Source organism: Rhopalosiphum maidis, chromosome 3 (genome assembly GCF_003676215.2).
Source record: "Rhopalosiphum maidis isolate BTI-1 chromosome 3, ASM367621v3, whole genome shotgun sequence".
Classification (NCBI taxonomy): domain Eukaryota; kingdom Metazoa; phylum Arthropoda; class Insecta; order Hemiptera; family Aphididae; genus Rhopalosiphum; species Rhopalosiphum maidis.
The window spans coordinates 9,250,082-9,493,874 of record NC_040879.1 but is presented as its reverse complement, the minus strand read 5'-3'; the positions used below and the strand labels follow the sequence as shown (position 1 = coordinate 9,493,874).

The window sequence follows — 243,793 nt, the reverse complement described above, 5'->3', positions numbered from 1 at the left end:
CTATAAGAATATTAATAGCAACCATTACACCTACACTGCAGCTTATTGATAAGTCGAAGTTTTGTCAATAGCTGCTAAAAGTTTAAATTGAACAGCTTAAACCTTATCATTTTATGGTAAGTATCAATAAAACATACCCTTGAAACCTTTTAATTATTAACTCTTAGAAATTAAATTAACATCTCATCTTTCTTTATTGGTACATCTTCAATTAACATATTAACAATTAATATATTCTATTGTAATATTTGTAATCCATTATATAGCATTTATTCGGTACTTGTTGTTTGATTGTCAATGTTACATTTATTTTGCTGCTTTTTATTTTTATTTTTTATTTATTGTAATGAATGATCATAAAAAAAAACCTTTTAGTATAACTAAAATAAATGTATAGTGTGTATACAATATAATCTAACAATTTTGCTTTTGATGAAAAAAATATCATGTACATAAAAGTCTAAATAAAATAATTATCTGTGAAAAATAATAATCGTTATTAAAATATAATAGCATTGATTAAATATATTAACGTAGCATAATATTAATTTAGTAATTTATTCTTTGGTGTTAGAGTTTATGTTTTAGATGTTTTATTAGTATATTTCACGTATTTTAATTATTTATAGTGTAACCTCTTTTTAAAAAACTATTTAAACATTTTTAGAAAAGTAACATTTTTATTTAGTAATTTGGTATCATGGTTATAAAATAAATTATAACCAGGGCTCGGGACTTAAAACATTTGCTTATTTTTATGGATTGACTAAAAATGTAGTAGAGTGCTATGGAAGTATATGTCATGTTAAAACATGATCAATTATGAAATTTAAGTGTTTTTTTTTTTGCTTTTTTCAACAATTTTTTTTTAAAATATGATTATTTCCAGTTTTTTTACTTTTTATGGTTTTTTCAGAAAATTTCTCAAAAAATCTTTGAAAAATGTCTCGAAAGTGAAATTTGATTTTTTTATATTTTAAAGATTTATTTTTATTATTTTTTAGTTAGAAACTTTTCCTAAACATTTTGTTTCAATATTTTTTATAGTCTTTAATTATATTATTTTTAGCACAGTTACAAATTATGTTTATAATACTTACTTTATCATGTAAAAAGAAAGTTTTTTTTTTATTAAATATTTTTGCTCAAATTTAAGTTTTTTAAATGCTTATTGGACTGCTTATAATGATATTTTAAATGCTTTTTTAAGCGCTAATTGAAAAAATGTAAAGTGTTATAAATCCTGAGCCCTGATTATGACTAATTTAAAGTTTACTCTTTAATGTAACACCAATGATAAGTCCAGTATAATACCACTAAACATACCACTAAACATACAAATGTACATGTAAACTAATATACTGTTATCTATTACTATAAAATATTATTATTAATAAATATATTATAGATAATATGTTGTTATTTAGATTAATATCATGTATTAAATGTAAGTTTTTTAAGTGAAAAATCATTACTGCTTTATAAATGTCTATTAAACATTATTTTTTTAAGGACCATCAAGTTTATCAATTAAAAGTTTTACTATACATTCAATAATTTATAACAACAGATAATTTCATCAAAATGGCAAATATGGATGCATTGTATGCAAAGTGAGTATAAACTATATTTTTTCCAATAATATAATTTTAATTACATTATTAATTTATTCTTAGTCAAAGAACAAAATTAAGAATTAATTTGATTTTAAATTTTCGAATCAAGAAAGATTAAAACTATTTAATCTTATATTCATATTTTATTTAAAGAATTTGTTTGTGTTATTTATAACTTATAAAACAGAACAATAAATTTGTAATGATTTATTTATTAAAAGGACATCATACCCGCATGTGTTGTCTCTGTCTTACTAACGTACATCATAACACATTTTTATTCAGCAGAATAAATTTTGTGATGTGAACTTAATATATAATATTAGAGTAAATTTACCTATTATCAAATTTAAAGGTAAGAATATTATCTAGACAATGACATATGTTTTTAATGATATTATTTATTTTAGTGAGTCACAACTATGTAAAATATAACAACTTTAAAATATTCATAACTCACTTTAAACTGATAATATAAATAAAATCATTTGTCACTGTCTAGATAATATTCTTACTTTTAAATTTCATATTAAGTAAATTTATTCTAATATTAATGCTAACATCACAAAATGTATTCTGCTGAACGAAAAATTTGTTATTTTACGTTAGTAAGACAGAGACAACACATGCGGATATGGCGTCCTCTTTAGATATAACATAAAGCTCGTGTTTTAATATATTTAATTTAATAAAAGGTAATATTTTCCATCTCTAATACCATTTTAGGTTTTATTGAAAATTTTAAAATTGATATTTATAATTTTTTTTTAAATCAGACCTTTAAAAATAACTTGACTATTCTTCATTGTTTTAATTGACTTGTAGAAATTATAAATTTTTACTGTGATTAGTTGTCCTTTTCATTTTTTGTAAAAATAGATTTTTCATGATTATTTGCTTTATACTTTCTATAGTTGATCTCCTTCTATGATTATTTCCGTACACTCGTTTTTATAAATAAACTTATAAATCCATTATGTTGAAGCTATTAATTTCTTCTCTTTTTGATGCATTACAATTTCTATACTTAATTCAGTAGTTTTTTTTATTTATTATATTTTTCTAACTTATGATTCTTTATCTTAGACATGCGTAGGCTGCATCTGCTCTTTCTGTGACATCAAATTTTTTTCACAGTAAACTTAACTCTAAAATTAAAATTATAACCATGATAAAAGTTTACGATGGTATAAATAGTTAATACAATATATTTATACTTCATATAAATTTGCTGAAAATGTTCCTTAAAGTAAAAGTTATCAACAGACAATAATCAACAAAATAGAAATATGTGTTGCACCTAATCAGGAACTCTGTGTACGCCTATGTTTTTCATTACATTTCAAAGACCTTCAGTTTTCTGTTTTTAAATTGAGTTTTGTACTACACATTCATGCATGATTTTAAAATTGTAGTTTAAGACATAGAATATATAAAATAATAAAAATGTTATTTTATTATTCATAATATTAAAAAATAATTAATATACTAATTATATTTATTATGTTTAGATATGGGTTAAAAGAACTAAGAGTTGTACTTACCAGATTTGATGAAAAAACACTTCCAGTAATTACATATGATTATAATTCAAATTTCAATCATAATTTTTCGTAAGTTAAATAATTTTTCGACTTATAGTCAGTGTTTCCTAACTAACTAATCTAAAGGTTCTGTCAGCCGGTGCCAAGGGTTTTGTGAGAAATTTGGAAAAATATAAATAAATTAATAATATTTTTGATTTGAATTATGATTCTAACATAGAATAGCGCCAACAATTATATGAGGGTTCCATAAAACATTCAAGCTCTTGCAATGGTTCCGCGAGTAAAAGAAGTTATGAAACACTGTTTTAATTTAGTGTAAATTACTTATATTATTCTATTAATATTAATTTTATGTGGAATTTTAATTTTTGAAATATAATTATTATTAAATTTTAACAATTTTATGTATCTTAAATAATTTATAGCAAACTAACTATTAATTTAAACAAATTGTAATTTATTTTTTTTAAATCATAATTGAAACCATATACAGAATTTAAAATTGTGTATTTAACCCAAATAAAATGTATAAATTATAGTGTCTTGGGAGTATTTTCCATAAGATATAATGAGACTTTAACTAAAATTATCTTAAAAATTAAGTTTCTCATGGAGTTCTATTACTAAAAAAATTATACTTAAATAGATTTTTTGACACGCTTATGTCTGATTTATCTACATTTTTTAATAATAAATATTAATTTACACCAGTAATGCCTAACCTTTTTCTTTGGTGAGCCACATTAGAAAAATATTGACTTTGTTTAGGCCACCAATAATGTAAATTTAATATTTTATTACTATATTATACCTACTTGCATGCACATAATATGATATATATTTTACCTAAACATTTTTACATGGCAACAATTTTTAGCTCAATATATGTTAACTGATATTTATAATCCAACAAAATAAAATAATAGATCATGAATAGTGATGATCATTTGAACTCACCTTTAAGAATTGGTATCATGAAATTCCAAACCTGCATCGCATCATTGACCAACAACATTCACAAATTTCACATTAAATTGTCAAATCAATATTTCTATAGATTTAAAAGTAATTTTTCATAAATAATAAAATTAAAATGTTTGAAAACAATAAATTATTTTTAACACAAAAACAGACCACAGATACAGGGATGGGTATCACTGATTTACACAATCAAATGTTTTTAACATTTTCATCCAAATATCACCTCCGCCTTAATGTTGTTGTTGTTTTCAAAATAAAGTTATTAGTCCTAAAAAGTACATTGTATACAACTCAATTTTAATTTAAAATTGATAATTAGAGAAAAATTAATTTTTCTTAAAAAATCTTGCATTCTAGTCTTAATAAATTGTTCAAATGTTTTTGATACAGAAATCCATTAATGGTTTTCACATGTTAATTTATTTCCTATTGTACTTAATTGTAATATATTTTTTTTTTAAGAAGAATTTTAACATATTGACAGGAATTTATTGGGAAAAAAATGTTAGTGACAAATAAATATAATTGAAAACTTCTTTAATCAATTAATTTTCTTTAAAATAAGTATAATATTTAGAATGACTTAAATTATGAATTACTAAAATTGTCAAGAATTATCCATTCTGCAAATAATACTCAAAAAGTTGTTGCTAATATTTGAATTTCTTATAATATATATAGTAATATCACAAAAATAATATTTAGATTGTTAATTTTTTAGAGATAAACACAATGCCATGGTGTTAATAAAGATTTTTTAAATTTTTATATATTTGAGCATTCTTCTAATAAAAACAGTAATACCATTACTTACACCTAAAGAGTTAAATGGTTAAAATGTAAGTCATTTCAAAGATATATTTCACATAATACCATATAAATTCATTTTTTATTATTCCTAATAAATTAATGAGATCACTGAAATAAGAATAATTGATAACCTTTGATACTACATATTTATTTGAAAAAAAAATGATCACTACATTGCAGGAGTTTGTATGTAGAATTATTTTGAAAATCAAAATAATTTTTAATATTTTCTAATTACTTACTAAAAATATTGAGTAGTGTGCTCATTAAATATTTGATATCACAGACTTAAGAAGTTCTTTATTTTTTGTTAATTAATTAATTTTTTAAGGTCTTTCCTTGGCATTGTATTGGTATTGTCGTTTTTTTGAAATTTTGTTGTATATAGCCAACATAATGAAAATGAGCTAGATTATCACACACAGATAATTCAAATATATTTTCTTCATTCATTAATTTTTCTAGATATTTTACAGATGTATTTAGGCGTTGCAAACAGAAAAGGAATAGAATGAGAAATTGAGATAACACCATTAATAACTTTAGAAATTATGTACTCTGGTTACAAATAAATAAGAGGTGATTCATAAACCAATACATAAGTTTTCCTTCAACTAACTGTTAATGTTGGGATCAGAACTGTGATAGTTAAGAGATATTTTGTGATAAATATATCTACATATGTTTAAAGATTTATAATTACAAATTGTTTTATTATTAGTTACAATTAACATATGATAATAAGTTTAATAACTGAATTATTTTTAATTTTGAAAAATTTTAAATTGGCAAATCATTGCTACATGAATGTCACTTATATAATATTATCTTAAGTATAATATTTTATTAATTAATATGTTTTTAAGTTAATTGATTCTACTAAAAACAGTTATAACATTTAAATAAAATAATTTCTTTATTCACTGAAAGTAAAAAATAATTATGAATTAATCAAAATTAAGTTTGTATTTAATAGTTATTACTTTTAACTTTTAGTTAAAATAAAATTTTTATTAACATTATTATGCAATTATTAAACTTATAGTTATATACTAATATCCATTTAATAAATTGAATATAAAGTATAGTGATTATTTTGTTGATAGCAGTATCAATGAACTAATTTATGATTTTTTTATAATAAACATTTATATTTGTTTAACCACAATTTAAATTAATTTTTTTTTTAAAGGTCGCTCGATGTCGATGAAAATGGAAAATTTTGTGACATTTGTAAGATGAATTATATTGAAAAGAAAAGATTATTTGATCATGTCAAAAATAGCTTGGTGGATAGCTTTTTTAGATGTGAAATATGTAACATAGCATTACCTCGAAATCCTTACATTTTAGTTGATTTAGATAGGGATTGGAGTAAACGTAAAAAATGTGAGGTCTGTAGTGTTATATTTTGAACCATTATGAACTGAGGTACTGGGTTATCACAATGTAATTCCCATGCTCCTAACATCTTACACTACTTTTCCAAAGAAGTATTTGTACCAATTGCTCTAATTGAACACATTATAACACACATTTTGGAGAAAATTTGAATTTGAATTATTTTATTTTTAATGTTATCCATTGAATTGTTTTTAATCCATTAAGATGTTGTTTAACTTTAAATTTATTAATTGATACTAAGTTCCTGGCTAAATATTCTCAAAATGCGTAGTATAATATTGTTTGTAATACAAGGTGATTATTTTATCATTGTACACTCATTATTTCAAAAAGTATTCATGTTTTTGAAAACATTTTTATTACGTAGTTTCAAGATAAAAAACGATATTTTTATTAAAAACTTAAAAATATAAGGATAAAAAATATTTAAAAATATAATTATTTAATAAAAACATAGTTTTTTTAGCTTGAAACTATGTAAAAAAATGTTTACCTTTAAATTTGATATTATATAAATTCTCTTTATAATTAAAAGTTATTACATTGAATTGGAACTGCTGAAAATAAATTTGCTATATTGTCTGTAAGACAGAGACAATACATAACATGGGGTTCTCCAAAAAATACAAAACCTATTTTAATACTAAACTATAGATGATAGATAGTATTTAATTTTAAGTAAACCTGATTATTTGTATTCCTTTATTTAATAAATGTGATACTCATGTAGAGATTAATAATCTACTCCTAGGTTATTGAGAAATCTAGACTGACACTATACTGAAATATTAAAACTACTGTATGTTTAAAAATCATTATTGAAAATGTTATAAAATATAGTATACAAATTAAATTACATATCTACAAATAAGATTTTTTGAAAACATAATTTAAAAATAATTATAAAATGATATGATAATAATTTTTATTTTTATAAATTTATGGTTTTTTTAATGTCATTTTTTAAACTTTATAATTGTATTAAAATTAATTACTGTGATTTGAATAATAAAATTGTTATTTTTTAAATCAATATTTAAAATTTTTTCCTTGAATATGATATTAAAAAAGACATTATATAACAAGAATGCTTTGGCAGAAGACAAAAGGTTAAACAAAATGTTTTTCAATCTTACTTTTATAGATACTTTCAGCTAACTTGTCTGAACTGCCATTTCTAATATGAATTTATTCTCTTATAGACACAAATAGTAGTGATGTCACATTGTCTATTGATAAGACCGACGGTTCAAAAAAAATGTTATCACGGTTCATTCCATAAGAAATATATGGGTCGAAAAGATATTTGAAAAAATTAATTTTAAGTGCATTTGTATTTTTTTCTTTAAGTGTCAACTATTAAAAACATGTTCTTACAAGTTTATACATATAATATACCGACCGAAAATATGAAGCTAAACGCTTTTTTAACAAATTTTAATATTTTGTACTTCTATGGTACACGCATTATACACAGATCAGTTAAGTATTATTAATATTTTTTACTATTGCAATTTTCACATAGAAGTATGTATAATTTTCCTTCCATTTTATACCATTTTACATAATAAATATGTGTTATGACTATACTAATATATATTTATTTGTTGTGTTTTTCTCTTGGAGCCATTTACTTGCCCATTTCTGTGTGTCAATGAAGTATCGCAGATTTTCTTTTTGAAGAGTTTTTTCGAGGTGAGTTAAACACGTTTTACATAATATATTAATATTTTTTCTAAATTAAAATATGTTAAATAATTGTTGTCTTAGTGTTTGGTTCAATTTTGTGTTCAGTTTTGTTCTCACATTTCCAATCAAGAGGAATGTAAATTTTTCAGATTTCCAGCAAATGATGCCGAGTGTAAGACATGGGCTAAGTCTGGTAGGTATTTGATTTTCTTTAAAAATATTCAACTTTTTTAAATGAAAAAAACTATTTTGTGTATAGGAGGGCAGATGCAGTACCTACATAAAACAACAAAATATGTTGTTGCCATTTTAAAAATGGTCTAAGTATTTTTGAGTGGAATAAAATTACACATTTTACATTTAAATCCCTCCCCAAAAATATACAAAGTAGCTATATACAGGGTTGGGCAAGATACTAAAAAAAGTATCATGATACATGATATGTTTATTTATTGTAAATTAATCACTATACGTATTATCATTGATTATAAATACTATAGATAGCTCACTGCAGTACAAAATACGCTACGCGCTAAATGGCGAGTACCGCTATGTAGCGCTCCGCGCGGTGTTTACTTATGGCGTGTACCGCAATAATCGCTAGTGTAGTTCATAGGAGTAGGGATCAGTCTTAAGATTTTAACAGCAAAAACAGACGTGTGGAATCTTGATTTAATGATTTCAAATATTTTCAATGCTTAGAGCAGTGAGAGCATCTATAAAGACGTTACTTGTATTCTATACTCTAGTACTCTACTCATATCGTTGTACTGGCGCACTGCCAACGATTAAAACATTATAAACATTAAATACCTATCCAAAATATAACCCTAGATAGGTGAAATAGTTATTTTCAAATTAGTACCTAATTATTAAATTATATTAATACTACCTAGGTATCTCATTGCCATATTTATGTTAAGGTATATTATGTACATTTTGTATTTTATTCATAACACATTAGTACATAATACATGTACTGTCATTATCATATAATATATATTTTGTAAATTGGATTATTATTGAGTAAATAAAAATTGTACTATTGTGTCTATAATAAGCTGTTGCACTGAGTTCAATGCACTCAACACGAAGTATCGTCGTCTCTCTTAAATTATACTGAAGACATAGGTACCAAGTTAAAAAATATTTTTAATATTAACCCTATGACATTAATTATAAATTGTACACTTACATCATATAGTCGATTAAATGAAAACTTGACTGTCTTTACTTGAATAAAACTTTTATATTTTAATAGATAGTTGACAAGATTATTATTGAATTTATCAACTCTGCGATCCCTGAGTGTTAATTTGGTATATTTATAATTTATTTATACCATGACTCGTTTTTAAATAATGAAAGGATTGATTATAAATAGTATCATTGATTATAAATGTATTTATAACCAATGTTGTACGCGCGTTCAAAATAGATTATATTGATTCAAATTATTCATGCGGACAAACTTACGCACTACGGACGTAAAATTTGAACGATCACTCGACAATTTATTATATGGGTATCGTAAAAATTACTGAATTGTATCGTTATTTTTACCATATTGGTCTACTTATTATTTATACTTTTAATTTTCTGCTGTGTTGTTTCTAAAATAATTAAAATGTCAAGTGACAAATGTGCATATTTTAATTGTACGAATACACGTAGAAATACATTTAATATAATATTTCATCCTTTTCCATCCAATGAAGAAACGTCCAAAAGATGGATTATTAATTCTGGTAAGTAATAAAAATTTTAAATCTATCCATAATTTAAATAAAAGCTGCAATAATAAAGAAAAAAATATTAATTTAGGGAATATTAAACTAGAATCCTTAAGTCCTAAAAAATTAAGAAAGAAGTTCATATGCTCTTCTCATTTCGAAAGGAATGCCTATTCCAATCCCACAGCACCAAAATCACGACTAAATCGTAATGCAGTACCAAACAAATATTTAAGTAAGTAAAAATTATACCTTTTTGTATTTTGTTTTTGTCACAAATATCATTTTGAAAATTTCAGATGAGTTAATAGATAATATTCCAGAAGAAAAGTTAACTACTGAAAAATCACCTATAAATAGGACTTGGCATGTTTCAAATCAAAATACTGCCCAAAGTATGCATACATATTTTTACAATTTAAAATTAATAATTAATATATTTGACATGTCTTTTATGTTATATTATAATATGGTACCTATTTGAAAAAAATATATTTATTTCAATACATCGCTTTCATTTATTTTTTAGATGCCTACATACATGTTAACGAAACAATCATAACAACACCAAAAAAATCACACAATCATCGTGAAAAAATAACAGATAACATGTTTCAAGGTCAGTATAATTTAAATTTATTGTAAATTTTTAGTTATAGTATACTGTGACTGTATAGTAAACAGCCATTGGGAAATACAAAATGTTAACTATAAGGAGGTGCTATAATCATAAAAAAATTACAATGTTTATACAAAAATAATTATACATATACACACATTAAACAGTGGCGTGTTTACAGGATAGGCCAACTAGGCTTAACAATAAACATTTATGAAAAAATGTATTATTATATTTTGTACTGTTATGATATATAATTTTTATTTATAATATGATTTATATTAATTTTAATTTATTATTTATTATATATTAATATGTACAAAAATTGGGGATAAAAATTTTAAATATTAAAAAATCTAAGTAAAAGTACTAGTTAAAGTTAACTGACAGTCCTAAGTTTTTAAAAATGGGAAGGAAAACATGTATACGAATTTCATAAATATCTCGGCCCAAATGATATGTATCAATTCGTCCGAACGACGAATGTTGTTGTATGTTACTTTGGTTATGTCGCCCAAATGAAAGCCGCCCGTTCCGAGACCTTGTTTTAATATAGTATTAATTGTCTCTTCTAAGTTAGAAAATGTCTCAAAATAATCCTTACAAAATTATGTAGCATAAAATTATTTTTTATTTACGATTTATTTTTATTAATATTATAATTTTGTAACTGACATATTATAAAATATAATTTAATAATATATTTTTATAGATTCTAAATCGTTGTTTTCAATGTCACCTGAAGTGTTAAAAGTGAAAACTCCCGAAATTAAGTACCCATCTGTAATGTCGAATAGTTTTAACTTAAATGATGCAGGAACGTCGATGTTTAGTCCATCTCTTTCTATTACACCAAATACACGAAAATATATTTCTGATTTAACTGAATTACCATCAAGTTCCGAAAAAAATAATGTAAAATTTTTAAATACTACTTCTACGCCAAATCTACAATTAAAAAATGAACAGTTAAAAAACCGATGCATACGATTACAAAAGCTACTGAACAAAAAAAGGGCAACAATAAGTTTTTTGAAACAAAATTTTAAACCATATAAAAAAAAACAAAAAATTAATATAAAAGAATTTTTACATTTAGTAGAATTTCCATCAATAAGTTCAAAAAGTTTAGTGACAATGCAAATTAACCACAAATCGCGTAAGCAATGGACTAGTGAAGAAAAAAAGTTATCTTTATCTCTTTATTATAAATCGCCATCAACATATAAATATATGCGTAAAAATAAAATTATTTTACCTGGCGAAAGTACAGTGCGTCGTTGGCTAAACTCAATTAGTTATTCAACTGGATTTTCACCTCGGTATATGGAACAAATTAAACTTAAAGTTTCTTGTATGAGTTTTCAAGAAAAAAAAGTTATTATTTTATTAGATGAGATTTCAATTAAAAAAGCGATAGAATACAACAAAGCTTTAGACATAATAGAAGGATATGAAGATCTTGGAACTTTAGGGCGAACTAACAAAATTGGCTCCTATGCACTAGTCATAATGATCCGTTGTTTGTACGTAAATTGGAAATTTCCATTATGTTATTTTTTCACTGGTAATGGAATAAAAGGGGATAATTTAACTAACATACTTAAAGAATGCGTAATAAAATTATTAGAACTTGGTTTAGTACCTTCTGCTGTAGTCTGCGATCAAGGATCACAAAATAGAAGAATGTTTTCATTACTTGGTGCAACACACAATAACCCATCAGTAGACATAAATGGTCAAAAATTATTTTTAATTTACGATATGCCTCATATGATAAAAAGCTTACGAAATAATTTATTAGATGGTAATATAAAAATTGAAAATAAATTAATTTCATTTAAAGATATTAAAAAATCTTATGAAATTGACTTAAAAAGTAATACTGCACGGGCAATGTGTAAAATTACACCCGCTCATATTGCCCCAAACGCTTTCCAAAAAATGTCGTGCAAGTTGGCAATACAAATTTTTAGTAGATCTGTTGCAGCTTCTATTAAAACGTGTGTTTCTACTGGTGAATTAAAAACTAAAACCGCACTAGACACAGCAAATTTTATTGAAAATGTTAATGATATGTTCGATTCTGCAAACAGTAAAAATTTGTATGACGCAAATCCAAATAGACGACCTCTAAGCAAACGTAATTCTCAAGTCCTTCAAAATTTAAAAAACTTTTGTATTCTTTTTGATAAAGCTGTAAAAATAAATTTAAAAAATAATAAAGTAACTACACCTCCGTGTTTCATTGGACTTAAATGGACATTAACAGCTATTATTGGTCTTTATGAATCAGAAAAAATAATAATGAATCAACATATTTCAAATAAAGAATACTTTTTAATGACTAACAAATTAACACAAGATCCATTAGAAAATATGTTTTCCATAATGCGACAGAAAAACGGCTATAATAAGAACCCAACTGCCCGAACATTTCGTTGCTGTTTTAGTGCGATTTGTTCTTATAGTTTAATGAAATGTTCTGAAAGTTCTAATTGTGAAGAAGATGGTGAAGAATTTTTTAATGTGGATACTCTAAATGATGTGCAAATAACCAGACCTACATACTCTGAAGAAATTCAAGAAGACGGTTTAAATGATAATATATATAATTTAAGTGATGATTGTGAGACTGACTCGAATACTAGTTCTGGTACTATAGTTATTAACACCACAAATGCTAAAAAATCATTAGAAAATTGTGCTGTCATTTATTTTGCAGGATACTTGGCGTATAAGTGTTTAAATAATTTTAGTTGTGATGAATGTAAAAAAAATCTTATAACATCTTTAGATTTAAATGATGAATCGCAATTATTATTAACATTTAAGATGTTTAATGTAAATGAACCATCAACACAAGGATTAAAAGCACCATCAAATATCATTGTGGACATAACTAATACATGTCTCAACATTTTTAATGAAGAATTTGAAAAAATAAAACACGAAAAACATATAGTTTTTAAACTTTTAGATATTTCAAAAAAAAAAATTGATAAATATATTTTTAAATTAAATGTTTCGACGTGTAAACTTCATTATTTATATATAATAGAATTATTATTTAGAACAAGAATATTTAAAGAATGTAAATGGACAAACACAGAGTTACACAATAAGGCTGTCCAGCAAATTGCAAAACTAAAAGTGTTTAAACACAATTAATAAATAATATTTCATTATTGTTGTATGTGAATAATATAATTTTCATTGAATAAGTTATTATTTTATTTTTTTTTTTAATAAATTATGAAATTAAAATATTTATATTATATTATTATTATTTGACGTTTTTTAATTGCTATTTTTTTAATCTTGCCGATGTTACTTTATTAAATATGTATTTTATAATGTTTAAAAATGGGATATTTTATTTTAAGTTTAAACATTTTGAAAACCACCAGTTTTTATTTATTTATTTTGCATTTTTTTAAATATCATGTGGTATTACAAAATTGCGCGTTAAAGGTTGTTTTGAATAAATTGCAATTTATAAAACTAAATAATTGTTATTTGTTTTCAATTTCTGACCATCATACTATAACAATTTACTTATATACCTACTTTATATCAAATCAATAAACAAAATTATTAATTTACAATAAATATTGTAGTATATTAATCAGCCGCTATACAATTGCGCTTGGTGCGTTGTGAAATAACGAAAATAGTCACAACAATGTAAACAATGTAATTTTGTATTACGATCGTCGTGATTGTAGTCGGACCGGTAGCAACCAAAAATAAAACATAATTATCGCTAGTACAATATTATTATATCGTTACCAGTACGCTACCTATTGGCAATTAATTGAACTCAATTGTCGCGCAACATATTTTCTATGACAGTGAGCAATCTATAATAATATATAATCAATGGTATTATGTATATAAATACACCAACATTAATAAATTACATAAAAATTACAACTTATTATACTTAATTATATATATTGTGTTTAATTGGTTATGGCCTTGTGGTTATAAATGAATTTATAAATTGAATTGGATAGATATAGATTTTACTATATTTTAAATTAAATGTTATTTTTATGAATAAAATTTTCGGTTTCCTTTAAGAAAAATTAATTTTTCAAACATTTTATTTGCTAGATTAGATCTACTGAGTGAGTGCACAAAACTAGCAAATGAAAATAAACGATCAATAGGAGCAGGTGAACACAGACTTGTATTATATTTTATAAATAGTTTTTTTATAGTTGGATAATCATTTAAACAATGTAATGATTTGTTATTGTCGTTAAAATAAGTAATTAATTCAAGTTTATTCTTTGATTACTGTCTATTTTCAACTTGAGAAGAAAATATAAAAAACTGTCTTCAGAATCTTTACTGGATTCATGGTGACTATATTCATCAATAATTTTTTCTGTAGCATTTATACACAAATTCTGTATTATTTTTTTTTAATGGTCATTTATGTAATCTGGAATCCACCTTAGTTTAAAATTTGGATGGAAACATGTTGCTAGAATAGCTTCATTGATTTCAAGAGATAGTTCAAAAAATAAATTAAACGTTTTTGTAAGAGAACTAATTAAAGGTGTAATTAAAAAAACGCAATATTTTAAATTTTTTTCTTTTAAATTTCCTAATCGGGATTTTAAAGAAAACAATGAAATATTAAAATTCCGTAGAAATAATTATTGTGAGCTTGCAAACAATCTAGGGCACTAGCTATTGGTTTTAGTAAAATTATTAATTCATCTAAATATATTAGTTCTATATCTTTAAAGCTGGTATTTATATTTAATTTGTACTTAAACTTTAATAATTGGCTCAGCGCGTCATGCAAAGAATTCCATCTCGTTGGATATGGATAAAAAAGCGAACAATTTAATAAATTGTGTATGATCTCTGAAGATGTTGGTCACCCAGACATATTCCACAATGTAATACATTTACCAATAGCTCCATTATGTAGTCTATTAATTGATTGATTTTTTATTGCTTTTGAAAAGTCTGTAGTTGCTATTAGACTAAGTGTATGGCTAGCACATCGTAAATGATGAGGAAGAAATATTGCTTGTTCATTACTTCCATCATCTTCATATACTTCAGTAAATTGAAAACGTGGAGTTTCTTCTGCTTCTGAATAAAAATAAAAATAATAATTATTATAAATATTGATAAAATGAAAACCTTCATCATCAAAATCCATATTATCCGACATATGGTCTTGAATGTCATATCCAAAATCTTTTAATGCTTTTATAAAATTTGATCCGTTAACTGTTACGGTTGAAACAATTTGTTTGCAAAGAAGTGAAAACTCATTAAATATGTTTTGCAATAATTCAGCTATAAGATCGTAATGAATGTTTACCATTCATTCGTTTGCAGGAAAGTACACAGTTTCCGCGTTCCAATGTATTTGCATTTATCTAAAAAAAAAAATAATTAAGCACATTTATTACGTAATTTAAAAATAAATTATTATTATGATGAATATTATTAAATTAGTACCCAGTGTGCTGTGACGCCTATAATACTTCGATGTTTAGTTAACCAAATATCCGCTGCTGTAGTTCTAAGTGCTCGTGGTTCAGTTGTAAACACATTTTTAATTTTTTCAACAACTTTTATTAAGTCATCGTTAATACGATGACTTAATGTTCTTCTCGAATACACTTGTAAGTCATTGTCCATGCCTAAGTATATTAAACTAGTACCATTAACGGAAATCGTTTATATTTCTATATTTCTAATAAAATAATAATTTACCTTTTATAATTTTAACCTTTAAAGTTTTCATCCTCAACAGTAGACAAAGGCCTCATACCCAAAACAATATAACGCATTTTTATCTAGTTCCTTCTGTTTATCGTTTTTATTATAAAAACTTAGTTTTGATTGTTTAAGTGGACATAAATGTATGGTCGATAATTGGTCTATAAAAGTCTTTTACAGTTAGTTGAATTCTGTTTAATGTGTTCGTCGTATAATGTTAATTTTTCAAAATGAACTCTCTAAAAACGATTTTATAATTAAAAGAAAATATGTATATATGTTAGCGGCAAGTTAATGATTTTTTTAAACTCAGTTAAGTTAATATGCATCAATAAGAAAAAGTTAAAAGTTAATACAATTTTTGGTTAATTCAGTTAAGTTAAAAGTTAATACACAATTTTTTTAAACTTTTTATGAAGTTCAAATAAAGTTATTTTTTTTTATTCGTTAGCGTACTTTATTTCTTATCAACACACAACTAAATTATAGAGTATAGCAGGCACGAAGTCAGAAAATATTCACAAGTGGGCTAATGTTAGATGGGCCCTCTACTTAAATATATTACCTTGTACCTTGTAGGGGTGGGCTTTCTACCTTTTTATTAAAAAGAGGTAGTTATTAGAATATCATTACTATAAATATATAAGTATATAACCTAATAATACCATAGTTTATCATTATGCCAATAACTAATAAGTGTATTAAAAAAAAAAATTTATAAAATACATAAATAAAAATCAAATACAAATAATGTTTTTAATAATCATAATAATTAATAATAATAAAATTCAAATATTCAATATATAGACATAATCTATAAATTTAATACAATCAATATAATTTATGTTCTAATAGAACAGTATTTTTCTATTTTTATGTTTAATAGAGAATCTATTAACAAATTCATCTAGGTCCAAACTTTTAGCAATTTTTTTTCTATACAAATACTTGACAAATTGACGAGTCGGTCATTTGACATACAATTTGACATATAATTTTTTAATCTTCTTAGACATAAAAAAGTCCTTTCACATGCTGCGTCGGATACTGGAATAGTGATTGATAGAATGGTTAATTTATAAGTTTCATTAAATACTATTTTATATTTTTCAAGGAGCTTTTAATTTTCATATTATTTTGGATTTCATATTTAATATATCATTTAATATATATTTATTTTCCATTTAATGATAGCGGGATATTAATATTTCGTTTAGTAAAAAAATACATTAAAAAAAAATTAAAATATGTAAAAATGTGAACTGACAGTTTACACAGTGAAAGTCACACAAAAGACATAACAAATAAAATAATACAATAAAAACAGTACACTGCTGTAATTGCTTATTTGTACTTTTGATTTGATTTTCTATTTTATGGGGAAATACCAATACAGTTACACTTATATCTATTTAATGAATTCATATTTTATAAGATCGAAAATGTAAGTTTGGTGATTATCTGTATGATTGTCATCTTTAAATAGGGATATGGGCAACTCATTTTTTCTTAAAAGTTAATATAACATTATGTTGTAAATTGTTATCGTTAGTTTCGGTCAGGGGCGTCATTGGTATGTAGGGTATACATTTATGTACCTAAAATTCTAAATTGTAAATTTTGGCCCTCTTGGCCAAATCATAATAATGTCAAATGTGTCGAAAAAAAATAAATAGTGCCCTGCTCAATATTTATACGTACCAAAAAAAAAAAAAAAAAATTGATATGACACCCCTGGTTTCGGTTCCATCTGGAGAATTATTATTTGTAAAAGAGTGAAAATACAATCCACGACAAAATTATTTACAATATAACACACACAAAATAAAAATTATCATTATTATTTCATTTATCTAAGTATTGAAGGTTCTACAAATCGAATTCAAATTTCTTGGTACTATTTAGTAAAAATATATACAATAATAGTATCTTGTATCTTTTGACAAAAAAAGATACAAGATACTTTTAAAAAATGTATCGTGATACATAATACTTGATATAAACGATACAAGATACAAATGTATTTTTGATGCTGCCAAACCTTGAATATACCTCCCTTCTTAGTTTCACCACAATTCACTCTAAGTGAAGTTTTGAAAACTAAAAGCATAGCTAGGGCCAGGATTCATGTAGAAAGATTAATAGTAAGGCTGAAAAAATTTAAAGTCTTAACACATATTCCTAAAACATTTTACACAAAGTCATTACTCTTGTTTCAATTATGTGTTGCATTAGTGAATTTCCAAAATCCTGTAATAAAAGAGGTAGAAAATCTGTTTAAAAATAATGATTTAATGAATTAATATTAATGATAACTAATAATAAGTACAATTACTACTTATTCAAAAACATTTATTTGAGTTCAAAAATTGTACATTAAAAATAATTTAAAACTTATTTTTATGTTTAAATATAAGGAATGCATTTTTCATAATAAAAATATAATAATATATCTAAATTTTCTATCCAGTCTTCATCTTTTTAATATTAAAAACAACTAACGATTTTAATGTCCATATAATAAGTAGGGCTCGGAAGTTGTAGGAATTGCATATTGCTCTGTATGCTCTCAATTTATAACAAATCTAGTTAGAAATCTGAAGTATACAAAGGCGAGTTAAAAAATTGAAAATTAAAAATGCATATTTTGCCAATTTTAGCTAAAAAAGTGCATATTTCATTGACTTTGTACGCATAGGTATTATTCTTATTTCTTATTTTTCTTTCTTAATCTGTATATTTAAATTTGTATTCAATATAAAACTCGAAATTATCACCAAAGGTGTTTATTGTGATCCTCATAGTCAATTACAAAGTTAATAACAGAGATATGAAACGCATTAAGTCTATCACGCTAGCATGCTGAAATACTTATTTGTAGTACTATCTTATCGTTGATAAATTATCGTAAATATATATTTATTGTTTCTTCGTTTATCGTTACTCTCGATGATTGTACATGATCAGTGGCAGACTGGGAGGTAAACGGCCCAGTATTCTACACAAATAAACAGCCGGCCTAACCCGTTTATACCATCCTCTATGAATACCTTGCTACCTATTTTTCGGGTAGTTTATCAAATATATTATATATTAACATACCTAATTCTTCGTCTTGTAGCCTGAAAATATACTAAATACTTACTTTATTGCGATTATAATTTATAACAGTAATTGCACTAAATACATCTAAAATATAGTTATATATTGATTTCAATTAGAGCAAAATAAAAAAGCTATTCAAGCCCGGCGTTACCCCATCTTGGTTATGTAAATTAGGTTAGGTCTATTTAATCAAGAACGACCAATATTTTCTTCAATAAAACTATTGTCACCAATTTATCAATGTAATATACAGAAAAAATATAACCAGATTTGTACGCAAAAATTAAATTTGTATTAAAAAATTATCATGAATCATTATTTAAGTGAGCATTTTTTTCATTAAATCTGAAGTATCTTTTACATATTTAAGAAAATCTATAGTTTCATAGATATTTGAAAATTATTCAGAAATTGTTCAGAAATTAATTTCTGGCGGTCGATACCAACCAAATTAAATATTCCAAATAAAGCTGATTTTTAAAAATTTTTGGAATTTGGTATTGGATATCTGCTATAATGTGCGTTTTAGTTGAAAAACAATTCGTGAAGCTGCTAATTAGTTAATAAATAACACATTTAAACATTTCTATACGGAATCTATCTACAACATTTGCATTTGTTAATTTTCATCAAAGTTTTTCTTCATTTTGCGTATTCGTGGTTGAAGCGGCAATCCACTTTGTACAATGACAGTTTTTGAAATATCATCTTATACAAATTACAATATATCATGGAATGATTTATACATAGATAATAGACGAATTCGTGATAAATGAATTATAATAATACAATGTATATTATATTATTATTAACTATATAATTCGACTACGAAGTATTAATTTATAACAGTATCGTGCTATTCGTACCTACCGACCGGCTACCAATAGCAGTAGTTTTTTACTGTTTAGTATTTAAAATTTAAAAATACGTTTATTAGTAATATACTATATAATATCATCATCATGAGCCCCCGGCCCGGCGGCGCATATATTGAGCCGGCTCGGTGTGCTACGGCACATTAGCACACCTGGCCAGTCCGCCCCTGTACATGATTGAAGTTTGACAGTTTTGTTTTAAACGTCGTATCGTTAGAAGGTATAGTGCGTATATTTTTTCAATTTAATATTTAGTATTTCTCTTTCGATTTTATTTTTATAATATTTCATTAAAATGCCAAAAACCTTAATTTACAAAGATATTTAAGAGAATATGGAGACATATTTTTATATGACAGCGATATACTATTTTGTAAAGTGTGTTCAGTTAAACTTTAACTGTTAAAGTGAATGCAGAAAAAAAATTTACGGTCACTCAGCATTTGAACACAAATAAACATGAAATTTTAGCAGCTCGTCGAAAGGTTGAAAGTAAGTCCTCAGAATGTACTCAGTAATTGTTTACTACATCTAACAAAAAGTCGTCATTTTCTAAAGATTTGTGCAAGGCATTAATGACAGCAAATATTCCTATAAATAACATTTCTAACACCGAATTCCGAAAGTTTCTTGAGAAGTACACACTACACGTTGTTCCCAATGAAAGTACTTTAAGAAAGACATACATAAATGACTGCTTTGACAAATGTATGTCGGAAATAAGGCAATATATTACAGTAAACAAAATATGGGTGTCAATCAACGAACATCTGATGTGAAAGGGAGGTACATCGCTAACGTAGTTGTGGGGACATTATTGTCAGATGGTCCTGATAAAATTTTTCTTTTGACGACGGAAGTACTCGAAAAAGCCAATTACTCTACAATTACAAAACTATTTATAATTATACATATAATAATAATACATATAATTATGTACAAAAAATGTTTTAAATAGTATAAATTCAGTTTAGTTCCTTCCACTATTTTCATTTCTTATTTTAACTTACTAATTAAATCAAATAGACTAGGGGTAACTAAACTGCATTTATTCTAATTGTTAAATTCTTTTAAATAGAATTGGAAGATGAGTTTTTGAAAAAGTCACTTATAGATGTACAACCAGAGGTAGTAAAAGAAAAAATGCATTTAATGATAGTTCTTCTACAACCCCTCTCTTATCTTCCTCATGTAATATTAGTTCACATGATGACTAATTTATCAATCATTTCTTCAGAAGTGCCTAAATTATCAAGACTTAGATCCAGGAAATTAAAATCTGCAATTAATAGCAATGTCCTACAAAGCTCATCTGGCTCTGAATTTGATGACAGTGATATTGTTCCTTCATATGAACCAATTCCACATAGTGAGACAATTGATAATATATCAGCAGAAAATAGTGACAATGAGAATAATATGTTAAATATATCTGAACCATTAAACATAGAAAATATGGACCTCTTAGTTGATTTTATTGAAAATTCAGATGATGATTTTAATTATATAGAAGATAATAATGAAAATAACATATTATTTAGTTTTTTAAAAGACCAACCTCTTACATCATTATCTTATGACTGATTTAATTTTAATGAATTGTATGGACCTAATGTGTTAGTAGACATTAAATCACCTTAATAAACCCTTTATGGGTTAGTGGCATAAATAAAAACCACTTTGATTTGTATGGTAGATGTGCACAGTTATTTTTATGATGAAGATATAATCTAGAATGTGGCATGTGTGGAGGCAACTTTTAATATTACCATAGACGGGCAGAACTATTTTTTTTTTTTGATAACGTCAAATTAGCTAACTATAACCATTCTACAACTTGTTTGTAACATTTTTGTCCGAGGGAACAATAATGTATCATCAATTTCTTGCCCTGTGGGTGATGGCTGAAATATGTACCACCAAACTATAATGGAATATGAACTTTACTGGACTTAGAATTATTAGGATCTTTTAACTTTTTTCATACCTGCAGCATACATTTAGAAAAATTAAATTACTATAAAATATAATTCAATCACAATTTTTGCATGAAAAATAATCAACTAAAAAAAATAATAATAAAATAATTCCAAATTATATTTAAAAAAAAAATCACTTGATTTGAAAACAACATTTAAAAAATTCAAATAAAACAATATAACCTAATATATATATATTTACCATATATATATATGGTAGCCCGAGATACTTGCTATGAGCTGTGTAAGTTTCAAAGTGATCGGTCAAAGGGTTGATTTTATACGATTTTTGGAATTTTTTAAAACACGATTATACGTAATTTAGCATAAAAGGTACCGTACGCGGATTGCTGTATCAACAATGCACAATGAGAACCCCGCCTCCGTGATATTTGTAGTAGGCACATCAAACTCGCAGGTATGGTAGCTCGGGGTACTTTCTACAAGCTGTGTAAGTTTCAAAACGATCGGACAAAGGGTTGATTTTATACGATTTTTTATAGGGCGTTTAGCCGTTGCCAGGTGAATATAGCGGCAGACCAACAGTGCAAAACGAAACTAAGTTTGAAACATTCCGAGCCCGGCTATCTTGTAGTTCGGGGGTATTGATTTATCAAATAAGTGTCTATTTAACTGCTAAATATTGCATCATTTTACGGCAAGGAAGTGGTCGGGGTACGGTGTGTACTAGGAGGCGGCGTCGGCGTTCAAATACTTCTAATCGAATAATTTACAATTTTTTTAATTTTTTGAAAGACAGAATCTAATAGTTAATAATAATTTTAATAATTTTTTTAGGCATAAAAAATACAGTCGTCGAGTATGATTATACAATTGAAAAAAATACTTTTAAACAAATGATGATATGTTGCTCATTTTGTCATGAAAAATTTATTTTTGAAGATACTTTTATGAACCATATAAGAAATATACATTTTCCAATGCCAAAAAAACAAATTCAGTCAACCACAGCAGTAAATGATGTAAAACCTAATTTAAATAAATTATTATTACTTTTATAATAAGTTTTTAATTTGTATTTGTTTTTAATAGAACTTATTAATAATGATAGCAGTATCGATCAAAAAGCTAGGATTTGTAAAAATATTTTCTTCCACTTTGAGATATTTTCTTAATAGCTATGGGTGCCACATAAAAAATGACGATATATTCAATGACATTCTTATTATCAATTCCAGTCACACACAATGCCTAATAAATAAAATACAGAATATGAATTCAAAAGATATAATGAAATAAATAAAATAATAATATATTTGGAAAATCAAGGAAACATTCAATTTATTACAAATGAAACTCGGAGGAAAATTAATGACATATCCGGATCTTCTGTAAATTCAACGTATAACAAAAAAAAAAAAAAGGAAACAATCACATTTATTAACGGCAAACAAATATTGAATTACTCACAATACATATGTTCTCTAAAATCTAAAAATCCAGAACCTAAATTTACACCTGTATTGGATGAACAATTTATTTTTTTTCACCGGAACCCATAATTATACAAAACCATACATTCAATTTACAGGAAAATATAAATTATATAAGAGACATCCAAAATTTAGAATATTTAGTATCATCTATAATAACATTCGGAATGTATGATTCTATTCAGGCCCCCCACATCATATTTTTGGCCCGGGTACACAAATAAATCCGGGCCCCTCTTGAATAACAATTTATTTTTCGACATGAATATACCTTAAATATTAGTTTTAAATATAAATTATAGGAGTAGGTAGGTATAATTAAAAAATAAAATATCAACAAATTTGTAGGTATCTTTTATAAATTGAAGACATGTATAATGTAATATAATGTACAAACTAAAAATGTATTTAATTTTTTAAATAACATGAAAAAACATGAAAAAAAGAAGTTATAAAAAAATTGAAAATAAAATAGTATAATTAATATAACTTATAACAATTTTAAAATTTCTATACTAACTAAATTTTTCTTTTCTTGCTTTTTTTTGAGCAAAGTTGTGTATAATGTCATCAAAATTAATACTTGATGCCAACTTGTGTTCAATAGATAAAATACCAAGAGCATTGAGACGTTCTTGACCGATTGAAGCTCTCTGCCATGTTTTAAGCTGATTTCCCAACTTACTAAATGCTCTCTCTGCTTCAGAGACTGTTACTGGTAGCGTACAAAAAATTCTTAAAGCAATACAAGTGTTTATAAAAATTTTCTCTAATTTTTTAGTATATATTTCGTTTAATAACTTCAATGGAGGTATTTCAATTTCTGTTAGAAAAACAGATTTATGAATTTTCCTTAAATGTAGTAATTCATTCAAAATATTTGGCGATAAATCATCAGAATATATTTTTATGATTTCTTTCAAGTTTATTTCAAGTTCTGTAGAAGATAACTTCATGTAGCATAAAATAGGAGAAAATAGATCACACATTTTTTTATGAGCTTCAAAACGATGCGTTAAATCAGTAATAATAAAATCTATACTAGCAAAAATGACATCTCTTCTAAAATAATCATGTGCTATACTTTCTGTACTAGGTTGAATATCCGTTTCTGAAGAAACTTCGTCATGAAAAACTTTTCTTTTCTTAGTTCTTTTTTCTTTATCTTGGAAATTTGGTAAAATATTCAAATTACTTGCCACTAATTTCGCTTCATTTAAAATTATAGACCACTCGTTTCTTATATTTTGTAATTCTTTAATTAAATCTTTCATTAGATCAATTTCAGTTTCAAGAGATATACCTCTTGACTGAATTATAACATTTCTTTCATTTATAGAAGAAAGTACTTTAAACCAAAAACTAGCCATAGCTATACATTCAAAGGAAGAAAAATAATTTTTCAAAGATATTATTTCACAATACATTTTTTCTGGCAAGTTAATTTCATTTAATATTCGATCTAATGATTTTAAAATACCAGGAAGATGATGAACAATAGGACGTATGGCTGAAACACGTGAGCTCCATCGTGTCTCATATTGAGATTCTAGTGATATATTGACCTCTTCGTTTAAAATACTCCATTTTGCTGGACTGCTACTAAAAGTTACATATAAAGTTTGTACACATCCAAAAAACGTTTTCACTCTAGAATTAATTTTTACTGCATTTACACCAACGAGATTAAGGGAATGAGCGCTGCATGGCGAATAAAGAGCAAGATGATTTTTTTCCAAAATACGTGCTTGTACACCCTTAATTTTTTCACTCATATTAGCCCCATTGTCATATGCTTAGGCTCGACAATCTGCCAATGGGATTTTGTGACGTTCTAACGCTTTTAGTAATTCTGAAGCAATACTTTCACCTGTTTTTTCATTAAAGTTCAAAAATTCAATAAATTTCTCTTTAATTTCAAATGTTTTATTTTCACTGATATATAAAACATATCTTAAAATTAAAACATTCTGTTCTTGGTGAGAAACGTCAGGAGTAGCATCAACAATAACACCATAATATATTGACTTAATTCGTTCGTTTAGAATATGGTTTAAAACTTTTTCACCACAAAGAGAAATAAATTCATTTTGACTCATCCAAGACAAATAGTGGGTCTTTCCTTTCATACTCTCGCCTTTATTTTGATATTTTTCAACAGTTGCTAAATGGTCTCTAGTTACCTCATCATACCGCCCAAGAAGTTCTAATATTCCAAGAAAGTTACCATTGTTTACTTCACCGATTTTGGTACTGCTACCCTGAAAAGGCAATCCTCTAGAAGCGAGAAACAAAGTTACATCAAGGAGTCTTTTTAGAATAGCCTTCCATTTTTCTGCTTCACTAAGAATTGTTTTTTGTAATTGACTATCTACTCCAAAACCAAACAAAGACTGTTGTACATTTTTCCATTTACAATAACAAGTACGATGTGTTTCACTATTTTCATGAAGTGGAAGTCTACCATATAATTTTTTCCAGGGTATTGTTTTTGGAGAAAATCCACTTCTCTTAACTAGAACACTACGACTTTTTATTGACTCAGTAAGATTTTCACTAAATAACAAACAAGGAAAACAGTGTAATGTTTTTTTTGAAGAACTATAAATGAGCCAATCTCGTGGATATTTTTCTCTATTATTTGATGATTTAGTATATAACAAAAATTCAGAAAATATTTTACCATTACAATCTTTAGATATGGCTTTTCTCATTTTAAATATGTTATCGAAATTAGAAGGATTCGTAGCAATAATTTGTTGACGAATATCGTCGTTGATATGTTCCGGCCATAAACCGGGGTCGAATAAATCGTGCATATCGATATTGTGTGTAAGGAGAGCATTTGTATTTTCATGCTCACAGATTTCTTTTTTGGAAATATTTTTAATCAAAATACGTTTTTTAGCAGGGTATTCTATGTCTATATTTTCATTTTCAACTGGTATAGTTTCAATAGAGTGTGTATTTTTTTCAGGTTCTTTTGGTTTAAAAAATTTACTTATTACCTGAGTGTTTGAAAATGTTTTTTCTTCTTTTTCTTCTTTCAATTTTCTTTTCTGATATCCAGATTTGTGTTTATAAAAAGACATTTTGAGTAAAATAATCGAAATAAAACAAATTATAATATTTACGATTTTACGTACGTATGACGTGCCTATACGATACGTGGTTATAGTAGAAACTAAAATGAAACGAATTATCAGTTATTGTATAAATATAAATATTGCTTACAATTCGGATTATATATTTTGTTCGTATCATAGTTATTTATAAATTAGTTATTATGAATTCCGTAGACATAACCACTACTTTTGTGTGTCAATGAAGAATCATAGACATATTAATAAATATTAATAAATGTTTTAATATTTAATATGTCTATGTGTAGAAAAATAGAACAGAACTGCATGTTTACACAAAATAAATATACGACAATAATATAACATAACGATATAATATATAAATATAAACTAACATTTATATCTAGACAACTAATCTATATCTATATATCTATATATCTAGAAAACTAAATTATTACGAACAAAAATACAACGTATATACACTTATAAATAAACCAACTTTGGTTATTACTAGTAACGGAAAGAGAAGGAAAAATTTCATAGGCGATCAATTGTTTTCAAGTTATTAATAGTGATGTGATATCATAATATTTAGAATTTAAGCTTTATATTTCGCATATGATTTTTGAGTTGATTAAAAAAATCCTAAAATAATTAATACTTGAATCTTGAAAAAAAAATTAAGTATTTAAAACATTTTTCTAATATATTTTGAAGTAATTATTATTAGCCCGGCACGGACGCCGGGCCCCAGTACCATGGGTCCTCCTGACCCCCCCCCCCCCTTTGTGGAGGCCCTGATTCTATTGACACGTGAGTAAAAATATTTAATAATTAATTTAAAATTATAAATATACATAGGTCTTATTCAAACTTGTTTAAATTCCATTGATATATTTTTTATAAAGTTTATTGATGCTCTTGAGGAATGGTGGAGATATACGAACATTAATTTGTTTGATAAATTGAATAAAGTGTAAGTAATAGAAAAAACATTAAACTACATCAATGAAATAATTATAATTCACAATGTAAAATATAAAATTAAAAAAATAGATGGAGTTATAAGCAACCTGATTGCTATATTGAACTGAATTCAAATTGTGTAGTCGAGTTCAACATACCCTGCAACATCACAGAGTCCTTGACTTTTGATCAAACAATAATTTTGGCAAACTTATATATATATTACAATGCATCCGAGGACATAACACATTACGGGCATACTGTAAGTTTTACATTAATTAAATGTATGAATGATATAAATTTTTTTTTTTTATTTTAGCTAAACAATATTTTCGGCCACATTATAATAATAATGAACATCATAAAATTCAACTTCACAATCAAAAAATTCACTAAAATAGCATTAAAAGAATTGAGTATGATAAATTTCATAATCATCATAAAACGTAAAAAAAAACATTATGTTTACCTAATATGTATGAAATAAACAATGAAATTAACAAATATAAACATTTTAAAATAATTCAAAACATTTTAAATATTTCACTTGGAGAATATATGAGAACTGCCATGCTTTATAATGTAAGTTTTGATTTTTTTTGTTTAGATACCATCATATTTATTCACAAATTCTGATCATTATATTTCATTTTATACTATGTTTCAGCTGCCCACAAAAATATACATAAAAAACAAAGCAAAAAAACAAGATCAATCAGTAGAATACATGTTTCAAAAATTACAATCCAAAATCATATTTATTACACAATGCTTAAATTCAATTACTTTTTCTAAAAAAACATCCATAAATACAATTCACTCCACAATACAAAACGAAATACAATCTTATACAACCACATTACAAAATTTTCTAAAAACACTGCCAAAATCCCAATTCCCATCAAAAACTTATAAAGAACTGCTTGAAGAAACCAATAAAAACCATCTAGAACAAATTATCGCACATCAACAAGAGAAATATTACAAAAGAATAAATGAAGATAACCCTTTCCAAAATGTAAACACCGTAACAACACAAACATTTTATCCTACTACAACACCATTTAAAGGGTACATCAATGGACATTATCCAAAATAAAAAGATAAAAAATAATTTAAAAAAATAAATATGAACGGGCTTGTTTGAATGTATTATGAATTATTGTTGTTTATTATCATATTACCTTTATTGCAGATCTTACATATGTATTTTTATACCTAATTTAGCATAAAAGGAAGGTATATAAATATATATATATATATATATTCTGTAAATTATTGTGAATTTGAAATCCTCAATAATTTTTAGTGTGACCTCCTCCACAGAGAACACAGACAGGAGGTTGATCGTTGGTCTTGGAACAAGCTATGGTTGGATGATTGGAATTACAGCGAATACATATTGATGGATTTGCAGTAGATATACACAATAGGTTTAAGATTGTCCTTACTCTTGGCAATTTATTTATTGCATAATATCACGTCTTTTATACGGTTCTTCTGTTTTTATCTTTATATTAAATATTAAATTTAGATGAAAGATTTCTTTGTTGATTTCAGCTGATTCTAAGTCAACGAAGAACATTGGAAGCTTACTTTTTGTGGTTTTCTGTAAAACATTTGTAATACTGCGAACTGTGTATTCAATTTTCTTAAATTGCAATACCTATATCAACTGTTGGGGTAAATGAGTTCAAATTCCTACTATATGAAACTATATGAAAGGATTTGTCTTCGTAGGCTTGTAATGTGTGATATTCAGCTTTAGATTCCTTTTAGTATTTTATAATTGATCTGTATGTGTCGAAGTTGATGGATTGTATCTTTAGGTTTTTGGAAGTTGATTTGACGAAAAAGTTGTTGGTTCCAATTAAATAGATTAAAATGGTACGAAGTACGGCAAAGCAGCCACCCACTGGTTTTTGGATACCAACCAGCCTTTTGACACGCTCAAAACCTCCACCATGTCCTCCCAATAGTGTTGTTTAGATGATACAGCACATATTGCGTGCGCGAAATTCCGTACGGCCGTAGAGTAAGGTCCTTAGTTCTCACTTATTCCATGGCGTAGCGTCGGTACTCATGCACAACTTGGTCGTAAACTACATCGACGTGGTCCCAGTTCAATCCTTGGGAGTTGAGTGATGACTGTAAGTAACTTGCTACCGCACTATACCATTTTTCATCCCTGTTATCAGCAGCTGTTATCGAGACTCTGTCTATCAGGAGGATGCGGGGAATCTTGGTGACGACTTGTTCGTTTTGACAAAACTGTGTTCTCTCCGACAATCTGATCCACCACGTGGATGTCACGCTTGGGGCTAGCACGTTTAGAGCTGCATGACCTTCGCAGGTTGTGCACATCAGATGCTCAGAACTCCCTATTACTGGGATAGGCTTAATAGATGTGAGTGTCGGCAACATGGGCTATACTGACGTAGGAGAAGGCTCCTCCCCTACCCACGACACACCCTTCCTCTTCCCAGTGATTGTAGTAGCGGGCAAATTTGCCTCCTTCACGTGTTTCTATCCTGACCTTTCCATTTGTCACCATGTACGTTGCTTTTCCTTCCGCGAGTTTGCACCGGTGTCTGAGGTGAAGGCGTGGTTTATAATGAAACTAGGTCCGATGATGGTCCCGGTCACATAGTCATTGTCCATGTAATAGCCCGAATGGCATAGTATTGCCGCCGGATATTCGGCATTGACTGCCCAACTCTTGACAAGAAAATAATGTTTTCATCAATGTATGACAGTTGCTATAGCTAGAGAATTTCATACATTTTTTCAATAATACAGTTCATGTAATTTAACAATGCTAATTCATTTTTGTCCTGATCATTATAATTCCTGATTTTGGCGCACTCTCAGTACGCATAGTCGAACTTATCCGGATCCAACATCGATTCCGCGACGTGGGGGGGTAGTAGGACGAGGCATCCTGACGTGGCTGCGCACAAGCACGTGTGTGGTCTCATCGTGAACATCGCCGACATCCTCCGCGCAGACGAGGGTTTCTGTAGCCCGTTTTCAAGTTGTCAAGAGTTGGGCAGTCAATGCCGAATATCTGGCGGCAATTCTATGCCATTCGGGCTATTACATTGTGCATTGGTGGTCTACTGAAAAAAATTAATTAAAGACCAAATAATAGGTCTACCGACTTGAAACCTGTACCATTACATTACATAAAATCCCAGCTACCATCCCTGGTAGTTTCGTGTAAAAATACTAAAAACCCTGTGTACACTGAGTATATTTTCCATATAGCATGATAGCAAGGATAATAAAAAATAACTAAAAACATTTAAACAGAGTATTTTAATTCTTTTATTTCTTGCTCACCATTCATTCTAAAATTCAAATAATTATACATAAATTACAAATAATTTTTTTTTCAAGTATTACATTTACCTTTTGTAAAATTCATTAGTCTTTAACCTTTTTTTGTTTCTCCTTATTTCAGATTCTGGTGTCAACATAATCATTGAGCAGCAGCTGGGGTTGGGGATTTTATTAAATTTGTGAAACTTCACATAATCAGTCAATGAACACAGGCTTTTTCGATAATTAGCTAATACGGTATTAAAATTTAGATGGAACTTAGTTATATATATATACCCATAATTCTCCTTCAGATTTAACAAACTCCTCGTCATTCCCTCACTTAAATCAAAAAACTCCTCGATTCAAATCCCAAAATAAAACTGAGAATTCACATGAATCTATAGCAATCCAATTATCTTCATTCATTTCTGAATTTAAACCGATAAGTAATCGTGACAAAATAATAGTCAATAATCAACTAACCTCTAACTTACTAAAGTTATTATTTTGGAATGCAAATGGTATAAAACAAAATGAATCAGAATTTTTAAATGTATTATTAGAAAAACAAATTGATTTAGCACTGATCTTGGCAACCCATTGTAAACTATGCACTTAATTAATTTTCCCGGGTCTTAAGGTTTTTAGAACTGATCATCCCGACAAAACTGCTCACATAGAATCTGCTATAATAATTTCATCTAAAATCCAGTACCATTTAACCCCGGCTAATCAAACGCCTACTATACATACAATACAGGCAACTAATATCCAAATAACGTTTAATCATACACCAATTAAAATATTTTCCGTTTACCTTCCTCCCTATCTTATATCGGCAAACGTCGTACTCGCTCTAGATAGCAAAAATATCGATTTATTAACAGTCCTCTTCCAATGTCACTCTCTGTAAAATATACCTTACCAAACGAAGTTCAATTTTTCTATACGAATCACATATAATTTTTGTCAAAGGAAAGTTTGAATAGTGTCAGCTATTTTACTCAGCTATTTATTATTCACGGCTTAAAGAACAATTTGTTGTGGCTTAAAAGAACCTTTGTTTTTTGTTTATTGAAGAATAAAAACTCTGAAACTTATACACAAGCTTTTAAATATATTAAAAATAAATGTTAAGAAAAAAATTTGATTTTTGACCTAAAATATGTACAGTTTATTTTGAAATTAGTATTCATAATGCTATATTATCTATTTGGCCTTCAAATAATATTGGCTGCAGTTTTCATTTAACATAAGCGTGGTATCGTAACATCCAAGAGTTAGGACTTAGTACAGAATATAAAGAAAACGGGTGGCTAAGGACTACATTTGGATTAACATTTTTAGTTTTTTTGATCATGTCTCCTTGATTCGATTGTCACTGTACTCTTTAATAAATTTATGATGTTCAGTTGTAACTTTAGAATAAGTATATACATTTATATAATTTGTTTAAGCATACTTAATTATAAATATAAAATGTCTATTTATTTCTTTTACTAAAATAATATAATAAAATAAATAAATAATTTCATAGTAGACAATAGTTATAATATTATTTACAGGTTTAACATTTCCAATTTTTGTTTGACTGACGTTTGATACCTAAACATGTATAATGGTACCAATGGTCTAATTTTAAAAGCGTAAAATTTGTTCGCAAGTGGATGGATATCCAATGTAAAATGACTTGATATTAATAATACACCTAAGTTTCAGAGGTGAGTTTATGCTTAAAAGCTGCTATTAAAAATGTTTATTTTGCTTCGGCTTTAAACAATTTATTGGTGTGACATTCTTAATGGTTGAATGAAACCAAACTAATACCATGGCTTACTTAAAAAAAATCGGAAGATGTGTTAGCTGCTCATTATAATTGTATAGCTGGTCGAGGAGAAAGTTGTTCGCATGTTGGCGCTGTTCTATTTTTTCTTCAGTACATTTGCTTGAAAAAACTGAATCAGAGAATTCAGATACTAATATTTCAGCATATTGGGTTACCCCTTCTAAGGAAAATACTGAACCAATAAAAATATCTTTTATTGATTTTAGCCATCCAAAAAACTATTGACCCACATTGTTCAATTACATATAAATCAAAAATTGATTTGATTATAATTCTACCCAAAACACTTAAAGGTTATGATACTTTTCATATTTTTCTTTCTAAGTTGGAAAAAAATAAATAGTAATGTTAGTGTTAAATTATTATCTTTTGCTGTAACTGGATATGTATTTAATAATATAAATTTACTATTGTTTAATTATCTATTTCGCCATATATATTTTTTCAGTCAATTTGATGATCATTCAGTTTCTGTTTCAAATACCCAAAGTTCTCAAACTGCATTTAAATCTGATAGTACAGCTTATAGTTCATTAAAAAGGTTAAACTAAATAATTTCAGTAATTTACTCTCATTAGTATGATTAATGGAGTAAAACAATGATATTATAATTACCTATCTTAATAATTTGTTTCAGAACACCTGCTTTAAAACATGATTAGAAAATTAAAGTTAACTACTGAAACGTAGCCTCTCCTATCTTCTCCTCCAAGTTTAACAAAAAAAGTAAATTCTTTAATGCTTACTATATTGGTAATTTAAATGTTGATCATTTTTTCATACCCAAAAGAACAAAAAGACATTTAACAAAGGTCATCAAAAATTTCCGGAAAAACAAATCAAATCAAATCAATTGAATAAATAGGTAAACAGTCTTCAAAATAAACTATACTTGTATGAAGATTTAATTAAATCATTAAAGGATAATCAATTGTTATCTGAAAATGCAGCTTATCAACTTCAGGTCAGCGAACTGCTGAGTGTATAGTCTCCTTTAGTTCCCTAAATTTTGTTTCAAGCTTATTTAATATTATTAATATTAAAATAGGGTCTTTAATATACTTAAATAATAGTTGTGGATTATGGTTATTTTCAAATCGAATTACTACATTACTATTAGTATTTATATGATTTTTTTATGTTTTAATGACCATTAAACATTTAATGAACTAATTGTGAAGTCATGGTACCGGAATAGATATGGTAGTTGTTTTATTTGCTTACCTCTAATAAAAATTTCTTAAGAATTTGTTGCTTTCCTTTTTTTAATAGATTTCTAGTTCAGATGTGTTATGAGATATTACTAAAGAAAAATTGTTGTTAAAAAAAACTCAAATGAGCTTCAGAAATTTGCTATACTTTCAATTTTACGAGTACTCCCCCCAAGGGTTATACATTTGTTCAGAAATTGTACAGTAACCTCACAATAGGCATCCCTGCTGTTCCACTGAAATTTGAGTTTTTCGTAAATTATACTACTGAAGTTCTATAATGTTAGAAAAATCACTATCCCATTCTCCTGTTTTGACTGCGTTTATACTTTGCCGAGAATCGTGTCTCTACTTATTTCAATTTTTATTTTAGACCAGTCTAATGTGAAGGGTGATTTTTTGTGATTAAAATTGAGACTTATACATCTTATACATCTACATTTTTCATTATGATTTTCGATTTTGAACATTTCATTCGTGATAAAAAATCGGCTGTATTGTCGTCGGACTTCACATGTCGAAATCGAATGATAAAACATAGGCCCACCGTTGTAACCGATTAGCTGCGTAAGTTGGAATACGTTTCTTATCGCCAAAAATATGTAATGTATAAGGTTGCCATTCGTCCCGATAAATCGGGACTGTCACCGATATTGAGCTCTCTGTCCCGACGTCCCGACAAAAGACCAAAATATCCCGATTCATGAATCCCAAACAAAAAAAGTTTTTTTTCAACTTGTTACTTGCCGACGAAACCGGCGTGCTCCGAAGTGCTCCGACGGGTGACGATCGTGCTGGTACAGTGGTAGAGATGCGCGAAAAAATACGTATTTTGGTCACCGCCGTATGCGTTCTCTCGTAGCGCGGACTATAGAATCCAATTAAATCGTTATCGCAATCGTTAATGTTATCGATTCATGAAATTTATTAATAATGTAGGATTCAGTCAGTCAGCCAGTCGTTTTATTTACTCGACGACGTGCGGTACGATTTTTTTTCTTTTATGAAAGTGCGTAATTTTAAATTAATCTACAAAAATGTCTGCAAAAAGAAAGTTCCATTTTTCGGATGAGTACACGAAGGAGTGGAGTTTTATAAAAGAAGGGCGTACAGATGAAGAAGCTCTTTGTGCTATTTGTAAATGTTATTTATCCGTTACTCACGGAGGTAAAGCTGATGTAAAGTACCAAATTTCTACGGCTAATCACAAAAAAAAATTCGCTATGGTATCGACATCATCGCCTATATCCAAATTTATGATTAAACAAGATACCCAAGAAGCATTGCTTATAAGGACAGCGGAACTAACAACAGCTTATAATGTTGTAGAACATCATCAGTCTTTTAGTTCACTTGATTCTATAGTAAAACTGAATGCCACGATGTATCTTGACTCCAAAATCGTAGCAAAACAATCCACAGCCAGAACGAAGGCAACAGCAATTGTTAACAATATTTCTCGCCCCACATTCTGTCAGAAATAAAAAAAAATTGCAAGGAGTTTCATACTATGGAATAGGCACTGATGTATCCAATCATAAAGCTGAAAAAATGTTTCCTTTACTAATTCAATATTTCACTGAACACGACGGTATTCAACAAAAGCTATTGAAGTTTGATTCCTTAAAAAATGAAACGTCCGAAACTATCTCCAAATATTGTAAGTCCCATTTTCATGGGACGGATGCGTGTGTACGGTATATCCCAGACTTGGTCCGGTATGAATTGAATATTTCAATGTGTTTCCAACATGTTTGTTGTAGAGCGGTGAAAAAAGTCCGTAAGAATTTGCAGGTCGAAGGTCTCTAGATAAAGCTGCCTGCGGGACCACCTGCTGCTGCAGATGCACCTCACTCACACTTAGTCATCAAAAGAATTCGGCCGCGGTGAGGAATTACATGGGTAATGTAGGGCGAATTATATTCTACGTGAACAAGTATCTTATATCCCGGAAGACTACACCAAAATATTGGTCCGACCTTTTGGGCCGCGGAGTGGAACCTTTTGTAGATTATTTGGGAATGTGAGTGATACTCAGTGGATTGTCGAATCTAATTTTTTTAATTAATATTTTTTTTTTGTTCTACAGACACGAAAAACTTGGCCAAACCATCTCCACATCCATCAATAATTGTCTAAAGAATCTGGGAAACCTCGTCGATATGGCGATTTCAACTTATTGTTACGACGATCCAGGTTTTCCCAGATCTTTTGATAACGAACCGAGGCTCGTACCCTGAATTCAATAAAAGTGCTCAAAAAGAAACTCGACTTATAAAAGCAAGTTACAAAAACAACCCGCAGAACTATTTTTAAGGAAAACGGAAGAAGCCACAACGTTGCCATAGTACGTCGCGGTGAAGAAGACACTCGACCGGGTTGAGTCGGAAGTCCTGGAGTTCTTGATTCACCTCGGGCCGGACGACGTGGTCCGAGTGTCTTCGGAACCCGGTTGTACTGGCATGGAGAAGATGGTAAGCTATACACAACTACGCCGTGTCTCATTGTAGTCTAACGGCCCTTAGTTTTTTGTTAATTTATAAAAAGGTGTATAAAAATTCAAAACCGCGGTCTAAGAGTTAAGACAGAATAGAGATTAGATAATATTATGAACTGAGATTTATATTTTATCTTAGTCTGTAAACACATCATTATAAATAGTTCATAATGGTTAAGTTAAAAAAACAAATGTTTTGTGAAAAGTGGTACTTAAACCGGTTAAAATCGGTAAGTGGTTATTTAAATATATCATAAACCGTTAAAAATTGTTATCCGGTAACCATTATATTAATCTGGTGTAAGGTAATTCATAACTGGTTAATAACACTTCTTAGGACGAGAAAACAGGTAACCGGTTAGTAAACAATTTTCGGCTCCTGCCGGAACAGATTACCTCTTATTTTAGAAAGGTTTTAAGCCCTGATAAGTACATAAAATTATTTTTAAAAAGATTGGGTTACTTAGTACTTACCTTTAGTCAAATAACTAATGGGTACAACATTTGGTTTTAAACTAGATTTCGGAGTAGCTGGGTTTGAATAATCATTCTTTTCAAAATGAGCTGAGCATATTACCTTTCTTCTTAACTTTTTTGGACTATAAGCCTCTAATTCAATAAATATATTTTATTATATAAAATACTGTAGTTGTTTATAAGTTGTAAAAAATATGCAAATATGTCTTGCTAGTATTATTTAAATACATACCAGAGTTTATAAAATCCATTTCCTTGATTCAACTTCATTATTAGGAAATTGGTAAAATATTTTTAATGAATTATTTCGCGTATTCTGGCATCCTCTGTACATACATTTGTTACCAACCATGTTTTAATTTATGAAGATTTAATGACAAATGTTAATGAAAATAATAACACAAAAGACAGGAGTAGTGTGTAGTGCTTTTCACGACTTCAGAAAGCAAACAATGTGTTTACTTTTATAGATATTTTAATTTTAAACACGAGTTGCAGTTAAAAATAAACCGAATAATAATAATATACACAACGCGTTTAATGTGCCAGTTTTATTATATATGGAGGGAATAGTTTCGATATGCCTATACAATTATTCGGAGATTTGTTGCACAACGCAACAGTGTTTGTTCTCAGGTATATAGGTACCATTTAAATTTTTATAGTTTTTAACAGCTTTTTTATTTTCTTGTCTATCTTAATTACAATGGTTAGTTTACAATTATTTTTATTGCGTTTTTTGAGGGTTTATATAAAATTTGGTGACGATTTAAAGTATCTACGATTATTAGTTTATTGTTTGAATTACAATAAAATAAGAAAATCGTTCCACGATAAATTGTATGTTTACACTGTTTACATGTAAAGATTAACTAATCTAACCTAATTTACGGGTAAATATTTAATTTCATAAAAAATTGAACTCCAAACGCTTATAGAAAAATGTATTTGACTTTCCGCCTTCCGGCAAACTTTTTGTTTGTTAAACAAATTAGACAAATTGATCAGGTATTTTGTATTCAATTTTAAAATCTAATAAGATACAAAATCAATTTTTTTTATGAATTTCTAATCCGAAATAATTTGCAAATTCTCGTAATTTAAACTTATTTTGTTAAAATTTTAACTTCAGACGCTTACCTATAAAAATTATCATAATTTTTATTTTTTTTTAAAGTATACTACTTATGAAGAAACCTTGAAATACATTAACAAGTTTTTGATTAAGCAAATTTGTTACACTCAGAATCTAAAACACGCACAGAACGTTGAAAAACTACGTATTTTTCCAAAAAATAGGTGGGTAACTTTGCGAATAATTTGAGTGTATAATTTTATACATTTGTATCAGCTATTTATTAAAGTCTAGGTTTATGTTTTTTTTTTTTAATCGTAGCTGTACTAAATTGTTTTATTTATTTAGATTATTAATTGTCATAATTAGTGTTCATTGCATTAATTAATTAATTATATTTGTTAAAAGATATAAGCAGTAGATATTTTGATTCTAGACACAGTCAATTTGATTATCCCGTATCTCTGGTATCAGTAAATCCGCGAAAACAGCAGATACCGGATTAAGTTGAGCGTCTATCGTACGCTCCACGTTCGTATATTACCATAATGCTAGAGATAGTTTAAAATTAATATGAAGTATAAACAGGTAGCCAATTATGAAATAATCTGTCTCCTGAGATAGCTGTGCCACCACCGACTAGAAGTGACTACTAGCGATTACAACGTTACCCGACCACACTAACCACGCGACTACAGCGCCCTATAGCGTTACGCGACTCTTACCGTGCCGTCGAAAAGTCGTCCAGTGAGCAATCTATAGTATTTATAATCAATAATAGTATAAATAAAAAATACCTACATTTTTACAACACAAAATCGAGTTTTCTTTTTTTTTCTTTAGAAAATCTATTTATTATATTTTCTATGTTATTTTCATTGTCAATATTAATATCTTTATGGATATACATAAGTGCTAATCCAGTTAATCGTTCTTCTGTCATTCTAGCCCTTAACCAAGTTTTAAGTAACCGTAAAGAGGAGAAGCTTCTTTCTGCCGTTGCAACAGAAATAGGCAGTGTAACTAATATTTTAATAAATGATGTAAATATAGGATAGTAATGTGAATCAATATTGTTTAACGTTTCATGAGCAGAATTCATATTTTTAAACTCGGGATTTAACAATAAAGAACTTTCTATGAGTTTTAGTTCTCCCTCAAACTTTGTTGATATTATATAAAAGGAACTAAAAAGTTCAGATTAAAACCTTGCATATTTTCACCAGAGAACCAACTGGAGTTTTCATTTTTTAGCAGGTTTGAATTGTGTCTGATTACAATTATGCACTATGTACACACTATTTATCCACACTAATGCAAAATGCAATGCCGAATGCACAAAAATAACACTGTTTACAAATCAAATGACGTGCGACGGCCGACGGTCGGTTTTCAATAATTATTATTTATATTTTTATACATTTATTATGTTTTTTTTTCCCAGAAACGACAGCGATGGTCGACGACGGCAAGTCATACCGATAATTATATTAATTTATAATGGTACAATAATAATATTTGGTTTCGGGTATTGTTCTCGACGATGACAATCTACTCAGTAACTGATAAAGCTAAAGCTTTATATAGATATATATATTAAAAGTATACGTCTATGCCCGTTGTTATTGATTTATTAAACATATTTTATTTTCATGATATTATTATAAGAAATAATCATTATTTAGGTACTTAATGAAATTGTTTATCATCGACGGCGATCAATCGAACGCAATTTAGCTATAAGACTAGGTTCACATGGACGCGCGTTAGCCCGCCACAAAACGCGCGTATGACTGTTCAGATGGCTGCATATGCTACGCGCGTCGAAGAAATAAATAAATAATAGGTATCAATGTAAAACATATTTTAGTACTGTTCAGACGTACATCGAGAATGGACATAGTAGATGCTGTGTGTTTGTGGGTTGTCCACCGAAGAATAAGAAGACGAAGGCAAAAAAGGGAAAGAAAATATTGGGTTCATCCAATTTTAAAAACAAGACTTTCAACAAGTCTATATATCACATTATATCCAAAACTTAGAGATCACGAAGATAAATTTTTCAATTATTTTAGAATGTCTATTAAATCGTTCGATGACCTATTGGAGACAATTAAAGACTCCTTAGAAGCTGATGAAAATGCAACAAGATATTGCATTTCACCACAAGAAAAACTTATCGTTACATTAAGGTAAGTCTGTCTAAATTTTATTAAATTTTTTATTTACTGAAAAATATTACAAAATTTTAACAAAATAAAAAATCAACCTTTCGACTTAACAAATATTTGCTGAACTACTTTATAAATTATAAAACAAAATTACTTATAATATTGAAACAAAATAAAAAATCAACCTTTAGACTTAACAAATATTAAAAAACAATACAAAAGAATCACCTTATATATTACTTAAATTATTTTTTATCCAAATAAATCAAGGTCAGACGACTCTTGAGAAATCTCACTATTAGTAGACAAAGGTGAAGGAGCTTGTAGAGGTTCCATATTTTGGTTGAATTGAGTGTAAATGTGATTATAACGAAGCGTATCGTATGGAGGAATAGTTGTATAATTTGGACGATCATATTGTGTGTATGCATATCGTTGCGTATTTTGTTGGCTGTACGGTGTGGATACATGGTTGGATTTAGAGGTATCTGTACTTGAAGGTTGAGGATGAGTTTGTATTGCTTGATTTTTTAAAAGTAGGTTATAAATTTCGATTTTAGTTTTTAAACGCATTGCATCTGGTACTTTTTTAATTTCTTTATATAAAGATAAACAAAATAATTTATCTTCGTCATCTTCTTTTTTATCTACAGTATTCCTCTGATTTAAACTTTTTTCTATGATGTTGGCAAAGTGCTCATCAGCAGGATGAAGTTTTATTTTTTTTCGTTGCTGAAGAGGACTTTTGAAAGTACGTTCTTCGTTTGGAACTCTGGAACTATCTTCCTCAATTGAAGTTTCAGTCGATGATTCTAAATTTCCATCACCGCCAACGTCTGCAATTTCAAAACTACTCTCGGTAGATTTTTTTTTATGGTTGGTTGTAGAAATTGCAACCTTCTATAATATAAATATGACGACTTTTCTGCTCCCGATCCAGACTTAACTTGTTTCATTTTTTTTACTTCTTTTACATATGCATCTCGAATACCTTCCATTTCTTTTGTAATTCTAATCCTAAAACAAATAATCGGATTGTAAGCTGCGCCCGTGCATTTTTATGCATTAAAAAGTATCCAGAATATCTCATATACTATTAAGTCAAAACTATGAAAATACACGGAAAAAAAGTCTTATATATAAAAAATAATCATAAATTATTTTCTTATTTTATATTTCAGATACTTGTCAACAGGTTGCTCGATAACAGATATACACTATAATTACAAAATTGGAGTATCTACTTTGAGTGGCATAATACGCCAGGTATGCCAAATCATATGGATTAAATTAAAAAATACTGTAATCAGTGAACCTAACAAACAGAAATGGTTAGACATTTCAACAGGATTTGAAATACGTGCATATTTCCCAAACTGAATTGGAGCTTTAGGTAAGGCTAATTTGATTATTATTGATAAAAAAACGTCAATTTAAAAAAAGCGGGTAAGTGGGTATCGCTCTGATGTATATTAGGGGGTGGGGTGTACCTCAGACTATGGTAGGTTAAATTTGAATGTAATGATAGGTATCATTGTATACGAAATACGATTCTGAACGGAGATGATTTGTCAGTCTAGACTCTAGGACAGTGGTTCTTAACCTTTTTTAGTTCAGCGCCCCCTTTATCGTAATAACTAATTGCTAACGCCCCCTCGTGCAAAATCAAATTTTCTTCTTATAAATATACATATATTTGTATATTTATTTATTCATTAGTATATTATAACATTATTAATTAAACTATTAAAGTAAAAACTCTTATTTTTAGATAGTTATGATTATATTTTACACCCCTTAACAAAACAATTTAATAATTTACTATACAAAAAGATTTACTGAACCATAAAAAAAAAATTATAAAATATACAAATTATACCTATCAATGACTGCCTTGAGCCTGATGAGTACAGGGCCGTCCCAAGGTTTTTCGGGGCCAGGGGCAAATTAATTTGGGGGCCCTTTGACCATAATAATAAAATATGATAAACAAAATACTCACTGAGAATAACAAAATGTTTATAAACGTTATTTTTCCAAACCTTAACCAATCAAGCTCATTTAATTCGTGTACCTATAGCATTACATACTTACATAATAGAATTTAATATTATTCATATTATTTATATCAATATTATTCAATACATTATTAGCAATGTATTACCATGTATACAAAAAACTAAAATTTATTCCTAGATATAAATATTCAAAGAAAATATTAACTTGGATGTTTATAGGATTAAATAAATAGATAAGGTAGATTAAGAAAATTAAAAAAAATGTTCATATATTATTTTATTATTTTAAATAAAATATTAAAATGTATATCAGAACAACAGATAAGGTAGATTAAGAAAATTAAAAAAAATGTACGTATATTATTTTATTATTTTAAATAAAATATTAAAATGTATATCAGAACACCTTTTTCCTAGCTTTTTTTTCAGCAAAGCTGTCAATAATATCATCATAATCTAGGGTCTTTGCCAACTTGTGTTCGATGGAGAGAAGTATTAAATGATTTAAGCGGTTTTCTGCTGTAGTTGAACGTAAATAACTTTTTATTAATTTCAGTTTACTGAAAGATCTTTCTCCCGTTGACACAGACGTGGGAATGGTAGAAAGTATTCGAAGACAAATACATATTTGAGGTAGTATATTTTGAAGTCCTTTCTTATATATTTGATTAAGAATAGAAATCGATGCAATTTCGCTATCGTTAAAAATAATTGTTGATACTTTGTGTATTTTGAAATAAATTCGTAGTTCCTCTTTTAATACATTAGCACACACGTCATTAGGATATACACTTGAAATTATATTAGCTTGAGCTTTGAAATATTCAGCACTTGGTTCTTCTGTATCTGGTGGATTGATTATTGAAGAAAATGTGTTTGTTATTTTCTCCATAGTTGCTTGAATACCATAAATATCTGATAAAAGCCTATCTAATGCGGTTACAAACACTTCAACTTTAAATTTGTTTTCAATATCATGGAAAGGCTGTTCATCTGAAATATCATCGTGAAAATGTTTTTTTCTTCGAACTCTTGAAGTTATCTTAAATTCTGTCGTTAAATTCAAAGTGGAAGCTACTGATTTCGACTCCAGTAATAAATCATTCCAAGAGTCTTTTATCTGTTGAATTTCTGTAGCTAATTGTTGAAAATGCATTGAACTTTCATATATGGAAGTTTTTTTGCTCTGAAGAATTTTATTTCGATCATCAATACACTGAAGAACCTTGTACCAGATAGTTGTTAACAATATAAATTCAAAGGAATGTAACCATGAAATCAGACCAACTGCTTCAGCATAATTATCTGCAGGTAGATTAATTTCATTTTTAACACGAACAAGTGAATTTAGAATACCGGAATAATTTTTAGATAATGGACGAACAGCATCAATTCTGGCACTCCATCTAGTAGCTTATATTGAATGTAGTGAAAGACCAGCAGTTTCTTGAAGTATCTTCCATCTTGATGGACTACAAGAAAAAAAGTTGTATAGCTTTTGAATGTTTCCAAAAAATGTTTTTACTTCTAGGCTGGTTTCCATTGCATGTACTCCACATGGATTTAAAGAGTGAGCACTACATGGTGAAAACAAAGCTTGAGGATACTTCTCTATTATTTTACTTTTCACGCCGTTGTATTTGCCAGACATATTTGCTGCATTATCATAACCTTGGCCCCTGCATAGTGCTAAATCTAAATTGCATTCAACTAAAATTTCTTCTATTTTGTTTGCAATATCAGCTCCTGTTTTTTTTTCATAGTCAACCATTGTTAGAAATCGTTCTTGTATATCCCAAGTTCCAGCATTTTCAAAAACATATCTTATAACGAATACCAATTGTTCCTTGTGTGACACATCTGGAGTACCGTCTACAATAATTGAATAATATTGACATATTTTTATTTCTTCAATAATTTTTTGTTGAACTTTTTTGGCACAAATTTCCAAAAACTCATTTTGACTTCGTGGAGATAGATAGTGAGCAGACATTTTTTTACCACTGTCTTTATATTCCTTAATAGTGTCCAAATGATTTTTCATTGTTTCGCTGTAATGACTAACTAATTTTGCAGTTGAAATAAAAAGTCCACAGTCATCATGATCGATCGTTGAGTGTATGCCTCTAAATGGCAAATTATTTTCTGCTAAAAACAATGTGATATCTACTACTATCCGAAGGAGTTTTCTCCATTTTTCTTTCTCTGTGTTAATAGAAACTTGCAAATCTTTGTCGATCCCTTTCCTACCATTTATTGCTTCTACCAAGTCCTTCCATAATAAATATCTTTCTATGTGCTTCGTATTCCCTTCGTGGTTATCGATCTTGTCATACAGTTTTCTCCAATTATTTTCAATACCATTTCTACATAAACCCGATGGCTCAAATTCATCATCTCTTAAAAAAAGACAACACGGAAAGCAAAATAAAGCATTTTTTAGTGTACTCCATACAAGCCAGTCGCGTTTTACTGTTTCTTTATTAGGTAAGGTTTTTTGTAAAAGTGAAATCGGAAAAGAGCGATTCTCATGTTTATCATGGGGAAACTTTGATGGCATAGTAGGTGGACCAACTGCAGCTAAATAGTCGCGATCTGACAAACTAAGTTTTTTCCAAGTTGCTGGATCGTTACTTAATTTAAACATTTCGTCAGATTGTTTGTTATAATTGGCTTCAATAATGCCTTTGGAACAAAATATATTACTGTCAATAACATTTTTATCTAATTCCTTTACACTTTCATTCTCGTTCATTGGTATACATTTAACTACCTCATTATTTTGTGTGTTAATAACGTTTTCATTAATTTCTTTTGGATATGGAACAACTGTATCATCAATTTTACTTTTTTTGGACTCTCCTACATGAATATTTACGGTTTTTTCATTTTCTAATACTTTGGGATCATCAATATCACATTGTTGCTCGTTTATATCATTTTAAGCCAAGTTCCTACTTGACGTACACCAACCGAAATCATGTAAATTACGTTTTCCTTTATCTTCTTTAAGTTTTTTTTTCATTTTTTGCCTTCTTCTTCGCAGCACCCGATAAATACACACGCTTCATTATTTTTTTTATTATTAACAACTCTAAAGTCACACAACATAAGTAGTGTAAGTAAATTATATTAATTTAATTAATTGTTTTAAATAAATTATTAGAAATTAAATTAAGTAATCGAATGCGGTAAACGGAAAAAAAGTCTCCCGTTTAAATAATATAATAGGATATATTTTATTCAATTATAAACCACATATATAAATGAATACATTTTTATATTTTTTAAATAATATTATTATAATATTTTATAATATGTTTTTTTCTCCCAGTCCTCCACTGGAAAATGCTATGAAATATTTAGATAACAAGTAAAAAAAAATTTAAAAACATTTATCTTCAATACATTTAACATGTAATTATGAATGTAAATAGGTATAACCGTATTAGGGTATAATTTAGTATTATTCTATAAGTACAGGTAGATATAATGATACAGACTATAGCTTAATGTCCCAATACGAAGATAGACTACTTTAAAGACTAATAGAAATATTAAAAATTAATCATTTTAATAAAAATAAAGAATAATATGTACATATTTCAATCAATTATTACTTACTAATATTGGTGTTTCTGCTAATCGCTATTTACTGTGCTAGTAATAAATTTATAAAAATACAGGGACACTGTGGTAGTGTGGTACACATCGACTGTCGAGTAATTAGCAACCGAATGGTGCGGCCGTGTAGGTTGTGGTTTACTATACAGAATAGTCAATTCTACAATGTATCGGTTATAGGTTTTTGTCTAAAAATATCGAGTGCTGCGTGCACCATCGCCTATCTTAGCAAATCAAGTATCGTTATCGCGATCTATCCACATTATACTACACACATATACTATACACATTATACTAATATATTAAAATATTATTAAGTAGAAACGACGGCATAGACGAGCGGTGCGGTGGAGGAGATTGTTTTGACTACGTGACTGGACGTCATGCTCTTACTCGCGCATTGTATGACTGTATAAGACAGTAATAAATTATATTTTAATTTTATTTTAAGTATTAATATTATGTGGATGACGCAAAGCAGATTATTTTTGTCTCAATAACGGTGGTTGGTGATAGTTCTTTGTTTTTAATTATTATACATCAAGACTTTTTGGGGGCCCCCTAAAAATATTACAACAATGGGGCCTGGGGCAAAATGGTCCCATTGCCCCCCCTCTGAACGGCCCTGGATGAGTAGCTGCTAATTTAACGATGTCTGGTTTGATATTGGTCAAAGCTAAACGTAGATCACCTTTGTTGCAAATGTCCAACCGATTTCTTTGTTTCGTCAAAAGCTGGACAACAACGCTGAATCCTTTTTCAACTAGATACGTTGACGGGAAAGAGAGAAGCAACGATTTAACTTGTTGCCATAGTTGTGGATAAGTGTCTTTAAGCTTGATCCAGGCAAGCTCGTAACCGACCTGCTTAAAAACAAGTCGTGCCTCACAGTCGTGTTTAAGATCGATAAATTCCATTTGTAAATGAGGTTCGAGATCTTCCACAGATTCAAACGAAAATGGATCTAAAATCCAATTACAGATTTGTAACTCAAGTAGATCTTGAAATCTTGAATTCATGTCTTTTTTGAGCTGCAAAATATGATCAGTGAAAATTAGAATTTTGTCTTCTGGAATTAAACCATTTGCGTCTGAACATGACTTGAGATTCGGAAACTGAATCAGTTCTTGACGATTTATGTTTGTTCTGTAAAGATCTAATTTAAAAATGAATGAGGAAATTATTCCTTTGTCTTTAATAAAGTTCATCTTATTCCCTTGAAGCTTCAAATTGACTTCATTCATTTTTTCAAAAATATCTGTGAGGTACCCAATCTCAATTTTTCGTTGCTTCAAATTTTCTTTTAAGACAGGATCAATTTTATCGAGAAATTCAATGATAGAGTCAAATAATGCAAAAAAACGACACAAACATTTTCCTTTGGAAAGCCACCTTACTGCAGTATGCAAAAGTAATCTTTCAAAATCTTCATCATTATCATGACAAAGTTCTCGAAACATGCGGTCATTGAGTGAACTTGCTTTAATCTTGTTTACAGCTTTTATGACGAATTGAAGGGTTTCGTGCAGCACACTGCTTAAGTTTTTAGCAGCTAAATGTTGGCGATGTATAACACAATGAACACAAATAACACCTGGGGCAGCTTTTTTAAGGTGGGCTATAAACCCAACATGACGACCGGTCATCGAAGGAGCGCCATCCGTTGCGCATGCAATAATATTTGTCAAGGGGACATTTTTTCTGGTAAAATATTCCTCCACCGCTTGAAAAATCGACGACCCTTTGGTATCAGTGATCAAACTTGTAGCCAACAATAATTCCTCGACGATTTCTTTACGTTCATTAATGAACCTCACGTAAGCTAGTAATATAGCTTTATTATCTGTCACAGTTGATTCGTCAATCTGTAGTGCAAAATTATTTTCTCTTAAATAATTTATAAGTTTGTTTTCGATGTCATCTGCCATTTCATCAATTCTTTTGGAGACAGTGTCATTGCTCAAAGGAATTGACTTAATCATCTTATTGCTAGTACCCTCTCCTTGCATAGTATCGATTATTTCCTTGAGAGCCGGTAAAATAAGAGTTTCACCGATTGAATGAGGTTTACTGTTTTTTGCTATCAATAAAGACACCTTGTACGAAGCGACAAGTCCTTTATCAAGATCAGATGTTTGTTTTTTAAATAAACTATTCACAGTAGACCGTTTTTCAATTTTTGCTTTAAGAGCCTGAAAAAACGAAAGTGGTTTCTCCAGTTTATCGGAATGAATTTTTGATAAATGATCTTTCATTCTTGATGGCTTCATTGTCTCATTCGAAAATGTTTTTTGACATGTAAGGCACAACGGTAACTGTACATTAAGTGGTGATGCGATAAAACCAAACTTTAGGTACTCTACTAAATACTGACGGCACTTCTTTTTTGCACTATGATCACTCATTATAAAAATATTTATTAGTGTTGTCAGAAAAACGCACTAGTTTATTCAAAAACGCGACGTTCACTGTAACGATATCAATCACGTACTGCAAGAGTGCAAGGTACAGTATACAATAGTCCAGAGCTATGGTTGAAAATGTAAAAATAAATCTATTATAAACAGGACGTTCCCGATACGTAAAATGCGATTAGATAACATGCCGTATACCGTTACATAGCGTACGCAATTGTCGCAATTACAACTATTCTGATTTCACGTTCAATTATTGTATTATTTTTCATACTTTTTCAACTAGCGCCCCCCAGAGAGACCGAAATTCCCCCAAGGGGGCGGTACCGCCCCCGTTAAGAACCACTGCTCTAGGATATATTATTTATTTATTTCATATCTAAAACCGTTTGATAGAAAATCGTTATTTTACGTGTGAATTTTTAAATTTTTATTATTGTAAAAATTTAAGTTTAGACGCTAGAAAAAATGTATAAATTGACTTACAATCGATTTTTTTTATAATTATTATGAGAAAAACTTATGGACCACTTTATATTCAATTTTAAATTCTTAGGTATGAATACAAAAAAAAATTATGAATTTTCAACAATAACTTCAAAATTTCGAGATTTTATCATATTTCGTAAAAATACTAACCTAACCTAACCTAACGTGCCGACGCACGCCGACAACGTACACAAAATAATATAATAAAAATAGATCGGTTTATAAAAATGGTCGCCGTGCGTCGTGCAGACCACGGCGATAACACAAAATAATAAAAAACATAATAATAATAATATTTAAAATCACTACAATATTAAAATTTACAAATTTACCGACTACTTTACAAATGAAGGGAAATTAGAGTGGCAAGATAAAATGATTTGAATCATTATTATAATCATTATTCTTTTGTAAACTTTAAAATAAATATAAATATAATAAAGGATTAATTACCTAAATTTTTCTTTTTCTCTTCTGAATCCTCATGACCACCAAAGACAAGCACCAACTCTTCCCAACTTCTTCTCTTTATGGTTCGGTTTGAGTACTCATGTGTTGTCATGTCCCATATGGCAGGCCTTTTTTCTATTTCGTCAATTAACGTATCTATTTCGATTTCCATATTTGAAAAAACACTAGTTATCAAACACTATGATCAAAATTCGATCGTTCGCATCGAAACGCGCGTGTCAACTGAACGGTCCGACAATGAAACATGGAATTTCAATCCGCGATGTCACGCGCGTGATCGCGCGGAAATAGATTCTTGCGTCGTTATCGCGATCGACGCGCGTATACGGGCTCATACGCGCGCCAAGTGAATAATGTATGAGAAACTCGTATATCTAAACACGCGCGGCTAGCTAACGCGCGTGTACGCGCGTCCATGTGAACCTAGCCTAACATAGTAACACGCTTAAACACTAGTCACTACACAATATAAAATGATATTATTTTATTTTTCGTAATTTTATAATACTGTAGTTAGTAGTTATAATGAACCACGAAAATAATTGAAAACCCAATACATTATAACATGACACAAACCTGTTTTAGTGATTTGGGGGGGGGGGGGCGTGCGCCACCTTGGATCCGCGCCTGATCTCAAATGTTGTAGTCACTAGTTTGTAACATAGACCTTATACTATATGACCGTCACGCTCCCGGTGGCCATTTTTCATTAGGGCTACGAAGAATGGTTTCCCGCGTATAATAATTTTAAACACTTGTTATACGTGCGCGTATCGTTTATTTATACGCGTGGCTATGAAACGGGTCTTTACTATAAAGGCATAACAATTTATACTTCTGTATTACACATTTTTTATTAATTTATTATCACATTTTTAAACATAAAATAATAATAATAACATTTAAAATATTTACAATTGTTTTCGAAATTTAATAATAAACATAAAAATCTATTCATCGTCATCGTCATCATCGTTGCTCGAACTGCTGTCGTCTGGATAAATTGTTAAAATTATTGGCTCTAATATTTCGTCCCTCAGTCCTGCTTTGTGGAAATCCTCCTCTTGAATTTTCACGCTATGTTCTCCACATTTGGCCCAATCATCAGCAGTTACCGCATCAATTTCTGTATGAACGAGTGCCTCAACATCAGCAATTTTAAATGTTGAGTTTTTTTCAGCCACTCTCCTTTTAAATTGTGCCCAAATCAATTCTATGGGATTATACTGACAGTGGTAAGGTGGAAGTCTCACCACTTCATGCCCCATTTGGAGTGTCAATTCATCCAACTTATAAATTTTTCCACGCGGCATCGCAAGTTTGACTTTCGCCCGTAATTCGTCAAGAGTTTCGAGGGGAGAAAAGTCTATATTTTTTCCGCACAACCATTGCTGAACATCCGTCTTCCTACTATTTGACTTCGGGTAGTCTTCGAGTAATGCAGAATGGTATGACGCGTTGTCCATAACAATGACACTGGGCTCTTCCAAGTTCATTAACATTTGCAAATACCACTTTTCAAAAATTGTAGCATTCATCTGTGAATGATAATCTTTGGTATCTTTTTTATTTCTTATACCTTATACTAATAGACTGGCCTTGCCTATAGAATAGCTGTGGTAGTAACCAGTCAGACATACCTCAGTGATTGACAATATTGATGTTATTATTCTGTACATCACTGCGGTATGTCTGACCGGTTACTACCACAGCTATTCTATAGGCAAGGCCAGTCTATTAGTATATGTATGTAAAGTATAATGTACAATTGTACAATAATATGATACTATTATCATTTCTTTTTTTTCTTGTGGCATAATACTATGATGACATAATATATTTTATGGTATACGATACTTTTACAGTCACCGAAAAGCGCCCTCTATCTATGACCGTTCTTCGTGTACAAAAGGCCAGTCGTTTAGTATAAGGTCTATGGTTTGTAATCATAGAACATGATTATTATCACGGCTTTAAATTATTATTATATATATATATTTAATATTATATTATGGTTGCTATTATACTCAATATTATAGTTGTTGACGCCGCAATAAGAATATAAACACTCGCATACAACAGCCGCTATTTTTGTATTTTTTTAAATTAATTTATTATTATTGGCATTGCATTTGTTTTAATTTATATTGAGCCAAAGGGGCTATATTTCTATACATTAATATTTTATTGTAGCAATTGGTGACCTCGACGTGATCTCGTATTATCTAAGAGTCATGCGTAACAATAATTTTCATTGTTATTAATATGTTATAATTATAATTTCCATTTTATACCTTTCGTATGCGAATCAAGAATATTCGGGTGAAATAATCTAATTATTTTATTATATGAAAGTCACAATAAATAACTAGGTCAACTAAATACCGTTTTAGAATTTATTAATTACTGTTATATATTTCTTGAATTCGTTGCATTAATTGAGATCTGTGATATATTACTGTATACGTGCGTATACTTGTGTGTTATTATTTCGTCGTAATTGCATTGGATTAAGTCAGCATTGTATATTATTTTCATGATGGCTCTCGATGAGGATAATGAAAAACAAATGATCGCATTAAGAAAAAAACGTGGAGTGGTTAAGGCCTCGTTAACACGACTTCGTAAATTTATAAAAGAGTTTGATCATAATGAACAGTCAATTTCTCTCCTTGAATTTTGACAAGAAGAATTGCCTAATATAAATAAAAAGTTTGACGCAGTTCAATGCGAAATTGAGTTAATTACAGAAGAACCGGAAAGGGAAGAAGAAGAACGAACGTCATTTGAAGAGAACTACTTCGAGACAAGATCGCAAATGCAAGAAATTATCAGCACCCGAAGCTCATCAAGTACTGTAGGCTCTAATGCATCGTTTGGATCGTCAAGTAATACAAACCGTGTCAGGTTAGTACCTATTTCATTACCCACATTTAATGGTGATATTGAAAACTGGGAAGCATTTTATGATGTTTTTTTGTGTGTTAGTTCATAATGATGAGGGACTTACTCCGGCGCAAAAATTATATTATCTAAGATCCTGTTTGAGTGGCCCAGCTTTAGATATCGTTAGTTCAATCCCGATGGTCGATGGAAATTATGAGGTGTTTACTGAACGACTCAAGCAGAGATATGACAACAGAAGCCTCGTGATACAGACACACATACGAGCGCTTCTTGATGCCTCTCGTGTAGAGACCGCTTCCATAGAAGCGTTACAAATGCTGCACTCACATATTGGATGTCATATAGCTGCGCTTAAGGCCTTAGGTCAGTCAATAGAGCAGTGGGACGCATGGCTAGATACCATTGTTTTAAGGTGTTTAGACCAGAATACAGCACATGAGTGGCAGCTTCGACAAGAAGACACACAGTTACCCAAGTATATAAACATAGAAAAGTTTTTAGCCAGAAGATGTATTGCATTTGAAAATTCAAACTCAGAGATACAGTCACGATCTCATAATCAATCAATGTCAACAGGCCAACACCAATCAACCAGTAGACAAAGAAGGTCCGAGAAAATTATTTAGATGGCACTGTTAGCCTCTGAAAAGGGTCAGCTTCAAAATGCTCTTGCTGCATTGGGCTACATAGGATACATGCGTGTGACAAGTTTAAGGAACTGAGTATAAACGATCGTCTAAATATTATACGAGATACTCGTTTATGTTTTAATTGCTTGTCAGCATATTATACAACGAAAACATGCAAGTCTAATGGCTCATGTGGAGAGTGCAGGTTGAAGCATAATACTCTACTACACTTCTCACAAAGGGTATCCGACGATCAGAAAATTAATAGTACAAGTGAAGGAGAATCATCTTTAGCTGGGGCATTATCAGCTACGTCATGGGCCTCAGGGAACCGTTATGCATTTTTAGCCACAGCACAAGTGATAGTTAAGGACAAGAATGGAATGGAGTTCAAATGTCGTGCCGTGCTAGACAGCGGCGCTCAGGTGAATTTTATATCCAAAAGGTTACAAAACGTACTCAAGGTCTCAGGAGAAAGGGTAGCATTGCCGGTGAGCGGAATCGGTTCAAGTAGAACACAATCGACTACAAGGGTAGATATTAAGGTTTATTCTCGAGTATCACCATTCCAGGTTAACATATCATGCTACGTATTACCATCAATTGTCAACACACTATCTTCAAGTATAAGACCCACGGACGGCTGGGGAATCACCAAAAATATTCTTTCACAGTTAGCTGATCCTAATTTTGACCAGGCAGGCACCATCGATATGTTAATGGGCGCAGGGATATTTTTTGAATTATTAGAGTCAGAGAGGATTCAACTTCAAACTGGTAATCTCACATTACAATCCACAAAATTAAGTTGGGTTATGACTGGAGAATTTAACGTTAATTGCTTAGTGAGTACTGGAGCGTCATTAAAAGACGAATGGCGAACAATGAAAACTGATCAAGGACTATTCGGCAGGTTATCCAAGGCCAATAAGCGTCACGCAGAAGAACAGGAAGCAGTACAACATTTTGAAGGAACTGCTACCAGAAGAGCCGATGGTCGATTTGTGCTCCGTCTACCTGTAAAGCCAGAAGTTAGCCAGCTAGGAGATAGCATATCTAAGGCCACGTCACGCTTTATAAGCGTCGAAAGAAGATTATCACGAGATGAACATCTACGTACTGAGTTTGTAAAATTCATGACACAATATTAAGAAACGGGACATATGGATGAAGTAATTGAAAACAAAATTCCAACATCAAGGCAATTTTACCTACCACACCATGCAGTGGTCAAAACATCCAGTCTAACTTCAAAGGTACAAGTAGTGTTCGACGCATCAGCTAAGAGCTCATCTAGAATATCTCTAAACGATGTCTTAATGTGTGGTCCAAGTATTCAAGAAGAGTTGTTCTCAATCTTATGTCGTTTTAGAAGCCATCAATTCGTTATCACCGCTGACGTAGAGAAAATGTTTCGACAGGTGGAGATTGCAGAAGAAGACCGAAACTTGCAACTTATAGTCTGGAGGGCGACTCCTAGTGAAGTTTTACGGACTTATAGACTGACAAGAGTTGCATACGGTACAACTTCGGCCTCATTCATGACCACAAAGTGTTTGTCGGTTCTGTCAGAAGAATTCAACAGTCAGTTTCCAATGGCAGCTAAGGCTGTACAAACAGATTTTTATATGGACGATCTAATGTCTGGTGCACAAACCGAAGAAGAGTGTCTACGTCTCCAGAAGAATATCTTAAGGATATTAGATTCAGCAAAAATTCCATTACGAAAATGGTGTTCTAACTCAAAATCCTTACTCGAACATATCGACAACAAAAATGATGATGAGTATTTGTGTTAGAATTGGGTGAGGATGACAAGTCATTAGGTCTAGGTTGGAAGCCAGCAGTAGATATCTTTCAATTTAATGTAGCGATTTCTGACAAAAAATAGTGAAGTAACCAAACGTAGTCTCCTGTCCGCTCTAAACAGTATATTTGATCCATTGGGTTTCCTTGCTCCAGTGTTAGTAAAAGGAAAAATTTTTCTGCAGCAAATATGGCTCGTGAAGACAGATTGGAATAGTCTATTGTCTGTCAAAATAGTACAAAAATGGCACCAATACTGGTCAGACCTCAATGCACTTAAAACACTGGAAATTCCAAGAAAGGCAGTTGCATGTGCAGGAGTAAAAACAGAATTTCACGGCTTCTGTGATGCATCAGAAAATGCCTATGGTGCATGTATTTATGTACGGTGTAAATTGCCAAGCGGAATATGGCAATCAAGATTATTATGTGCATCTACTCGAGTAGCCCCTCTCAAAGGAGCTACGATTCCTAGGTTAGAATTGGGGGGAGCACTAGTATTAGCTCAATTAGCAATGAAGGTAGCCAATTCATGGAAGATCGACTTACATAGATTTTACTTGTCGACAGATTCAACTATAGTATTAAGATGGTTGAATAGCCAATCTGTTCGTTTGAAAACCTATGTATCAAACCGCATCTCACAAATTTTAGATATCACCAATACTGAGCAATGGCACTACGTCAGGAAATACAACAATCCAGCAGATGTGTTATCGAGAGGTGTGAAGGCACACGACATGAAAGGCATTGAGTTGTGGTGGAGTGGACCAAAATGGTTATCCTATGAGCAGAAAAGTTGGAGATCCGAACAAGTATCACTGCCAATCGGGGAAGAGTTACCAGAGCAGAAAACCGTACGCTTCGTTCTTTTAACAGTGCAGTCACCAAATAGACTTGTTGATTCTTGCTCAAGCTGGCAACGCCTACGTCGAACAACTGCGTGGATGCTGCGGTTCATTGAATTCATAAAATCCAAACGTGCTCCACAACTAATACGCTACCTGACAGTTAAAGAATTAATAGTTGCTGAACAAAGACTAATAATTTATGCTTAAAGGGAGATCTTCATGGAGGAATATGAGGCATTATTAAAAAATAAGGGTATCCATGGTCGAAGCAAATTAAAGTCATTGAACATCAAGTTAAGATATGGCATGATTGTAGTAGGGGGTCGTCTTGATAATGCCGATCTGTTCAATACGAGTTGTTGGTTGCAGTTCACCAGTATACGCTTGTAGTCTTCACAAAAACCAAAAACATGCTTTAACAGGATACAGCCGTCTTTAACAAAATTAGCATTTTTACCTTCGGTTTCCCATGCGGCGTTTTGTAGAATATTCGCATCCGCCGGCGTGTTACGAACAGTATCGCTTCATCGCACTAGTTATCCCCGGTTTTTTGACCGGCTGTACTTCGGTGGAGTTTATTTCGTATTTCATCTCGTTGAAAAAATTTATTAAACCATTATGCGCGATACTTATACCCGTTTTCATTTCGTCGAGCTTTATTATTTTACCTTCGATATAGATGAAACTTTCACTAGGCAGAGTGTGCGCGTCTCGATTTTGTATTGCGATCCGTATTTCATCGCTGTTGTTCAATGCCGACGACGAAAACGGTAAAAAAGAATGCATAAACATTTTGCGTATCGTTGACTTTTATACACAGTGCTTTAACACACAAAATTGTAGTGATCTAGATTATGTGGTCACTACCCACATGTAAAATGGTGTGAAACGTCAGAGTTCGGGTCGGCGGTTTAAAAGTTCGGTCGAACGTCGTGAGTAAAGAGATCGAGCTTTTCTTCGTCGTAGCGTTTCGCGGGACGATTTGGTGCTTAATTAAATAGCTGTTGATCTAGACAATGCGATTATTAAGCTCTTTAAAAATATTTGGTTTTTGATATATATTGGTTTTTATTGCACAAACAATTTTTGATTTTATATTTGGCTGAAATTCATAGTAAATATATAAAATTCTTTCTATTTCTAGACAAATTTCGACTATATATAGTGACTAGATATATCTTGGCTTGACCTAACTATAGCATTATTTCGCTTATTTTATCTATTAATTTAAATACATGTCCAGAATTATTAACTAGATAGGTATGACATATATCGCATTTAGTTTTTTTAAATAATATCTGTAAATATATGTATATTTCAATTTAAAATAATATTTACAAGTAGAAAATATTTATTATACTGTATTAAAAATTGTGATTAGACTATTATTTCAATATTTTTAAGGAACTCGAAGATGAAGTTAAAAAAAAAAGAAAATAAAGAATAAAGAATTATAAATTTTTTTTGTTACAATTTGTTTTAATATAGTGTGTTCACGCTAAAAGGTACCACGAAATATTTCAGTTGGATGACCTTGTTTAGAAATGGGGTTTTCGGGGAGAGAAAAGGACTACTAAAATACACAATTTCAGATTAATTTTTAATTTTTAACCCTGTCGGTACGCGCTGGCGCAATACAACTTACTTTTTTTAAAATGACAATACCATTTTTTTTCTACAGATTCGATTAGAGTATTTTTTTTAAACAGTTTTTGTATAAAAAGTTTTTTTATAACTACAAAATTGGCAAAGTTATAGTATGTTGAATTTTAAATTTACGAATAGGTAATCTGTTTCTGACAAAATTTGAACTAAATTCAACTTTATGTTACTTTAAAATCGAAATAATATTTCCAAAATTGTTAAATGCCTGTTTATAGACAGACAAAATAAAATGAACAATTTTTTTTATCGTAATTTACTCTCATTTTATCCCTTCATACGCCTGAAATAAGTTAGATAATTGAAGGTAATGAAAATTATAAAAGTTTACACACTTTACATTTGAAATTAAAATGTATTTATTTGCAATAACAGTTCTATCTAATAAATTGTTCGAAGTTTCCACCTTGATGTTCCAAACATGATTCCAAACGTTTTAAAAATTCCCTTGATATGCTAGTGTTTATTTCTTCTTCTCCTAAATTATTACAAGTCAGTCTAATTTTGTTTTTTAAATCTTGTACATTAATAGGTGGGTCCTTATTGCTGGTGCACCATTTTGTTGAAAATACATATTACTCCGCATAGCAAATGGAACATTTTCTAACAGTAATGTTAACTGATTAGCAAGAAAATCTAGATATCTTCTACCTGTAAGTGTTCTGTCATAAAAATAAGGATGTTGTGAAATGTTTAAAAACACGACGTTATGTGAATAGCAATAGACTAGTTTTAAATTATTAATACAATTATTACTAGTCAGTGTCTCAGTGAAAATAATTTATCAACAATTATTTATAAAATAAATGTATAACGAACTGGATTTACTATCTTAATTACCAGCGAATGTCGCCAAATTCTTTTTATTATCTTATCTGTCTATAAACAGGCATTTAACAATATCGGAAATATTATTTCGATTTTAAAATAACATAAAGTTGAATTTAGTTCAAATTTTATCAAAAACAGATTATTCGTAAATTTAAAATTAAATACATTCTATAACTTAGATAATTTTGTATCAATAAAAAAACTGTTTAAAAAATAATAATACTCTAATCTAATCGGTAGGAAAAAAATGATATTGTCATATAAATAAAGTAAGTTGTATTGCGTATGTGCGTACAGACAAGGATAAAAATTTAAAATTTATCTGAAATTGTGTATTTTGGTAGTCCTTTTCTTTCCCCGAAAACCCCATTTCAATACAAGATCATCCAATTGAAATATTTCGTGGTACCTCTTAACGTGAACACACTGTATTCTTTAATGATTCGAGTTCCTGTATATCATATTCTTTCATTTTTACTTCATTTTTTAATTAATCCTACATAAAGAAATTAATTCATTATATTATTTATATGATTAATGATTAAAATAAAATAAAATAATTACTATTTCTTTTTGCATAGCTTTTTTTTCGAACTCTGTCCTTGCATTTTTAGTTTTTGCTTCTGACACCCCTCCTTATTCTTATTTTTTATTGCTTCATCGAAACCTTTAATCATTTTTCCGACACCTTCAGATTTTTTTTGTGAATATTAGATTGAAAAATACATACTTAATTTACATAAGAAATAAAGTACATATTTCGTTAAATAGAGGTATTTGGAAATTGGAATACTAAATTATTTAACATACTAAAGCGATTTCCAAATTGATCCCTAATATTCGAATTTCTCTTGTTAATTCTTTATTCTTTATTTCTTTTCAACGTTGTTCGCTTGCATGATGATGTATTTGTTTTTTAAATCCTTCAATCTCTTTCTAAAATATTGTACTTATGTAATTATTGTATTTTTTTTTAAATATTAAACTTCTTTGATATTTTTTATATAAGTTTTTGTTTTATTATCGTTAGCTACATTTTCTTTTTTAACCTCAATAGCTTTTTTTTCTCTACACGTTAATTTCTCGATAACTTTTTCTAGATATTTTATAACTTAAAAAAATGATTAGGTTAAAATAAATATTAATTAACACTTTTACATAAAGACATTATAATTAAATTAAACACCGAAATCTATTGCATTTACTGTTATGTAAATATATAATTACTGTAAAGATCATGGTGACTATTTCTACATTAAATACTAAAGGTCGGTTTGATAGAGGAAAAATATGTTGGTTTAAGTGATTGCAGTTAATTACAAAAAAATCATATTGTGATATTATTATATTACAGTAATTTTTTTAATTTTTACTTTTTTCAATGACATATTCAGTTTCATATTTTGAAGCAAAATTATTTTTCAGGAATTTGTATACTTCCAATCGAACGATGAGCTAGTTGTTTATTAATTATAAACTAGTATAGATGAAGAAACAACATATTTTTAAATAATTATAACTAATCAAAAAAATATTGTTTAAAATCAATAGTATAGGAATTAATAAATTAAAAACTCTAATAATTGTTGGATAATAACTAATGACAATCAAGGGTACTAATCTCGGCTCTACATACATTTTCTTTAGCCATGCTGTCTTTAATTCTTCCCAATAATATTGTCGTATCATGTCCTGTATATATAAACGTTGTTTTTTGTTTCTTCAATAATTCCTAAGTGGGCCCTTCTTAATAAGGTCTAAGTATTCAAGTATGTTTCCCAAACATAACGTATATTTGTAAAGCCCTGTATCCCTTTGCGTCATCGTCATTGTCGATATGCGCAGAGCTATGGCGGGTTACGTTCAGTGGCGGCGCTCGGATTTTTTGCTAGGTAGGGCCAATGGGAGACCAACAATTATAAGGTAGGGCCACCAAAAAATGAGATTTTAACAAAAAAAATAAATAAATAATAAAAAAAAACAATTAATGAGTTTAATACTATATTTAAAAACGTTTAATGATTATTAACAATAAAATAAATATAATAAATATTAACAATAAGTGTTATCACTATAACAAAACTATAACGCGTAAAGAGTTACTTGAGAAATAGTTTGTTAGACACTTAAGACACTAATCTTACAAGTTTAAGCATCATATTATCTAATGAAAAATGTGAAGCTAAGTCACTAGATATAACATATTATGATAACACTATAACAAAACTACTTTAAAATAATTCTATGGTTGCCATGTGCATCTGCAACTTATTTATTATTTCATCAATATCTAGTGACTTAGCTTCACGTTTTTCAATAGATATGATGCTCAAATTCGTAAGAGTAGTGTCTAACAAACTATTTCTCAAGTAACTCTTTACGCGTTTCATACATGAAAATGTACGTTCACACGCAGCTGATGACACGGGTATTGTTATAGCAATGGAGCATAATTTAAATGTTTCTGAAAATGCTATTTCATATTCCTTAAGAAAGTTATGAAATTGGAAAACATCTTTAATTTTTAAATTATTTTTTATTTCATAATGGTTCATGGACTTTTAGGCATTCTATGTCACCTAAGTAAGCTTTTGCAAAAGGAAGTATAGTGTCGTATGTTAAAATTAATGAGCATAATCTAGCACAGAATAACTGTCCCACTGAATCTATTTATAGATGCACGGAGGTTTACCCATATAATCAAAAGTGTTTAATGTGTATATATATTATCAGTAGTTTACAGGTCTATGTTTATTCTAAGAATATTATCAATAACTATCATATAGTATTAAACATAATTTAGAAGTATTTATATTGTTAAATTACAGACAGTGAATAAAATACAAATACCATTATTTAATATTTTCAGATTTTCTGCTTATGAAAAATGACTATATTATTATGTCTAAGACCAGGTTAGTGGTAGGGCCACTGGTAAGGCCAGGCATTTCCAGGTAGGGCCATGGCCCTACCTGGCCCGTCCTTGGCGCCGCCACTGGTTACGTTCCGCAGAAATGACGAGTCGCGCGTACGTTAGTTCAAGTGAGCAGACGGCATTGTTCCAGTGACTCGTTAGAGTTCCGTGGTTGTTTAATACTGAAGTGATATTTTAATTTATTGTAATGGAATTATTAAATTTGTATTGGTTTGAAATTCCAAGTATTTTCAACTATCACTATTGAAACTCGATTATCGCGAAAAAAAGTTGACAATTAATTTATTATAAATATATTTTATCATTTTCATAATTAAACAAAATTGAAAAGCAGTACGAGTGTTACAGCTGACCGATACACACGTGTGTTACAGTCTGTCGCTTATCGCATTTTTAGCAGTAACCAAAACTTCACCGCAATCAAAGAGGTATGTTTGTTGATTACGGCCCCCTATAACCAAAGTAGGAACATACCCACAAGTCCGTCTATCATGTCGGAGGACATTTCCCCTCTCTCCACACCTAACAACCCACAACCAAACACAAAAAACATTCGCAAAAACTACTGCAAATGTATCATTCCCAAAAAAAGACCAAGCAATAATCTTTAACACGATCCAAGATGTTCCGCAAATTGAATATATCAAGGCATTCTGCTTACTTACGCCACCTAAGAATATAAAATTTGCATCACGCGTTTCGAACAACAGGTTCTGCATCTATTTCTCAAGTAAAAACATCGTCGAACAAATCATCACCAAACAACCTTACATAACAATAAACAATACAGAAATATCGTATCGCCGTCTTATCAACCCGGTCAAACGCATAATAATATCCAATGTCCAGCCGGTTATCCCACACGACATAATCGCAAATGCCATTAACAATCTTTCCATTAAAATATTATCTCCAATCACGTTCATGAAGGCCGGATTCTCTAATGACGAGTCCGAGCATATAAGAAGCTTCAGGCGTCAAGTGCATATACACCCTGAGCACAGTGACAAAATTCCGAGTCAATACGTGTCTAACAGCCGACCGTGTAGCACGTGTTTACTTTTCGCGAGTGCGCATTTATAAGCTCCCGATAGCACATCACCGTTGGATACACGTATACGGGTAATATAATCATATTATGTAACTTCCCTCCTTATCGCGTAATGAGCAACGTTAATAAGACGGGCAGACCGTCATTATCGTCGGTCATTAGCAAACCGGTATCGAATAAACCTAGTATTAAAACCAATGTAACACAAATGATGATCAAACCTTCAAATGCATACACTTCACAAACCACGCTCCTTAGTCGTCCAAAGGTACCCAAAACCCCTTCTTCCACCACCTCACCTCGTACTCCTATCCCGAATGAACCAGCATTTCTGCCATCAACGTCTACCTCGACACAACACATAACACAAACCGTAATTATGCGTCCGCGGCATCTAACGAAAATTCCCCTAGCAGAGAACAAGCACTTGTGTTTAATTCTATAGACGGCATACCTCAAAGAGATTACATTGTCGCCATAGGTAAAATAATCTCACCAAAGAACATTGTTTTCGTTCCCCGCATATCGAAAAACCGTTTTTGCATTTTTCTCTCAAGCAAGCAAATACTTGACTCTCTCTTAGAAGCCACTTAAACTATTATAATTAACGAACAGATAATACAAATACGTAGACTCATAAACCCTGCCAAGAGGATTGTCATCTCTAATGTCTGCCCATCTATCCCCAACCACGTCATACTCAATGCGCTTAAAAATATCAATGTTATCCCTCTCCAAACCTCCCCGGATCTCTACCATTATACCATAATCAAACTGAATATAGAGTATTCTTTACAGACGACAGAATCACTTGTTTTTTATGCAAATCTACTGGCCACACCTCTAACAATTGCAAGAAAATTAATGTCAATCTCCAAACCACTACTCCATCCATACAACCCGAACCTGTGCAAGAACCTCCCTTGGAAGAACCTAGCGTATACCCTCATACTAGCATAAGCACTCCAGAAATGAATATACCCTCCTCACCCCCAAAAGAAAATCCTAATACTCCACACATGCCTCCCCCCCCCAAATAATGGAAGGAATCTCAGAAGACCATCAAACCAACGAAACCCCTCAGTCCTCCTCTCACAACCAGGACGAAAATACTGAGATAAATTTCAATACACTTTGTGAACCACATAAAAGACCCTTGTCCGAAAATTCATCTATAACAATACCTACCTCTCCCTCTAAGGTTAACCTAAACATCGACAGAAACAGGAATAGCTCAAAAAAAACTGAAGTAGATAGATCCCGCTCCAACTCCTCTAAGATAGCCGACAAAATATCAGATGGGCTCAAACCAACAGAGGACATCTTCTCCAACGACTCACCCATTTCGTTACTCCAATTCAAATACGTACTGGAGATTTATACCAACAAAAATCTTAATATCCACAATATCTGTAAAGACATAAACTCAGATATTACATCGCTTATGCTCTTGATCGATTCAATACGACCTAAAGTCACGGAGCGTACCACCAAAGCTCAACTCACCAGACTGGCCAACTTTTTATTCCAAGCGCTACCACCACCTCAAGACAATTAACCCCCTTTACAACCCCATTCAACTCATTCTTAGTACTCATCACCACTCCTCGCCTAGTATACTGGCCACAACCTATCAATACAAGAGCAAAATCTTATCTTTAAAAACAATTTACATGTCAGCTAACATTATACAGTGGAACATAAATGGGTTCTACAGAAAATTAGAAGAACTCCAACTAATAATCAAAGACCACAACCCCACAATTATATGTCTACAAGAAACCAATTTTAATACTAAAAGCAATCCCGCACTTCTCCACTTCAACATTTTCAAAAAAAACAGAAATGTATGCAATAGATCGAGCGGCGGAGTCGCTATTCTAGTCAACCACAATCTTCCCACCGAAGAAATTACACTCCACACTTACTTAGAAGCCATAGCACTCTCAATCACACTTCCTCACATAACCTTAACTTTGTGTAACATTTATATACCCAACCGAAAAGATTTTACACTCCACGATATAGAGCATATCATCCAACAACTACCCAACATGTTTATAATCGTGGGCGACTTCAATAGCCACAGCGAAACCTGGGGTTCGTACAAAACTGACTACCGAGGTAGAATAATCGAAGAGTTACTCTCAAACGACAGTCTTATTATACTTAATAATGGCCAACCCACAAGAATAAATCCTTTTAACGGACATCCGTCAGCTATAGATCTATCCATCACCAACGCGTCCCTATCTCACAAACTAGAATGGAACACTCTCCCTGATATATATAGTAGCGATCATATCCCTATAGAAATATCGATCACCCTTCCGCTGGACAGTTCCCGCCTTAATTACCCCCCTATGTGGAAAATAAAAAATGCCAACTGGAATCTATTCTCATCTATCTTGGAGGTAAATACCCCCTTTTTACCTCCTCCTTCCAGAACAAGCATCACCACTGATGTAGCACACTTTACCGCCCTTATTCAAGATACTGCTAAAATTTCCATAGGCGAATCTCTAAATAAAATCACACATAAACCCAGAGTACCTTGGTGGAACGACGACATTAAAAATCCATCCAGATCAAAAACAGAGCACTAAAAATATTTCAAACCTCCAAGACCCAAGAAGATTTTATCGCCCTCAAAAGATACAAAGCACGTACCAGATTTCTCGTAAAAAACAGCAAGGCCTCAAGTTGGAAAAACTTCGTATCCAGCATACATAACTAAACGGACCCTTCCATTGTTTGGAAAAAAATTAAATCCATAAAAGGGACTAATAGTTCAACGTCGTAAATCTACTTACTGACTCAAAACTCTCCACATCACCCTATGACGTAGCCAATTCTCTGGGACGTATATTCCATGAAAATTCTTGCAACGCTAACTATGACCAAGATTTCTTAAACTAATCACAAAGCTATCTTGACCCAGTCAACACAGTAGATCCTCTCGACCCCCAGCAATCCCTACTCAACTCTCCACTGAAGATCGAGGAACTTGAAGATGCCCTCCACAACTGTAAAAGTAAATCCCTCGGTCCCGACGGGATTCCCTACTCCTTCATAAAAAACTTCCCAAAAAAACACCTTAAACCACCTCTTAGCCATCTACAACTTAATTTGGGATAGTAACGTCTTCCTTCAATCTTGGAAACATGGTTATGTCATCCCCATACTCAAGCCTAACAAAGATAAATTCTTAGCAGAAAGTTACCGCCCCATTTGTCTACTAAACACCTTATGTAAGTTACTCGAAAAAATAGTCAATCGTCAACTTATATGGTTTATTGAAAACCTCAACTTTCTCACACCCGAATAAAATGGATTCCGATGTAATAGAAGAACAATGAACAACCTTCTAACTATTAAAAATGAACTTCACTCTTCCTTAAACAACAAACAAAACCTGGGAATGATCAGCTTTGATATAGTCAAAGCATATGACACGGCTTGGAGACCCAGGATATTAAATAAACTCAACAAAATTATTGCCAAAGGATACATGCTAGATTTCATCTCGAATTTCCTCAACCACCACACCTTTCAAGTAAAATCCTCCAACATGCTATCAGACACCTTTCTCCTAGAAAGTGGGGTTCCACAAGGGTCCACTATCTCTGTAACTCTTTTCCTGATCGCTATCAACGACATATCTGAAGGAATATCACGCCCAAAAATACCTTTACTATTCGCAGACGACTTCACTATTCTTTGCCGCAGTACAAACGTTAATTCTATTCAATCGATACTTCAAGATTCCACGGACAAACTCACGTCCTGGTCAAAAACTTCCGGCTTCCGATTTTCCCCGGAAAAAATCAACCTTATAGTCTTCAGCCATAAGAAAAATAAGAAGAAAATACACATTAACTTCGGCAATCAAGCCGTAGAAAACCAACCCAATGTTAAAATACTGAGCATCACTTTTGATCATAAAGCTTCATGGATCCCTCATATTCTCAATGTAAAGAACACTGTTACACTATGACTGAACATCATAAAAACTCTAGCTCATACCTCATGGGGAGCCAAATCTCAAACCCTCCTTAAGATACATAAAGCATTCATAATTCCGAAACTTGATTACGGCGCTCCAATCTTCTCATCAGCGAAATACACCAAACTGAAAATACTGGAGACTATTCACAACTCGGGAATCCGACTCTTCATTGGCGCCTTCCGTTCAAGCTCCATCAAAAGCATCCTAACTATTGCTGGAATTCCCTCCCTAGAAGTACGATGGAGAGAACAAACCCACAAATTAGCAGCAATAATATCAAGGTCGCCCCAAAATCAAATTCACCACCTTAAACATACATTTAATTACTCATACATAAAATACGACCTCGAAAATATAATCCCATTTGAAAAATCCCTATGCCCCCCATGGCAGTTCAGCATCAATATTAACATTGACCTACACCAATTCCCTAAAAACTCAACCTGTCCTACACATTTTCAAAAACGCATTCAGAGACCTCTGCTCACGCGACAGCCCACAAACTCATATATATACAGATGCCTCCATTATCGAAGGGCGAGTCGGGATGGCTATCATATGCGATGAAATTACAAGACAATGGAAACTCTCAGATAAATGTTCGATATATACAGCAGAAACCCTGGCGATCCTTAAAGCTATCAAGTTTACCATCTCTGAAATAAACGACAGCAATATTACAATATTAAGTGACTCCTTCTCCGCTCTTACCAGCCTCCAAAATCTGTATTCCCCGTCTGATATCGACAGAAAAATTCAAAACACCCACTTCATAGCAAAACAACAGGACAAAAACATCACATACTCTTGGATCCCTGTCCACTGCAACATAGATGGCAACGAACTAGTACATACAGCCGCCAAACTCGCTCACTCATTCCCAAATTTTCTCTCCTTACCCATTTTTTCCCTCAACGACATAAAGAGGGTCATCGAAAATGATACATTACTTCAGTCTCAAAAGGAATGGAATGAAATGTCAACCAAACTTAACGAAATCAAGAGATCCGCTCTACCGTATCCTTCCCCAGATAACTTCTCAAGAAAACACGAGACCTCTATAAACCGTCTCAGAATTGGCCACACCCACCTTACACACTCCCACTTAATGAAGAAGGAAATTCCCCCAATTTGCACATGTTGTGGAACACTCCTTACTGTGAAACACATTTTAACCGAATGCAGAATATACGACAAAGAAAGAAGGCTATATCAAATATCCAACCTCCTCGCTGAAGCACTCAACTCGGACCCCAACAATATACACAAGATCATACAATTCCTCAAACAAACTGTAAATTGTAAATAATACTAATCTCTCTACTTATCTCATAATTATTACTACTTTGTCTTGTTTTTTAAATACTAAATTACTTTGTATATTTTTCTTAAATATTAATGTGATATGTAAATATACTTATAAATAATGTATTGTTACATCCAATGGCCATAGACGCCGCGGATAGTTGTTTAATAATAAAAAAAAAAAAAATTCCGATCTCTATTTTATTACACTTCGACCAAACTGAATATCGTATATTCTTATCCGATGACACGGTGACATGTTTTTCAGGTAAACAAACGGGCCATACATCGAGGTACTGCAAAAATGGATTAGTTAACACAGCCGTAGCAATTCTATTTAATAACTGATAACACCCACACCGTATCAGATATAGGTAATAAAGAAAAACCCAATGAAACAACTGTCATCTCACCCGTCTCACAGGAACCAGTTGCTCAGGAAAAAAGACACGCACCCTCAACAACTAGTTCTAGCTGCCAGGACAACACCTCTACCGCAAAAACGCCAAATAATTTAACACTAGCACAATCCGAAACCGCAAATACAAAGACAAGTAAAGGTACACTCGCAACCAAATTAATAGGCTCCGCCAAATCAGCTCAACCCCCACCCAAAAAACTCAAACGCTCAAACTTGATCGAACAAATAATCTGGTTTTTTCCCATTGATTATCATCAAAATATACCTTAAGAAAACCAAATTAATTACCTACTCAATAAAATTAAATAAATTAAGTATTATAATAATGTTGAATATTATATAACAATAAGTCACTTTTTTATTGAAGCCGCAAAAACAAATATTATTACTGGCCTATAGATTTTTAAATAGAAAAAGTATATAATATTAAGTTTTATATTGTATTAAATGTATAATTTAAATAAGATGGTACAATTTTGATAATTTTAAGTAATTGTAGCTACACCAGAGATTATTCTATTCCACAATCTATATTGATACATGAGAGCAAATTTAGATCTACTTGTTTATTAACATAGAGCCTAAACTATAATAGCTAGAGACCTTGGTGATAACCGCCAATAGAAAACGTTCAGCTGGTTGACCATTAATAAGTAATGCCGCGGTCACACGGTGATAGTAAAATGCGATAGTTACTATCGACATTATCACGTTAGCTACTATCACTATCACTATGGTGTTCACACCAAATTACGTGATACTGTGATAGTTTCATTATCATAATATGGTATTGTATATATAATAATTGTAAATGTTTTTTGATTGCAAAAAATTACATTCGTTGAAGCTTTTTTATTTATTTTTATGATTTTAAAATGTCATCTGAACAAATTTAGATTGCTTCTATACAAATAATCGAAGAATTACTTGTTATTAAAAGAAAATACGAGGCACACGAAAAAAGGATTTGGGTTAAAAAATGGATTAAACGTAGAAATTAATTTGGTACATCTAATACACTTCTAAAAGAGTTAGCGGACGAAAGTCTCAAAAGCTACTTCAATTATTTAAAAATAATTGAAGAAATGTTTAACACACTACTTGAAAAGGTAAACATTACCAACTGTATCAATTATTTTATATTTTCTTGGGATATATTGTTTATAATTATATTATAAATTTATCTTTACTCCATATATTATTATGTAAATAATTATTGTATTATTTGACCTAAATAGGTTAGACCCAGAATTCAAAAGCAAGATACGATAATGAGGTGTGCATTACCTGTTAAGTTGAAGCTAGAAGTAACGTTACGTTACTTAGCAACTGGGGATTCTTTCAAAACACTTCAGTGTATATAGAGTAGGAAAATCTACCATATATGCATTTTTATCTGAAGTTTTACATGCAATATTTGAAGAATTACAGGAATATATTAAAGTAAAGGTACAACAATTTTAGTATCTATAAAGTAATTTAATTAAATATTTTAACAATAAACAAATAAACAAATAAGTAAATAAACTTTCATATTTTAAAATAAAATAAACATAACTTTGAACTTCATAACTAGGTACCTAGTAAATATGTATAAAAAAAAAACAAAAAAAAATAATCCTTTTTCATATAATATATACATCAAATCTTTAGTTTTATTAAAAATAATCTATTTAGTTGTTTTCCCAATTATTATAAAATAAAGAAATATCTGAACTAGGCGCTGATAGAGGTGGACTAATTACATCATCGACATAATCATTTTCATTCTCATTTACTATGTGATACTCAACTAAATCATCTGATGAGATACTTATACATATTGGTCTTGAAATTGTTTCAAGACGAGCATTAGTTATTAAACCTTGCATTTTTTCTTGAAGTAAGAGAGCATGTTGTATTGACAACTTTTCAAGTTGAGCTGCAATGTGTTGACCAAAAATTGAAAATTCGTTGTTTGTTGCCTTTTGAGCATAAACAGATTTTAATGTCTTAACTGCATTGTTTAATGAATCGTAAATTTTGTAAATTTTATTACTAGATCTTCCACTCTTTTTTTGAGTACGTTTAGTTAACTGAGGTGTAACTTGAGGTGTACTTGTAGATATGACAGTACTATCTGTGGATGCATGGTTTGGTTCTTCAGTGTCATTTGTTGTACCATTTTCTTTGGATGGAGTAGCAATAGTAGTTTCTGAATATGTAGTATCCTAAAATAAAATATGAATAAATAAATATACGCACTATTTTTTTAGGTTCCCCGTGAATGATTTATTTATAAATTTTTAATTATATAATATATCCATATAAGTTTCTAAAAAAACAAATTATAATTTAAATAGTTAAGTTATTTTAAATAAAAGGTGTTACAAATTATAAAATATAAATAAAAAAAGCTAGAAAAATTAACAGCCATTTTAAAATTTTGAAATTCAAAAGATCTTCGATTTAGTCGTAATATTGCCTTATACCGACTAAATGATATTTCGGCTTCCACTGATGTTATTGGATAGTATTGCATTTTGACTATATGTCTGAAGGAGTAAGTTATGTCTACCGTAGATTAAGTTCAATAATTGGTATTATTTTGTTACTATTTTGTACTTTTGGAAATATGAGAAATTGTCTGTATTAAAAAATACAATCGTATATAATTAATAATTATTAAAAAATCGTAAATAAACAAATTGTCATAATATGTAGGAAAAAATGGAATAATTTAGAAATATGTAAAAACATATATTTATGACAAAATATGTAAAATAAAATATAGTTAATTTCATTAGAAAACCCTTGAAACGAATTTATCACTCACCTAAATTCATTTATCAAGTCACAGTAAAAATATGTATTTACATGTATATTCGAGCCCTACTTATTATATAATATACAAGTATATTATTATGTATTTAGTTTATGCGGGGGGCTTTTTTTCCGGCTACTATTTTTAATATTTGTATACTTATATTGTATTAACATATAAGGAGCTTCGTATTAAGTGTTTTAAGTGTCCATGTTTTTGACACAACGAATATTTTAATAACATTTAAAAAAAAAAAAATTGAAAATTGAAAATATCCGTTAACAACTCAAAACGAGTAATAATATGCTGAAAATCTTATCATGTACAGAAATGATGAAATAAATTTGTGAAAATTTCAAATATCTACAGTTAATATTTTTTGAATCACAATGAAGTAAGTAAATAGTTTTATGATAATTTCTTAAGTTACGACAGGTTATCCTTACGCAATCTTTAAATGCTCATAAAAAAATAATTTGACTTTTTTGGTAGGTTATTTGGTTTGCTAAATGTAGGAAAACTTATGGGAAATCTTATATCAAATTTTCAAATCTTAGATATAAATAATAATACATCATTATACAAATACACTGATTATTGGTAAATGTGCCATAAAAAAATAGGTAATTTCTTAACTTTTACATTCATTAATAATTACAACTCATACCTGGGGTGCAGATTTTTATGAGATGAAAAATTCATAATATGTAAATATTCATGTTCTTATTTTTGGCAAAGTATGTAATAAAAAACATTCTTGTTTTAAATCGAAATTAAGAAATTTGTATTCAATATAATTTTCAAATTATATTTGTATAAAATTTCGTAACCTATAAGTTATACCTATACAGTTTACAATATAAATTATATTATATTATATCTTAGAAAAATGCATACTGTCTATAATCTATTGGCATTTACTAAATGTCTGCCTCATAACTTACAAAGTTATAAAACCCGTAATAAGCCACCACTGATTTCTCCGAAACTAATATTATAACTTTTAAATAGGTTTTAAAAATTATTTTATTTTGTGTTATATTTTGTTAAATGATATTATATTCGGTGTTTGTAAATTGCGCTGATTTTTCTAGACTACTTGAAATCTATATACATCTTTTGCGCGGGTTAATTTATCAGTTAATCACAAACTAAAAAGGCAGCGGTGCAACACTATTGCGTAACCTAACCTAGAACTACAATTTTGTGCTAAAAAGTGAGAAATTTATTTTTTATTATATTTTTTTTTTTTTTTTGACGCGTCGTAATAATAAATTAGTGTTGTGTATTATTATTTTTGTTTTTTACTATACATGTTACGTTAATATTAATGTTGTATTTTCTCAAATATAAAAAGATAAAAAGTGCGCTATCGTGTTACGCCCAAAAGGTAAATACACATTTTTTGCGCCACTAAATTTATCACAAATTAATTTAGTATACATCGATTGCACCAAGAAAATATAATATTATATTGGTACTATAATATTATTAGATATTTTATTTTAATTAAAAAGTACATAATAAATTAAATAAAAATTATTAAGTTTTAAATACAAACAAACATATAAAATAAAGTGTAATTTTAAAAATCATAAAATATTAAAATACTTATTATAGAATAAATTGTCAAAAACTGTAATTGTCGCAGTTTTAAATATTTAAATATTATTTTGTTAATTGTTATGTTTAGTTTCGTGATATAATAATATATACAAAATTATTTATTATTTACCGTTTTCAGTTTTAATTGCGTTTACAAATTTCATACTCATGTATTATAACATTAATAAAGATAAAATAATCACGCAGGCACAAATTAGCACATATAAAAATTTCTATACAATTTTAACTTACCTTTTTTGGTGCCATTCTTAGTATATTATTATTAATCAATACCACTGCAAAAATAATGTGTAATTGCAATTGGTCCGCTCAGTATCCATTGAAGTACAAAACACAAATAATGGATATTGTATAATATGATAAAATGACATTTCGAAAAAGATTAAAATTAAAAACAAAAATAAATCGTAAGATCAAACAATTATATTGTATGTTTACATAAATACGAACATTTGGCTAAAAATATACCTAATATAAATAACTTTACAGTAAACAGATAAGAGTGTTGAAAATAAATTTACGTAATACGTATAGAATCAAAACAATTTTAAACATTTAATATATTTATATTAAATAGGAAACATATATTTAAACAATAATTTAAATAATACATGTGATGTACAAAAATGTGAATATGGCATGATAAAAATAATTACAATGGCAGGTATCTACACCACAAAAACAATAATTATTAGGTACTTACCTACCTAGCTTTCATTGTTGGTAAAATATTTCATTAAATGAAATAGTTACAAATTGAATGTTATTGAGTTTTAGTTTTAGTTTGTTATTTTAGACGATTTGATTGAGTTGGGTGGTATTATGAGTAATTGAGTCACTAATATCTTGAATTCGGATTCCAATACTATTGAAATTATCCGGTTATTATAAAGTTGTTGCTTGATTATTTTAAAAATTTAAATAATTCTTATTTAATATAGTATAACCATATGTCCGTATTAGACCTGTATAACGTACTATGACTGCTGCAGTGTACCTGTGGGCTGTGCAGTGTATAGCAGCTGTGGGGTAGATGTTGAACTGTAATTGTATTATGATATCTCTAAATAATATCTATTAAACGTTTTAGCGATAAAATATTGAAATGTTACAGATTTTGACGATTGAAATGTATTTGCCGCGTAAAAATATTACTCACATACGTATTCAAAATAAGTATACATAGTGATGTTATAATGTTAATTATATATTACCTTAACTCACTTTGTGCACCTAATTAGTTATCGCGCTGTAACTTTCTTACGACATTGCAAAATAATATCTTTTAAACATCTTAATTAATGATTTCAAGTATTGTAATGTATTTGCTAAGTTAAAACGTTTTTTCGCGTGCATGTTCAGTATGTGAATACTTAGCGATGTTATAATATTAAATACGCAAGTATAATATCTATTAAACTTCTATACCACTACGTATTGTGACGTTTATTTTGTAACCTTAACAAAACATCTCAGTAGTTAACGTCACCACATTGCACACCGGGATGTTATCGTTCATCGTATTTTTTTATTATATCAGTTATAAGACTTTCTTTTTTTTAAAATAGCTTTTAATTTTTATTTCTAACTACATATAATAACTAATATCAATAAATCATTTTTTTGATTGAAATAATAGAATGTGTTGTGTTTATTTAATATGAATAATTAAGTAGGTACATCAATAACTTAAGTGGGTGGTTTACTTAATCTATTTTTTATTTAATCAAAAAAATTACTTAACAATTTGTAATTAAAATAATTAGGTATAGTAACAATATGGAAATATGTCAAAATAACAACTTTCCATCTTACATCATACACTTAAAGTTATAGATGTGTTCTTGTATAAATAAACATAATCAAGTAATTTAGATAAAACTATAGCTATTTAAATTTTATATTTTCATCGTTTATATTAAAATAAAAATTAATTTTTAAAATTATATCTTATATGTATAATTATATACCTAATTGAAATTCAAATGTTATTTCAGACATATTAAATATTAACATTTTTCTTATTTAATTTATAGTGAAAATGCAATGAAATTAAATGTTTAAATTTTACTAAAAAAAAGTAGGTTTATGAAAAACATAAAATTCAATGAATATTTAAATATAGGTAATAAATGCAATATAGGTAACATTAATATAAAAAACTGAACTATCTTTTAAAAATCTGTTAACTTATAATGAACAGTAAGAATTTTATTTTATAATATACTTTATTTAATGTAACATTGTTTTGTAAAATTTAAAATCCAGACGAGGGAAATATATATTATGCACTCTCAATTTATTATAATTCATATTATATTTTTATTTTTAACAAATTTGAGAATAATGTACTACAAGACTCACATAGATAGAAAAATATCATATCTTACAAATTTAAAAAAATTATTAAATTTAATATTTTAAAGACTACTTAAATTTTGATAAAAATATTATCACGACAGTTTTATTATTTTACATGCATTTATTTAGTGTTAGACACTCAATTTAGAAATACACTTAGATTTCTAAAAATACTTTTTTCACGTGATTTGTAATTTAACAAACTCTTATTCGGAAGTTTTTACACTGTCGGTGTTGATGAATATCTACCCGACAACCATTTTTTCATTATACATGACAATTTATTGGTTTTAATAAACATTATACATTATTAAATGTATGTAGATGCGACTTAACCACTATGGTAAATTAAATAAAAAATAAAATGTAATTACAACTCAATAATGATTGTCATGCCTTAAGATAATAATAAAAAAAAGTAAAAAAACCATTATAATTAATTAATTTTTTAGTTTTTAATATTATGTTTTTGTTTTTTTCAGTATTAGCATTTTCTATTAAAATATGCATTAAGATATAGTATAAGTATAGTGCAATAATATACACATTTTATTTTAATAAAACTAATATACATTTATTAATTTTTAAACACAAACTTTTTAATAGAGGTGAGTACTTTTTGGTATATAATTATTTGAATTTTTCACTTGCCAATATTTAGCATATAATTAGTTTGTGTTTGTATCATTGTGATATTATGCTTATTAAGTTGCTTGGTTAGGTTTTGTAATTCCAAGTATATAGTGTTGTGGTGAGACTGAGAAATTGATGAATTAGGATTATGGACTTGCGAATCAATGGATAACAATAGGATTTTGAGACCTGTCGTGCTAATATATAGGTTTGGTAATACTAATTAGATGTAAACTAATTACACGCTAAATATTTGTCAAAAAAATGTGTTTAAAATTAAATGTGAGAAGGCCAGAAGGAGATATATACATTTTATGCACTACTTGGTTTAGAATTACCTATACGTATTATGATTCCCGCCAAGACGGTTTTCTAAATAACACCCTACCATCACGGATTTTAAATCAGTATTCTTAGAACACTATGAAGTTAATGATATGACTATCACGGTATAATTTGAAATTAAAATTTTCCCGTGACGATTATACCACGGGATGTATTCATTGCATGAACACAGACACACAGTATGCTTATCGAACAAAAATAATAATTTAAAATTGTATTTTTGGTCTATAGTTTTTAAATCTATCTTAATGAACTCCAGATGATGAAATGATCTGTACCTACTATCATACCAGGATGTTTTGAGTTGATTTGCAAACGAATCCAATGCCACGATGGTATGAGCTTTTTGGTCCAGAATTACAGTCTAGTAATGATGGATAGGTTTTGGTATTTTGGTTCAGGAGATTATTATTGGATTTGATTTCGACCAAGCGTTGGTAAACTGATGGTTGTTGATAATTATTCTTATATATTGTCGTAAATTAACAATTTGATAAGCTGACAATCAAAAAAAATAATGGCTAAATTTTTTTATTTAAAAATGTTATAATATTAATATATTATATTGTTTCCTTCAGCATTTTACACAAATTAAATTAATAAGTAACATTTCATTTCGAATAAAGTAAAAATTTAATCAAACGATCTTAATTGCATAAGTCATAGTTAGGTAATAAAATATAAATAAATCACATGTGTCGTGTGTCACGCGTGCTTCACAATAATTACAAAATAAATAAATTTTAATTCATAGATAAAAGATAAAAATCTGTGGTAACTTATAAGATTCAATGTTTGCACAGAAAATACGATAAAATATTTTGTTAAATACTGTGGACTATGACATTTGGTCAAATTTATTATTTCGGTATAACTAAGAACTTAGTGGTCATAAACTTATATAATACCTATATTATCTATGATTTTTAATGATTTCCTTTCATAAAATAAATTATCATAACCTTTTTTTTTAAAAAAAAAAAATAGACATTAGTTCTTAAATCTAAAAATTTGAAATACGAAAATAATTAATAATTTTTGAGAGTACTTATCCCTCCCCATTTCCGCCTATGATCTTAAGATAATGAATATTTTGCCAAATCAAAACATTGGTACAACGAGCTTCAATTATATTGAATTAGTGTTATTCAATATTATTATATTCTATAATATAATATATTGTATAGCATTTTGTAGTTATACCTTTATTGCCCTTATTATAATGTGACAAATTTTAGAGAGTTATGTGTTAGAATAACGTGTTTTAGAATGCCAACTTTTATAAAAATTGATTTTGTTAACTATAATATACACATGTATAATGTATACTTTTATATACTATTATAATTAATTTATAAATTCACAAATAAAATAAAAATTTTAATGATAAAAAAACAGATCTATTATTGTCCATTATAATTTGCAATACTTTTGTATTACTTTATTTACTTTATTGTTAGCAATAGCTCTAATAAATTTGTCTAAATCATAATAAAAATTATCAATTCTTATTTTACAGATGTGACAAATTATTTTTTTTTAGTACTCTATTTAAAATTAACGATTTGATTGAGGTAGGTAAATCCCTCTGAAAATAATAAAATTCTAATGTAAAAAAAACTTATAAACAAAATAAAAATAAGTACATTTACCTGTATCTACAAAACTATAAAATTGATATTTTTTTCGCTCGATTCAAAAGAAAAAAATACCGAAATTGGTTTAAGAAAATTATAAATCAAATATAAAATTAAATATTATTCATTGATAAATAATTATGTTAAAATAAATATTGCTGTTCCAATAATGATTAGTATAAATTAGAATATTAAATATATTATTATAGGTACGTCTTAATTATTCATTTAATCCCATATACATGAATGTAATGCAATGCAAAAGAATGAAAATTAATAGGTTTAGCAACCTATGTTTAATATTCATTCAAATATATTCATTATAGAAAACTAACAGATAGTTGAGTGAAAATTAAAAAAATTAAACTAACACTTATGCGTGTGTTAAAAATAGCCGACTGTTTGGTGGGAAATAATAATTTATTTACTTGGAGCTTTTAACGAGGGCAAAGAACTTTTAACGAGTATGAATAGAGGTGGTCACGCTGTGGTTGGATTGATCGTCCGAGTCTAAGCGGACCGTTGTTGGGCTACCAAAAAACGTAAACACTAGATTTTAACTGCTAAAAACATTATAAAGCCATTTACTTGTCAATGAATGTCAACATAGGACGTACTTTGAAGAGCTGCTGTATTTGTAAATAGTCATAATATTTTCGGTAAGTACCTACATGATGTAACTTTGGTGTAAAATAAACAAATCACATCTATAGGTACCTATTTATAATAGGCTAATATACATTATTTCGATAAGCTTTATTGTAAGATACGCTCATATTTATTTTGTTTACTTATTGGATTTAAAATATTTTTAACTAATTTGAATCGCTAAAATTGTTAGTAATATTAGATTTTTTTAAACATTAAATTATTTAATATAATATAATATATTATATTTATTAAACATTGTAGTTATAAATATTGTATTGTATACATAGATATAAAATATATTTAATGATATAATATTTATATTTAATTTATTTTTATATAGGTTATTTAAAATCGTTCGAATTCTAAAATATGTTCATTAAGTTTTTATCGTAATCTATTATGTGTTAAAAAATTTACAAAAATAAATAATTATTATTAACAGGCAAGACTTTGTTGAGGTTTGAGATTACTGTAATGGACGAGTTAAATAAATTTGAATTCAATAATGAATCTTTTCATATAAATAACAATTCTTAGCAGATGTGGTATTAGTCATTTAATTTCTATTAGTAATAGATACAATATATTTCTCAAAATAAATCGCATAGTATTACATATTTACATAGTAATTATTGTCAGTGCTCGCGGAATGGAAAAGTTTCTGAACCGGAACGCATTATTATTAAATACCACGTAAAAAATGTATCTTTGGTACAGTTGCAGATTTTAAGGGAGGCAAGAGGCCCGTTCCCTTGACAGTTAAATTATATTTTTAAGTCGTAACATAAAATTGTGCTAATAAAATTATATATTTCTTGTATAATAATATAAAAAATTTGAGTCCCCTCTCTCTTAAAAAATAAAATAATAATATTGTTAGTTTCTAATAACTTTCTAGTCAATGCCGATATATGCACTATAGAGCAGTGTGAAAAACTTCATCGTATAAATAGCTTAAAATTAATTTAACTGTATCGAAAATATCATAGTGTTTAATAAATAATAATATACGCAATGGTAAAAAGTTTAAAGTCCATACGTATAATATTTTAAAATTGAAATCAAATTTGATATTTTTGGTTTAAATATCTATAATTTTGTGAAAAAACAATTATGAATATGTATTGGTATGAATGTATTTTTTAAAGTTTTGAATTTCTGTAAAAATAAATTATGAGTCTGTATTCAATTTTAAAGTTTAAGTTATTAAAATCAAAAATTGAATTGAAAAATCTTACCCAAGACCCTCCTAGTTGCGCCTATGGGTATAAATTAGTTATAAAAAGTTTAATATTTAATAAGTAATAAGTTACATTATATTATTATAATATGCCATTATTATATAGCAATCATTTTAAATTCAAACTAACTTTATTTAATATATTTATAAATTGTATAAATATTTATTATTTATATATAATTTTTGACTATCTATAAGCAATTATAATTGATGTATATTATTATTATTTAAGTATAGATAGATTTTTTCGTATATAGGTAATATATATAAAGATGAGAATTTCAATGTTAGTTTTTTAAAATAAAATATGTTACTGATGATAAGTAAAAATGGTATAATCGAACAGAGCATAAAAAATGCATTAGTCACTGTCAACTGTTTTGAATTTTTGTAGTGACATTAATGTTGGCTGTAATTTTTTAACAATACTTCATAGAGAAAGGATATAGATTATTGTTTTCTAAGGTCTACATTCAAATTTAGTTTGTTCCAGCAAGAAATATTTGCTTCAAGGGTACCTACTCACCATTCCAAGACTATTTCATTGTTAAATGGGGTACCAAATAAGATTTCAAAACTATAGTTACCTTGTAGTTTGTACCTGCACGGCTGCACTTAACGATAAATACAACGAGTTAAATAAATTATAAGTGTGACTGCTTACTAAAATAATAGTCAAATGTGTAATGTTAGTATTACCAAGATAAATATGTGATACCTAATCATTTGTACATAAATTTTAATTAATAAAAAAAAATTCCGGAATTTTATGTTTGTAGAATAATAATTTATAATTATAACCATTAATAAAATAATATGCCCAAATAATATGGATTGAATGAACCGGTTTTACAAGGATAAGGATATGTGTGTGTATGTGTGTAATTTTATTTTATGCTACATAACTATAAACACAAATAGATCGATTTTTTTACTGGAAGCCCCCTATAATGTTAACTAAACAAATTGAATTAACAAATTATTACCTACTTACTAACATTTAATATACTTTTCTATTTTTTATCTATAAATCTATAATAGGCAAACCAACACAACAACTGATAAACGTACATACATATATATATATTATATTGGTATTTGTGGTAAAATATTATATAATAAAGTAGGTACATATTATTCTCTTACCACATTTTATTCGGAAAAACCACAGTTCTTATTGTCCGTGTTTTAAGAATTACTCATTCACAAAAACAAAATCTTAAATTTAATTAATAATATTTACCAAGATTTCCATGATAAAATACTGCACACGAAAAACTATTCTAAGCGATTTTGGTCTGCCAACCTATTCAACCTATGATTTATTAAGTAATATACCTATTTATATTTTTATTGATAAATTCTAGTAATTTATTTTGCTATCAATAATAAAGTTAGGTTTTTGCTAAAAACATAATATTTTTTATATTATTAAAATTTGATAAATCTTATTATTTTAACCATATATTATTAACTTTAGAAACAATATCGAATTGCTGTAAAACAGTGTTAATACGTTTGATTACAAGTTCGTAGTATAAATAGGGAATAGCATAGAATTAATCTAATTGTTTTGAAAAATTCACTGTGCATAATATATAAAAATAAAATACTTAAAAGTTTAAAATTACTACTGAAAATATTTTTAAATTACAACAAAATAATTAATTTTACTATTGTTTGTTTAACATCCAAATGCATACAAAATAAAAACAAAATTAGAATGTTCATATAAATATATGAATTGCATACCATCTCTTAAAGAAGCGGTCTATTTGAATTGCATACCGTGTATAATACAAAAAAACGAGAAATAAATCAGTAAAAATTGTTTAAAAATATTTTATTCATTTTATTTCGCTAACTTTTAAATGACTACTTACTTAATTTACTAAATTAATAAACTTGGTTTAATTCTTAGACCTTGGTTAAGCTTGGATTTAATAATGTATTATTCACAGTCAACATAGTCAATGGTCTAGGCTAAGTTTTGAAAAACTGTGGATTATCTTTGGTTTATTATAAACAGTCATAGAGCCACCCAAATTTCCATATTATTACTAATTGTTGACAATCTAAAAAAAAAAAAATAAGATAAAAATACATTCTATGTTCTATATTATTTTAATGCGAACGTTACATTTTTTCCATGTGTTTTTTTTTTTCATGTCATTGTTATTGTTATATTTTATGAATTGTGGTAAAATATTTTTAGATTACCTATATGAATTTGTTTTTAGTTTCGTGTTCTATTTTTGAGTTTATTAGTGGTATTTATTTATTTAAAATTATAATTTAAATTGCGTGGTTCTATTTTAAAATTGATAAACAAAAAAGGGTTAATTGGGAAAGTGGAGAGAAAGAGCTACTAACTGAAATCTACCTTTTTAGTAGCTGACTCTTCATTGGTCAATGAAAACTTTATTTATTATTTTTTAATGATCCTAGTGCTCTTCAAACTTGACTCACACATCGACTAACTGTCGGTTGTCCAACACCATGTAAGTCTCCATTGTCGTCCTGAACCTTAAATTATAATAATATAGGTACTTTAATTTGTTTTAAATTCATAAATGAACTATTACTATAAACATTAAAACATAATCAATAATTATTTGTCCTCTAGCTAAATAACGAAGTACATTCAACAGATGTAAGCTCGGCGAAATTGGTTTTCCGCAACTGCTCGAGGTAAAAAGTCACGAATTTCGTTTACGATTTGTAAGCAGAATGCTTTTGAAAATCGATACTTTTTACGAAATTCATTATTAGTAAGTTCGTTGCAAGGATTTTTACGAATCTTCTATATTTTCCGCTGTCTAATAAAATGCATATTTCTTAAATTTCTTACGCGTCTAACATTTTGTACATTACCGATATTTATTTTTCGTTAATATAAAACGCATAAGTTTTTAAAACACGAATGAATTAAATTAAATGATAATACATGTTAAGATAACCGTGATTTTTATAATAAACCAGCTTTAAACCTATTATTTATCTAGTTTATAAATCAGAGGTTTATCGTTAAACTTAGTCTATGGTCTAAGTAAGATTTATCGTCTATAAATAATAAAAAGAAAACTATTATTAACTATTATTAAACCATTGTTAAACCAGATCCAATTTGACTATAAATAGCCCCGTATTAGTCTATTAGGACTGGCAGTAAAAACGTAATTGGTGTACTGGTGTGGTTAAAAATATTACATTTTTAAATTTCACATTAAATTTCTAAAAGTTTTTATTTTAAAATAATTAGCCTTTTTTTTATTATTTTTCTATTTTGGTTAAGGTATAATATCGTTTATATTGTCGTTCCCAACGTCATAATATCTATTAATTGGTTGTACCTTTTGTTTTATTTCGTTATCGGCAACATTAATTTTTTTTTTTATTTATATAAATAAAATACCATCTACACCCATGGACATAATAAGAATATGTGCTTCAAGCAGTTATTTACATGAAAAAACAAGAAGGAAAGAGCTGACCAATTTCAACACTACCTTTTGTTTATATCTAAATTTATTTTTTCTTTCATAATTTTTATCCTAATTATTTAACGAAATAAAATCTAAATCTTTCGAAAAAAATCCTATACTCTATCAACAATGCTCCCTTAAATTTCTAATTTGTCTCTTTACTCCGACATAAATATGGTAATTTTTTTTCATACATTATTCTATTAATATTTTGAAATCGCGTCTTCAATGTTACCTAATGGCTAGTAGGCTAGGTTAGGCAAAAAGTAGTGAAAAAACGAAAACATTAATCTGCTTGTATTATTTGGTTTTTTTTACTAACAATTCAAAAATATATATTGATAGAGACTGGAAATGTTTACCTACCATCAAATATTTAAATTTGCATTTTTTTAACATGAAACAGTTTTAAAATTATTTTGGTTCTTTTTGTACTTGTTAAAATATATTTCATTTTCAAATTGTATTAGTTCTTTTTCTATTAATGTTTAAAAATGTTTATGCTTGGTCATAAATCTTGATAATTTAATGAAAAATTCTCTACAACTTATTCTAAAAGTAATTTGAAAACACATTTATTTTTTACAATTTCAATACATTATATAAATATTTGAAGTTAAAATTTTAACAAAATTCGTCAAAATCACAAAGATTTGAAAATACTTGTATAGTTAAAAACCTATAATATTATTAATATATTTACAAGTTTAATAACTTAAGCTTAAAAATTTCTTACAGTAACCTAGAAATAGGAAATATTATAGCATCTCAAAAATTGAAATTTTCCGGTTATTTGTACACATATATATTATAGAAATAATATCTAAGCATTTTTGGGATCGTAGAAACAGCATAAAAAACATGATTAGAATTAAAAAATTGAGTATATTAAATGTCTATAAATAACTTTTAAAAGCCAAAATATGTTGATAATTATAAAATGTATAGACAATTTGTATATAAAATTAATATTCGATGAACATTTAAAAAAACAACTATATACTTACAGGTATTTTTTTATAAATCAAAGTAAGTAAACAAAATTGATTTTGTCGGTGGACAACTAGTATTTCGTAAATACTCCGGTTATTCTATGGTGTTTTATTTTTTTTTATTAATTTTTCACTTTTTCATTTATTTAAAATAATACTGCGGTATTTACTTTTGGCTCATCAAAACAATAAATAGTTTCAATAATTTTCCAAAAATAAACTTTAAAATTGAAGACTAACGTTTTTTCACTACTTAAATAGGTGATGGTAGAAACACAAAATATACACACACGCATATTTAGGGTGATTGTTTAATCGAACAACATATATAAAAAAAAACAACAATTTTAATATTTTTTATCGTTATGTTTTATATTTTTATTTTTTTGAATGACAAAATACATTTTTAATTTCATATTTTGAAGTAGAATATTCTTAAGAATATTTCGATTTATAATAATCGGAATCCGGACAAGTTTCTTATGACTTAAGAGTTATAAATATTTAAAGTTTTGGTGAGCGTAGTAGAGTGGTGACTGGTAGAGGAACAACCTGTAAAATATTAGTCTACTACTCCGCTCACCAACGTTTTAATACTAATAAGTGAGTAATAACTCTTAAACATTTAGTCCGAAATTTGATTTTTATGTATTAAAATACTCCAAAAAATATTCTGCTTAATAATATGATATTTAATATGTGTGTTAAAAGTTATAACCTTAAAAAATTATAACTATAAAAAATATTAATAAACATATATATGTTTAATGTTTTTTCTTTTCGGCTAGAAATTATGTAACATAATATTTTAATAGATTTTGAAATATTGAATGTTGTTCGATAAAAGAATCACTCAATGTCTCATTGCATAATTTTATGTTTGTAAGACTAATACATTACGTTGTAAAACAATTAAACAATATAACATGAACTAAGTGTAATATACGTAAATATACGTCTAATATACCGATAATGCAAATTAAATATAATATTTTGAGACTTCGATTTTTTTTCAATAGGATATGATTAAATATGATTTTTATACAGTATATCATGCAATGTATATAACATTTTAAATTTCTATTATTAAGAGATATACCAATATATAATCGTTGAACAAACTATTATATCGCTACAAACAAAACAAAATAAATATATAATTTATAGTAATATGGTTTAATATTCATAAGAAATAATTTATGTGTAGGTCGGTACTATAGGTAGTATAGGTAGGTTTATGTATCAAAATAATTACAATAGATAAGATGCTAGTAAATAGAAACGTTTGCAATTACATAAATATTAAATAATCTAAAACGTAAGATTATAATATAAAATATGATAAATGTTGTATAGATAATGTATTTATTTGTATAATCTATAAACAGCGTACTTTTGGAGGAAGCTGGACTATTAGCTATTGGCTATTAGCATGAGTGCCAACGGAGAAAAAGAAAAAAACACCGAAAACACCCAATTGGAGATCGAAGAGGAACCAGAGGAAAATAATAATAAAGTAGTGGTTTCCAGTGACGATGCAAATTGTGTAAGTACAATAAATAAACCCTTAAAATTTAAATATTTTTTAGTTCGCTGTGTGCTTATTCTTGTACCAATTGATAGTAATTTATAAATACGCTATTCTATGTCAATTGTTTATTTATGTATTTTAGTATTTACTATAAACTATATTTATATTACTTATTACGTCCAAAATTATAGATTTTACTACTTATTCATATACCTAACTTGTATAAATATACATATGTGACTAAATTAATATTATTTTAAGTATGTGGGTAACTTATTTATATTTTTTAAATTAGGAAGATAATAATACATACTGGAAATGTTTATTTATCGTTATTTTTATTATTATTAATAATAATTTGTTTTCCTCGTTACATGCAAACGTAAATAAAAACAAATTATCGCCTATAATAGACTATTATTGTTTTTATCGGACACGTGAAATAGTATTTTTTTATTTTATAAACACCATCACAATGGGGATCTAGACCATTTCACTTATAAACTATAAGTATATATTTTCAATTAAATCGAACATGATAATGTGTCATAACCACTATACTTCTTCGTATATAGTTGAAACTTGTAAATTGTAAATTGTTACTTGGAGCTTAGTAGACCCACCTATAATAGTAATTAATGTATTATAGAGTACCTATATAAGTGCCAAAGCGTGCTCTATCATTAATAACGATCCTTAAGTGTCTCCAATGGGTGGCTTCTTATCTACTGTCCGTCAAACCATGTCACCTCCATCATATACGCTTATTGTAAAATAACAATTACAGATTGTGTATTAAATAATAATTGTTAAAAAATAAAATAATGATCACCCCTATGAATCCACCTATGCATCTCCTAGGTACAGATTGTACAGTACTACAGTAACAGTTACTATGCTATCCAAAATTTACTCTTACTAGTGATGAATAACAGTATCGGTAAACAAATTCATGGATATACTTTTATAAATATATAATTATACCTAATTATTATTATGCCATATTTTTAAACCGATTTCTCGAAATATTGTTTTATCGCTACAATATGGAACACTAGTAATATTATTTATATTATTAATTTTATAATTATTTGTATTATTGTCTTAATTTTAACTACCTATGTCGCTAGTTGTGTTAAATCAGATTGGATACAATATGCCAATTGCCAGTGGTGACCGTGACCAAGTACGACCAAATCTGGCCCGCGATCATTTATTAACCGGCCCGTCAAAGTAATTAAAATTAAAAAATATATATATTCTAAAAATGTAACGTTTGTAAAATATTTCCTGTGTCTTATCGTATAATTGTCAATTACATATATTTATATTTAATTTTATAACACGCAATATATAATAAATAATTAAATTTATTAATATACCTTAATATACCTATATTAAGATGTGCTTAAAATAAAATATAACATCTAAAGAAATGAAAAAGTTTTAAAAAGGTTGGTCACTAATGCAATATGCATATAATCACAGTTATTTTAGTTACCATCAGTTTTTTCTAGTTATACACCTGTAAAAAAAATTATTAAAAACATAGTTTATAATATAATAACATACATTATACATTATACAAATTACAAAAACACACTACATCTGTACTCTGTAGTTATACATCGAATCACATAAATATTTTGTACGCCTATAGTAAACATCTGAATTCAAGTAAATCAGTATAAATATGTCTGTCGTATATGCCACCGCCCCACTGCTATCGATAATAAATTATACACATCTCTACATATATTTTTATTTGATTGAAGATAGTCAAATTTCACTCAGATTAAAATCATTAATCGCCAATCGGGACATATATTATATAAGCCAATTAGTTTAATTACATTTTGGTCTGTAACGCGCGCGGCAATATTATTTTCAATTAAATGATTCTTAGTTGATAAAGTTCGATGTTATAACATTTTAATTAACGCAATTTCCTGAATGCTAATTGTTATTTTACTATAATATGTTACGTTTAATAATTTGATAAGTTAAAGTTTAATTGCTTTGATAGTCTGACTACATTATACTGCCAAAACCTACATTTTTAACCATATACCAATGATATTTCGCCGTATAAACTATTTTGAATCTCAATAAGCCTTTTCAATGTACTGGTGGAAAGAAGATGTTTGGTAACAGAATATAATTAAAAATTAAGAATAGTTATTCGTTTGCAGAACTTTTAGTAAGCTATTAGGATTTTCTTCTGTGTGTATAAAATATTATAATACATGTAAAAGTTTCATGACCCTCATGAAAAATTTTTTTGAACTATAACAAAATAATAAATATAACTATTGTTATTTATAGTTCAAGTATATAATTTCGTCCAAATTTAAACTTAAACTGTATAAAAAAAATTATATGTATAACATATATATTTTTTAGATCTTTTGGTTTCAGTATGAACTACTTATGATCAATTTTCTATTAATTGTTCAAACCTTAAATATAAAAATTGCACAATTTTATACATTTTACATTTTCAACTGAAAAATGTTCGTGATTTTGAGGAATTTTGTCATCATTTAAAGTGTTTAAAAAAATAAATTGTATGAATTTTGAATGTTTTTACATATCTGTAAGAATAACTTATGTGGTTCTAATATGAAATTTTTAAACATTTTTAATCAGTAAATTAATTTTTATCGCCATTTATAAAAAAAAAAAATGGAAAATTTCAAACGTCTTAAAGTAGGTAACTTAAAAAGAGTCAAAATATTTTGAATATTATATAATTTATAGAAATCGTTCATCTAAATTTCTAATGTTTCCTATAGTTACAATTACATAAAAAAGATAATAGATTTTATTGAAAATTGTATATACGTAAAAATTCTCGTTTTTTCTTAATTTTTGCCTTTTCAAAGTACAAACTAAATCCAATTTACTATCTGAAACAATCCTTAAAATTAAAAATCGAAGCATTTTTTCGACTACTTGTCGTATTTATAGACATAAAAAAAAACACAAACCATTGTAAAATCAATAAATTCATCTCTTCCGCTCAAAATCTAAAAAGGGTTATATTTCATAAAGGTTATCCATATAGGCTATGTTTGGTTATTTGCAGAGCAAGACCGCTATCTTATCGAAACATGGTATCGATTGTTAATATTAAAATATAATAATTTCACTCAAAATTCGGACAAAATCTAAAAATCGGATAAATTTCAATTTTTTGGTTCGTGGTAGTCAGCTCGCGATTATCCTTGTCGGCAGTGGTGACAGCGGTGTGCAATGGAGTGAAGGGGAGAGCGTGTGCGGTGACGGTGGAGGCGGCGAATGCCAAGTGTTCGCCTTAACGGACAACGCGCCAGTCGTCCATCCGACATGACCGCATACGCGTTTTATTGTGCTCGTCAAAACTTCGTCGTCGTCGCCGTTCCGCTCACGTTCAGCCGCCGCTGCCAATAACTCGCCACCGGCACGTTTCGTGTTTTTGTTTTGTGCACACAATAATCTCCAAAAATCGTGGAGACTTTTTGCATGCTGTAACGTCATACTCCGTTTTTTCCACACGAGGTATATACACCATTCGCACACACACATACATGCATCATGTATTATGCATAATTTATATATCGTAATATACAAATACATTTGCGTTAAAGTTAACTTTATTATTTAGTTAGTAGGCTCAATGGTTTTATATAAGTAATAACTTAGCTTTTCGCAGTAATAATACGTCAAATTTAATTGCTTACAACAATATAATATAATGTAAAGATATCTGTATAAACATCATGGTTAAAATTTACCACTAACTTATAACTTGATGTTCTCGATGATTCTTATTTATTTTTTATGGGATGGTTCGTTCGTGGTTGGGGAAGCTGGAATGATGGATAATTAATGAGAATGATGTATATGGATTTAAAAAAAAAATTTAAGTAAATATGCAGTCGATCTTTTATGATTACAGCGATTATACACATTAAGTATAATATATACTACCGAAATCGACGTCGACAATTATTATACAAAATTAGCTTACTAACACATAATAATATAACAATGTTTAGGTTTAGCAAACCCATTTTTTTTATCGATACCTTAAATAATAGAGAAGTTGACATATTATCAAACTTAAAGGTAAGCACATTAACTGTGTTCTATCGTTGGCTTTTTACAGTATTTTAACTTTTAAGCAAAAAATGACCATGAAAAATATGTAAACTATTAAAATTTTAAGATGCATATAACTTACTTAAAAATTAAAAAATATATAAAGCAACAAGATTAACACAGATAATGTTTTTACCAATAACATTAATAATAGTTCAATTGAATTTAATATTTAAGAAAACGACACAAAACTAGAATTCTTGAATCTAAATATTGATATTTTAAACGTAAATATATAAGACACGTGGAAATGACCTTCAAAGCCAACTGTGCTCACACTTTTCTTACCAAAGTTTTCACTTTAATTTAATATATTATATATTTATATAGGTATATGTCTTGAAAATCTGTATCTACGGTTTACATGCAATAAAAAAGTTCTGATTGTGCGATGATTCTTAGTATTTACTATTTATTTTATTTACTCGTCTCTAAATCTAAATTTTAATTTGACTTAAAGCATTCATCACATTATATTTAAATAAACTACCAAAATCTTTCAATAATAATATAATATTAAAATGCAAAACAAAAAACAATTAGTTCTGCAATTATTTTTATATTTTTATACCTACTCATGATATTTATTCATGTATATATATGTGTGTGTGTATACATATATATTTATTCATACAAATGTTGTACCTACCTAGAGTAGGTTTTTGAATGTTGTACACTTTTTAGATATTGTATATTATATTAAATACTTATTAGCTTAGAGATATATAGTTACCTGAGTGGATAGCTACTTCATTTTTTTATGAAAACTATGTAAGGTATAATGTAAATTATGCTAGCAAAGAAAAATTATTTTTTTAAGAGTTTGAAAAATCTAATACAGAGCTAGTTGAATAAATTAAGAAATTTGACTAAACTAGGCTTTAACTAGCTCTTTTTAAAATCATTTATTATCATTATTTTCAAATAGAATAACAGCAAAATGTGTATTAACCCATTGAACCTGCACTTCTGTCAGATCTTTTTTTTTAATAAAAAATAAGACTTATTTAATTTAACTTATGACTAATGACTATGAAATAAACATTTTAATTTTAAATAAAACTTTTATAGTGGACATAAGTATTAAATGTTAATGTCTTTTCATTGTACAATCTACTTCGTATAATGTAATAACTTTTATCTAATAACATTAAATATTGTTTAACCTTCATGGTTATCACAACTTGTCAAAAAATTTTTTAATGTTTTAATAATATTATGTCCTACATAAATACATAATTATTATGAAGTACGATTTAATAACTCTAATGAATCCTTAAAATAGGTAAGTATAATATGGTTTATTTACTACCGATTTGGAATCGTAATAACAATTTTTATTTGGGGCATTTAACTTGTTTGTTATCGAACAAGTGTTTTATTTTAAAAGTTAAAGACATATTATAACACGTGTGCACGGATCGATGAATAGATTGTGTTAGATTATAGGTAGGTACCTACCAATTAATTTTAAATTATTACATTGAACATTAAAATTTGTCCATCTGTATCATAACATTTGTAACGAGTACTTACAATTTATTTTAACGATCACTTTTACTTTTCATTACCATCTGATAACATAACATTGTAGATAGGCCAGGTAGGATAAAACTATAGGAGCACTTTATTACAATGCATGGATGAACGAGACACACCTGCTGTGTTTAAATGTCATATATTGTTATAAAGTTTATAACATTCGCTGTTATTAATACATGTATAATACTTTTCATTTACTGCTAGATAATCGTAGGTAGATATAAAAAATATTTTTATGATTATGTCTTACTTTTATTATTTTGTCATGTTTGTTTTTACTTGAAAGTTAAATTACAAATTTAATTTTAATACATATAATTTATATGTATGTCGTAGGCCATATGGAAAATTAGTTATTTTGCAAAAAGACTAGGCTGTTTGCAATGGGGTAGCCCGTTTGCGAACTACTTATTATTTTTCCAAACAGCTTGCTGTTTTTTTTAGGCTCATTGCATACAGACTAACAGCAGTTAGGCCTTTTAAGAACTACAATCATTTTATGGTAAAAACCATTTTAATTATTTTATTTTAAGGGTTATTGATAATAACACAGTACAATACAATATGTAACATGTAACATTATTATTTATTATTTATTAATTTTATTTTGTGAAGTTATTGACTATTGAATTACTAGTTTTATTATATATTACTAAAAAAATATATATATATAAATAAAATTTAATTTAATTTAATATTTTACATATTTTTTTTTGTTGATAGTATTAAATAATAAAACTAGTAATATCAATAGTTATCAACTGTACAAAATGAATAAGTAATAAGTAATAAATAATAATGCTACATATATTGTACTGTGTTATTATCAATAACCCTTAAAATAAAATAAATAAAATGGTTTTTACCATAAAATGATTATAGTTCTGAAAAGGCCTAATTGCTGTTAGTCTGTATGCAATGAGCCTGGAAATCAGCAGGCTGTTTGGAAAAATAATAAGTATTTCGCAAACGGGCTACCCCATTGCAAAGAGCCTAGTCTTTATGCAAAACAAAACTAATTTTCCATATGGCCTACGACATGTATATATCATATAAAAACTTAAAACTTAATCAATTAAATAACTAAAATATTAGTTTATTTACTTAGCTTTGTATAAAATTGAATGTATTATATTATAATATGCCCATATACGTAATACATAACATAAAGTTATATGATGTATATACGTGTAATATAATCACGAAGAATAGAATAATAAAATAATTTTCTAGTACATCATAGATTGTACCAATATATTCAGTTTTTCATTTAAGAATTGTACACAATATAACATAATACCTATAATTCATTAACATTATACTAATATTTCAGAAATTAATATTAAAACTTGTTCGTGTTCTAGAATAATTAATACACATTACATATATTACATATATTTTAATAATAAGTCTATCAACGTTGAAAATACTATGTTCTGTAAAGATAATGAGTTTCAACAATGGTACAGACGTCTAATGTATTTTTATTAACGTTTATTATTTCTACACACTTGACAAATTAATAATAAATAATTAATAATTAACGGTAATAAACAATTACTAAACATTTAATAAATCAATCGTGAACTAATGGTACTTAAAATATGTTAAACATGATTTAGTGGCCGATTAACATTTAGCGACTAAGTAAATTAATTAATTTTTTAGCAGCTTGGAATAACTCAGCTCGTAAAGCAAGAGTCATTAATATAATTATTTTTCGGGGTGGATGGGGAAAAGTGATACGTTATGAGTGTTATGACAATCGTTTTGAGAAGGCACATCTTTAAAAAATGTTGGTTCTTCGTTAGTCACTCATAGAATATAGTAAAAATCTCCGTATTTTACTCATTATGATTACATTATTAAAATTAGTTATTACATAACAATTATAAAAAAAAAATATTATATGTAAATTGTCTATTTGTCTGAAGTTTTTTTTATGAAAGTTATTTATTATTATTTTTATTAATTTAAAAAATTATTGATATAACTCTTACAATTTAAAATATTAAACATTTGGACAGAAAACAAAATTCTTATCCGTTTTTAATTTATTAACAATAATTAAAATATTTTAAATACGTATGAATTATAAATTTATATTACATGTTGTGGATTTAAGTCTGTATAATATAGGAAAAATTAAAATTTAACCAATGAATAAATAATATTTAAAAGGTGTAAATGTTTGATCTGGATTGAGAAATATTTAATTACCTGTATTATATTAAAAGTGAAATAATAAAAGTCGTAGGTAGTATAAAATATGACGTGTTGCAGTCAGTATGTAGTTCGTATATCAGTTATTATTATATTATTATGATATAATAATAAATTATAATATATTCATGGAATTTTATTATTATTCGTCATTGTATTGGATATAAGTATATGACTATATGAGTATCTAATAGGGCAGTATCTGTGTTAGTATATGATAATTTAAAGCTTGCCGAACGTTTGGATAATATTATATGGTTTACCTTGTCCTTTGAACCATGAAATATTTCCACTGTGTTATATATTAGTCATTAAAATATAAATCAAAATAGACCGCAGAAGCCAAAGACCTTCATCCTGCGTGAAGTTTATACATTTTAGAATAGTGAGTTATAATAGATTAGTTTGCTATATATATATATTATATATAGTATATATGCACATTGCACATAAGACATAACGACATGACACATAAACCACTCAAATGAATATCATGTCTAAATCGATAAAAAAAAAACATGCAGGGATAAAATAGTAATTGTATTCCGTCGTATAGTTCAGCGTTATGGGTAATTAAATACTTATATTGTAGTTATACGAGATCGTATATATATATATATATATATATATATTGAAAATTAATTTTCCGTGCTGTTCGTCAAGGCTGGGAAAGTCAATCGATTGTTCTAACACATTAAGTTGAGATAAAATAAAAACATTAAAAATTAAAAAAAACAATAAATCAATTGAAACTTAACTGGATGAAAAATGAAATTAGGTAGGTTTTCAATGTCAATGTTAAGTGTAAACAAGTATAAAATAAATATTATCACATATTACGATTTACAAAAAATGATGAAGAAATGTTTACCGATATTTATTAATTGTTATCATAAATTTATATTTACTTTGTTATTTTATTAATATTTGAAATGAAACGAAACGTATTGATATTAATACCTGGTTTTATTATTATTTACTTGCTTTTATATTAAATTATAGCTAAATAAACTCTTTTGTATGTAAATGCTAAAATGTATTTTTGTATAATATTTAATAATTATTATAAAACAATTTTATATGCTTCAAAAATAAAACCGTTATAAATGTATTACTTAATTTTACTTAGATAATTACCTAAGTAAATTGTATTTGAGGGTACAGCCTCAAAATGATACATTTATTAATATCCTGTATTTAAAATAGCAATAGGGTAAAAACATTCAGAACTCCTTTTTTTCATAAGTTGATTTAGGTTAGTAGATAATTAGTTCAGCTAATTACTCCACTGCTAAGAAACTGGTAATTCGCTTATGGTGAAAATGTTTATTATATTATTATAGTTATAGATATAAACTCGCAGTTATCATTATATTGTTTCCATATTTTTAAATAAAATGAGTCTATATTAAAAATAAATAAGTATAACTGTGCAAGTGCACATAATTAATAGGAAACAATCAAATGATTCAATAATATGAAATAATATGAAATACTATATAAGCAATATTCAAATTATATTTTTATTATTGTTGTGATTATTTATTAATTATCAATTGTTACGTCTACTTGTATGTACAATAAATTATCTGATATCGAGGAAATAATAACTTTTATAATAATACATTAACTATATTTCTATTAACTATTTTTCCGAAGGTATTATTTTGTAAATTGTAGACCTACTGGATGACATATAATGATACATTTTTAGATTCTGAGTGGGGCGATGAATATATTGATTTTATAATGATATATGTGACGTGTTTTTTTTTTTTTTTTGTAAAAACGAATACTGGTAGATACTTGACCTTTTCACAAATACTTATATTATCATTTTTTATTTAATAACAAATTTTCAAAATATTTCAACTATTTTTATACTTAAATATAAAATTTAGTAGTTAGAAATTTTTTTTCACCTTATATTTGAAGTTCTAATACAATGTTCTTTATAAGTTTATTAACACTAATTATAAAAAAATTCCAATGGAAGCCAAATTTATGAGCATTTCAAATTGTTACTACATTGAACATTCATCAGTAAAATAATAGTTTCTCAAACCATTATATTGCATTTTAAAAAAGAAAACATTAGATATTTGAAATTTGCACAAGATGTTTTTATTATAATTTTTACTATGTGATACAATTTTCAAAATTGTTTAACTTTTTTGAATTATTTATTAGGCATGAGCAAGTTAAAAAAAAAAAATTAACGAAATTACTCATTTAAATGATACCTAAGCAACGAAGTCAATTATTTTGTTAGAGTTTAAAAATAATATTTGTGGCAATTTAAAACTTTTACGTAGGTATATTAGTATTAATTTTATATTATTCAATGACATCTTTGATTTATTTTAAAATACTTTACATTATGAATCTATTTTTATTGTATATAAGATGATACAATACTACAGTACATATTATAATAGAAATAATAATTATTAAAAAAATGAAATATTATTATACAAGTAAATGCAATATTTTCGAAAAAAATTACATCAACCTACCACAATACTAAAAGTAAAATAAATGATTTTAATGGCTATGTATATCAAAAAACATATGATAAAATATAGCTTATAATATAGGCGGACAGACCGTCTACGATCAAAATCTATTTGGGGAATCGTAAGTTCCTACACGAGAGTAACAAGTAAAAAATTACATACGTTATAATTCCTACTTATGTGATGTGTAAGTTCTTACACGGTAAAAAAAGGTACGTAGGTACGTTAATTCCTACACAGCGGAAGATAGGTGCGTATGTAAATAGAATAAACTTTTTTTTTTATATAATATAAGTTATCAAACTGATGATGACAAAAATATCGTAATATACACTTCATTTTTAAATATTTTAATCTTTAATATTTCAACAGTAGTTATTGAAATACTCAAATTATTTCAAGTAAAGATACATAAAAATTAAAACTGCAGATATCTAGTCACAAAAACCAGTCGAAAATATGCCAAAAAAAAAAATTGTATAAATGAAAAAATTGTTAAGTACTCAACAAACAAAATTAACCAATACGATTATGTTAAACATTTATACGTTTCCGAAATAAAATAGATAAAATATAATTTTATTTTTTATTTTTTCTTATTATATTAAAATATATGACAATATCATCAGACTTATAACTTATAAATTATAGTATTATTCAAAATATAGTATTATTATAATTATTGAATAATTATATATAAAAAAGTATGTAGTGTAGGAACTTATAAACGTACCTTTTTTTACTGTGAAGGAACTTACATATATATCATCTTTGAGCGTGTTTTAACATGTGTATTTTTTACCTGCTAGGTCTCATGTAGGAACTTACATTCGCCCATCGATTTTTGTGTACAATATTATATCATTGAATTCAAATTTAAAACACCCACTTTCCAACCTGTTAGGGAAGATTTTATTGTAGTTCTATACATATTTATTTTTTATACTTCTACTATAATAGATATCATTTAAAACATATTAATATTGTAAAAGATAAAAGTATTTTAATTTTTCAATAAAATATATTGAGAAAAGTTGTCATTGTCATATTTCAACAAGACGGTTAACTTCATTAACAATATTTTTATTATATCTATATGTCGGATGTCCTATATGATAATATAAAGTATAAACAATCTACTAACCGACATCAATCAACGAAGGTGCATGTATTTAATGTAATGGCCCGATGAAGTTAGCAGTGTATTAGTGGATAATTTCAAAAAAATTATAATTTTTTTTTGTTTTATTAATATATTAACATCACATTTATGAATATTAATTTATTATTATTTATTCACCATATAACCTAAACAATTTACAAACAATATTGTATACTATTCAATAACTAAAAGTTGATGTTAACATTTTAACAACAAAATATTAAAGGAATAAAAAATGTAAATATTATTATTTATAATGTCGGTTAAACTGTAATATTATAGTATATAGAATTCGTGCCAACTATTTAGTATTTTAACTTAGGCCTCGAGAACGAATTATTATTTATTAGTTACTTTTGAATTTTAAATAAATTGTCAACGATTACGAATACGAAATACGAATGTATTCTCTGTGTAGACGATGTAATTTACACAAATTCCTACGCGTAAAAAAGTAAAGGACAAATAATAATAATTAGCGTCTGCATTGTTTCTAATATACTATTTGATATTTTGTATATCTATATACGTAATACGTATGTGTCTTGTTATTGTTATAATCCAAACCTCATATTAAATTCGGTGATATTATACTAGCATTGTCCATTAATTGTCTGTACAATATTATTGTTTTCGAAATATTTTTGATACTTAAATGGAAAGTATAAATTATACTTAAAAAAATGTGTTAAATATGTACCTATGTAGTATGTATCTATCTATTAGCTATGTCACATATTCACATGTATTTAATATTATAATAATTTATACGTCATTGTTTTGTACGACCTCATCCGGCTAAAACATTAACTGTCCGTACAACACCGAAATACGTACAGATGAATCATTTCGTTTATCCATTTTCAATAATAATTATGACTGTGATCCATGACGTATATGTTATAGTTGATATATTTTTTATTTTTCCAAGAAATCCTTTGAAATTTTACCACGTACGTGGTAATACATTTATAGGCATATCATTAGTTAATATTACTTAATACTTAGTATTGAAAATGTCGAATTACATTATGTTACTAATTATTATACACTGTGGCAATAATATAATTTAGAACTTTTCTTTAACCCCTACACATGATATCCAACCACTTTGTCCTTCTCCCACCTTCTATCAAAGGCAGGTGTAACGTTTATAGGGGGCATAGGGGCCATGTCTCTCCCTAGAGTCTAGATATCATAAGTTACCATCATAAGTAGATTAAGAGTTGAAAGTAGAGTTTTTGGACCAAAAGGACCCCCCTCCCTAAAAGACAAACCAAATCTGCTATTGACTAAAGCTTTATTATAGTAGAGCATACGTTTAAAGTGTTTAGACATAATTATTTTTAGTTTAAAGTGCTTGTGTAAAAGTAATTTAACATGTTGTTTACATAAAACAGTTTTATACATTGAGTACCTAAGAATTCTATGAAACACTGAACTAGCTAGTAACTCCGATGCAAAATGACAATTATTTTTCATATATCATAATATTTATACAATTATTTTTTTTTATTTTCGACTCCATAATATTATTATTGTTTTTTTTTTTTTTTTAAGTATTTGAACTTCTTAGTGCATATTTAAGCATTTTTATTTTTAGTACATATTAATAGGTAAATGAATAATAATAATTTTTTGAAATTTTATTTCAAAAATATTAATTAGAAAAAAAGTTTTATTGAACGAAAAATATTTAGCGTTTTCTATGTTGCAAAATAAAAGGCTCATTTTTCGAATTCAAAGACAGCGGCGCCGGCTGAGCCGCTGTGGCCGATAACTTAGATTTCTGAATAATATTTAGGTATAATAGTTATAACTTAAGAGTTATATTATTAAGTGTTAGTAAAATAAAATTGTTGGTAGGTATCTATTTACCTGTGTAACTTATGAGCCGGATTTTGAATCCAGCCTATTTTTAATTCAATCAATGTTTATTTGGTGGTGTCAATCTATCAGCAACAATACGATTCGAAATATTATGTTCGGAAAAGGTTGTGTGACTTCCCTCTTGATTTTCTCTATTTTCCGAATAATATATGTACATATTATATACGCTTCTTGTTGTTCATAAAACCGTGCGAGTAGGTAACACGTGCCATGTGCACAATTGGTGCATGGATGTCTGCTGTCATTCATCACTCGTTGTTGCTGCAGCAGAGAATTGTGATTTCGAAACACCAAAGTCATCATTTCTTTATAATATGGAGACTTAGTAGTTAAGACGTTTACCATACAGTTGTCTAATCTTTCGTTTTTATCACGTTTTATTGGCGGCGGTCGCGCGCGGCTATACATAATATACAGCATATGGGAGGGGGAGAAATGAACGTTTAACATTGTCGTTCGGTCATCCGAAGGTCTCTAAGATGACGTTTATAAGATATATTTAATATATGTATAATATGTACGAGTATACTTACATATAACCTGCCTATTATTTTTTTCGTTTTTATTAGTCGGCGTTGTCCACAGGCGGTTAAGTTTTTTCGATATTTGCAGCTGATTGGCACGGCCGATGCTACCTTGAGGAATATTTTATATCTGTACTTACCTATGCATATACAAATAAATGGGTAGGTATGTACTTTTACATTTTTCTTACAATTAGACCTAGTGGGTTATTTTTGCGACATGTTTAAGATTCGAGTATGATAATATCAATCATGATTTTATTATTATTAACACGATAAATAATATTATGGGTCGTCATTATGTTGTATATAATATTATATCAGTGCTAATGAATCCATCTATTCAAGTAAAAGTAATTTAGTTGGGCCTATAATTAGATCTAAATTATGAAATACATGTGTTGCTTCTAGCTGTCTTTTAAGCAAAAGTTTTGCACAAATTTTACTTATGATTTGAGCCTTAAACAAATGCGTAAACGATACTTTTGTTTGAGACTAGGAAAAGTATTATATTCCAATATACATGCTTCATAACTTAATTGTAATAACTATATTTATTTATATTTATTGAACAACAATGAGATTAACAGAATAATATACAGGTAGATTACAGGTTATAGGTCGACAATACTTTATAAGTGTCTTTATAATAATTATTAATTATTATTTTTTTTAATGTCAATCAATCAATCAATAATTATAAATTATAATACATAGACACACAGTACCTATATATGTATATATTTTTTTTTTATAAACACTACTTATCGTAATATAATACTTACTGATCTAATAATATTAGTATATCACATATTCTTTTCTGAAAATTAAATCAATTCAAAACTAATCAATAATATTTTAACGAAATTATAATATAATAATATATACTTGGGTATAATGTAAGTTTGAATTTTAAGTTTGTGCTGTACCTACTTCATTTATCTTTATGTAGAACAAAGTCATATACTCTTAACTAAGAAATATTTGAGTACTGAAAACGCTCTCAGCGGGTGATGTTTCGTATTTGGAATAGACTGTATAATGGATTAAAACTATCCACTGCCATTTACCCTGCAATTGCATAGTTAACGGGAGCCTTGGACCAGCTTCTGCGGCAGATATAGATCATACATACATACTTACTCACATTATATATATATATTATTAAGTATATAGTTGATGACCAGTGAAATCTATTGGTGGGAGGGAGATACGACGAGAGGGTCTCGAGGAGTATTCGCGGGGGCACAGGAGATCGACTTTCTCGCGCCGAATGTGATATAATATTGTAACACGGCACGCCGCGAAATGGAATTGCGGTCAAGGTCGCCACCGTCCACCGTTGGATTTGGCCAGTGCGTGAGTTTCCCATACGTAATGTATAATATAATGTATATGCGACACACGCCGAAGGAGCGTAATAATATAAATAATATTTAATACAGTAATAATTAGTACATACATACCATTACTAACTACCCATAAAAATAAATATGACTACAATATTTATGGCCAGTCGTTCAGTGTCCATTGACCATGAAATAAAAAATTTAGGCATCAAAGTACACATATTTTATATTGCGTATAAACTCAACTTATGATAAAATACTATAAGAACATTAGAATATACTAAGCACAATATTGTTGGAAATTTTTAGATATTAAAAGTTTCAAAGTCCATCTGTTATTAGAATTTGAATCTATAATTTGAAATAATAGTCAGGTTAGGTTAATAAAAAAAATTGAATACATTTCAAGTTTATGTTGAACTGTTGAAATCCTATAAACTTAAAAACATTAATTTTTACCATGACTCTGTATAATATATCTAAGCACTATAGGTATTGGAAGCAATCTTATAAAAATGTATAATTATAATTAAATTACATTTTTATAATTATTCTAAACTTTGTAGTTTTACTATGCGGGGTGTTAATAAATAAATCCCAGCGTGCATTCATTTCTATACGACTACACACAATACTACATAAAAATTGTGTTAAAATATTCGTATCACGATTCAGTGATAAGCTCAAGAGCTAAGTGAGAAAAAAGTTCGGTCCTGATGGGGTGTCCCCCCATTTAAATTTCAACATTATAATATGTTTTCATACCATTAATGTGAAATCTAATTAAAAAATGATGTATATTAAACAATTCAATAACGAAAATTTTACAATTTTAAAATACTCATAATTCACTTTAAATTAAAATATAAAAATGAATATTGTAGTATACTATTATGTGTAAAAACGGCAATAATACATGTTGGTTTAACGTATAATTAAACTGTTTTATTATATTATTTAACATAAATTAAAAATAAAAATTGTAAAACCTATCTAGATAGTCATTAGGTAGGTATATATATTATATACGATATAGATATGTACGTATTATCATTTATACTTACTAGATATATTAAATGCTTTTCACTTATACTTACCTAAAATATTATATAATAACAAATAAGTAATTTGTTACTTTGTTAGTTATGATATAGGACTCGGAAGTTATAGGAGTTAAAATAGGTAAATAATGTATGAAAAAATAATAAATATGCAAAAAAATTATTTAAAGTTCCGAAAAACACATGTTATTACGAGTAATAATATGCAAAATAAATGGAAAAATAAATTTTTAGTTAATATTTAATAAATATGATGGACAACTGGTTGGAATTTTAACATATTATTAAATTGAAAAATATTTTAAAATGTCAATTGTATACATTTAAATGATGGTATAGATTAAATGCACATCGCACCGTTGTCGTCAAATTATTCGGCTGCGATTTAATGACAATAAATATTTACGTGAAATAATATTTAGTTTTGTATTCAATATTATTTAAAATTTTAAAATACATGTTAAGAAAAAAATTTAAATCATTCATTTAATTCCTAACTATTTTTGTGTGTATAACTGTAGAAGTTCTAATCTAAGTATTTAGGCATACGTGTATTATTATTTGTTAATTATTATAATATGTAGTATGTATAAATACTTCATACTTATTTACTTTTTTTTTTGTTGTTGTTGTTAATAAATGGGTTATTATTTTAAATATGTAGTTAAAAAACTGAGCATTTTATTTTCCAGGTTTATCTATAAAATAAATCACTATAGTAAAATATTTTATTTGATTAACTGTAGATACTTAATAATAATGATACAAATTACCAAATTGTGTATAAACCGATTTATAGTAGTATCCAGTAGAACGAATATGTGTTGTTAACCGTTTATATTACTTATCGTGAATTTGCGCCTTTTGAACACCTTTTCGTGTTCATTTCATAAGACACACTATTGTACGTATACTTGTATCCCAATAATGACAGTCAATCAACAATGTGATGACAATTTAAATAATAATTTTCCAAACATAACAAATTGGAAACAAACATTTGTAGACGTTGACATCAGCAATTACGATGCCCTGCGACCTGCGCTATCGCAGTACTCCCAAGTCGAATTGTATTTCTATGGATATTTTTATTTACTTCATTTGACCAATATCTACCGTAACCGTAGGTATTCGCGTGACCATCGCCAACATCGCGCGGTTACCGAAATCCGCATGGGCAATAACACACGTAATATCAACACATATATTTATATTATGTTCATGTTGGAATACGTCACGAGTCACGACCGACTATCTGTATATATTATACATGTTCATGTACACCGACACCGTATAATAATGTACTTATCGGTTTCGTCATCATATATCGTGTAATACGATGATTGCTTCGCCGCCGCGCTAATACAATAATATTATGTGTTGTGTTATATAGGTACGACTGCGACTGTCGCTGCACGTGTGTACATCTCGAAACGCGTCCTTGCAATCGAGACGAAAGTCCCGAAAAAAGTAATCGTATTCTATTATATATATATATATATATTCATTTATGATTTGGTCACGTCCGATAAAACGAAACACATCTCTAATTTTCACAAAAATAATGTTTTCATATTAAAAAGTTCACAATCATCGTTGAAAATAAACATCATCACATCGTCATAATTAAATCAATTCTGTTTAAATATTTTCGTTCCAAAAATAATTTACTTTTAAAAAAAATCAACCGTATGTTAAGTTTGAATTAAATTGATTATAATTAATGACGTAATAATAATATAATCTCCTAAAACTTACTTATCCTGGCTAAACGATCAGACTACTGTAGTATTATTATGCGATGTTACTTAATAAGTACTTTGTAGGTTATATTTATTAATTACTTAATATTATTAAGTGTGCGACTGACGGAAAATATCGGCGAGACGAGGAGAAAACAAATATGCCTGAACTTCGCAAGGCTTTGATTTTTTTTTGTCTATATTATACTGTTATTACGTTAAAAATTGAAATTAAAACAAATCCCACATTCGTTTCGTATAAAAATAATATTTTGGTAGGTTATATTAAATTTACTGTGTATACATAAATTGAAAAAAAAAACAGTGTGTTAAAAAAAACAACCTTTAACAATGCAAAGGTACTTTTGTTTAAAAGCCGAGCTATACGTGTCGTGTTTTTCTTGCGTATACCTTAGTCTTAATGCATAATATATTTTAATATTATTCATTATTGATCGCCCGCGACCGACGTGCAATGAACCCGACCCTAGACTTGCCGAAATCCAAAAGTTTTTAAATTAGGTACCTACGTATAGAATCGGTCAAACTACACAGTTTTATTTATTTATATGTGTTGTTCTTAAATTTTAATAATTCGTTGAGTACAATATGCAATACGATGTATTAAATAATAATTTTATGTATTGTTAAAATTCATATCATATAGGTAGGTACCTCTACATACGCAATTCACATATCGAAAGCGCACTCGTTTCAAACGTAAACAAATTCTTATTGTGCATCAAGTGTGTGAATTACAAACAAGTATGACATTACCTATGTATCTTCACATAATACGGTGTGTTTAATATAACATAATATATATTGTGTATATCGTATTTATCGTATAAAAGAAACCCAACGGTAACATACCTGCATCGTTATAAACAAATGTTTTTTAACGAGCACTTCAACGTGGTTTTTTCTTCCCAGCGAATATGTCGACATCATCATAATTATTATTCGTGTTTCGTGTGCAGTTTGTTTTGCCCGAGTAGGTACTCGGACACATACGAAACTAAACGTAATTATACGCACTTACGTATTATATCACGACGAACGGTGTATGCCGGTACCAGCGTAGACTTATAAGTAAATTAATTTTTATTATTTAACTGATTTGTTAATAATTCCACGATACCGCCATACAAAACACGAGCCCTACATCTAATCAGTGGATATCAGTCCTACTCTTTCATACTACGATAGTAACATTGTACCGGACAGTGAATCGCTAACAATAATTGCTGTCAATCACAGTGAGTGTATAATAATATATTAAGTCATCGATGAATGGCTGTGCGCCAAATGTGTCATCGTCGGAGATGGTAAAACGGTAAAAGAACGCGGTAACAGCATTATTATCATGACGATCATAATAATATATTATGTTATTATACAACGAAAACAAATAACAATCAATAATCAAAAAGAAAAGAAAAAAAAATTATGAGCGAAGGGCAAAGAAGTTACGCATGTGATAACAACAACGATTTGTATAATAATAATAATAATTGTATACACAGCCGTATAATAATAATAAATATATAATGATGATAGCGCCGATATAATGTTGGTGCCCGTACAGATACATTCATTACATAACAACGAAATATAAATGATAATGTTGGAAATAAAAATCTCTATTATAATTTTCGACGCTGTGAAATTGCCAACACGCTCATTGTTAACGGCCGATGGGATAATCCTAATTCAACCACGACGCAATAATAATCATGTAAAATCACCGCCCTCTGACCCGAGGACCACGTGAACTGTACGGGTATGCAGATATCTGCGTGACTGCGTATTAAAACGTTAAATATTATTAATTGTTATTATTAAAATAACGTGAACGAAAAGAAGCGATGATGGTCGATCGTCATTTGTGTGCGTTTGAAAAAATGCGAAAAATCGGTATAACAGTGTAACAAGACTATAACATACATAAATATAAGCTGTATATTGTGTATGGGTAACAAGTAGGTTTAATACACTATAGCGTGTAGCAACGGTTCCCAATCTTCTAAGTTGTGCGGACCACCGATTTTGTAAAAAAAAGCTTTGAGGCCTACCAATTACTAATAGAATACCTAAATACGTATACGTGTATAATATATGAAATATTATTGGACAAATAATAATATTATTTTAAATATATGTGCGTTAGTAATGTTAATATTATATGGTCCACGTACGAGTTTCACGCTACTCGCGGCCCACGAGTTGAGAATCGCTGGTCTATAGTATATAGATAGAATAAAAGCTTGCAGATGGTTTTCAAATGGTTACCGTTAATTGTTTCGATTCCAAAGTATTGACAAGGTGGATACCATTTACCGTAAAAGGTTCTATAACTTGCGTTATAGCTATTGTAGTAATGTATATAAGTGACTAGGAGAAAAAAATATTATACATATATAAGTACATATATTGTATCGAAAAAATACATACTACGTAATAATAATCATCAAAATGACTAGACCATACATTTATAAGCATTATTTTTTCTGTTTTATCTATAATGAGTGATACCTTAGTGAGTATAACTAAATATGTTATTATTCGTTCCCATATAAGACGTTATTATAATTAAAATACGACAGTTGAGATACTTTGTTATGATTATTGAGTTTTTAGGAATTTTTTGCGAATTTAATGTTATATTTAATTTATTGGGTCGTTGGGTGCTATAAAATAAGTGTTTCATGTAACAAACTCTATCAATTTTAAGGTATATTTATTGACAAATGTATAATATAGTCAATAGGTATCTAAATTTAGTGTAAATGTTTAGTTATTTCTTTATTATAAAATCTTGAAAATCTGTTAATTACTCGTTTAATAGTTACCATAATGTATACCTATGTAAACATATATGAAAGGCGTATATGTCTTTCAATCGAGACGAAAGTCCCCCCCACCATCAACCCGAATATTTTTAATGTACGTGCCTAATAATTACTATTCTAATTTATAATATGAATCTGTCGAAAAAAAAATAAATTTTAAATGATAGTACCCAACAAATCGATCTAATATATTTATTATTGTTTAAATACAGCCACTTAAATTTTTTCTGTTAATTTGTATTATTTCTTTTGAAATAAAAAATTAAGATAAATGTAGACAATTTAATGTATTGATTTTGTTTGTTTAATAATATTATTTATGTTGTTTATAAAATATAGGTAAAAACATTTTCAATTCAAATGTTTAAAAATAGAATAATATAGTTTATCATCTATGTTTAATTTATTTATAGTTGACTCATACACTGTAATGATATTGCTAAATATATAAGTATGTGACCTTCCGTACGAAGCATGGTGAATTTACCAATATACAATAAAATAATATTATATGTAAAAACTTTAGTATTATGCGTATAGTCGTATAGGTACTGTATAGATACAGAGTAGAGATTTTTTTTAAATTTCTAGGAATTAAGAAATATTCTCTGGTGGTATGGCTTTAAGCGCAGTAAGAGTTTTGCGAATTATGAATCTATGAAATGTCGTTCCTAGATCTTAGTCCTACAATCTGAAATCGAATATTAGCGAATGACGAAAGGATTATTTTTTAGCATCTATCAATTGTTGTACGAAGAATTCGATGGGTACTGAAGTATCTACCATTTACCAATATAGATCAATAGAACAGTACATAATTATATTATACGTATATACTTGTAATATTTGTAACGAATTAAAATTAAAATATGACTCGTTGTGGTTGTAATCGTATTCTATGTCACCGTCACGACAATAATATCACAATATAATATATTATATCGTACTGCGTGTCATAATATACGCATACCATGTACCTGTATTATACATAATATATACATACCTACTACGTTGTACACCATCGCGTGGGCCTATCACACATAGCCGAGACCTTCGAATTCCTTAATCGCAGGACCATTGGTGCAGCTGCAATGGAATTTACGGTCTCTGCATTAAGGCTAATGCCTATCTTACATTTATATTGAACCTATGGATACGAAATGTCTATTTTCACTAAATTTACACCTCTAGGGCAGCACAACAAAGAGAGAAACGATAGTTCTCACTCGCACGGAAACTATAAACGTTTAAACGAAAAAAAAAAGATGTAACGTTGTTATGGTTAACAATGATTGAATATTATCTATATATTGGCTTACAGATTTGTATACACAATGCCGCATCCATAAGGCATACGTTTAATATCAATGTTATCGTCGTATAAATATTATGTATATATTTGATTACATAACATTTTTGCATCTTAACTTATCATTAGGGCTCGGATTTATATGTAAATACATATTCTTACTGTGACTTGATAAATTAATTTAGGTGAGTGATAAATTCGTTTCAAGTGATTTCCAACGAAATTAACTATATTTGACATATTTTTACATATTTTGCCTTAAGTACATGTTTTTACATATTTCTCAATAATTCCATTTTTTCCTACATATTTTTACAATTTGTTCATTAACGATTTTTAACAATTATTAATTATATACGATTGTATTTTTTCAATACAGACAATATCCCATATTTCCAAAAGTACAAAATAATACCAATATTGAACTTAATCTACGGTAGATATAACTTACTCCTTCAGACATAGTACGAAATGTAATACTATCCAATAACATCAGTGTAAAGTCGGTATAAGGCAATTTTACGACTAAATCGAAGATTTTTTGAATTTCAAAAATTAAAAATGGCTGTTATCATAAATTGTAATCAAGATAATTAAAATTTTTTTAGCTTTTTTTATTTATATTTTATAATTTGTAACACCTTTTTTTTTAAATCATTTTACTATTTAAAATATAATTTTTTTCATTAGATACTCATATGGATATATTATATAATTAATTATTAATAAATAAATCATATTAGTAAAATACATGTCTATTTTGATTTTTTTAGCACATATTTATGTATCTATTTTGCTAACGTAAATACATATTTTGGTTTCATAAATACATATAAATTCGAGCCCTACTTATCATATAAGAAAACACAATTTAAAAAGCGCGTATACTTATTAAAATAAAATAATGCAATAGGTATTCAAAGTGGAATGGATAAAACACGAATCGATTGAAAATATCCATCGTGCTATCGATCACATTAATTTGATCATTCACAATTGATCTTGTATTAGGTATCTTATTTAAAAAAAGTTTAGATGTACCAATAAAAGAAAAATTAAATTTTATATTATACATGTAACTTTATGTAGACAATAAAAAAATATAATTTTTAACATTTCTACAATATAATCTCGCGCACTATAGCCTCAATATTATAATATAGATAATATTATTTAATACAGTACATTATTATAAACATGTTCTATAACTTGTATATTACCTAACTTTGTAATTTCCGTCTGTCGTTAATTAATTAAATAAAAATAAATAAAATATAATTTATTTAAATTTAATTAATTGAAGTTTATCGTAGTTATCGACCAATGATATCATAAAAAATCCTCCACGGGCCCTTTGTCTATTACTATTACTAAACTTGAATAATTTTTGGATTAAGCTAAATAAAAAAAAAAAATCATTAAGTACTCGTAAAAAAAATGTGAACGTAAAAAATGTGAGTCTCTATACAATACACTCGTTTTGAATTGGATCAATTGGATTAACTGTCTGATTACCACTTATCAGATTACTACACTTGTGTGTCATGCCGATCGCCGCGGCCGTTCGATCTCTAAAAACTGGTTTTCTTATATATTTCCATTGTGAACTTTTTCAATTGCTACCTATTATCGATACCTATATATTATAAATTATATGAACTACTTTAATACGCAAAATATAGTTCATGTCATAAAACTGGTTCGCTAAAATGTCTACGTGAAATCAACCATTGAAATATATATATAAGTACATTATTTTTTAAAACAAGAATTTGGACAGCTATAGTTAGTCTGACGTAATACATTTGTTACTTGATTTGGATTAAGGTAACATTTACCATATACTAGCTACACATATTGAATTTTTAATAAACATTATATGAATATTGTATATTTAAGTCTTAGGAATAATGCTCACCTTCGCTACGGAAACTTTTGTTTTTCATACGTGTTAGGCAAATATCAACGATAAAATAATATACAATTTCAGAAATGATAGGTTTTATTTAAAAACATAATGTGCTTATATGTATATATCTTATGGTTCTTACGCACAATTACATAATTACGAAAATATTAATTAATAAACCTATAATATTGCACTGTACAAAAAAAATAATTGCAGCTAAAAACTTTCACAATATATTCACGTAGTTGATTTATTTATTTCCATGACTATGTTCAATGAAACAACTATAACAATAATATGATAGAAAGATATTTGTATTTATTATAATTAATACTCGTTAATTCACAAACATAATTTAATACAAAATGTTAATTAAGAATTTTTATTAACAATTTTGTGTAAAAGTAAGCAAGTGTAGTATTTTATCGCATGATCAAAATTGACGAACTGTCATGAGTTAATATATTTTTTTAATAATTTAACATTAGCTACCTGTAGTCATTTTTCGCAGATACATTGCTTATCCAGCAAGTAGCTATAATTGATTAAAATTATATTTTAAAATATTTAAACATCCCTAACAGTAAAATTATTTTAACATAGGTATTCTTAATTACAAGAAATTAGAATAAAACAAAAGTATTTTTTTTTTTTAATTCGAAAAGGATATAATATGAAGTGTTGCAATGTAACGTCTTGAAAATTAATTTTACAAAAAAGGAGTTAATGCCAATGAAATGTATTTATCACTATCTTTCGACAAGTGTTTACAACTCCTACAACTTACAAGTGAGTTTTAAAATATTGATATCGATGACATATGTTTGGTAAAATGCATCGCGTGATTGTTGAACGTACACAACCATAAGTATTCGCATTAACGAATTAATTATTTATTCAGATTTTCGCGTAAATTTATAGATAGAAGTCTTGTAAAAAATACTTTTCAAATGTATTCAGAATACGTATTCAAATACATAATTTTAAAAGTATTTGAATATGAATACAAATACTTTTTCTTAGTTCAATAAATTTTATATTGAGATATTTATTTTTATAATTAATATAAAATTAATATTATTTTCAAATAGATAGGTATTTAAACTTAATTATAAATGTTTGAGTTAATAAATATTAATAGGTACAAGATATTATATAATTACTTAATACACAGTATTTGTCACAAAGCCGTAACTGAAAAAAAATGTAGGGGTGGTTCAACATTTTTTAAATATTGGTAATTGGAATTTAGAATAAAACACTAGAATGAAAAATGTCTTTAGTATTCTAGAATAAAAATACAAATAAAAGGTATTCGAATACTCAACAAGACTGATAGAGAGGTACGCTAAAATCCGTGGTAATAAATAAATTACGCAAAACCATTAATACCCGATGTGTGAAAATATAAATCTAACAATATGTAACACGGATTGCGAAACAAATTAAAAATTTAAATTTAAACGTTATAGTTACCAGGAGGCCGTGTCTATACATGACTGGTGGGCAGTGAAATATATAATATATACCTAACATAATACTGGTAGGCCAAAAAATAATTAATGATTTTGATTTAGGGGACCTTGACAGTTTCACATTAAATTTAGGGAGGCCTCATGACAAAAAAATTATAGCGAGAACCACTGTTATAAACCATCATAATACATACATAAATTACCTATTTGTTATATAGCATGTGATAAACTAACAACGACCTGTATTATGCAAAATTCAGATTAGAAGACAATATTATTGTGCAAAAAAGAGGACGGAGTGACATAAATTTGCCGTCATAGGCAATCTAATCTACGAATAATAATTATTGTACGCTATTGATTCCGTTTTCGCGAGAGCGTGTCATATTCATCGGATCGCTTGAGCTTAAAGCACCCAACTGTTTTTTATAAATAGCATTAAACAATTTAATTTTATTCTTGGGATTATTCATTTATATGACGTGAAGATTGAAAGCTCAGACGTGTGCCTATTTTACACAAATTATAATCAGTGCCTATTGTACTCATACAGTCATACTGTTATGATATTATATAATAATTAGGTAAATGTTATATAAGAAGATTCTTCTGGAAAACACTTATCAGCTTGAAAAGTAGTACTAACATTTTCTTACATAATTTAAAATCACTACAAAATAATAGATATTCGTATTTAGAGAGACTTCTTTTTTAATCGGGAAAAACAAAAAGACACCTACTTGAAATATTCATCAAATGTTTATATTATCATTTTCATTATATGATAAGATTTTCAAAAATATTTCTACTATTTCTGGGCTGTTAATTTTTTTAGTTTATTTTTTTTTTAAATAATTATTTATTATATTTATATATAATTAAATTCTAAACAATTTAATACGATAACCCACATAAGTTGTCCTTATTTCCGTTTAAAAATGTTAATACATGAGCGCAATCTTTTTTCATGCATTTAAATTAAGAGGACGTTATACCTGCATATGTTGTCTGTGTCTTACTAACGTACATCACAGCAAATTTGCGTTCAGCAGAATACATTTTGTAATATTAATTTTAATATTAGAGTAAATTTACCTAATATCAAATTTAAAGATGCTAATATTATCTAGGCAATTTTATATTTTTTTATTGATATTATCATTTTAAAGTGATAAATAGTTATGGCTATGAAAATATAACTTTAAAATGTTCATAATTCACTTTAAAATGATAATATCAATAAAACCATATGACATTTCTCATATAATATTTATACATTTAAATTTAATAATAGCTAATTTACTCTAATATTAAAACTAATATAACAAAATGTATTCTGCTGAACGAAAATTTGCCATGAATGTTATGGTGTACGTTAGTAAGATAGAGACAACACATGCGGATATAATTTCCTCTAGAGTTTTTAAAAAATTTATCAAAATCGTAAAAATATAGCCAACTAATTTGTTGTTTGAAAATCTTAAAAACTTTTTTTATATATAATGTTGATGAAAATTTAATTTTTAATTATTCAACGGAATTTTTGGAATTATTTATTCAATAAATCTTTTTTGAATATTTTTTATAATATCCACTAGTCTTAAATTAAAAATTTTTACATAGGTACTTAATTTTCGAAATTATTTTAATTTTCTTGATCTTCATCTTTTAAATATTTTACACGTTCTATATCTACTTGATAAATAATATTTTAAATTATGATTTTTAATTATACTTACAGAATAGTTTTTACTGTATTTAAACGCATTTATGAGGGTTTTAAAACATTTTTTTCGGATTTATAATGCATTTTTCGAGATTTTCTATTTTTAATGCATTAAAATCCATTGTCCTAATTATTACTAACAATCGTTCATAAAAAAATAATGTGTATGCCTATGACACAATACTGATATTTTATAGGACATAAATTATCACTGAGATTTCGAATATTTAAATAATAGCAATAATAAGGTATTTCGTATAAAACCGTCAACTGGACAAAGACGATATACGTCGGTATATACTATTTTAATATTGCTATAATTATAGGTAGGTACTCTATTATTATTATTATTTGTATTAATCGTTTAGTAAATTATATGTTGAAAATATGTTTGGTTTTTTTAAATAATTTATACAAAGCAGTGTTAGGGCCATGGGAGGCATAGCTCCCCGCGGCTTTGCTTAAAACAATTTGTAACCTCCTCTCCTAAACTTAAAACTAAATTCGTGCATAATTATGCTAAACACAATGATATTTTCAAAATATTTAAATTAAATTTAAAAAATACGAAATAGACATGTACACATTTATACCGTACAAATTATACCACTGCACACTGTAATTATTCAGTAGTCTTCTGTATGTACTTATATAATAATACATTAATACCTATATATTAATATTATGTTTTCTTATAAATGCATTGTCATTGTCGACGAAGCAATTATAAATACACGGACACGCGTCGGGGAACGATTTTAGTTTCATTAATGCGTGCAATATGAACGTATTTATTCTGGGTACTTACTTTAAAAAGTTAAAACCCTCCTCCGGAAACGCAACGTAAAATACTTTAACTTGTATTCACTTGCATTAAAAATACAATACACATGACCCTGGTGGTAGCCTGCCGAATCGGTGAACCGAGATTTGATTGTTTCTGCCCGGCAGCAATATGACGTTTTATGACGTTTTTATATATTTTTTTTTTTTCGTTTGATTAGGTTTTTCGAGCCGCAGCGACGACAATAGTTATTACTTTTATAGAGACGGGCACCATATCCCAAGGACTCACTCGTCTCGTGCGATCGTTCGGCTTTTATATTACATATTTTTACGCCCATATAATACACTCATTATAGGTCACGATATTAAACTTGAAGTGTAGGCGAGTTAGAGCGAGTGATTTGTACACTGTCAATACACTTACAATACCTTCAGATTGTGAGCGATATCCGGCAAACCGCAAGAGCCTATATTGACTATGTGTGTAATTTGCGAATACGTACTTTTACATAAGGATTGCAAGGGATACTTAGAAAAGCTGCTTATAAACTAGTTCTAATCGAACGCCACCCAAATAAAAAATAAAAATTTAGAGCTATTAATAATTACTTTTCGTTTACAGAAAAACGATTTGAACTTCTTCCCTTACCTATCACTGATCAGTGTTCAGGAATTGTTATTACTCGTATATTATATCAAAGGCACGAAATGTAGTCAGTTGTCAAGTGCAGTAATAATAATAGTAACTACATAAATAAATTTACCATTTGTTAATAAAAAAAAAAAAACTGTGCCTATATATTTTTAATATTTTTGTATAGTACACTACTATAAAAATATTTGTTATGAGATCTTATATTAAACTTTCAGAAATTTATACGCAACAAATAATTTTTAATCAGCATTTATAAAAAAAAGAAAAGAAAAAATGAAAATTTCTCACGAATATAAATAAATCAAAAGAATTTAAAAAAATTTGAAAATGTTATACCTAATGAAAATGATAATATAAACTTTTGGTAAAAATGTTAAGTACTTATCTATTGTTATATTTTTATTTTTTAAATGCAATAAAATATTAAAAAGTGTGAAAAGAAATAATTATTTTATGGTTAAATATTGAATGTCGTAACTATTTGAATTTGAGATACTCATAAAAAATGTACCTGACATTTCGATAAAATTTTTTTTCACTTATTTTAGATTGAAAAACGAACAAAAATACCTTGTATTAAACTTTTAAATCATGATTAAAAAAAAAAAAAAACAAGAATGTTTATGAATTTCTAACTACAAAATAATTTATTAGCTTTTATGAATTTTGTCGAAATTAGATTTTCTATATTTTTTAATTGAACAACTTATGAGGGGTCTTATAAATTTCTTATACCTATGAATAGCTCAAAAATAATCGAAATGTTTTCAAATCTGTCCAAACAAAATATAATTTAAACAGGTACATCACAACATATATATTGAGTATCTATGTCGTAACCTATATGTACGTCATTTTGCGTTATTACTGGTGATGCATCAACAAACTATACCTACATTATTATACACATTGTCAAAAGTACGTCCATACAGACAATTTAAGACCTATGTAGCCGAACATATTGTGTACAAAATACTGTAGCTATAGTATAATTATATAATGTCCACCTTCTAAACTTTTAAACTGATTACATGCGTATGAATATTGAATGTATTTGAAAATTCAATTTTTGAAATATATAGATAAAACAGTTAATTTGTACATGAATTAAATAACTTGGATAGGTCGCATAACAAAATAAACACGTAAACGACAATAATTTTAAAATTTATGTTTCAAGTTTCAAAAAAAAATTGTAATAACCGTGGCACTAACGGTAGTTAAAAATAACTTTTTCTAACATTATTGACCCCGTTTAATATTTATATAGGCCTTATTGTAAACACTGCATGCGCGATGAACTAAAAAAACACGCATTAGATAAAATATTGCAATTTTTTTGGCGGTGTGGTTGAGGTACACCTCAGAGAACTGATGACACTTTTTAAGTATATACATAATTAGTAATTATTAATTACCATTACCATAATCTGTATAAATTTTAAAAGTCGTTGTGTAGTCGTAAATTCATATAAATTACATACTAAAATTTAATATTTATTATTAGTATAAACACATTTTCAAAATACAAATGGGGACGGGGTGACGTACGTGTATGTTAGGAGCGTTGATCAGACAGAGGCAGATAGACTCATGTAATAATCTCAGACTATAAAATTAACCAATTAACACAAATTTACTTTCAGAGATTTCAAATTTGTATTGTTATAGTTATACAGTGAATCGACCTATTATCAAACTCAATGACGCAAGAACATTTACTGTTTTTACATCGATTATATTTTTTTTTTAATAAGTAAAATATTTTAAAACAACACAATATGAGCATTTTTATATTAAACTTATTTCTCGTTTTTAAATTAAAACATCGAAAAAAACACATAATGTACTTGCCTTTAAGCTTGATTATAGGTCAATACTCAATTCTCTCATATTAAAAACTAATAGCAGTAACAACTATTGTCATATTAATACTTCGAAGTTATATAATGCATAATACTAGTAAAATTTTTAGATTTTTAATAATTAATTGCCGAATTTATTTTGAACAAAATTAGTGATTACAATCAAATTAATTTTGTCTGAATAATTAGATACCTATATTTTATAACTCTATATTCAACTAAATAATATATCTGATAATCTAGTAAAATCTACGCAAAATAAAGCATTTGAATTAATAATAGTTTAGATTTTTTAAAAACATAAAATATATTATTATTTTAAATATTTTAAAATATTTAACTGTGCGAACGAAATTTTATAAGTACGCTTATCAATCTATTTAAATTGGTAATATGTAATATATTGCAAACTGTTTTATAGTAATAAGTAATAAAAAATAACAAAAATATCATAATATATTATGCAGTAAAAATATACATACCTAAGTACTATTATTTTGTTTTGTGACATGAAAAATATTTTCGTATTAAATTACGCGATGAAATTAAATTTAAAATGTAATTTTTTTTATTTTTAAATAATACAAGGATTAAAATATAAAAAAATTTCAATATCACGAGAACTATATATATATTATTAGGCTATAAAACATTTTTCATAATAATCGTCTATATACCTGTAGTTACCTAATATGATTACTGTTGCAATTTTCATGCATCGTCACAAACAAGTGTTATGTTCTCGTCATTGATAATTCGGGCGTGTACCAGTTGCCCTCAAAAGTGGGTACCTATTTTTATACCAAATCCCCCAAACTACCTAGAGCAAAATGCACCAGTTGCCCTCATATGTTAATATATATATACGATTACAATATATTGCCCGTAAGATAGGGGAGATAAATATACAAACAATAAATAAAATTATTTATAAAAACAATGTAAAATAGTATAAAATGATAAGCGAGGATTTTACCAAAACGCGTATAAATTTAGACACGTCTAAGTGGATAGGTAGTCGATTTATCGCGTGGGTAACGAATAACGACAATTATTATTAGGCTTTATCGGAATACGCTAGTTATTATCGTTTATTATACCTATCTTTATTAGTGTTTTTATGGTTTTTAGAAATCATTATATTACGATACGATGTATACCTACGTCTTTGATAGGTACATTTTGGTAGACGAAAAGCACTGACACGATGGAAAATATTACGCGAGTGATTGACTATTGTATTCATATAAATTTGTTAGGAATTATTACAAAATACAATATTAGGTAGAGGTATACACAATTCCAAGCATATGAATTTTTTTCTTTCATTTTATACTGTTTTTATAAATAATTTTATTTATTGTTTGTATATTTACCTCCTCTATTTTACGATCTATATATTGTAATCATGTATATATTAACATGTGAGGGCAACTGTTATATTTTTAAAATCCAATAATAGCCGTTGAGGGCAACTGGTCAACACCCGATAATTCGTCGAGTATAAAGTTTGCTTGCCGAAAAAGTGCCTATGCGAAAATGTGAAAAATTGAAAACAAAAAATTCAAGTCCATCGTGGACATTCTCAACCAATATCCACACCTAACTTAACCTTTGAAATACTACACAATTGTTATAATCGTATAATAAAGTAATATATGTAATAGGTATGTACTATATATATAATATATAAATAATTATTATAGTGTACTATTAATATTAGGCGATCAACACAATATAATTGTATATACTTTATTAATGTTCGCCAATTATTGTTGTTCAAGTATAAACAATACATCTACCCACAATATAATAAAAGTGAACGTGGCAATGAAAATGCTGTACGACATAAACGAACGAGGATTTTTGCTAATTTCAAGGATTCGAAAGGCGATTGCAAACGCGCATGACTTTTATTAGCGTATTTTCGACAAGCGTAAACGAATTTAATTTAATTGATTTCACTTCAAATAATATACTTATTCAATTCTCCTCTTGAATACATATTATTTTATACATTTTTTACGCACTGTTAAGTCCGATTACAATCATATCATAATATAATATTAATATACAATAAATCATTTAACGATTTAACTGCTAACATATTATTTTTAAATTCATATAAGTTATTTACAAATGGATCTATGTTATGATTATTAGCTAATTTCAATACGCGATTTATTATAATAAATTCGCTTATAATTGTTGGATAATAACCGTTTTACTGTTGAATACGAATAAGGTATTTGTACGTAATGTATTATATTAAAATGTATATTAATACATAGCAAACACGATATTTTTGTCTTTGTTAATGTTAAGATATGCGCCTTGCCTAAGAAAATTTAGAGTTATCGAAGAGAGAGTGATGTGTTTATTTTGTACAATCAATATAATTGTGATCCTCTGCATAATTTTGCTTTCAATATTTAAAGTATGAAGGATGCATAAACTCTAAAGCACGTGATTTATGCCTTAGTGGTGCATACTTTGGTGGTTTTGAACTCGAAATTTAGTCAAGCTGATGATTTTAAACATACGGAAAAATGAAAAATGGTGAGACGTTATAATTTACAACGACTATTATATGTAGATATTGTATAAGTTGTAACTTTGCTAGAATCGTCAAATTGCAAATCGGCTCATTGATAATAATATAGGGAGTGAAAGAGCTGTATGATTATTAATGTATTAGTGAAATAATACAATAATAATCATGTGCCATGCGAATAAATGTTAAATAATATTAATAATTAAAGTTGATTGTAACAATTTAAACGTAAGTACTAATTACTATTTGCATACACAGTGTGCGCACGTGTAGAATAATTAGTATCATATTAATTACCATATATCTTCGTACCTACTCCTGAATTTGTGAATTGTTATTAATAATATTGTTTTACATAAATTATAAAAACACACATATATAGGTACGTATGTATCATTTTGTTTTGTAAATGTTACAAATAATGATTCACAATTATACATATTTGATTCAGAATAATACAATTCTTCCAATGTCCATAATTCCACACACTTTAATTGAACTACACAATCGATTCTGTAATGGACTAGTAATGAATCAATATTTGGGCATTATTTAATTTCGTAGATTATAGTTATACCTATACGAATATATTAATTAAAAAAAGGTATATACTTAGGTTAAGTTTTTAATTAGTATATAATATATAGGTATAGACACTAGACAGACAGTAGACTTGAACTTGACTAAATTAATTGTGAAATAGAATCTATAATTAGTTTATGGATTATTATTGATAATTTACGCTGTTAAGTGTAAATTAATTGAGTTTTAGCCCAAATTTCGCTATATTAATGTTCTCAAAACAGCAACTGATAAAATTTAAATATTTTCATTATTCAAACTTTTTTTACACCCATTATTTCAAAATCCGCTTCAACATTTGAAATTAAAAATGTATGTTTTTATTCAAAAAAAATAAATAAATAAATAAACAAAAACTTAAACAATCATAACGATGAAAAATATTAAACAATATCATTTTTTTTTCGAATAACAATAACGTAAAAAACAAATATTTTCAAAAACGTTTATAGATTTTGAAATAATAGTGTTGTTCGATGAAAAAATTAACTTGTTTATATTACGTATTGTACCAAAAGTTAATCTATCTTTATATAAGTACATCTTATATATTACATATAATTTTTCAGGGCCCTCCCAAAAAAATGTTGAAAATCCATCACTGTCTTATCTTAATTTTGACTTACTATTTATTAGACAATCTTAATCTTATATAGCTTATGTAGGCAATATACCTAAATACACTCCATAATATATTAAATCTATAGGTATCTACCTAAATTATTAGCCCAGTCATTTGTAAACACATGTACAAAAATATATTTCATAACTTTATAACATATTAATTAAGATTACAGAATATGGAGTTCTATTTATAAAAAATGTAAATGTACTCACATTTATAATATTATATTCGCTGGCATGCTAACTACAGTTAGTATATTGTAGAATGTACATTATAATACTTATAGTTTGTAGTTGATAACAATTTTTTTTTTAATCGCTGAGAAAGCATAATAAATGTATCTATAGTACGTAAAATTAAATTAATTTTTTTTCTTAATTTTACAAGACGACCCATAAAAAAAAAATTTACTTGGTGGTACCTTATAATTATGGACACATACCGCATGCGGATTTGTCTGTCATTGTTACCTAATAATCTAAGTACTAATGATACTATACCTAATAAGATTATTAGTACTTCATAAGATTGGATTCCTAGTGACTGATTATTATACTATAGGTACAGAAGTGTGGATATAATTTTTAAAATAAGGAAAATAGAAATATACACCTTAAAGTCATATTATTATATCAATATATAAATTAAATACTGGTAATTTTAAAAGTGATTAACTATACAAAATACAATACGCAGGAACAATTTAAAGATTATAGCTAATATTATAATATTAAACTTTATTTTAATATCTTTTAATATTTAACTTACTAATAAACGAAATGCTATTATCTTACTATTATCTTTAAAATATAGTATCTAAGGGGATACTTTAATCACTTGACCCCTTCTTCTATCCTCTATATACTGCCGGTTCTATATATGCATATACTTGGAATGTTGTGCTATACTTCCGGCTTATAAACACGAACAGTAAATAGTGGAAAGTTGACGTAAATATCGATGCAAAATTTTAGCGCATGATTGTATCTTAGTAAAAGTCTACAAAGCCTCTGTTTTATAGGCTAGCCTCGTTAAAATATTAAAGCGCGACTGTCCATCAATTCAGAATGGTGGTAATATTATTACTTATTATTTTGATAAATTTAAAGACCTCGAGGGGGCCATGAAAACGGTCTAGTTATTTTTTTCTCGTTAAAACGTGTGACGCGGAAGATTGTCGTCGTCGTCAATTCGTCATTGCAGTCGTCGATTCGCGGTTCGGCACGAACTGTATAATATTATAATTAATAGCTAACGCCGCTTTCTTGAGAATTGTCCCTGAACGTTATACTGTTGCCGAAGATCGTTTTTTTCATTTTTTCAAACTTTGTTCGCTGGAAAATAAAATAATCAACCAATCCGACTAACCTTGGAATTTTACAAATTATATATTTAGTCGATTGTAGTCTGCAGGTACATGCGTAATTTATTAAATACATTATATTAATATTACTTAAAAAAACGAATCGTCAAAAAAGATTATTTTTATCGTTTTATAAGTATATAGATATTACGGAGATACTCAAATTGCCTTCGGATTGACCCTTAAATTTCTTTTTGCATTTTTTTTTTTCAATAACCTTATTCGAATTGTCTTTTGATTTCAAAACTATCATTTACTCAAATTTCCTCTTGTATTAGGTATTTAACCTTTTAACAAATTACCTCCGATAAATAATAAACCGATAGTTTGAGTATGATTTAACTTTAAATAATAATTTGATGTATTAATATAATCAAACCTCGTTATTATTTTTAATATTAAACCTGCCTCTTTTTAAGATCACCAGTCGTATAATATTAAACATCGATATTTTTAAAAATAATTTAAATGTTAATGTTTTAAAAAGTATGAGAAATTAATAAATTTAAATAAATTAAGTTTAGTTTTAATTTTTAAATTATGGATATGAACCTAAACAGCGAAAAAAATTTTAACTAAAGATTTTTACCTTAGGTTGCCAAGGTAATTTACCTCCTAGCGTAAAATCGTTATTCGGGAACAGTTATGTAATTTTTACTAAATTATTAAAAACATTAATGATTTATATTTATAATGATGGCTTAAATATAGCGGGTTGTGTAATTAATTTATCGCTGAACATAAACTTACTTATAGACTAGAATTAAGTTATTTAGGTTTTTTTTAGGGGAGATGGGTGGGGAACAGTTTTGCATCCTCGGCTGACTATGGTGATGCAAGTAGGTGTTGTAATTGCGGATATTCATCATAACAACATACAGCAGACATTCTTATGCAGAATATTGTTACAATTATAGTGACAAACTGACAACTATCATTAATTGTTCTAACATTATATATTAACTTTATCATATTTAAAATTTAATTTAATTAACTAATTAAAATTATAGATATTCGTTAATTTATTATACCTACTTATATGTACTTATTTTTACCTTAGTGATATATCATGCAAATATGTATTCATATATATATACATATAATTATAGTGTATATAATATAGAAATATATAGATTGCATCAATAACAGTTATTAATAATTGTAAAATAATTTTATGTTTATTGAAATTCAACAGGAATCCAAAATGGGGTTCGGTTCCAAAGATGAATGGTGTGGAACCATCGTCAAGTACAGCATGTTTTTATCAAATTTTGTCATATTCGTAAGTTATACATTATTCGTTTTGCTTACAAATTACAATAATCATTAAAAAAAACCTAAATTTAATATTTCCTGACACTCAGTAATATTTTAGGTACACTATACAATATAATATGTACCTATATCCAAAATTAAATGTAACATATGTTTTTGACAGAAATTTTAAATATCAAAAATAAGACAATGTTTGTAAATTAGTATTTGTTACAAACTTTAAAACAAAGATTTTAATTGTTAAAATTTCCGATTACCATGTTCAGATGTTCTTATGTTATTTGAACAATAATTGCCATTTGGACTAGAATAAGTTTCAGTTTAAAATTTGAGACCCACAAAATTGTATTATGTTAGATTTAATAGTAACTTACTACCGTATAACTATATATTAATATTTTATACATATACTATACCTACTCATTTTTTGTGCATAATTATTACTAAACAGTAAATTATTGTGGAAGTAGTTTATTCCATTTGACAAATAACAATATCTTCATATTATACTTTAAGAAATAAGCATACATTTTATCATTTTACCGCTATATGTTAACTAAACTATAACAGCGCTATTAAAAAAAATAAAAAAAATAAAAAATTTAATTAAATTAAATTTCATTGAGTAATCAAATTACACTAAAATTGATTGAAAATAATTAATTCTATTCAAACCTGAAGTTTTATGCTTATCAAAGGAATGAAATCGTTATTTAGATACATAAATACCAAATACAATACATTTCCAACCTCGATAAATTAAAAAACCATTAAAATAAATTTATAAAATAAAAAATTTAGAGCACATTAAAATAAAATTTAATTTATTTTCAGATTGGTGGAATCGTATTGGTGGCCATATCAGTGTATACGCTATACGATAAATCGTTCATCAAAGAACTTTTGGGAACCAATCTGTTCACAGGAGCAGTGTACATATTAATCGTAGCGGGTATTCTATTGTCACTTCTGTCATTCTTGGGATGTGCTGGTGCTGTCAAAGAAGTCAAGTGCATGCTACTAACGGTATGCAAAGCATTCACGTATACCTAATTAAGACAGACACAACTTTTTGTTTCCAAAAAAATAATTTATTATACAAAATGTTATTAATTGTATTGGGTAGTCAGTTATAAAGCGGTATCATTAGCCATTACCCCATTACCCCATAGTCCGTATCCCTCACCATAACTATATGACCATTGATTAGTTAAACAAATTAAAAACCAAATTCAAAAAAATATTTTCGTTTAATGTGTAGGTACATAAGTGAATTGCTGGTATATCACATATCTACGCATATGACTACGATTTGCATAGATATTTGCACAGTATTAAATTATTAAGAGGACGTCATACCCCCATGTGTTGTCTCTTTCTTACAAACGTAAGACATAGCAAATTTGTGTTCAGCAGATTCGATTTTGTGCTGTTAGCTTTACAATATTAGAGTCAATTTACCTATTGAAAAACTAAAAGGTAATAATATTATCTAGGGCACCTCATACGATTTTATTGATATTTTAATTTTTAAGCGAGTTACGAGCATTTTAAAGTTTTAATATTTTACATAACTATAACTCACTTAAAAATTAAGATATCAAGCCTATGAGATGCCCCGGACAATGTTATTATCTTATTATCTTTAAGTTTGATAATAGCCAATAGGTAAATTGACTATTTGACTCTAATATTAAAGCTAACAGCATAAAATTGATTATGCTGAACGTAAATTTGCTGTTTTATGTTCGTAAGACGGAGACAACACATGCAGATATGACGTCCTCTTAATAATACTATGGATCTTATTTTATATTTAATACCTAAAAATGTTTACTGGTTACGGTGTATTTAAAGATTGTAATTTATAAATACCTACGTATTAGTAATATAAGTAATGGTTTTTGGGCAAAATTTAAGTGTCATATAATTTATTATTTTAATGCAATTAAGAATTTCGACCTTCAAAAAAAAAAAAAAAACAATATACCTATTTACGAAAAAAAATAAAAATGATAATAACCATAAATATGAGTTACAATCTATTGAGTCTTTAATAAGTCATTACTCATTAGTATCCAATAATAAGTAATTTATTTGTAAAATAATAATCGTAATAATATTTTGTTATACATTTTTTAAATAATATACGACTACGTGCGTTGCTACAACAGTTTCGATATAAATTAGAATAACTACGAACGAACGAACGAACGAATGCAAAATAGTATTCAATTTATATTAAATATTAATATGGGCGTGTAACTAATATGAGTTTTTTTAATAAGTAATAGATAAATAATATTAAAGCGTCATATAGTACATTATCGTTGTACTATATTTCATTTATTTTACGGTAGGATAGTTAAAGTCGTTAAAGGTATTAGGCTTAGCCATATAGGTACCACAGAATAAATAAAATCATAATAAATACTCGAATATTAGGAAGTTTTTTACTAGGTATGAAAAAAAACCAATCATCATGTTATTGGAGTTTAATTTGTTTCAATCATTTATCAGTTTAAAACAAGAAAATGATCGTATTTTACCAATTTAGCGATTAACACAATATACATATTATATACGTAAATAGATTTTATAAATAGTTTCAAGTCCCAAAAAAATAATATTTTATGAAATATTTTTTATACTCTTAAAACAATTACTTAATAAATAACTAAAATCATAATTTTTCGTTTAAATATTCAAAATTCTAAAAATTTCAACTTGAAATCACCATAATAAAGCTATCATTTTTTAAATATTTTTATTAGATTTCTATAAGAACAAATTTGAGGGATCTTGTATTAAATATTTTACTAGAAAATAATTTATAAATTTAAACTTTCAATTTTATACTTATCTTATAAAAAAAATTGTGCTTAGGTACATATTTTCGATATTTTTTAATTTCCATAAAAACAACTTTTTTGGGGAATCTTGATTTAAGTTTTCACACCTTTTAACTAAGTATAAAATAAATATTATCAACAAAACTAATACAATTCCAAAATTGCATAAGCCTCTAGACAACTCAAAATTATGTTTTAAAAATGTCATTGTGTAAAGACAATAATAAATTAAGTAATAGTGGAATGCAAATTAAGAATAAATTGTTAAAATTCGCAATATTGTCAAAATTTCACCTTAAATACTCATACAAATGAATTTTTACATAATGGCTAATTAATTTAAAATTTAAGTAAAAAAAAAATAATATAAGAATTTTATATTAATAATTTAGTTAGACAATTAAGCTTAAGGTGTTAAAATAATCAATGTTATAAATTTTTATACACAAAATAATTTAAAATGTTTTATTATTTTGACGTGTGTATTTTGTAAAAATTTTAACTAAAAACGCTTATAAAAAAAAAAATTGTAATTATGTGATGAGGGTTATCGATATTTTTTACCAGTAATAAAAAGAATTTATACCTATAAAGAACCTTGTATAATAATTTTAATTTTTTTTTCTCACTAATAAAAGTATTTTTAAATATAAAAAATTGTTACATAAATACTCCGATTTTTTGTTAGTTTTTCCTCATGAAGTATTTTAAAAAGTACTGTAATTTTTTTTCTTTTACTACCTGCCTCCACGAAAATCAACTATTTTTTCGAGGTCTTGATTCTTGCAGAGAGCTAGAAACATTATTAGAAAGTTAAACTCTTCCCTATTTATAGAATACTATTACTATGGTCCCCAAATGTGCGAATATGGTTCAATTAAATGTCAGTATAAATGTGAAACGATAAATAAAAGTTGTATATCATATTCTTTACAATTGCCTATATATTATATATTGCAATTATACATCGATTTCCGTTATATTTTCCTATAGTATTTCATAATTCTGTTCATTATATTCATTGTGATGCTCGTCGGAGGAATATTATGTTACATGTTCCGACAAAGAGTGCAGACAACTATGCAACAAGAGATGCTCAGGACCATAAGGTTTTACGGCGATGACCGAGCCATAACTAGAGCGTGGGACGACCTCCAGGAAGGAGTAAGTCGGACCGGAAAAACACCGGAAACGTTTTCATGAAAACTGTTTTTATATGCAACGTCATTTATACACTTTTTCTCGTTTCAGCTACACTGTTGTGGCGTTACGGGCTACGATGACTGGAGACAGCACAGGATCGGCGGAATCATTCCAAGTAGCTGTTGTCAAGAGATCAACGGAAAGGTAAGCCTTGCATATTATGTAGTTTATAATACTGTACATCATGTAAATGTGTATAAAATTACTATTTTGATATTTAATATTTAAAAAAATAATGTAAGCGATATAATGTAAATAATATTGGAGCAGAGCTTTCAAAATTGCAGATAAATTTTAAAATGCTTTCAGTTTACTCTGAGCGTGTTACGCGTAACCCTCTATTAAAATTCAAAATTCTACTCCGTATTTAAGATTGCTACGAAAATTTAAAATGTTGCATACCCATCAACCAAAGTATCACTATATTTACCACTTGTATGAGAGATTCTAATTAAGCTTCTTCTGTATACCTGCTTGTATTTATCACTGTGGGAGAAGGATATTCTCAGTTCTATTGTAAAATTTCACATTGTTAAAAAAGGAATATGCGCGTCCGCTTTTGAAATGTATTTTATGTCACCCGTTTCATAACAATAAGCTAGTAATCTTCACATAAAACTTAACCAATAATTTATTGTAATTGCAATATAAGTTCTCGATTTGAATAGAAAATATGTTTATTATCTATATATATATATATATATATATACGCATGGGCGGATAGGCCTACTGGGAAACCGGACATTTCGTATTTTGGAGCCCTTTTTAGATTTTTATTTTCATGCGAGGGCCAATTTTTAAAATTTCCCGGTATGCCAAAAATGGCCTATCCGCCCATATATAATATGTACCTTATGTACCTACCGGGGTGAATATGAATTATAGTTCAGACAATCTACCAAATAGTAGTGTTCAGTGATTCTCAATCTTTTTAGGACCACGACCCAAATTTTATCCTGAAAATTTATCGCGTCCCACATAGTTTCATTTTTACAGGATCAATAAGTTATTCTAAATTTCTAAAAACATTACTTATTAGTGCTATTGCTCAAAAGTTATTGCATTTGAGTGTTTCTTAATTATTTGATCTATTAGATTTATCGCTAAGTAAACTTGAAATTAATTCCACGATAGGTACTACGAACAAAAAACATTAAAAGTTTATACTGCATATTTTTGGATATTTGGTGATTTTAAATTTTTTAGAGCATATTTGATAATTATTGATATGTTTATAATACAATTTGAAAATTCGACAATAAAAATAAAAAACTTTTAATATAATATATTTACTTTGAGAATTTTCACTAGGTATTATTGTATCGTGTTTTTAATATCAATAATTAACATACTATTTCCCATTTTTATTCAAAATATTTACTTCAAATTATAAAATTAAAAAATATTTATATTTATGAAAATTATAAGTAGAAAGCATATTTTTAAATCATATTTGTACTATTTTTATACAATTAAAAAATATATATTTTTGTAATTAATCTTTCAACATTTTAATGATTTTATGTAATTAATACATTTTGAACAATTTTGTTGTCCATAAATTGTTAAAAATCGTTGAATATGCTTCAATAAAACAAAAAAGATTAAAAATATGCAAAAATAAAATTTTATATTTGAATAATTATCCATACGCACTATTAAATGTATTTGTATATCAGTCTGCATATTTTACTAGATCTACTTGTACGATGGATATGCAAATTTTCTAAGTCCCAAACTCTGCTTATTAGTCATTATTAATGATTAATAAGCTTGATATACACATGTGAAATTATGTAGGTACCTATGATATACCATATGGTATAGGTTAGGTTTAGTTTTGTATAATATATAAACAAATTGTTGATGTAACTTTTATTATACTTATTAAAAAAAAATTTAATATTAATTTTCTCAGTGTTGCTGTTCGTTCATGGAAATTCCGTTACTAACTCATTATTCATTGGACTTACCTATTTCTTAACAATTATTATATTATTCGATTATTTAATTATTGTTGGTCAACTAAACGGTGGTTCATTTGAAAATTAAGTTTGTCCTTCGAGTGGTTGAGGGGACATTCAAAATTCACCCCTTCGGCATTGGCTCAATATGACCGCCGTCATAATTATACACCATTAGCTACATAATCATGATTTATTGTTAACAGAAACAACCATGCAATCTGAGTTTCCAAGCGAGTTTACAGATATACAATACTGGCTGCTTGAACGTGACCACTGCTTTCATGAAGGACCACGCGACCACCGTTGGAACCGTTGGTATAGCTGTGTCATTGTTTCTAGTACGTACCTATTTAATATTTTAATGTTTTACATATTTTAGGTACATAAATAATGTATGATATAGATACAAAGTAACTATGCAATATTTACAATTTTTATTATTGCAACAAACGCGCCACACGGGGGAATGTGTAGCAAACTAAACACCTTTTTGTTTGATATCTACTAATAAAATACATAATAATCACTTAAAAGTTTCGACAGATGAATTTAATTGACAATTTATCATACATTTAATGTAGTTTCAATGTTCAAAATTAAATCTTTAAAATTAGTTATGAACTACAATTATTTTTCTTAAACTCAGAAAAAAATACATATACTTAAAAATAACGATGATACTACTACTGTCTACTAATCCTTTATAAGACACCCGAGTAATTACTGCGACATATTTCTATTTTTGTTTCAGTTATTTGGATTAGCATTTTCGTGTGCGCTGTTCATGATGATCGTTTAGAGTTATAACTGATATTTACAGATAAACAAAGAGATCACCGTCTTGGAAAACCATTTTGAAATAGTCATTTAAATAGGGGAAAAGGTCATATAAATTATTTTCACAACGTTTGCCATAAGAATCAAATCACCGTCGTCGACTATCAGTCAACAGTATAATATATAATATATATTATTATACACCATATATTTATAATACCATTGCATGTGCGTTGATGACAAAATGAAAATATTTCAACAACAACTTGATTTGTATAAAATATAGATAATTAAGTACATAATATTGTATAGGTACTATTAAGTTAATTAATTTATATTAACAACCAAAAAAAAAACAATGGGTAGATAACGCAAATGGTTTATATATATATTATATAATACACTTGCGTAGAACTCCTTTTTTGCGCCCTGGGCGTTTTTTAAGCGTTTAAAATTCTGATAAAAAAATATACACAAATGTTTAATAAAACGTTTAATTAAGAAATAAACCTTTTTACTTCAGAATAATTAATTATTAATAGTTAATACAAATGATTCAAAAAAACCTTTTTAGGTACTTTACTTAATAAAAGTTAAAAGCTTAAACCACACACTAATACACTATAATAATTATCGTAATGTAATATTGTGATTTAACATCCTCGGTTATGACTTATGAATAACCGTGTGTTATGTTGAAATTAAATTATCATTGGAAAATGATAATACTATACCTAACACTTGACAGTGATAACTAAAAAGGAAAAACACGTCAAGCTATACTTGTAAGCTGTCTTAGAATAAAATATGCTTGTAAGACAAATTGTCAAGTACAAAAACAAATTACTTTCCTAGATTCACGTAAAACACATATAAACGATATCAATCATGCATACACTTACAACGTCTGAACCACACAATAGGAACATATGTTTTGGAAATTCTTATTTTTTATAAAATTACAAATTTTACTAATCAGTAGGTAGTAGTCACTAAATTTTACTTCTTTTACGTATTTCAGTCATTATAGATAATTTTCTCATTCGCATAGACTTAGACATTTTATAAGGTTTTAACCTTATCAGTCACAGTCATTAATTATTTTTCTTCTAAATTAACAATTTATATAATGTACCGTATGTACAGAAATAAATATTTTATATTTTTCAATTGCCACACCTTGCTCGTTAACATTAAATCGTGAGTATCTATCGATTATAATTACGTTACATTAATTATTATTTTATTATAGGTTTATTTTCGTTTTAAGTAATATATTTCTGGAATTATTCTTTTACAAAATATGTACTATAATATTCTATTTTAATAATATAACTTGCATTTGACGTATATACCTACTCATAATATTTTTGAAAATGTTTTTATTAATTATATTATATACAAATACAATTTCGTACCTATTGTTTTTAATTTTAGTAATTGTTAATATACCTATTATAAATTATATAAATTATTATATTACAGACCGACGCTGAAAGATGTATATAGTCTTAAACTATATGCGTGTATTTGTAAATATAAATGCCCATTTGATGGTGTTTAATTCGGTCAATATTTTTGTGTAATTTAAATATTTTTAACATCCTTGTGGAACAAAACTCTATGTAATTTATCGGTAGGTAAACACTTAATATAATACACAACAGATTGTGATCATCAATATAATATCAATTATCATTACACTATATTTAAAATTTCCATATCTAAGTACGAAAGTACCTATCTAAAATAATGTTTTTATTCATTCTTGTAATTTGTAAATTATTTTTAGTATTATAATTTATAACGTTAATTTGAAATAAATTATATATATATATATATAAAACATACAAAACACGTTTCCTTTTTTAATTGTTATTCGTATTGACAGCAATGTTATATAATATGACCCTCTTGACAAAATTAAATAATTAGGTAATAATAATATTAACAGATATCTGACTACTGTAAAGTTATATTATATATGTATGTTTTTTTTTTTTTATTTATGTAGTAGAAGTAGATTTGGCTAAAGCACAAATAAACTTTCTACATTTTAAATTCATTTTTTTCTTTGTACTTTAATCAGTTACTATATTAAAGGTAAGGGTACTCGTCCAATATGCTATCTGCCTTAAATATTTTATCTACCGTAATCTCATGATAGTTTAATATGATATCTACTGTAAATCTTGTAGTATAATATACTTTATCATTTTGCAATTAAGATTAAGCTTTTGTTGAAATCCAAAATTGTATTATATTTATACCTCTTTACAATTTATCATAAGCTTCATACAAAAAAAAAAAATCAGTGTGTGTTTGTGAGCCAATTATAATATATGGTTTTACTATAATTTTTTAATTTATTAATTATTATTATGAGTCTGTCAACTATGAGTTATTTATATCGATACATAATTCAAAATTAAGAGATGTGCACAATTCTTTTAAAAATACGTGGTTTATTACCAACTGACCAGACATGTACCAAAATTAAAAACCAAACAATTTGTGGTGGTGAGTTGAAAGAAGTTTTGAAAAATAATCAAAAACGTGATTAAGAAGGTAATATTTTGAAAACAATGTATAATCGAAGTACAAAAAAAGGGTGTCAAACATTTCATTCTACACCCAAAAACAATAAAAAAATTATATATATAATATAATATTTACGGCAAATAGGCAGATAGCATACTAAACCATCAAACGTGCGGTACATAACATATTGGACGAGTACTAAGGTAAGTATTAAAAAGTTAATAAATTATCTTTATGTAAGTGATAAATAAAAACCTGATACATGAATTACTTTCTTTAGTTTTTGGCATTGTTCGTTTATTTTTATTTTATTATAATACAATATACGCTAAGAATGTAAGCTTTACATTTCAGTATTATTGACGGGGGAAAATGCCAGTGAATAGCCTATGATGTACAATAATATTTTAATAAATTATGAACTATACTAGAAATACATAAATAGTTTTAAATTTTAAAAACAATCAAATGCATTAATGAGTGATGTATTATACTATTGTATATTACATTTACTATAATAAATAGTATGCCAAACAATAAAAAAAATTTTTTATAATTATTATTACAATAAAATCGGGATCCCAAACATACATGACAAATATTCACTATTTGACATGAAATAGAAACAAATTAGTCGGTAGGTATTTAATATTTGTTATAACTTTATAAGCCAATTTATTGTTTGCTAAGCAGTTAAAAACTATTTAGATACTCAATATTATATTCAATATTCAACATTTAATAACGTGTAATTACGTGTATTACATAAAAATAATGGTAGTCTTATATCTAGTAAATTTAAACATAACTATTATTATGAACATACTAATTTATTCATAAAATGAAAAGAAATAATTTTGACTAGAATAACATTAAATTATACAAAAATTATGAACAAATTAAATTAGTATTCAATGGAATATTGAAATATTGTTCAATCAAGTATGTATAAATGGTATACATTTTGCATTAAATTATCACTGAATACACAATATTTCAGAAACACTTTAGTTAAAATTATGTTGTTTAAGAGTACCAACAGTATTTGTTGTTTAAATCTTGAAAGTACACAACACATAAAATAACAAATTTACTTTAACTAGTTCACATTTAATTTCATTAAATTCTATATTAGAGTAAATTAAACATCATCTTAAAAGTAACAACAACAGATAAGCCAATCGTTGATATATAAAAAACTTAATAGATATACAATTATGCCACTGTGAATACAATATTCACTGATATAAAAATAAAAAATAAAACATGAATAACAATTCCCATTTACTAACAACACTTATTTTAGACATTAATTAATTTATTTATTTACATGCTAAAATTAATTTAATGTTTTCATTTTTTCAACACTATAAAATATTAAAAAATTTTACTAAAACATAAATTATAACCAGTGGCGACACGTGAACAATTTTATAGTGTAAACAACAAGACAACTAAAGAAATGATGTTATATAAAATTGATTTAAATATTTTTTATTTAGAAAATAATAATATTTAAAACAAAGATAAGTTGTAAAGCATTCAATCATATTTTAAACCGAAAAATAATTTGCCTTACAACTTTATTTCTGGTATATTTTATTTTATTTAAACACTATGAAAAATCTGATAATAACACAACAGAACAATAACCAGATTTGGTTTCTAAACCTGTAGTAGATTTATCAGAAGTATTAGAAACAGGACTTACCAACAGATGGATGAGAATTTTGTAACATACCAGACTTCACACAACTAAGCAAAGGTAAAGGACTCTTAATGAACAAGTACTATATTTTCAAGAACAGCTTGAAACACTAGATATTGAACTAGCACTGCTCGATGGAGATGAAATTTCATATTGAGAGCTGAAAATGAAAATAAATATGAATATTTATAATTATTTAAATGAAAAAACATGTTGTATAAGTTTTTTAATAAATAAAAAAAAATGGTACCTACCCACCTTAAACGTGATCAATTAATATGCTCAAGAAAAAATATTTTCTTAACATCATATAAGAATTAATATATTGAAATAATAATTTAAAAATAATTACCAAGTATTGATTTTGTAATCACTGTTAAAAATTTTGTTTTTTTATTTCCTCATCTTCACTACTGTTTTCCTCGCTAGTTGATATGAATTCTTTGGAAACAATTCTAAGTTTCTGTTTTGATGACGTACATACTTTTTTATTGCTGTTGGACTAAACATGAGATGGTTATTATATAATGGCACACATATATTGTTCACAAATTTAAATTTAAAACTTACCAAACTTTTTTTTTTTAATACTGGTACATTAGTAGAAGTAGATCGGGTTGAAGCACATATTTCTTTTCCGCATTTTAAATTTACTTTTTTTTTCTTTGTACTATTATCAGAATGCCCACTATATTAAGATAGGTATTGAAAAGTTGATAAATTATCTTATAAAGTAAGTAATAGATAAAAACCTAGAAACATATATTACCTTTTTTTTGATTTTTTAGGACATTTATTTTCCTCCTCAGAAGAAGAAAAACTTTCACCATAAGCTGAACTCTTTTTCATACGAGGTTTTCTTTTAAGTTTAGGACTTTCTATAGCTGTTTGAAACATCATAATTGCATTTTTTGTTTTCTCTAAATATACTTGGCGTTTTTTTAAAATTTCATTCTTTTTTCCTTCTTCGAATTGTATTTCATTTGCCTTGTCTTCATTTTGTTTGACTATGAGTAGTTCCAGTTCTTTGTCTCGTCTTTGACGAATTTCACGTTCTTCTATGTCCTTTTGGTGTGCTCGTTTCACATGATAATCAGCTTGATTCATTAAATCTTGACAACGATTAGCTTCAATGCCAGCCAATTTTAAGTCATATTGCACATGATCGCCATGAATAGATAAATATTGGAAATATCTGAAATAGAATTAAATAGTAATGACAATTTATACTTTCAGACATCAGTTATTATTTAATAATATTACGTTCGTGATAATCCAAGTTCACGCACAGCTTGAAGTACAATTTTCAAATTAGATTGTTGGTCCTTCAGTACTTGAACTGCTAGTTTTTGTAGAGTCAAAGCAAGATTGTAAATTATAACAGTATTTTGAGGAGCAACTCTGCGAGCCTGATATTAATTTTAATGATTTTAAATATACACCTTAATAATATTATGTTAACTATGAAAAATAAATAAAATTACTCACTTTTGAAAATATAACTTTTGCTTCTTTAAATTTTTCAGCCAAGTAATATGCACGTCCAAGGTATTGTAAAACATCAACATTATCATATTTATAAAATGTTTTTATACATTGTTCATACTGAAAATATTTAAAACAATTAAGATAATCTAATAAGTATGACTATTAATAAATACTTATTTATGTGTAATTTATATATTATACTATCTAGAATAATTCTAACATACCATTTGAATACCATTAATATATTGTTTTTGTTCAATGAATAAATGTGCAATATTCAACCAGACATCAGGAAAGTTGGTAGTAACTTCCCTCACTTGAGCAAATATATCACTAGCCTCGTTTATATAGTTTCGATGAGCCAAAACACAACCTTATTTAACAAAAAAATACTAAATTTATCTAATCTCTAACAAGAATAAATAATTTAAATTGAATAGAATAACCAAAATAAAATCACTATGAAAAGCATTATTTTCAAAATTAATGAGAATAATATTGTTTAATATTATATTAGTATATATACACATAATATTACAGAAATAGAAATAATATATTTATTTTAATCATCTGATAATTTTGACAAAAAATAACAGTTTATACTTATAACAGTAATATGTTATAACTCATAACATATGAAAAAACATACTGAAAGTACACACATATAATTGCAATGATATCATCAAAATATAGTATACACAAATGCATAAATAATAAACAGTATAAAGCTACATTTTGAAACACATTTCTTAATATTTGTGATAATATCAAAAAATTAATCATAAATAACCATTAATTTAAAAAATGAATATTTCTATGAAAATCATTTTCGTCTTTAAATTAAGTGTCAATTTTATTTGTTATTATTACAGGGGATATATATTTAAAAATTGTGTATAAAATACTAACACTTCTGTGCATTTATTAAATACTATTGTAGTTTGCCATGCAATCGTAGTTTATTGATAATAGAGTTTTAAAAATTCACATTCTAATTTTCTATATTCTTAATAACAATTAGAAAAATGAAATACAGCTAAGATATAAGAATTACTCAATGAGAAGAAATTCTTAGAAGTAAATTAACCCAGTAAGCTCAAGACTTGTACACTTAAATTTACCAAAACAGATGTAATAATAAATTTGATTATATTTTAATAATCTACTGAATTTAAGATATATCAATAAAAAAAAACTGATGTTTATCAAATTAAATGATTCATTTAGGCGATTTTAAAGATAAATAAAAATAAATGGAAGTTTAATTTTAACAAATATAATTTTTACTAACCAACTCCATTAGTGGCCCAAATATTTTTTGGATCATATCTCAAGACTTTAGTATAAAACTGCATAGCCAAAGCCTGATGTTTCTTTTGTTGGTCCTTATTTTTATTCTGTTGGTATAAAGTATGCAACCAAACATTTCCCAAAGCAATCAACGCATATGAATCATTTAATGTTGATGGGTTCTACAGAAAAAAAAAATTAAACTAACTTTGATTAGGTAAAGCAATTTACAAACCTTTAAAATATGTTCAAATTTTTTTTGACCAGGACCCCATTCATTTTTAGATAAATATAAGTTTCCAAGTAATGACAAGGCATTAGGATTATCATTATCAATACGCAATGCTTCTTTTAACCAATCAGAAGCTTCATAAATTTGGTTACGATCTCGAGCCATACATCCCAAACGTAAATAACCTATAACATATAATTCAACATTATAACAGTTTCTATGATTGAATTGAAATAAATATTCGGTATACAATCAATATAATTAGGATGCTCTTTTAAGATGTTTTTATAATATATTTCAGCTTTCTGAAATTGAGATTGTGCTTCGAAAACCCTTGCCAAATTGTAACTAGTTGTAACAAATATAGAAGTATAATGTTCCTGAGTTGTAGCCATTTTTTTTGACAAACTTAAAGATTCTTCTAGTTGAGAAAGAGATTGATCCAAATTTCCTAACCTATAATATTAAAAAAATAATTATATATTATATTAATATATTTTTTTTACTATTTTCATACCTGTAATTTAAAGCTGCAACATTATTAAGTATTTCAGGTGGAATTGTATTATTCGGATTTTTGCGCAGTAAATTTATAGCTGTATTATATGCAGATAAAGATTCTTCTAAATCAGAAGGTTCTAAAATCTTAGCAAATTCAACCCAAGCCTCTAAATCATCAGGATTGTATTTGATAATCTAAGATATTAAACAATAAAAAAACTATGAAAAAAAAAATAATAACTAGGTATTTAATCAAATACCTTTTTTAAATAAGTTTTTGCAATATTTCGTTTCTGTTGATTATTTGAATCAGCATATAATGATGCAAGGATTTTCATAGATTCGTAAGTTTCTGGTTCAGTTTTAAGGACTTTTTCAAAACATTGAGCAGCCTAAACAAATTACAATTTAAATCCATTAAAAATTATATTTAATTTTAAATTTAAAAAAAATAAAATGTTATAAACAAATATTACATTTTCTAAATCACCTCCATGAATATACATTTGACCAAGACCATAATGTGGAAGTACAAATGTTATAGGAGCAAACTGAGTGGCTTGATAATAGTATTGAAATGCTCGTTCATAATTATTCTAAAAGTTATGTTAAAAAAGATAAATTATTTCTTAACAATAATAATTATATTACCTCTGCATGATATGATCTAGCTATATAATAACAACTCTCCGCTTTTATGGCATCATTTTCTGTGTTTTGTAATGCATGAATAGCTAGATTTTGAGATTTTTTGTAATTTTTCTTAAAGAAAAAATGATTTGATAAATGATTTAAAACCGATGGATTTGTTGGATCAATTTTATAAGCTTCAGACATCAAAGTTATACCAAGTTTTATGTCACTATAACATTCACTATTCAATTTCATGATAGCAAGACCCACTAATGCACCCATACTAGACCCTAAATGTATGGGTGCAGTTTCCAAAGTACGTTCAAACGATAAACGTGCTTTTTCTATGTTTCCTAGTTTTAAAAAACAATGTGCCAAACCTAATCTTACATCAGCAGGACAATTAGAGTTAGAGCGCAACACTTTTTTATAATACTCTAAGGACCCTTTGTAATCCTTCCTATTAAATGCAATACACGCTTTGCCTAGTTGAGCTGGTATATTATTCAATGATTGGCTCAATATAAAATTGAACTGTGCATTGGCCTGGTCAATTTTTTTATCATCCAGTAAACAGAAAAAAGCACGACCTAATAAATGATTCTGCAAAATGTAAAAATGTATAAAACACATAATATGTAATTCTTAAAACATTTAATGATTAGTAATAAACATATTCTTACCACATCATCCATTATTATTTTATCTCCTGTTGTATATAATTCAGTTGCCCTAGCAAAGAGTTTGATACGTTTTTCTTTATTTTTTTCTTGGTTGGCTGTTTGTACATAATAGGCTGCTAACATATCTAAAGCTCTCATTTGGTCTTTATCGCTGTCTTTATATTTCAAACATGAATTACTCCGTGACGATTCCAATAACTTAACAAAAGCAACTGAATTGCCTTTTTTATAATATTCCAGCTAAAAATTTTTGAAAAAATAAATAAAAATATTATTTTATATTCATGTTTAAAATATAATAAAACATAAAACATACTGCTAAATTGACCCATATATGCAATTCTGAATGTTCATTTTTTAAAATATTATGGAGCTCGTTAGGATCTGGCAGCTGGCTCGTTTTTACTTCAATAATCTAATAAAAAAGTTAATAAACAAATTTTAATTAAAATAACAGTACATCTTTATATTATATTCAATAATATGTAATTCTATTTATTCTGTATAAATGCAAACATAAATTGATGGTTAAAATAAAGTGCAAGTATCATTGGCCAAGTTATAGTGTATTATAATAAAGTCACGTTATCCAATTAATGATTTCTAATTAATTAGCATAGTCTATAAGTATACTGCTGTTTGAACTATTTTAATAGACTGTTTATAATTTAGTGGCATTTTAGATGTACGATAAAAATACTAACAATTAAGAAATGCATAAAACAAAATTGTTAATATTTGATAAAATATTACACATTCAAAGTAAGTATAAGTTATTATTTGAATCAAACCAATTTTTTAAAATAAACTTGAATCTGATTTATTACTCAATGCAATAAAAACATTTTTTTTTTTTATAAAAATAACAATTGATCATTGATGAACTAATTGATTAAAATGCAAAAAATAATTTAAATATATAATGTAAAATGAGTAAGCGTAGATTTTTTCCAGTATTATTTAAATATATATAAGGAACCATTAAATTAATTTAATATAATTAAATCTATTAAACAAAAATATAATTTAAAACAAAAGACTAATGCGGAATTGCATGAATAATTTATTTATTTAATGGACCAATATTGAACCATTAAATCATGATATTTTTGTTATTTGCTCACTATTGATTCATTAAATGTTTAGAGATTGTTTATGTCACCAGATATACCTAGGTCTAGATCAATTTTAAGTATTTTTAAATAAAAAAATAGCCTTACAATATATATATATATACATATCCTAGGTATGTGATTTTAAATTGTATTCTAGTTCAATATGTACTGTTTTATAAGTTTGTTACAAACTATACTTCTTCATATTGTTAATAAAAATTATTATTATTTTAAAATATTTATGAATGTGTGATATTAATTTTTGTGTATTGATAATAAAAATATACTATTCGTGTACAATAATTAAACTACAACTGCTATAAATAATAATGAGTATTATATAGATATTAAACCATATATAAGATATATAATTTTACAATGATAAGTGCTTTTTATTTATGTATTTTTTGTGTCTAGAAATATTATTCAATTAGAAAAAATACTTAGATCATCAACTCCATGAGAGCCGAGAGATAACTGGTAGCAAATTTTATCTAGTTAGTACTTTTGGAAGGTCAAAATTAAAAAATTCTCAGTTATAATTAAAACTTTAGTGGTATAATACTACTAAAACTAATAATAGCTTAGGTTACAATGCTATACTTTATTTCGAACCTACAAACATAATTAACCTAGTCACACTGCACGTCAAGTGACAACCATAACTTCTAAATCGATCACGATCGTTTCTGGTCTTATAAAATCGGTGCTTCCATTTCGAGTAATTGATAATTAAAAAAACCGTTCCAGAAAACTGTATTTAATTCATATTAAATTGTTGAATTCAATTTCGGATCGTGTGTCAGGATGTCCCTTCCCACACACACATACAATATCCAAATAATAAACACAACATTCAACAAGTAAACGTACCTTGTCCATGTCCTTTATCGGTATTTCGATTGAGTTAGCCATGTTCGTTACGGCAAAAGAAACGCAAATGAAACGACGACCGCTGGCGGAACCACCAATTTATTACATGTGCTTACACAACGAACTATACACTTAAAAAAAAAACAAAAATTAACAAATAAAATATTATTTAATATTTGTGTCAGTGACATATAACCACTAAAGGTAAGGATTATAGCAGGCAGCAGCCACTACGACTCGGGACGTCAACAATCGTTGCCAATACACGAGACGAATGACACATGTTCTGACGACCTTGTATATCTACCTTGCGGAATCGATACTGTGTCTCTTACAACCCAACCTAACAGGTGGTTGAACACTTGTTCCAAGCGCACCTTAGCGCCTAATACAAAATTCGACACGAGAATAAAAAGGTTTATCATACACTGTAACCAGATTATTGGTAAAAAGCACTTGTAGTAAGTTTATTGTTTTTATTTTTAAGAATCGTATAGCCTTAAGGCTGTTGAACATGAACCGTTTTTAAGAGGCGTCACGACTGATTATTGGTGTGCGTGAGATCCACGAACGCGAAATCACAGAATAACCGGAAGAGACAAGGGCTCAAAAATACTGTTCAATTTGTTGGATTATCAGTGTATCCATAAAATAACAAAAATGTAAAATTCTCTATATCTGGTTACACTGATTTGCCAATTTTATAGGGCCTCGAACAGTTTGACAGCATACATTTTTTTAAACAATGACTATGGCGTTCTTTCAAAATATGGAATATCAGTCTTGCAAGAAAAATAGAATAATGGGAAATATCTTTCCACAGGTCACACTGATATAGTGATATTCCAACAGGTGTAGCAAATCTGTGCCCCATAAGAACCCCTGTTAAACTCAAAAAGTGTCCTTTCTGGTTATTCATTGGCGTAATTATGACGTTTTATCAGTAAAATAGTAAAACATTTTATTACCGTGACAGCGTGCGTTGTTTTAACAAAACATTATTTCCCATTATAACTAACGCAGCTTCTCCTTTACAATCATCATGTGATTTTAGCATAGACAATGTTCCATGACTAAACATATCTGTGGACGTAACGTTGATAATAGTATCAACAGTAGCTTTAGTGATAATGATACGTCACTAATCTTGGAACACAGATAAGTACATAGAATAAATATTTATTCTACATATCTGTGGCTCGGAAAGACGATGAGTATTTGCTGATAAATTTTATATTAATGTAACCAATTAAAATATTAACATCCAATTAATATACTAAATTAAAATATTAATCTGTGAGCAGAGCCGTGCTGTGGGTGGCCTAGGGGGCATGCGCCTCCCGGGGGGGCGGACCTTTTGACTCCTCTCTTAGATACGGCCTTGCATGTCATTAAAAATACCCCCCCCCCCAAAAAAAATAAAAATTCAGGTCTAAGTACGTTACTGATAATAGGTATTGTAAACGGTATGTTCCTAGAATGGCTGCGAGTCGAAGATGGTTGATAGTTGCCTCGGTCCAAATTCCGAGTACGTGAAATTGATCTACAGCGACGGTAAAATATTCATTGTGAAACGCGAGTACGCTTTGATATCTTCTACTATAAGGATATGTTGCAAGGCCCTGGAAAATTCTCTGAAACTGAGTGTAACGAAATCAATAGTCTTGATTATTTGATTTTTTTTTTCATTTTATAGCTCCCACATCCTGTATCATATTTGCTTGTATTTCATCTACAAATATTGTTACGATAACTGTACAGTCTCTACTTCTTTTGATGTACCATCGTTCAATATAAATCCAAATATGGCTGTAGTTCTAATGATAGCAGCAAACTTTTTGGATTGCTAATACTCAACAGAAATATGTACTAGTATTTATAATATAAAACAATATTATTATTCATTATCCATAGCATACCATACTATTATTAATAATATAAATTAAAAATAAAACAAGTAGGTAAGTATTCTGCTGTACGCAGTTGTTGAGTGTATCTCATCAATGAGTAATATTTATCAATCATAATTCGCTGAAATTAATGTATTAAACTTGAATACAATAATTATCATTGTAAACAATCAACAACAGTTCTGAATAGTGATATTCTAACTTTTTTTAATAATAGTTCTACAACTTTAAAAAAATTTTATATTTTTTTTTACTAGAAAAAGTGTTTTCGAACATAAAAATAAATATCTTCCTTTCAGAACTAGTATTACTAATAATAATAAGTCTTATTTTACATTTTTTAATAGACATTTTTTTTTTTATATTAGATAATTACTTAATAAACAACTTTTATGTCTTGAAAATAAATTTAAAAATTTTAAATACTGTATTAATATAATACAAATCTATTAACTAATATTTCTAGTTTTTATTGCAATCATCATGGACTAACAATGATGTCTGCTAATTTTTTATATTACATAATATAATTTTTTAAATTTCTGTAACAATATATTAAATATTAAATTTGTTACTATAATTGTTCAATACATTGAATTATATTGAATAAAAATGCATTTTCCAACAGATATTCAATCAAATTATTTTCTTGTGATAAATGTTTGTCAGTGATGGAACACAATAAAATTTTATATTAAATAAATAAATGCAGGACAATATATAGTCTATACTGCATTTGTTAAATGAAACCAATATATTTTTCTTTAATAAAAAAAAAAAATCATATACACATATATATATTCCTGATTTTAAATTTAGACAAAAATAATATAATTATTAATAAGTCAGTAAAAAATTAGTAGGTAAATAAAATTTTTTTTTTTGAGAATAATTTTTCTAAGGAAATATACTAAGATTATAGAAACAGAAAAAGTTGAAAAAGATTCCTTTATATTTTATAGATAATATTATATGCAATTTCAAAAAGTATTCAAACTGTAAAAGTGTTAATCTTTTTAAATAATTAAAATGTATAATTTAGTTCAATTTTCACCACTTAGTCAGTAGCCTATAAATATTATGAAAAATACAGTCACAAATATATTGAAAAAAAAATTATTTAATTCACATTCTCACAGTATATTATACATGAAACATGATTTCAAAAAATTTGTTACTAAATATTATTTTCATATATTTACAATTTCATAATGCAATTTAATCTATGTAGAGCAGTGGTTTTAAATTTGTGTTCGGTGGCACATAGATGTTCCACTAACTTAAAAAAGGTATTCCAATTAAAGTTTTTTCAAGGAAGAATTTTTATTTTCATTTCATTATTTTTTTACTTGATCTATAAAATTATATTAATTTCTATAGAATGGCCTGTAAACTGTTTTGTAAGTACCCATATAATTGTAAGTATAATATCAATATGTATTTTAAATAATATACAAAAGTAGGTACCATTTTATTTTATGGCTATGCATCATAAAAATTGGATACAATGTTTTCTGACTCTAATAAAAATCATTGATATAGACTATATTATAGAGTATATTTTATATTCTTTTATTCTAGCTTAGTTCTCATAGAACTTTTTTTATTACCATCTTTTACTCTTTTAAATGACAACATACATTTACATTTTTAATTTTATATTCTACTTCAGAATATTATTCAGAGTATTTTAATTTCAATCTATAAAAATAAAATTTAAAGTTTAGATTAGTAAAAAGTGGTCTAATATTTTGAGGATACTCCTGACCATGCCACTTAACTGATCTAAACAATAAATACTTAAACTCATAAGCTAATTGCCCAAAATTCAATTTTTATACTTCAAAGTTCTTTAGAAAATGTCGTGCTTTGGAATAAAGATAAAATATACTCATTATTTTACTTAAAACTAGGTTAGGTATAATGTATTTTTTTTGGGGGGGGGGGGGAAATGAACATTTTATGTAAATGGATCACTCGATATATATAAACACACACATACACACACACACACATATATATATATATATACATATGCAGAGTTGAGCAAAATATCATTTAGATAATTATTCGAATAAATACTTATTTGAATAATTTTCAAACATAATGCTTATATAAAATACAAAAATATTGTAGGATGATTTATTTTTATTTTTAGACTGTACTATAGCAAGTGATTATGCTATTCATATAATATAATTGTATTTTATATAAGTATTATGTTTTAAAATTATTCAAATACATTTTTATTCGAATAATTTTTTATTTGAATAAAATATTATCTAAATAATCATCTAAATAAAATTTTATTCGAATGATGACCAATTCTGTATATATGTATTTTTATGGTATAATAAATTGTATTATAATATTTTATAAATGTATAATTTTCATATTAAAAACAATTATTTAATTTTGCTTACATAAAAATAAAATTGTTTTCAACAACCAGTAAATTACTAATGTTAATTAGTTAAGCAACAGTAAATACATAGAATAATGTATCATTTGAAAATGTTATAACATTAACAAGTAGTAGTATTGCTAGTATCTATTTTAAATTAAATAAATAAGATTTATTTCTTATTTAAATTATTAATTAAGTTTAATATAATTTAGAATTATAATTATTTATGATGTTAAAAATTAATTTATTTGCAAGTGTATGGCATTTAATACAATTATCAGAAGTTAAGTTACTTTTTCATAATTTATAGTCATAAGATTTAAACAGCATTATTTAACAATTTAATTATAACTTACTATACTTAGTGAATAAATATTACAAATATAATATATTCAAAACTTGATATCAAATTAATAACACATAACGAAAATTGTTTTAAGTATTGTTGTTCACTGGTTTACTGGTTTCAAATGTATAGCAGATTTCCCTAATTTTCGACCATCTGAAAAACAGGTTTACATTATTTATATAATATTAATACAATAATGAATGATGCAACATACAGCTTTTTAAAATAGTTGAATAACATCTTTGAGTAATTGATTGTGTTGACTGTTTTCTTGAAAGACCTAATAAAATACCTCTGAATTCATAGTCAAGTTATATTTGTTGAAACTAAGTAATAATCATAGACATATAAAACAATTAGATAGTCGATTTCATGAAAATATTAGTCAGTAGCCATAAGCAAACAGTGCAATGTTTACAAAAGTTCTAGTATTAAACAAAACTATGAAAATAAATATTTTATTTGTAGATGTATATTATCTATTGAGTTATTTTGTGACCAATGCCCATAGCCACATAACTTCAACAGGAATGTAATATGCAAGTTATTACTTTTTTTGTGATAACCTTAAACTTCTACACAAACCTTGGTATCATGCTTAATACAAATATATTTTTATTGTACAATTTGTGCAACCCAAACATATTTGTAAAAATATTTAGTGGTTCGATAAATCTATTCATTAAATAAATTTAAAGTTCGCTTTCATGCAACCCAGCATGTCTACTAAACCTAAATGTCAACAGTCAAATGTATTTATAAAAGTAAAATATTTAAAAAATATTTGTTTATTTACTATATATATATATATAATAGGACAGTTAATTAATAATATTATTATAATAAGTCAATATTTTATTTTTATTCTAGAAAACTAGTTTTTAATTATCTACAAAGATGTCAAATTCTTGTATTTATATAAATTAATTTAAACTTCTATCAAAGGATACAAATTCATCACATCATGAGGATTGCGTATGTCTAGTTTATTAGCTGCTCCACTTGTAATTATTAAGTTCTAAAATAGATGTAAAAATTAAATTACATGAATTTTAATTTAATTTTTTTATTTTACTTTTGATTTTCCTTTAATATAAAGCAGATGAGCTAAAGTAAAAGTATCTTGACGTGTATTAGAACTAAATAACATTGGACCATAAGATATTTCAAAATAAATATTTTTTTCAACAGCGATTGTATAGTCCTTTGGAGTAATAGATGTTTTCATATTACAAGTTATTATATCAATTGATGGAGAAGTCACTATGTCCTAAACAATTAAACAAATAATAATGAAACATTAAACATATATAATAACAACATTATAAGCAAATAAGATAAGTAGAAGTGCAAGCTGAAATAAATGTTTTTTGTATCCCTATTAATTTTAATCTAGAATAGTGAAAAAAAATATAATTTATTGAACAATATAAATGAAAAAATCTACTTTATATCTTAATTGTAATTTTGAATATTGTATAATACGTAAAATGTATTATTTATGTTATATATTATGTATACAATATTTAAATAGAGAAACCTATTATCCCGTCGGCTGTCAAGTTACGTAACTTTGAAGGATAAATTTAATATTATTACTTACATTTTCATATATATTTATTTAAAAACCAAGTAAAAATGTTATTTCATTAAAAATATGAAACTTAATCTTATTATTACTTCATTATTCATTAGAAATAATTATTTAGAACAAAAAATTATTTGAACAAGTAGTATATACATTCTTCAATTTATTTATATAATATAACATCTTAAATATAACCACCTCAGCTATACTTCCAGTATATCTTCAGTTCTGGTATCACAATTGCTCACCACTTGTTGATACATCTACCTCTGGATCTAGTTCACTAATGATATGATCCATTTTTTCTTAAGGTTCTTCAATGGATTGTGGTTTATTTTTGTAAACATGAGCTTTTACGTAACCCCGAAGTCCAGTGAAGTTAAGTCACATAACTTAGGAAGCCAGTTATAGTCACCACTTCAGACCTTAAACTTCCTGCACAATTACATGTATGACCAGAACTGAAGCTTACCAGTGTTGCCAAGGTGAAAATATATCAGATATTATATTTCATACATAAATGATAGACGTCTGAATGTATACTACAATGTTCATATCATATTTTTGTTCTAAACAATTTTTTCTAATAAAGTAATAGCGAGATTTATTTTTACGTTCTTAATGAAACATCCTTTACTTAATAATACATAAAAACATTAAATAATTTCTCATAAACTTATCTTACGGGCATTTATTAATTGTGACTTAATATTCATACCTGTAAAACTTTATCGTTTAGTGGTTCTACTGCAAGAATATTATACAATTTGAAATTTTGAGAACACAACTAAAAAACAAAAATAATACAATTAGTTGATAACTAAATTTAAAGTATACTTGTTATTTTATTTTGTTACTTACAATTTTTTGCAATTGTCCAACATTGGATATTTGTATTGTTAATCGATTTAGAATGGTCAATTTGGAATCATTTTCCTAAAAAAAATGTATTCAATTTAATCTGAATAATAAATTATAATATTTCTATAACTATATTAAACCAAACTGAGGTAGCTGAGCCTATTATGACATAAATATTTAAAAGAAATTTTTACTTATTATAATTTAAAAGGTTTTAATTAATTAAATATATTTAAGTCGTGTTTATAATTTATTCAATGAAAAAAGTCTGTTGAAATACAAATGTTAAGTGGCAAACTAAGACGGTTGATATTACATTTAATTTGAAAGTTTAACTTAATCATGCTCTTCATAATACTATAATACACAATGATATCTCTAAAGCAAGGGTCGCCAACCAGTCGATCTTTCTAGAAATACAGGTAGATCGTTATAAACATTTTTTTTACTATTATCGGTCGATCACGTAATAAATAATTGGATAATGTTAATTGCTATATTGTATTCTAGGAATTTACTATTATCGGTATATAAAATGGTTTGAATATTTTACATTTTTAATTGATATTACTGAAAAAATTAATTTCCTAAATTTAGAGTTACAAGGAAAAGAAAAACAAATTATTAATATGATATTAGATGTTCAAGTGTTTTCTGGTAAATTAGCATATTGGGAAAATAAAATGAAAAATGGCTATGTCCAGCATTTCCCTACGCTTCAAGAATCAATAATTAATTATTCTGAAAATATTTATGATCCTACAAACCACATAAATATAATTGAACATTTACGTTCCGAACTTTAAAATACTTGAGTCAGTTGCACAGTTTATATCAAATCCATTTTCTGGGGATGTAGAGACAGTTAGAGATGTAGGAAACACGCAAGTACTCAAAAATACCCAAATCTATGAAGCATTGCACTTCATAATAGTAATGATAACCAGATTTGGTTAGTTCTACAGCACAGAATCATTATTCCTATTGAGTATATTTTTGAAGACAAACAACATTAAGAGGACGTCTCAACCGCATGTGTTGTCTCCATCTTACACACGTACAACTTAATAAATTTTTGTTCACCAGTTTCAATAGTGTGATTTTAGTTTTAATATTAGAGTGAATGTGAAACCTATTATCATACTTTTAGGTAAGAACATTATCTGTGTTCTCTCGTTGGCTTTTTACAATATTTTAATTTTTAAGTTATGAGTATGAAATTATTAAATATGACATAGTAAGATGGAGACAACACATGCATGTAACACATGTATCTTAATTGAAATGTAATATAATTTATATAATTTAAATAAAACAAACCACCATACTTACATTAATTAACTTGGGTGTAGGTACCCAGTCTTTTTCTTCGTCATTTTCATCATTACTTTCTGCAAATTTTCTTTTTTTTTTGTTCAAACTACCATTGCTTAGTAATGAACAATTCACTGTAGTGTTTACAGCAATCAAAGCATACCCATCTAGGAACAAATATTCCATAAATTTAAAAACAATCATATACTGCACCAATAATAACATTTTTATTATTATCACACTACTAATACAATATTAAATTATGGTTGGCCTATAGTTACTTATGATTAGAATATAATAAATGTACACAGACAAAAATTTATGTTATAATTATGATTTTATAATATATTATAGTCAAGAACACTTTCATACTTTGAAAGTGTATTATGTAAAGAAGTAGGTATCTACCCAGAAGAAGTAAAGATAGAATGTCAATGAAATAAGTAGATACATAGAATAAGACAACATATAGAACCATATTTGTCACCTCACTTACTTCATAGGATGAAAAAATAACTACCTACCAACTGGCTATTGTTGTTATAATTGTGATAAGTTAAAATTAATTGACAACAATTTTAGTATAATTATATTAAAGTAGTTAAATTAGCTATTAATCAACCCATGTAAATAAAACATATAAACACTTTTTCTTTGAGGTAAAAATAAGTAAATAGTTATTAATGATTTAGTCAGATGAATAACAAATATATTTATACAAATTATATATTATTTTACTATTATATTTCATATAAACGATGATAAATTATTTAAAAACAAATAAAATGCCATTTATAAAATTAAAGCTTTTGATTTTCTCTTCTGTATGTATGCATACATTTTTCCAATAAATTTAACAAGCTGGCCATAGTTTTTTTTAATGTTTTAATAATTATAAAAAATAACCTACGTATGTAGGGTACTGTATTAATATTTCCATAACAGTTAATATATACTTTGAACAGTTTAGCTGCAAAACTAGGAAAGCATAAACTCAACCAATGTATGAGAGAAAAGACTGTAACAACAACAACTGTTACCGTTGACAATATCTTATCTCATAGACATATTGAAGAAGATAAGAAAATAACCATTTCGGGTATTATAATTTGTGTCATCGAAACCAACAGATGCGTTCACTGTTAATTGTATACTTCTGCTCGGGTCGAATAAATAAAAAATTGTTGTACTCACGTTTAATAAATGCATCAATAATGTCGCCGTTGACACTCTCGACGCGTAGGTCACAGTATCCACAAGGTGTTTTCATTTTTTTTCTCGTTACATTAAACTCGGTGGTCGAGCAATAACGAAAATAATATTACCATTATAGACGTCTAGTAACGTTTAAAGAAAGTGTGACTACCTACAACTAAGCGAATAACTAAGGACATTTATTAATGCCGGTTAGTTTTCAAAACGTCTAAACCTTATCACGTTATCGTTTATCGGACACACAAATGTTGATAACGACGTTCTATCGTGTACACAAACGTGTGGTGAAAACTCAAAACATTAATAAATTGAGAAACCGTGGTACGATGATGTATAATACAATTATTTTCACACAAAAAAATAATTTCAAGTGTTTGTATCGTAATTATTGACGTAAAATAAAAATCTGTTGTCCGACACGACTGATATCATCATTATTGTACTATTGTTTGAAACGCGCGAGTTTCGTTATCGCTCGTAAGCTTCTGTGCGAGTGACAACCACAGTTTCTCTCTCTTATGTTGGCCAAAATTAAGCGTATGATTAGTGGTGATAGGAATATCGTATCCATATTGGGTCTGTTTATCAATTATTGTTTGTAGTTTTATTTTCACACAAGACAATACGGTAGTCTGACGATTATGCGATAGGAATGGATCATTTCGCGTTTGTATACATATCTTTTTCAACGTTGAACCGCTGAGCGCACTCCGCGAAAACGTCTTTAGGCAAAGCTTGTCGTTCGTCTATTATCCGTATCCAAAAGGTTACTATAATTTTGTGACTGCACATAACAATTTAACGCATTGAACGCCTTAAAAAGGTCCTATAATATAACAATATTTTGTTGACAAAAGTCCATAACAACCGACTGAAAGTACAATGGTAAGAAAGCAGCTAATTTTTTGTCACAGTACGTGTTCTGAAAATTGGTCGAACTAATTAAAATATATTCCAGTTTTCCCTGAGTTTATTCAATGACATACTCCGACCGTTCAACACGACATACAGATGCTGGTCAGTGTCAATGCTCCCTGGTAGCGAACGAGAAGACGTTGAACGTGGTGGAAAAAGTAAGACGCTTGAAGTCATTATTGTATGTTTTATTATATTATTATTTTTAACACAATGATTTCAGTTATAATGCCCCCGTCAGCTCTGGATATATTGACTCGGTTAAATATCAACTACCCGATGTTGTTCAAGCTAACTAACAAAAGAAGCAACAGACAGACTCATTGTGGTGTATTGGAGTTCATTGCAGACGAAGAAAAAATATATATTCCTTATTGGGTATTAATTATATTTCACATAATATTAGATATAAATTTAGTTGAAATTCCACTTGTTTTTTTTTTTTATACATTCATATTAAATCTACTCACAACGATGAAATCATAAATTCATAGTTATTTCAGTGAGCAAATTTTAATCAATTTTTACTAAAATTGAATAACAACTTATTATCTATATTACAATTGATTAATATATAATTATATAGATTTATTATAATTAATAATCTATTATTTTATGCCTGATTAAATTAATTGTTAATTATAAATTTATAATTTTAAAAATATTACATGAGTAGTAAAAATAAAATATATTTTTAAAATGCAATGTGAGCATAGGATTTATTTTAAATTGAGATTACCTGTATTTATGGTGTATGTAAAACAAGTTTCATAGGCTAGTTTGAAATTTACTAACTTTATTGACTACTTTTTAAACTATTGTAATTCTTGTTTATATTTTATTTAGATGATGAAAAACTTATTGCTAGACGAAGGAGATTTAGTGCAAGTCGAAAGTGTTTCATTAGAAGTAGCTACCTTCTCAAAGTTCCAACCTCAAAACTCTGAGTTCTTGGATATTACTAATCCAAAGGCCGTTTTAGAAAATTGTTTGCGCAATTTTGCTTGTTTGACTACTGGTGACGTAATAGCCATAAAATACAACCAAAAAGTTTATGAAATGTGTGTGTTAGAAACCAAGCCAGGTAACGCTGTAAGTATCATTGAATGTGATATGAATGTTGAGTTTGCTGCACCAGTTGGTTACCAAGAACCTAAACATGAAAAAAAACCAGCTGCAGAAGAGATGATGGTTGATCCTGCTGATTTAATGCCAGAACCAACAGGTTTCATAGCATTTAAAGGTTCAGGCAATCGATTAGATGGTAAAAAAAAGAAAGAAAATCCTGACGATCAATTGAATCAGTTTAAACCAGCATACCAAAGAGGTATTCCAGATTATAATTATTCCATTGGAACTATACAGTTCTTAAGGAATATTCGTCCTGTGAATAATGACAATGAGGTAATTATTAAATTTCAATTTAATCTATATCACACTGAAATTTCACTACACATCGACAACATGAATAAATAGTTAAAACATTGTCTTTGTATGTCTTAAAAACCTATAAAATGTGTATGTGTTAGCCCTATAAAATACCAAATACTCTAAAAAAAAAATCTACCAATTAATTGTAATATTCTAATTTAACTAAAAAATTTACTTCTCATATGTTATGCTGCTATTGATTTATAAAAATGAGTTGTATTCACTCTTCATCTAAAACCAAACAAAAACTTTTTTAATGTTCTTAGTAAAAAAATATGACTGATGACCACGATAGGTATGATAAAATATAATATTAAGTGATATTGATTGGCGATTGCTAGTTAACAATTAAGATTAGTAATCTAACCTATTTTTATAAATAAGTTAAATTAGTCATAATAACTTACACGAGTGAAACAAATTAATATTTTTTTAATAATAATTATGTGATTCTCGATTTATTGTTTCTAAAATGCTAAATATGATCCAAATTTTGTACATTATTCCTACAATATATATCCTGAAAATCCAAAATTAATAAATATCCAAAATAAAATTTCATACATAGCATCGTTGGGTTAATATATTTCATAATTTTGGGGGTATAAACTGATAAAAATATTTTTTTACCAACCAATAAAAATATGCAAATATACACAAATATTGGCCTTATACATAATTAAAACGTTGTTGACATTATTATTACTAACTACAACTGATGAATGATGTTCAAATGCACTAATCATAAATCTGTCATTTTGATTGCTACTAATTTGCGAAATTGATTATACAAACAATAATATTTTTGTGGTTTAATTTGAAGGTAGTTTTTATAAATAAAAAAAACAATACATTTTTTTTATTATTTCGTAGTTAAATTGAATAAAACATGTTACATTAATGACTTAATATTTTACATTTCAGAATGAAAATCAAGAAGGATTCAAGCCATTTGCAGGTTCTGGATCAGTATTGAAAACTAAAAAAAAAAAGAAGTAATATAATTTTCTTTTAAAGCATGTACATATATATCTAATATGAAAGGGTTTAAATTTTAAAAAATGTACATTTTTCAAAATAAATGTATTTAATTTAAAATGGTTTTAACATGATGATTATTTTAAAGTTAAAAATAAGAATTTTATACAGTTATAATATATATTCAAGTATTGGCATACGCTTATAGTAAATATAATTATCACAATAAATTAAGAAATATTATGGAAATCATAAAAATTTAAAATAATATTATTTTCTGTGGTTTATTATTATAATTATTTTCATAAATGTTGTCAATGATGACTACATAACAAGTGATTGTGAAGAAAAATAGCTATTTTAAGATTATTATTTTGTTAAAAATTATGTTCATTACTAAATCAACAACCAAAACGACCATCTATTTCTAATAATAAGTTTATCCATTAAAATTTTAGAAGGATAACAATATAAATAATCAACACTGTAATTAATGTCACATTTTATATGATCTTTCAAATCTAAAGTTAGAACCATAAAATAACATTAAATATTTTAAAATAACATAATAATAGTTTTAATATTTTTATATTGGATACTAGACGACAGACGTATCTAAATTTATTATAGAGTAATACTATTGTAGATACTATATTACAGATTAATTAAATTAAATAATAAATAACTGAAAATAATATAATTGAACTAAAATAAATAAATATGGGATATTTTACATAATTCTTCTGTTATTGTGTTATAATAATGTTTTAATATTAAATCCTAATTAAATTTGACAATTAATATCATTATAAATTAAATTTGTATTAATTGAATATAAAAATATACCATATCATATGAATTATATTCATGTAATAATTCAATTTAAAAAAACTAAAATCTGTTTTTAATACTATAAAAAAAATAATTCATGATAAATATGATGAAAATTTTAATAAAAACATCACCAAGGCCATCAACAATAATAACATACATAAAACCTATGCAGCATACAGTACTTTGTCATAACTCATCGATCTGTCATAGCTAAAAACACATTTATTTTATCATTTTAAATTCAAAATTTGTATTTGATTTTATAGATTAGTAGTAGTTTATTTTTACACAATATTTTCATGTAAATTATTTAAATTATAAAATAAGATTTTATTAAAATTATCAGTCATGTTATTGGTTATTAACTTATTGTAGATTGGAGATTTAAAATGAAAATAGGTATAAGAATGTGTCTAATACTTTATTATAACTACTAATTAGAATCTTGTTATATGTTGCATGTGGACTTTGCAAAAATTGTCAGTAATAAATTCCACAGAGTAGGTCATTATATGAATATAACTGTATTTAGATGATTAATTAATAATTAAGTTACATTGTATTCTAATTATTTTTTACAAAGTGTATTCAAATAATATTTTCAATTATAATTATTATTTGATTAGTTTTTGAATAATTATCTATTATTTTATTAAAGATTAAACATAGAAATAATAATCAATGTAGATCTTTCATCTATGGACCAATTGTTGTCTCCCAATGTTAAAAGGTTATAATTTTCAATGCTGGTAAAAAATTTTCTTATAAGATTGGCTGTTTCACATGCATTTATATTTTTTAATTTTAAATATGTTATTAGTGTGTAGCTAGTAAAATAATTGTCAAAGAATAAATAATGGATTTTTTCTTGTAAAGATAAAATAGTGATAATGAAATAAGACAATGATAGTTAGAATGCAATAGTTGTTTTACTACACGAGCACCCAATTGTTTTTCAGCCTTTTCACTAATTTTTCCCGAATAAATTTCAAAATTCCATAAATAAACTTGTTTGATAACAATACCAAATTTTGAATCCGACGACAGTTGCTGCACTATGGGTTCAATTTTATACTCCTGACTTTTACGTTGTATTAACGAACCGCTATCAATAAATGATTTAACTTGTACTAAATGACACTTTACAATATAGTCTATCATATGTTATAATTTTGTTCATATGCATAAAAAATATATTGTAATATAAGCCAAACAAAATTATGAGTGACTAGTTGCTGTCGAAAAAAAAAAGAAAAATAGCTAATAATAATACTAAATGCATTAATTTTTTATGTATTTTGATATTAATAGATACATAAGCTATTAAAACTATTTATATCACTTGTTGTAAAAAAATAAATACAAATAATTGGGAAAAAAATATTTCACTAGGATGGTTATTTTTCATACCTCCGTGCTGGAAATGTGATTTTAGAAGTGAGACAAACGGTATACTATCATTCCTGAAGAGTTAATGATATACACCTTAATTTTCAGACATGGATGCCACTGACTTTTGGTAAATAAAAACATTTAAGATAACTTGTAGACTTGTCTTATTACCCACAATTTTATGTAGTATAATATTATCATTGTTGACGATTGTAATATTCAACTTGAATTTATCATGTAAGCGGAACAGTTTACTTACATTTTTATAATACTTTGAATACAAGAAAATATTTAAGTAAGTATTTAATACCTATATTAAATCCCAAAAGTCGGAGGAATAGTTTTTTTTTTATTGATATTTTTTTAATATAAAGTACAAGCATTTTAATATTTTATACGAGTATAACACTTCAACATTAAAATATCAAAATCACAAACAACTAGATTACTTTAAGGTTTAATAATAAGTTATGTTATATATTGTAACATTAACACTATTAGTAATTAGTATAAATAATCTATGTTACATGCTTGAGACGATGAGTACTGGTAAACCTGCCAATTAAAGCATTATAAAAATTTTTTTCAAACTTTAAAAAGAAAAATATGTAGCAGAATATATGGTAGTAAGATACTGTACAACATACAACTAATAAACATTTTTATTAGATAGACTTGATAGAGATTTGTATTAAAAACTGATTTATAATTATTTTCAAACACATTAATAGAATTGTTCAGTATTGTAATGCAATGACTATAAATCTATTGTACAATTGTATCGTCATAATAATTTGTTTATAAAATATAATTAGTTGTATATGTATACTTTTATAGTTTATTAGTTATTATAATATTAGTATAAGTGAATTAATTTTTTTCTTTTAAGAATTTGACTTAAACAAAATAATTTTTAAATATTTTATATAATTAAGTTAAATTGCCCACCTAAATAATATAAGACTTTTGAGTAAAGCATTTATTTCAAAATAATTTGAATGCATTCATTTTTTTTTAAATATATAAATTTATCAATTTAGGAGATCCTCTGCGATCTATCAAAGGCCTACCCCGACCTCGTCCAACTAAAATAGTATAGTAATAATTAATTTTAATCATACAAAATATACTTTATTCTTAATTAATAATAAAAAAATCAATAGATACCCGATGACCGTATCTTTCCATTCTTTCCACCTACTACTACTCCGCTCATAGTCATTTTACTTTTAAGCATAGGACCATTCAGAATCATGTCAGGTAGTATAATGAAACCAACTTTTTAGGGTATTTTTGTGTGTTTTATAGGTCATCAATATTCTAGCTCTAATCATGAAAAAATGTTTGATTTACCATTAAATTTCTATTATAATAATAATTATAATTCAATATTATGGATTATGAATTTTTTTTATGTTTAATTTTTAAATGATAACAATAACGAACTAATCAATGATAAATCTTGATTTGTACTTCTGTTAATAAGTAACAGAGTAGTTTTTATATCACTATCTACAGAAATTATAATTATTTGAAAAGCTTATTTTTTAATACTCTTTATTATAATTATTATTCATTTTGAGGTTTTGGGTACCATATTATAATTTAACAATTTTGCAATTTATATTTTTGAATTTTGAAGTTATTTATAATGTGCTATTATTTAAGCTTTGCAACAATCTTCAATTTTATATGACTTACAGAAATGTGTAAAAAATAGATTAATTTCAAATGACACTTATAAAATGTAAAAAAGACCAACACCCAGTAATATTCCTTGTTCATTCCAACGCTGTCCGTTTTTTTGGATTTAGTGAAATGCCAATATTAATGCTTGATACTAATTGTGAGTTGTATTTTCCATTCTAAAAAAAAATTATATTACAATAAGTTTTGTATACTGTTAACTAACATTTAATATGATCATGACACAAGGATTGACTTATCCTTAAATATTAACAACTAAATGTCTATTATAATAATTATTGGAATTCAATATCATGGGTTGTGGATTTTCTTTATTTTAATTTTTAAATTATAACAATAATAAACTAATTGATGATAAATCATGGTTGGGTTGTATTTCAAAAACTTATATTGCTGAAACAAAATCTTCTGTTTCTGTTACACATGAGATATCACTATATCAGTAAAACTAAAGAGTTGTTAATAAAATATTGTTTTATAATGTGAAATTATATTTTTAACAAATAGGTATAGGGTAATCATTTCTATTTATTAAACTTAGAAATTTGATCATTCTGAAACCTATCATTATCATATAACAACAATAAATTTAGTATTTTACACAAAGTTTTGAATTCAATTTATGAAGTATTAAAATAATTTAATAAAATTGAACATATATTATTCTAGAATGTAGAACTATATATTTAATTCAATAAACATAAAAATCATTTATACTTCTGTTAATAAGTAACAGAGTAGTTTTTATATCACTATCTACAGAAATTATAATTATTCAAAAAGCTTATTTTTTAATACTCTTTATTATAGTTATTGTTAGTATTAATGTAACCACTGTTATAGATAATAACACCCCTAATAAACCTATTCTTGATCAATTTATCCTTACCAATGAACATGAAATAATAAATCAAATCACAAAACTAAAAAATGATTCTTCAACTGGTTTAGATGGTATTATAGTCAAATTATTAAAAGAGAATAAACTTGCATTAGTCTCCCCCCCTAAAGCATATTTTCAATTTTATTCTTTCAAAGGCAACGTTGCCAGATTTATTCAAAATGTCCATAGTCACACCAATTTTCAAAAAAGGCGAAACAAATTTAATCAATAACTATCAACTAATCTCAATGATTTCAAATATTGCAAAAATATTTAAAAAAATTACTAAAGATAGACTTGTTACATTTCTAGAAACAAACAACATTATACATCAATCACAATATGGTTTCCAAAAAGGTTAAGGCACATACCAAGCCATCGCTAAAGTGACTGAATTTATTTATAAATCCTTAGATGAAAGTAAAAAATGTGCTACGGTCTATTTAGATCTTGGTAAGGCATTCAACACTATTGATCATAGCATACTATTATACAAGATAGAACAATAAGAATTATGAAATAAAGCTTTACACCTACTTTGTTCATACTTAAGTGATAGAAAACAATGTGTCAAAATAAATGATTTTATCAGTTCTCTAAGTATTGTAAACTGTGGTGTACAGCAAGGAACAGTCATCTCCCCCATACTTTTCAACATATAGCTAAATGATATTCACACACTCTTCTTAAAAAGTCAACTAATTTGTTATGCAGATGATACAGTTATGCTATGTACAGGTGACTTGTGGGATGAGATATTTAACATAATAAAATCCGACTTAAAATTGATAAAAAAATGGTTGACTGAAAATAATCTATTTCTAAATTTAGAAAAAACATGTGTTGTCCCTCATGTCTTAATAGAAAATGTATTATCTACTAAAACAAAAATAAAAATTTATAATGACCCCTGCACATGGGCGGACAGGCCCATCGGGAAATCGTGATTTTCCCGGTAGGCCCTCGCCTATGTTTAATGTTGAGACTCCTCCCCGACTTCAGTCCCATGATATATTACTTTATGCAAATTACAAATATAACCTGTTAAATGTAACTACTATTTTAGTGTGTATCTACTTTTTTACAACTTTGTTCATAAAAAGTTTTATGATAGAAATTTAACCACATACAAAGGATATGACAATGATCAATTACATTTTAAATTAGCTGAAAATCAATTGAATGAACTCAATAGTGGAACAATTATTGTAGAAATTAAACACCCTAACAGTTAAACCTAACAGTAAGATATAAAACATTTTTACCTACACAAATTAATGTATAATATTTGGACAATTTTTAACTTTCAAAAGCATCTAAAAATCAGGTGCATATATTTCATGATGAGTCAATATTTGAATCTTAAATAATAATTAATCAAAGTAGTATACATCGTTTAATTAGATTTTTGCTAAATCAAATAACAGTTATCCAATCTTTCTATTTTATTTTCTTAGATATATTAACTACAGACAAAGAAAATGATGGTGATGATTCACATTTGAAATGAGCTGAAAGTCAATTGAATGAACTTAATAGTGGTACAATTATTTATACACAATAGCTTAATAACAATAATTAATATTGTAACAAATGTTATTAAGAAAATGTTATCTGAAAACTATTTTAAAAAACCAACACTGGCAAATTTTTCAAAATTTTGGTCATTCTATCTTATTCAATCGAAGATTAATGTTCCTTTTGCACCAACAAAAGTTTTTAATCGAAATGATGGTGAGAATCGTAAATGGGTATCTTATAGTTTCAAACATAAAGCTTCATTTTGTTATATTTGTATCTGTTATGGTGAAGGAGCCGGTCCACTTTCCGAAGGGTTTATCGATTGGAAACATGTTCATACTCGTATAAGTGAACATGAAAATTAAAAAAAAACATAAGAATAAAGTGTTATTTGAACTACCTTAAGGCTACGGTAAAAAATTGTACATTATAAATTCTGTAATATAATATTTTAATAGATTTTTTTTTGAAATTTATTTTCCAACAGAAGTAAGAAAGGATTACTTTGCTTAAAAATAATATATTTAAAAAAAATACCTCTATATATATTTTTTTCAGTATGTTTACTATGAGGCCCTTATAAATATTTCCCGGTAGACCAAAACTTGCCTATCCGCCCATGCCCCTGCACACAACTAGACAATAATTGCTGTTGTGAATCAATACATATTGAATATAACGTTAAATACTTAGGTATCGAAATAAATAGTAATATGAAATGGAAAAACCAAATTGAACAATTAAGAAAAAAACACATGTGTACACATGGATGGCCTACGTGTAATTTTTGATAAACAACCGAACACATACCGTCGATTTTAGAAGTTTTTATATTCATAAATGCAGGGGAAATTCCGTCAATTTTTTTTGAACCTATCAGTTTTGGAATAATTTTGGGCACAGTTTTCAAACGTTTTTCACCTGAACGATGACATAAATATTGTTTTATATTAAATGTTTTTGTATTCCAAGATATAGCTTCAGGAAACTGAATAAAACAATTTTTTTCTTCTTTAATTTTCCATTTCTGAAATTCACTCAAAGATGTGAATTTTAAGTGATCATACACGAACTCTATATTGTGTATTTTTGGTCGTGTTCATTTATAAGGATTCTTGTATTAAAAAATTGTTCACAAATAAGACACTGTACATAAATAATGTATATAAAATAAGTTAGTGACATCAACATTTCTACAGATGAGCGGAAAAGTAGACTAACATTCTGCGGGAGACACCCGTACCACTCCAATCCGATTATATAAATTTTAAATACTCATAATTTATAAACTACTTGTCCGAAATTTGATTTTTTTATGTATCGAAATACTTAAATAGATCACCTACTTGTACACAAAAAATAGATAAACTCCATAGTGCATTATAAATTCTAATATACTTAGTACTTACAAAAGAATCACGTTTGTACTTGTGTAGAATTTCTATATGACGTATTAAAATATCCTTACGGTTGAACTTTCGATTACATTCATTGCATTCCTACAAATTTAAAATAAATAAAGTTATATAATATATATATATATATTTACATGCTACATATACTATAGAAGTTATAACTATATATACTTACGAATCTATTATAAACGTTATTTTGTTGATGGTGAGTCGATTGATGTCGGCTTAAATTATATTTTTTAAATATATTTAAATATTTCAATATCTTTTTAAAAAAAGATAATGATAATGAATATTTTAATTCGTTAGCAACTGAAAATCGAAAATCGATTGAATGAACTCAATAATGGTTTAATTTTTCATACACAACAGCTTATTGATAATTAATACTTTAACAAACGTTATGAAGTTTCTTAATTTTTTTTTTCATTTTTACGTTAAAACTATTATAAAAACTAACTAAATGTTGGTCATCCTATCTTATTCAACCAAAGATTAATGTTGCTCTAACAAAACCTTTTATCAAAATTATGGTGGGTATCATAAACGGACTAGTGGACATCCATTTGAATTTTTAGACTATTTTTTTATTTTGATTATTTTATTTAGCCTACTTTGAAAAAATGTCTGTGAACATCCACTGAATTTTAATAGAAACCTAAAATGATAATTTTTATTAATTTTAAACCATCAATAAAAACCATTGTTAGAAACATTAAGTAAAACACTACAATCTACAAAATGTTTTATAAATATAAAACCTACAAATTAAAAGGCATACAAAACAGATGTTTAACTTTAACATCGTAACTAATCTATACTACATCTAAACTTAACTTCATTATTTTAATTTTAAAAGTTGACGTGTGACGTCTTGCTTTTTAATTTGCAAATGATTTTATAATATTTTCATATGATAATAAAACAAGAAGACTTGACTCAATTGTTAGAATTGCCAATTGGCATGCTGTTTAATCATTTTTGTTTTATTTGTGAACGCAAATACATTTTTATTCGTTTTAAGCATGAAAATGAACGTTCTGTTGAACAGTTTGCTGTAGGTGTACACATAAAAATACGAATTACAATATCTATGATACCAAAAAATAAAATACAAAAATACAAAAATATTAAAAATTACGCACATTATCAATTTTTTTTCGTAACTATAAAGTAATTAATTTTCCAATTAATTTTTTATACGTTTGATGTGTTTTGATATAACACTACGAAATTTGCCGCCCCCTCCACATATTTTGCTGCCCTAGGAGGCATGTCTACAGACCTACGGTACCTAATGAGAAATTCACCTTTGCGTTTCATATAAGTACTAATAATCAAAGGTGTAGCCAGGGGGAGGGTTTCAGGGTTCAGACCCCCCCAAAATGTTTTCTTGAAATAAGATTGAATAGATTTAAGTGCCTATTATATTTAAAACTTGTATAATATAACATATTTATACTCTAAACCCCCTCCCCCTCCCCAAATTTTTTTCTGGCTATACGATCTTACTAATAACTATAGTAACTAGTATAACTAGTTGAAGAATTGTTAAAACCTCTAAATAAGACTGTTATACTATTTCGTATAAATTTTCCATCGTATTAAGATGACTAAAAAATTTCTTAAACAAGATATTTTAAAAGAAAAATTATCATAAAATTGGCAAATATAGTGTATTCACAAAGAAGCCAATGGATGCTCAATCAATGAGGTAATAAGAATTTTTGATCACATAGAATATATATTATTATAGCACCATAAAATTAATGCTGCGAGTAGTGTAATCCTTTTAACTTTCTAGGCTAAAGTATAAAGTGTTTAATATTAATTTTAATAAAAATAAGAATAATAAATATCATAACGTTAAAATAGTACAAGTGATATATTAATTTAATGAATCTAGGAAAAAAACGACATTTTATAAATAAATAATAATAAAAATAAATTATATAGATATCATATCGAATAGTGTACGACACGACAAAAAACGTTAAATGCAGTTCTTTAAAATTTCAAATAGGTATTAATTAAGTATAAATATATTATAAAAAGTCAATTATTAAATTTTCGTAAAGTATCGCGTATTCACATCGAACGATCAAGACGTACTGACGCCTAATGTTTTACAAAATACAGTAGAACTTATAGTTTATATCCATAATCTTATCATAACATCCAAAGTCGTAATTTAAACTATCATTATACTTAATAAGTAATAGGTGTCTTTTCTCTATATTATTAATATTATCGTCGCGACTAAATTAATATTTATAATTGGTTTTTATACAGTAACATTTTTCATTTATTCAATTAATATTATTTTTCACTTTTACCAATTTTGAAAATGTCTTCTTTTTAGAGCTCACTTTGATTTAGTAAATATACGTACTATAAATGTATTATATACATAAAATAATAGGATTGCCTATATAGCAATATAACATAATTTATTTACCTTTGTAATTTAATAACAATAACTATTTAAATACAAAAAATTCTAAATTTAATAAATCAATTTTATTTTGAAAGTTGAGTAACTCCATCTAGGTATAAGATTAAACAAAAAACATTAAAAAAAAACCACATAAAGTAAATTTAAATGTAATTTATTTTTGTATGAGTAATATAAATAAGATCTTATGTCATATTTAAGACAGCCTGTTTTTTTGCAAATGCAATGAATACTTGTTCAAGAGTTGTGTCACCAACAGTATAGTCTTCAATTGCAGTATAATTTTCTTTAATTGCTTTTATCTTACTAAATACCTCAGACAATAGTGAACTGGGATTAGTAACGTGATAATGCAATAAACCCTGCAATACAAATAACATTTTAATATCAATACATGTTTAATACAATACGTAGAAAAAAATATTAATACCATATGAGAAACAAAATCAACTAGATAATACATCTTTTTAAATTTTTTTATGACTAGACAAATCATCTACAGTTTATTTCATTCAAATATTGATTAAAAAGGTGTTTCAATAAATTATCGATAAACGGTTCCTAAACATTTTAGCCGGAGGTTTACTATTTTGGAATAAATGCAGCAGTAGGTGGTTTTTTGTTTTGAATACTACAAGGAACATGAATAAAAACACAAGTTCTTATTGACAATTAATTTGAACCTCATTATTTCATTAATATTTGTAAAAAATATCGGCCAAGTATAGAGGTTGACAAAGCTAATTGCGGAAATCGTGCGTATAAGATTATCAACATTTATATGTGTATGACTCAGTAACTATAAAATAGGTACCTACATGTATTACCTATGCAGAGGTAAATTGATTATAAATTGTTAAATTTTAAAAATAGTTGCACGAAAATTCAGAACATAATAATAGATAACTATATTAATAGCCTATTAGGTATATAATAGGGTTGGGCAACTGAAAGTTATTAGAGGGCCAATTTTCAGAAAACTAAAATTTAGCGGGCCAGAGTATAGAGAGCAAAAAAAAAAGGTCATTCAAAATATGCATTTTAATTTAGCATGGACGCAGCATAGAGTATAGACAATTGACTTTGAAATTGTATGATGTAATTTGAAAATGTAGCGCGGGCTAGATAAAAAAGGTTCGCGGGCCGCCAGTTGCCCACAAATATACAATTATTATCGATAATAATAAATGGACACAATTTTAAATCGAAATTGACAAAAATTAATTGCAATAAATTGTAGGTAGGCAATGTAGTGGGCCAATCAATAATCGATGTGCTGTGGACGCTGTGGTGGTGTAGCCGTGGTTTAATAAAAATAAGAGGTTGCAAATAATTTCACAGTGTTTATTTATTAAAAAATATTCAAAGTATAATATTAATTGTAAATTATTATATACATTATTATACATCTATAGTATTTCTAAAAGTATTTAATTAGAAAAATAGACTAAGCCGCAAGGACTGTTTTGTGATGTTAACTGACGTGGTATCATCCCATTTCGTCGAATCCTATTTCGCCGAATCCCACTTTCCCGACAAAAAAACCAGTTGTATATAGATTGATAATAAATCCCATTTTGCCGAAAAATTTTTACTTTTCTTTTCTTATCTAAAAGAGCTTGATATCATGACTCAAAAAAAAATGTAACCAAGCTCCAAAAATGAGAAAAAAGTACAAAACTTTAGAAGACCGATTAAAAAAGGCAAAAGAGCGGTAAATACTAATTAATTAACTATATAATTATAATATTATATTAATACCTCAAATGTATGTTTAATTCAAATTTGGAAATGGACAAATGTCTATTATGGAATATCTAGATGCGATTATTTACCACTTCCATCTTGAATAAAATTATAAATTGTTGACAAATGTTTTTATATATTTTTACTATAATGTAATTATTTCATTTATTTTTTATTATTTTACCATTTTATTTGACTATATATTTTAAATTAATATTAAAACGAAACAAAATTCTATTTTAGTATGCTTCGACGAGATAGGTAATATATAAAAAAATAAGTGTAATTATTTTTAATCTTACTTTATGTTCGTCTTTTAAAACGATGTCTGGAGCAAACTGTTGTTCTATATCAAACTTTAGTTCAGTAACATTGAAATTTTCATTATTACGTAGTTTTATCATTATTGTAAACCCTTGTCCATAACGATTTTTCAAATATTGTATGTTACCAATACATTTCATTACGCCATCCACCATTATTGTCAAACGGTTGCAAAGTGCTTCACACTCATCCATACTATGTAGACAAATCAAATAGTTATAAGTATAACACAATATAGATATTGTATATACAATGTTTTTACCTATGTGATGTAAGTACAATAGCTTGTCCATCTCTTTGACTAGCAGCCAATAATTTCCATAAGTTACGTCTTGCTACGGGGTCTACTCCACTAGTGGGTTCGTCCAAAAATACAACAGGAGGATCTCCAATTAATGCCATTGCAGTATTTAATTTTCTCTTATTACCACCGCTATATTTTCCACAGGGTCGATTTTGATATTCTTCAAACCCTATAAATATAATTTTATTTTGCATTTTTTGGATTTCGGGTCATTTTTTAAATTATACGGGCCTTTTTTTATTTGTTATTGAAATCTGGGTAATATTTTTATACATTTTTATTTACATAAAATGAGTTCAAACTTCAAACTGTTGTATTCGAACCAACAAAATCCAAAACTTAATTTTTTTTGCAATTTTTTCATAATATTATAATTTAAATAATTTAAATAATTTTAAAATATTAATAAATAATTATAATTTATAATACATTTTTATAATATATTAAGGTTATTTTTTATCTTTTCAGCATTTTTTAAGGTCAATTATAAGTTATTTTGAAGTTATTTTTTTAAGTTTTTTGGATTAGTAAAATTCAGAGTTATAAAAAGTTCCACCACTTCCTCATTTTACATACCTAAAAGTTTAATCCATTTACTAACATGCATTTTGGCGTCTGTTGGCGATATACCTCTCAAAACTGCCATTAGTTTTAAAGTTTCTCTTCCAGTAAGTTGATCATTTATTGCATCGAATTGAGGACAATAACCAATCAAAGAAATATACTATACACCATAATAATTTAATATAAAAACAACTTAATTCTAAAATTGTATTTAATTTTTTTATTAACCTGATTTCTATTAGAGCTGAGTTTGTACAACTTATTAGTCAAAATGGAAGCGTCACCTTTTGAAGGAAATATATCACCAGTTAAAATTCGGAATGTAGTTGTTTTACCTGCACCATTTACTCCAAGTAAGCCAAAACATTCACCAGGGGAAACGGCAAAACTTATACCTCTAACACCGGTGAATTTAAAATTAAACTTTTTAACCAAATCATCAATCAGCAATAATGGCGATGAAGCATTATCTAAAATGTTAACATAGGTAAAATTTAATAATATTTATTGGTCATTTGTTTACAGAAGTTTTGAATAAAGTACTTGGATGAGTTTTAGCTACATTAACTTTATCCCTTTCTTTGCTGACATCTGAATCTTCATTAACATCTCTATAACTTTCACCAGTGCCAATAATTTTGTTAAAAGCATACTGATATAATAAAGGAAATATTTTATAATCAAATAATAATATAATGGATATATACAGTATGCTACTGAGAAATAAAAATAAAGTTTCTTCGAGTATGCCATATGGATTTTTATCAGATTTGAAAACAAAATAACTTTTTGGTTTAGAACCAATAGCATCTATAATTTTAAAGAATAATATTAAAAATATTGACAGTTGACATAATATAAAAAAAAAGTACTTGCCTGTACACATTTCAACCATAGTAGATTTACATACTTTACACATATTGTTTTCCCATGTTATTAGTAGAAATCCTACTAAGCATGATGAATAAGAAAAATGTGGAATAATTAAAAGTATTAATCTTATTATATTCAATGTGTTAAATGAACTAGTTTTGTTAATATTTCTTATGAAATCGGCAAGTAGATAAAAGAAAATACTAATAAACAAACCTATAAACAAAGGAAACTTAGAATTATCAATAACGTAATGACTAATAACTGTTTCATTAAAAATTATAAATATAAAATACCGATTATAAAATTAATTGAAACAAACAATAACATGGAACTGATTAGGGAATTTTTTAAATAGCTATAAACATATACATAGAATATTAAACTCCATCCATAAAGAAATAGTAATGTAAATAAAGCACCTATAAAAATCATATTAAATTATACATTAAATAACCTTGATTTAAACTTTATAGTAGATCAACTTACAAACTTCGTTTGAACCAGTAAATATACCATTTTTATCCATGAAATATATACCTGTCATTGTTAATAAAATCACAATTATGTAACAAAAATAGTCCCAAATGAAACAAGTAATCCAATACATGATTGGAGAAAGTTTAGTCATCATTTGTAAGTGTTTAATTCCACTCGCTCTTTCATATAATGGTAACGCCATTACATATCCTATTGAGTACAGTAAACCAGGCGTGAAAACAGTTAGCCAAAGTAATACTAATGCTGTTCCAAGTGATTCATTACATGAATTCTAAAAACAAAAAATGTATCAACTGTTTATTTAACTAAGAGAAATAAAACTAATTACCAAGATTACTAATTACCAGGGCTAGGATTTATATGCAACAGTATGTTTTTTTGCGACTTTTGATTATTGATATTGTCAGTAATGTCCACGAATCACCTCATGATGCAATAAATGGTGGTGTTTTTATTTTGCATACATTGATCAAAATGAATATTATTACATATTTCGATTATAAGAATGCGAAAAATGCATGTCGTAATTAATATTTATAATTTAATATTAATATTTCATATTTAATTCTAGCCCTGCTGATTAAAGTATAAAATTTGGATTTTTGTCAAACATACATTTTCCAATTTATCAAACATAAAATTCAAAGTATTTCTAATATTGATAATGAATATAAATTTTATTTCTAAATTATTTTATTTTATTTCTCAATTATATTATATTAAGAGGACGTTATACCTGCATGTATTGTCTCTGTCTTATTAATGTAGATCATAGCAAATTTGCGTTCAGCAGAACACATTTTGTGATGTTAGCTTTAATATTGAAATAAATTTACCTATTATAGAATTTAAAGGTAAAAATATTATCATTTTAAAGTGAGTTATAGCTATGTAAAATATTACAACTTTAAAATATTCATAATTCAATTTAAGATGATAATATGGCGGGGCGACACTTGAATTACCTCCCAAATTTAGGTAACCTTTTTTCACTCGAATTGCATCCGGGTGTTTTCAGAGGCAGTTCAAGTATACCCAAAAAGTCTACTCGAATTGCCTCCCATAATATACTTAGGTTATCGATAATTTTTATTATCGATTTCCATAATGTTCAAAAATATTATTTTAAGACATACAGTATTTACCAGGCAGATAAATTTGTCAAATGCAACAATCTTGTCGATCACTGATTATCAGTTAAAGATTAGTCCGTCATCACCGTTCAACACAATCAGTTTCGTAAATAACAATTACTCGCAGTGTTATAAAAATGAACGTTATTAGTATTATTAGTGAAAAAGGCAAAACAATTTTAATTTGTGATGGTTTTAAGTTTGGATTCCAAAAAAATTTAGCCAATGACGTTAAGCGATGGACGTGTACAAAAAAATATGTTTTGCTTATTTAAAAACTAATAAGTGTAATGAAATCCAGTTCGAAAATAGTTAACTTATTCACAATTGTGCGAAAGACTCGGTGCAAAATATTAATAGACAAATACTCAGCAACAATTTAAAACGAAAAGCTTTAGAACAGCTCTCTGAACGACCTGCAAAATTATATCATGACGAGATGAAAAAGTGTAATGTGAGTATATTAACAAGCTCAGACGTAACTTACATAAAAAATAATATGAATTATGCTAGGAATTCTATATATCCAAAATTGCCACAAGATGCGAATGAAATCCATAATATTTTATCATTCATTGAGATTAAGACATTTAAGGGTGAGAACTTTTTAATGGTAAGTGACCCATTAAATGGTTTTGTGATGTTTTCGTGTGATGAAAATATCAAATTCTTAAGTTCGCTAACTACAATATACGTGGATGGTAATTTTGATTATTGTGTTTAATATTTTTGCCAATTGTTTACAATACATGGTTTTAAAAATAATTATTATATATCCTTAGCATTTTTTTTTGCTAAGAGATAAAAGTCAAGTATCATATAAACGAGCTTTTGTCGAATTAGGTAACCAATGTTTGAAGTCCGTGGAAGTATTTGAACCAAAAATGTGTTTTGTTGATTTTAAAAAATCCATTCATAATGCATTATTTGAAGTTTGGCCACAAATTGAAATCAAGGGTTGTATATTTCATTTATGTCATTCTTGGTTGCGTAAAATACAAAAAATTGGCTTAGATATCGAATATTCAAAAAACGACGGGATTGGAAAATATCTCACATACATATTTAGCCTTCCATTTCTGCATCCAGAAGAAGTAAAATTTTGATTACATTAATTTATTATAAAATTATTATAATTTTTAATTAAACAGTTATTTATTTTTAGGTAGGCGACATTTTTGCTATAGATCTTGGTGAACTAAAATCTGAGAATGACAAAATAACTGAATTTTCCGATTATTTGGTTGACAATTTTATAGATGAAGATTCGTCTTTTCTACCGAAAATATGGGCTAAAATGACATCGAGTGCGCAAAGGTCTTCAAATGCCTGTGAATCATTTCATAGTAAATACAATTCTAATTTTTCTTCAATTCACCCTCATATTTGTAAATGTTTGGATGTATTAAAAGCAATGCTGTTAGATACGATAATATTAATTAATTCATCAAAAATGGAAATCAAAATTATTAGAACAGCCACAAAAAATAAAAATAAATTTATTAATAATTTAATTGATAAATTATACATGAATGAAATTTCAAAATTGCAGTATTTAAAAGCATTGACAAATAAATTTAAGCCACGAAGCTAATACGATACGATAATAAAATATTACAAACTTAAATGTTTATTTCATTCATTATTCTATCAGCTATTTTATTATTATTTGATGTATTGACTATTTATTATTTGTATTATTATTAATTATTATAACTGCAGCTGTCAGTCTATTTACTAAAATATTTATTTTATGTATTATTTTCTCAGTTTATTTAATATGTAAGGTTATACCTAAATCGATTAATTATACCTATCGTAGGCGATTCCAATACAAGAGGGCCACTACTTTTTCGACTACTTTTTTTCGGGAGGCAATTCGTGGGTCAGTTGGGAGGCGATTTGTGAGCGCCCATAAAAGCATATAACATTTTCTAGATAATATTTTCACCTTTAAATTTTATAATTGATAAATTTACTTTAATATTAAAGCTAACATCACAAAATGTGTTCTGCTGAACGCAAATTTACTATGATCTACATTAGTAAGACAGAGACAACACATGCGGGTATAACGTCCTCTTAAGACAAACAGCCAATCATTAATATATTTCAATAAATACATATATTTTTTTTAAAACTATATTTTTGTTTATCTTATAAAAATTTAAATGCATATTTTACAATTTTTTATTGTATAAAAATCTTAGCCCTACTAATTACGTTACCATTTCATCCAATAAAATCGGTTCATTGACAGTTGAAATGCATGATTCATAATTTCCAGACAATTTTTGTAATAAAGCATTAGAATAAAGATTTACTGCAATTGGTGGAGTATGAATAGCTATATTATTATATAAAATAGTTGATTTTGTTTGGTTAAAGTCACCAGCGATCATAAGATTTGTTCTGTAGTTTAATACATTTTCTTTGCACATTTTTAATAAATCTAAAATAAAAAAAATATTTCATTATTAAATAAAATTATGAATAAATAATTCTAATATATTAGCTAGATTTTGTGACTTTCATGTCTTCTTAAATTAAAAATGAACAATATCTCTTCTGTATAATGTTAACTTGATTTATAGGTCTGATTTCAAATCAGTATAGTTACTAGATACCTAATTATTTTTTTATTTGTAATGTTTATAATATATTTAATACATACAAACATTTAGAAACTTATGTGTGAATGTAGGAATATCTAGAATTTAAACATATATCATGTAAACATAGTAATAGATCGATGATGGCTACAGAGGACTAATGAATACATAAAAATATAGTAATAAGTAATGATTTATTAATATATATTATACTACTATTGTATGAATTATATTGATAACAATTATAAAATTAATTTGTTTTATCCATAGTATAGATTAAGTAAATACAAAAAATAGTTATAACATAAAAATAAAATTGAATTGTAAATGTTTTATTTTATATGTATAATATGCTAGAGAAATAAAATTGTTTCTGAAATAAATCCACTACTAAAGCTTTTTAATTTTATTACTTTTATTTTATTATGAATTATTGAATTAAGATACATGTTTAAAAGCAATGGCTTATTATATTAATCTTACATTCTTACCATTAATTATATTGTTCTCTGATGATATTTCACTGACGGTAGCTTTATTTTTTTTAGAAATAGCTACAAATGTGGGTTCCAAATTTTGTGGAGAATTATCTCCAGCACGGTAATATGCACTGCTATCTTTGTAGGTGCTTAATGATATCTTTAAACCGTGGGAAACATAGGAATCATTCATCATAGAATTAGTGAATTTCATAACTAATAGACCCAATAAAATAGGTATAATTCCCTAGAAAGAATAATAATTAGATAATCAAATTAGTTATTAAATGATACATAGTCTACTTATTAGTTATCATATTGAAAACGCATCATATCATAATATTTATTACCTCTACATCAGATAACTTAATATAAAATATTATGGAAATTATTTATTAAGTTTATTGGAAAATGTCAGACTATTACAGATGGTTGCCTGATATTGACATGATCAATTTATAATAAGTGGTAAGAAAATAACAAACAATAAGGTATCAATAATTAATAATAATAATAATAATATTGGTATTATATTTTTTTTAATGCGTCTCAAGAATACAATATTATTAAAACTCACAAAAAATAATGACAAAAACCATTTCCTATGTGTATAAATGATTTTTTTTTCTAATAATACTTTAAATTGATTTTTCAATAATATAATTCCACTTGTATACTTTGGCCTAAAAGCTAAAAATAAATATATATTAAATAGTTATTGATTAATATTAAGTAATAACTAATAAAAGTTTTACCAATCATAATAAAATAGTATGAATTTGTTGTAAAGAACTGTTATTTTATTAATAAAGTATATAACATTTGAATCGATTAAATTAATAATTTGTATAATGAATGTATGATTTAATTTTTACTTCTTAATGTATTATATACACACTATACGGACAAATTTAAATAATTTGAAAAAAAAATTACTATAAAAATATAAAATTAAAAAATTACAATTTTAAAACAGTTTTTTTGTTTGCTTAGAATTGTATGACTTAAAATTTATTAAAATGTTTATATTTTATTTTTTCCCTACTTAATCTTATTTTATAGCTTTTAATAATTTAGAAAGTTATAAATCAAACAACTTATTAATGTATAAAAAAAATATGTTTTAAAAATTATACATAAAAAGTATTATACTCGTTTCTTTGATAAAAATATATAATATATAACAAGTTTAAAGTTGTTTGTTTTAAAATATTTGAATTATACAAAGTGACTAAGTTAATAATAAAACTACTAATATTATATGATACATTTACTATAGAAACAAAATATTGAAAGTAACATGATGTGTTTCATTTTTGAGTAAATACTTATCACGGAAATATTTAATTATAAATTAAGAAAGAGAGAATATTATACATTAGTTGTCCATGAATTATTCTATTGTAGTAGATAGTTGTAAATATTAAAAAGCATACAAACAATGCATTTTTCTAAAACTGTTAATACAATATAATTATTATATAAATAATTAAATAAATAGATTATTCATGTAGAATAAAAAAAATGTAATTATTATTATAATTTAAAGCAGTTTAAAGAATGATATTTTGGATAAGCTATAATTTGCTTACCAACAAATATGTTAGTAACAAATAATTAACCTAAAATATGTACTTTGTATAAAATCATTATTAGATGGTTGTTTTGGTTCATCTTCATCATCCCCAGATATGACTGAACTAAAATTTAAAAAATATTAAATTATTTTCCTTAATAATTTTAAAAATCTTGAGTGATAAGTACCTATATAGATTATCTAAAATAAATCTACAAATAGAAATATAATACATGATATATAATAATATATAATATGTGTAAATAATATACACAATGATTTAAATTATTTGATACATATTAATTAAAATTAAAACGCTTCAAATTATAGTGAAAATTATGTGATTGATGAATAAAAATGAACAACAGTCAGTTTATTTAATATTGAGTTATTTTTATTGTCTACCCTATATTATTATATTATTGAAGTTTATGTATTTTATAGGAATAAAAATTAATATAAAGTTTCATGTAATACTATATTAAAAAATTACTTTGGATAGATGCCGCCTGTAGTTGAGTTGATTATTTTAATATTTTTCATCTGAAAATTTTCTTTTTGAAATTCAAGAGCAGAAAATAGGGCACCAAATTGATTTTTTTTTGTAGCTGGTAGATTAAATATAATTTGCATTTCTGTCTCGTCCATCAAAATAAATTCAGGCACATACTGTTGAATTAAATTAGTCACTTGGTCAACATTACAATCAACTCCTTTGGCTATAATCAACTGGTAACTATTACCATCTACTGGTGTGTTTACAGATGATATATCATCATCAGGTATATTTGTTTCAGCTCTAAAATAAATAAACAATTTTTTTTTTTTTAAAGAATAAGTCAAAAATTAGAATGTCTTATTGATGTAACCTTAACTATGTTAAATTATATTGATTTATAAATTATGTGAGATTATTATAAAATATTTATATTTTATTTATATAGATATAAGTATTGTAAATTTAATTATCAATAACCACCAAGTTAATTTTCAATTAATGTTTTATTGTTAATATAATCTGTAAAAGTTTAAATAACAATATTAATGTTCAAGAAAATTAGAAATATAAATTAAAGGACAATTTGAAAATAAAACTGTTATAATGTTATGCAAATATTCATGGACCAATGATACAAATAGGGACTAGACAGAAAACCCTGCTAGATGTAAGTAACATTATTTATTACTATTTAAGCTATCACACAGTTCAAATAAAATAAATAAATAAGCTGTAATTCAATAAGTCATATTATGATTGTTTCATATTATTAATTATTATGTTAACCTTGGAAAATATGTTAACACACATAATTTGTCCTATAAAAAAAAAAAGATTACTTTATAAATACTTCTTCCATTGTTGTACAAGATATACCCATTCCTTTAATAGAGAAGTTTTCTCTATTAAGTTCTAATTTTCTAAATACATCTGGAAATTGATCAATATTTTCATTGGGTAAATTAATGACAACTTGAGCTGCCAATGAGCTTTGAATTTCTGCTTCTGGTATAATATTTTTAATTTCTTCTATAATTTTAGACTCGTCAAATGATTCTTCTTTTACAATAGTCAAGTTATATCCAGTTCCTGTTTATTTTTTATAAAATATATGATTATTTTGTAATGTTAAAATTATTTCATTTTTTTTCTACCATATGCTTTTTTTAAAAACAATGAAGTTCCATAACATATAACTTTTCCATGATCCATGATAGCAATCCTATCACCAAGAACATCAGCTTCTTCCATAAAATGTGTCGTTATCAAAATAGTTCTGGTTCCTCTGAAAGACTAATAAAAATATAAATTGTTGTTAAAAACATATAAGTGAGCATTAAAATAATACATTTTAAATAAAAAAAAAATTATGGAATAATTATTATAATTTATTTTTACCAAGTTCAGACATATTGAAAATATTATTAATAAAATATAGTACCAAATAATAATGATGAACAAAGCTAATAAAAAAATAAGAGTTATATTTATATTTAAAATTTATATTGGTGTTTCAGATGTTTGGAGCAGAGAACTATTATACTACGTATGTCTAGGTCCTTTGAAGTTTTAATATCATGAGTTAACTGTATTTATATAATTTTAGTTCACTATTTGATTTCAAAAATAAGTAAAATTTAGGTTAAAAAAGGTGGTCAAGTGGCTATCGCTTAGCTGTACAGTAGAGATAGAAATGAGTAGGTCACTATAATGGATGTGTTAAATTTGAATGTAATGACAGGTAAAACAACAAATTGCATACGCTCATAAAAATGTTATGCAAGGTTTATTATAAGTTGTGCTTATCGTAGTGAAAAGAAATTGTTCGATTTTGTCAAAAACCGGTTGTGTGTAAAAATGCCTGTTTTTCCGCTACTTTTTCAAAGTACCAACTAGATTCAATTTCCTTTTCAAAGAGGGGCGGAAGTCAAAAATCAAAGCACTATTACTACTTCAAAACGTGATGACAAACACAAAAATAAAAAAATAAAAACACATTATTGTAAAATCAATGTATTCCTCACTCCGTTCAGAATCTAAAAAAGGTAAAAATATATACGTACCTATTAAACAAAGTATTACGTTTTCATTATTTCCCAAAACATCTTATAATTGATTTTTATTAAAAAAGATCCAGATTTTTTTCTAATTACGTCATGAGGGATAAAATTGTTTAAAGTAAATAATAATAAGACATTTTTTTTAATAAATTAAACATAATATACAAACCAAAATATAACAAATAAAATTTAAAGGTAAATAAATAATCATACCAGTAGTAAATCCCACATTTGTCTTCGAGATTCAGGATCCATTCCAGATGTTGGTTCATCTAATATTAGTATCTGGAAAACAAATAACGTTATTTTTAGTTAGCTACTTATAGATTTAAAAATATTACATAGTATCAAAATTAAAATTTACTTTAGGATCGCCAACTAATGAAATTGCAAGTGACAACTTTCGTTTCATTCCTCCAGAGAGATTACTTACTAGTTCATTTTTCTTTTCCAGCATATTTAAAAGTTTAAGCGAATGTAAACCATCTGACTTTGCATTTTTCAATGGTAAACCTTTTAGCTAAATTAAATTACAAAAACATTACAATTTTTTAAAAATGTTAGAGTAAATATTTGATACATACCATTCCAAAAAATATTAAATGATCCAGAGTAGTCAAATAAGAGAAAAGTAAATTATGTTGAGGGCATAAACCAAGATTTTGTCTAAAATTGTCAATGTTAGTAAATAAGTCATTCCCATTAACATTTACAGTACCATATGTTGGAGAAAATAACCCTTTAATAAATTAATCAAATTAATTTAGTTTTATAATAATAATATTTAAAAAAAAATATATAAAAACCTGTTATAATTGACATTGTGGTTGTTTTTCCAGCACCATTGTGACCTAAAAGTGCAGTTATTTGCCCTTTATATAGGTCCAAATTTACTCCATTAACTGCATAAACATTTCCAAAACGTTTATGTAAATTTTGAACACTAATTCCAACTTCATAATTATTTGAAGGTTTTTCGAAAAGCCTACTATTGCGTTTACTAATGGGAATTGTTACATTATTTTCTTCCTTATTTTTCGACCATTTACACAAGAAATTAAATGGTTTTGCAACACCAAATTCTCCTGGCATGATTGAATCAATGTACCAAGCAATAAATCCATATAAGAAACAATCAACAACAAACATTAGTAGAATGAAACCAACAGAAAAATTATTACCGCCTTTTCCAGCAGTAAATAGAGTGGAGAATTGAAGACCCGTTCCTTGAGTTTCAAGTGATGATATAGCTTTATAAACATATACTATTGCAAAATTTGGAAGTAATGTCAATAGTGTTTGAATTAGAATACTTGTAGAGGGTTTCACAATACAACTGGGTAAAACGTAAGTGAATAACCATACACTAACTCCAACAATTAAAGCCATTAATGGTCGACTGAAGAAACTACTAATTGCGAAACAAAAAAATACTCCAGCAATCATATACATTATTAAAAAAATCCAAAACAGTAATGGATTTGTATAATTTAATAACTTTCCGTGATCAGTAGTTGTTTTAAAACAAGTAATATACGTGATAATTGTAATTGATATCGCATATACAAAAAAGTTATGTAATATCCATCCTATCCATATCATCCATGGTCGAAGACCCATAATTGTCATTAGTTCTCTTATGCCCGAATCTTTTTCTTCAACAACTCTTTTAGTTGTATTGGAACACATTAAGAAAAAACCCAAAACAGTAAATAGCGGAAAGTGAAATTTAAAATACATTTGAAATGATGAATCCATTATGTATTTTGTATAGGGAAACGACTGAATTTCTAAACTATAATCTTTTATATTAAGACCACTTTTATTATGGGCACCCAACAAAATAAAAGCTTTGTCTAAGGTCAACTGTAATGCTAAAAATCCCATAGTTAGGTATCGATCGCCAGAGTTCATAGGTCCTGGTAATTCAATCGATGGAAACAAAGAATCGGTTTGCAGTAACGTATCTGTGCTTCTTATCTTGTACTTCAAAGTATGGGATTTTATAGTTTCTTCAAAAACAATTCCAAATCCAATAAGATTTGGATTATGTGAACTGTTTTTTAATTTTCTTTTAAATTTATTTATTATTTCACTTTCACTAATAGCTGTTCCAATAGTATTATTCAAAAGGTTTAATTTTGTTTTTACTATGTTCATAATTTCTTCTGTTTCTTTGGTTTGAGGAGTATATAGTATAAAATTATTGTGTGGCGTAAATTCCTTGTATAAGACATCTTCAGAAATTGGTGTTGGTATAGTTTGGTCCATAGTTATTGGTTTAGATGTTTTTTCGATTGACTTTAAATAATTTATTAAAAAAAATAATAAGCACGGTACTGTTATTTCAATTATAGTACCCAACCAATGTCTTTTTCGTAGTTGTAAGCTTTTCCATGAAAGTACTTTGATTTTTAGCCACATCTTAACTTATTTTCTAAAAAGAAAGATAATACATTTATGTATTTATAGTAAATAGTTTTTTTTATTATCATAACAAAAATTCAATACAAGATCTATTATCACATGTTAATTACTCTTCAAGAGGATGTCGAACACCCATGTATTAAATCAGTCTTACATAACATATTATATGTATCAATATTTACTTTCAACTGTTCCAATCGTATGTTATTAGCTTAAATATTAGAGTGAATTGACTTATTTAATATAATTTAGATACAGACATTATCAATTATCATCTAGGTAAGAACTAATTATACATACATTTATAATTAATATATCTTTAATTCTCCGTTTTTCAACTAATTTTTCCCAATCAATAGATATTCTTTTAAATGGCACTACCTATAGAGTTGTTTTTTAAATAATATATTATGTATTAATTGTTATACATTATAACTTATAGAATATTTATATATTCTGTAATACTGTAAAAGTGCCCATGAATTAGGTTTGTTGTTTGTATAATGGTGTTAGCATATGAGTAAATCCTATGTGGCACCAAGTACTTAATAGTATAGGTATCGTATACCATGCCATTATAATTTAATTAATTATCTTCCAGAAATTACCAACTCCGTGAATACCTTCAGAGCTGGTCAATTTTAATAACCCAATAAATTGGTAACAATGATAAGTAACACAAGGAAACTTACTTCTAGGTTAAATACCTAGGTAATAAAATAAATATAAATGTAACAATATCAATATTAAAATAGTAAGCAAGTATGGAATACAATGCAGACATTAACATTTTAATATTGGTACCATGAAAGCAAGAAAATTATTATTGACAAATTGTTTTAACAAGTATCTATAAGTAAATATTTTAAAGAAATTATCACTAGCAATATTCACGAACAAATTGAAGTATTATACAAACTTGTAACTTATTTCAAAATCAAAATAGCTATCAAAAAATCTTCTCCGATAAACCACGAAAAAAATTTTCCCATAAGTTTAATAAGTAAATTCACTCTTATATTAAAACTAACAAAACTAAATGAGAACTGACAAATCTAAATTTTCATGTTAAAGTACCTACATAATATCATGATTTTTTTTTTTGAAATTATTAATGAAATAATTTATTTTACTATTACTTTTACAGTATGTTGATTAAATTTTTTTCGTTAACATTGCATGTATTAATTAAAATTTACGTATTGTATTATATGTACACAGATTGTAAATATTCATTTAAAAAAAAAAAATTAAATAGATAATATTATCTTAAAATGTATTATTATATTATCTTGAAAATATACAATACACGCAAGTCACCACGAGTACCTAATGTTTTGAAATTATAACAAAATAATTAAGATCATTATTTATTGCTTAAATATATAATTTCGTCAAAATACATAGGTACTTAAAATATCTATAGAAAATAATTTTATACATTTTTAAATCCAGTATAAAATTTTCATGAGGAATTTTGAATTAATTTTTTTACTACAAAATACTTGTAGGTATAATTTATAGATTATCTTGATTTTGTAAGAATTTGAACTAGGTACAACTACTGAAGGCAGTGCATATAAAACAATTGTACCTATGAATTTTAACTATTTTTGTATTAGTGAATCGCTAAATGCAAAAAAGACACGTATCTAATATTTTACAAAAATCACTTTATTACATAATCGAATTGAATATTGATAAATATACCTACATGGTTTTGTACAGACGAGACACATGTCCTATAGATCCCCGTTAAAATTAATTGAAAATTTTGTTAATTGCAGAAAAGGCACTTTTCTTGGACATGTGACCTTTTTGCATCAAAATTATACTTTAGTACATACCTAATACTATCGCAACTAAACTTCATGAACGTGATATCACTTTTTGTATGACACATTGACACGAAATATTGTTCTATTTATAAATTTTATTTTGTAAAATTATATATCAGTAAATAAAGATTATGTTGGTGAAAACTTTGCTATAATACTACTTATAAAATAATCATTAATCAGTGAATAAAGATTGTACTGGTCGGAACGTCATAGTCGTGTATAAACGTTAATAATGTGTATAACTTTTAAATATGAGTTCAGACGACGAGAAGATTTGGTGCTCCAGTCAAAGATGTTTGTTCAAAATGCAAAAAATTCAATACAAAAATACTGAACAGATTTAAATGATGTTGCAAAAAAAGTAGCTGCTGCAGAATAACTAGTTCATAAAAATAGAAGCAAAACATTTTATAATAATATTAAAAAAACAACAGATTTCTCAACAGAAAAAAAACGCTTGCTAAATCAGAGATCGGCATGTAAACTTTTTTGAATTTCAATTTTTAGAAATTTATTAATTGTATAGCTTTGTAGTGAGTTAACGATTGACCTAACTCAGTTTTAATAATCTACCAAGATAAATAAAAATCTAGCAACAAATAACTATTTTTTTAACTGAGAAAAATTAAATAATTTTTTTGAAAATTTTTAATCTCAAATTTTGTATCTACTTGATAATCCCTTTTTAATGAGCTATCAACCAATTTTTTAGCTATAATAATTTTAGAGAAAATTTAAAAAATAGAAATTTTGGAACTGTTCACGCCGAAATTTTTGTGGATTTAAATTATTATATTATATATTAATATATATATTGCCATATTGGGTATTTGGGTGTGATATCAGATCTTCTCATTAATATTTTATGTTAAAGCAGCTTAATTATCCACCTACTCGTTACAACTAAGTTAAATTTTAATCATTTTCCTATTTAACACAAATTCTTGAAGTTTTAAAAATTCAGACTTTTTTCATTTCAGTTATCATACTTACTTGATTAAAAATCAAGAAAGTAAAAGTTTTAGGTCTTGGTTTTGATTTTATGGCTGTAGTTGACTTACCTAAAATACCGGTGCAAGAATTATGTTATTATCATCAATGGTCAATTATTTGTCAATACTTTTGGTACTCATAATTTTGAAGGGAATTTAGCAAACGATAATATGTTATTCGTTATTAACTAATTTAATATTATACCAAGTCATAAACTAATTAGAAAAGAAAATTAATTTAGTTTTAAATAATGTACTTATTATCCTATTATATTTTTAATTATTTATAAAACTTTTATTCGTATAGCACCACTGGTATCGAATGTAACAAACAAAATATATAGTAATAATTAGTAAATTATTGTGATCGATGATGATAACTAATGTTTTAATAATATAACATTATATTATTATTATCCTATTACAATACAATATATCCTATACAATTTATATTTTTATCTTGCGACTCTGTGCCTTATTCATGTGTCTGTGTTACTTGTTTTTTTCAGCGGAAATTTGTGTATACTTAGATTATTATTTGCTTTTATTTTTAAAACTAAAATTTTGTTTACCGTAGCCAGTAGGTATTTTATACCTGTATGATTTAAATTACACAAAAATTACTACTATTAATTAATTAATTAAATAAATAAAAAATATTTCATTACAATATTAGATGAGTATATTGAGCTTAATGGTAGACGGTAGTAGTTGTAAAACAGAGAAATATTACAACCAATTAACAAATAAGTACCTATATACCTATATTATCTGGATACCCCCCCCCCCCAAAAAAAAAAAAAACTTGCAAAATACGCCACTGTATATTACTACCAACAAATTATTATTTAGGAATTAAGTAACTAATCATTAAGATTAAATGTTAAAATAATGTAGGTATTAAATCAGTACTTACCGAATACCTGAATGCTGTATCAAAGAAGACGAAAATTAAAAATAATAACTAATAATATTGTCGTTTTACACAACACATTATACAGGCAGGTTTGTACTGTGTAAAAAGCACTGATGCTAGAACCTTAATGAGTAACGATTCGAAGGCTAAAAGTTAACAAATTATGGCGATTACTGATTAGTAAATAGAAATCATAAGGAATTATTCTTTTCTGTGAAATAACATTGTCCAATACCTATGTATATGTATTCCGTTTCCGAGGCACCGGCAACTCCCAAAATCGTTAAGCAATTTATTATGATATAAATAAATAATACAATTGATAATATGATACCTTTAAATTAATGATAATCCGTACTTTGGTATGAAATTTCCTAATTTATTTTGATTTCAACAATCAACGTTGGTTACCTACAAAATAATAGCAAGTTCCGTAATATCATAGTTATGCGTCGAACGGCTGAGCACTGTCCGTGATCCGTGAGCTATAATCAAATGCCGTAAACCATTTACAAAATTTGTAATATATGAAGCTACTATTTAAGTAGTAAAAGTCTAAGTCTTAGACATATTATTAATATTTGGAGTGAAATGTGAAATGCCAATTCTTAATAAGAAGTGTAAGTGTTCATCAGTCAAACAAGACCATTCTGAACATTTTGCAGAATTCATGCGTGAAAAACGTTTGTTAACAAATATAAGTAGAACCAAATAATATAAATATACACGCATTGATAATTCTTTTATTTTTGGAAAATCATCTGGAAGGGTCTTATAAAAATGTATTAAATCTGTGTTTTTATCTGTGATTTCTTCATATAAATCTTTCAAATGATTATTTGTTTTTAATCAATAAGTTCAAGTTGAACAGTTTCTTGGACATCATTTTCATCTAAAAGAAATAGATTTTCAATCATCCGAAATGATATGTGATTTGAAATCTTGAAAACGGTTTTCAAATTCTGTTGATAATTGTTCCAACATACTCACAAAATTATTTGTCGGAACATCAATAAAAGAGTTTTGTTTAATTTCTTAACACGTTTTAAAATGTAAAAAATGTTGCTTTAATATTTGGTTTTTAAAAAGCCGTAATTTTATTTCAAACGATTTTACATCACTTATAAGCTCGAAAATAGTTTTTGAGGTTTAAGATTTAATTCATTTAAATGAACTAAAATATCAGTTAAGAAAGCAAGATTATACATCCATTGTTCGTTTTCAAATACTTCTACTGGTTTATTTTTTTCTATCATAAATATTTGAATTTCCCGCCGAAGATCAAAAAATTGTTTTAAAACTTTTCTTCGACTTAACCACCTAATCTGGTTATGATACAACACATCTTTATGTTCTGATTCCGTTTCATTTAAAAATTCTATATATTGTTTATGTTTTAATCCGTGCGATCTAATGAAATTGACTGTTTTTGTAACAATATTCATCACATGTTCCAAATTCATAATTTTACCACACAGAGATTGTTGATGAATAATACAGTGTAAAAATATAGGCGTATCAAACATTTTTGAAGTTGTTTACTCTGCTATCCTTTCAACTAATCGGTAAATAATATTATATCAGATAAAATATACAATAGATGTCCTAATATATTTACTATACATTTTATCGAAATGAACAAAAAAAACCGTAAAGTATATACGGCCCGCAGTATAAATATGAATTTCGAATGTGGCCCGCAAGTTGAAAAAGGTTGAGCACGCCTGGTCTAAGACAAAATAATACAACAGTCACCCGAATGTTCGATCGAAGTGTTATCGAACTTATCCGAATTGCCTCAATAACAGTCTACCAATAGTACCTACCAATTACATATCTAATCATTTTTTCAACTTCTTATTAAAGTACAGTGAACCAAAAATTATAAAAAATAAAAACACATTAATATCAATACATTCATTGCACCGCTCAAAATCTAAATTACACTAATTTAAAAAAAATCAAATTAAAATACCTGTCACGAATAATAATGCGTATATCTTAATTCGTGCTACCTGCTAATGTATCAAATGAAAAATATTTTATTCCGTCTAAACAGAAGTACAGAACTGTTCAATAATAGACTAATTTTTAATCCATAGTTACCTTGATATTAGATATGATTAGTCTGCAGTGCCATCCTTAAGTAGGTTACTATGGACTTCAAATAGACAGCAAAAACCATAAAGCTCGATCAATGTATTATGGCAGAGAAATTCCCTAGTATTAAACGTGATATGCGATATGCATGGACCAGTGCCCAGTGAACATAAAGTGGGCATTGAACAGCTATGGAGATTGTAGCCAATGTTTCTATTTTTTTTTTTAAGTGTTATTTATCGTGTAAATACTAATCCGTTTAATTGAATTCATATTTTCGTATTCAATTTTACATAACATTTATTATTTTCAAATATTTTAAAATAAATAAGTACTTAAATGCATTTTCTTAAATAATATTTTACCAATAATTACATACTACGTTTTTTGTATTTTTATATTTACGATTTACCTATTTACAGACATAGCCGCCACATAGGTATTGGTATTTAGTAATGATCATTATTTTGGTGAAAATATGTTCATATTTTGTTATTTACATTTACCCTACTAGACACCAGTCCCAGATGATGATTAAATATAAATATAAATTTTTAGTAAAAACCTTTTTCTCTAAGAATTTTTAAATTAAGATTATTTTGCGATAAATAAAATTTTGTATATTGTTTTTGTCGATTATCAGTTAAAAGGTAAAATATTATAACTACAAACAATATTTTACTAATTACCATTGTATTAAGATATTAAAAAACACAGAAAAATTGATTATAGGCCCATCAATATCTTCACCCATCAATAAGAAAAATCTGATTCAAATATGCTATATTTGCTATATAATAAAACATAACATTAAGAAACACAAATATGCATGGTAATATGGAAGTTGATAAGAATTTTGGATATCATATTAAAACAATGTTATAAATATATAATATATACTAATGGTAGGATTAGTAATTTTTACTATCATCTATCAAATTATTAATAATTTAAAAATTATAAAATACCCTTTTGGAAGTCTTATTTAACATAGAATAAAATAATATAAAAATACAAAATTTTTGTTATATAACAATGTTATAAATATATAATATATATACTAATTGTAGGATTAGTAATTTTTACTATCATCTATCAAATTATTAATAATTTAAAAATTATAAAATACCCTTTTGGAAGTCTTATTTAACATAGAATAAAATAATATAAAAATACAAAATTTTTGTTATATAACAATGTTATAAATATATAATATATATACTAATTGTAGGATTAGTAATTTTTACTATCATCTATCAAATTATTAATAATTTAAAAATTATAAAATACGCTTTTGGAAGTCTCATTTAACATAGAATAAAATAATATAAATATACAAAATTTTTATGTATATACTGGACGATTTATCAAAAAACACTCATCATAAAATTGTTTTACATAATTTCTAGTCGAAATAAAATAATATTGTTTAGTAAGTTTTTTACTTTTTTGAATGAATTCACACATTTTTAATTTAATTTTTCTGTAGCAGAATATTTTTCTTTGTACTTCGATACATTAAAATCGAATTTCGGACGAGTAGTTAATAAGTTATTAGTATTTTAAGTATAAGTAAGCGGAATAATAGACCAACATCTTACAGGGTATTCCTGTACCTTTCCACTCCATTCACCTAAACTTTAAATACTTATAACTCATTAACTATTTGTCAAAATTTCAATTTATATATATCAAAATACTCCAAAAAATATTTTGCTTAATAATATGAAATTAAAATTGTCATTCAAAAAAACAAGAACTTAAATTTTTTATCAATAACATAAATACATTTTGAAATATTGAGTGTTGTTCAATAAAATAACAGACTTGTATATTTCAATGATCAACCTGATTTTGTACTTGATATACTAGGATCAAGTAAATAATCTAGTTAAGTTTAAATCAGAATCACCGTATAACAAATCTGAATTTATGTCTTCTACTACTTGTGTATTAAGGCACGACTCCTGTATATCCGTCTATTGATTATATGAAAGATTGAAATTTATTTTTAAAACTTATTCATGAAGTATTGATATAAATAATAAACTTTTTAAAACTGTTGTTCATACTTACATTGCTAGTCACAATAATTGGTATATGTCCCAATGGCGACACTTCAACCAGTAGTGAAGGTTTATTGTTTTTATCTTTCTCATTGTTTTGTGATCTTATTGTAGTAATTTCTTTGTCTTCACAACTTATGTCATTTATAATGTGATTATTTTTTATTAAAGGCTAAAAATAAAATTATATTAATTATAAAGTATATGAATTAATAATTTCATAAGCCATTATAAGAGTAAATATTCACATACAGTTTTGTGGAGGTCTATCAACTCGGAAGCTCTTCCTAGTATATATACAAGATTAACAATTTTCAATGTAAATAGACATATAAATATAGACAATAAAATTATTATGGACAATAATAGTTTATCGAAAGATATACATCTAGTTAGAATCTTAATTATAACTACTCCAAGTGGAATTGGAATAAAACCCATTCGTCTTGCCACTAAATCCGAGTTATCACTGAACGCCTGTTAAACAAAATGATTGATTTAATAAATTCATTAACTAGGCACACTATTAATAATCAATAATCATGAATGTGTTTACCTTTTGATAATATGATTTTACAGTATCATTGGCAAATTTTAATACATATTCATTGTATACTGACAAGTCAATTTCATTAAATCTTGTGATGAATGCATGTTTCGTCCAATCAATTATTATTTCCAAAATCATAATATACATACAGTTGAGCATTAACTCGCAAAATGATTCTGTACCATATAAGATATAACAATAAAATGTTTTTAAAAAATTAATAGAAAATAAATAATTAAATTAATAAAATCTAAAGTAAGCTTACAGTTAAACCTATAAGTTAAAATAAAAAACAATACATAATAATATTATTTGATTTGGATTATTTTATAAAACCAATTTAAATTGTTTGGAAAGATAATTTGTAAACATTGGCAATTCAATTTTAATTTTTTTTCTTAAGCATAAGTTAATTTTGGCCACAATGAAATAAATACTAACCACTACTCCATTGATATTCTTTGATTGTCTGCACTACAACCATTAATAATAATATGAACAGATTAAATCTTTCGCGGACATCATTGCATGATAATTGGAACAAGGTTGTTTTATTAAATTTTTTAAACACACTTCCATTAAATTCTACAAACTAGTATTAATCATAAAAAATGTTAAATACAATATTATTTTCACAGTAAAATATTAAAATCACATTACATTATTGGACATCATGATTGGTAGTAATGCCTTGCGCCTTGAATTAATAGCAACATTCAATGTGGTAGCTTGGCATAATACAATTATACTATGTAACACTAATATTCTATATTGAGGAAAATTAAAAATTGGTTTTATCTTTTAGGACTTACATTAAAGCTAATTCTATTATATTAAAATATCTAAGGTATTATTTAAAAGGATACAGACATATAACACAGCAATAATAAAATGTAGTAAAACACCAAAATGTTTACGCTGGCTAGTCTTAGGTTCAGTAGCAGTCCAATACAATGCATCTAAAACGTCTTGGCCAAATGATGAAAATAACTTGTCTCCAACCTAAAATTGAAAAAAATATTATATTATTTAAATAAAATGTAGTGAATGTAAAGCTAAATATTTGATAACTACCTCTAACATGTTAAAAAATATATACAACTTAATAACCGACTGGCTTTTAATTAAATGATATATCATTGATGTATCTAACGGTACTAACATAATATAACATGTTATAAGTACAGCCATCTTTAGTAAGTCGCAAATCTCCGCACTAGATAACTGTTTTCTATTATTTTTGTTCCTAATACAAAATATAAACAATACATTTTAAATGATTATGACAGTTTGTAAAATACTTACATAAACTTTGATAAGGTACTACACACTAATGATTTTAATGCTATAAATACTCGCAATGGTAAAAATGTATAAACAAATAGGAATGAATCTGCACACTAAAATTAATACACATTAATTTTAAGTCTATAATAGATTGTAACTTGTATGGTACTTTGTAAGGTAAGTTATGTAATATGTTATACACTATGTATAATTTAAACACTAATTGAGACTTATTACATACCTGACAAATGCCATAGAAGATGAATCGTTCTACTTCTAAGGGTATTTTCATCAAAGTATAAACTTTTTCTCTTCTGTCTGAAAATTCTTTTTCGTCATTTTCTAGAAAATAGCCACGATTAAATTCTATTAGAATAAAATCCCATAAAGTACCTAAAAAAGAAAATTAAAAAAAATATAAACCATTTATAGGAATAATTAGGTAAATAATATTTTTTTATTATTTAAATATACCTAACATTAAAATTCAAGTGATTTATTTAACTAATACGCTCATAAAGTATAAACGTCTCTCTTCAAGATTAATACTTAGGTATCTCATATGTAAAACTATTAAACAATGTTTATGATATTGATGTATATGATAATAAAGCATATTCAATTACTAACAGAATACAGACAGTAAACATTAAATAATAATATATTATAGTTCAGAAATCTGGAATCTATTTTTTAACTAAATAAATAATTTTCAATATTAATTTTTGGTTTTTATGCATTATATTATAATATAAGCAAATGACAAATTACACCAGATGCAGATGATGAAAATCTATAAATAATTTAAAAAAACAATGAAAAAAAAGAAATTTTGGTGATCAAATTGTTTCAACATCTTATCCTTTAAAAACTGATAAATTATAACAATTGATTAGATTGAATATTATATATGAAGCATTTTAGGTATATTTGCAGCAAGAAATAAAATAATTTAATCACTATCAAATTATTGTTATGTATTCTAATATGAATAAACTTATTCTAAAACATATTTATTTAAAGACAAAATAGCCATCCAATATATGGCAATATGAGATGAGAATAGTTACCTAGTGACACTTGAGAACTTATTATCTAATTAAAATTAAAGCTAATTTTGTTAACAATAAAACTAATTTAATATATTAATTGTACGCATCATTTAATTATTTTAGAATTGATTTTAAATAAATATAGAAACTTATTTGTTTTAACAAAAACTAATTTGCTAAGCATCATGAAAAATTAAAATTAAATTATACTCTAGTATAAAATTACACGAGATGGGGGACAAAATCGTGTACGATCCAACAATCTAATATAGTAAAATATTACTGTAGTCACTGTCAAATTAACTATCACCACAGTTTGTATAGTTAATTTGTTTGAGAATAAGTATGTAGGAATATACTGTTAAACGAAATAAAAATATAGAATAATATTGAATTAAGGATTGTGACATTAAGTATTTTAGATTTTTTAGAATTTATTTAAGTAACATTTAATAATTTCACTTTAATTTTGAGCCCTAAAATCATAACGATTGACAAAATATACAAATGAATAAAGTGTATTGGGAATCGTAAAATACAAGTATTATAAATGAATATCTCGAATCATATCTGTTCGCATAGTGGGTGCGGGCGGCGGACACGTACCCAAATTGTTAGCCTTCCTGGTAGCAATCTCGATTTTATCCATTTCGAGAATCCTGATGAAAACTCGCAGTCTCTCTGATGCTTCTAATATTCAGTGCACTTAGGTAACAAATAGACAACAAACGACGAAGACAAATTATTTTGGACAACCTCCAATACTGCAACTTATAAGTGACGACTACTAGCGACAAATGACATCAGACCGTCGAGACTCGAGAGTCGTATCGAAGTTGTCAGTTTGTCACCCTTATCATCGTTGTGTTCGAACGTGTGGCGCGACCTGTTGCACAAAAAGTATAACATTGCACAGCGCACGCCCAATGCCTATAGACCAGCGGTTCCCAAACTGTGTTCCGCGGAGCGGGAACCCTTAGTATTTCGCAATAGCTTATCAAGGGCTCCGTTCGTAATACTACAATAAATGTACACAGACAGATAAGAATTAACGATAAATATTTCTTGGGAGCTCCACGAGAAACTTCTACTTAAAAAAGGCTCCGATGCTAAGAAAATTTGGGAACCGCTGCTATAGACTATAGAGAACCGATTATCATATGGGCTCTTTAGTCGCTACCAATACCCATCTTGTACCCACTCGTCAAATCACTACCTATCGCTGCCTATATTATAATAGTGATAAACATTGATTATTTTTCATTCGAAATATCGATATTTTAAATTTGATATAATCGAAAATCCGATCCGGTTCGGCAGAGATTACTCATGCAACGGCCAACGACATTTTTATGTTCTTGTCACCAATTCAAAATAATTTTATAAAAATTAAATAACTGCCATTTCAACACACGACGACCACCGGCACAAGCATTATTATCATTTATCATTTGGTTTTCGTGAATTATTTTTATTTATCAAATGTACTGAAATATTATTAAGTTTATATTTTACATTAGTTTGGTATCGTTTTTATAGCCAACGCGCAACTACATTTTACCATACTCCTATATTCTTATACGTTCATTTGTTTCAGTTATGAAATGGAAATTCTTATTTTACACTTAGTGTAATATTTTAAATTAAATATTAATTACATCAATAGGTATCATTTTGTGAAATCGAAATAATTTAATAATAATAACGTCAACGCGACTACAAAAATCTAATATTTTTGAATTATAACATGGTATGATTTGTTATGAAAAAAATATGATCAGTTTAAATTAAGTTAATTATTACTAACGTTAAACGTACAATTTTTAAAACATTTTGATTCTAATAACGATAAAAGTAGGTATGGGTAATTCTAAATAAAATAAAATAAAATTTTTTTTTAATACATGTCCTGATTGTAAAAAATTTATATTTCTTAAGTAATTTTTATTTACTAATATTTTGTATATTTTAACGATTACTTACATTTTTACTTTAGCTACTAAAATGTCTTCAATTATTAATTAAATCTCATTTTTTCCCAGGTTTATTTACGTAATAAGTATCTAATTTTTTATAAAATTAATCAAATTCCATTTTATCTAAAGTGGTTTTTTCGTAAAAAAAATAGTTCGATCGCTCGTATTAAGTCAAAGAACGTATTGATATCATACAAAAATAAAAACTTTTCTAAAATGCCGTAATCGTATTCACACTCATACAGTTGATGTGATTATTTATCAATAACAGGTGTCGATAACAAAATATCATAACCATTAGCGCACATTTTCAATGAAAACTAATAAAATTGGTAATTTGGGTAAAATTAACATAAATTATAGAATTTAATTTTAATAAATAGGTAAGCAAGTGGATATCGCTCTTCTGTATAGTAAAGATGGAAATGAGTAGGTCACCATAATGGCTGTGTTAAATTTGAATGCAATGACAGGTATTATTGTACGCGAACAACAATTAAGAACGGAGATTATTTGTCAGTCTAGGATAATTAGTAGGATATATTATATTTTAACTTATATTTAAATTGTAATATATCGTTATTTTACTCGATTTCGTAAAAAAATAAATTTCATGCGCTCATAAAATTTTTTCTTTGTTGATGCTGGAGTTATTTTTTACAGTTATTTTAAGAAAAAGTTATGAAGATGACCCTTGTGTTGGGTTTTTAAACCTTAGATATAAATCACAAAAATTTTATGAATTTTCAACTTCAAAATTCCTTGCAAATTTTCGCGGTTTTGATATATTTTGTAAACATTTGAACTTTTAATGCTTATAAACAAAAAATTTGACAAACGAGTTTTTTTACAATAAGAACAACTAATAATAAACCTTGTATTAAATTTTAAAAATTTTTTGAAAAGTCAAATGTTTTATATCGGCATTTCAAAAAATAAAAATTTTGAAAAATCGAAAATTTCAATAGTCTATAAATATGTAGTTTAAAAATTAAATCGTAAATAGACAACGCTAATATAAACATTCGGTGAGAATTTCAAATATTTACAATGATTCGTTTTTGAATTACAGCAAATAAAAGGGGGTAAAAATCAAAAATCAAAGCACTATTACTGCTCCAAAACGTGATGACAGACACAAAAATAAAATTAAAAAAACTCTAATCATTGTAAAATCAATACATCCATTACTTCGTTCAGAATCTAAAAGGTTAGGTATCTAATAAACAAGCTGAACAATCTGATATAACAATAGAAGAGCACTGGAGAGTAATTTATTTCAAAATAATTAATAGCATTGTCACAAATTTGGAGAAACAATTTTTTCGTGAAAGCCTTGATTTGTTTCATTGATCAATATAAAGTGAATGTATAAATTTAATGTCCGTAAACATATTGGTATAGAAACGTTATGATACAATTATCTTTCTAAGAATTGTCGAAATTTGAAACTGATGCTGTAAAGTCCAAAGTGTGAAATGAAAGAGGCAAAAAAAATATATCTTCAATTCCTTACGAAAAAAAAACTTTGATTTGGAAAAAGTAGTGCAATACGAAATCTGTCCAAATTTATTTAATAACTCCTAAAACTTTCACTAACCATACCCATAAGTTGCACTACGTGTAAACGCTCATTTTCTATCATGTGCTGAAAAAAAAATGGATTACACACCTTAATGGAGCAAGATAAATTTTCAGATTTGTCAATTATTAATATTGAACTAAATATTTCAAATAACATTTGAGCTATTATACATATTAATTGAATTTGTTAAAAAATATGAAAGACTAAAATAGTAATTATCGGGAGCCTATTACACAATGTTTTTCATATAGCTTGTAAATCATTGTTGTAATAGGCTCTAGATATAATAGTTATTGTCGTTTATAATGTTTTTTTGAAAACTAAATTGATTTGTTTATAAAACAAAAATGTATTAATAATAGATAATATTAATAATAATACCTAATAATATAGACGTATAGTATTATCATTTCCAATATATATATAAATATATAATACATGTTCAACTAATAAAATTAAAGCATAATATTAATTTTATTTATTTATTAATAATTATTCTATTTTTAATATTAGACATAAATCATAATTTTTTATGGTGATGGTTAAACATACCCAAGTCAATTTGTTTTGCCGTGAGTGTACGGTAATTTAGGGAAAAAAATGTAATCGAATAATGAAAAAATATTATAAGGTAAAATAATATAAATGGTGGTGGGTGGGGTGCTTGTCTTTAATATATTCAGCTCCTCGCTCCCTCCCGTAAGTAAAAAGTTGAAATTGCGCCTATAAATATAATATTATGTTCTGGTAGATGATATTGTACTACGCGTAATGGCATGTAGTGTTTTTACTATATATGTTCATTGCTTTACATAAACTACTTTTCTGCTTTTCTGTTAGAAATATATATTTTAAAGATTTGATTAGTCGTCAATTCTGTAACAATTGATTAAGGGGTGTTTGTAAATTCCACCGATTGCGACCTTTTTTGACCTTTTTTCGTGTAAATTCCACTGATACATTATTTTTTTTATTTAGATATTCGGGATTAACCTTTTTACATTTGAGATTAATTAATTAGTATTACAGTATATTGTGAGATATAAAATTATTAAACATGCAATAACAATAAAATTAGTAAGCAATAATAATAATAATAATAATAAGTTACAATAGGTAATACAATAGTTTACAATAGCCAATAGTCATAATTTATGTACAGATTTCGAATTTATACATATTATATTCAGATGCTTATAAAATTATTTACACAATTTTAAAAATATATATACATACTTATTAATAATAATAATTATTTGGTAGTTAAAAAAAATTAAAATAAAACACACATAGTTGACAGTTGATGTGCAGCTATACTAAAAATATTTTTAATCTGTGGATTTTACCATCGGTGGAGTTAACATGTTTTCAAGTAAATAAAAAAATCATACCAGTGGAATTAAAATGTTTTAAATTCAACCCAAAAATTGACTATTTATATCTAAATCGGTAGAATTTACAATCTCCTTACGACTTACGAGAGTGGCATCCGTCGGCAGCTCCAGTTGGTACCCGTATTGAATTTCAATCACACTAATAATCATTTACAATTTTACAAGTACCTAACACATTTATAGATCCCGAGTGGCTAAGACGAAATTATAAATTGCTAAATTTTGCCTCTTAAATAATAACCGTAGGAAGGTACTTTAATAATAATGTCCATACAATTTTTATTTTTTTTTAGGATACTTGGTAATTTAGTTATATTTTTCTATCTTTAATAATGATTAATGATAATCACTTAAATTATTCTGTTTAATATCTATTTATATATTACATTTTGTAAGTATGCAATTATACTGTTATTGAAGTTCATTACGCAGTATATAGTCGGTACTCGGTAGGTATACAATATACATTGTGTGTATATTCGTTCTTTATTCATTAACATTGTTTTGTATTAAACTATTATAATTTTTTTTTAATTATATTATTATTATATTTTTATTCATTATCTTATCCTGTCGTAATTGCAGTCGGTATTGAGGCCATTGGCCATTGCCAATTTGCTTTTGGCGTAAAAACATGATACAACCATCTCACGGCTGTCTCCGTAACCGTCGCCGTAACAAATTGCCATGACTATACCACTGCAGGGGCTCTATCGCTTGTCAGTGTGCCGCCGACGATAATTACACTGCACGAATGGAAAGGGTCTCGTAACCCTGCACGACTCTAAAGCAACATGGGGGCGGAGAAAGTGTGTATCGTTTTCTACCCTTTTTCTAGTATCCACGGTACCTGCGTCGTTGTCGTCTTATTTGACGCATTCGACTAGCGGTGAGAGTTTACGGGACCATTTTTATATAAATTACGTAGATATACCTATAGACAAATACATTATAGGTACAATGTTCATTATAATATAATCTGCATTTATTTATTCTATTCCCAGATATTGGTACCTCATAGGCTACACCGCTACACAATAGGTAGCTGCATTAATTATAAATATAATCAATGGTAGCTGATATTAATGATATTATTATAATACAATTTTTATAACTTGACGTCAACGACGCCACTGCAGTGAAGAGCGTAGTGATGACCAAATTAATGTTGATTTTATTCGGTTTATATGATTATGATTATTAATTTTGCGTGTTTATTTTATTGTGTCTTAATTATATAAAATAATACTGAAAACACTGAAAAAACACTAGAAATATAGTTTTAGTAGAGACTCCTAGGAATTCACAATAATCATTAAAAACATAGCTAAATAATAAAATAAAATATAAATTTGTTTCATAGTCATACCAGTTATTATTATTATTATTATTTTTTTTTTTTAATGAATATTTACAATCTGTATACACATATAATACAATAAGTAAATTTTGAGTGTTTACAGTAAAATACAGGACTTGTAGACTTGAGTGAAGGGGACGTCCAGTGACACCACTTCAAAGCAGTTATTATTTTAAATTAATAGTTGCATATTTGACAATTATTTATAAAAAGATATACGTATTATAATTATATAAAAAAAACTTAATTTTAAATAGATTTTGTGGACCTGAGATATTATGAAGGTTTTATTCATATAAAATAAATATTTTAAAATTAATGTTAGTGTTTTTCTTGCCGATTACTTGCATTGTTACTTATCGGTACACCGCCACCGTGATTAAAAAAAAACAAAAAAAGAAAAATAATAATAAATAATTTATAATCTTGACAATATTGCAAATATTATCTAGATATTAAACTAATAATATTTGATTAAACACTATGATTCTTATTTTTTTTAATGCATATTTTAATAGCATATTTAGTGGTTTTTAAGGCATAAATGCATGCATATTATACTAAGGACTTTTAGGGCATTAAATCCCAAGCCATAATTATTACTAAATATTATTATTATTTAACACTGAGCTGATATAAATTAATTATTTTTTTTTTATACCTATAGTAACATTATTTGGCCAAGCCATTATGGAATATTATTTGACATAATTTTTGTAATGTTAATATATTATTATAAATATAATACATTTATTTTATTAATTTATTATAATTTATAATATATTAAATACAAACAAATATTATTATTTTAATATTATAAGAATGTATTCAAAATATAAAATACCAATGTAATATAATTCTATCAGTTGGATACTTTAATGATATCTTATTTTTCATAAACCTCATAAAATATTCATTAGGTAATGGTAATATTAATATATTATTATAACATATTATCCTATACGTTTATTATTATATGTATAGTTGTACAATAAACAGTGTGAAAATATTAATTTAATAAATTATACTAAATTAGGTATATTTTTACGTCAGTTTTTTATTAGCATAGCACATAGCGTAAGAAACAATATTATAGTATAGGTACCTAATTTATAATATAATTTTATAAATTAAAAAAAATTAAAAATATTTTGCTTGTTTATATTGTATGTATACCTATTAAAGTATAATTTTTTTGCGTATCATTGCAATAACTATTTTTATTTTAAAACAATATAATTAATACAAAATAAAAGCAAATAAAAGTTATTATATTATGTTTAATGAAAGAAGTTACTTAAGGTATATTATCTTAAAAAAATAAATCATAATATTATTTTCTGTTTATTTACTATCTAACAAAACTATTACACCTGTGGTGAAAATGTTGATGTAAATACATAGATATGTAAAAACATATATAATGAATCAATAAATATGTAAGAAATTAATAAAACTTATTAAGACGCAATAATAAGTTTATCACTGCAACATAAATCATAATATTTTTTAATGACCTAACTAGCAGTGGCGGCTCTGGCTTTGACGACGGGACGATCGCACCCTATACTAAAATTAATTTAAAGAAGAAAATTAATTTATATTCTTAGTTTTATATTTTTAAAAAAATAATTTTTATTAAAACTGCGATTTTTAAATTTCTAGTACCTATATTTTGTCGTATGCGAACATTAAATTTGTTTCCTTGAGATACTAAGAGCATATGGGTACGCATGCACACACGAGCAGTGATCTATGGTCTGGACGACCGGCAGCTTCGTCCAAAAGTAATTCTGAATATGTACATAGTAACCTATGGCAATGCAATCGCGTGCGTGCGGGTACGTTTAAGCTGCGATCTTATTGCGGGGTCTAGACGACCGGCAGCGTCGTCCATACAGTAAAATATCTGTATATTATTATAATGGTAAATTTATTTTTAAAATTAACTATGTGTACGCTCGTCGTTGTCGGTTGCTAATCACTATTAATATTGTCGATTATTATTTTTAAACATTTTTATTATTTTAAAAATATTAATAATATAATGATATATTATTAACCATATTATAATAAACAATAAACGAAGATTTATAAATGATAATCGTGTCATTGTGCATACGTGTACATTTCAACTGCGGTCTTACAAACGCGTTTTTGACTACTGGTAACGTCGTCCATGACATAATATATATTATTTAATTTTATTGTTTTAATTATAATTAATTTGACAATTTGTTATATCTATAACTAGGGGTATTAAATTTAAAGTCGCACCCCCACCACCCCCACGCACTAACCTAACCAGCCGTCACTGCTAACTAGGACTGGGATTTATATGTAGATAAATACATATTTTTACTAAAACATGATAAATTAAGTATTGCAAATGATAAGCTCATTTCACGTGATTTGCAATAAAATAAAACATATTTTATTTTACATGTTTCGTCATAAATACATATTTTAACATTATTTGTAAAATTTTTAATTTTTTTTAATACGTATTTCGTAAATTTTGACAATTTCGATGGTTTAGTAGTATTATATATTTATACTTCGATAATGTTAGGTACTCATAAAAACTGTAAGTGTATAATGCATATAGGAAATAAGTATATGAAAGTATTAGTAAAATATTAATAACTTGATTATAGTTTATCTTATTTGTTTCTGTCCAATAACTATATACATTAATGATCTTAGATTATACTTTATATTCATTATTTACCTATTAGACAAAATATATTTATAAATTTTCAACAGTGTCAGTACTTGCGTTCGCATGGTTGTGAAAATATCTCTATATTTTATATTTTTTAAATTAAATTTATTCGAAATTAAAAACAATTAATTGTATATAATTAAAAAATTATTTAGAATTTTATTTTAATTTTGTTCTGAAGACTAATTAAGTTTTCTGAGGATACTTTTAATCACCTCCATATTATTTTTAAATGGAAATGTAATTCACTTGTTGAGCATTTTCCACTAATGAAGATGAACCATAATCAGGAATTAAAATAATGATAATTTTAACACTAAGAGACATTTTAAAAATAACTATTCATTAATATAATTAATTTTAATATCTTTTAAAATAAGTGACCTTATAATAAACAAAAAAATGTTCTATGTTCTATTGCTTTCTACCAAACTGTATCTTCTAAAAGCCTAGATTGCTAGATTTTCTAGTAAATTCAAAAGCAAAATTGAATTTCAAGTTCAAAGTTAAAGTAACAGTTATTTAATTTTTAAGGAAGGTAACAAACTAACAACACACATAATAGCCCTTTCCTTTTTTAAGTATATCTTAACAATTTGTATAGTAAATAATAAAAAACTTTAGATTATTTTAATTATTTATATTTATAGGTATTCATATTAGTACAGTTGAAAACAATTATCAATTAACAATTATATATTATAATAATTGAAACACTGCAGAACTCACAAGCTCTTTATTATGAATGTTGTGAATATATGGTTTAATGTAGATTTTATCCATCAGAAACTAATAAAGGTTATCATGATTAATATTTGATATAATTGATGAATATACAGTACAATTAATACATTAATACATTAAAAAAAAATAACAATAACCAGAATAAGAGACAAGAGTTGATTTATAATACCATTTTTACAACTAAAATTGTATTTGCTTGAATATATTATAATAATAGTTTTTAGGTATTGTTTTAAATATGGATATATTATGTATTATGTGAATAACGCCTACTGACCTACTAAACTGAAACACATAAACCTGAAATTCATAAATTATTAATAAATCATAAATGTATTTATTATTATTCATAAAATAAATAATTCAGTATTATGCCAATTTATGAGTACAACTAATAAAATAAAATAAACATTATTAATGTACAATGTTCATGGTTATTAAATCACATTTATAAAAGTCTGTGAATAAAATTAAAAAATATCTATTGTAATATTCTTGTGAATTCACTCATCATAGTATTCCAGTTTCTTGAAATAAATTAGAATAAAACAGCACAACCTTCAATTTAAAAAAAAGAACTCCTGAGATCAATTATTACAAGAGTTATTTTTTTTCAAATCGAAGCCTGACTATTTCCTTATTGAAGATATTTTTCAAATTACAACAGTAGTCTTTGTGTAGCGATGGTACTAAACTATTAATGCATAATAATTATGACTGAATTTCTCAAGGACGTAATATGAATATATTCTTCTTGTATCTGCAGAAAATATTCAATGTTGAAATAATTATTTGAAATTACTACAACACATGAATCTGAAATGTATGAATTAATTAATAATCATAAATGCATTGATTATTGTATATAACAAAAACAATTCAGTATCATGCCAATTAATGTGTATAACTAATAAAATAAAATAAAACATTAGAAATGTATATGGTTATTAAATCACATTTAAGTCTATGGAGAAAATCAAAAATAATTAAAATATTCTTGTGAATTCATCCAGCACAGTGTTCCAGTTTCTTGAAATAAATTAAAATATAACAGCACAACCTTCAATTTGAAAAAAAGAATTCTCGATATCAATTATTACAAGAGTTACTTTTTTTCAAATCGAAGCCTCGCTATTTCCTCGTTGAAGATATTTTTCATATTGCAACAGCAATAGCTAGACACCTAGTACTAAACTATTAGTTAATAATTAGGACTGAATTTCTCAATACCACAATATGAATGTAGTTTTATGTCTGCAGAAAATGTTCTATGTTGAAATAACCATTGCCAACGATTAAATTAAATAATACCTAAAGAAAATGTTGAATGGAGCACATTCACACGGAAATACGATCTGAACGAGTACACTGGTCAAACTCATCTGACTGCACGAAAACGGGGACGTGAGCGTCGACCCGGTACTCGACGGATGCGAAATCAATAAGCAGGCGGAATTTTCGCCGGTTGCTATGGTCACCAACTAATCCCAGTCTCAAACTGTTTAACGCAGTGAAACATTTTTTATTTGTGTAAGTTTAATAACTTTGTGTATATTTTATTCTTTCGCGTTATCGATTTTTCGTTAAAGTCCAATCGCAGACGCCGTCATTAGATCGGCCAACCGGCGGTCCCGTTACTGTTACCCGTCCTCTGCCGTGCTAAATGACGTCGACGCCCGACTGTTGACCTCTCTAATCTGTCTATTCAAACAATTTTATCAAACCTTCGCCATTGTGTAATCGTCGTATAATTCCGTAATTCGTTTACGTGTTTTCTCACGTCTTTCGTTCAACGACTGCTTATTACGTCTTTCGACTTCACCAGACGCCGTTCACGCGTACTGAGTTAGTAAGTACCTACCTACCGCCGGACCCGTAAATTCAAAAATTCACTCGATCCATTTCGCCTCAACGCGGCGTCTGTCTAACACTCGTGAACTTTTTGGTTTGCAACCAGCTCGGTTTGGTTTTTGATTTCAATGCTGACCAGTATTTCTAGGCTTTTAGTTTTGCCGCAATGTTCCTTAGCTCCTTGGGTGTCAGTGATCTGATTGCTTCAATGCAAATTGTTTTTATTTCGGAATTTGTTTCAGTTGAACCATGGCTCGTACTAAGCAGACCGCTCGTAAATCTACCGGGGGAAAGGCCCCGCGTAAACAGTTGGCTACCAAAGCTGCCCGCAAAAGCGCGCCCTCCACAGGTGGAGTTAAAAAACCTCATCGTTATCGTCCCGGTACTGTCGCTCTCCGCGAGATCCGTCGTTACCAAAAGTCTACAGAGTTGCTGATCCGCAAATTGCCTTTTCAACGTTTGGTTAGAGAAATTGCACAAGATTTCAAAACAGACTTACGTTTCCAAAGTGCGGCTATTGGGGCTTTGCAGGTATCATTGTTTTATAAGTTTTGTTTAAATTATAGGTTTACTTTAGTTTTAATTATTTATGTTGTTAATTTTGGTTTAAATTTAATGATATTATATAATTTACAATCAGTATTTTTGATGTGCTACCATATTTCTCATTAATAATTTTATTGGTGACCTTTCAGTAACTAAATTGATCATACATTTACTAGTATCTAAATTGTATTTATTTTAGGAGGCTAGTGAAGCATACTTGGTTGGTTTGTTTGAAGACACCAACTTATGCGCTATTCATGCCAAACGTGTTACCATTATGCCGAAAGACATTCAGTTAGCCAGACGTATCCGTGGTGAACGAGCCTAATTCATCTTCTAAAGTGAATTTTTATTATCATTTGACAATTTCTGTTACATTATCTTTATACATATAATTTTATTTTTTTTTTTTTTATCAAAAAACTAACGACTATCAAATGTATGGGTTTAATGTTAATATATAGGATACCTTATTTTTGTTTATATTTTATTAAGTGTTTATTTATAGAAACATTTGTTTTGAACAATAATAGTAGCAAGTTATATTATTTAAAATTATATTACATACTGCAAATGTCATATTACATAATATATTTCAAATTAGTTTTTAATCTATATTATAAACTTACTACATTTTGAATAAATATGCAACTAAATGAATTATATGTTATACTTAATTATTCATACAATTTAAATAATATCAAGTTATAATATTATTTAATTATAAAAATAATTCTGTTGCTTAAGAGGATGTTGTACCCACATGTGTTGTCTTTCTCATCATGAAAAATTGGAATTCAGCAAAATCCATTTTATATTTTTAGTTTTAATATTAGAGTTATAGTTTTCATTGATGTTTTAATTTAAAGGTAAGCTGTGTTATATAAAATATTAAAACTTAAAATTAAGAATATCAATAAAAGTTCACATGATGATCTAGATAATATTCTTACCTTAAAGTTTGGTAGTAAGTAAATTTACTTTTAATATTAATGCTAATAGTATAAAATCGATTCTGCTGAATGCAAACTTGTTGTTTTACGTTAGTAAGACGGAGTGACGTACGGCTATGGTGTCCTCTTAAGAATCATGTTTTCAAAATATAAGACAAAAATTCTTTTTTTTATAATCATAATATTGTTTTGTATTTAAAAGCACTAAACATAATTTTTTTTGTCATAAACTAATACACATAATATTTTTCTTTGAATATTCCACATTATTTTGCAGTATTGGGTTCTAATGTTAGGTGGTGTATACACATTTATATTTATTTATTGCTGATACATAATAATATGTACAAATATATTACAAAATTGTGATGAATAAATTCTTAATTTAAGAATATTATAATCAAATTATAAGATTAAATTATTATTAATAAATTGATACATTAATATAGAGGTGCTAATACAGTAACTATACTGTCTGCTGTTAGAAAAAAATTACTACAGTAAATATAACTTAATTAAACTTAACTCAACTAACTTTAACTTTCTTATAAAGTATAATAAAAGTTTTAAAATGTATTGGACATTTAATAAATCATAGAGTACATAAATTAATCCAATACCTTTGTAAAAAAATATCTTAATTATATCTTTTAAAAATTTCTCAAAGAGGTTTTCATCTTTTCTTAAAGACATTATTGTCTCAATTATTTAGGATTCAAATAATTTAATGTGTTTGGATAAAACACTATATTAGGTTATGGACAAGATCATAAAATATTCAAATTAGTATTGATTAACTGAAAATGTTTATAATTTTATTTCAAAATTTTACATAATTTTTATTACAAAACATAATTTTTATTTTTTTACTTAGTCACCTTATGTATGACTGTGGTCTACGAGTAAGTTATGATGCACTAATGCAAAATGATGCCAATTGAAAAAAATTTAAAAAATTTAAGTTATAGGTATTAAACTGTGAAATAAAATTTGACAATGTCAATCTATATAAAATTCAATATTTTTTAAATAATAATTTTTATCTAAATAATCCAATATTAAATGTATTTAATTTTTAAAATCTTATAAAAAAGCTCATTTTGGAGCTATTACCTATTTTTTATTAAGACTAAACTAAGTGTATCATTTTTTGTTATCATTAATTATAGTTTTTCGTTATTTGATATTATAAAAATAAAATAAATACAGTGAAACCTTCCTTAATGGACATTTAAATAGCCGACATTTTCACTACTTTTCTACAGGAAAACCTCATACCTATTGTATTTCTCCCTCTAAATACCACCGGACACCTCTAAGTAGCGGACGAAATTTCAGCAACCAAAGGTGTCAGAGGTTACTCTGTACTTAATTTTTTTTTCATTATGTGAAATTATTTTAAAATAATTTTTTTTGTGTTTAATTCTTTAATATTATAAATAATGTATAAATATATATATTAGTGATACAGATATTTATTCTTCAATAAGAAAATGTATTAACTTCTCAATAAAAAATTGTTCTAATACTTCAAGATTAACTAACCAATTAAGATCCTTTTCGACTTTGATAATAATTATTGTTTGATTAGGTGTCCCAATGACAAAATAACACAACTTACGGTCAAATAAATATAGTTGTCCTTGGATTTGATGCCAATAAAAGTGCTTTTTGTTAATATAAACAGAATTATTTTTTATGTATATTACACAACTTTGATCATTTTTAAGTTCAATATCAAATGCTTTATTTCTGAACTTCCATAGAAATTTTATCTTAACAATAAAATCAGAATTTATTAAGCCATCTGGAGAAGCTCCTAAAAATCTATTGTTCGATAACAATAACTCAATTGGTACAATATTTACAATTTGTTCTTTTTCCAAAACTTTAATGCCTAATTTTTCATTTGTTAAACCCCACTTATAAATTAGTATCATTCTTTTGTGATTTAAAAAAAGATTTTGAAAATTAATTTTTTTGGCAAGTAGATAATAAATGACTGAAATGACTTGCAGTTGATCTTTTTTTTACGGTAATAATACCACAGTCAATTTTATTTTAACCTGTAGTTATTTCAGAAATTTTTAAAATAATATCATCAGTTATAAAACAGCTACCATTTATATAACTTCTTACTGCATCAAAATTTCCTGCCTTTACTAATTGTTTACATTGTTTATAAACATCTTTATTTACTACACTTTTTATAGAACTCATTTGAAATTTTAAAGATTCATTTGGTTTTGTATGTTGTGGTGCAGGTCTTAATAACCAAGAAAACCCAACTGAGATAGATAAATTATCCAAAGTATGTGTGAAAGTAGCAAAATCTTCATCTGAAATAATAGTAGCAGGGCTATTAAAACCACCATATATTTGGCTGATAGTTTTTACTTCATCACATATGTTACTTTTTCTAAAATTCTATGGTCAAGATTTGTCTGTAGAGCTAAGATTATAGGGTATATAAAGTTTTAGGGCCGCTATATAGTGTTAAACTACTTGGCCATGAGGGCATGTACATTTTGCCTTAACTATAAAACTATTATTTAACATCATCTTTACTTTATATTTATTATTTTTCATACTTAACTCTTAACTTAACTACATTTAACTTTCTTATAAAGTATAATACAATTTTTTAAATGTATTGGACATTTAATGAATCATAAAGTACATAAATTAATCCAATAAAATAATATATTAATAATTTAGTATATCTTTTGAAAATGTCTCGAAAAGGTTTTTATCTTTTCTTAAAGACATTATTGTCTCAATTATTTAGTATTCAGATATTTGAATGTGTTTGGATAAAACACTATATCGGGTAATTAACAAGATCATAAAATATTCAAATTAGTATTTATGTATAAATATTAAATATATACATAATATATATTTTGATTTCCATTACATTTATCATATACTGTTCATATACTCATTAATATGACTATTAGTTGACCTTATAGTTTTAGGCAATTGTATCAATAAGTAAATATTAGGCACTTGTTTATCAAAAATTAAAAACAAGTTATCTAAAATATTAAATAGATAAATTAATTCTACTCTCAATGTCAAATTAAAATAATCACTGCTGCACAGAGCTCAGTGGGTAGGCTCAAAAATAGTATTTCATCAATGAATAGTGTAATGAATGTATTAAATTTCAATGAGATGCATAATTTATAAATTGTCTATAAGTGTATTAGTTCAACCTACTGTATCATTCAGTTGAACATACTTTTGCCATAAAATGTCTTAGATCATACTGTTTTCTATATACAAAGATATATCATTAAATTAAAATTAAACACATCCAATTATATAATAGATCCATTCGATACTGTAAAGCGGAATAGTACCCACTTAAAAGAGTAATAAAATAATAATATAAGACATGCTTTTATTGTGAATCCACTAAATCTTGTGTTTAATATAAAATATATTTATAAAGATAATTCATGTTTCCATAACATCTATGTAAATTATACATATTTATTGCATTGTATAAAATGTCATTTGAATGTTTGAAATTTAATTAATTTTTATATGCATAATATTATAATATTTTTTTGTAGACATTGCAATTATTTTTTACCGAAAAATAAACATTACAGCTATATTTTTATAATAGAGATTATTTTATTTTATAAATTGCATATATTTTATATTCTTATCCTATAAAAGGTTCTACATTTAAATGTTATAAAATTTCTAATAGTAGATTTGATTTCATCTTTATAATATATAAAATATAGCTAATTTTTGTCTATTTTGAATCGAATCCTAGCAATATAATATTATAATATTATACTATATTATACTTTATTATTGTACTCTAATTTTATGATTCTACTTTTTTTAGGAATTTAATAAACTTTTCCTTGGACAAAAGTTGAGGATTGACCTAAATGTTATTGTGTCAACTGTGGAAAAATTAATATGTTTTCATAATAAATGTAATACTACCAAAATAAATTTAAGCGTAAAATATAAATATTTTTGCATTAAATTAACTTATAATCAATTTAAACAATTTAGGATGTATATATTTTTAATACTAGAAGAATATGTTGAACTATTACTTATCATAAAATTGTTTTAATAACTAAAAATATTAAAACACTGTATGAATATGGTCCATTGAAAAATATTTATCTAAAATAAATGTATTTCGTAATTTTCTTCTATTATTATGATTGATATTGAATTAAATAATTTATATAACATTTTCTAATATTTTAATTAATTAGGCAAATAAATAGGTACAACAAAAAAATGTTAAGAAAATGATTGTTTAATAAAACCAAAATGTTATACTTACAAATACAAACAATGTATTATTAAATGTTGAGTATTAATAAAAATCACAGTAGCATCTATCATATTATAATTTATTAATTCATTATTTTTATTATTTTTATTAATTAATATGGATTTATTTTCATTGGTTCAGTCAGAGACTCAGAGTTAGTATTAGTATTAATAGTTTATTTTTGAGACGATATTATTGACTATGTGTAGATATTATTTTAAATATTATTTTGCTTTACTGAGAAGTTAATTTTTGTCAGTCCTGCCACTGTTACCAGGCTGGTCAGAATTAGGTCTCCCTCGATATATTTCAGTGGCTCTTGCATTAAACCTTTCACAAGCCCAGGCCAAAGTGTATACATCCGCTTGATATGGAGCAGATCTTAACTCTTCAAAGGATAAATTTCGGATCTGTTCAAAAGTCGGTACTTGTCTATGATATTGCTCATCTTTGCATGAAGTAAAATTATCGTTATCCATTTCGTTGTTGGTAGATTAAGGATATATAGGTAAATATAACTATGCAGCAATGAACAAACAATTAGACCTGACATTGCAAAAAAATTGAATAATTTTATATTCAATTTTAATTTTAGAATACTTACCTACTTGTGTCTATGATACAAAATACATAGATATATGTATTGCTGATAGGATAAATGGTAAGAATCCAATGCGAAATAGAAGTAGGTATTTTTCCAGGCGTCCTTCAACATATTTCTATTAAAGACCAAGTCGTCATTCAACCTGAAAGTTAACTGTTCGATTAAAATCTTTGGTCTACATTAATTAATATTGCTCACACACTAATATGCTACCAAGGTGATTTTTTTTTGTTGGATGTATAAATTATAATTTTTTTTTAAATACAATGAAAAAAATAATTTTATGTTTATATTATTTTTTTTTTTGGAAATTATTCTTAAAATTTTAATTACTATTAGTAGTATTAATTTTTAAATCAAATGAAATGAATTAATGCAAATTGGTTTTTTTTGTCACATAGTTCACCTAATAACCTCCTAAGTTTTATGGAATGAAGTATACTTCTATATTATATATTGATTTTAAAATAGACAACAGAATCAATTAATTATGTTTGAACAAATTCATTTAGTAGATTAAAACAATGTTATTAATAATTTAACATTTAGCTTCAATTACATTTAATGTTTAGGAATTTTTTTATTTAAAATTCAGATGTATGTAGTGTTCAATTTTAGTTCAAAAGCAATGAACAGTTGAATATTTTTATTTATGGTTATACTCAGTCACATAATAAACCTGATAACATTCTAAGATACAAGGATTGTAATAAATATTAATTTTTTTAATAAGCTGAATCAATTAAGCATATTATATAAATACATTTATTTTGTAAAATAAATCAATGTTATTAAAAATATAAGGTTTATATTCAATTAAGTAGGTAAGTTAGGTGTAATTGACTTTCGCTAAGTTCATGCCATCCATGGACCTCCTTTTTTGTATTGGGTTGCGTGTCGTTCCAAAATATTTGTTATTTTTTTGCAATTGGTTTGATAGGATCCCAGGCTTTAGAGGGATTTTCAAAATCTAAGTTCCTGTACCCCGCCGTTGTTATTGTTGGATCCGAATGCCAGCCACACATCTTCTTCCTCGAACTTTCTCCCATCACTTGTAAATCTATTCATTAATTCAAATAATTTATTTTTATGAAGTGATAATATAACGATAAATATTGAAAATAAATTTAGTTATAATAGTTTCGGAGAAAAATTAAAAAATAAAAATTTTTGGACTGTTCATGCCGATGTATTTGTGGATTCAAATGGTTATACCGCTTGGGCGTGATATCGGATCTCTCTCATTAATATTTTATGTTAAAGCTAGCGTAATTATCAACTTACTCATTACAACTGAGTTACATTTTTATCATTTTCCTATTTCACAAAACTTCCTAAAGTTTTAAAAATTTTCAGACTTTTTTCATTTCAATTATCATTCTTGATAATTGATTAAAAATCAAGAAAGTAAAAAATGTAATGTGCATTAAAATCCTAAATCTTGTTTTAAGAAGATAGGTATATTTAAAATTGATAAATGAAGCGAATATACTTCTAATAATCCGCAAAATGTTGGTCTATTACCTAGAATTTGTATATAACTATAGGTATAAAAGAAATTATATCTACTGGTAAGAAATTAGATTTTTATACGATATATTGAATACTTAAAATTTAAATCGTCAAAAAAAAAACACTCCTTCGGGATATGAAATATTTGTTGTTATTTAAACAAATGACAAATTTTAAAAACAATAGATAACAATAAAAATATTTTTTTTAAAATTGTGGTTTTGAAATGACTTCAAATTATCTAAAAAAAATATTTTTAACATTATAATTTATAATACTAATATTAAATACTTTTTTCATGTAACAACTGTTTTGCCTTAGTTGTTGCATAAAATGGTTTTACATATTACTAAACAATAATACATATAATATTGTATTTTGAAGGTTATACATTATGTCTGTATACGTATATTACAGTATTTATAGACTAAAGTAGATAATATTGTAATTACTGACTAGTAATGTAGTACCTATATATACTTGTTTAGTGTTATATTCATAGACTAAACCCAAAACTGACCATATGGAAAATCAGGTTGGGTTTTCATATAGTAGGTATGTGCAATACATTAGGGGTGGCCAACTTTAATAGACTTGCGATCGACCTCCGAGATTTTCTAAATTGTCCACGAAAAAAGGTTTTTAATAAACACAAAATATATTATATAATATTTACATATGCGTGTTACACTTTATTTATTCAATATCTGTGTATAATCTTGTTTTTCATAGTTATTTATTGCTTTTTCTAATTATAATTTTTACATTCGTGGGATATACAAAGATATACTAATTTACAAAAAAAAAATTCAAAAATTCAAGAAAATGCGAAAGGGTGTCACGATCGACTCAAATTTATCTCGCAATCGACCGGACTAAATCTGTAGGTACCTAAAAAAGTACCTATGCTATACCTATAGGCTATAATACCAGGCTAAGTACTTTATTCTTTATTGTTATATAATATAGAACATGAATTTATTAATTTAATGTAATAAGTTAATTTGTTAAGTATTAATAAAACCTATACATATGTATGTTAATTTTCATTACAGACTTATAATACATAAAATTACTTATAATTCATAGTATATAACTACATGTATAATACATTATGAATACATTCCTGTCTTCCGTTGATAGTTCAAAGTTTTATCTAAATATTTCTAATAATTATTAAATACTATACAGCTGTGATTAATTACTTATGTAAACAGAACGCGTATATTATACAAAAAAAAAAGGAAGTCTATAAATCATTGTGCATTGACCAGTAAACAGTAAACATTAGACGACTTTAGTTTATACATAATTAACACCTTGTTTACAATTCGACAAATAAACATCCGTCAATTAAATTAGACTTATAAGTTCGTTCCCATTATTATCCTTAACATAACTGATCAGATCCACGACATACAAAAATTACCCGTCAATAATAAAGAAACGTCTTTTTTCATTGTTTTGAAATCTATGCATAAACATACGAGTTACAACCCAAATACTATATTGATCCGTATAATCATTAGAAAGCTTGTAGGGTAGGTACATCATTGTGTGGTATGGGTACTGGTATTATTATGTCGTTACACATAATAATATGATATTTACATTTTATATCCAATAATCACTAGTATATAATATTATCTATGTATTATAATAGATTATTGTATTACGCATTATAAAAGCTCTAATAAATCTTTAGTCGACCCGTTGTCCGCCGCGGTGCTGCCCGTATCCTAAGCCCGTTCAATAGGAACATTACATTTTTTAATCCCAGTCCACCAACCGGTATTCCGTACCGTCGTTTCGTTATCGTATCAAAACAATAACTATAATTATGTCATTATTACGCAGTTGGATTGCTTATCTGGGAGGTTTAGTTACGGTTAAATCGATTTTCGCCGATGATAACTGACATCTTCACTTACGTGTTAACACATCATTCGACTTTAACATTTTCTACTACAATACAACATTAGACTTCCGACGTCAGGACATTGATATTATCGAGGTGCACCCGTTGACGACTTACAGCTAGACAATCAATTACCATTTTTGGTACCTATGCATTTATAATTTTTGAATTAAAAAAAAAGCACCGGGTAAGCGTCAGACTTTTACACTAAATGATAACTCATAACTCATAAAAATGGTAATAAACTTCATTACAATATGTTTTAATGACTGATTACTAGACACCCGAGTATTATTTCCAACCGAATTTTCAGTGAAACGATTTTCACTCGACTATCTTGAAGGTGCCGAAGGCGGCTTCTACAACGCCTATGTTCAAAGTACACCAGCCACTAGTTTTTTATAAAAAGATTCACAATAATGTGATTAACATAAAACAATACATTTTTAAACTAAATTAGAATTCAAAATTTTTGTATAGATATACCTCAAAATTAAAATTTATAAAATGTATAATATTAAATATTCATTAAAATTAAAATTAATTATTATTTTATTCTCAACATTTATAAAACATTCCAAGATACTATAAAAAGAAAACATAGTACTCCCAAATCCCTGAAATATTCTCAATTATGCAAATATCGCTTTTTTTTAACTTTGTTAAATGTTGCTTAATTTTTACTTTTATTAAATATGAAAATACAAGTATGGAATACTTATACTATATTATACAGCATGGGTCACCAAATGGCGGCCCACGAACACATTTTATCCGGCCCGCAGACAAATAATAAATAACACATATTATGACAACATTATATTTGTTATTATTGTAAATTATTATTTTTGTTAAATATTATTAGTTTTTAAATAATGTAAATATGTATTTAGAATTTTGATGGCCCGTGACAAATTTTCAGATCCCTATACGGCCCTTCAAAAATATTAATTGGGGACCCCTGTTATACAGTTTATCTACTTATTACCTACAGTTCGTATAATCGTATAGAACTACCTTTTTCTTTTAATTATTGTGTATATTATACATTGCGTAAACCGTTAACCATCTGTGGATCGCGAAAAAAAAAATCCATATTATATTGTTATGTTTTTTTTTATTAATAATAATGAATCATATGCAAATACAATTATTGTAAGAGATTAAGAAGTTCTTCTCGTTTCAGTTTACCGAATGGAGATCTAGGCACGTCGTCTACAAATATAATACCGCCACGCAGTCTCTCGTAGTCTTTTACTCTATCTGAAAAATATTTATCAAAATCTTGACAAGAAACTAAACACATTTCGACGTGACAAATTATTATCCATGAATGTAGAATCCTACCATTGACATACGATACGAGTACGTCGGGTGCCACTTTTGACTTTGACAACTCCTATCAACAAATCCCCATGAACACTGTATTTGCCCGTCACTCGGGCATCGAGTACGGTAGGATGACTTAATAAAACGGTTTCTATGTCGATCGGAGCGATCTATGTACATTTATATAATAAATGTTATTATTTAAGTATATGTAATGGCGCGATTTAAAGAATATCACACGGTTTTCGATCGAAATTCCAAATCGAATAGCTATTCGGTCCTTGTAAATCATCAACTCTTTAATCGGACCGACAATGATCAAACAGCAATCGTCCGTATAGTATCCAACATCACCGCTCCTGCACCAACCGTCCTCGTCGTATGGACGAATCGTTTTCTTCATGTCGCTGTTGACATATCCCATCATGTTGGACACCGATTTAATACGAATTTCGCCTTCAGTATTTGGCCAACACATTCGCCAGTTTCCAAACTAACGATCAAAAACGACGTTTAAAACATTATTATTATTATTATTATTATTTAATAACCACGACACACAATTTTTTTTTCGACTAACTTTGATTTTTATACCAGCCGCTGGTCTCCCGACAGATCCTTCTCTGACGGTACTTATACCCGAATCCATCGACCAAACCGCTATAATACCCTGTTCAGATGCGCCGTACCCTTGTTTGATCGGTATTCTTCCCCGCAGTAAATCGTTTACCACTGTCACTTGTAAATCAGCTCGCATCGGAGACCCGCCAACTACGCATGTCGTTATACTCTGGGTATTATATTTGCCGTTTGACAGGACATCATTTCATTGATAGTAGCTACACCGGTCATTAAAAATGTTGGCTATATAACACATAAACATAGGTAAATCATATCGTATAATAGGTATGATATTCTATTCTATGACGCACTATTATGTTACGCGTGTATATGTAAAGTATATATATATAGAGTATGTATTCGATTTAGCGTTATCTATAACCTAATTTTACATATAAAATATATTGTAACTTAAAAGATATAAGCGGTTATTTAATGTTGGTAGTAAAGTAGGAAAAAATAATAGTGTTTACTGCTTACTTTAAATTTGTCTATTGAATCAAGTATTTGTTCAGTGGTTGAATTGGTCGAGAGAATAATAGACTTAGTTTGTCAAAATGAATACCGAACATCATTAATAAAATTTCCGCGTACCAATATATAGGAGAAGTGATTATAAATTTGTTTTCAATAGGTCCTTCCATTAATGACCTTTAAATTAGCCATATTTTTTTTTAAACTCATGCATTGATCTCACTGACTTATTTAATTTAAACACTCACCGCTTGAACGACATTAAAGCTGATTTCATAGCGTCGTCAGACAAATAAATTGATGAGCGCTATAAAGACACATATAAAACATCGTTAATGACAAATAAAACGTAACAAATCAAACTATATAATATTGTACGAAATCAAATCATTACTATTACTTTTTCTTAAACCGTGATCCAACGCAGCTATAGTCGCTTCGATCAAAAGCCCAGCTAACATAACTACTTGCGCTTCGTACGAGCCATAGTCTGTAATCATTACGACGTCTCTGTGTCCAAAATCATGATTTTTAAATGCAGTAGCCATTGCTAAATCGTTTTTTTTTCAATTTTGGATAACCGTTATCTTTACCGTTGGAACATTCGAGCTGTATACATTTATTTGATAAACATTAAAATATAACAATACTAAAATACATAATATATATATATTATATTATAAATGCATGTAAAGAACTATATATGTGATGCGTATGCATCGTACAATATCAAATAACTTACACCAAAAAGACCTTCGTTGTTATTCAATTGATCTACAAACATTTCTGCAATTGTTTTATTGTGCATAATCACTTTTGGTCCAGATATATGTATATGGAATGCCATTTTTGTAAATGTTCAAAAAGGTTACGAGTAATTACACGAAAATTTGAAAGAACCTCATATTTATAGACAAACTGATCGCGTGTTTACATATTTTTGACCTGTGGACCTGTAGTTTTATTATATTTAATACTTTTGCAAATATTATAATCTGTCTATTTGTTAAATCATTATACATTTGAATTGATATTTCAGGACAATTAAGTGTAATATTCTCATGTAAAATTTTTTTGAAAGCCAGTGTTTCTATTAATTGTTTGCCGTTCCTCAAATCTAGAAGTAATAATAATTGATAAGTATATATTATTATTTATATATATATTCTATATTAAAAGGTACTAAAGCACAATTATTATTGTGGAGTTCAGCAGTTGACACAACAGCACAATACTTTACATTTAATTAATAATACTTTGTCTAACAATACGAGGTGATTTTTTATCACAAACCACTTATTATTTCCAAAAGTATTCATGTTTTTAAAAACATTTTTTTACATACTTTCAAGTTGTTAAAAAAATCAACGTTTTTATTAAAAAATTATATTTTTAAATATTTTTTATCCTTAAATTTTTTTTAAGTTTTTTAAGTTTTTGAAGACATCATAGAGTTTTAATTTCATATTCCAAAGCAGAATAATTTTTTGAGTATTTTAATACATAAAAATCGAATTTAGGGCAAGTATTTTATGAGTTATACGTATTTAAAGTTTAGACAAGTGGAGTAGTGAACAAACATTATGCGAGTAGCCATAATCACTATCACTCCACTCCGCGCATCAAAACTTTAAATACTAACAACTCATAAACTACTCGCCCTAAATGGCTAAATGTATCGATATACTCAGAAAAATATTCTGCTTAAGAATATGAAATTAAAACTCTATATTGTCATTAGAAAAAGTAAACAACTTAAAAAAAATTAAGGATAAAAAATGTTTAAAAATATATTTTTTCAAAAAAACCTTGATTTTTTAACAACTTGAAACAATGTAAAAAATAGTTTCAAAAACATAATTACTTTTGAAATAATGAGTTGTTTATGATAAAAGAATCATCCTGTTTAATAATATAACATTATGTAAATACTAACCCCATTTTTTTTTTGATTTTTTTTTATACTACCTATTTATCTTTTCAATATTTCAATATAATATTTACATTGTGATTACATTTTTATGTGTATTGTGTATACAAATCGGAATGTGTCGAGTAGGGAGCAGTAGGCTACCTATCTATACATTATTTAAAATACCCTACCATCGAACAAATCGTTAGATATTAAGTATTGACATAGTCATATGAGACGTGAATGTAAATTATATATAGTCAACACTGTAGACCAACGCACTGTTACAAAATCTAACGTTAAATATATAGAAACTTGCAAACTGAAAAATTTTATAATATATCAATATATCCGCTCTATGCCTCTATCACCAATAATACCATATATATATATATACATAAAATACATAGTTATGGTAATGATTAATAATTAATATTGAAGTAAGCAGTTCTCTGTTAATCATTACCATTGTTTTAATTATACATTTATATAGATACCTAGTACAAGTCTATAACACTCTAAACTCGGTATATTATATTGTTTTTATAATAAATGTTATTTTTATTATACATAAAATAAATGTCAGCGAAATCTTAGTGTTCGTGGCCTGAATAATCTTTCAAGTACTTACATTAACCGTTTGTTCGAATTTTATCTTATTTACAACAATTTCTAAATCCTAATGACGTATAATATTGGTATGATTACAGTTTTAATAAAACTATTTTTTATATTATAGGGTACCTACCTAATTAGGTTACTTATATAATTTAAAAATTTAATATAGATATAGGTAATTACATATTTAATTTCTGATAATCCGGATAGATAATTTCAATAAATTTAGATTCGAATTATTTTATGGAGAGCGAGAGCTAAAAAAATGTTTTGCTAAAATTAGATGGTTAATACTTAACATAAAAATTTTATTTTCCGGTCACTCAGATAGGTAAAAAGTAAAATACTAATATGAAAATGTGCTAAATGAAAATATAATAACTATACAAATATTATTATCATAATTTATTCAGTATTTTATATATATAGTAAACAAAGAGTAATGAATACTTAATAGATATGTCCAAGTATTATATATCTATACTATCCACATAAAATGTTATATTATGTATTAAAAATCGTGACAAAATAGATAGGTATGATGACAACTTAATTTTTACGCACCATCCCGTGCGTTCCCTGTCAACAGTGTAGTTCGCCATCTCTCATTGGTCCTCAATAATATCGGTTTTTATCATTATTTTTAATATTCATAAACAAAATCGCGTTATCCTTATAAATCGACATTTTGTATTTTTGTCATGTGCTCTATAGAAGTTATATACCTATATAATATAAATGATAATAATATTATATAATATTTCATTAAATCAATAAATTACATACCTTTGATACAATTTTAATAATGTAACAAATAATAAATTGATTATATAAGTTGGTAATATCATAATTGTGTACCATAAATTGTTAAATAGGTCTAAATCAATAAATTATTAACTTGAGTTATAACTGACAATTGTAATATTCACGTATAGTAAAGTGTACTGTATAATGTGTATATGGCGGCAAAGCGATTACGGCATCATGTGTATTGTGTATTTTTTATTAACTATGGCTTGCTAAATAATTGTGTAAATATTTTTAATGGTATTTCTGTTTTCATCTCTTTTGATAAAAAATATTTTTTAGTGTTTTTGTCCTAAATCTTAGTATTAAGTAATTAGAATAGGTGCATATTTCTTACAGAAACAAATAAAAACTATCGATAACGTTTAATAGTTTGAATCGCACCATCTTGTCACTCATTTTAATAATTATTCGATTCATATATTTTTTTCGTTTTTTGATATATGTGAAATTGTTCCAAATCGAATGCTTTACATACAATTTTTTTCAAAATCATACTCGTAAACAGATGGCAGATACACAAGTACCCGATATAAGACAAAGTATAAAATTATAAAATATAGGAAAAACTGTGTCGTAGATGATATTATTAGTGTTGTATATGTATGTATATTGTTAGCGTATAAATCTATTTTTATTTTGAACAAACACACACGGGGCCGACTGTGACAAACACCACACCACACCACAATCATTTTGTGCCACATTCCTATAACAAGCAGAACACATTTCAAGACTGCTGTGAGCCTGTGAATAGGTCAAACACCAAGGTTATGTACATGGAAATTATATACAGTGGGCGCCTGCATTCTTCACATAAAAACATAATACACAAAAAGTTTTAATGCGCAGTTGAGATCGGTGTTAACCTTTGGTGGGAAAAGAATGCCTACCCGAAATATATTCGCCTGACCTTGCGGTGCATTATAATTCCACTCATGTTACAATATGGGTAGGTATTATAATGGTACCCATCGAACCACACTTAATGTATAATAAACGAAGGCATTTCCGCTCTATTAACACATAGTCAAATGTACATTTTCTTTTTCATCATATAAGGGCATGCGATTTAAAAGATACCACATTCGTATGTATTATATTATTAAATCCAATATTAATTATTTTTGATCGAAAAAATACTTTAGAAGACACCCGCCTACTTATTATTGTCATATAAATAATATGTCCATTGTCCATTGGTGTCTATACTGAATGTTAACAAACACGTCCCCTCTGGGACGCCACTGCAGACTTCCTCGAAAAATGTCCTATTATACAATGGTGTTGAAATAACAGCCCATCCTGGTGATCGATTTTCGAACACACGAAACAATAATGCATACTATGTGTTCATACAATTAAATGCGTATACAATACCTACATCCGGCCGTTAGCTTGACATTTTTTCTTAAAAATATATTCTTTTTTCACGTGTAGAAAAAATACAGATTGTTTCATTAAACAGAATGAAAGCAGATATATACTGGACGTGTATTAAACACACTTTCGGTTTTTCGTTTAATTTAAAATCATATGAACTGTTAATCACGGAATAGAAATATTAAAACGTACCTATTATATTTTTAATATTCTGTAGATCAGAAATGGTTATTATATAATAATAATATGTTTACGTTTCAATTTTTAAAGTATGTATAATAAAATCGTCTAGTGCGATTGGGTAATATCAATATATTTATATCGTATACATGTTTAAATGGTTTTGTGAGCACGGTAATTAGTAGCACCAGACTAGTTTTTCAAATCCTAAAAAACGTTTTAAGCCAATGGTCACAGTGATGAGATAATTCTCTACGAGATCTGAAAACTTTCGAATATAATATGTTGTATATATATTATACAGGTATTATGAATAGTGAAGACTATAGAGATATTTATAGTCTTAATGATGGGTATTTAACTTTTATCTAAAGTGATTGTGGCTCGTCTGAAAAACCCTATGGGCTATGGTATAGTCGACATGGTCGTGAAAAAGTAACCCAATCTGATATGCGTTATCGTTCGGTGCTTGTCATTTGACAGTTGTACCTGTACTTATATACTCTACCAGTCAGCAGTTAATATTATTTTATATTTATTTCATTGCGTACGGAATTTCAACAGTCAACATATTTTGTCTTTGGTAAGTATGATAATTAGTTAAATTAAAATGCCTAAAAAATCTTACAAGTTAGTCAACGAATTGAGTAGAAGTCAACGAGTAGTAGTAGTTACAGTAATAGTAACATAACTTATTGTAATTTGACTAATACTACTCAGGTCACTAGTAGTTCCATTCCAATAACTCCAAATCCAATATAATATATAATGTAGGTAATGAATATAATAATTTATAATATATATAATAATACTCACCAGTTATATTTTTAATTTTCTTTGATGATACATGAAGTACATTTTATGTTTAAAGTTTATTTTATTATTTTTATATTGGATTATAAAATATAAATATAAATGAAAATATTGATATTCCAATAGGTTATTTAATGATCAATATTTTATATCTATATTCTTTAAAATGTGTATGCTATATGAGAGTCAATAAATAATTATTTTAGTTGCATTTGTTTGATTAATTTTAATAACCGCACATATTTCAAAATCATTGTTAAAATACATATTTAAAAAGATAATTTTTTATTATATTATATAATATAATTATAATTGTTTTATTGACTTGTAATGATTGCTTGCTAAACACCAGAAGATCATAATAATAATTATTATCATTGGGTTAAAATATTCACTGAATATTTAAAATTATTAATAACTGAACATTAACTAACATTATGATAATATTGATATGTTGTTAAGATAATATGAAATCAGCAGCCAAATAATTTTGTAGTAATTTTACAGTAACGTGTACAAATATTATCATAGCATTTATGAAATGTTTTACTAAATGTTAGTGTTTTATAATTAACAGCCTTAAACTATTTCAAGAATATTATTTTTCTGTCTGAGATATAACACATTTACAATAATCTTAGTTTAATTGTTTATTTAAGTATCCACATAACACAATAAAAGTGGATAATTTGAATTCTTATTTTATTTATCATATAGTAGTAGTCAATAATATTACTTAATTGTATTTGTTTATTGCATTCTACGTTTAGTATTTTTATTAGTTTAAGTTGAAATATTATGTTTAAGTCTCCCAAATTTGATTATCTAAAAAAACAAAAATATTCAAACCAATAAAAGTATCAATGTAATATATTGATATAAGTGTTTCCATAATTGGATGTTTTGTAATGATTATGAAATTGCATTGGATTTGTTCGCAATATGTCTAATATCATTTGGAGAAAATTCTATTAAGCGTTTTACTTTTTTTGCTGCTAATTTACGTTTTTTATACTTTTATTTACATTTAATTATTTTTGTGATGTATGTATTATAAGTTACAGAGCTGTGGTCTTTCCTCCTGTTGTATGTGCAAAAGTGGTAAAACAGCATAGATAGAATTATTTTTTTGTAATAGAAACAGATAATAATTTAGCATAATATATTTAACTGGCCACAATGCTACATGTTCCTATGTGAAAGTCTTGCGACTTGAAAGGTGCCTAAATATGATCATGAACATGGAAGAGAGTAAAATAATTTTTTGATCAAATATTCATTACAAACAACGACATAATCATTAATATCTTTGTTATAAAAAATATTTTCTATTATGATTTTTCCATTGTTTACACCACAGCAATTATTTGCTTTATTTTGTACTTCAAATGTCATTCCATTAAATTTCAAAATTGAGTATTGACAAACTGTACAACTTTTAATAAGAGGTCCAGAGACACAAACTTTTAAAAAAAAAATTCAGCTTCAATATTACTAATATTTAGGTTAATTCCATAATTTTCTAATGGATTTTGTGTAATGGTTTATCATCCTTTTGGAGTAATTTTTTTAACTATTGCAAATAGTTTTCAAAGGAAAAACAACTGAAGTTATCTAAGCAACTAAATTTTTTAACATCATCCACAATATATAAAAGGCCATGTAAATTATGTAAAATATGATGCCCACCATAAATAATTTTAAATGTGGATACAAAATGTTGAAGTAATTTTTGAGCATAATCTAAATGAGATGTAGAAAATTTCTTTGAAATCAAAATTGATACAGCAACATGCAATGTGAGAAAATGATTATAAATTTTCAAAGATAAAATATTTTTGAATATAACTGGTTCTGTGTATAATAATAACTGCCTGAACTCAGTTGTTTTCCATTAGCAGGAATGTAAAAGGCATCGGGACTTTTTTTTGAAATTCAAACGGAGAAAAATATTTAAATGAACTTTTTAATCGATTAGAAACATTTGTAAACTTATGAAATGGTAGTGGATCATGTAATTCATCACAACACCATAAGTATATGAGTTTTTCATAACTCCTACTATTAAATATAAATAATATAATGGGATTTGTGTTACTAGCCCTAAGTGTGGGCAAGTCATAATGACATGAATGAGTTTTTAATATGTTTAATAATCCAGATAGTTGTTTTTGATTTATCTTTAACTGCCTATGAAGCTATTAATTCTTTGAAAGTTACATACTTCATATTTTGTACTAAAATTAGTTGAAGAAAAATTGATGCCTGATCAATTTTTTAAATATAAATTTCATTATGTTATTAATAATAACATTTGAATATCAACATAAAATGGAATTGTACTTCTATCTTAAAAACTATTGTCTGTATTTATAATATTGGGAATGTCAGTTTCAGTAATCTCTTTTATAATACCATTTTCAAGAGTAACTGGTTTAATATTATCAGGAAATAGTACATTTATGATTTTCTTTTTTTTTTATTTTGAATTATACATCAAAGCTGTCTGGAAGAAATTTTATTTTCAGTATGTATAAGCCTCTAAAGTATTACGAGTGATATTTATATTTGTAACACCTTATATTTTTATTTTTAAATACTATTGCAATATAATAATTAATAATAATACAATTGATGAAGTTGAATTGAAATGGAATAATAGATTCAAAACTTAATTGGTGGTATTTAAATCATTATTATTAATAGTAAAATTCTTTTCTTGATATCTGATTTCAAAATTATTTTCAGGGTGGAATGATGCATTATCAACAATAGGCGTATTTATAATATTATGATTATGATTATTTTCTGAACTAGTATTAAGAACATTAAAAAACAACATATTTTCTATATTTTTTTCTTCTTTTAAATGGATATATCATTTACTGGGCGTAAATCCTTAATAAATATAATAATATATTATAATATTATAAATTGGGAGCAGTTAATGAGTTAATTACCTATTTGTTTATTTTACAAAAACATTTTTCAATAAAAACCTAATTTATTAAATTTTAAGCTATGTATATAATAACAAATAGCAAACAATTAAATGCTAGACTAATGTTATGATAAAATTAACATCACAATAATTTTGACGATATTGCAGTGCATACATATTAATAATTACAGGTATACCGGTATGGGATCAAATACCTACATGCCAGTTATACAAATTACTTGTATTTTGTATGATTTTAATTTTTGATTTAGGTATCGAGGTCAGACTTCGAAATTATTAAAAGTGAACTATGTTCTGTATGTGTTCTTCTATATACAACTTATAACAGAAAATGTCTTCAACAGAAGTCAGAAAGAATATTGTGTTTTCATGTCATTTATTTGAGTAATTTAATTAATGAGATATGTGTACATACATGTATAAGAATAAGAAACATCACAAATTAAAAATTCTTGTATCTAGCTTCAAAAGTAAAAAAAAAAAAAAAAGGAATATGCAAACACAGACCTTGTAGGTATATTAACTTTTTGGTTTATGATAATAATATATTTATAGAGGGAGGATAATAATATATTTATATAGGGAGGTACAGAGTCACCCTAATGCACACATGTCACTTAATAAATCATATTCTAGCAGTTTTGGAAATGGATTCGGTACCCTATGTTTAGCAAATATAAGAGCAAAAGAACCATTTGTTGAATATCCATCTGGTACTCCGTAACTGTCATATCCCAACATCTGTGGCAGACCTTCACACCATTCATCCGCACTAATCAACATCTTGATTGTTCCTAGTTCATTGAGAATTTTGTATAACTAAAGTAAGTGAACAAAGAGATAAAAAAAGATTAACCACAGTAACGTGTAAAATGAATACATTATGCATATTATCCAAATAATTTGTTATTATTAACAAATGGTTCGACGGTATTCCAGGCTTTAGGGGGATTTTCAAAACCTAGGTCCATTAATCCGCCGTTGATGTTGGATCCGAATGCCAGCCGCAACTCTTCTTCTTCGATCCTTCACCCATCACTTGTAAATCTATTTAGTGATTAACAATTTATATTTTTGAAGTAATAATCTAATAATAAAATCTTTAATTATTTACCTTCTAGATTCGAGATTTGATGCAGATTTTCTAGGAATACACACCTCCTATTAGTTATTCAGGTGGCTACGTGTCGTTCCAATGTAATTGTTATTTTTTTCAAATGGTTCCACGGTATTACAGGCTTTAGAGGGATTTTCAAAACCTAGGTCCATTAATCCGCCGTTGTTGTTGGATCCGAATGCCAGCCGCAACTCTTCTTCTTCGATCCTTCACCCATCACTTGAAAATCTATTCATTAGTTACCATAAATAATATTTATGAAGTGATAATATTAAGATAAAGAATATCAAAATTTACCTTCTAGATTCGAGATTTGATGCATATTTTCCAGAACAATTGACCTCTTATAAGTTATTGAGTTGGTTGGGTGGCGTTTCGATGTATTTGTTATTTTTTTCAAACGGTTCCACGGTATTCCAGGCTTTAGAGGGATTTTCAAAACCTAGGTCCATTAATCCGCCGTTGTTGTTGGATCCGAATGCCAACCGCAACTCTTGTTATTGAGTTTTCACCCATCACTTGTAAATCTATTCATTGGTTACCATAAATTATATTTTTGAATTAATAATCTAATAATAAAAACCTTAATTATTTACCTTCTAGATTCGAGATTTGTTGCAGATTTTCTAGGACTACAGACCTCCTATTAGTTATTGAGTTGGTTGGGTGAAGTTTCGATGTATTTATTATTTTTTTCAAATGGTTTCAACGGTATTCCAGTCTTTAGGGGGTTTTTCAAAACCTAGGTCCATTAATCCGCCGTTGATTTTGGATCCGAATGCCAGCCGCAACTCTTCTTCTATAAGTTTTCACCCATCACATGTAAATCTATTCATTGGTTACCATAACTTATATTTATGAAGTGATAACATTAAGATAAAGACTATCAAAATTTACCATCTAGATTCGAGATTTGATGCATATTATCCTGAACAATTGACCTCCTATTAGTTATTGAGTTGGCTGCGTGTCGTTCCAATGTATTTGTTTTTTTTTTCAAACGGTTCCACGGTATTCCAGTCTTTAGGGGGATATTCGAATCCTAGGTCCTTTAATCCGCCGTTGATTTTGGATCCGAATGCCAGCCGCAACTCTTCTTCTTCGATCCTTCACCCATCACTTGTAAATCTGTTGATTGATTACCATAAACTATATTTTTGAAGTAATAATCTAATAATAAAATCTTTAATTATTTACCTTTTAGATTCGAAATTTGATGCAGATTTTGTAGGACTACACACCTCCTATTAGTTATTCAGGTGGCTGCGTGTCGTTCCAATGTAATTGTTATTTTTTTCAAATGGTTCCAAGGTAATCCAGGCGTTAGGGGAATTTTCAAAACCTAGGTCCATTCATCCGCCGTTGTTGTTGGATCCGAATGCCAGCCGCAACTCTTCTTCTATAAGTTTTCACCCATCACATGTAAATCTATTGATGGATTACCATAAATTATATTTTTGAATTAATAATCTAATAATAAAAACCTTAATTATTTACCTTCTAGATTCGAGATTTGTTGCAGATTTTCTAGGGCTACAGACCTCCTATTAGTTATTGAGTTGGTTGGGTGGCGTTTCGATGTATTTATTATTTTTTTCAAATGGTTTCAACGGTATTCCAGTCTTTAGGGGGATATTCGAATCCTAGGTCCTTTAATCCGCCGTTGATTTTGGATCCGAATGCCAGCCGCAACTCTTCTTCTTCGATCCTTCACCCATCACTTGTAAATCTATTTAGTGATTAACAATTTATATTTTTGAAGTAATAATCGAATAATAAAATCTTTAATTATTTACCTTCTAGATTCGAGATTTGACGCAGATTTTCTAGGAATACACACCTCCTATTAGTTATTCAGGTGGCTACGTGTCGTTCCAATGTAATTGTTATTTTTTTCAAATGGTTCCACGGTATTACAGGCTTTAGAGGGATTTTCAAAACCTAGGTCCATTAATCCGCCGTTGTTGTTGGATCCGAATGCCAGCCGCAACTCTTCTTCTTCGATCCTTCACCCATCACTTGAAAATCTATTCATTAGTTACCATAAATAATATTTATGAAGTGATAATATTAAGATAAAGAATATCAAAATTTACCTTCTAGATTCGAGATTTGATGCATATTTTCCAGAACAATTGCCCTCTTATAAGTTATTGAGTTGGTTGGGTGGCGTTTCGATGTATTTGTTATTTTTTTCAAACGGTTCCACGGTATTCCAGGCTTTAGAGGGATTTTCAAAACCTAGGTCCATTAATCCGCCGTTGTTGTTGGATCCGAATGCCAACCGCAACTCTTGTTATTGAGTTTTCACTCATCACTTGTAAATCTATTGATTAATTACCATAAATTTTATTTATGAAGTAATTATCTAATACTAAAATCTTTAATTTTTTACCTTCTAGATTCGAGATTTGTTGCAGATTTTCTAGGACTACAGACCTCCTATTAGTTATTGAGTTGGTTGGGTGGCGTTTCGATGTATTTATTATTTTTTTCAAATGGATTCAACGGTATTCCAGTCTTTAGGGGGTTTTTCAAAACCTAGGTCCATTAATCCGCCGTTGATTTTGGATCCGAATGCCAGCCGCAACTCTTCTTCTATAAGTTTTCACCCATCATATGTAAATCTATTCATTGGTTACCATAACTTATATTTATGAAGTGATAACATTAAGATAAAGACTATCAAAATTTACCATCTAGATTCGAGATTTGATGCATATTTTACAGAACAATTGACCTCCTATTAGTTATTGAGTTGGCTGCGTGTCGTTCCAATGTATTTGTTATTTTTTTCAAACGGTTCCACGGTATTCCAGGCGTTAGGGGGATTTACTAAACCTAGGTCCATTAATCCGTTGTTGTTGTTAGATCCGATTGCCAGCCGCAACTCTTCTTCATCGATCCTTCACCCATCACTTGTAAATCTATTGATTGATAACCATAAATTATATTTTTGAAGTAATAATCTAATAATAAAATCTTTAATTATTTACCTTCTAGATTCGAGATTTGATGCATATTTTCCAGAACAATTGACCTCTTATAAGTTATTGAGTTGGTTGGGTGGCGTTTCTATGTATTTGTTATTTTTTTCAAATGGTTCCACGGTATTCCAGTCTTTAGGGGGTTTTTCAAAACCTAGGTCCATTAATCCGCTGTTGTTTTTGGATCCGAATGCCAGCAGCAACTCTTGTTATTTGAGTTTTCACCCATCACATGTAAATCTATTGATTGATTACCATAAATTATGTATTTGAAGTAATAATCTAATAATAAAATCTTTAATTATTTACCTTCTAGATTCGAGATTTGATGCATATTTTCCAGAACAATTGACCTCTTATAAGTTATTGAGTTGGCTGCGTGTCGTTCCAATGTATTTGTTATTTTTTTCAAACGGTTCCACGGTATTCCAGGCGTTAGGGGGATTTACTAAACCTAGGTCCATTAATCCGTTGTTGTTGTTAGATCCGATTGCCAGCCGCAACTCTTCTTCATCGATCCTTCACCCATCACTTGTAAATCTATTGATTGATAACCATAAATTATATTTTTGAAGTAATAATCTAATAATAAAATCTTTAATTATTTACCTTCTAGATTCGAGATTTGATGCATATTTTCCAGAACAATTGACCTCTTATAAGTTATTGAGTTGGTTGGGTGGCGTTTCTATGTATTTGTTATTTTTTTCAAATGGTTCCACGGTATTCCAGGCGTAAGGAGGATTTTCAAAACCTAGGTCCATTAATCCGCCGTTGATTTTGGATCCGAATGCCAGCCGCAACTCTTCTTCTATAAGTTTTCACCCATCACATGTAAATCTATTCATTGGTTACCATAACTTATATTTATGAAGTGATAACATTAAGATAAAGACTATCAAAATTTACTATCTAGATTCGAGATTTGTTGCAGATTTTCTAGGGCTACAGACCTCCTATTAGTTATTGAGTTGGTTGGGTGGCGTTTCGATGTATTTATAATTTTTTTCAAATGGTTTCAACGGTATTCCAGTCTTTAGGGGGATATTCGAATCCTAGGTCCTTTAATCCGCCGTTGATTTTGGATCCGAATGCCAGCAGCAACTCTTCTTCTTCGATCCTTCACCCATCACTTGTAAATCTGTTGATTGATTACCATAAACTATATTTTTGAAGTAATAATCTAGTAATAAAATCTTTAATTTTTTACCTTCTAGATTCGAGATTTGATGCAGATTTTCTAGGACTACACACCTCCTATTAGTTATTGAGTTGGTTGGGTGAAGTTTCGATGTATTTATTATTTTTTTCAAATGGTTTCAACGGTATTCCAGTCTTTAGGGGGTTTTTCAAAACCCTGGTCCATTAATCCGCTGTTGTTGTTGGATCCGAATGCCAGCCGCAACTCTTCTTCCTCGATCCTTCACCCATCACTTGTAAATCTATTGATTGATAACCATAAATTATATTTTTGAAGTGATAATATTAAGATAAAGAATTTCAAAATTACCTTCTAGATTCGAGATTTGATGCAGATTTTCTAGGACTACACACCTCCTATTAGTTATTGAGTTTGCTGCGTGTCGTTCCAATGTATTTGTTATTTTTTTCAAATGGTTCCACAGTATTTCAGGCGTTAGGGGGATTTACTAAACCTAGGTCCATTAATCCGCCGTTGTTGTTGGATCCGAATGCCAGCCGCAACTCTTCTTCTATAATTTTTCACCCATCACATGTAAATCTATTGATTGATTACCATAAATTATATTTTTGAAGTAATAATCTAATAATAAAATCTTTAATTATTTACCTTCTAGATTCGAGATTTGATGCAGATTTTCTAGGACTACACACCTCCTATTAGTTATTCAGGTGGCTGCGTGTCGTTCCAATGAAATTGTTATTTTTTTCAAATGGTTCTACGGTATTCCAGGCTTTAGGGGGATTTCCAAAACCTAGGTCCATAATCCGTCATTGTTGTTGGATCCGAATGCCAGCCACAACTCTTCTTCGATGCTTCACCCATCACTTGTAAATCTATTCATTGGTTACCATAAATTATATTTTTGAATTAATAATCTAATAATAAAAACCTTAATTATTTACCTTCTAGATTCGAGATTTGTTGCAGATTTTCTAGGACTACAGACCTCCTATTAGTTATTGAGTTGGTTGGGTGAAGTTTCGATGTATTTATTATTTTTTTCAAATGGTTTCAACGGTATTCCAGTCTTTAGGGGGTTTTTCAAAACCTAGGTCCATTAATCCGCCGTTGATTTTGGATCCGAATGCCAGCCGCAACTCTTCTTCTATAAGTTTTCACCCATCACATGTAAATCTATTCATTGGTTACCATAACTTATATTTATGAAGTGATAACATTAAGATAAAGACTATCAAAATTTACCATCTAGATTCGAGATTTGATGCATATTATCCTGAACAATTGACCTCCTATTAGTTATTGAGTTGGCTGCGTGTCGTTCCAATGTATTTGTTTTTTTTTTCAAACGGTTCCACGGTATTCCAGGCGTTAGGGGGATTTACTAAACCTAGGTCCATTAATCCGTTGTTGTTGTTAGATCCGATTGCCAGCCGCTACTCTTCTTCATCGATCCTTCACCCATCACTTGTAAATCTATTGATTGATAACCATAAATTATATTTTTGAAGTAATAATCTAATAATAAAATCTTTAATTATTTACCTTCTAGATTCGAGATTTGATGCTTATTTTCCAGAACAATTGACCTCCTATTAGTTATTGAGTTGGCTGCGTGTCGTTCCAATGTATTTGTTATTTTTTTCAAACGGTTCCACGGTATTCCAGTCTTTAGGGGGATATTCGAATCCTAGGTCCTTTAATCCGCCGTTGATTTTGGATCCGAATGCCAGCCGCAACTCTTCATCTTCGATCCTTCACCCATCACTTGTAAATCTGTTGATTGATTACCATAAACTATATTTTTGAAGTAATAATCTAATAATAAAATCTTTAATTATTTACCTTTTAGATTCGAAATTTGATGCAGATTTTGTAGGACTACACACCTCCTATTAGTTATTCAGGTGGCTGCGTGTCGTTCCAATGTAATTGTTATTTTTTTCAAATGGTTCCAAGGTAATCCAGGCGTTAGGGGAATTTTCAAAACCTAGGTCCATTCATCCGCCGTTGTTGTTGGATCCGAATGCCAGCCGCAACTCTTCTTCTATAAGTTTTCACCCATCACATGTAAATCTATTGATGGATTACCATAAATTATATTTTTGAATTAATAATCTAATAATAAAAACCTTAATTATTTACCTTCTAGATTCGAGATTTGTTGCAGATTTTCTAGGGCTACAGACCTCCTATTAGTTATTGAGTTGGTTGGGTGGCGTTTCAATGTATTTATTATTTTTTTCAAATGGTTTCAACGGTATTCCAGTCTTTAGGGGGATATTCGAATCCTAGGTCCTTTAATCTGCCGTTGATTTTGGATCCGAATGCCAGCAGCAACTCTTCTTCTTCGATCCTTCACCCATCACTTGTAAATCTGTTGATTGATTACCATAAACTATATTTTTGAAGTAATAATCTAGTAATAAAATCTTTAATTTTTTACCTTCTAGATTCGAGATTTGATGCAGATTTTCTAGGACTACACACCTCCTATTAGTTATTCAGGTGGCTGCGTGTCGTTCCAATGTAATTGTTATTTTTTTTCAAATGGTTCCACGGTATTCCAGTCTTAAGGAAGGTTTTTCAAAGCCCTGGTCCATTAATCCGCTGTTGTTGTTGGATCCGAATGCCAGCCGCGACTCTTCTTCCTCGATGCTTCACCCATCACTTGTAAATCTATTCATTGGTTACGATAAATTATATTTTTGAATTAATAATCTAATAATTAAAACCTTAATTATTTACCTTCTAGATTCGAGATTTGTTGCAGATTTTCTAGGACTACAGACCTCCTATTAGTTATTGAGTTGGTTGGGTGAAGTTTCGATGTATTTATTATTTTTTTCAAATGGTTTCAACGGTATTCCAGTCTTTAGGGGGTTTTTCAAAACCTAGGTCCATTAATCCGCCGTTGATTTTGGATCCGAATGCCAGCCGCAACTCTTCTTCTATAAGTTTTCACCCATCACATGTAAATCTATTCATTGGTTACCATAACTTATATTTATGAAGTGATAACATTAAGATAAAGAATTTCAAAATTACCTTCTAGATTCGAGATTTGATGCTTATTTTCCAGAACAATTGACCTCCTATTAGTTATTGAGTTGGCTGCGTGTCGTTCCAATGTATTTGTTATTTTTTTCAAACGGTTCCACGGTATTCCAGGCGTTAGGGGGATTTACTAAACCTAGGTCCATTAATCCGTTGTTGTTGTGAGATCCGATTGCCAGCCGCAACTCTTCTTCATCGATCCTTCACCCATCACTTGTAAATCTATTGATTGATAACCATAAATTATATTTTTGAAGTAATAATCTAATAATAAAATCTTTAATTATTTACCTTCTAGATTCGAGATTTGATGCTTATTTTCCAGAACAATTGACCTCCTATTAGTTATTGAGTTGGCTGCGTGTCGTTCCAATGTATTTGTTATTTTTTTCAAGCGGTTCCACGGTATTCCAGTCTTTAGGGGGATATTCGAATCCTAGGTCCTTTAATCCGCCGTTGATTTTGGATCCGAATGCCAGCCGCAACTCTTCTTCTTCGATCCTTCACCCATCACTTGTAAATCTGTTGATTGATGACCATAAACTATATTTTTGAAGTAATAATCTAATAATAAAATCTTTAATTATTTACCTTTTAGATTCGAAATTTGATGCAGATTTTGTAGGACTACACACCTCCTATTAGTTATTCAGGTGGTTGCGTGTCGTTCCAATGTAATTGTTATTTTTTTCAAATGGTTCCAAGGTAATCCAGGCGTTAGGGGAATTTTCAAAACCTAGGTCCATTCATCCGCCGTTGTTGTTGGATCCGAATGCCAGCCGCAACTCTTCTTCTATAAGTTTTCACCCATCACATGTAAATCTATTGATGGATTACCATAAATTATATTTTTGAATTAATAATCTAATAATAAAAACCTTAATTATTTACCTTCTAGATTCGAGATTTGTTGCAGATTTTCTAGGGCTACAGACCTCCTATTAGTTATTGAGTTGGTTGGGTGGCGTTTCAATGTATTTATTATTTTTTTCAAATGGTTTCAACGGTATTCCAGTCTTAAGGAAGGTTTTTCAAAGCCCTGGTCCATTAATCCGCTGTTGTTGTTGGATCCGAATGCCAGCCGCAACTCTTCTTCCTCGATGCTTCACCCATCACTTGTAAATCTATTCATTGGTTACGATAAATTATATTTTTGAATTAATAATCTAATAATAAAAACCTTAATTATTTACCTTCTAGATTCGAGATTTGTTGCAGATTTTCTAGGACTACAGACCTCCTATTAGTTATTGAGTTGGTTGGGTGAAGTTTCGATGTATTTATTATTTTTTTCAAATGGTTTCAACGGTATTCCAGTCTTTAGGGGGATATTCGAATCCTAGGTCCTTTAATCCGCCGTTGATTTTGGATCCGAATGCCAGCAGCAACTCTTCTTCTTCGATCCTTCACCCATCACTTGTAAATCTGTTGATTGATTACCATAAACTATATTTTTGAAGTAATTATCTAATAATAAAATCTTTAATTATTTACCTTTTAGATTCGAAATTTGATGCAGATTTTGTAGGACTACACACCTCCTATTAGTTATTCAGGTGGCTGCGTGTCGTTCCAATGTAATTGTTATTTTTTTCAAATGGTTCCAAGGTAATCCAGGCGTTAGGGGAATTTTCAAAACCTAGGTCCATTCATCCGCCGTTGTTGTTGGATCCGAATGCCAGCCGCAACACTTCTTCTATAAGTTTTCACCCATCACATGTAAATCTATTGATGGATTACCATAAATTATATTTTTGAATTAATAATCTAATAATAAAAACCTTAATTATTTACCTTCTAGATTCGAGATTTGTTGCAGATTTTCTAGGACTACAGACCTCCTATTAGTTATTGAGTTGGTTGGGTGAAGTTTCGATGTATTTATTATTTTTTTCAAATGGTTTCAACGGTATTCCAGTCTTTAGGGGGTTTTTCAAAACCTAGGTCCATTAATCCGCCGTTGATTTTGGATCCGAATGCCAGCCGCAACTCTTCTTCTATAAGTTTTCACCCATAACATGTAAATCTATTCATTGGTTACCATAACTTATATTTATGAAGTGATAACATTAAGATAAAGACTATCAAAATTTACCATCTAGATTCGAGATTTGATGCATATTTTCCAGAACAATTGACCTCCTATTAGTTATTGAGTTGGCTGCGTGTCGTTCCAATGTATTTGTTATTTTTTTCAAACGGTTCCACGGTATTCCAGGCGTTAGGGGGATTTACTAAACCTAGGTCCATTAATCCGTTGTTGTTGTTAGATCCGATTGCCAGCCGCTACTCTTCTTCATCGATCCTTCACCCATCACTTGTAAATCTATTGATTGATAACCATAAATTATATTTTTGAAGTAATAATCTAATAATAAAATCTTTAATTATTTACCTTCTAGATTCGAGATTTGATGCTTATTTTCCAGAACAATTGATCTCCTATAAGTTATTGAGTTGGTTGGGTGGCGTTTCGATGTATTTATTATTTTTTTCAAATGGTTCCACGGTATTCCAGTCTTTAGGGGGATATTCGAATCCTAGGTCCTTTAATCCGCCGTTGATTTTGGATCCGAATGCCAGCAGCAACTCTTCTTCTTCGATCCCTCACCCATCACATGTAAATCTATTGATGGATTACCATAAATTATATTTTTGAATTAATAATCTAATAATAAAAACCTTAATTATTTACCTTCTAGATTCGAGATTTGATGCAGATTTTCTAGGACTACACACCTCCTATTAGTTATTCAGGTGGCTGCGTGTCGTTCCAATGTAATTGTTATTTTTTTTCAAATGGTTCCACGGTATTCCAGTCTTAAGGAAGGTTTTTCAAAGCCCTGGTCCATTAATCCGCTGTTGTTGTTGGATCCGAATGCCAGCCGCGACTCTTCTTCCTCGATGCTTCACCCATCACTTGTAAATCTATTCATTGGTTACGATAAATTATATTTTTGAATTAATAATCTAATAATTAAAACCTTAATTATTTACCTTCTAGATTCGAGATTTGTTGCAGATTTTCTAGGACTACAGACCTCCTATTAGTTATTGAGTTGGTTGGGTGAAGTTTCGATGTATTTATTATTTTTTTCAAATGGTTTCAACGGTATTCCAGTCTTTAGGGGGTTTTTCAAAACCTAGGTCCATTAATCCGCCGTTGATTTTGGATCCGAATGCCAGCCGCAACTCTTCTTCTATAAGTTTTCACCCATCACATGTAAATCTATTCATTGGTTACCATAACTTATATTTATGAAGTGATAACATTAAGATAAAGAATTTCAAAATTACCTTCTAGATTCGAGATTTGATGCTTATTTTCCAGAACAATTGACCTCCTATTAGTTATTGAGTTGGCTGCGTGTCGTTCCAATGTATTTGTTATTTTTTTCAAACGGTTCCACGGTATTCCAGGCGTTAGGGGGATTTACTAAACCTAGGTCCATTAATCCGTTGTTGTTGTGAGATCCGATTGCCAGCCGCAACTCTTCTTCATCGATCCTTCACCCATCACTTGTAAATCTATTGATTGATAACCATAAATTATATTTTTGAAGTAATAATCTAATAATAAAATCTTTAATTATTTACCTTCTAGATTCGAGATTTGATGCTTATTTTCCAGAACAATTGACCTCCTATTAGTTATTGAGTTGGCTGCGTGTCGTTCCAATGTATTTGTTATTTTTTTCAAGCGGTTCCACGGTATTCCAGTCTTTAGGGGGATATTCGAATCCTAGGTCCTTTAATCCGCCGTTGATTTTGGATCCGAATGCCAGCCGCAACTCTTCTTCTTCGATCCTTCACCCATCACTTGTAAATCTGTTGATTGATGACCATAAACTATATTTTTGAAGTAATAATCTAATAATAAAATCTTTAATTATTTACCTTTTAGATTCGAAATTTGATGCAGATTTTGTAGGACTACACACCTCCTATTAGTTATTCAGGTGGTTGCGTGTCGTTCCAATGTAATTGTTATTTTTTTCAAATGGTTCCAAGGTAATCCAGGCGTTAGGGGAATTTTCAAAACCTAGGTCCATTCATCCGCCGTTGTTGTTGGATCCGAATGCCAGCCGCAACTCTTCTTCTATAAGTTTTCACCCATCACATGTAAATCTATTGATGGATTACCATAAATTATATTTTTGAATTAATAATCTAATAATAAAAACCTTAATTATTTACCTTCTAGATTCGAGATTTGATGCATATTTTCCAGAACAATTGACCTCCTATTAGTTATTGAGTTGGTTGGGTGGCGTTTCGATGTATTTGTTATTTTTTTCAAATGGTTCCACGGTATTCCAGGCTTTAAGGGGAATTTTCAAAACTTAGGTCGACAACTCCTCCGTGTTTAGATCCGAATGCCAGCCGCAACTCTTTTTCTTCGATCCTTCAACCATCACTTGTAAATCTATTTAGTGATTAACATTATTTATATTTATGAAGTGACAATATTATGATAAAGACTATAATAATTTACCTTCTAGATTCGAGATTTGATGCAGATTTTCTAGGACTACAGATCTCCTATTAGTTTATTTAGTTGGTTGGGTGGCGTTTCGATGTATTTGTTAATTTTTTCAAATGGTTTTGGCGGTATTCCAGTCTTTAGGGGGATTTTCAATACCCAGGACCATTAATCCGCCTTTGTTGTTGGATCCGAATGCCAGCTGCAACTCTTGGTATTTTAGTTTTCACCCATCACTTGTAAATCTATTGATTGATTACCATAAATTATATTTATGAAGTGATTATTTAATAATGAATTCTATCAAAATTTACCTTCTAGATTCGGGGGCTGTTTCTTTGCTTTTTTTTTTTTGTTTGCGGAAACGTGTTGGATGCATTGTCGGTCAGCATTGCCTGTATGTTAAGGATAGTGACTGAATGCTATTAATTATTGAGGTGGCCGCTTGGCGTTCCAATGTATTTGTTATTTTTTGCAAGTGGTTCGACAGTATTCTTGGCTTTAGGGGGATTTTTATATCCTAGGGTCATTACTTCGCTGTTGTTGTTGTATCCGAATGCCAGCTCCATCACTTCTTCTTTGAACTTTCGACTATCACTTGTAAATCTATTAATATATTTACATTATTTATATTTATGAAGTGACACATAAAAATTCGACAATATTGGATAAGTAGGTATATAAACGATATGTACTTTCGCTCCAATGCGTTAATATATATTATTTAACATTTACATATTTCATATTAAGAGTATATTAGCGCAATATTTGTTTTTTTTTCTCATACCTGCATGCAACGTATTTTAAAATACGTTTTCACCTAAATTCGTTTTTTGCTATTTAGTTTACCATGAAAAAATTCACAATGATTGTAGTGGATTAAAAATTTTTTTTTACATTTACAAAACTGTATTTTAATTGCTGTTCCAATTTTAAATCTTAACAAAATGCAATTATATGAATAATTTTTTAATATTTATCATTAATATATTTTTTTAATTTATTCACATAAATTTTTTTTTAAAAGATTGACGTCCTATAATAACTTACAAGATAATAGTGCTAACATTGTCAAGCAACAAAAAATGTCACCATCTTGGTTAAATTCTAACAACAAGTAAAGAGTAAAAAACATGACGATCCAGCTGTACATACTAATTTTTTTAACTTTAATTTATGTTATTTATATTATTATTTTTTGTTAATATTATTCACATCACAGAAGCAAACTTATTATTGGATATTTAAATATTATAATTTATTTATGAAGTAACAATGAATTTGTTCATATTATTACTATTATTTTCTAATTATTTTTAGATTTAAAAAATTTATACACAATAAGTATTTTAAAAATCTGTTTTTCATCATTTAAAAAAATTAAAAAATAAATTTTCTCCTAGTTATTAAGTATTTAAAATAATTTTAAAGTATTTCTTAATATTTTTTTATTATTTAAAAAATATTATTTGCATATAATATGAATCATATTTATTTTAATTAATTTTTTTAACATTTTATATTGAATGGAAATCTGGTCATTTGATCATTTTATAAAATAGTGTACCATTTTCGACTATTTTTTAAACAAAAAAAAAATTTTTTATTACTAGGTATATTATAAGCTTAAAATTATATATTATTATGTCTATATAATAGGTAGTATTCTCATCATATTATCTCATTTTATTGTCAATTTACCATTATTATTATTTTTTATTTTTAGTGGAGTAAAATTGTAAAATATTAGATGGTATAAAGGACTTATGTAGTATTTACAACACTCACGGTAGAAATAAATTTAATGCAAATTAATAAAATGTAATGTTTAAAAATAATAAAACAAAATAAGATAATAAACTTGGTAATGGTGAAATAAAGTAATAAGTCTAAAACAATTAATAAAAATATACATGCACAAAAAAACAATATCTATAAATATTTTATAACGATAAAGATTATAATTATTTACCTTCGGAGGCTGATGCTCTGCTTTTGTTGTTTTTGTCTGCGGAAACGTGTCGGGTGCATTTTCAGTTGGCATCGCTTGTATATTATGGATAGTGACTGTAATATAAATGTGACTGTTGAGACACAAATGGCGATCGGCCCTTCTAAGTACCCCCTTTTATGCCCTTCAGTGGCGGCAGCTTCTTCGGCGTCGTTCTGCGGTGGTGGTGGTTTTTGTTTCCACCACCATTTGGGCATCGAAGGCCTATTAGCTTAGGAGACCTACGGAGTACAGAGTGAATGGCAATACTATTGGGCGAACTACCCTCCGACCTTCCGCCTAAACAATTGATCGGTCATCCCATACAACCGCCCTATCTGAACAGTACTGCGAACAAATTTATACATGCGCACAAGGTCAAACACTCACACTAACACGCACATACATCTACACAACAATTTCGGCGGCGGTGACGGTGCGTTATATGCGCGAAACCGAATTCCTGGACAACAAGCATTGAATGTGTACCTATATCAAATATGAAAACATATGAAGTATTCGAAAATATATTTACAATTCAATAATATTAATAATATTTCAAAAAACGGAGCACGTATACAAGGTATATAATACTAGGAAATGATTCAATGGTTCAATTTATTGTATACTTTAGTGCCTATACCTATATATACCTATTACATTATTTACAATCTTGTTTAAAACCTATTTACCTCTACCAACTTTTTTTTTATTATTATTTAATCACAGTATAAATTAAACTATTTTGAAAGCGGTTTTATGGTACTCATTGTGTCTATAACTATGTATATAAGCATTGAATGGGTTGTAAGTTAAAAATATTTTTGGAAGGTGTTGACCTTGGTCGCTACATCGTGTGATATTGTATAAAACGCACAAATTACCAAAACATTTATTTACCCATTAAATATTTATACCATGCACTAGGACACTAATTTTATTATTTATTATGGCTTTATATTGATATGCAACGGTAATATATTTTATACATAATCCGCTCTTATTTTAGTGTGCAGTACCGAAACGCATGTGTAATATATGAACTAAAAAAATGTATACGTATATTTACAAAAATTGTTAGTTTTTACTCTTGTGCAAAACAAAATGTGCAATTAGACATGTAGTAAAAACTGTAATATGATATTAACTATTAAGTATATCACATAATCACTATACTATAGTTATACAAAAACAATTCTTTTATTTCATTGGATAAGTATAGTAACATCTCATATACTCATTAATATTATTTACTGTGTAATGCGCTTTATACCGACAGAATCTTGATTCCTGATTTTATGTAGACCCACCAAGTACGACAATAATAATATAATGTACTTATAAATGACACTTTTAGAGTTTATCTTTTACAATATAAAAATTATAATTCCGGAAATGGAATCACGGAATAGACACGTTGGTACCTACTCGTCATACGGTATAGGGCAAATAGGTATAGGTAATCATTTTATTGTTTACAATAATACACTTTAAATATAAATATACTATAGTAGTATAGTCTATAAAGTATAATCTATAAATATACCTTATTTCAAACATTGCGATATAAACAGCTCCAACACGACCAGTAATTTTAATGTAGGTACCTAGTTATTTTCGTAACACTAACAACAATAAGCTATATTTAAAAGTTAAAATAAGATATTAGGTATATTTTATTTTTATGACATTTACACATTTAATGAAAAAAATTAATCATTAAATGTATATGTAAAAGAAATTTTTGCTATATTTTAGAAAAATGACGTATTTGTCGAAAAAAAATGATTTAAAATGTAGGACCGTGATAGAATGATATCAATGAGAAATAAAGGCAAAAAATGCAAAAAAATGCAAAATAAAAATTTTAGATTATTTTAGTAGACCATCTAAATCGGATTTTTAGCTTGATAGATTAATGACTACATCAAATAAAAAAAAATGTAAAATGCATCAACTAGCCCTAGTGATTACTTATTTTATTATACTAACGCGTCATCTCAAGTAGGTAAATACTATGTAGACAAAGTGTTTAACGCGGCCGTTTAGCATTTCAACATATACTTATTGACCGTTGTGTACCGGTGGCTATTTATGTATTAGATTATAGATCGTCAAGCAACCAATTATGAATATTGCTGCTGCCGAAAATATAGTATGATTTCATAATATTATTATAGTCCATTACTCTTTATACTTTTACTATGGATCACATAGGTTCAATTAGGGGGCATTTAGTGTGTATTAGCACCCTCAAATATTTGTTTATAATTTCACATTCAAAATGACCAAAACATTTATTTACCTATAAAAGCTTTATACCATGCATAAGTACACTAATTTTATTAATAAAATATTATTTATATATTAATATATTTTGTTGGTAATCAGTCCCTATTTTAGTGTACAGTACAGAAATGAGTGTGTAATATACTATCTAAAAAAAGTGTATACGTGTATTTACAAAAGTTTATAGTTTTTAATTATGTGCAAATATATAAGACATATAGTAAAAATTTTACTACGGTATTAAGTACCATATCACAATTGTGCGCCGTTCCGCTCCTACTTCTAATATCGCGGTTAGCGGTACAACTCTTTAATGCTATGGATGGGAAGAGGGTCACCTACTGTATGAAATATTAATATACAATGTAATTATAATAGGCTAAGGGGACACTGGGCGCCAGACATATTATATTAACCATAAAAAAACAGCGTATATATAATAATAATATAAAATATGCAGGCCCGTATTATTCATAACAATACTAATAATTAATAATAAATAAAAAGAAAGAATAACCCGTTCCGCTACTCGGCACGATCACGTTTGAATCCGGGCTGGTAAGGCGACAGCCTTTTGACGTAGGTATATATATAAATATGATGTCGCGCGGAATTATATACTAGGCGACGGAGTGTGACGCACACGTCAGGCCTTGACTGTCTCGGAGCTTACGACGATTATCACGCAGACCAAAATAAAAGGTCACGACTTTTGAAGGACCCAAAATCAGGTCGGTTGACCACGAGGTCAATGAACAAAAAATACGGGACGAACGGGCGAGCACTTGGACACGCCAGGTTCGGCCGTTGGCAAAAAACAGACCGGCTATATCGGACAAAAGTTGTAGTTGACATCGGCCGGCCGAGAGTACATAAAAGGGGGATGACTGTCGCGGACATTCCACACCGATCGCGCGAGACTTGTAAAGCCTTTGGCGATAACGCCAGTTAGACAATTCGGCGGGAAGTCATCCGCGTTCAAACATCCTCCCCTTTGTAAGCTGTGCCTCACACGAAGTTGGTCCAACTGGATGGTCGAATTTCAGCGACAGAGATGATGGTCCAGATTATTTTCTTGTCGATCAGGCGTGAGGAATATTACATTTTTTTTTTATATATAAATGATACATTAGCTTGCAAAACAACATAATAAAAATAATGTATAAAACGAAGAATGTATGGTTCGTAATAATTTATAAATAATAAATAATAAATAATCAAGTGTATAAATATTAAATAATACATGATAATAGTACCAGAAATACAAATAAGAACATCAATATTAAACAGAATAATGATAGAGAAAAAAATAAATTAACAAGAAAAAAAAGCATAATGAGAGGACTCCCTCCCCCCCGTTTCATTACCCGATCCGTTAAAAGCACACATCATTGATAGCGAGCGCGCATAACAATGCGCTGAGGAACACCAAGCCCAGCTGAACAGTGTTCACTTGGTGGGTAGCAATACTAATTTAACCGCGGGCCGAACAATTTCTCCAGCTTGAGTCAAAACACGAACAACGCGTACCCCACCGCCGCTTCCCGGTAACAATTTTATTACACGGCCTAGTCGCCAAGACAACGGGGGACTCTGGTTGTCTATCACTATTACCATGTCATTTACCCTAAGGTTCGGTGCATCAGCAGTCCACTTGGACCGTTCCTGGAGGGTGGTTAGGTATTCCGACGACCAGCGGCGCCAAAATGTCTGATGGCATTGGTCTAACAATTTCCATCGGTTGGACATATCACGGGCCGACACAGGATCTGATCTGGGTGGGACCGCTAACAAAGGTTGTCCGATTAAAAAGTGTCCCGGCGTCAAGCAGTCAAGGTCATGGGGTCGGTAGAAGCGGGTGTAAGGGGACGCGAATTGAGTACAGCTTCAACGCGCACCAAAATTGTCGAGAACTCCTCATAAGTGAAAATATGATGACCCGCACTAAGAGCCGCTTGGTGGAACGGACTGCCGCTTCCCATAAGCCACCGAAGTGAGGGGCGCTAGGTGGGTTAAAATGCCAGTCACGGGTGGCACGGGCGTTACCGATAGCTGCTTGGCCCTTGGCACTGTTAATAAGTGAACGCAATTGCTTGTCAGCCCCTACAAAATTAGTGCCGCAATCCGAATATATGTCGATAGATAAGCCGCGACGGGCGACAAACCGATCGAATGCCGCTAAAAACGCGTCAGTTGACAAATCGGAAACGACTTCTAGGTGAACCGCTTTAGTAGAAAAACACACAAAGACGGCTATATAAATTTTAAAAATCCGAGACTTGCGTAATCGCAATTCACGCATTTGTAACGGCCCCGCGTAGTACAGGCACACGCATTCGAAAGGGTGATGCGAGCGCACCCGGTCAGGAGGTAAATCTGCCATTAGCGGCTGTAATGGTCGCGCGTCTTACCGGACGCAAATAGTACAGTTTGTTAGTACTTAGTGTAAAACAGACCGGAGTGATACAACCCAAAATTGGCGCGATATCAACGCTGTTAACGTTCGGGGGCCAGCATGACACGTCAACACTTGCCATCGTCGGCACAACAACAAGGCGAAATGCGAGTTTTTAGCCATTAAATCATACGCGATTAGTGAATGGCGTAATCGACCGCCGACGCGAATCACACCGTCGGGGTCAATGAACGGCGACAATCGCGCCGACGGTTTGGACGATACTCGCGTACCGCCGGATAACTCACGGATTAATGCGGCAAAATGCACACGCTGTGATTGAACAATCAACACTTGGTGCGTCCAGGTCACATTTACGCAAATATATGGGACCGTCGCTACGAGCAATCCTTCGTCGACAAAGCGCGATCGGCGGCCGGCACTGCATCTAAGACCGACTTAGTTTTTGATGACCATTTTTTGAGTTCCATACCACACCTGTTTAACACACTAGTCAAATCGGATTGATTCTTTAATACCTCAGCAATGGTATCGGCCCTGTCACATATGTCGTCAACGTAAGTTTGACGCGTCAACGCATTACGCACCCAATCAGAATCAATACAATTGTCGGTAGCAATCGATTGTAACACCCGTAACGCGAGATATGGCGCCGTACGTGACCGTGTTTAATTCATATTCGAGCAATTCATCATGCGGCGACACTCGCCACAAAATATGTTGAAATTTACGGTATTTTGGCAAAATCAGTACTTGCCGATACATTTTACATGTCGGTCGTAAAAACATATTTATGTACGCGGAAGCGCGTCAGAATATCTACAATATCTTGCTGCAGCTTCGGCCCGGGAAACAAACAGTCGTTTTAATGACGGCGTTACAATGGTTATTTTTTTATAAAGTCAAGAAAATATTCAGATATCACGTATTGCTCTCGACCTTCGACTTATATGTGGGAGTATGGGACCGTCTTCTTTATCGATTACCGATTATAATTTATAATAATACGTTGGATCTAAACTTACGTCTTTCAATTTAGACCAAGCAGGTATTTCACTTAAAATCATAAAACCTTATATATTTATTTATTTCCATATAAGGCTGTACAGAATCATTGAATTTTTAATTTTACAAAATCTATACGAATTATAAAACGTATCGATCCATTAAATAATTTACGAAACACGAATACATTTCAATGAAATATTAAAAAAAAATGTATATTATAGGTCGTATATTACATATTATTATGTGTGTTAAAAAGGTTAAATTAATGTACAATATTTGTATTTAATATTATATAGTATTATTTATGGGTATATTTATAATTTTTATCTAATAATTGATTTTTAAAATGTATTAATAATCTCTTAAATATTCTTCACTATAAATCAATCTAGATTCTAGATGATAATATATATTAAAAAAGAAAACAAAATGCGTTAAAATCTATTTAAACACTAAGACAAATAATTTCATTTTCATATTCAACGACGATCCAATAGTGTTAACCTTAACACAATCGTGACGATGGCACACATAATTGAGTCCCAACGTGGACAACCACTGTTAGCTTTAGAACATTTATTATGCATATTCTAAAGTAACTTGTACGTTAGATTCAGGCGAAATAAATTGGTGATGCATAAAACTATAAACCGCAATTGTACAGTTTTTTAAAAAAAAATTTGGAATAAATAATATTACAAAAAAAATGATGACCATAACCACGAACCTGTCAGGGATCAAGTACTACAACGACAATGTGTTACCACCACAGCCAAACGCAAAGAAACTGCGGACATCTGCACTAGGCCAAATCAAATTTTTTGTAGTGCAATAAATAATATACAAGAAATCGATATTGAAATCCTTGAAATGAATACGTACTCGCATGTATTTGCTCGAATTCACGATTGTTGGAAAAATAATTCTTTCATTAAAATAATTATAAATGGGTATAGTTTTATATTTCAAATGCTTATGATATGTCTTAGAGACGTATGATTATCAACCATAAACACAAATGCAAACATAACGATATGGTGTCTATTGGCTATAGTGTTCCTGATTAAATCATTTTTCAAAATATTTTGATGAAATGTATTGTTTAATGAAAATGAAAATTTAAACGATAATGAAATGTTACAAGTTTTTTACGATTAATTACAAAATAACAAAACCATTCGAGGTCGTGAAATCGTTATTATATTTATAATATACTCGAATACTCAATTTCGTCAAAATGTAAACTTCGATCATATTTTACATTCATAAAAAAATAATCTATATTTAAGATGATTTTTTCTTAAAATTTTAATTAAAAGATAAATGCATTTCTAAGTTAAAATTAGATACTAAAATTAATTATTATCTACAAATCAATTAATATAATAACTGAGGATTAGCAAAAACAATTAAACTTGAACACAATTCAAATCATTTAGAATATTACTCTAAAAAATATCACTTATGCTCCTTTCTATATCTCTAATTTAACCCTCCACTAAGATTTAGGTATTCAACCTGTTATAAGTTATAACTGAAAAGGAATTATTCTACAAACAATTATTCTCAAAAATACAATGGATATTGGTCATTGAATACAATAATTGTACTAAAGCAATAAAGCTAATATTGTCAATGGTACCTATAAGACGATACTGTATTAAGCCGTAGTATAATTGTATATT

The 243,793-nt window shown here is 27.5% G+C and overlaps 13 protein-coding genes and 3 pseudogenes across 14 annotated transcripts; 6 read left to right on the top strand and 10 right to left on the bottom strand.

Annotated features, from left to right (window-relative positions):
* Positions 1 to 15,400: 15,400 nt before the first annotated feature.
* Positions 15,401 to 16,227, bottom strand: LOC113559682 (annotated as a pseudogene).
* Positions 16,228 to 24,084: 7,857 nt separating this feature from the next.
* Positions 24,085 to 25,344, bottom strand: LOC113559683. Its single transcript, XM_026965431.1, has 2 exons — positions 25,050 to 25,344; positions 24,085 to 24,734 (listed from the first exon to the last, which is right to left on the bottom strand). The coding sequence occupies exons 1-2, from the start codon at positions 25,342 to 25,344 to the stop codon at positions 24,085 to 24,087; spliced, it is 945 nt and encodes a 314-aa protein (XP_026821232.1).
* Positions 25,345 to 25,365: 21 nt separating this feature from the next.
* LOC113559684 lies at positions 25,366 to 26,388 on the bottom strand. Its single transcript, XM_026965432.1, has 2 exons — positions 25,638 to 26,388; positions 25,366 to 25,439 (listed from the first exon to the last, which is right to left on the bottom strand). Exons 1-2 carry the CDS (start codon positions 26,386 to 26,388, stop codon positions 25,366 to 25,368), a joined length of 825 nt encoding a protein of 274 aa, XP_026821233.1.
* Positions 26,389 to 40,471: 14,083 nt separating this feature from the next.
* LOC113559955 lies at positions 40,472 to 49,386 on the bottom strand (annotated as a pseudogene).
* Positions 49,387 to 50,185: 799 nt separating this feature from the next.
* LOC113559685 lies at positions 50,186 to 50,773 on the bottom strand. Its single transcript, XM_026965434.1, has one exon. It carries the CDS (start codon positions 50,771 to 50,773, stop codon positions 50,186 to 50,188), a length of 588 nt encoding a protein of 195 aa, XP_026821235.1.
* Positions 50,774 to 52,768: 1,995 nt separating this feature from the next.
* LOC113559686 lies at positions 52,769 to 53,922 on the top strand. The gene is made up of 2 exons (XM_026965435.1): positions 52,769 to 52,850; positions 52,925 to 53,922. The coding sequence occupies exons 1-2, from the start codon at positions 52,769 to 52,771 to the stop codon at positions 53,920 to 53,922; spliced, it is 1,080 nt and encodes a 359-aa protein (XP_026821236.1).
* A 12-nt stretch (positions 53,923 to 53,934) lies between these two features.
* LOC113559687 lies at positions 53,935 to 55,635 on the top strand. Its single transcript, XM_026965436.1, has 2 exons — positions 53,935 to 54,557; positions 54,663 to 55,635. Exons 1-2 carry the CDS (start codon positions 53,935 to 53,937, stop codon positions 55,633 to 55,635), a joined length of 1,596 nt encoding a protein of 531 aa, XP_026821237.1.
* A 9,627-nt stretch (positions 55,636 to 65,262) lies between these two features.
* On the top strand, positions 65,263 to 65,904 carry LOC113559688. The gene has a single exon (XM_026965437.1). It carries the CDS (start codon positions 65,263 to 65,265, stop codon positions 65,902 to 65,904), a length of 642 nt encoding a protein of 213 aa, XP_026821238.1.
* An 11,755-nt stretch (positions 65,905 to 77,659) lies between these two features.
* LOC113559827 (CD151 antigen) lies at positions 77,660 to 130,196 on the top strand. 2 transcript variants are annotated; one of them, XM_026965592.1, is made up of 8 exons: positions 77,660 to 77,706; positions 84,804 to 84,961; positions 121,995 to 122,081; positions 122,909 to 123,100; positions 125,920 to 126,090; positions 126,178 to 126,273; positions 128,300 to 128,434; positions 128,848 to 130,196. In XM_026965592.1, exons 2-8 carry the CDS (start codon positions 84,848 to 84,850, stop codon positions 128,893 to 128,895), a joined length of 843 nt encoding a protein of 280 aa, XP_026821393.1. In that variant the 5' UTR covers positions 77,660 to 77,706; positions 84,804 to 84,847; the 3' UTR covers positions 128,896 to 130,196. The 2 variants fall into 2 exon arrangements, with proteins under 2 accessions (XP_026821393.1, XP_026821394.1); XM_026965593.1 differs by lacking the exons at positions 77,660 to 77,706; positions 84,804 to 84,961 and adding an exon at positions 88,273 to 88,486 and having other exon boundaries at positions 128,848 to 128,895.
* Positions 130,197 to 133,002: 2,806 nt separating this feature from the next.
* Positions 133,003 to 140,068, bottom strand: LOC113559785 (RNA polymerase-associated protein CTR9 homolog). The gene is made up of 17 exons (XM_026965539.1): positions 139,938 to 140,068; positions 138,266 to 138,364; positions 137,950 to 138,189; positions 137,285 to 137,869; positions 137,110 to 137,229; positions 136,894 to 137,025; positions 136,650 to 136,828; positions 136,383 to 136,588; positions 136,136 to 136,317; positions 135,902 to 136,082; positions 134,835 to 134,983; positions 134,611 to 134,727; positions 134,386 to 134,531; positions 133,892 to 134,317; positions 133,693 to 133,810; positions 133,475 to 133,624; positions 133,003 to 133,282 (listed from the first exon to the last, which is right to left on the bottom strand). The coding sequence occupies exons 1-16, from the start codon at positions 139,977 to 139,979 to the stop codon at positions 133,499 to 133,501; spliced, it is 3,048 nt and encodes a 1,015-aa protein (XP_026821340.1). The 5' UTR covers positions 139,980 to 140,068; the 3' UTR covers positions 133,003 to 133,282; positions 133,475 to 133,498.
* Positions 140,069 to 144,572: 4,504 nt separating this feature from the next.
* On the bottom strand, positions 144,573 to 149,986 carry LOC113559635 (ribonuclease P protein subunit p30-like). The gene is made up of 8 exons (XM_026965385.2): positions 149,561 to 149,986; positions 148,385 to 148,533; positions 147,053 to 147,127; positions 146,910 to 146,978; positions 145,679 to 145,873; positions 145,554 to 145,621; positions 144,818 to 144,897; positions 144,573 to 144,756 (listed from the first exon to the last, which is right to left on the bottom strand). Exons 1-8 carry the CDS (start codon positions 149,634 to 149,636, stop codon positions 144,704 to 144,706), a joined length of 765 nt encoding a protein of 254 aa, XP_026821186.1. The 5' UTR covers positions 149,637 to 149,986; the 3' UTR covers positions 144,573 to 144,703.
* Positions 149,866 to 153,024, top strand: LOC113559633 (ubiquitin recognition factor in ER-associated degradation protein 1-like). Its single transcript, XM_026965384.2, has 5 exons — positions 149,866 to 150,466; positions 150,540 to 150,654; positions 150,720 to 150,874; positions 151,343 to 151,900; positions 152,852 to 153,024. The coding sequence occupies exons 1-5, from the start codon at positions 150,464 to 150,466 to the stop codon at positions 152,924 to 152,926; spliced, it is 906 nt and encodes a 301-aa protein (XP_026821185.1). The 5' UTR covers positions 149,866 to 150,463; the 3' UTR covers positions 152,927 to 153,024.
* A 10,273-nt stretch (positions 153,025 to 163,297) lies between these two features.
* On the bottom strand, positions 163,298 to 178,207 carry LOC113559842 (ATP-binding cassette sub-family A member 3-like). The gene is made up of 20 exons (XM_026965617.1): positions 176,590 to 178,207; positions 176,368 to 176,522; positions 176,148 to 176,303; positions 175,997 to 176,068; positions 174,878 to 175,016; positions 174,563 to 174,812; positions 173,718 to 174,023; positions 173,284 to 173,348; positions 172,226 to 172,338; positions 171,661 to 171,895; positions 170,786 to 171,009; positions 167,413 to 167,695; positions 167,220 to 167,345; positions 166,927 to 167,139; positions 166,594 to 166,860; positions 166,279 to 166,520; positions 166,063 to 166,210; positions 165,445 to 165,655; positions 165,161 to 165,377; positions 163,298 to 163,474 (listed from the first exon to the last, which is right to left on the bottom strand). Exons 1-20 carry the CDS (start codon positions 178,205 to 178,207, stop codon positions 163,298 to 163,300), a joined length of 5,217 nt encoding a protein of 1,738 aa, XP_026821418.1.
* Positions 178,208 to 185,933: 7,726 nt separating this feature from the next.
* On the bottom strand, positions 185,934 to 189,663 carry LOC113559689 (protein TAPT1 homolog). The gene is made up of 11 exons (XM_026965438.1): positions 189,621 to 189,663; positions 188,204 to 188,355; positions 187,981 to 188,075; positions 187,750 to 187,921; positions 187,542 to 187,677; positions 187,336 to 187,433; positions 187,117 to 187,267; positions 186,682 to 186,851; positions 186,378 to 186,602; positions 186,136 to 186,297; positions 185,934 to 186,038 (listed from the first exon to the last, which is right to left on the bottom strand). The coding sequence occupies exons 1-11, from the start codon at positions 189,661 to 189,663 to the stop codon at positions 185,934 to 185,936; spliced, it is 1,509 nt and encodes a 502-aa protein (XP_026821239.1).
* Positions 189,664 to 200,517: 10,854 nt separating this feature from the next.
* LOC113559792 (histone H3.3) lies at positions 200,518 to 201,740 on the top strand. The gene is made up of 3 exons (XM_026965548.1): positions 200,518 to 200,647; positions 200,892 to 201,180; positions 201,395 to 201,740. The coding sequence occupies exons 2-3, from the start codon at positions 200,899 to 200,901 to the stop codon at positions 201,521 to 201,523; spliced, it is 411 nt and encodes a 136-aa protein (XP_026821349.1). The 5' UTR covers positions 200,518 to 200,647; positions 200,892 to 200,898; the 3' UTR covers positions 201,524 to 201,740.
* Positions 201,741 to 211,650: 9,910 nt separating this feature from the next.
* Positions 211,651 to 213,771, bottom strand: LOC113559690 (annotated as a pseudogene).
* Positions 213,772 to 243,793: the final 30,022 nt, after the last annotated feature.

Excerpts from the sequence above, each read along its gene's own strand:
- LOC113559683 (XM_026965431.1), bottom strand. The coding sequence starts at position 25,344 with ATGAGTGAAAAAATTAAGGGTGTACAAGCACGTATTTTGGAAAAAAAT. Across the intron at positions 24,735-25,049 it reads TATTGTTCATCATCTTCCTG|ATAAAGAAAAAAGAACTAAG; the intron begins GTATTTTAAAAT and ends CAAATTTCCAAG.
- LOC113559684 (XM_026965432.1), bottom strand. The coding sequence starts at position 26,388 with ATGCACGATTTATTCGACCCCGGTTTATGGCCGGAACATATCAACGAC. Across the intron at positions 25,440-25,637 it reads TGAATTTATTTCTCTTTGTG|GTGAAAGTATTGCTTCAGAA; the intron begins GTGAAAAAGTTT and ends ATGAAAAAACAG.
- LOC113559685 (XM_026965434.1), bottom strand. The coding sequence starts at position 50,773 with ATGAATGCTACAATTTTTGAAAAGTGGTATTTGCAAATGTTAATGAAC.
- LOC113559686 (XM_026965435.1), top strand. The coding sequence starts at position 52,769 with ATGGCACTGTTAGCCTCTGAAAAGGGTCAGCTTCAAAATGCTCTTGCT. Across the intron at positions 52,851-52,924 it reads AGGATACATGCGTGTGACAA|CATATTATACAACGAAAACA; the intron begins GTTTAAGGAACT and ends ATTGCTTGTCAG.
- LOC113559687 (XM_026965436.1), top strand. The coding sequence starts at position 53,935 with ATGGATGAAGTAATTGAAAACAAAATTCCAACATCAAGGCAATTTTAC. Across the intron at positions 54,558-54,662 it reads GACAACAAAAATGATGATGA|TGAAGTAACCAAACGTAGTC; the intron begins GTATTTGTGTTA and ends GACAAAAAATAG.
- LOC113559688 (XM_026965437.1), top strand. The coding sequence starts at position 65,263 with ATGAACAACCTTCTAACTATTAAAAATGAACTTCACTCTTCCTTAAAC.
- LOC113559827 (XM_026965592.1), top strand. The coding sequence starts at position 84,848 with ATGAGTGCCAACGGAGAAAAAGAAAAAAACACCGAAAACACCCAATTG. Across the intron at positions 84,962-121,994 it reads CCAGTGACGATGCAAATTGT|GAATCCAAAATGGGGTTCGG; the intron begins GTAAGTACAATA and ends GAAATTCAACAG. Across the intron at positions 126,274-128,299 it reads GTCAAGAGATCAACGGAAAG|AAACAACCATGCAATCTGAG; the intron begins GTAAGCCTTGCA and ends TATTGTTAACAG.
- LOC113559785 (XM_026965539.1), bottom strand. The coding sequence starts at position 139,979 with ATGGCTAACTCAATCGAAATACCGATAAAGGACATGGACAAG. Across the intron at positions 137,026-137,109 it reads ATGGAGGTGATTTAGAAAAT|GCTGCTCAATGTTTTGAAAA; the intron begins GTAATATTTGTT and ends TAATTTGTTTAG. Across the intron at positions 136,083-136,135 it reads AATTTGAACATATTTTAAAG|AACCCATCAACATTAAATGA; the intron begins GTTTGTAAATTG and ends TTTTTTCTGTAG.
- LOC113559635 (XM_026965385.2), bottom strand. The coding sequence starts at position 149,636 with ATGAAAACACCTTGTGGATACTGTGACCTACGCGTCGAGAGTGTCAAC. Across the intron at positions 145,874-146,909 it reads TAAACGATAAAGTTTTACAG|GACATAGTGACTTCTCCATC; the intron begins GTATGAATATTA and ends TTAATTGTTTAG. Across the intron at positions 144,898-145,553 it reads CCTCATGATGTGATGAATTT|AGGTATTTTATTAGGTCTTT; the intron begins GTATCCTTTGAT and ends CTATGAATTCAG.
- LOC113559633 (XM_026965384.2), top strand. Across the intron at positions 150,875-151,342 it reads AAATATATATTCCTTATTGG|ATGATGAAAAACTTATTGCT; the intron begins GTATTAATTATA and ends TATTTTATTTAG. Across the intron at positions 151,901-152,851 it reads CTGTGAATAATGACAATGAG|AATGAAAATCAAGAAGGATT; the intron begins GTAATTATTAAA and ends TTTACATTTCAG.
- LOC113559842 (XM_026965617.1), bottom strand. The coding sequence starts at position 178,207 with ATGTGGCTAAAAATCAAAGTACTTTCATGGAAAAGCTTACAACTACGA. Across the intron at positions 172,339-173,283 it reads TAATAATGATTTTATACAAA|CTTTTAGGCCAAAGTATACA; the intron begins GTACATATTTTA and ends ATTTATTTTTAG. Across the intron at positions 165,656-166,062 it reads TAAATGGATTAAACTTTTAG|GGTTTGAAGAATATCAAAAT; the intron begins GTATGTAAAATG and ends TTATATTTATAG.
- LOC113559689 (XM_026965438.1), bottom strand. The coding sequence starts at position 189,663 with ATGGATAAAATCGAGATTGCTACCAGGAAGGCTAACAATTTGG. Across the intron at positions 188,356-189,620 it reads CAGGAAGGCTAACAATTTGG|GTACTTTATGGGATTTTATT; the intron begins GTACGTGTCCGC and ends TTTCTTTTTTAG. Across the intron at positions 186,039-186,135 it reads CAATTATTGTGACTAGCAAT|ACGGATATACAGGAGTCGTG; the intron begins GTAAGTATGAAC and ends TATAATCAATAG.
- LOC113559792 (XM_026965548.1), top strand. The coding sequence starts at position 200,899 with ATGGCTCGTACTAAGCAGACCGCTCGTAAATCTACCGGGGGAAAGGCC. Across the intron at positions 201,181-201,394 it reads CGGCTATTGGGGCTTTGCAG|GAGGCTAGTGAAGCATACTT; the intron begins GTATCATTGTTT and ends TATTTATTTTAG.